We start from the raw sequence: 288358 nt of genomic DNA on the forward strand, positions 1-288358 counted from the left end.
GGATTTTCTCTGAGTAAAGAGTAAGAGCAGGCCAGTACAAGAAGGTCTATAGGTATTTTAACAGCATCCCATCAATAGCCAAAGGGACGTGCATAGCACCTCTGACTTCATCCATTAGTACAGGAAAAATCATCTGCCAACTAAGCCATGTCCATCCTCACATTCACTGGGAACACTGATATGCACATATATGAAATATGTACATGTGAGAAGGGTATGTGGAGATGAAACCTGTAATTGTCACCTCTCCATGACCCTGTCAACAAGCTTAATCACAACAGAAACCAAAACTGGGCAGCCCACCCACGCCAGCTGATGGTTGCATTAACAGAAACCATATTGCTACTGTTTTAAGCAAAGCTGCTGGTCTAGGCTCATGAAGTAACTCTTCCATCTGCAGAGGACCTCATACCTCCTACTAGGATTTAATAGCTGTGAAATTCATGTGTTCAGCCTCCAAGTCATGTCCCAAATGTTGTCATCCTCACTACTGCACAGCCAAGGAAAAAAAAAAAAAGAAGCAGAAACAATATAGCATTTCTGCAGGGAAGATATTGCAATACCTCGACACAGACCATCTTGTTTTGAAAGCAGGCTGATCATTCTCACAAGGATCCCATGTCAGTCATGGAGTTGAGCCAAGGTAGGATTGCCCTCCTAAATATCTGTAGCCTAAAGCAACTTGGATATTTTTAAATCCTGTGGGCAAAAATCTCTTATTTGTTTGTAATATATGCACTGGTATTAGAGTTTTCAATGCATTTTTGTTGCAGTCAGGTTGCTTTTGCTTCAGAATCTTCCAGTGTGGACTCTCTGTTTTCTGGGCCTCTTGAACTGCCCTAGGTGACCCCAGTCAATGTTATCTCCAAGTACTGAGTCATGGAGGGGGATATCTCAGAGTCAACTTGAAGTCTAAATCCATCATTAGAGTGCCCATGGGAGGAAAAATATCTTCCTCAGGGTTTAAACTCTAGTTTCTCTGTCTTCTAGAACAGTCCATCAAAACAGGATGTCCAGTGCTGACATGAGAGTCACGACCAAATTTCTGATTGCCAGCCTAAAGGGAAAAATACATCAGTGTCCAAATCTTAGGTCAGACAAGTTGAAGAACCCTCAGAATCCAAACAACAGCTAACACACCATCAGCTGCTGAAAAGCCCTGCATTGAAGCAAAGCAGTGAAACAGTTCTGCAGCTCATACTCCCTTTCTCCTTCACAGAGACTGAGTCCCTAACCACCTGTCAAGTCATGCCTTACCTCCTGTACTCCTGGCATCTTTCTTCTTTCTTCCTACATATCACTCCTATGCCAACAGAGTTGGCCATCCAACAGCTTCTGCTGTGAGTCATCACTCTGAAAAATGCCACAAAAGATCCCCACTTCTAACAGCTATTTCAAAGAGCTCCACAATGGTTTTTACAGTTGCTGGTATTTTTTTAACAGGCTTGATTTTTCTTTTTTTTTTTTTTTTTTTTTTTTTTGTCAGTTGCTAATCTGCAGAGAAGGCTTCAAATGTGAATATATAAACTGCTGAAGGTTCTATTACTGGTGTAAGCTTTAAGTTATCACAAAGACCTGTGAGAGAGGAAAATGTCCCAAATTCTAATTGCAAAAGCGAAGATACTCAAAAGGGGAGCAATAGAGAAGATCAAGGAATTTGGCAGTGTATGTATTTTGGAAACAAAAAGGATTTTCATATACTTTCAAGGTTGATTAAAAAAGAAATTTTAAAGAAGACAAAAAAAAACCAACCCAACATCTTTTTACAACAACTGTAGAGGTTATACCTAACCTCGATGTTTCAGTAATCAAATGCTTTATCAAACAGAAAGAGATTTTAATCTGCTACTTGAAAAGCTGCCCAGCTGGAATTAGTCAAATCTTTAAAGGAAGATGCTGGATACATAGAATAAGAGCAGTAAAAGATCCAGCCCAACAATCTTCCTCTTATCTTCACTGGTAAGAGGAAGTGAATGAGTCAGCAGATCGGAGAGGGAGAAATGAACATGAGCCCAGGAAAATGTCTGAGTTATGTTTTAGTGCGCCTAAAACAAACATTTAACGCTAGTAAAGAATTTCATTGGAAGTCAATGGAAGGACTTCGAGTTTGAAAGCATAATAGGCTAGAGGCTTTTTGTATGGATCATTATTTTGGATCTTGATTTAGTAACAATGTCTAGTTCTAACATAAAGAACGTCATTTGATCAGAAACTGCTTTACTAAGGAGTTCACTATTTTTATTGCTTTTAAACAGAAGAGAAAATAAGCTGCAAGAAGGGAATCTTGTTTGACAAGATGTTTCAACACTGCCATGTGATCTAGATTGAAAGAAAAAAACCCACAAGTTTCTATATTTGCATTTGATGGATTAGATTGCACAGTTCTTGCAATGAGAAGCTTGTTAACTAAGATTGCAATGAGTTTCTTAAGTGGCAGCAAACTCTCAGATATTATGAGTGTCACAGGCATAGATTGATCTAGTTAACTCCATTAACAGCTACCCAGAACTGGAGCATTAACACTTCAACTCCCAATGCTTTACATGATGTTATGATGGGGAATACTGAAAATGAAAAATCACAAAACCATGACAGTGAGATTCATTTGGTATTGAAAAAATTGTTAAAAGTAAAGGAGTTCAATGCAGAGAATTAACCAAGCTCTATTTAAAGTAGAATTCCAAATGATCCAGAGGTTTTTAGATAAATATTCTATACATCAGAGGGTTAATTCAATTTATCTTAACCTTAACTCTGATTATATAGCTGCAAATCTCAGTCTCACAACTCCTTACAAGTTTTCAAATACTCATTATTCTCACTCAAGCTGGAATGTTCTCAAAATAAAAGTCATTTTCAAAGCATTTGGCATTTTCACTTGTAGTCATAGATGTATACGTTAAATTAAAAAATGTCTGTTCCCCAGTTCCATTAAAGATATTGACTAAACCATCTCAAGTCTGCTAGGAGAGTTCAGTTTTTAAAACTCCTTCTATATATTTAACTTTGTTTGGGTAGAACCTACGTAATATATTTCTGATTACCTAAATCAAAAATCATTATAAAATGAACCCAAATAAGGGCTCTTACCACTTTCCCACAGTAAGTGATGAGAGAATCTCTGTAACTGGCCAACTACAAGCACCTAAGCATCACAGGAGGATATAAATTTAAGAGCTGGCTTCACAAGGCCTGCAAAATCATTAGCTTTCCTTTGTAGCCTGTGAGGAGCTGAAATGAGACGCCTGTACTTTTCATATTGCTTTGGATTGGTGAGAGAAGTGCAGCCCTAGTATTTAGACCATGTGAATTCTGTTTTTAAGGAGCTCCAATAATCTTCACGTGTGAGAGGACCAGCCCTGTTATACAGCCAGGGCTCAGAGGTGTAGGGTGAAATGTTTCTACCTGCAGAGCAGATCCATGCCAGGGAAAAGCCACCAGTTTTTCCAGGGCTGTTTTTTCAAATGCAAAAATAATAGCATTTATGCCTCAGCTTGTTTAAAACTTTCATCCAAGGTCTAACAGTGATCACAGTAGTAAGCATTGTGATGGCATTGACATTGTGCGATCTGAGCATGGATTCCTGTCTAGCTTCACTGGCATCACACTGAGCTGTTACATTTCCTCTCAATAACGAAAATATATAGGTGTACTGCCTCCACAGTGCTCACCAGGCACTGTCAGGGAGAGAGGATGCTGCTCCCCATCCTCTGCTCCTTTATATGATGCTTTTGTTTGACTTTCACTGATAAAGTTAAACCTGAAAAGTGTTGATCTGATCAGAGATTATTCCGAAATTCTAGACTGACAGTCATCAATAAGCATGTCTGGAGAAACATTTTTAAAAAGCAGCTCCTGGACATGCAATTACCAGTAGCTAATTCTCACACCAATGAAACAACATGAATGAGACTCTGGCTGCTTTGTTAGGAGTCGAATCACTCAGGCATGGCGCTCAGCTTTGGTCCAAAATGAGCTTTCTCTCACTGAATGGCTTGTTTTAAGCAGGGTAAACACTGACCACCTGCTATTCTTTGAGCTGCAACCAAAGCACAAGGAGCACTTTTTTATTTTAACTAGCTTCCAACCTGAATTGCATATCCCAGTGCATATTAATCAGCGTATTTAGAGCTGCAGTGCTATCAAAAAATGTAATATTTAAAATTTATTTTCATAAAATACAGGGTCAAAGTGAATGTTAATCTTTAAAGGAATGAAAACATGCCATTTCCTTGTGGGAATTAAAAGGTAGACATAATCCATAACTGACTTATAAAGCAGACAATAAGGCAGTCAACTTTATTCAGGAATAAAATATTTGACATTTTGGAGTATTTTCTATGAATTATTAGCAGCACAGATAGAACTATGCCTTGCTTGTGAAATTATTTCCTGGCACTTGTCAAAGCTCTTTTCCACTAATTAACTAAATATCTTCAATCAGTGATTTCTGTGTTTATTTATTAAGTAGGCCACAATACACCGTAAACCATGTTGCTAAGTTGTTTCTTATTTTAACAAGACAATATTTAGAAACCAAGTCTAGAACTAGGCTACATGTCTGGTACATTTTCAGGTACCATTCAAGTTTAGTAGATATTATTTATCTCAATATTTTTATCTTAACTCTTCTGCAAACATGTGGAGGAGGCATTTCCACTCTGGAATTCAGTCTTTTCTCTCTTAGACCATCTCTCCAATTGCTTACAAAACATGACACTTACGTGCCTCAGACAGTTATTTGATTGGTCAGTGATTTTCTGTCATTTGGTTTTTTGGCCTACATCAAGACCAAAAAGTTTAAGAGGACCAGTACTGACATGCACTAAGGAGGCTCTTTTTAATTTTAACAGTTATGCAAGCATAAAATTGAAGTTGTAGCCCCAGTTTCTAGTTCTTATTTTGGTTATGATTTAGATGGAATGATTGACTCAGGATTCACTAATGAGATTACATGTTTATGAGTTGTTATGTATTAATCTAATACTTTAAAAGTTCAAAATGCTGTGCCAAAATATACACCTGTATACCAAAAACACTGCATATTTTTTGAAAAATAGCCATTTTGGGGTTATATACAAAGTTACTATTTAGCAAGGTAAACTGGGGCTATGCAGCAGAGTAAGAAATTTGGGGAACCTAGTTCTTACATAAATGAATACCTTTTTTGGTGCTCCTTTTGCACTGACAGAAATATGCTTATTTGCCCTCTTCAAATAAGATTCGAATCCAGAATTTAGCATGTGCCTTGGGACTATCAGTGTGACTTAGATTGGAGAATGTGATTTTTCCCAGGGTAGTCATGGTGACTGCATTTTCTGTCTCTGGTGTATATGGTATAAACAGTGCATGTTGGTGTCAGGGAGCCCAGTGAGGAGCTGGGTCCAAGGGTTCCCTGAGGGGTCAGGGTAAAGTCTGGCAGACAGGGCCCATCCCTCTACCCCAGCTGGGAGCAGAGCAGCCAGGGGGCACCAGGGCATCTCCAGCCATGGGCACCAGGCAGTGCTGTGGAGATAGATAGGACATGGGTCCTGGGGTCCTGCAGGGCACAGCTCTGGTGCTGGATATATCAGTCCAGGACAGGAGGCACTGGGCTGGGCTGAGGACAAGGACAGGTCCTCAGGGTGCCATCAGAGCCCTGGTCCTAAGGTGGTGAAAGCCCTGAACACTCAAGTGTAAGGGCCAGTGCTTTGCTCCATTCCACCATAAGACAACAAGAAGCATCCCATTCCAGAGGTGGGAATCACAGACTAGATGCAGTCTCACCTTCTGACTCTTCAACTAGAATTTGGAGAAATGCTTTGGGAAAATGATAAAGAACCCTTGTACATTTTATAAAGTACACATTTTCAAGCAGAGGTTGGGTGAGCCTTCCTGTCAAGAAGGCCTTAATCTCAGTACAATTACATTTTTATCATTATGTGGTATTATTAACTAATGATCAGCTTCTCTATAAGTATCCTTGATTTCTTTAAATAAGCAGGATAGCTTTCCAACTTTTGAGTACGTGACCTGCGATGTTCTTTATCGCTCTCTTCCTGTTTTGAAAATTATGTAAATTGGTCAACTAAAAGCAATTTTTTTTTTCCCACAAATCTCGTTTTCCTCAATCTTCTATTAAACTTTTTCTTTGTTGTTGAATATTATCCTGCTGCTTTCTGAGAACTGTGAGATTGGTAGTATCTGGTAAAAATACGTTTCTAACCCATGACTACCTACATGGAGCAACACTTTCTTTTTTGTGCGCTTACCATCTTTCACTGGCACTGAATTTTCTAATAAGATGCTAAGTTATTCTGTAGTTATCCATGACTTCGGGATCTTTTTGTATCTTTTCAGTCAACTTCAAAACAGACTATGCCAAAAAGCTTTATAGCATCCTTAATGGTGACAGACAATATATTCATCCCCATTTTCAGATCCAGATTGCTGAATTTACTTATGTCCCAGTACTGATCTTAAGAAGATTTTGCTAATTTATTAGGTACCTAATTCTTCTCCATTTCTCCATTGTATAAATATATCATTTGGTTCTAACCTTCTTTGATCAGTCATTAATCCATAAGAAAATCTCTGTTACCACATGAGTGCTTAGTTTCTTTGAAAGAAATTTTGTCAAATGCTTTTTGAAAATTTCCACACATCATATTCTTTGGATCAGCCACATCCACAGATTCATTTACTCTGTAGGGAACTACAATAAAACTATGGTTTCCATCAAAAGTCTATTGCCAAATATGTCATATTCCTTACAGTATTATTAAATTTATTCCTTATCAAGTTTTTTTCCATAGCTCAGTTTTATGTAATTTAGAAGTACTATTTCTCAAGATCACAACTGGAGCTTTCCTTCAAAGTATGATGCCATGTTTTCATCTACTTTCTTCTGACTATAAGACAGATTAAGTAGTAATCACAAGTGTCAATTAACAGTTCAAAAAATTATATTTTACCTCTTCTAAAATTCTTTAGAGAGTTCTACCAGGTTCTATCAATTTATTGTTCTTAAGCATATCAATATATCTTAAAACCCTTTCATTGCCACACAAATCTGAAAGATTTTCTCAGACTCATTCCTTGTAAAGAGTGGCTGTGATAGCTGTGATATAGGAACAAATCAGTCAGGCTTTTTGTGACAGATTACTACATGAATATTCCTGTTATTCCTTAGCCATACCTTGGAACTAGACTAGCTTTCTTGTTCTGACTGCTTTGAAAAAGAAACAGCTTCTGTATCACTAAGGATTAGTTTTCCCAAATCTTTTTGGCATGTTTTTTGTGATTTTGGTTTTAACATGTCAAGGATTATGGTCCTCTCTAGTCTTCTTTACTATCATTTCAGCTTTTTGATTTTGAGCCTCTTACCAGAATTTACCCTTGTAGTTCCTGTTTACTTTTCTCTATCTTTCTCCTTTTCTAAAACTTAATTCCCTTTTTAAAAATTTCCTTTAAATGCCTGTTAAGACTCCCACATTACTTAGAAACCATCTCTCTCTCCCTGTGGTATTTGAATACACACCATACAAATTCACCCTTTTATACTTACATATATTTGTTGTCTTCAAACATATACACACAGGCAGAAGAGAATAAATATTCTCCATGTTTACCAGAGTCCTTAAAAGAAAAAAGAACACAAAAAAAAAAAGAGAGAGAGATACTTAAATTGCAAATTTTGTTTAGGTGATTTAAAACATATTTTCTATCTATAAAGAAGTTTAAGCAATGAAATAGATTGTCAAGGAAGGCTGCGGGAAAAAAAGCAGGTCACCAAACATGTGTGATCATTCACTGTGATTCATCTGAGCATAATAGAAGGGAACAGATGCCAGATGACTTCCAGTGCTGGTTCATACCCCAGTTTAATTTCTATAGCTGTACTATCCCCAATCCAATTTAATATTTAGTTTTCCACATAGTTATTGAAGATCCTTTGTACACTGTATGGTTTTGACATACATCGGAAAGGCGTAAAGCAGTAGCCAAGCTGAATCCATCTCAGGGAAGTTATAGGACTTGCATGTGCAAAGTGAGCAGATCCAAGAGAAAGGAAATCACTTAGGGCTATTATCTGAGCAGAGAGCACACCACCAACAGGTATATTCTTTATGACTTTAGGTGAGGATGGAGACGTCTAAACAAGGTTTCAATGCATTTGTTGAATTGAACTAACAGGAGATGGTCTTAAAATCTCAATAACAAAACTCAAATCTCTGAGCTGGAATTTGAGATCCAAGTCACTTTGAACATTACATGATCATTAGTTTCAAGAGAGTGGGACCTTGCTCTAATTTTTTCCATTCACCAAAGCCTACTTAAATAATCAAGTTTTTATTTCGCTCTGTATAATTTATAGCTTGATAGTTCACATGTGATAAAACTCTAGAATTAATATAACTAACAGGTAAAATGAATTCTCTGATTAATAGATCCTTGTATCTCTGGCAATATTTAGCAGGCAGCAAATAATATACTGCTCTTTAATTAGCACCTACAGAAAGAGATTTTTTTTTTCCATTTCAGATTATTACAGTTATTATTCATATCATTTTTAGGGTTGAACAAAACCTTTAGCAACCTTGTTTTGCAGGAGCTGTAAAATTTCCTGAAAATGTCCCAGATTTTTTCTGGTCCCTCTACTGACTCTTCTCTCATATATCTCTCTTTCAAGGGAGATTGTCCTCATTCCACAAAGATTCTGTACTCTGCCTTTGAGCACTAATCTGTGCCCTTTTTTCATATCTTTGGCTTTGCCTGTGACCTGGCAACCAGCTGTGTCTATTAGTGTAATTCTAAATTCTGTAAGTATTTTGAATCATGTGGCCTCTTCTGGTCTCTTCCTATCCTCTTTTATATGTTCCCTTTTACCCTTAACCTCACATTCCTTCAAACAAATCCCATTGAGCTTCCTGCTTTTTTCCTATCAAACTATCTGTACAACAGTAACAGGTGATGCAAGGTCTGCATAATACTTTTAACCTGAGCAATTTTTGCCCTAGAACATTTAGTGCATATGACATTGGACATCAGCAACCAGCTTAGAGATGATTCCCTTTTTTTGTTAAAGTCCTTCTACAGAGATGTGGAATATCAAGAGGAGTATCTGGGGCAGAGGGTAAGACAACGGTGGGAGATAGTGTCAGAGAATGACTCTCACCAGGCCAGTTATAGATGCCAGAGGTTATAATTTTTATTTTGACTTACACGTATGATTCTATTTTCAAACTAATTTGTCCCTCCCTAATTAATACTAAGAAGTAGTCATAAGCAACATTAGCATGCCACCACTTAAGATAATGTTAGTATCCCTTTAATACACGTCTATAAAGATTCACTGTAGGCCAGAGGTGCTTAGCCTTTAGTGTGAAAAATATAACATTTGCAACTCTGACAGACTGAGGGTTGAGCTAAATTTGCATAAACATTTAAATAAATTTGCATAGCATCATTCTGTAAATAAGTAGTAAAATCCAATACTTGCTATTAATGCTTAGTGAAAAATCACAGATGATGTTTGTATTTAGTGACAACAGGAAGAATTAAAAACAGAGATAAGGTATCTATAAATTTTATGTACTGGATTTTTTGCTGAATACTTGATTTAAAATGAATTCTGGCAAATCTGAGGGTGATTTCATGAGGAACATACATAATTCCATGCCAGATAAAATCATTTGTGGCTTAAAATGGACTAAAATTTGTTTATGTTGGTATAGGTTGAAAAATTTTCAATGCTATTCACCAGTTCTATGAAAAGCTCTTCCTTAAGTGACATTATCTCTCAGAAAACTGTAGAAAACAAAAAAAAACAACAGTAATAACAAGCAACCCACTGTCCAAAGGCATGAAAATAATGAAATAAGTTGTCTTTTAGTTTATTACTCCTTTTCCTTTTTTGCTCTCTTACTTTCTTCCCCTTTTTTCATTCTCAGTCCTATATTTTCGGCAACACTAAGACAATTGTTGCAACTTCAGAATGAGAACATACTGACATTCCTGGTAACCCCTTGAATAGCGAGAAATCAGATTCTTAGAAAAGCAAAGTTCATTCTAATAATCTTTAGTGAGAGCAGTCAGGACCATGGCCTAAGAGAGGAACAAAACATTTCTCATCCTACAGGGATGAAGCCCATGTTTCAGAAGGATGACCAAGAAACATATTTGGTCAAGATGCAGGCTCATTATGCTCAGTAATCAGAAAGTGGTGCTTTCTATAGCACAGATAGCCCATCCAGGTAAGTCTGTCTCCACAACATTTAGGGGTAGATCACTCATACTGTTCCTCAAAAGTAGCGATGAAACTACTTTCCCAGTGGAAGAGAAAAGCACTGTGTCTTCAAGCTTCATGATCTTAAAATTCCTTTCCTTTGCTTTGTATTGTAAGATACAGATGTATATTTACTCCCGTGTAGGTAAATATATCTGTAGTTTCACTACAGTATATCTATCTGCACAGTGCTGCCAAGATTCTCATAATAGCAGCACTGTTTTATCTGTCTCAGACAGCCTATGAATATAGTCATGGCCTTTATTGTCTTTAGCTGATAAATGGCCTCTTCTATAAATACTGTTTTCATTACGTCAAGAGTCCAAGTTTTAATCCATAACATTGACACTGTCATACAGAGGAGAGCTATCTCATTCTTAGGAAGAAACAAAATTAGTTATTGTTGGTGGGACTAATTAAATTTTTGTTATATTTCTGTTGCAACCAAGACATCTTGATTGGAATATAATTACTAGAGCCAGTTAGTTTTGTCTAATATTCTTGGAGGACAGCTGAGGGCATTCAGAGCTTGAGAATTTCATTTATTTTGTTTCGTGTAGATAAAAATCTAAGGTATATAAAAATTTAAGCTCTTTTCTCAATGTAAATCTAGAATAATTCCACTGAAGACAACAAAGTGAGTTGAATTTGTACAAGCACAGTAAAGGCAAATTCAGACCTCATAATGTTTTTCTTTCCATTCTCACTGTCATACTGTGAACTTGAAAAAGATAGATGGGTCTCTGTTTTCTTGAGTAATAGTTGACAGCATCTTCAGTAAACTCATGCATGCCACAAGCATTTCTGCACTTCAGGTAAGAAGATGATTATATCAGCACTGGAACTTGAAATCTTTACAGTGTGATAACTTATCTTCCTAAAATATTTCACCATTTCGATAGTCTCTGGAATTGTTAGGGAATAAGTTATAACTCGTCAAAAATTTTGTTAGCATTTTTTGAGATTTTTAATCTGCATTTTGGCAGATACAGGGACTGGTCAAACCCACATATATCTTGTCTTTCCAGGTAGAAATTTTGTATATGTAGAAATATGTATACATTAATGAATGGGCCATCCAGGTACCACTGAACCCCTTGCAAATGCACAGACTGGGTGTGGGAGCTCATGAGCATATATCACAAAAATTAGCTGTTGCCAGGCCCTGCTGGGTTCCAGTTCTTGCCTGTAGTCCCCTTGCCAAGCAGACAAAGCTTTGGATTCTCATCTCAGGAACCGATCCCCTCTTTCAAATACAAAGTACAGGCAAATCCCACTGGAGATACAACTTTATGTGTCCGAATTCACAGAGCCCAGAGCATAGGATGTGGAAGACTGTTCAGAGCCTTTCTTAGCCTGAGATGATTCAGACCCCTATTTCTCACCTCCCAGAAAGGTTTTCTAACAGAAAAACAGCAATGAGGAACCTCTGAGCTTCCTGATGCAGAGCCATGCTGTAGCTTTATTGAAGTAAGCCCACATCTGTTTCCATGAAAGCAACCACTATGATGAGACTGTTCAGCACAACTTGACAAGGTGCCTGGATTTTAAGATTTAGATTTACAAATACCTTCTCCAGATTTTGCTGCTTCTCAGGGATCTGGGGACTCATGTAGTCTCCCAGGTCAGTGAGGTCCCTGGATATCAACAGGCATCCAGTTCCCCGCTCCAGAATCTGTGGCTGCTTGCGTGCATGTGTCAATCTCTTGTATCTGCATAACTTGCTCTGTTCTGGAGAGCAAGATGGGGTCTGGTATTGAATATGCATCAGGGACACATGGATCTGAGCCCATGGCAACCTTCACAGGACTCCTGTGGTGCAGACAGAGAGGCTGTCAGACTGACACAGCCGAGTGCCTTCCTATTATCATCTGTCTCTTCTAGCCTCCAGCTGCCTCTGTTACCAATGGTGTTGCCCACTGGGGCTCAGATTTGTGACCGACTTCCCCTGCTCCACCCTACCTTAGTCTTCAGAGTTGTATTTACACAGACAGTTTAGTAAAACTGCATTAAAAAGAACCATTGCACCTCACACTTTCACCATTCCTTTATGTCTGCAATAGTTTAACCAGGGTCATAACATTTTTTAAATTACTTGCAGCAAATGCGGTAAGTGCTTAAACAATAGACTTCATCTGTTCCAGAGAAGCTGTTTTATTCTACTAAGTCAATTATCAGTGGTTTTAAAAGTCCCTAAATAAGTAGTTGTCTGACAGATCATCATAATGGCTCCTTCTGTTGCTCTATGCCAACTCATATACTGATGCAAAATAATTTGTCTTATTCTTTTGTTTAGGATTTGAAAAACAATCCTGTTGACAGAAAACAGAAGAAAAATTATGTTTATAGGAATAATGGAGTAACAAAACAAAAGCAATTCTGGGAAAAATAAACTCTACTCTAAATATTGCTGGGATCTTCTAGCAGTGCATTTTGCTGTATAAGCAATGGATTTTCCAGAGTTCTCCATTCCCTGGCAATCACATTAGTGTGCCTCAGTTGCATTGGCTGAAATAATCCACCCCTTACCTCCACTAGACTGATATTCACTGCCAACCCCTCTCATAACTGATGCTGAGCCCTGGGGAAACCACCTGGTTGCCTGTGCTGCAAAGGAAAAAACTCACCTCTTGGACCTGTTTTGTGACAAAAGCATCAAGGCAAAATGTAGCAATATCAAAAAATAAAATAAAATAATTAAAATTAAAATTAAAATTAAAATTAAAACGTAGGTTTATTAACGGGCTCCCTTCAGGTGTGCTGTATGCTTTTCCTTCCCATAATTTCTTCAGAGACTGAGTTTCACTGAGTGTTCACAAAGACCAGATTTCAGGTCAGAGGTATCAGTGGCTGCAGTGGCTGCTAGTCTGAGGTTAGCCCTGAACAGTTGTTGTCCATTCCAGGAGAGAAAGCAATACTACTTGATAAGTTGTGGCTATTCAAACCAGACAGCATAGAAAACTCTGTATGGTCACTTGCCAGACATTCCTTAGGCAACACATGCAAAGCCACGGGGCCCTCACTGATGTGCTGGGCACTGGACAGGCAGACATTGAGATAGCAGTGAGTAGAGCTGTCAGCAGCATCAGGGATCATGTCGGCTGGGAGGGGAACCAAGCAGAGCTGACTCTGGAGAAATGTACTCTTCTAGTACATGACAGCAATAAGCTGAGCAACTTGAAGTCTGAAGTATTTTCACATGCTGTCCCAGATACAGCAAATTTCACCATTAACAGTTGGAGAAGCAGATTACACAGATAGCCAGGGCCAAATCTTAAGCTGGGAAGAAAGTGCTAGTTCCTATCTATAGCAAGAAGAAATAGGAGGGTGGTTTCTTCCATTGACTATCAAAAGCATCTAAGAGAAAATCAATCATTTAATGAACCAAGGAACGTACTCTGTTTGGGCAACATGTCAGTTTGAGCCAACGTACCTATTAGCAATGCTTACAGTGTGAAAACCTTCTGGTAGGACTGAGCAAAAAGACGTGTTCCTTTGGGCAATCAATAGAGTGCTTCCACACACTGTTTGTACAGACTACTGCTATGTTCCTTTTCCTCTTCAAGTACCTGATAATTCTGTAAACTTACAAAGGATATGGCAGCTATTAGAAAGGAAATTATAAAATGAACTCAGATGGACATGTAAACACACCCTTCTAATTCACACATTAGACTTCTTAGCAGAACAATAAAAGATCACTGCAAAGTGTACTAAAGGATCTTCAAAAAATGATTTAATCTGTCTCCACCTATGTTTTTTGCCTAAGTAATGAAAAGCAGTCAGATTTTTTCCTAGTTTCTGTACTGTGTATGTTGTTTGCCATTTGCCTTCATATCATAAAACATTTTCAGAAAAGCCATCACTGTGCATGATTTATATCCCCACTATCCCATGCCTGGTTAATTTCCAAACATGTCTAATAGCTTTTGGGTCATTTTGTGGAGAAGTTCTTGAAAAACCACACGCTTAGACATTTGCTTTCTTTATCCTCAGAAATTTACCCTTTCTGTGTGTTGTGAGAAGGGAAAAAAAAGAAGGAAATAATCTGTCTCCTTCACTAGAATTTAAAAACAAAGTTTCTTTGACGCTTTGCTCATTATTTTTATAAATAGCCTCAAAATAGTGCATTCCTTACCCACAATTTAGCAGATCAGTGTGTTTCTTTTTCTTGTACTTTTTTTTCTCCTGCAAACTGTAGATAAGGAGTCACTCATGTGGCATAAAGCTCTTTTTAAAAAAAAATTAGTCATGGTGAGTAATACTTGGAATCTTTCAAACTTCTGGCTATTCAGCTACTAGATGGTTGAGATGCAGAATCCAAAATTCATCAGAAATATCAAAAACCTTTTGTCAGACTGAGAAAACCAAAAGAGCATGAAGTTGTATGATCTCAGGCATAGCAAGATGAGAAATAGAGGCATCCCCCAAGTGAGAAGTTACAAAAGGCTTAGCCAACAGTACTCAATGAGAATTACCTTTTCTTAAGGCGAAATTATCTACAATAGTTTGGAACATTGCCTATGGTTACCTTTCAGGGCATAAAAAGGGGACATTATACATTATTACTGTTGTCATTTTAAATACATTTGACCACGGGCTATTGAAAGAGATTATAGGGCTCTATTTTAGCACGAACAGGTTTCCCATGCATAACAGCTAATGACAAAAAATGCAGGGAAAAAAAAGAAAAAAAGGAATAGTCCAGTAATAAGCTGTTTGTGGGTTTTCTTACTGTAATGGAAATGGACTTCCATTACCTCTCTAAATTTGTATTAAGGAGTAGTATTTTTATCCACTTGGTTGTGGCAGTGCAAGCAGCCTTTAAGTGAAAGGCTGTGCCAATTACCTCCATAGACCTCAAAAACTGCCCTCTGGAAAGATATGTCAAATTTATCTGCCCACACAGACGATCAGTCTGAGATACCCCTCTCTTCTTGTTTTTTGTTGTTTTACTTTTTTTTTTTTCTTTCTGAGAGGACTTGCAAGCCACAATGAGTTATACATACTCTATGAGAGCCAGCATGCATTGATAACAAAACAGGGTAGCACCTCAGTTTCCCTATTCTCTCTGAAAACTTTGAGAAGACACATAACACAGTTTCTATTCTAGGATGAAAAATGCTTCCTGGGAGATAACTTGAACAACTACCAGGAGACCAGAAAACTTTCTAAGTTTCCTTTTTCTTTCAGTCATTGGGATGTCTTTCTTGAGAAGGTGTTGAAGTCCTCAGAGGGTTATGTCTCATGAAACTAATCTTATGTCAGAGAAGATAAGTACAAAAACATCAGAAGAAAACTGCAGCTTTATGTCTTCTGTGCCTCACAGGAAGCCCCCCAAGATACAATCCTGGTGGTGCTTCCTGGATTTCCTTCTCTGGAACCCCTTTGTACCTTGCTTGGCAGTTTCTCTCTGCGTTCTCACAGAACTTCCAAGTACACCTCCTCTTTAATCTTCTGCTCATTGCTTCTCCTATTGCTTCCATAATTATCTCACTATTTCTGAATCTGCTTTTAGGATTTCACCTTTCACCCTCACCTTTTATGCCCTCCACTTCTTCCTTTTTCTTAAGGCATTTTTATGACTCTCATCTCTTCCAGCACTCTCACCTATCCGAAGCTCTCCTTTTATTTGCATGGCTCTTTGTTCTTTGGTCTACAACCATCTCCCAGCTCCTCATTAGGTCCAGTATTTTAGGAGCATGAATCCTCTTCTGTCTGTACTGTTCACCTCTTTTTCTTGTCTCTGCCTCTCTATGCTGCTCTGCATACATCACTGGGCAGCTACAGAAAGGTTAAATGGCCATTCACTTGCTTGCCTGGGGGCAGAATTTATTAGATGTTGAACTTCAGAAGATCTTCTCTCGAGATAGTTCAGGCCACATTCTCAAGAAATGGATTTTATGGGCCTGACTACACACAAGCAGTGTTCAGGCAGGCAGTGTAGGAGGAACACGGACTGTCCCTCACCCTTGCAGCTGGGTGCATGCAGTGCAAAGCAAAGGGATTACCCTCTCTCACTTCCCATTTCTGCTAATGTTGGAGCAGGGAGTGTACAAGTTTCTATCCTGTCCAAACTGTTCATAAAGCTGTGGTCTCCACATTCACAGAGTAACCTAGGCCACATCTTTTCTGTCCCACAACTTTCTTCATTCTGCTGGCAGGCAGTGCTGTAAGCACCTAACTAACCCCATCAAATCTTGATATATTTGTATGAAAACCAATGTTACGAGTTCCTGTGGCTAAAGCTCTGCTATCTGAAATCTATTATCTACACGCATCCTACCAGGCAGGATGGAGAAAAATATGACCCTAAACTAATGTTCAAATTTAGATTAATATTTCCCCAAGCACTATTTCCATTAGTGCTAATAAAGGAATGCATAGATCATAAATTGTCCTTTTAGGCTGCGACAATTCTAAATATAGTGCCAGTGTTAATTAAGCAAGAGAAAATTAGGCAGTGCAAAAGGTTTGGGGAGAAGACAGTGGAAGGGGAGAGCTGGATCATCAGTCTGAGGACTTTGGGTGATAGTAACTTAGTGCACAGTCAGAAGAATAGATGTGAGTATTCCTGTGCTTTTCATAATATATAACATTTGAGGACAGCGTATTATTTTTTAATTATTTAGTTTCTGTATGAGTAATGAATAATCTCTATTTACCCTTCTCCTGGTCTTTTCCATGCTGACAGAAGGAGTCCATTTGTTGCTCTGACATATATGATAATTGCTATACTGATATGTACATACTGCACATCTTACTGACTACTGTATGAGAGAGATTTTGGCAAGGTTAATGAATGTCAAAAATATTACATAAACATTTTTTTCTCTTTTCCTTCATATAATAGAGAAGTCTGTTTAATAATCCCCAAATCAGTATAAGGTCACAATGTGTTTGGCTTTAAAACAGAAGTTAGGGTAAGTAATTACAAAGGGTCCACTGTGTTCCTTATTTAGTTGCATATAACACAGAACTGAAGAGGATGATTAATACTCATGTTCTACACTGAAAGAATGTAATTTATAATAGTTTATGTAAATACAACAGTGGTATTAGTTGTTCATTTACCATCACCATGTTAGCACGTGTGAGAATTCTAGCATTTTTAGAAAGCAACAAAGCCAAGATCCTCACAGGAGTTTGTGCTTAAACACCTTTGAGGCTATGGGCACAAGGTACTAAAATAGCTTAGCAATATTGAATGTTTAGTTAAAATTAGACAGAATACTGGCATGTGTAGCAATGTTTATTAAGTCTGGGTTATACTGATCTGTGTTGGCAGTGAAGGAAGATGGAAGAGGATTAAATGCTTTTACAAGATCACCGAACTAAAAAAAGAGCAAAATAAATAAAAATTAATCATCAGCATGACATAAATTACACTTTGATATTGAAAATAACTCAAAATCCTGTACAGAATGTACTTGAAATTAATTAATTTATTTCAAAATTGCAATTTAAATTATGACTATAGGGTTTATTAATCTGTATGATCTATGAGAAGCCTTGGAAAAAAATGAGCTCCCTCCAGGTTTGTCTGTAGCCCATGGTGCACTCTCCTGGCACCATGGAATTGGTTCCTATCTGCAGCTTTAGATCAGCAGTGTTGCTCTCTCATGTTTCTAATAATAAGCTAGATCACATATTTAGGGCACACTAGATGCATTCCTCTCACCTTATGCTCGGATGCTCTTATCACACACAGGACCACTGCAGCTAGAAAGATTTGAGCTCTGAAGTATCTTAGTGAGCCCAGCAGTTAGTGAGCACTACATACAAGCTAACATTTCCATTTTCAGGGAGGAGTAAACTTCCCTCATCTTGTACATCCTCACAAAGACAGTTTTCTGTGGTTTCTATCCAGTAACATAAATCAAGATTGTTTGTGTTTGTTTGTTTGTTTTTATGAGTATGATCAGGTCCTGGGTTGTAATATGCTTTAAATTAGTTATACATCTAACTATTATTCATAGAGGTTCATGTTCAGGAAAAATAATAGATTTAAATCTAGTGTTTGAGATTATAATAAGCTTTTAAACATCATACATAAATGGTAGAATAAAGAGGGCTGCTTTCTTGAATAAAAGCCCTTGGAAGCTAATTGACCAGGTAATTAAAGGAAAGTGCTCATATTCCATACTGCAGAGGCTGGATCACGCATCGCCAGTGGGAGTTCTGCCATTGACTTCAGTGGGAGTGCAAAACGAGGTTGTTTTGTTCCTCATTGAGTTTGGTTAATAAGATTTGTGCTGCAGGCTCTTTTCACCAAAATTCTGGCAGGCTTCTTATAGCATTACTGGAAACTAGACTCTACACAAATTACTAAGGTCTTTTGTATTTTAATGTCTTTTTTGTAATGATATTCAGTCCTTTGGGGCAGCTGCCTAAGAGAGACATTTGTCAACTTCAGTTTGTTTTTGGACAGATGAGCCAGAGCCAAAACCATAGACCTGAATAATTTGAGACTTCGGAAGAGCTTGGATCCAAATTTGAGCTCTACAACCTGAGGCCTTTGCTAATTAGCAAGCCCATATTTCAGCTTCTAGTGGTGTCCTATGCATTAGCCACGTAGTAGGCTTCTGCTTACAAAGGCTCAACACTTGCTGCCAGCACACTTGGTGCAGTAATCTGGCAGTATGTTTACAGAACCAACTTTAGGCTGGAAAAAAAAGGCTCCATAGCACAGTGTCCTGTCTCCAACACTGTCATGTAGCCATTACTGACAAGAGAGTACGTGGCAAGTACACAGTAATATTTCCCCAGCACAGCTTCCCTATCTTCCCGGGGTGAAGTATGTGTGTTGGCAGAGGAAACTGACTTTACTAGCAATAGCTACTTCTTTCTTGAATTATCTATCACTGTTCCTGCTCCTCTCGATCCTGAGGCAAAGAGCTAGAAGGGTGTGTTTGTGAAATCCCTACTATGTCTGCATGAGAACGGGGAAGGGTAGCTCTGAAATGTGGGTCATGAAGAAGATTATGCAAAGGCAGAGGAATGGCTGCAGAAAGTGATTGGAAGGACTTGAAGGTGTTTGGAAGAACTGGGCTCTGGGACACCAGTCCTAGACTTTTGCAAAAATGTAACTATATTTAGCTAGGAAATGGCTGAAGTTAAATTAGTATAGCATTCTTCCATAGATAAAGCTATGATCTCTGAATGTAATTCTGTATTTTTAGGAAAAATTACAGTGCATACAGATCAAAAAGTAGTGATAGCAAGGGCAAAGAATTTGAAATGTTTTATGTGAAATGTCTGTGCAAGACTAATTAACTTGTGGATGGCATTTGTCCATCTACCCAGATGTGTTTCATTGAGAATCACTCTGGTATTGTAAAATGCAAATACTTAGAAAAGAAATTACCCAAGGGATTGAATGTCTTTCCTTTACACTGTTTTTAAAAGGAAGAGTTTCTTGTGCAGTGTTTATTTGCTGCTAAGATACTGTTACACTAGCATCACCATAGCCTGTTTCTCATATTCTGTATCCCATAAATTAGATTGTTGCAGGGAGTATTAAGAATGTGCAAGCACTGCCTGACTAGAGCAATTTTATCTGAATAATGCTTCAAGACCTTTCTTGCAACAAGGTCCTGACTAGAAAAGCATAGATTTACCAGGCATCCTGGCTGTAGTGAAAGATTGTAATTACTGTTCTATTTTATCAGTATTAGTAGAGAGAGTTCCTGCCCTGACATCTCCTCTGCAAGCACAAATGAAAAGTTGGGAAGCTGTAGGCTGAAATAATGAAGTACATTAAACTCCAGTACCTGTTTCAAATCCAACAATCATGGAAATGATGGAAGAGCCATAACCATTGGATGCCTTTCCAGCAGGCTCATTGAGATGGTTGTGTGGCCTCAGTCCAATTCTTAATGGACAAGAGTCCACATTACAAAAAGCAACACACCACTGGCAGTAATTGATACTCTTTTGGCACTCAACAGAGAAACAAAGTATTGAATGAGCATGAAGAAAGGACTAACCTTTCACCTCCTCCCTATGCCAGGTCAGGGATGAGACATCTGATAGAGCTGCATAGGAAGCTCAGGCTGCTGCTCTCTGTACCAGCCTGTTCTTTAGGCGAACAAAAGACTTCTTTCTTAACAAACATCAGGCTGACACTTTTCATGAACTCTGAATTTGTGTGAAAAATTTGGAGGCCTTGGAAGTTAGTGTTTAACCTCAGGATTCTGCCTGAAGACTACAAGCTACTGCTTCCCAAAAAGCTGTGTCTTTCTGATTGCCAGCTGCATTAAAACCTATTACATTAATTCCCTGTAATACATATGAATATATAATGTGTATGTGCATGCATAGCTGGAGTAAATGTATTAGCTATTTATATGTGGGTATGCACAATAGGAGAAGTAATGCCATTAGCTAAGATTGTCTAATGCTCATTTATAAGAACTTACTCTCAATTACTCATACAGTTTGCCAAAATTTAACAGTTACAGCTTAAATTTTCCATGGTGGTTATCTAACTGAATTGTTTTTGAAAGTTTTCACTAAAACAGCTCAAATAACGTCAAGAACATAGTTAGTAAAAGTACATCCTTTTAGTCATATTAAACACTCCTGCTACCATTACACTGGGAGGCTCTACGTCTCTGAGCTTTGGAGCTGAAGTTTGAAACTACACAGTGAAATTGCCTTGATGTCAAGACTTATCTTCTGTCACTTCTGTGGAAATCTGAACCATCTGTAATCTCCTAAAAAACCTAAATTCTGACATGCTCAGGTTCTGTTAAAATGTAAATTCTCCATGTACTCTTTTTGCAATAAGAACAGTCTTCTCATATGACTGTGATATCTCAAACATACCTTTCTCTCTGGGAAATGCTTCCACAAATACATATGTATGTTTATATAAATGTACAGCTTCTCCAAGGTCCCTCATGTGAACCTTCATACATATTCCATAGATCAGACTTCATAGGTGAATACACTCATCTGTATTAAACTTCAGCTCATCTGAGGGTTAATGTTGGCTATTTTAATTACAGTAAGGAAGACAGAAAGCACTTGCAACAAGGATTAGGAAGCATTTATAACCGTGAATCAGTGTGCCTAAGTCTATTTTCAAGACTTCTTAATCTCACAGTGAACCTGTAAGATCCCAAATGCCTAGTATCTTAAACAAGACATTGCCAAAGTCATCTGGAGGCTACCCTGGATGGTCTGTATGGTTATAGCAACAAACTGCTTGGAATTTAACTTTTTTTAAAAACTCTGGATAGGTCAGATGTTGCTCTCAGAGTGCTATACAAGCAAGTTTAAGGCCCTACTTAATAAAAATGATGAGCAGTAAACATATAGAAGGGTCATTAATTTCTGAAGGAATACAAAATGAAAAAGTGCTTAAGCTAATGTTGTCCTTCCAAAAATCTCTGTGTTAGCGAGTAAGGTAGAAATACACACTTTTATAAGCACCAAGAATTAGAACTAGAATACAAAGTATCTCAATGGATTCTCACTCTCTGATTATGATAAACACACAGAAATAAATGTAATGATTTTGTGGGTGATAGATGTTCAAGTACTGTGTATTAAAAAAGGCTTATGGACAAAACAGATAGTAGAATAAGCCTAAAAACAAAAAGATATAATTCCTATTCTGTGAGCTCTCTGAATCCAGTGTACTAAATAATATGAGAGTCAAATGGAATAAATTAATGAACACATAATCAAAGCTCTATTTAGATGCTTTGACACTGTAAGGATGAACAAATGTTATACAAGCTATGCAAAATCTACTAGTTCTTCACTATTAAATCCTCTTATCTGTAACGATGGTTGGAGAACCTCTCCTATGATGAAACACTGAGGGAGTTGGGCTTCTTTAGCTTGGAGAAGAGATGGCTCCAGGGAGACCTCATTGAGATGTGCCAAACTTGAAAGGAGCTTGCAAGCAGGAAGAGGAATGACACTTTACACAAATGGATAGTAATAGGACGAGGGAGAACGGATTTAAACTAATAGAGGGGAGATTTAGGTTAGATGTTAAGAAGAAATTTTTCACTCAAAGGGCGGTAAGGCCCTGGCACAGAATGACCAGAGAAACTGTGGGTACCCCATCCCTGGAGACATTCAAGGCCAGATTGGATTGGGCCCTGGGCAGCCTGAGCTGCTGAGCGGCAGCCCTGCATACAGCAGAGGGCTGGAACTAGGTGACCTTTGATCTCTCTTCCAACTGAAGCCAGTCTATGATTCTATGATTCTATGATAAGATCTCCAACGGTCCCTTCCAAACTCAATTTTTCTGTAACTATAGCATTCCATTAACATAGTTTTTGGTTTGATCCAGATATGCGTCTATTCCCTTTACTATCCACATCCTTCTCCCCCACTCCCACCCCCCCCCCCCCCCGCCAAAAAAAAAACAAAACAGCAATAATTATAACAAAAACTATATAAAGAAACTAATGTTTTTCTTCCATTTCTGTGCCTTATTTTTAATTTCTCGTCATGCAAGCTAGCACTCAGGATTAAAGCACTTACACACTCTGGCAGCCAAATAATATGACGAAAGGACACCTGTAGGCATTTACTGCTGCACATCAATTGTTTATTTAGTTTTCTTCTTTAGATTTTGTTTATCAAGGGGAAAAAAAAAAAAGTAGAAACAGAAAAATAGTCTGCTATATACTTTCACTAAGGAAAAATATAGAAAAGAACAGTGTTTTTTCACCTTGGCATATAGGGTAAGAATGTTATCTCTGCATTCTGTGAAAAATAAGTCCTTCTGGAATTAAGCTAATACATTCTTGTTATGATAGCTATTATTTAGATTGCATTACAAAAGTAAAAGCAGACTTTCAAACAGACTTGGCTGTGTTCTGGAGAGAAGATGCCACTCTGCCAAACAGAAAACGAGGGCTAAGAAGTGGGGGCAAAGGAAGAAATAAATCCTGCCAAAGTGAACTCATGCAAAAGTGAAGCCAAAATGCCCAGAGATACAGATTAAATGTCCCCAATGTGTGCAAGCAAACTGCCCAAAAAAGGCTGTGTACTGAAAGTTCAGACTTGTGCTGGAAACACTAAGAAGCACACAAAGAGAAAGATTAGATATTGTTTGAAGAAAAGAATTCTGGTCTGCTTTTGTTGAATGAGCATTTGAAAGTCACACATCTTCTGAAGAGAGCACATTTTAATGCAATAGGAACGTATTCAGGCTTTTTCAGTAACTGAAAATCAACCATTTATTAAGTCCATGAGATGAGTGTTAGAGTACCTCAGAATGTGCTTCCTTTTAGTTGTTCACCGTTTGGTATTTTTTTTGGCTTGATGTCTGAAATGGCCATTCTAAAAAATGGAATCATTCAGATAATTCTTTATTGGCTCCTGACTTTAATGAAAAAATTGCACAAGAAGAAAGTTCTTATCTTAAACATAGCTGCTGACTTCCGATATCTCATTTTTCTCTCACAATAATCCCAGTGTTCAAAGTAGGTATTGTATTTATCATCTCTGTATGGAGCTGGGTTTCACTTCACTTTTCTTTATGGTCTTATCACATCATTTACAAACACTTTATCTCTGTAACTGAAAATAAATGAAATCCTAGGCTTTCGATGAAATACCATGATGAAATGGGTAGTCCAAAAATCTATATTTAGATGACTGACTCCTGTTTATAGAAGACATGATAAATGTTTCATGCATATAAACTGAAGGATGATGGATTTAATGATCTTACCCTAACGGGGAAATGTTATTTTGGAATAATTAAGTGTTTAGTCATTTGCAAGTCTAAGTAGTCCGTTGTTAGATTGTGATTTTGTCTGTCAACAAACCATTTCATTCTGTGGGAGTTATCTATCATTAAAACAATTGATGCAATGGAAACAAACCAGTATGTGTTGTTAACAATACGTTCTGTGAGACCTTATTTTGGATCCATATTTCAGAGATAGTTAATTGATGAATGTTTCTGTCTTACATAAGAAATAATATGACAAGAACTATTGAAGGACTGGAGATAAAGATTGGAGATAACTTTCTTGCTTGAAGCGTGACATGCAAACTGTGTTCATTGTCCCTCCTCAAGATATTTTCAAAATTGAAATATCTCAATTTTAAGGCTCACATGTTAACATGGGAAAATAGTGCCCATTTTCCAGCTGTTGCTCCAAAAGGGTACAAAATTGCAAAATCTGCAAATACTGATGTTCCTCTGGCAGCTGTAGCTACCTTGGACACCCCAGATGGTACCTTAAATGCACACCAAAATTTAGAGAAATTAATCTTGACATGAGGAATACTTCATGTAATAGCAGCATCAATAACTGCAATCAAGACAACTACGGTAGGCTTATTTCCTCTGTTGTGCACACCATTTTATAGGCTGTTTGTACAGAAATGAATTCCTGATGTTTTTTTTCAACATGTAATAGCAAAACAAATAACAAGGAATATAAATGGCTGGAAAGTAATATGAAAAGGAGAATCATTTTAACAAAAAAAAAAACTGTGGCTATGCATATAGTTGAGTGAAAATAGTGTATGATATTTAATATTTGAATGATCAACATACCATGAGAATATTTAACCAAAGATGAATTTTCATCGCAAAATCTATTTCCCAGATTGTGCAGTATTTATACGTGATAGATCACTTCATATATCTTCTTGTCTCCTGATTCTAATAGCCAGCTACCTTTTGTGGAAAATATGAGACACATATGTCTAGTCATCAATGATTTGTCCTGTACTGTGGGAAAAAGAGAAGTACTGAAATTATTCCCGTTGCTTTGGAGTTGGAATCAATGGTTCACATCTTGAGAAAACTGGCTGATACGTTGTGGCATATACACTTAAGTCTCAAAACTCTTTAGAGATTCTTCTAACACTTTTCCCCATGAGAGAGTCTTCTGTGTCAATGCTTTCCAGGTCATTTTCTTAATCCTGAATGTAGACAGTAAAGAATGTCTTCAGCAGACCCTTGAGAAAAGGAAGGGGAGGCCAGAAGAAGCTAGTCCACTCCAAGAGAACAGAGAACACACTGAAGGGTAGTTTATTGGAGAGCTTTTTCTTTATTTGAGACTGATGATTCTTGCTGCAGTAAACCTTTGTGGCTTTTTATTTTTTATGTGTGCTTGTATTTAAGGACTTTCTCCTTGTCCTGAAATATTCTAAAGCCAGATATTGCTCAAAAGCCTTGATTTAATAAACATTTTTGCTTTTATGTTTGGTTTTTAAAGAGCATTTTTTCATTAAATTGTTGTAATTCTTCCACAAATGTATGAATGTATGTAATGTTAGCAATTGGTTGCATTGTACTGAGGACAAACACACTGAAGTGTCAACACTGCTTTCAGTACATAATTTCATTATAATATAATTCCCCATTTATCTCTTCTGCCATAATTTCCATTCCTCATTAATAGCAATGCTTTATTTATGGGAATAATTCATTCAGTTCTATGCTCCAAAGCAAAATTACCTAACAACATTAAACTTTGTTCCTCTTGGAGCAGATTTTCCTGGGAGCCTGAATTTCAACTCCATAAAGCCAGCACAGTTCTATAGAAATGAAACATGCTTTGGAGGGACACTATCCTGAACTCAGGGCCATTATCCTGCAAGTAAAGCCAATAAGGGCAGTTGTTCTATTTGGCAGCAAGCACTATTCCCTAATGGCAATAGTGTAGGACAGAAAAACACAGAGACAACTTTTGATACGCCCCTTCAGCCTACCCAGACTGTGCTGAAGAGATTCTCTGGACATATACAGGGATCTGTGAGGGATCTAATTGGCACCCCGAATCATCCCAGTACAAGGGAATTTGTGCCAACCTTCTAGTCAGCAGAATAAATTGCTGCTTGCAAGAGGGAAGATATTTCCATTCTCTGAAGGTAAAAGTAGGGAAGTATGCTATTTCACTTGTTGTTAGTGGCCCAGGACCAGTCACAACTTAGGTAGACTAGATGAGGCCTAGGGCAACCCTGATGACATTGGTCTGTACAGATATGAGCAAACAAATAACCTTGCATTCCATTAGTCACAGAAATAAAGGGGCTGAAATGCTCATGTTCTTGCAGATTTAGAGGTTCTCTTGGTAGTTTCTCTACAACATTGCACAATGAAATAGATCTGGAGGAATTATTTCAGTATTAATTCTAATTTTTCATTACTACTAGAGTGAACAGCTTACCAATAAACCCATTAAAATTATTTTCATGGCACACAGTGAATACTTTGAATATATTATGTCAAGGTTTTACTTAAATACGTTCACATGGCTTCCAGCTTAGCAATTTATTAGAGAATCTTTACCTAATTTGATGTAATTGATGTTAAAGACTTTTTTCTTTGCCTAAATATGCTGTTTATGTATTCCTTTCAAATAAGGATAAGGAAAAAATGGTTTTGTAGATGTTTTTAATTGATTCCAAAGGGAATACCTACCAAGAAATCTGCTGATGAGTTCTGTGGGACTCTAGATCCAGACATTCAGCACCAACACATTAATGATAAGATGCTGCAATTCTTAAAAAAATTAATTTAAATTATAAGCACTGATATTTAATAACAGTTCTCTCCTAATACTATATCAATAACAACCAAATCTTCAGTGGTGGCCAAAGTCTCTGTGTTGTTTCAGATGCCCTAATTGCACAAAAAGCCAATGGGAGTAGAGCTACCAAATATCAAGTTCTTTGAAATTCTCAGTCACACACTGCATGTTAAATTCTTAATTTTCAGTTACAAAGTGGAGATTTTGTCACAACATACATAACATGCTGTATCATTTGTCACTCTCAGTTATTTAGGCATTTCTTGTTCATCACTTTTCACATGTATCGAAATTAAATCAGGCTAATCCTTTGGCCTGCTTCGTGGTAGTTATCCTCTTTGTGTGAAGAATCCCACTAACTCAAGAAGAACTGGTTGAATGATTGAAAGTTACTCAGAATTAATAACGATCAGGCTTGGTGTTTGTAGTGTGATTTAAGGCTAGCTTCGGGCAATAGGAAGCAAGACTCTTGGGATGCTGCTATATTGATTCACTGTGTAACAATTGTGTGAGGTGTTTAACAGTATAGCAAAAACAAATACAGCAATGACATTACATAGCTGTGTCATGATTTAATGAACACCCCATATTGCATTCTGTAAATTCATCTGTAAAAACTATATGTTCTTTAGGATATGGATGTTAGCAGGGATGTAACATGTAGGATGCATAAAGTAATCCATCACTTCTCTTCAGCAATGACAGGAATTTAGAAGAAGTATTTCATCTAGTTTTGGCTTCTGCACTTCAAAGAGAGCTGTTGACTAATTGCAGAAAGCCCTGAGGAGAGCAAAAAGAACAATCGGAGGTGCAGAAAACATGATCTATCAGCCAAGACTGACAGAAGGGGATATGTAGAGCCTAAAGCAGAGAAGGCTGAGGCTCAACACAATAACAAATTTCAGGTGAAACTCAAAAGCAGTCTAATGTTGTGTGTAAGGAACCGATGTTTGCTATTTCTAATGAAATACAAAAAAAAAAAAAAAAAAGGAAATATAAAAGTTTTCTTGGGAATAATATGTTGTATTGCCGCATTTCTTTCAGGAGAAGATACTCTTGCTGGGAACAGTGGATGTTGTCAATGTTGTCTTTGGGCAGGGACAGAAGGGATGAGACTTCTCAAGCCTTTCTAGTGCTACAATTCTACAGGTTTGTGATTGAAAGATGTTGCATAAATGTAAACTACTTTTGTCTTCTTAGAATCATAGAAACACCAACGTTGGAAAAGATCTCTACAGATCTTTTGCAGTCCAATCGTCCATCTACCACCAATATTTCCCACTAACCATGTCCCTCAGTACAACATCTAAACATTTCTTGAGCACCTCCTGGGATGGTTACTCTGCCACCTCCTTGGACAGCCTGTTCCAGTGCCTGACCACTCTCTTGGAGAAGAATTGTTTCCTAACATTCAACCTGAATCTCTCCTGGTGCAACTTGAGACCATTCCCTCTAGTCCTGTCGCTAATTACACGGGAAAGTGTTACAAGGGGAAGTGTTCACCATCAGGTAGATAAAACTACTGGAGTTACAGACATCATCAGTATATGGAATCTGGAAAAATAGTCTCTATATACTGCTCAGTTGCTATGCCCAGATCCCACCTACCATGGCAAAAACATACATTGGCTAGAGAGTTCCCCTCAAAACATAGTGGTTCTAAATCTGTAGCTAAGTAAATAGGGCAAAATATTCTGCTACTTCCTCCTCAGCAAGGACAGATGGAAATGTACTCTATCCGTGCAAGCATGAGTTGAATAGAAGTGACCTGAAGCAGAAGGTCTGTTCAAACTGCCTGGCTTTGAGGTCCCAGTGAAATAAAAGTTCACTTCCTATTTAACTCCTTATCTCTAAAATGGCTCCAAGGCCTCAACTATTAGTCAGGTAGAGATCAGACAGGGTATGCCTTGAAAAGATGAGCAGATGGCACATCTGTTTATTTGACAGCAAAATTTATGTTGCTTGACCTGGCAAAATTTCTTGGTGCAGTGAAAGAATTGCACAAAACATCTCAGATAGAAACTGAAAAGCTACTCTCAGAAGCAGCTGAAAAATTGAGATATGGTGGTGTAAATTCCATGGCAAAATGAGCCCAGTTAAAGGAACATTGCTCAGTTTGATAACCCTGAAATTAGCTGTGCTACCTGTGCTGAATGATTCTGTCTTGCTCTGTAACTCATGATGACAGTCCCTCTTTTATTTTTCTTTTCAGTGGAACTAGTTGTATGAGAATACACCAGAAGATAAGTTAAGCAGAACCAACATTTTCAGAATGGTTTTCCATCCCTTGTGTAACAGTTGCAGAGAGATCTTCTGTTAGCCTCAACAGTCGTAGTATCATAGCCTAGCATCACACATTGGCACAAAAGAGGAAGTTATCTAGCCTATATCCATAAGGTGAGGCAATCTTTATTCCTTTCATAAACAGATCTAGTACTGGTCAATCTGGTATAACTCAGCTCTGATTTCTGTTGGAAATATTAGCTCTAGTCCTAAAAGCCGTATAATTACATTAGCATTGTTTCATGCCTGAGGTAATAAGGTCTGTCTTGCTGTTGTGTGATCAGCTGAAGTTCAGCACCATTCTGACTGCCTTATTTAGAGTGGTCCCTGGCACTCACTGGGCATCCTCTGTACTGAATATAATACCACCACACTAGGGCCACCTAGCTCCTAGAAACCTCTCTCCATAGTGGGTATGGAAAGATGGGACTTGACATTACCAGTATGTGTGTGCATTGCTGAGGTAATGGTCAAGCAGGATTCTTAAATCAAGGGTAATCCTAGCTTCCTGAATTTACCCTTGGGAATAGCAAATGCAGGCAAATACAGAGGAACTGGAGACCTTGACATGTTCCCACATGTCAACACCTGAACACACCAAGAACATCTGAGCTTTCTTGTTTGGTTATTGGTCTTTGGCCTGTTGATTTTTATTGATTCAAATAATAACAATAATAATAATAATTTGTATTTGAGTAAGCAATAGCTTGCATTTTAATGAAATTTGATACGTAAGACAATTGTATACAAATATTATAATCACTGCAATGGTTGAATTGCAGAAATCTTGGATCCTCTAGGGAGCAAAGAAACATGTATTATAAAGTATATTCCATTTCAAAAACCAGTTATAGCCCTCATAAAATTCTCATCCAGAGAAGTTCTTACAGTTTTCTTTTGGTTTCACATTGTAATCCACAAAAAGAATACACTAGATTTCAGAAGTCTAGTGTACTCAACTCTCCATGTAAAATTAGTAAGAACTTCAACATCACTAAAAATCGGATAGAGTGCCTATCTCATGAGGGCATCTGGAATGTTAGTCATGTAATTCATGGTTACTCACAGCACTGTCTCCAGATATTATTTTAAAAATCTACATTCTCAGCAATAAAATGTGTTGTTATGGGGCATCTGTTTCTATTTTTATGTGAACTGATAATTGCATCAGAGTTTCTTCTGTTTGTAAAAATCGTAGATTTTTTTTTTGTAAGCCTATACACAATTATCAGTTAAATGAAAGGATATTCATGATTTTATATCGGAAAAAAATGTGAAATAAATCAGTACAAGCAGTTATCCAGGCAATTGCATGTATGAATTATGTGCAAGTGACATCCAAAACCTCAAGCACTACAGAAATGCAATATTTACTATGAATAAAAGAGCAAAAGGAACATAGAATAACACAGATTGTGGACACATTTTACTCACAGAATAGTAACTCTACAGGACAATCCATAGGAACAGGAAGTCTCTTACTGTCATCCAGACAGTCCAACTTCCTATGCTATCTTTGATCTTTTTGCCCAAAAGACATCCTCGCACTAACATAGCCACTGGTAGAGATGCTGTACATTAACTGTCCCCTTGGTTACTTTCTTTTGGTAAATCCTTCTTCATACGGAATTTGTCTGCCTTCATTAGCACCTGCTCAAAGACACTTACATAGACGCTCTCTTAAAATGCTATCAATGTACTCACAGTTTTAGGAACAGTTTGCGATCCTGTGGCAGAAGAGTCCCTCTGAACTGAATGAGGATAGCACCTTTTCTTCAGAGTTGACTTCCACATTTCATTTTCATCTCACCCTCCTTCCTGCCTTAGGAGTCATGGATTTACAAACTACTTATTCTGGTTGTCCGAGTCAGTTTGTGTCCAGCTCATTTTTCCTCTAAAAACGATAAGGTTCATATTTTCTTACAGCTTCCTAACTTTGTTCTGTTCTGTGTCCAATGTAATTGCTGACAGATTAATGCCCATCTGTCACAGTTCCACACTGTTCATTTTTAGTGAAAATATTCTGTACTTATTCTTCTGGGTGTTACAACCTGAAAAGAACCAAATCCAAATCCACAATAATAACATTACCAGAATTAGATAGATATTGATAACAAGATGTCAAGGAAGTGTTACATATGTCTATGCATATGTGCGTTGAAACACCACAGTTGGGCGAGTGGCTGTGGGATAAGGGTATGTACAGCAGAAAGCATAAGATTAGGGTACAGAGATCTTGGAAGTACAAGAAGAGGAAGAGGCCAGAGACCCATCAGCCAGACACATGGCCAGCCACTGACAGCCATGCAGTGGCCTTGTGAAGTTGCCTGCCCGTAACAGCACAAATGAAGCATCTTTCATTTTATTTGTAAGACAGCCACAAAAGTGATTGGTTGACTTTATCCAGTACTTCAGAACTGGATGCGTGGAATATACTGCTTGGATTCATCCTGAACTCCTGAGAGTCATGCTAGTGGCATAGTACTAATTTATATTATGGTCTTACTACCATTAATGTAACAATGTTTTGGTATGACATTGTGTTGTACTGATCTGGTGACCAGCTTTTGAGGAATGGTTACTAATTCTGCATGTAGCTATTGATGGAGGACATAGGCAATCTAGGATATTGAGTATCTGCCATAGGATGGGAAGCTCTCTCTGTCTTCCTTTCATGATCTAGTTGCAATTCAGCTTCAACAGCCTAAGTACCTAACTTAAATATCTGTTGTTTCACCTTCACCATTTGGTGACAACAGTTTATGTATCCAAACTGCTTAGGTAATCAGTATTCAGTTATCTAAGGGATAGTAACCATATGTGCAGAAGGAGAAAGAAAAGAAAAAAAAGAGTAAATGGATTGAAATGATCATAACTTTAATCTCATCATCTCTAGGATAGTGGAAAATGAAAATTCAGTTATAATCCTTCATATCTCAGTGGAGTCCAAATCCATGTACATAAGATATTTTACATGAAAATTGGAAAAATCGTAATTAATTCTTGATGTCTAAATTTTAATAGAAAATGGGAAAATTGGCTGCAATAAGTCAATAAGTTCAAAATATGAGTTCTAGGGGTATTTTAGTGTATGGAAGAAGCCAAAGGTAGGAAAGAAGAGAATAATCCAAAGAAACCAAATAAACATAAAGAGTCTAAAAAAAATAGATTAAAGGAAGCTAAAGATTAAAGAAAAAAAAAAGTATAAGTTAGAATCAAGTCAAGAAGATAAATTATAATAACCAAAATAGAGATAGAAGAAATTGAATCCAATTAATGTGACACAAAAGGAGTAGCAGTGCTAAAATTTCCAGGAAAATATAGATAAAAAGACTAACCAGTTCCCCATAAGAGGAAGAGCTGAAGCAAAAAATTTGGTGAAGTCCAGGCAACTCTTCAAATTTTACTGGAAGATAGAAAGAGGAATCAGATGAGAAATTTGATTGTATGCTCTCTTAGCAGAAAATATGTCAGTTTTAATTTTTTTTTTTTTTAATACCAGCTTAAAAATAATAAGCAGCAAAAGAAGGTATTATTACATCTGTACAAAAAGAGAATAACTTGACTGGAGATGTCTTGTACGGCCCAAATTTTTTAAGACTTAGTGAGTTCCACAATATAATACATTCTCTTCATTAACAAGAGCATGAAAATCAATAGCATTACATCAAATGCAAGTAACAATAAAATTGGCAATCACCAAATGAATTTCCAAAGCAGAAGGAGTAAAGGATAAAGAGTGAACAAATCACTGTTGAAACAAAATTGAATACCAACCACATCAGAACTACACAAAAAAAAAAGGACTTAGGATACTTAATATAAAATGTACACATTGGCTAGTAGAGCTGGAGAAATATCCAAGGCTAAACAGTGAAGATCAAACTTGCACTGATCAAGCAACTGCAACAAAGTTCATCTGGGTTTTACTTAGTTCAAAAGCACAGGCATTCAAGAAGTAAAAGTGCTTTAGGGAGGTGAAATTTACAGATCTTATAGTTTCCTCAAAAAGCTGGTAGATTATTTGTAAGGTTTTTCACATCTCTGGATAAAAAAAAGGAGAAAAAAAAGAAAAAAGCAAAAAAAAGAAAAAAAAAGAGCAAATTAGAATGAGCAAGGGATATAGACAACAAAATAAACTCTGGGGGAATGCAGCAAGGTTAGTGCCTGAGAACAGTACAGTGTATTTATAAATAAGGGGGAAAAAAAAACAAAAAACTATTCAACTGGTAAGCTTCTCTAAATAGTGACCAGAAGTTTGCTTGTTTGTTTGTTTGTTTGTTTGTTTGTTTGTTTGTTTGTTTGTTTGTTGAAGTGTAAATAGGGTCATGGGCAAGGTTGTATGAGAAACAACTATGTACCCAGCAACAGAGTGAAAAAGTTGGCCTGGTCCTAAAAGGTGCTGGAGACAAAAACACAGAGTAGCAAGAGAAGCAGGAAGGAATAGAGTGAGGAATTAAATTGATTGTTATTCTTGAAGGAATGTTGGATCCATGGAAAGAACTCCACATATCTGAAGCTACCAGAGGAAGCTGAAAGGTTTTTCAAATTTAGAGTGAGGAGATAAATGCTGTACAAACCTTAAACATTCATTGGAACACAAATTTTTGAACTGTCAGCTGGAATATATCCTAGGCTATACTTATACAAACAGTGCAATAAGGAATATATGACTAGAACATGGGAAAAATAGACACCTAACTACGTACTTTATTGAGAAGTGTTGGTGTAGGGAGTTGGATATTAAATACACAGTATTAATTTCAGATCCATATCTTACATATTTGCATTTGTCTTGGGTTGTCAAGCATTCTTACAGGGACACAGAAGTTTACACATTTTAGAACATAGCCAAGCAGATCCATGTTCTAATATCTACATCTCCATTAGCTTCAAATGCTATGAAAGCAGTGGAAAAATCTGTCTGGATTATTACTGGGCCTGCAGAACATGACGATATACAGTGTTTGCTACTACAATTTTCCGAAATTTAAAACAAGTAAAAATAGAGATATGTCTGCTTTGGGAAATATTTCAGAAAGTTGCATGTGCAAACAAATATCCTTATAGCATTATTATTGGGAAAGGTGATGGTTTATGCATTACTATTCCAGGAATCACAGAATCACAGAATGGCCAGGGTTGGAAAGGACCTCAAGGATCATGAATCTCCAACCCCCCTGCCACATGCAGGGCCACACACAACCTCCACATTTAATACTAGATCAGGCTGCCCACAGCCCCATCCAATATGGCCTTGAACACCTCCAGGGATGGGGCATCCACAACCTCTCTGGGCAGCCTGTTCCAGCACCTCATCACTCTCATAGTAAAGAATTTCCCCCTGACATCCAAGCTAAATCTCCTCTCCCTCAACTTAAAACCATTTCCCCTTGTCCTACAGTTATCTACCCTTTCAAAGAGTTGATTCCCCTCCTGTTTGTAGGCTCCCTTTAGGTATTGAAAGGCTGAAAGAGGTCACCCCACAGCCTTCTTTTCTCCAGGCTGAAAAAGCCCAGCTCCCTCAGCCTGTCTTCATAGGGGAGGTGCTCCAGTCTCCTGATAATCTTCGTGGCCCTCCTCTGGACCCTCTCCAACAGCTCCCTGTCTTTCTTGTACTGGGGGCTCCAGACCTGGACACAGTACTCCAGATGGGGCCTCACAAGAGCAGAGTAGAGGGGGACAATCACCTTCTCTGTCCCTGCTGGCCACTCCTCTTCTGATAGAGCCCAGGATACCATTTGCCTTCCTAGCTGCAAGAGAATACTGCTGGCTCTTGTTAAGTTTTTCATCTATCAAGACCCCCAGGTCCTTCTCCACAGGGCTGTTCTCAAGGACCGTTCCTTTCAGTCTGTATGGATGCCTGGGATTCCTTCCGCCCAAGTGCAAAACTTTGCACTTTGCCATGTTGAACCTAATCAGATTCACCCAGGCCCACCTTTCTAGCCTGCTGAGGTCTCTCTGAATGGCATCCCTTCCATGCCATTCATGAATGTTTTAAAATATTTTAAAATGAATACGTATAGCTTAATAGACTCCAGACTGTTTTATGAAAATACTAGAAAATTACTGAGATCATAAATTTCTTAACTGTAGAGGTATACTTATAATCAAAACACTACAAATCTGTGTGATATCTAAGCATCCAATTCAGTGGAAGGATTATTTTGTTTTCAAGGAGCTAATCAAGTATTTTTAGATATGTCCAACAATTGTTCTCCTAATGCAGAAAAGCAACAGCAAATATTCATCATCATGAAGAATCACTCAATGCAAAAGTTATCTTTTTCAGTCTGGAAAAAGCACAAATTTTATGTACTTTGTCATGTGTTATCTTGGCAGTTAGACTACACTTTTTAATTGAAAACGAATCTTTATCCAATCAGATGGGTTTGAGTGCATAATCAAACATACAGTTCTGTCATTACAGTAATTGAAAATAATACATAGGATTTACATTGATTAAAACTTTAACAGAGCCTATGAATGGAAGAAATTATGGAAAAAATCTCATGCCACTGAGTCTCCAATGAGTTAGCAAATAACAGAATTCCATCAAAATTAAAAAAACACTGAACAATCCAGAAAAATGACACAACATGGGCATCACCTGGGATACTGCTGTGTATCATTATAATATTTCAATGTTTATCAAAAATATTAGTGTGTCAGTATGGTATGAAACATATCATAGCATTTAAAACACACTGCACTATGAACAGACATGTAAAAATAACCAGCCAATGCAGGCAGTGGGGTATATATTTTTACCTACTGGACCATAGAAGTACAAATACCAGAATATGTTGCCTCAAATGTGAGACAGTATAGTCTGAATAGAACCAAATTCTAATCCCTTAGCATTTCAATTATGAGACAAATGCCTGTTAATAAGGTAAAATAATACTTTGCATACATGTATGCTTTGAAACATCATGGTTGGACAGAGTAAATTACTGGTGGGATAGGATAAGGACATAAGTATTAGAGCAATCACAGGGCAGCAGTAAAGACCCCCCAAGGAAAACCATGGAGCAGAAACCTTGGAAATATAGGAAGAGAAGGAAGCTAGAGACCCAGCAGTTAGACACAATGCCAGTCATTTACACAGACAAGCGGACAGATATCTATTCCAGGCAGCTTTTGAGGGATGGCTGTTAAAATGTGTGGGAATAATTGACAGATGAAACAGATCAAAAGTCTTTGCTTTTCTCTCCTTTGTGTACAAAGTTTGCAGTTTTTCAGACTGTGTCGGTCAAGAAATTCAAAGTTGTGTGTGAATGTTAACCTTAAAAAGCTGGTCACCTCAAGACAAGGAGAGATTTGAAGGGTTCAGAGGGTGATACAAATGAAAACACATTGTTTTAGCTGTGTCTGAGGCCATTGGCTTTGGCACTACTCATTGGTGAGCAATATGTCATCTGTGTTAGGAACACTCTGCTGCTGCAGCATTTAATGTGATTGCAGGAATGCTTTAAAACAACTCCCCATATAAAATGGAATCAAAGAAGCTAGTGGAGCTCTTCAGCATGCCTCTTGAGTTGCATGGAAGTGTGTTTTAAAGGAACATGCTATTGTCTGAGCTGACCAAATGTTCACTGCTAGCCAACTGTATTTTGTGGTGGATTGATCTTTTCTTCTTTTTTCCTTCTTCTCAGCATTCATAAATTGTTCTGGAAAACATCATAGTTATTTGAAAAGGTCTATGGCAGTATAAATTTCTCTATGCAAAATGTCTGTTTAACAAGATTGCCTCCTTGAACTTTTCACATGATTGTAACAGCCACTTTCATTTACTAATGGAGACTTTATAGCACATTTTCCCACTACTCTCATATCTCTGTTTACTGTTATTTTATGGAGGATACTTTACAAACTGGGTCTCTGATACAAAGAAAGAGACATTTGATGACATTACCAGACTTCTATGTGATGTGTTCAGAGGGCTGCCCAAGAGATATGGAAGAGTACGCAAGAGAAACCCACCTTACATGAACTGCCTCACCTAGTGGGTGTACCTACACAGGAGTTAGTCAACAGTTGTAATGGCTTCTGCCAAGAAACAACTTGTGTGTTAGCACAGCTTAGTTTCAAATTAGGAAGAACTGTATATTCATTAGGAATTGTTCCTGATTTTTCAAGGTGCAGATACCAAAAAGGCTGGGGGTGGGGGTAGAGTTCACAGCAATAGTGATCATTTAAATGAAAAAGAGAGAGAGAGAATTGAGGAGCAAATGATTAGGAAGGCAACTGAGACTATGTGTATCCAATATCCACCATCTTGTAGCTGGCTGAGTTTTGGAACTGATCGGGAACTGACTGCTCTACAAGCTCACCACATGTAGAAAGCATTCACTTGGTGTTTTAGGAAATGTCTCATGTATTCCATCTGGAGAATCCCCGCATAATTTTATGTTAAATGGTTGAATTCCCTCAGGGCAAGAAGTAAAGACAGTTTCAATTGCTTGATTAGGAAAAAGAGTAGAAAAGAGGAAAGAATGACTGGAGAAAAGGAAAAACAAGTAGGCATATAGCTGTAAGCATCTCTCAGCAAGTATCCAAAGCTTCCTGAAGAGTAACATTCAGAGTAGCAGAAAAATAACATGAGTAACAGCAATGAAAGAAAGATTTATTTATGTTTTATTTTTCCTTGTTATTTGTCTTCGTGAAGTCTGTGTTGCAAAAGACAAATCTTGAGTTTGCTTGATGTGCTATTTTTCATTTTGTGTTGGTTCATATATTTTTTCAGAGAAGGACATTGCTATTTCTCCTAGCAACTAAAAATTGTTTACTCCAAAAAAAAATGTAAGTGTGAATTAAAATAAAAGTTTGAAAAGCTCTAACTAAGCAATTTGGTAAAAAGTCTCATTGCTACAGGCAAACATCCTCTTTCTGATCACTAAAAAAAAATTATTTAGAAATATCTTTTTATTTTTACCAGAATAAGTAACTTTTTTTCTCAATGAAGCTCCAAATCTCCACAGAAGCTGCAATTTTTTATCGATCCAAAAGAATATTTTGCACATTCCTAAATGTGCATGAACACTTCTCAACTTTTAAGGTTGGGTCATCCTTCTGAATGAGGATCATTCAAGGTCAATGCACTATGCTCAACAGTAATAATATGAAGCTTACGATGAATCATTTCTACACATGAGATAAAGGCAGTAGGCTGCATTTTTTTCCAGATATATCCATTAAATTACATGAAAAATAGTAGGAAAGATGTCTTGAGTCACACAATGTGATAGCTCTAATTGAGAAGGCTTGTGCATCCTCCAAGATTGAATTTGTTATAGTGATTGTACATTGCTGACTGAAAACTGGTTTGATTCAGTTTATGTGGTTTCATAGCAGCAACCTTCACTTTAATTCATACTGGCATCATGGTAATTAAATTTAGTTCATAAAAAAAAGCTAATTCTAGTTAGTTTTCAATTTTTTTTTTGTTTTTATATAAACGCTAACATTGAAAATTTTAAGCATATAGTAATCACAGCAGGAGCCAAGGAACTAAATATGCAGTCTTACCTCAGATCCCTTAAATTACCTACTGTTGAGGCACATCATCTATATCAAAAGGACAGAATTCTGGCAGAATATGTCCTCATCCATTACCATGGCAAGCGAGGAGATGCGCGATCAGATTACAATTACACTATGTAAATGCAAAGATCAGAATAGGACCTCAAAGATATATATTCTGGGTTTTTCAAGTAGAAGAGATCCTAAATGTTATGCAAAATAATACGTGGCATTTAATCTTCTAAGAGATATAAAGAAAATGTCTTCTATTTTATACATTTAAAGGGGAAAGTCTTTTGTTCATCACACTGGACAGAACTTTTATCCTTAAACTGTCAAGATGATAAAGGCATCAGCATACATTTAAATTCCTTACCTCAAAAGATGGTAAATGATGTATGCAAAAGAAAATCAGAGTGCACAAGAAATTTCTTTACACAGAGTTTGTACCATAGAAGAAAATGAATGTAAAAATATAGATGTGTTTTTTAAAGCTGATGTTAATACATGACGAGGTCAAGTGGCAAGCAAATCCAGCCAGCTAGAGGCTTTCTTTCTAATAAGAAAAAGATATTTTTTGAGAGAGAAGATTTTTTTTTTGCTTTTGCTTATATTGATGCGCTGTGAAGGTCAGGAAGAGATTGATCCACAGAGGCCAGTAAAAGTTAGAAGTAATTTAATTAGCATTGTCCAAATCCGAAATATCTTCAAATCCGATTACATATTTATTTCTTGGGGGAGGCTGAGTGGATCTCTGTATTTCCTGTAGAAATATACTTTTCTGTAATCAAAATGATTCAGTTATCAACTCCTGAGTTGACACAATGACTGAAAACAATAAAAAAAGTCCTGGAATATTGGAGTACTTTTTCATAGTTTAAAAAAGTATATATTTTTGTATTAGTTTATACTTAAAATTGACTGCATGTATGTGTCTATGGATTTGTAGAGATATATTATACCTACACTGGATAAAATAGTCTTGTTGAAACTTGGTCAAATGTGTCACATGAGGTTTCATTTTAGTGCTTGCTACCTGCTTTATGTGGCTGGAATGATCCATCACAGTAAAGCACATATCCTAGGATATATAAAGAGATGTAATTTTGTCTAACTGCTCTAACATTTAATAGATTAAAATGTTTATGAGGAAGAGGAAGACTATCATCCATAAAAGATTATTCCTACTGGGTTTGCCATAAGTTTTTAAGGAGTAGAAAATGTACATTAAATATAAGTGCAAAAACTGATGCTATTCTTAATAACTGTGAACCAAATGAGGCATCGTGTGAAGGTGAGCATGCTGCAAATGAGAGCTGAGAGGCTGGGAAACAAACTGCAGTACCTACTAAATGACAGCATGGCCTGCCTAACAGAGCCTGATCTGCAGAGGAAGCTCTTCAACCCACTGCCCCTGAAAAAATAAGGCCACAGACAAGTTTTTAGGAATGTATCCCACGTGTTAAGCAGCCTTTTTTAGCATAGTACAACAGGATTTGCCTGAAAACTGCTCAGTTTTCTCAAATAAAAATCATAAGGTAAAGAAATTTTGGGCATGCAAAAAGCACAAGAGTGCAGGTTGCCTCCTTCATCTCCCTGTGTCCATTTGTAGCACCGAAATAGAAAGAAATGAGGTTTTGTAAGACTTTGGTTAGGTTTTTTAAAATGTCCCCCCCTTCAGTTTCCAGAATCCAGCAGAGATGAAATTCTATGAGAAAGACCACTCTCACACTTCTGGGAAATACCATTGTTATCTCTAGAAAGTCTGTTACTGTGAGATTTGGAGCTCTTTTGCTAACTGAGGAGATGTGGATATTCTTCAGATAAGGAATTGAAAGTTTGTCTTACTACCAGATGCAAATCTCAACTCTGTGTTTCACCCATTAATAAGTTAGACACTGAAGTATAACTACAGTACAAATCTGGTAGGATCTCCTCAAGATTAATGTTTGCAGTGCTGCTTCAAAAGATTTACAAACATGGATGGACCAGTGGTGTTAGTCAACATAATTAAGATGTTCCCTAAATCAATCCCTAATACCCACAAATGGCACAGAAATGATTTTGAGAAATAAAACATCAGAGATAAGAAGTTCCTTGTGCTATGTGCTGTGCCTCGTGAGCTTTTATTTTTTACCACTAGATGAACATGTTATACAAAAAACAATTGCTTTAGGCAAGAACTTAAGTTCCATGTGCTCAAGCTCTTTGCCAAACAGGCATGAGGTTATTTGTGTGCTTAAATATGTCTTGCTATTACATAGATAATTCAAAATTTGAAATTTACATCCATGTATATCCTATCCTCATGTAACCATTTTGGAAATGAAGAAACATGCTGTGTTTTTTGGATCTCTCTGTATCCTGGCCAACAGAGAACATATTCCTCGTTCTCACTGGATATTTCACTGGACAGTTAATTTCTTGAAGAGTATAATGCACACATTCCTAATGATTCATAAGCAAATGTGATGACAACTAGTTTTACCTTGAATGCTTCCCTGGACAATGGTGCTTTTTCTAAGGTGCAAATAATATGTCTCAATCTCCTAGTGCAATAAGAAATACTCTCCTAAGCACTGTGCTTGTCCATAGTGAATGAGGGCTACAAGAACAACCTTAGTGAGAAGTCACATGAAAGCTTTTTTTTTTTTTCTTTTTTTTTTTTTTTTTTTTTAAGAAAGGGAAGAAAAACTGGCCTAAAAGAGTTTACACAGCTGTGAGTGATAAAATACAGCAGCCATGGCAACCCTCTCTCCAGTATTCTGATAATGCATCAGAAATGAGGCTATTAGAATTATTAATTCACATTAGTGGCTATTAAAATTACTACCTGCAGATTCGCAGCCTGAAAATCCTTTTCTATTTCTAAGAGAAGGTTCAATTGCAAAAGGAACCTTTTTGCTAAATAGGTGCACTGCATTGTATGCTAGACATTATGGGAAGTCCAATAGATAATAAAGCTCACATTGAGCTTTATGTGACTTCTTTGTAATGCAAGGGTAGCAGATGTAATACTTTATTCTTTTAATGATGGCAAAGAACCAATACAGCCCCAATAGCGGTAACAATAACTGGACTCTTACTGGTTCTCTGGAAGCTAATACTAGAAATCCAACTTGCTCTAGTCTATTTCATTAAATAGCAAGTGACATACAAAATATTCTACTTTGATAGGTAATAAACAAAGCTGACAGAAACCAGCAGAAAAGCTGAGCCAGACCCATAGAAAGGTTTTGTAGAGATTCTGCAGTGAAACTCAGGGAGTCCTGTAGAGATTTGGCTACATCCTTTCCATCCCCCATTAACTTAACTCAAAATGCAATTGCATGCTGTTTTAAGTAAAAGAAGAAACACTATTACACCAAGGCCACAGCAGGAAATAATCAAGGGGAACAGCAACATGGCATAGAAAGAACATTTTATTTATGGAAATGAGCAGAAAAAGTAACACAAGCTAGAAGCAGCCAAATAGGTACCAGTAAAAACAACAAACAAGTAAAGAACATGAGCTTGGATCACAACCAGTTTTTAGGAATTCACATCAGTGTCTGTCTCCCTTAAGAGCCCATGTACCAAAAATGGATATGACATCCAGTGTTCCTTTTAAAAATTATCGTTCTCAGAAAGAGCAGAGAAAAACAAGGGTGACTGCAAGAAGAAATTTAGCACGTCCACACACTAGACACAGCAAATTATATAGGCATATATAATGGAGTTTGAGCAGCCTTTTCACCAATTGCTCTTCTGATTCTCTCCCTTTGGTTGCAACCTAACTCAAGAACATCCTGAATTCCTTAAGGACTTTATTTTTCAATAAAGTTTATCCAGTGCCTACATTTCCTTATACATATCCCCTTCTGATATCCTCTACAACTATATCAAGTAACGCCAATAGGCAACTACATGTAGAATTTTCTCCATCTCTCAAGTATTGCTGACAGAATCAGATTTTCAACAAATAGAGCAATTGCGCTTCTTTTCAGACAAGGTAGCACCAAATATATAGGTGACAGTATTTATAGCCATAAATTAGAAGTCCCAGGATTGATTTCTTCCTGGGGATGTTCAGATTCACAAACATTGAATATTTGGGTGGCAGTCTAGCCTGAGCTTAGAGACGCTTATATAGTTTAGCTCTGCCACCAAAAAACAATTTCTGTGAATGCCTTTATAATGTTAAGAAAGTGAACAGAGCAATTTGTTTTTGTATAGTATGACCAGCTATGACCATAGATATTTTAGCTCATTGATCATGCAAAAAAATGTTACTGACAGTCCTTACAAGAGATGACCAAATAACAAAACAATTTGTCTGTGACCTTATTTATACAGTTTACAAGGATTACAACTCTGCAGTCTCAGTGCCATGCCTTTTTCCCATTTCTCCTCAGGCATTCAGAGAAACAATGGTGTATATGGTATTATTCATACAGATAACAGTATCCCTGTAGGACTGAGGAGTTTCATGCATGAACAAAAGTGTTGTTTCTTCCTCAGTGCTCGTTCATCAGCTCAAGTTCATGTCAACAGGATGACTCATGTGCTTCTGTTTAGCATGTGCTTAATGCTCAGCTGAGAGAAGCAAGGCCTGCTGTGGGCTACAGGATCCAGCTTGACACCAGAGGGGGAAGAGAAGAGCAGCCTCTGTGTGAGCAATTGCTATGAAGTTCAACATGGCACAGCTCCACAACATGTGAAGAATTTTTTCCTAATATCCAACCTGTGGCCTACCTGCCTGCCAAGTCTGCTGGCATCTCCTGCTACCAGGGCTGCCCAGATTCTCCACAGCCACAGTGGAGCATGGGGAGCTCCAGCATGATCCCACAGGAGCAGGACCCATCACTGAGCATCTTTTTCTTTTCTCTTTCTGAAAAATCTGAATTTTGTCCTTTTTTTTTTTTTGCTTTTTCCAAATCACATTTGGAAGTATATATATAAATATATATAAGGCAAAATAATCTTTCTCTGTATGGTTTATGCACAGTGGAGCAATAAGCAGTCATTTTTTCCCTGCCTCCTACAAAGACAGGCTGAAGGAGCTGGGCTTGTTCACTCTGGAAAAGAGAAGGCTCCAGAGAGACCTGAAAGCAACCTTCTAGTAATTAAAGGGAGCTTATAAGCAGGAGGGAAATCAACTTTTTACACAGGTAGATAGTGATAAGGCAAAGGGGAATGATTCTAAAGTAAAAGAGGAGAGATTTAGACTAGATATCAAAGGGAAATTTTTCACTTAGGGGTTGGTGAGGTGCTGGGATAGGCTGCCCAGGGAGGTTGGGGATGCCTTATCCCTGGAGGTGTTCAGTCCAGGTCAGGCACTGGACAAACTGGTCTAGTGCCTGATTTAGTGGTTTGGAACCCTGCTCATGGCAGGGGATTGGAACTAGGCAATCTTTGAGATCCATTCCAACCCGAGCCATTCTATGATTGCATGATTTTGTGATTCACAGAGACTTGCTGGGAAGATCATAAGAATAAGAACTGACAGTGAGAAAATGAGAGTCAAAATTAAACAAGAAACACAGGTAGTGATGCTCCCACCAAAAAAAAAAACACTGAACAGGGCAGGAGAAGTATTGGAGGTGAAGCACTTCTCTTGATCTTCTCACAAATCATGAGTGCATATGCAGAGATCATTAGTGTGCAAAAGTATTTGGACACGACAATTTCCCTAAAAATGCACCACAGTTCAAAAAGCAGGCTCATACTAGAAGAGGAACAGGCAAAGTATCTAAATGCATTATTACTGCATAAGGGGTCTGTGTTTTAAAGAAAGAGTTCCATTTTATAGTAAAATTTAGATGGACAGATGCATTTAGAAATTCTTCAGCAGGTGAAGGGAGCCCAGCACAACAAACACAGGTTGTTCTGGCCACAGTTCCTAGGAGATGCCCCATAAACCTCTGCTCCCAAGCAGCTCCATGGGAATTTCCTCGGGAAACTGTTTCTGCCAACAATATTACTGGAGGAAAAATAGTTTCACGTCATTCACTTCTTCCTATTTTAACATTCTCTTAACGTTATCCTTCAGATCATGCTCTTCTAAGTCACCACAAAGGCACAGTTTCTATACATTGCCCACTGACAAAATGACTGCTGTTACTTTTACTCATTTTGATTTTAGCTCAATCTCATATTAAAATCTAAATGAGAGATGATTTCAATTTCTTCTTGGAGGCTGGAAGGAATGGCAATGTGGGACTGTACCAGCTGCAGTTTTAGAGCTTTATTTGGAAGGCTACAAGGACACACTATATTTCCTTACGGATCTCAAAGGCCTGGACTAATTAGTACTTATTAGAAAACAAATTAGAAATGCATTTTAGTTCTCCATATGGTGAACGCAGGAGCTACAGTAAAGGAATAGGATCCCAGAAAAACTGAGATGGTGATTTCCAATGCATATTTTTTTTTACTGATTTTGCCTTTTCTGTGCATGCATTGTCTACCAGCAGGTAACAGCTTCCCAGAATCTATCTATTGTTCAAAACAATTCAACAAATAATTTTTGCCACACTGCTCATCTGTGAACCCTTTTTTTATTTGATAATGTGGATACTACTATAATAAGGGTTTTTTAATGTGAGTGTGCTTGATTTGATTTTTAAATTTGCCATCAGCATAAATTCTCCAAAATTTATCTTAAAACTACCTCACTGCCAATAACTTTGCTGTAGAAAAGAAAAAGGGTGCTATGAGGATTAAGCAGAATTCAGAGGGCCTATGGTCTTATCCTGACTGTTTTGTGAATGTTTTCCCATGATAAACTTTGTATTTGTAGAAAGTGAGTCTACAAGGTGAATAAAAACAATTAAAGCAATTTCATTTTTATAATTTAGTAGATTTGAGTATTTTGAGTCTGGAATAAAGAACTAATTTTTCATTATGCCTTGTGTGCATTAGAAACTGGAACAGTAATCACTTTAATGATCTTTTTCTTTACCTCTTGTTCTTGCGAACATAGCAACCACCACTCTGAAGCCATGCTTCTCAGCCCAAATTTTGACCTTGGGACTGGTTAAAGTACTGGGAGGTACTCTTTTCCACATGCACAATGTTCAGGTCTTTAATTTCTGGGTGGGGCATTATACAGTAGATATTCTTATGAACCTCTTCTAGGAACTCACCATCAACATCTATTGCAGAAGTCATGTTGAGTGGGTCCATATTGCCAGTGTGCTGGGTGTGCTTTCAGCAAGCCCGCACACAGAACAGGCAGCCTCAGGGGGGCAAGAGCATAATGCCAGATCTATCCATCCCAAACAGTTTCTCCCATTTATCTGCTCTGGTCAATTTAAGACAGCAAAAATGATGCAAGTAGAAGTGGTGAACAGAAGTAATTATATCTATATGTATGTGAACCATGCAACCACATGAACAATTGATTCCAGATATTCCTTATATAGACCCTACACCTGGCTAACTCTAAGCTGTAGTCTTTAGACTCCTGTCCATAGGGGACGCATGCATCCTAGTCCCATGAGCAAGATGGCTAGGATCTTTTGGAAAAAAAAAAAACAGATACCATTCACATTATCAAAAAACGCTCTATACTCACATACATTTTGGTAGAAAGAAGCATACAAAGAATTTACATAAGCATGACAATTTGAGGGAATTGATTTCATCTCCAGATTAAACGTTTTTGTTCTCTATTTTAAGATTCCAGTCAGACTTAATCTATTTTACTCCACTGAGTAAAATGCTTGGAGATCTGTTATCTTCCTTAAAATGTTTTTTGGCTAGAAAACGCTTCTAATTTGTATGATGCATTATTCCATCAATGTTAGAAAACTATAATTTATGCAAACTATAAGTATGCATGGACTATACATAGGTTTTCAAATTCTGAAAGACCTCTTGACTTGCTTTTCTCTGTTGATTTCCCTTACTGATCTCACCTTTCAGCCACCTCTTTTAACAGAACATTGTTCAACTGTAGATAGCATATAAACTCTTCTGTCTCTTTGAAAATCTTTTCTCCAATATGTCCCACACTCAGCGCTGTATTTCAAAGTGCCACTTTAATCCTTTTTATCTTTCTGATAACTTAGAATATTGGTCATTATTTGGTTATTCCAGTCACATTTCACTGTTCTTCACCGAAATCTCTATAGAGAAACAATGCTTTAGGCAAAATGAACTGTGAACTTTTGTGTCATCAAAATCTTAATATAAGTATATTGAATACAGCTTGCACAGCTTAGCCTAAAATCATAGGAAACACATTCACATTATAAAGCTTGCACCAGCACACAAATGTAAGCTTTTGTGAAGAAGAAATTTCATTTCTCAGTGTTATTTCTTATGACCCTGGGTACTTACCTAATCTAATAAGAAAAAAACATTTGAAAATATTTATATCAAATCCAGGAAAGACAATGTAGTGAAGATAACAATAAAAACTTTCTGCTTCCTCCTATAAAAACCAGAATGATTTTTACTGACCATAAACTTGATTTGAAATTCTACAATTAGAAAGCTATGACACTGTCTTCATGCACCACATCTGAATACATACAGGTCATGATGACACCATAAAAGTTAATGTGCATACTCTTTTTTAAATGCCATTACTACTCCAAGGAAGTAGTGCCTATCATAAAATTGTGTTTAATTTGAAAAGAGATATTAATGGGAATTAAAGTGTCCTTTTCTCTTTCATTCCTTCGATACTTCATCCCTCGGGAATCATCAGAAAACTACTTGTTTTTTTGAAACAGCCATTTCTGACATAGGTGTCTCTGCTCGTACTTTTCACATATATTCCCCACATCATTATTACATTAAAACACAGTTTTTGCCCAGGATTTTCTTTTCTCTGCTTCACCTTCTGCGTTCGTTATCAAACCTGCTGCTCCCTGCTGGTGCAGACCAATTTCTCACAGCTTAATACACAAATTATTATCTTAAGATTCCTAAAATACAGCTCCACCATGGCTTAGCCACTTTTGCCACTTTTAAAATCACTACTTATTAATGTTAATCATGTTAGGATACCGGGTTTTCTTAACTAGTATGAGAGCTTACGTTTTTAATCTGAGTCATTTTTTTCCTCACAAATTTCCAGAAAATTGCTAGGATTAAAATACCATAAAGATTTCCTTTCAACTTATGTGAGCCTGTAGCCCAGATTTCTTAGGAGAAAATATTTTATCCCATTTGAAGGACATATGTGCAGGCTGATGGAAAGCACAATCATGTACATATGTGTTCACTTCAACAGGACATTCACACACTTGTGTTCTGTGGTTAACAAAAAATTAAAAACTGATGGAACTGCACTATTTCTTCCCTTAGCCTTCACCCTGTATTTATGTCTTCACCCATATTTTATACAACTTTTGAATGTGCCCCCAGGTGAAATATACATGGCTTTTAAGCTGTGCAGAACGCAATGTGTAGTGAACGCTGGATCTCTATTCAGAGGAACAAAGGTGATCCCAAAGGGGAAGCCATACCAATCTCCTCCATTGCAATTTATACCTAGAGAAAAGAGATGGACATGTGAATGCATCATCTCTAAGACAAGCAGTGTGTCTACCTGCAGTCACACGGCTAAGTCAGGAAGAGATAAATGTGACCTCTTCTCTGGTAATATCTCAGCCATTTGAAGTAACAGTAATTTTGAAGTTTGTCCAAGGATCTCATTTTGCAGCCTGCATTTTAGAACCAAATTGAGCACAAACGCATTAAAACAGATTTTTCTGATTACTTGTGGAAACTAAAGGTAGTATCTTCCCAAAACTATAGTCACTGGCCTTCATAAAAAAATATTAACAATTGTATGTCTCAGTACTTGCTATTTGTTGTTAGCATGCTGCTCCACAATCTCCTTTCTAAGTGTTATTAAGAAGGAAGGAAAAAGTTCTTCATCCATTTTTAATTTGATTTAGGAGAACAGCACAGACTATTCTCACTTCTGACTTGTTTTCTGCCTAGAAATGGACAAAACTCATGGATGTCTGTTTTAATTTCTTAGGTCAGTTGGCAGCCTTTGATACCCATGGTCCTTAATTGCGATAAACAGCATAGCTTTTATGACATCACATACTTGAGTGATTTTGTTCTTTCTTCTCCAAATGCCAGCTATAGTTCCCATTGAATTCAACTGCAAAACTGCTCTAAGCTTCATCTAAAACAGGTTTGGGCCCCAGGAGATGAAAGAAAGTGATTTTGATCAATTGCTCATCTGCCCAAAGAACACTTTCACACAGGTTCTGCCAGGCTATATTTTAGCGCCCCTCCTCTATGTGATGCTGAGAGAGATAATAACACAATTTGGGCTGTTGTACTATCAAGATGCAGATGACACACAGCTCTATGCCTCATTTTCATCAAACCCAGATGGTGCAGCATCTTTGCTTTGCCTGTGCCTGGCAGAGATTAATACTTAGATAAGGACAAGCCGACAGAAGCTTAATTTGGACAAGATGGAGAAGGTGTTATTGTGCTAAGGGAAAATAGGGGCAATCTTACTTCTTTTCCATTTCCCATTTGGTGGTTCAACCTGGAGTGAGTTTGGATTCCCGTTGCTATTTGAAATTGCAGGTGGCTTAGAGGGCTCAAGACAGCATTTCATATCTGCTTCGATTAAACATCTATCACATTTCTTCTTGGCTTCGGACAGTGCCACCTCCAAGCTATGTCTTTGTAAATTCTAGACTTAATTATTGTGATGTGCTCTATATGGGGCTACAGACGAGGACCAACTGGAAACAATAGTGCGTGTTGAAACCAGCTGCTTCCCTGCTTGGCAATGCAAGCCATGGAGCACATCCTAGATAACTCGTGCGGCAAAAACATCCTGTCTCTCCCCACCAAGGAGATGGTTCCCTCCCTGTTTGAATCAAGCCTCTATACTGATTTGGTGTTAAATGACCTGGGTCCCATCTTCTTGAAAAAACATTTTCTGCCAAGTGAACTCTCAAAGCAATTTCTGACAATATTATGTTAGAGATCTAGAATTAAACAAATAGGAGGCAGTAGAAATGCTTTTAAAACAAACAGCTCTCAGCTTCAAAATTGGCATTCCCAACTACTCCAGCAGAGCCCAAATGTGTTAAGCTTGGCACAGTAAATGACCCTTCACTTTTCCCTAGTTTTGGATTATCACCAGGCTTATCACAAAGGACTGGTTTGGGAATCTCACAGTAATTGCATCTGTATTCATGAGCTTTTTAACATTATCATTAATATTGCAGTAGAGTTATGAGATCTCCATAAAATTACATTGAACGTACACCAAGAACTTAATCTAAACAACCTTGAAGTTTCAATTTTTATTTTAAAGATCCCACTCATGGTACATTGCTCCCCAAAATGTATGGTTCAAATAAGCACTCCCCGGGATTCAATATTTCTCTCACTTGCCTCTTGGATCAGCAGAAGTGGTTTGGAAAGTTCTAGTCAGTAGTCTTGTTTATGACATTTCAGGACTTCCTTTTCTAGGTCCAGCTAAAACCAGGAAGGAACTCTTAGGACAATAAAAAATTCCTTTCAAATTCCAGAAGGACTTTAGGTGTAGTCCTAAAATTTCATTTCTCACTGCAGACAAATTGTATATTTCAGAGGCAAATTTAAATAAAATACTGCAATCTGTATTTATACTATTATATATGAGATGCAAAGCATCAAAATTCTTTTCTTTTAGACAAATTTTGTTTTCTACATTCATGTCAGATAACACTATTCTCTATCAGCAGTGAAACTCTCAAAATGGTGTAAGATACAGAGGACTAAGTTATCGCTTTTTGAGAGTAACAGTGACATTTTTTACGATAATAGAATCAAATTCCTTTATCAGTTGCTCCAGCTGACCAGTTCAGACCTTGTTATCTGAATATGACACTTGTATCTGAAATATTCTAAGTAAATGGAGTTCAGATGTGATTCATACATCTTGAAAAGGAAAAAAAAAATCCTATATAGACTACATATACCAATAATTAAATTCCTACAGATATGCACGTGCTTGGATGGAACAGAAGACATTTCAATTCCTTGGTCTCTGCTTAATTGGATTTTACTGAGCATTTTAAATCGGCTGAGACTTTTGATCAATGGCACATCCATCGCCACTTCCAAGAGCTTTCACAACAGTACAGACCTGAATATTTATCTGACAGACATATTTTTGAATCTACTAACAGTTCCTTACTAAGATATTTTCATCAAAAATGTAAAATCTTATTAAAAATTCAAATGTTTTGGTTCAGTTGAGGCCCTCAGCTAGAATAATGACATCTCATGTCTATGCTGCATGGTGTTGTATTTAGTTGGGGGCTTTTAATGCTACAGTGATAGTGATTTCAAGGTTTCTAGCTCCTTTTTACAAGATAACTACACCATATTTGATTTTGATCTGTCACCACCTTGCCACAGTATGATATTCCAGGTTTCTTGTTTTGAGTAAATGTATTTTTTAATCATTGCAGCTTGATAAAACAGAAGCCCATTTTGAACAATAAAGCATAAGTAATGTATTTCTATTTTTATGTTTTCTTGGATATGATTGCAATTTATGAGAAAAAACACTATAATTACGAATGCAAATGATTTCACAGTTACTGCAACAGATTTTGTTTATATATGTTAAACTATGCTGAGAAAGAGCCGGCTTTGATCTGCGAAACTCATTAACGTCTTTGCAAAACAGCAATCAGAACACGGTGAGTAGCAGTGATAGTGACCATGGTTCATCAGGATGTGACTCAAACTACACTACCTTTGCAATTCACATTCTTGTGTCAGAAAACAGAGATAGATGATGGAGAAGCAAGTATTTTCAAGTTAAATTTTTTAATATTTTCTTTCCAGTCTGATACTAATAATAAGGTAGTTCATTAAACGAATAGAACCTTGGTTTCTGCCAAAGAAGATAGAAGCTGTGCTGAAGACATATACATATCCTTTTAAAAAAAAAGTGAGGGTGCAAGCCTGAACATTCAGCTATTGACATCCACACTGCATTCTCCTTTGCAGTGATTTGAACTATTCCCTGTACACCTCTTCAAGATGAAACCTAGGTTCATCCTGAGGTTAGCTCCCACCAATGAGCAGTATGGATGAAGCCATACCGTGTTTAGCTATCTCCATCTGTCACCAGCCTCCAGTGTTATCCCAGAAGACCTCATATCATCACATGCCAGCTGAAATACTCACACAACACTCCAGGGCATGTGTATACTCTCCACATCACCCTTATTAAAATCTCAGTCTTGAGCCTGCAAAGCCATTTCGTTCTCAGCAGCCCGGCTTATGGAACCTGCCCTGACGACAAGTGTTATTAACACCACATCAACAGACATCCGTTAGACACTGTGGACATGGTCTGGGCCTTACAAAGAGAGCAGCCATGCTTTCAGTGTTCCAAAAAGAAAAATGTCTAGGAGGGGAGAGCCATCCAAATGCCCCAAAAGAAACATCAGAATATTGCAACTTGCATTGGCCATGATGGTAGCACCACACAAGTTTAAAAAAAAGGGACAAGTTACAAAAAATTAAATGGCTCACCTATAGATTCAACACAGAAATAGCAGATCCAGTGATATCTGATGCACGTGTCAGATCCATGCTAAGTGCACAAATTATTTAGACACTTGGTCATCACCATGGCCTTCAGTACCCATGGCCTGAGGCTGTGGTGCAGCAGATCTATTAACATTCTCCTTTCTTGCTTCTCACTACTGTAGAGCAGGATCCAGGAGAGGATCCAGATGAAGGGGTGTTGCCTAGCATACCCCTGGCATCGCTACATGTTCAGAAGTGTCTCCTGCTCCTCTGTCAGAGATCAGTGACAATGGAAGAAAGCCCAGGTACAAGAATTGCACTCTGGGATCATACAGTTTGTGATACCATGCAGCCTGCATAGGTAAAAAGGAGGCATCAGCAGAAGAACTAGTCACTCCTCCAAGTGACAGTCTTCCTTTGCAGTCTCAGGGAGAAACTTGCAGCTGTGAATGACAGCTGGTTAGAGCACAGATACACTGCCCACAAGACCTCTGGCAAACAAAAACTTCATGTAATGTAATAAGCTGTACAAGTCTCCCAGCCAAGGGTGACTGGCAACTGCCAATGGTTGCACCTCTGCATACAACTCTCCTGACACCCCCCTCCCTCACAAATCACAAAACAGAGTAGCAATTCAGAAATGGCCTCACATACCTCAACTGCAAAATAGCCTTGTTCCTTCTTCCTTATCACAAATACAGGGAGTTCAACTGTCGAATTGGATTTGAAAATACATTTCACCATCAAAATAAAATAGCTGCTGCCACAAGACACTCCCATACACTCTCTGGGCACTGGGCACAGTCCAAATCCACACCCTTGGAAGTACTGATGAAATATCCTGACAATTTCCCAAAGGCAATGTCTACAAGAAATTCATTGCCTTGATCTTGATCACTTTCCTGATATTTATCCACACATGAGAGTTTATCCCATTCACAGGTAGCCCAAGATGAGACTGGAAAGATCTAGCTATGCCTTCCTAACAGCACAGGGAAGATCTGTGAGTGATCCAACATATGGGGACAAAATGAGCATCACATTGAACAGGCTCAATACTCAGAAGAGGAAGGCAGGAGCTATGGCACAAGGCAGGAAATACGACATGAGAAGGGTCATCTGCCACCGCTTTCAGTTTTTCCTCAGTACTCCCCAGTTCTGGAGCACTGCGCTTACCATCATGCAGATAAGGCTTCCACCATGCAGTGTGTCAACGTTTTATGGGCTGGATCGGCCCAATTCCATGACTATAGGGCGGAGGGATTTCACAAAATCCACGCCTCCAGAAAAGGGAAACTGGGGACCCCAAAATAATTAAAAACAGCGGCAACGATCTGAGGAGAAACAAACTAATTTACTAAATATGGTATCGGAATGCAAGATAACACACTATAATACAATATAATTAGAATTGAAGCTAATAAATCAAATATAATGAGAGAGAGTATCCAAAAGGTGGATAGACCTCACCATAATGCTGAGGTGAAATGTGCAGTCCGGTTGAGCAGCAGAGTGGAGAGTCTAACGAAGAAGAACACATAAGGTGAGCTTCCCAAGGGTTATAGCTTCTCTCTGGCCATAAAGCCCCATGGTATGTAGTTCTTCTTCTCTTCCAGACAGGTGCCCAGACCCGGAGTATTAGCAGTTTAACTCCCAGTGCACTACATGATGTTATGATGTGGAATACTGATAACCAAAAATTATAAAACCGTAACACAGTGGAAACATATGCATGCCCTTCTCTAATAGAGAAAAGTGCAAGTGCATTCCTGGAAGTAGTAGGGGAGCAGATTGGCATAGTAGAAATGAGTAGTGACCCTCTGTCCCTCTTCTCAAAAATATTCACTTCCCTCTAGTATGGCATGTGAAACCATAACAGCACTTGACCCACCACTCATTGGCAAAAAGCAGCTCACTAGTGGATGCTGTAGTTCTTCATAGACCTTCTGCTAGTCAGAGCAGTTGGGAACCCTGTACACCCCGGCCTGGCAGGACAGAGAAGTCTGAACTACTACACAGCACCTGAAAAACAGGTATTTTGATGGAAGAAAGATAAAAACTTTTGCTTGTCCTCATCATCAAGACTCTCTGAGAAGCCCTGCCTGGAGCCTCTGCAATATCTAGCCCTTGGTGTCAACTCAGGGACCACAGTCCACACTGGAAACCTGAGCAACAGGTTGTAGTACATAGGATCACCCTTCACTTTGATTGCTTCCACTCAAAACCAAAAACATGTTCCCCAAACAAGAAGCCTTTCATTCTCATTAACTTTTGATAGGTTTCCATTAGCTGGACAGCACCAGTTTTTGCATAGATGCAGTTGTGTGAGCAGCTACTAAACCCATATCTATATTAGCTGAAGAGTTGGGTGGTGGATTTCTGCTCTGGCCCGAGGCCAACCAACCCACACTCATTACTTGTGCAGTATGGCTTTGCTCAAATTTCCAGTCAGAAATGGTCCCTGGCACCCTCCAACCCTCACCCAGCCATTGTTTGCAAGCACTATTTTACCCTGATCAAAACCACACCAAAATCATACTGGCAATTAATAGCATCTCTCAAGTCCACCCCACATTCTGGTTAGTTTATCAGCATAACCAGGTCCTGTTTAATTCACTGAAATACAAAGTTATTTTAAGCTGATATAAGTAGGGATTGGAATAAGAGTAAGTTGCAGAGCGACACTCTTTCTTGCTCTCATCCTTTAGAAAAATAAACTTGTCTTAAGACTCAAAAATAAGTTGACAGCTGACTGAAATTATCCTAATCTTGTTTAAGATATAATAAGCCGAATTTCAGGAAAATGAAGTTTTCCATAGAGTATAAGCAAGCAGAGTCCCCCTGGAAAACTCACTTATTTTAATGAGTATTTATCCAGTAAACCTTCTGATTAGGTGCTAAGGAATTGTCTCTTTCAAACATTTGCAATAACTTTTTCTTCAGTGGGAGCTGATTATGGCTGGCAGCGTTCCCCTTCTGGGGCAGTGGGTCAATAGGTTAATGTCTTGGCTAAAGGACCTGAGCATGCCTCACTTGGCAATGCCGCAGTGTGCTGCCAGCATGCAGCAATGGGTGATAAAAGTCAGCTTAACCTCCTCAGTAACTATACTCTTCACCAAGGGAAGCATTATATATGAATATCTCCAGTCTCATTTACATACCTGTTAGCAGCCCTCTGCTGGGGTTTAGCATCTGTGTGCAGTCTTGCTACCATGGCTATAAATGCTAAACTTTTAAGCTAAAGTTTTATTTTTGAAAGTTATCATTGCATAAAAATGCTCACATTTCAACTGCAAAAGCGTAGTCCTTTGGGATGATGAGCACCAGCTCATTCCTGGTCTTCTTTAGTCATTAGAAATATAGCACTTAAAAGCACTAATAGTTTGTCAACACAGTCTCATCAAGAACTTCATTTTTTTCTACGAGTACCACATTTACATAATTAAGAACTATTTATACACTTTGATTTTTAATTTCAGTTTACCTTCAACTCCCAAAAACAGAGCATCTATACTTTACTTGAATGGAGACTGAGACTCTGAATGTACTGGTGAATACAGAGTGCATTATATTTATATTGATTGCACTGGAATCATATATGCATGGTACAAAATTATCTTGTAAGACAAAATTCAAGGCAATAAATATGAAAGAGGCATTTCCAATAAATCCAACAAGTTCCCATCATTCTCAAAAATGATATTTTAATTATATTCAGCAAGTGATACTGCGCATGTCAAAAAATCAATTTCATTAATTTTCTAATGTTTCATCCAGATACTGTATCACAAAGGTCTGGAAGCCCTTTTTCTAATTATGGGTAATTGGGTGAAAGAACATTTGAATTTTTATTAGCACGTGAACTTTCTGCATGAAGGATACAGGGCTTCACAGCAAGATGCTCATCATTTTACAAAGGAGCTGAAAAAACATCAGCTCCTATTCCATGTGGTGTGGCAGCTGAGGTAACTTTGTGTTTTATAATATTTCTTGGTATCTTGCAGGATTAATTTGAAGTAGAGCTCTTGGCCACTGGTCACAACGTAGTATTTTATGCTCAAGTGAAATCATCTTCATTCCGGTCAGTAAAAACCAAGCACCCTTTGGACTCAAGTGCACATCCAGTACCTTTTTTTCTTTTTTTTTTTTTTTTCTTTTTTTTCTGTTTATTAGTCATTAAGGTCTCTGTGATAGAAAAATTTGGCCCAAAGGAGGAGAAAATAACTGAAGGTTTCATGGTGTGCTATGGCATGATGAACAAGCCATGAAGGAAATCTTAAAAACAATGTAACCTATAAATGTCAGGGAGTTTCCATGCAAACACAAATCTCACAAGAATAAATCAATGACAGTTGCTAATCAGAGTCCAAACTAATCTTAAAGAGCAAAGGTGTACCTAGAATTATAAGTAAAAAGATGAAAAAGGAGAAAATATATCTGCAAATTCGGAAAGTGTGACAAAGAAGCTTCAACACAGTAAAGCCAACAGAGCAGTTGAGAACAAAAAAGCAATGTCTCTGGATAGATTTAGAAAAACATTGAATTTAATTTTTTTTTCACAGCAAACAAGATGTTCTCTGGCAAAAGATACGAATCCTTTGTCGAGGCTGTCCAGATGGCCTTTGTGAATAAAATACTGCACGCAGCAGTGACATACTTGTTGGACAGATAACTTACAGATTTGGAAACAGCCTGTTGGAGAGCTTCTTCATTAAACTAATAATGTTTCTGGTTATTTGGTTACAAGAAGCCAAGGGCCTGGTGACAATTTCATGAAAAGGAAAGTTTAGGCTGCTATGACAACCTGGACAACTCTGATTCTTCTCATGACAACCCAGACGAATTATATAAAATCATGAACTCCCAGTCAAACCAGATCCCAGAAAATTCCCTAAAAAATATAAAAACATATCCGGAAGATTACAAGAAATTTAATTCTATTCTCTTTTTCATTAATAAGATTGAGAACAATGTGTGAAGTCTTAAAAACTGCTTTGGTTACTGTGAAAGCTTCTTCAGAAAAGACTTTTTCATCATGTAAGCAAGAAATACATTGCTTACATACAAAGTTGAAGTCAACTTTCCTCCATTTGGGTGTTCTTCAGTTGTCCTCACTGGCAACTTAATGGTCCCAGTATCAGTAAAACTGCAATAGAATTGTCAGGAGGGAGAACACAGACAAACACATCAAATTTCTGAGATAGGTGAAGCCTACAGGTGAGATCTTTTAAAACATAATTTCTTATTCAGTCAATCCTTCTACAGTTTCTCTTTCATTTTCTTTTTCTGGCTGGGAGAGCCTGACAGTCCAATTTCTGTCACCCCACTGGGTTTCTCTGACAACCCTCTACTGCACCCCACAGATTTAATTTTAAAATATTGCCCACCCACCCTTATTTTATGGCCAAAACATCATCCTGCTCTAACTGGATTTTCTTGATAAAGTAACAAAACAAAATATTACTTTCTTTGTCTTTTTCAAAGCAATTTTATGAGAAGTAACATTCCAGAGCGATTTTTCTATAAACATAGAAAATAACAAGAAAATACTGAATGAAATCAACGTTCTGAAAATGTATCAATTTTATCAGACCAGTAATGATTCTCGCTTCCTACTTTCAAGCCTTGGTATGAAATACATGCAGATCCTTAGAGCTCCTTCTTGATGTCAGTCCGTACACTTAAGTTGCAAGATCAACAACGGTAGACTTAGCAACATACTGCATTTAATTTATCTGAATAATAGTCTTACCATTATATGTAATCTCCTGAACAAAAATTCATGTTGCTGGTTGCTTCCACTTCCTCCAACTCAGTTAACCAAGTGGAGGCAATCCATTGCCTGAGGGTTAATCCCTTTGAATACGATTCCCCAAATTTCTAGTTAATCCACTGTAGTCTACAAATGGTTCCTCTATTCCATGTATAACATCAAAGTATGCCAATGTAAATGTTCTCTAGTTAATAAATAATCCAAACGAGCATTTAGCTGAAAAGCCATTTAACATCATCTGTAATAAGTGACAAAGAAAATTACGATAGAGAACATCTCTTGAGAAAGATGAGAGATGACTGAGAAAGGGAATCTGATCTGTAATGAATGCAGTATAACTGCTTGTTTACAGTGATTGCTGCATTGTAGCTAAAGGGGGTGCATGACAACCATGCAGCGCCGCTGTGACAGCTTCCATTTCCCTAATAACATCACAGCCTTCCTGGTATTACTCTATCAGATGTTACATACAAAATAGTGCATATAATTTTCAATAATATGATGCAATTATATGGACCAGTACAGATAAGTAGATTACATGAGCAAGACACCAATTTTCCAGCCAAAAACAAAGAAAGACAAGATATACAAAGATAAATCTAATACAATTTACACCTTCTTCTTAATGATTATAGACTTTCAGTCTAACAAAGCCTTATTTTGAAAGGAACTGTTATTTTGGCTTTTTGCAGCCGATCTTAGTGTAAACACAGACACTGATAAACTCATTGTGCAATCAAATGGAAAAAAATGAAGTTGATGAAACAAGTTTATTATCTGAGGGTCCGTGATCATCATTCAGGGCCTCTTTTCGTCTTTGAAGTCAGTGGAATTTTGTCATCACCATTAGAGGAAATATAATCAGATTCTCAGTCCATGTCGGAAGATTTGCTATGTATTATTACTTTCATCACAGAAAGAGCTATTTCAGAACCCCTAGAGTTGATCAGGCATTGTTAGTAAGCACACCACCCCAAATCCACTTTCATGCTGTGCATGTCCCCCAATTTCTATTTTAGAGAGAAAGCAGATGGCACCGAGAAAACCGAGTGGGACAATCTGGTGGAATATGGCATTGACCATGCCTAGATCTGGCAGCACTAGCAGCTCAAGCGGAAGAGGAATTAAGCCTTGGAAAGACCTGACAAGCTTGTCAAAATGAAAACAGGAGTAGAATGATATGTGTGATGATTTGCCTTTGACACAGATGAAAACATTTGACTTTTGATAATCAGATAATCAGCTAATAAAGCTTCGGGCTGTGCTAATTTGTTGGAGTGGAATGTGTTTAGACAGGATGATGAACATGTTTTGATAAGGCATTTGTGAGACAACACAGTAGTGATTCCAAGGAATTTTGTAAGATACTTGTAAAGCCACTCTAACCCTAATAATGTAGTCAACATGAAGGTGATGTAAATGCAAATGAAACTGGTCTCTAAATAACCAGAGTAGAGGTTCAAAGTGTATCTTCCAATATACGGCCATGTGTAAAAGTAAATAATGTACCGATCAGGTGGCTTTATGTATAAAAACCATGTATTTGCACTGGTTCTTTGGAGGAGGCAAAGATGAGTGATGAAAGAGGACGGATCATTTAGATGCATGTGGCTGTGTGTGGAAAAGAGGTGTAATGTGAGAGGACAGGGTAAGAAAGCATTGGGTGTGAGAGACTGAGTAGGCGGATAAAAGATGTAAGAGATAAAAGGGGGAGATGCAGACAAGAGAAAATGTATGTCTGATTTTAAAGATAAGGGTAAATACCTTCAATTCAGTACAGCAAGCAATAGGAAGCCGAGCAGTGATTCATACAGCCAGAACAACAGGAGAGGAGATGACACAGAAGCCTAATTTTGGAGAGATTCTTGGAGAAGATAAGCTAAAGAAAAAGAAAACATTAGAAAAGCAATTACAAATGAGTACCCAGCTATATATGAAGATACTAATAGGTACTAGTCATAAAGCAAATGTATTTCCAGTTCTCCCCTAAATATTTGCAGGAAGTCTCGATTTTATGGCATTTAATATTATGGATGGGTTTAATTTGTTGTGTTTCTTTCTGAAAATAATTCCAAATAAAGTTGTCTACAGCCATGTATTAATCATTTGCCAAACTTAGTTTTTAATTAAATGCATTAACGTGCTATATGAATGCATAAAGGAGAAAACATCAAAGTTGCTCTGTTCAGCTATTGTTAAAATGGGAAAACTGTTTTTTCCTTTGGAATTTTAAGTTTTGCATTACATGATTTAGCCCGAGGCAAATATATTTTATGGCTGAATTATAAACTTCCTGAGAAACAGGTTTATAACAGAAGTACAGACAATCTTCAAAAAGGTGCTCTAAGCACCAAGTCAAATTACGAAGCAGAGATGGGCCTCGACCCAAACCCCAGAGCTAGCCACTCCATTAACTTCTACATACACGGGATTCAGACTCAGTCTTTGTAACATTAACTCATCCTTGCCATAAAATCCCATTACTAACATGAAAATGGAGAGCTGAACAAATGTGTAAGCAGTTGCAGGATCAGAATCTAAAATACTAAAATGTGAGAAGTGGATTATAAAAAGAGACTTCTGAATGTTTCTTTTGATGACAGTTCATATTCAAGATGATTAAAGCTTAAACATTTTGAGATAAGTATATGTAAACCAAGGAAAGAATGTCTTCACTCATCATTTCAGGTCAGTGCATACATGGAAGATGTATGTGCCTGTGTTTGTGAAAAAGAGGGAAAAAGACAGGTAGAAAAAAACAGACTGATGCCATCCACATTGTGATAGGAAAGGACATTAATGTACCAGAGCTGTATTGCCACAGGCTGCCCAGGGAGGTGGTGGAGTCACCACCCCTAGAGGTGTTCAAAAAAAGGGTAGATGTCATACTGAGTGGCTACAGGCACAGGCTGATGGCTCAACTAGATGATCTCAGTGGTCTTTCCAACCTTCACAATTCCACAACTGTATGATATTCTGCTGCATTTCCTAAGATTCTCAGAATTCAAGAGAAAAAAAGGTGTGAAATCCAGAAAGCCTACAGAGTGCTGAGGAAAGGCTGAAATACTCGTCCATGGCCACAAAGGAGGCAGCCCTGCCCAGCTGTCCCTGCAGCAGATCTCTGAGCAGGAGGAGGAAGCACTGATATTGGAGACCCGAGTGTGCTGCAGTCAGGCCTGGTATGTGGATTGGTGGTTACAAGGCACTAGCCTTGCAATTCATCACACTGCACCATCTCACTAATGTACATGCTCTACCTGCATTTTAGGTATTTAATTTCTCTTTGAGATAATGGAATTCCTTTAAAATACACCATCTAGGAGTGCACTGTGCCTGAACCTATAGAAAGTGACTTTTTAATCTGATACAGAATGAAACTGAAAGAACCCTGCTGTTGCTTGGTTTGTTTGGAGCATCTTCAAACTGTACAACTGGGAATGGGCATCGGCTCCCTTCAGATTCATGGCCACCGCTTGACAGAAGAACAGTGATGGAGCCAAGAGAGCCACTGGTGTCAGAAAATAATTGCAATTGTTAATATACAGAACCTCCGGTTATCTTCTTCTGCATTTCACTTACAAAATTAATCTTGGCTTCTGAGGCTGAGCTTTTTAAACCAACGTGTATGTATACACTTGTGTATACACCAATTAGCTGCCATCAGCAGGGAACTTCAGAATTTGGAAATAGATGTACTTTATTTCAAAACATACGTTGTCTCTCAGTCAGTTGCAGACGACAGTGTGCTTCAGGACAGAACCAATTTATCTCAAGGACTGTCCAGCAGCATGAGAGCTTTAATCATCAGAGAGCACTGCTAGCTCTCCACTTCCCCCTTTTGCTGGGAACTTCACTAAAAGAAAAAAATAAGGGGGTTAATGTGCTACCCATAAAATACACATCCCAATCAATCACAGAAATGCCCAAGGACTGTATGTGATCATCCAGAGAGTGCCTAAAGACAGAGAAATGAGTCTGAACCCAGTAACTCGGTCTGACTGGTTTTGGCCTGCAGACATTGGCATGGGCATGGACACAGGCAGGGGAACGGGCATGGGCATGGGTAGGGATGGAGGGCTGAGGGAGAAGAGGATGAAGTATGCAGAGAACATAACAGGATCAAACAGTGCTTCGGTGTGTGATATTACAGAACTGCAGTCACAGAAGAAAGCTGAGTGTCTGGCAAAAACTCAGAAAGTAGCAATGAAAGTGCGCGGTATGAACCCAGCAGACAGATTTCCTACGGACTTAATCTCCAGACTTCAGCTGACCTTAAAGTCGGGGCTTCAAAAGGGCAGCAAGGGAGAGGGAGAGGAAGAGAGAGAGGGGAAGGCTGAGACGCGGGGCTGGAGACAAAGAGATGGAGGAGGCTGAATCTCCGTACGATGTCTGAACACAGATGTAACACATTTGTAGTTAATCTGTGTGGCTGCAGACTTACAGCTATGTTTGAAGATTATTTCAAACATAGTTACATCTTTCGAGCGGATGGGGATTTACAGCTGCGGCCACACGGGGGCTGACCCCCAGCAAAAGCCCACTCTTTTCCCCGGCAGCCTTCAGAGGGGCTCCTTGGGAGAAGGATCTCCACGGGCCCTTTTTGATGGAGCGTGAACAGGGTTCACTGGCTGTGCACCACTAACAAATCGTTTCCAAACTTGGCTGCGGGAGATGCGAGTGCCTGATATCCACAGCAGCCCCGGGTCATTTCCTAGCACAGACCCATCTTTGGGGACCACTTAACGCCATGGTTTAGCTTTCAGCCTTGGAGCTCTTGGTGTAACCCCTACCGCAGCGCTCGACCGCCTCAGCACAGAGGGAGCTCAAAGCACTCCATGTGAAGGGAGCATTAGGGTTCAGCAGCACTGACTGTCGAGGCACAGTTAAGCCTCTGGGGCCGGGCAGTGGGGCAGGGCAATGGGGCAGGTCTCATTGCTGGCCAGCACCGCACCACACACCCAAAGCTGCAGGACTGGGATTAAGCTGTGCCCTCCTGGATGGAGATTTGGGGCTGCACATCCTCCCTGGGGAGCAGAGCAGGCCTGGGGAATATCGGCTGCTTCTCTGCTCCGCGGGGACTTTGTGGAGGACGGACAGTCGAGGGGGAACGAGGGGAAAGGGTCGGTGGTCGGGAGTGGGAGGGTGCGGGAAGGTGCCCACAGGGTGCAAAGGGGACAGGAGCAGGGGGTCCGGCTGAGCCTCCAGCAGGGGCTCCCCACGCGGGAGGGCAGAGAGGGCAGCGGCCAGGAGGTGGGCACGGGGCCGGGGCGGCACCGCACGGCGGCGCAGGGCCACGCAGGAGCCCGCGGGGCGCAGGTGGGTGCCCCCGCCCGGCTCGGCGCTACCTGCCCGGGTGGGGGAGGCCTCTCCCCGTCCCCCCGTCCCTCCCTTCCCCTCTGCGTCTCACGGAGCCGGCCCCCGCCCGGCCGGCTGTCAAGGCCGTGTTTGTTTGTTGGCTCTTCCGCGCCGCCGATGTCTTGGGGGGCTGAGGAGGAGGAGAAGGAGGAGGAGGGCGGGGAGGGGGAGGGGACTGGGGCTTGGGAGACGGCGGCTCCTCGGCCTCTCTTATTGCCGCTGAGTTGCGCTCCTCTTCCTCAGGCTGCGAGCAGAAGCCGCCCGGGCGCTTCCCTTTCCCGGCCAGCACTCCCCGCGGCAGCGCCGCGCTCCCTCGCTCGCTCCCCGCCGGGGCAGGTGAGTGCGGGACGCCGCCGCCGCTGCCCGAGCCCCAGCCCAGCCGGGCACCGCCGCCCCGGGGCCGCCGACCCCGCGGGATCCGCGCCGCGGAGCAGAGCGGAGCGGGGAGGGCTCGGGGAACCACTTTGCCAAACTCCGGCGCCCGTCCCCGCTCACCGCCGCTCTCCTCCCTTCTCTCCCCTCCGCAGAGCCGCCCCGCAGCCCGCCCCGGCAGAGCGCTCCCGAGGTGCCAGCAGCAGCCGCCAGGATTTTTGTCTGTCTTGTTTGTCTGTTTGTTTTTTTTTTTCTTTTTTTTCCTCGTTTTCATTTGGCTTTCTAGTCTCGCTGGGAATGGCCGGGGCAGCGGCGCCCGAAACGGGAACAAGTGTGGGGAAAGGCAGAGGGAGCCGGAGCTAAACGCCAGGATGCGGGCGAGCTGAGGCTCAGAGCGAGCGGCCAACCTCCCTCTGCCCCCGGGACTGCCTGTGCGGACCGTGCCTTCTGCTCCTGACTCCGGCCGGAGGATTTAAGACCTAGGAAGAGTTGTGCGTGGAGGGCATTTTTTTTTTTTTTCTCCACATTTTTGTCTTTTCCCCGCTCTCAGAAGGGAAAATGGATTGGGTACTTCTCCTGCACTGCGCAGCCCTCACCTTCACTCTCGCCAGGGCTCTGCGAAGCGGTGAGTGTCGCGGGGACGGCGGTTGTCAGCCTGGGGGGCGGCTCCGGGGCTGCGGGAGCGGAGGGCGCGCAGCGGGGCCGCTCCGAGCCGCTTCCCCCCCGGGAACTTTCCGCCGAGGGACGGGAGCGGTGCGGTCCTTCCCCGGTACCTCCGGGCCGGGCATTGGCTTCTGTGCTCTTTGGGGTTCTCGTACCGAGCAGGCTGCTCGTTCTCACAAGATCAGGACAGCCAATTATCTTAATAGCGTTTCCTTCCATCGGCAATTAAATAAGTCTCGCCTTCGGTATCTCAAAGATAATGAACGCTGAAGGCGGAAGGCTCTTCCTCGTCCTTTCTTTCCCCAAAGCGAAAGGTGTCGGTGTGCCGTGCCCGTTTCGGGCTGTCCGCGTACCTGCGGGTGTCACAGCTCTCAGCCCACCCCTTCTCGAAGTGCGCAGTTTGTGTACAACTCACGCAGTGCCCGGGGGGGAGGGGAGAAGGGTGGGCTGAGCCGCCCCACGAAGGCTCAAAGACTCTTCTAGGAGAGAAGTCCCGTAACAGATGACCGATGCAGTTGGTTTACTGTCAGGCATCCCCTGCAAACACAACAAATTGAAAGCACCGCGCTCCTCTTTCCCCGAACAATGCCCGGGCACCGCGGATGTGTCTGTCACTGCCTGATGCATTTTTCAAGACGCTCCGGCTGTGGGAGCGCTGACGTTCCGCTCCCACACAGCGAGCAGCTCCTGCGAGTTTGCCTTTCCCGACAAATCCCGAGCAATTATTATTAACTAATTATCAAATATTTACTTTAGCCTGGCTGGGTTTTCAATCAAAGTAATTAAAAGAAGAGAGCACACTCCGCTTTGCGCTGGTATATTGTTTTAATAAGGGACCGCGAGCGGAAGAGAGAGCATTAAAGCCTCGTGGTTTATGACGGGAGTTCATCTCCCTCGCAGCGTTTGGAGGAGGCTGAGTTTAATCGGGGGGAGCCGCCTCCCGGCACAGCGGCACAGGAGCGGAGGTGTCAGGGGGTGCTCTGGGGGTGCCCCCGGCCCAGATGAGGGGTACTGCTCCCACATCACCCAGGGGTGCCCCAGCTCCGCGGCTCCAGGGCTGTGCTCTCCTTGGCCTCTGGAAGAAGGGAGGAGGGCAGGGTGCAGGGCAGATCCTTCGTCTGCTGTGAGCGGTGGGCGCGTGGCCCTGCCCCAGGCACAGAGCCGATAACCTCCCTCTCACCCACCGATGCCAACTTCACCTACATCCAGCGCTGGTGTCTGCTAAATTAATTCATTAACCTTATTTAGAACTAATGGTCCAAAGTCATTAGAAACTACTCTTCTTAATCAAGTGTGAGAGAGATTGCGCAGAGCCGCGGAGCCGAGCAGGGCGCATTATCTTATTACACTGTCACTTTCCCAGAAGTCGCAGATTAAGCAGCGCTGGTGGTAGTGAGTCCACCTCAGCGTCCTCCGAACTGACTCTGTCGAGCGAATGGGAGCAGCGCTGCTTTATTTCAGGCGTTAAGCAGATGCCAGACCCTGCCATGTTGTTTGCAGGGCTAGAGTGGGCTTAATGAGACGGGATCACTTTCCAAGGGTGCTTACAGAGGGAGGAAAAGGCAGGGTTCCCCGGAGCCCAGGCGGCGGATTAGCGAGATCACCAGTGACAGCTTTGAGCTCTGAGCCGCAGCGCCTTTTGTTCTGGTCAGGGGGAAACAGGCTGTTCTGCAACGGCAAGGCGGAAATAAATAACAAGATAGCCATTCCCAGCAGCGTGCTTAGCAATATCTGGTTCTTGACCACACAGCTGCAGATGTATCATCCCCTCCTCTCTTAATTTATAGCAAATATTCTCCACAAAGTGTGCAGCTTAATGCATTTTTGATGTGCTCTTCCTCATTCATTTCCATTTGACCTGGTTTTTCTACAGTAAAATCCTGTACATTCATAAATTCATGCTGAGAGTAAGGAATGCCATTTTGCTTTTGCAGAATGTGTATAAGATACAGCAGTGCAGTCTGTGTGTACCATTATTGGGATGTAGTGACATACAGGCTCCTTTCTCAGTGCAGATGCAGACAGTCTTCCTGTCTGTAGTTTACTGTCACATTTTATTGCTCAAAATTAAACAGTCACTGTTTAGGGAAAGTTTTCCTTCTCTGAACATCCAGGCGTAGAAAACCATAGTAGAAAAATAAGTGAAAACAGAAATCTGCATTGGACAGTGAAGTGAGTGACGATGTAGATTGAACCTCTTGTCTCTATATTGGTCTCTCTATATTTTTGCCATAAGCCCTAAAGCACAACCTTGGCAGTGCTGCCCAGAGGACCAAGATGTGACGTGATACTTCTCACAGTCACGCTCAGTGACTCCAGGAACTTTTGCAACTATTTTGCTATTAGAAATAAACCTTTGTTGTTGTTGGGGGGAGGGAGGGAGGAACAGAAGGAAGGGGGAAGGATGTTGTTCTGCTCCATTACTTTGATGCAGCCTCCAAGCATGAACAAACTTCCTTGAAGGAATAAATAGTGGATGATTTCTGCTTCACTAAAACCACTTTGTTCTCTGCCAGCCTGGGTTTGAGGAGCAGAGATAATTTTGGTCTGCCTAGATTTATGGCCTGATAAGCAAGGGGAGTGTCTGCTGCAAGGAGCAGGGATCCCCAGGACCATCCCAGTGACACTGACCAGACTCATTTGGACAGAGGTCAGGCGGCCTCCTTTTAGTTGCCCTCCCACAGCTTTCCTTAAAACTTCGTCGTTAAGGAGATTATACTTTGGGGGATAATTGGGTCTGTGACACCTCCTGAGCCAGTGTTAACAGTGTTGGGAGGAGAGATTTGAACACCGTATGGGCACTGTTTGCTTGGGAAGATTTTAAAGCTCAGGAAGGGGGGATCTTGTGCCTGATGTTGGATTTATGGATGGATGCGGAGAGTCAGGTCTCTTCCGTTCAGAAAACTTATCAGAGATGCCTTTGTGCAAGCACAAAGTTTGCTTGAGGGAGGCTGTCATCCCCTTGAAGTACCAAAAACAAGCCAACCTGTTTTCCTTCCACTGCAGATAAATGCGGCGACACGATCAAAATTCTAAGCCCCGGGTACCTCACCTCCCCCGGCTACCCCCAGTCCTACCACCCCAGCCAGAAGTGCGAGTGGCTGATCCAGGCCCCGGAGCCCTACCAGCGGATCATGATCAACTTCAATCCGCACTTCGACCTGGAGGACCGCGACTGCAAGTAAGTGCGGCCGCCGCGCTGAGGAGCGCTATGGCGCCACCTGCCGGCGCAGCGCCGCGCAGCTCCCATCCTCCGCGACGCTCCGCAGCGCTCCGCGCCCCCCCCACCGCAGTGCCCGGGGCCGGTCCTCACCGCGGCCACGGGGCTGCGGGCTCCGTTCCGCTGAGTCCGGCCGGCGGAGCGTCATTCGTGGGTCGGGGGGAGGTGGAAAAGTGTCTTTGCAACTTTTCTGTAGGTGATCTGACATAGGTTTGAATTCCCTCTGCCTCGTGAGAGAGGCAGGTGGGTGATGGTGTGTGTTACAGGAGTGCAATTAAGATGAGGCGTTCTGTGCTCGTTTGCCTGTTTGCTTTTTTGAATAAGTTTCTAAAACGCTAGAAGATACTTCCTCTTCTTTTAATATTCTCACTGCTGCTAATAGCCTGTGGCAGAAATGGGCAACCTATAAATTGTAAACTCCTTTTATTAATGCAGAATGTCTGGTATTTACTCTCACTCTCACATTAAGGGGCAGTGAGCTGCAGATATGATAGCTGCATGTCCCCTTTTCTCCCTTTGCTGCTGATTTATAGCCAGGAGTTGCTCTTATTCCTCCTACTGCTCTGCTGTAATGCTCTGAGAGGAGGAAGGGGAAAACTGAGGCATTCTGTGCATACATTTTCATTGACCATCTATAATGGAAGTGGGACTCTCCCAGAAAATTGTTCTCCACTTTTCCCCAAATCTTTGCGTGGGAACCATTTAACTTGAATAAGGCAAGACACAGTCAGGTCATTCCCCTCTTCAACATACCCTCTAAGTTCAGCCTACTTGTTTCACAAAGAAAATATTTTAATAACTATTAAATAAAATTCTTGGGTATCGTGGAGTTTTCATCCCCTTCTGACAAGTGCAAGAGTCATTGTTCATTAATGCTATCAGTCAAGATTTTCTCTGCATGTCAGGAAGAGATTAAACTCAGTTGCCATTAGTGTTTGACATTTCATGAGAGTGCTCAATATTCCACAGGCTCTGGTACTGTAAAATGATGCTCAGCATCATCAGGAGTGGTTGTCATGGGCTGTGAAGTGCGACTGCTGGATTTAGGGAGCGACTGTATTCAAGCACTTAATTTTTACCATGCGTGTCTCTGTTCCTATCGCTTAATAAATAGATTACTTAGAACATCATTATTGATTTCCCTTAAAATGAAGTTCTTTAATGATACATTGTCGCACTTAGTTGCTTTGTTGTTGTTTCTGTAATCTCTTGTGTATCAGCATTTCAGTTCAAGCGATAATGCAGGAAAACCCTGTGCTATAAAACTAAACGGACTCTTTGTTGAAATGAATTTTTATTGTGATGTTGGAGCTGCAGCTCATATTCACACCATATGTTCACACGCTCATTTCCCATTCTTTAATTTTTAATTTGCTGTACTCAGGCCATGATTCACTTCCTTGTGTCTTCTTTGTATGGGTTTTACTTTCTTTCTGTGGAACAGTACTAATGCTTAAAAATGATTGTGTGTGTATCTCTTTGTCTTTTAGACAGAGATTGAGAAATTAAATCAGGCATATTCCAGTGTCAACCCCTTTTTTGTTCCTTGCTAGAATACATGTTTTTCCAGTGCTATAAAACCAACGTGGTCTTTGACAGCAGTAAAGCGGTGCACAGCATACAATTATTTAAGGAACAAGTAATCTTTGTGGCGAAGTGTTGTGCTAAATAGTGCCAGACTGAGCTGAACGGGGTCCAGGGAAGAGATTGACTCCCTCCCTTCATCGCTCCCTTCTCAATATTCATTGTCCACTTTCGCCCTTGCATTATTCCTTCCTCTGAAAGGGGCCCAACACAGTAATGAGATGGCAGTGGGTGGGAGGGAGTCTCTGAACAGGGCTGTTTGCATTGTCTTTGCAGCGTGTGATGGTGATGACTTTACTGTCATTTGGTCTATGCTGAAATGCTAATCTTCTAGGCTATGATAAATTACTCAGCTGCTACTTCACTTATATTTAAAATTGCTCTTTTTAAGTTGAGAAGGATTGTGTTTGTGCCAAGAACCTTAGGTCCAGAATAATACAAAATGATTTCAGCAACAGAAATTTGTCAACAAGCTCTGTGGTTTCACATTTCACTGTCTGCTTAGAAAATCCACATTCCTTTTACCGAATTCCGAGTGCAAGCGATGATTAATGCAGTGAAACATATCATGAGATTTTTTTTTGGTTTTGCAACTAAGTACATTTTGATTTCCTAATATTCTTAGTTTATTAGCAACTCAGTGTGCCATCTCAAAATGTGCAATTTAGGTTACGCACTGGCTTATTGAAAGGTTTAGCACTGGAAATTAATAAGCACTTAAATATGAAAAGCAGATAGAAAATGAGAGATAGGGGAATTCATGTCTGGGAACAAAAATGCCCCGTACAATTAAAGTGGACTGGAGGAGAAGATTAACTTTCTGGCCTAGCTCCCAAAATCCTCTTTATAATTCTGTTCCTTGCATCTTATACCTCAGTTAGAGTTGGAGATAACTTCAATAACAAAAGCCCCTGCGCCTGGGAAAGGGAACAGTGTGACTTTGGAAGGGTTACTCTTGTGGTCTGTAGCGTCAGTGGGAAAACCAAGAGGCCTTACCTTACTTGTGAATATCACTACGTGTAGAAGACTAGGCGTATTGAAATGTAAAACTGGTGAAAGGTCAATTCTCCGAGGAGAATCAAAAGCAGCAAGTCTCAGTATCAGCTATACCAAAGCTGTTCGCAGTGAGTCTCTTTGAACATGAGGGTTTGGGATTCATTTTGAAAATATACTCTTGATTTACCTATGGTTATGCTGTGCTTTAATGGATAAGTGTTTCTCAAATGACTGCTAGTAAAATTTATGTGTGTGATTTTCTGATGATCGTTTGAGTTGTTTTAAGCAAACACGGTGAAAAATCCTGTTTTTCTGGAGGCAGTCCAGAAAACTTCTGAACTTTCACAGTTCTGAAGAATAAAGATACGCAAATAATTAGAAATATGTTCACACAAGCTAGGTTCATCTGACAAAAAACTTTCTAGCCAGAATTACTGAACCAGCATAATGGAAACACTGGGTCTCAACGGGAAGCATACAGTCATGTCAACCACAGATTGTTATCAAGAGTATTAGCACATAATGAAAAAATACACAGTCTCTTTTTAACTTTTTACTTTAATGAGTGTTATGCCTCCTCTTCGGGAGGCAAAGAAACAGCAATTACTGTTTACTTTAAGACAGCGCTAGCTTGTTTGCTGTTTTGCCTTTTCTCAAGCAAGCGTGGATAACATCCATGCATTTTTTTGAGTCAGGAAGATGGTTAAAATGAATAGAAGAGACAAAACATATGTCTGAGTATTAAAATGCTCCAATGTTTGTTGCATGTGTAAATGCTTTTCAGCACTTGGAGCAAGCTGTATATGTCTCGTGTCACTGAAGGAGCCTACTGTGTAAATGTAGCCATCTTGAATCCAGTAAAACTTTATACCTCGATAATAAACAAGAATGTCACTGATACAGTATTTTGAATTTATGGAACTTTTCCGGTTTCCCAGCAATGCACACTATCAGCATGATAATTTATAATGGTTTGTGACAAATGTTGCTGAGCAAAGAGGTGTGTGGTTACATTCAGATCAGATGTCATTATCTGGGGAGCAATAAAAATTTCACAGACACTAGGTTAAAAACATTAAGAAAATGAATGTGAAGCTTCAGAAGAAAAGGGCTTAAGAAAGGTGGAGAACAGGGTAGAGAAAGCCCAAAAGTGGTTTTCTTACTGACAAATTATTGACTTTGTTGCCAGACTTGACTATATTGCTTTACAAGGTCTTCATAGATATTCCATGCAGTACAGTTGTTTTATTGGCCATCATTTATAGATGTATAGAGAAATATCATCCTTGCTTGACAATTATAAAAGGTGTACACAGTGCTGTCAAATTGGTCTGAACAGAAGAATTGCCCATTTTGGAAACATTTGTGTCTTAGATGGAAAGATGTCACAGATAATTTTTCTTTATACTGCTTTTATCTGGGATTAGGTACACTGATGAAATAAGGGCTGAGTAGAAATTGCAGTTAGTTATAGAATACAGAGAAAAAAATACCCACCTGTGTTTGTTTATGTAGAAGAAAGCAGCTCCTGCAGACCCTTGAGTTTGCAAGCAGAAAGGCTGGCCAGACTGAGTGCAACTGTAGCCCTACAAACCTCTATAGCCCTTAATGATGTTGGAAAATCATCCATCCATTGTATTTCTAAATAATGTCAATGGATTTATGCTGTAAATCTGTAGGCATAACAAACTGAGGCTGGTAAAATAAACAGGAGCAAGGCAAGCCATGGCTCAGCCTTGCTTTAGTTTCTGCAAAGTTTAAGCTTTCATTTACTTTTGTTTAAATCCTGGTTCCTATTTCTCCATACAGTGACAGGCTGCCTTCGGCAGACTTTGTGGTTTATGTTTCTCTTGTGCAAAGGCAGTTTGAGCCCCAGGTGGCACTGAGCTGCTTTGGTTATGCAGTGATGTCCTGGGAGACCCAGTTAAACCGCATATGTTGGAACGGTCCTTTGAACTGCTAAGGCTGCACACATTACAGCTGCATTCTGACTGCCCAGAGGTGTGGCTGAGACCTGGCTCCAGGTTTACCAACCGTGAATTGCTCCCAAATCTGTGCAAGGGACATCTCAGCAGTAATGCAAGATCTGGACTCCATACTATCTTGTTATCATTGAAAGCAAGGGGAATTTTGCCCTCCGCTTTCACAAAGCTGTATCTTCTTTTTTTTATAGCTGTGAGGAATGGTGGAGCACAGGCCCTGTATGACTGTTTTATAACTGTATCAGTCATTTTGATGGCAAACGTCAATCAGAGCTTCCTAATTTCATGTCCTTCAGTTGCTTTTGAACTCAGTAGGCAGTAAGGTGACTGCAGCTGATTATGGCAGCTAAGCAGCAGAGATAGTAAAAGAGCAGATTAATTCGGGTTGTGAAAGACAGGAAACATATTTCTTAGAATCATAGAATCACAGAGTGGTTTGAGTTAAAAGGGACCTTAAAGAATGTCAGTTCCAACTCTGTCCATGGGTAGGGATGCCCCCCAGCAGCTCAGGTGCCCAAGGCCCCATCCAACCCAGCCTTGAACACCTCCAGGGATGGGGCACCTAATTCTCTGGGCAGCAGTGCCTGGGCCTCAACATCCATTTCACCATGGCTGAACTCAGTAGAGGAGCCTGAATGAGTCGATGCTTCTGAGCTTTCAATCAGAAACGTGGTTTTAGCAGCCTGCTCTGCCTGTCTAGGCACCAGTGCCATTTCTTCTAGCCATTTGCCTCAGGACCAGGTACCTAAGGCAGACATGAATGTCCACTTGCCACCTGCTGGAGGTGGCTGAAGTGATACCCACATCTTGTGTGTCTTTGAGTGAACCAAAGCACCCAGCCCTTACATCATGAGCACCCCACAGGAGGAAGCTGGCATATACCTGATGGCCTCACTGCTGAAACCAGGTTCGATGTGATTTCAAGAAGAATGTGACTATCAGCACTGTCCTGCAGGAGAAGCTGTACCAGGGCCAAAGAGTCAGCTTCTCCACCCTGGTCTCTCTCAGAAACCTCTCCTTCAACAGGAGCATCAAGCTGTTTGGGATTATTGAGACATTATTTGAAATTATAAAAGGAATGGAAGTGATCATCGTTCTGGCCACCAAAACAAGAAAAAGGCCTTTTGAGGTAGTTTAGGATGAGAGTTGTTGCAGTGGACTTTCAACGTCTGTTTCTGGGTGCACTCTTAGAGCATTTCTCTACTTTAAATAAAAGCACATTAAAGGCTTTCTCAGGCAGCGTGCTGTTGATGACTATTATTTGATACTATCTGGAAGGCCAACAGTGCCAAGTAAGGGGGTCAGCCCAGGGTCTGCTCAGATTCAGGAAAGCAAATAACTCTTGTTTCAGTACAGATGGGTATGTTGCATACAGATAATATTTTTCCTTTACGTAAAATTTCTGAATCATAGTCCTTTCTCCTTGCTACAGGATTGGGCATGTATTTCCAGACATTTATCAGATGCAAGCATCCAAAGATAGCTCTATTATTTTATTGTGTTTTAGAGATTAAATAAGAGTTTAAAGAAGTTGGAAATTAAATTGTTTTTGTGATTACACAGTGCCATAAACAGATTCTTTTGTTGTTTTTCCAAGCAATTAACTCATGTGAAAGTCTCAACTGCTAAGCTGGTTAACAATTCTTTCTTTCAGAGTAGTGGCAGGAAAAGACATTAGGAAAATCGTGACCAAATTACCTGGTCATACCTGGACATCTGGGCATGTGTGCATTCGGAACAGAGGTACTGGATACAGAGCCTGGTTTTGCACTCTGTGGATGCGGGTACATCCCTGGCGCAGTAGAGCCTTGATTTGGGTCTCCCTACATAGCATTTTACAATTATAATAACAATCATATGCAGATGTTTATATTAATGTAGACAGTTAAGTGAACTGTGGGGAAAATTATGTCTTGACGTGCTACAACCAGATGCCCTTCAGATGGGAAAAAACCTTAAGGGTCAAATGTAGATTCCCGTGAGCCTCATCCTTCAGCTTTTCAGTGGACAGAGAGGCAAATTTAGAACAGAGAGCTGAGTCCTTTCTAAAATGAAACCCAGAGGTGCAGACATTGGCCTTATAAGCCATTCAAGATGCTTTCAGTCAACCCCATCTTGCTTTCCTCTTCACCCTCCTCCCCATATTAATCTAATTAAAACAAAAATCTACATGTTGCTGAAAATTAGTTTCTTAATTATAGCTTATTGCAAGCTATAACATTGGATCATAATTTGATAATTATGATATAGACAGATGATATAAAAGCAAATTGAATTATTTTCGTTTGTAGTATTTCTGAAGGATGAAGTTATGTCTGAAAACAGGATACATATACTCACTTGCGTATGTCTAGACATAAATCATACAGAACAACTTGATTACAAACATACATGTTACATGCACATCTGTAAGACCGTGCATATGTACATGCATATCATATAGATTGCTAGCTTGTATAGGATTTCCTAAAGTAAATCTGCTAATTAAAGCGCTAATACCCATCTTAAGGCTGATAATTAGGTATAAAGAGAAAAAGAGACAGGATTAGTGTTCAGATCATGTTCCAAATGCCTCTTAATTGGGTGTTTGTAATCAATCCTGATTGCAAGAGGCAGTGGTTTGGCAGTACAAAGAATGAAAAACACTTAGCCCTACTATTTTCCTGTTAGTTGACTTGGCCATAGTATTTAGGTCAGGATCCAGCGTCAAACAAGGTAATTTTGTCAGTATTAGCGATCCTCATAACACATACAAAATATTTTCTAATGATAATTTCTTTCAAACTAAAAACTCTCTCAAAGTAGAGAGTTATTTTTATCCAAAACCTTAAAAGTGTTTTCAAGCAAGCCACAGAAACGACTTTGTTTCCCTGGCCCCCATCCACCACTGACTTCTGAAATCAGGTCTGAGTTCACTGTGGGTCTTTCATTGCACTGACCTTGGCACTTTTCTCACCAAGCCACAGTTTTCCATCACAAAACCACACAGCTTGGTATAATGATTATTTCTTTTTTCCTAGTAACCAAACAATTTTTTAAATAGGGTGACAGATTTCCCTGTTGCACTGCGGGAAGCGAGCACCTGGTCATTTCCAAATAGAGTTTTAATGAACTTCCTGAAGGAGATTTGAGAAACGTTTAATAAGTCACCTGCTAACTTTCTGGGAGCATAGGTCATTTTCTTCTTTTTCTGTAAGAATTCACAAAAATGTGAGAATAACCCCCCTTCCCAAGTCCTATACTTTCATGGAGGAAATTGATTTTTGTTGGCAATATCAAAGGTTTATAAAATAGCAACTTCAAAAAATCAAATTTCTGATTGTGTCTCACACATGAGGTAAAGTGAAACCCTGTGAGCCACTAAGCTGTGAACTGTGTGAGGTTGATCGTAATTCATTTAAAGTGAAAAAGATTGTCCTTATTTATACCTGTTTTGCATGTTAATAACATTACAAATATTTTATGTAATGCTGTAAAATGAAGAATTTAGATGGCTCATAATATGAAAGTATATGTGTATAAGGAAGGACACCCATTCGACATGTTGATTTCTTCTGGAAGAAACTACATGCATCCCAGAAGCACACTAACCAGCTGTTGTGCAGGAGAAACTGGGGCACTAGTCTGCTGCTTTTCATGCTGATGTGGAGCTGCAGTAGCCCCGTGCCTTCTCAAAATACAGATGCCTCACACTGAGTGGGAGCCTGGAGTTATCCTTTCTTTGTGCTCCAGCAGCTCTCTCTGTTGCACATTTGCACTGTGGTCTGCTCATGCTCCAATGTGCAGATACAGCCCATCAGGGCTGTGGGGTGGGACAGGGATAGGAGCGCCCCAGGGTACCAACACACTGCCCACACAGCTCAGACCTGCACTGGAGCTGTGCCCACCATGTTTCATGCTGGAAAAGAAGATAACAATTTTTTTCCTTTCTTCTTTTTTTTTTTTTTTTTTTTAATTTTTAATATGCTTCTTTGGCAGTTGGTAGCTGGGAACCTAGGGAAAATTGAGAGGTCTGTTCACAGCCGTGTGATTATTCAGCCTCAAGCTCTGAGAAACGCTCCCTTACAGCCAAATTTTTCCTCATCTTATTCACATAAACAGTCCCACTGAAGTCAATTAAAAGAACAGACTCACTTGTGCAGGGCTAACAGTGCTTGAAAGCTAGGACATACGTTTATAGCAGTATACAAATTAGTAGTTACTTCTTGCAACAGTGGATTTCAAATGCTTGAAGAGTAATTTACTGTATAGTAAAAAATTCAAATTCAGTCCCCATTGTCACCTCAATTTGTATCACCACACCATATAAACTTATCATTTGTTCTGTGAAATCTTAGCTCATAATAGCAGAGTTTTAGGACAAATTGCTAAGTGCATGGGTAAGAAAGTTTGTCTCGTTGCAGAATCTTGTGCCAATCTGTCATTAAGCGAGGCAACTTCTGCCGACTTTCCTCTGATGTATTCATCTGTAACAAGGGAAGCAGATCAGCAATTTGGAAAAGCTTTAGCTTGATCACCATGCAGAACTGTAGACTACGCTGCCTATTTCCATAGTGATCACTCCACTTTGCAGATGCAAAATGGAAGACTTGCATCCCTTGTGCTAGAATACTTCTTAAATGAATTCCTAGGCTGCCGCTCCATTTTAGTAGCTTTAGGTAAGTCTGGAAAACAATGCAAAGGTAGCTCTTAAGTAAAAGCTATTTTTTTTCTCCTTTTTCACAGCCATTTCCATGACCTGTTTTGGAGACAAAGGCATCCGATATCTTAGCGTGGAAGGCATATGTTCTGGTTGTGAAGTGTTTTTTCGACATTCCCACAAAACCCCTGAAACTTCATGTCACAATTCTATAAACTTTATCTATTTGTATATTCATATCTGGGCTCAAATCCAAGACTTCCCTACATGCATTTGTATCAGACAGTTCAGGTTCATCCCCTTGTGTTTCAGATGGCAGGCACTTAAAACAGGTACGCATTTTAACCACTCTACATAGTCTAGCACTATTCTAATATATTTCTGAAGTTTTCTGTTTCAAATAGCACATGCACACTGTAGTATAGGCATATAAAACAGATAGAGGATCGTAGTGAGTTGAGCAGCAAGTGAAGACAGCTCCACTGATGCCAATAGCCTTGCACCTGCTAACAGCACAAATACAAAATACCATAAGCATATTGTATTATGTTCCTAACTGGTTTCCACTTTCATTCACCCTCTACAGCTATACTGGATGATGGCCTTCAGACAGTATAATAGTCTTCTTTATCTTATCTCTCTGACATCATTTTCAAGTTCCTTATTACTCTTGAACAGTGTCGCTAATAGTGCCCAAATTGCTTCTCATTTTTCCCATCATAGCATGCCATTATTCAAGAAACCAGTGCTCTCTAGCCTTTCCCACATAAATAGCTCTTCCCCAAACTAAACTTACATTTACTACCATGAGCCAGTCTCACATTTCCCAGGCAATCAGGCTATCCCATTGCCTATTACATTTTTATTTTCTATGTTTTTACACTTTTTTTTTTAATTAACCATACTTGTGTATTACTTAAGACTTGAATCTTTGTCTTCTAAAGCCCAGTCTTCATGCTGTGGTTTTTGTACTTCTATTATTTCGATTAAGGAGCTGTTTGTATATAGTTAAACAATCCAGCACACATGAGGGGATAGGTTTTCTCCAGTATCAAGAAGCCTTATGTCATTTCTTTTGCAGAAATAAACCTTGCTTTTTTCAGCAGTGTGTAGCATGAACTGTACCTCTTTATCTATAATGGTTTCTAATGTGATGTAGCTAAAGCGGCTGTAAAAACAGCATATAGATTCTGGTAAATAAGTGGTTGCAAGTAGTGGTAGAGATTTTTTTGGATACAGTAGTAGCTAATTTTGCGAGCAGAAATTGGTAAGATTCCCCTGCTGCTTCCAAGCTTCAGACTGCCATATGCATATAAATATATGTGTACATAGTGGGTGACTTAGTGGCAAATCCATTTCCTCCCGGCTTTGATTCTTTGAACACTGGCTCAGGCAAAGTGTCTGCACTAAGCAGTTCCTCCGCTTACTGTAACTTATTCCTTCCAGGAAGGCTATTTTTTTTTAACTTGCCTCACTAGGCAGCTAGATAAATTACTACGTGGTGACCTTCAGGCACCTCGCTCACTCCGTGGAAATTGTCCATATGTACACTCTCACTCTATGGTATTCCATATGAAGTGCAATGTAGTTTATCCCCTTTTTTAGTTATTCCTATCCTTCACCCCCAGCAGTGCAAACTAAATGTTCATAGGTGTAGCCACAGCTCAGTTGACAATCACCGGGTAATTTTCACTTGTCCCCATATGCTCAGCATAGAAAGAAAAAGATATTCTTCCTTGCCACATTTCAGCTTCATCTCTTTGTCATCTGAAATAAATGTCAGATTATTTCAATGTAAATACCTGAAAAAAGGGAGCTGTTTGTCATTGATCCAAAGTATGTTACTGGAGCTTGTGTTGTATGCCAGCTGAGCGAGGAGCTGACTCTGCAGTTCAGCATTACCCTAGGAATTTTCGGAAGACCAACACTGCAGCTCCAACTGCAGTAACTCAAAGTGAAGGCAGTTAAAGTTCTGCTTCAGTGCTTGTGCAGAATGGGTAGGAGGTTCTCAAAATTAGGTATAATAAAGACCTAGGTCCTCTCATCATGTATTCAAATCTCTTTCCACTTCCAGCCCCAAAGAAGTACACAGAACTGGGTGCTAGGGCATTGTGGATGTGCTAAATCCTCTCATCCTTATTGACCTTGGGCAAGTCAGCCATCATCTCTGTGCCTCAGTTTCCTTACAGGGGATAATATCTTCATGTTTTGAAGTATGTTGAGGATGCATTGTGAAGTCCATAGAGGTTTCTGGGTGGAAATGTAATGCAGTTTAGTAATTATTTGCTATTGTTTTGTGTTTCTTAATCTTCTAGCTGTTAATTTTTTTAAACAATATACTGCTGTGTATAAATGCAATCTATTGACTTTCAGAGAGAAGTGTTATCCAAACAAAAATGAAGAATAGTACTCATGCTCACAGGAGACATATTATCTGTGATGAGAAGAATCTATAACAGACACGGCACTAACTCAAAACTGAGCACGATAGCATCCAAATGTGAGCAATTTCCAACGTGTGCATATTGCAGCACAAAACCAGGCCATTCTGCTAGCACAGCGGCCCCTGAGGAGCTGTGAACCACGCAGCAGCAGCACTAATGGTTGTCTCCTCATGTGCAGCGAGGGAAGGCAACACTTTAGAGCCGCCTTGGGCAGCTTTTAAGTTATTCATTCTTAACTTACTTCTATAAAGCTGTTATTGGGTGGAAGCAGATGACACAAAGATTTGGGGCCTGCTCTGTCTGCAGCAGGGATGACTTCCCCATCTTTGCATGTAGGGTCAAATTATGGCTTCTTTTAAGTCAGTGGCAAAATTTCTCCCTACTTGCATGGGATCAGGATCTCACTTGATTTTAGGCTCCAAAATATCTTTTTTTAAAGAACATTTTTCCGGTGCCAGTGTATGTCATAGGTCTTTTCTCAGTTTGGACATTATTTTCCTTCCAATGCAGACAGTGCGTGTAGGGGAGAGAAGGGCCCATGAGTTTCCAAATGCATTCATAATACAAGAAAAATGATTAAGCAGGAAAAATACCCAATTTTCTCTTGTTAGAGTACATTTAATCATAGAATGGTTTGGGTTGGAAGGGACCTCAAAGATCATCTAGTTCCAAGCCTTATCCCACAGGCAAGGTTCCTACCCAGCAGCTCAGGCTGCCCAGGGCCACATCCAACCCAGCCTTGTGGCCCTCCAGGGATGGGGCACCCACAGCTTCTCTGGGCAGCAGTGCCAGGGCCTCACCACCCTCTGAGTAAAAAATTTCTTCCTAATGTCTAACGTAAATCTCCCCTCTTTTTGTTTAAAGCCATTCCCTGTCCCAGTGCATGGAGTATTGTGCTAAGTCACCTACTTGGTTTCATAATTTACTTTCAGAACACTTCAGACTGTTCTGTGATTTACTTGTTCTATCTGATGTATGTTCCTTCCCTGTATTCTCTCTGTGGGTGATTTATTCTACCAACTAAAACAGTCGTTTTCTTTCTTAAGAGCATCCACTCCAAGTTTTGGATATCGTTAGTCCTCAAAAAAATGTGAAACTTTATAAAAGTATCACAAAATGTACTGAAGATTTCTTTTTCCTTTTATTACATTGTTGGGGATTTTATCTGTGATAATAATAGCCATAAAATTCCTTCATCTTAAATGAGAAATTTGGCGTTCCCTGATATCAGCAGCTGATGCTTTAAAACCTGCCATCAAGTTTCATGAGACCAGTGATAAAAATCATGAGAACTGGCAGCGCTGGATTCTCCTTACAGTCCCAGCTTCCTGCTGCTGCATCTTTCCTCAGCCACAGCCCTGGAACTTCCACTCAAGTGATAGATTTGTTGAAAAAAATACAATCAAAAGGAAATTAAAGCATTAATCTCTATTACTTTCACTGCTTGGTTATGTTTCTTTACCACTCAGTGCATGATCAAAACTTAAAAAAAGCAAAATTCACCCGAGGTAAAGAAAAATCCCCATAGTTCACCAACCTCATCTCTGTATATACATACAACAGCATAGAACCATAGAATCATGGAGTGGCCTGGGTTGAAAAGGACCACAATGGTCATCTATTTCCAGTCCCCCCGCTATGTGCAGGGTCGCCAACCACCAGACCAGGCTGCCCAGAGCCACATCCAGCCTGGCCTTGAATGCCTCCAGGGATGGGGCATCCACAACCTCCTTGGGCAACTGTGCCAGTGCTTCACCATCCTCTGTGTGAAAAACTTCCTCCTAATATCTAACCTAAATCTCCCCTGTGTTAGTTTAAAACCATTCCCCCTTGTTCTATCACTATCCACCCATATAAACAGTTGTTCTCTCTCCTGTTTATATGCTCCCTTCAAGTACTGGAAGGAAGCATTGGGCATCCTGTCATTAAGGAAGCTAAATTTTTGCTTGGTTCCAAAACCAACTTACATCCATGAGAAGAAAAAAAACCAAAACAATGATTAGAGGTCAGTAAACACAAGGGTGTGACTTTGATTTAGGAAGACCCTGATCTGCAAGCTGCTGGCATATTTTTGCAAAGCTCACACTGGCTGCTGCAGGGTGCTCGTGCTCTCCTGCTGCTCTTCCCTGGCAAGTTGTACTGAATAGCTGGCACTGACATTAAGGGTCCTGTTTTTATGTCTGTATATCTATAGTGAAGACAATAAAGCCATGACTGACAGTTGTGCATATCCCACAGAGGCCGGATCCTTCCCTGCCATAGTTGCAGTACAGCAGTGGGGCTGCTCTGGCGTGCAGCCGCTGAGAAGCAGCCGTGTAGCTCTGAACTCAGGCTGTTCTGAGGACAAAACTAGTTTTCAAAACATTTTTATGAAGTCAGGGAATCTTAATGTCTTTATTCTGTTATTACTTTAAAATAATAATCCTGAGCTGACCTGGGAGCTATTACTCAGTGAGCACCAGCCCCTCAGAAGGTTTCAGCTTGTCAAGTTTAGCCATTTTTTGAATGCTCAGAGGAAGTCATTAAGGCACATCAGGCTGCTGATTGCTATTAAACTCTGCGGAGAGTTCTGTGTAAAAATCAATGCCATAAGAGGGCTACAAGAATCTAGGAGGCAGGAAAAGCGTTTCTTTACCCTCTGGATCTCGAAAGTGGATTAATAGGTTTTGTGAAACCTCAAAAAAATATCACCTTTAGCTAGGGGCCACATGTAAGCCTCTGTGACAAAATAATACAGCTCAGAAAGCTCCGAGCATGTGAAAATGGGATTATAATGGAACCCTCACCGCTATAACCTCAACTGCACATTTCTGTGCTGGAGAAATCTCACACATCTGCACGTGTACCCATGCACATGCTCTTTTATTGTATCCCAATGAAGACATTTTGTGCTCTATCGCCACTAAGAAATCTGGAGGGAGAATTGCTTTTTAGTAAGCGATGATTGTCTGTAGCTCGTACTAAAACAGCAGTGAAGAACTTCCCAGATGAGTTCAGTCTCAGCAATAGTAAAACTGTTTCTTAGATGGCCAGTGGGTCCAGCTTGTGTGAGAACTGCACTGAAAAATGCAGCACAGTTTACTATTAGTTGAAGGCTTTTTACCAACATATTTTTTTTCATGGGAAAGAGTAGTTTAAATCATATTAGGAAGTTTTTCTGTAAACAAATCATATACAAACATACAAAGCCCATTGGCTGAGAGGCCAATTGCTGTGGAACGGCTTAAATTCAAACCTTCCAGTTCTCAGAAACCAGAGTGGCAGCATTAGATTCCATATGGGGCATGAATTTCATTAAATTTCTAATGAGAATATGTTGAAACTTTTTTTTAATTTGATTATTTTCTTTGATTCTTATAGGAAAATACAATTTAAATGGGTTGTAATTAATTTGTTTTATTCCATTATAGGATCATTTGGGTTGGAAGGATCTCAGGAAACCATCAACTCAAAGAGTTGTATTTTATTTGCAAAAAGATAAAATGAAGTAATCCATGTAAAACCAAATGTTTCCATTTAAAAAAAAAAAAAAAGACATTTTCATTCTCAGTTAGGATGATTAAGAATCTTTATTTCATGTTATATCCCAGCCTTTCTGCTCATAACAGTATTGGTTTCTTGCAAGCTCCCCTTGTTCATTTTAAAACCTTGGATTTCACATTTTTAATTAAAAAAAAATCCCTACTGTTGTACCGTTTTAAATACATGGTATTATCAGGTAGGGTTGACCACCATAGGTGGAAAGCTGAGAGGCAAGGCCACAAGCCTGGTCCATCATCACAGCTAAGCCCAGAAAATAGCTTTTTAAAAAAGAGCTCAGGGAGGAGCTGTCTCAGCACCAAACCTTGGGACAGACTGAACTCAGGACTGTAACATACACCTTTGGTCCAGAGGGAGAAAAATTTTTCCCAGGCTGCAAATGCCCAACAATTTTCCCTTTGTCTGGGGGAGCTGCTCCCATGCATCTCCCCATGTCTGTGGCAAGAGCAACTGATATTGGCAACCCCTTCAGAGAGTCCAGATCCAAAGCTGAGGTCTGGAAAGAAGGATCAGAACTAGGCTTTCTGCTAAGGACTGGCTCAAGCACTCACAATGAAAAAGCTCTTAACAAGTGAGCTGTTAAGCCCATTTTAGTGCATATGGTCTGGAGTGGCTGCAATGAGGGGGCAGCTCGCAGCATGGCGTCGAGGACAGAGGCTCCTACACTTTCATTATAGAGGGGAAAAATCCACTTTTCTTGCATGGATAATTTGGATGTTATGAATCAGCCTGTTGTTTTTATTTCTGTGGAGTACAGACAAGAGTTGTGTAAAATGAGGCTGCTGCCTGTCTGTCAGGCAGCTGTAGTTTTTACCCTGCAGCCTCTTTTAATGCGCATTCTTGGCAAATTCTGAAGAGAAGCAGTCACAACTGTGCACTCAGACATTCGAGCAGGCCTCATACCATTGTCACTGAGCTGAAGACTTCACTCGTGCATTTTCCCGTGTTTGATGCAGCCATTAGGCATCCTGACCCAGTAACCGGAAAACTGGTTCACTATCTGAACGAAGAGGCAGTGTAAAAATATTTTATTGAATCATCTGTTTTTGAAAAGACATTAATATTTTCTTGCGGTATATCTATTTTTTCCAGGTGTTAAATTGATCGTTCACTATCTGCTGGTTCTTGGGGCTTTTTAAAGCAGGTCTTAAAGGCTATTCCAGCCCAACTCTACAGGGTTTTAAGGCACAAGAGACAGTTATCTGAAGAAAAAAAAATGCCCTTCACTCAAATAATTAACGTTATCTGTCAAAAAAAGAAATCCTCTGAACTGACTACAGTAAGAAAAACTCTTCATCTTTGGTCTCTCTTTCACTCTCCGTGCCTTTCTCCCTGTTTTACTCTTGCATTTTCTGAGCAGGCTTTGCCAAAGGAAATACTGATGAAAGTAGCTGTCAGTGGCTGGGCAGTTCCCTGAGTCACCTCCTCCCTGTCCGCCCCCTAGATTGCAACAGACTTCTGCCTTTGTACACACCATGTCAAAGTCCAGAAGAGACATTATATGTTCATTGTTCCTCCAAAATAAATACAAGCAGCACAGCCAACGCAAACTGGCTGTAGACATCCCATTGCTAATAATGGAGCTATGCTGGTAATTGCTAATAATGATGCCGTGTTTCAGCATGGGAATGCAGTTCTAGTTGTAATGTGGATCTGGCCTGAATAAAGTGACACAGATGGTAACGTTATTGCATATTTCTTTGTAGGGGAGGTTGACATTTTACTGTGGGAAAAAAATCCATTCCTACATTTCCTTCCAGTTATTTCTTTAATATCAGTGGTGCTGGCATACTTGATCCATGAACTGGAATTTGCAAAGGAGCCTGCAAAGTGAGGAGAAACAATTGTTTCCACTTAAGCAAGGAAAAGCTTAGATGATGTTTTATACAACTGCGTTTGCCTTCCTTGGCAGGGATGACCCATTTTGATCACACGCAACAGCCCAACAACAGCCGATTTGCAGCAGCTCAGACTTTAAACGTCTCTGTAGCTGCTATCTGAAAGAACTCCAGCTCTGGAGTCCCCTCTCATTGATGCATCTGCATATCCTTGTTCTTTGCCAGCCTGCAGGCTGCAGACAGCAGGGACAGCACCTGCCTTCAGCTGCCTTTTGATGCACGTTCCCCAGTGGGAGCACCCAGTACCTTTTGTGTGGGCATGCACAAGCCCTCCTGCACCCCTGTGAGCCAAAACCAGGGAAAGGGCATACTGCTGCTTCAGCTTGACTGCAGCACGCTTCCTTTGAAAGATGTTTGTAAAGCTGTGGCAGCTTATCAGAGATAAGGGAGGCAGGAATCAGGTGTGTTTGCCAAGCGTCTGCCTGCATTGGCTCTGTCCACAGAGCCGCTATCCTCACTTTTGAACTCTCTGATCTCTATGCGTGCTCACCCACAAAAATCACTAAGCTAACCCAGAGCCAGAGTTGTCCTTCCTGCAAGATTAGGTCACTGCATTAGATCAAAGCCCTCATATGCCATTTTATACCACGTGAATGCAACAATCAGCCAAGTTTCAAGTCCTCGGCGCAGGTGCCTTCAAGCTGCACTATGTACACATGAAAGTTCAGGCCAGGAGCCAAAGTTATGAACTAAATTCTATCTTGTTCCCCAGCATTACACCTTTCTCATCCACCCTTACAACTTCATTTCCAATTTAAATTGCAGCAGATTTGCAGGTCACTGCTGGTGTCTAAAGCCTTCCTGCTTTTCTTTCCCAGTTTTGTAGTCCTTTGCAATTTTCTCCCTCTCTCTGGCAATTCAAAAGTTAATAATAATAAACAGCTTAATAACGCTGTTTAGAAAGAAACAGTAGAGAAAGAATGATCCACTAACAAAGCTTCTTCCTGTTAAAAGAAGTGCTGCACAGTATTAATTAGCATGTGGAGGGACATGCAGCAAAAAAAAATGGTGTTAGTATGCATGTAGGAAAAAGGCACTGTATTTGCTACAGTCGCCATGCACCTGGAAGTGCAATGCTTGAGCCAGAGTGATAAGCGAGTGCCACTTAGTAATGGTTAGGAGAAAAATAGTGAAAAAATGCAGAAAGATTAGCCCTCATCTCCTAAAAGCTTGATGTCTCCTTTAAACTGGATCCCTGGCCTTCTCTTGTGGCTTTTGGGAAGGGAGATACTAACAGCAAAAATACATCCCATCTTACAGCTGACCAGCAGAGTGAATCATTCTTTTCAGGTGCCTCTATCTCTCTGCACAGACTCCCAAGAGATAACTAGCTCAGAGCTCCTCCCTGACCTTTAGATAACTGCTGAAGGTGAAAAAAAATTCCACCTGAAGCCCTCAGAAGTAGCTGCCCAAGCAGATGGGAAGGTGGGCAGACTCTGATAGCTGCAGCAGCTCACTTGTGTCATGGTGGATGGAGGGCTGACTGCCAGGGCTGATGCATGCCATTGCCCGTATCAGTGAGGCTAAAAACATTTCAGAATTGTTTGCCACATGATGGGCTTGATGCACAAGCGCTGTAGTCAAGCTACAGTAAAATGAAAACAGAAAATGAACATAAGAACTGTATGTTCTGTTTATGTGGAAGTAAACATTTTCTTCCAGAACTGAAACTGCTGTTATAAAATATGTCACACGTTGATGTGCCTACAGTGTAAAATTACATCTGCTCAGGCACTGCTACCTGCAGCTCAGAGATGAGTGCTACCAATGTGCTCAGTGCAGAGCCCTTCTGAGCCTCACCAGGGCCGGCTGGCAATCTGTGCTCCCTGCTCTGTGGGTCAGTCACTGCAGAGCACACACACTGCAGGGGCTCCAGTCAGCAGCCAGAGATCTCCTGTGGCAAAGCAACTTGATAGGACATAAGAACGTGAAGTGGAAGGGAGTGGAAAAGAAAATGCCAGAGTATAAGTGCATACAGCATTGTCTAACACAGCAAACACAGTTCGCTGTCTTGATCTTCCTCCTTCTTCTCTCAGCACATCCCAAGCCCTGTTTAATATATGCTTAAACTTCACTTAATTTAATGTGGCCAACAGGTGCTTACAATTAGGCATGTGCCTTGCAACATGACTGAATCAAGGCTCAAAGCATCAGCATGTGAACACGACTGTTGTTTGTAAGGAGTATCAGCCACAAGGCCCTGTAATCACTGCAGACCACTCTGTGTAGAAGATGAGGCACTCTGAAATGCTTCTGTTCAAAGCCTGTTCACACAGATTCATTCAGGTCCGAGCCCAAAACTTTTTCTTAATCAAAGTAACAACCCTGTCTTATGGAGCACAAATTCTGCAGTTGCTATTGCTGTGGAATTCTCACAGACTGCACATCAGTTCATAGATTGTGGGTAGACCATCAGGGCAGCTTCCTCGGGAGGGAAAAATGAAGGATGCTGAATGGTCATTTACAAACTTTCTCTACATTACATATTTAACATAGGGATTTAAGCATCAGTAGGTTAAGTGGAAATGACACCAACATTTTCTTTTGCTGAGGCATTAACAAAGCCAAGGATACAATGCTAATCTAGAGTTGTTTCTCTTTTTCCTTAAATAATATTTTTATTGAGCAAGAAGTGATGTCAGAATGGCCTTTTGATCTAAAAACAGCAGTGTCTCTAGGGGAATCTTTCCTGTTTTTCGTATGTTGCTGCCTAAGAAAAGTGCCAGCCTACAGTAGAAATGAACTTCTTAATATACAAGAAGCAAAGCAAAACAGGATGAGGCCAAAATGGGAACGGTATATCACAGGAACTCAGAAAGGCAGGAAGTAACAAAAGAAGTAGACATTCTTGATTAGAAATATAATTGTACCAGCTTGTGCAAGAGGATAATGACTTTAAAATGTCAGCCTTTGTGCCTGTTCATAATGATAAAGCTATTAAACCGTATGTACTGTTCTTAATTCCATTTCTCATGGCAAGTCATTTAGGATCTGCATCTATTCTGTCCACTAAAATGTAAAGTATTTCTTCAGTAGTATATTCAAACAGTAGATTAAAAGCAGTGCTAACTGCAGTGCCAGCCAGGGCTCCTGCACAGTGGTTTAGAACATTTGAGAGATTCCGTAATAAGCCCTTATTTTCAAGGATTTAAATATCAGCTATAAAAATTCACTCCCAAGATGAAAGTCAGCCAAAGAGTGAATATTTAAACTGTGAGAAGAAAAAGACATCATTTTTGTGTTTTAGGAGATCTATGTGTAAAAATGAAGGAGGTCTTAAAATACTTTCTGCAGATCTGTAACTGAAAAGTATAACTTTCAAAAATTAATCAGAAATTAACTCTTACTGTACTCAGTGGCATCTTTATTTCTGGCAATAAGTTATAACAGAGTTAGTCAGTAACTGTGTTCTGCTTTATAATTGCTGCACAGTTGAGCTTGGTCCAGCTCTGTGTTGCTACTGGAAAAAAACAATTTACTTCAGCAGTAATTAGATCAAACACTAACTTCCTCATCAGGAAGTTCAATTCTGGAAGGAAAACTAAGAGCTCAACTTTGCAATCACAATGCCTAAGCAAAATACTCACTTTTAATATCAGTAAAGTTGCCTTCAAAGATAGGAAGGCAAACAATGTGATGGTGTCCCTAGGGGTGCTTTTGCCTTCCCAGCATTTTGGTCAGTGCCACTGCTTCCCATCCCTGCCGTGGGCTGTGGTGCTTCCAGGCTGAAGCTGGTAATAGCATGTTTTGTAATTGCAGGCGCATGCCAACAGAAAATCTATAGAGTAAAGTGTAATTGCCAGATGGCTCAATGTTTCGGGAGTTGGGGAAAGATGTTAGCAAAGAATTCTGCAGCAGCTTCCTCAAGTCCTACCCAGCAGGTGATATTTATGGCCTGTTTACAAGATTTTCACATATGGCATGATAAAGAAGTTTGCAGCTTTTATACTCTGCCATCCAATTTATTTATTTTTCAAAAATCCCATTCCAAAGGTCAGCTATGTTTTGTCTGTCTCAGCAATTCCAGGTCAAAGGGAAAGTTCTGGACGTAATCTCAGCATGCTGTAATTAAACAAATGTGCTTTAAAACATGGTAGAGATGTTTTTGCGTCTTGTTGAGCTTAGACCTCGTGTGTGTCTTGGCTCCAGGTATCATTTAAATGAGAGCACTGTTTAGTGCCTCTTTCACATTCAAATGATATATTTGTGTTCTTTTGTGCAGAAATGTCTGTATATTTTCAACACTTTTCAATTCATGTGAAAGCAGACAAGAACAAACCAAGGAGACAAAGATTATGTCAAAAAGAGTGAATAATACTTAAGTGTACCTGATGCATCTATTCTTTTCTAAATCTTCAGCAGAAAGCCACTTTTCCTTTTTCAGCCTACTGATAGCACTGAGAAGCTCACTGCCGACCCTTCCAGCCTGATGCAGTGCTCTTAGTGCTGTGTTTCCATCCCTAAGCCTCCTCTGGTACATCTGATTCAGGCATGGAGGTGAAACCCAGACTAGGTGGCCTCCCTCCTCACCTGACAGCAAGATAGGATGGCTTCTCTTTTTTTGACCATCTTCTACCCTCGCACCTGAAGAGATCCTCACTAAGTGATGACCTATAGGTGAAATTCAAATCATGAAAAGGTCATTGCTCTGGCCTACCTAGTTCATCTTGAGGGTGCAAAATGTGCTTGCACACAGGGAAACACAGATCAGCTTTTCAACTCATATCCCAAACGTATTTGTAGCTGTTAGTACCTCGAAGTTATATTTGCTATAAGACCAGTGAAAAATTTCAAGAACTGATGGAACAGCTGAGTCTCCTGATTCACAAAAGCAATGTGATTACAGTGCAACTATTATATATACAAAGTCTGACTTGTGATATATGTGTATAATCAATTGCAAATTATGTGCCTTTCAAACATCTGCTATGGTTTATTGTGAGTCTATTAGAGGATATCTAATATGCAATAGAAATGATGTGTAAGAAATCCATCACTTCTGCCCTGGCAGGAGGGCCATGCAATTCAGATGGAAACTGTCTGTCTGTTATATAGAACCTCTGCAGTGGTGGATCTGAAGCTTTCTACTGAACCATCATGAAAAAATACTTTTCATGTCTGCTATAAAACAGCTCCTTGCTCACCAAGAAGACAAAGCAGCCATACAGTATGCAAAGATGGGCACAGCTTTAACAGGCATTACTTCAAAGACATGAGGCAATGCTGTAAGACTTGAAAATGCTGTTTTCAAGTCAAAATCACATAATCATTTTTTTCATTAGCTGCTAATATCCCAAGGACTGTTCCTTTTAGGAATACTGCCTGGGAATGTAAATTCCCTTTGCGTTTAGGAGCCTGATGTGCAAACCTTGGAAGCAGTGTGTGTGGTTGCACATACAGTACATAGGGGGCTTTGCAATTTCTGGTTTTAGGCAAGTTTTGTCAACCACAATTTACAAATTCCGCATTCTTCACTGAAGAGAGAACACTTGAAACTGTGTCTCAGCTGCAAGACATATAGGCAGCCATTAAATAAGCCTCTGCTATGTGTTTAGAGGTGCACTAAGGAGGATGTGTCCCGAGCAAGGAATCAGCAGGTTAAATTGGGTCCACTTAAATCAAGAGAACTGAGTCAGTTTTCAACTCTGGCAGAGCTGGAGCAGCCAGACAGGACACCGTGCACACTCCTCCATTACCAGCATCTGTGGAGTTTCATAAAATGGACTAGAGAGAGCCAAGTGCAGATTTTGTGGCTCCCTGTTTGGCAATGCCTGGCCTGGTGCTGCATGGAGGGCTCCCCTTTTGCTCTCAGCCATGTGTCAGGCTGACCTAGGTGTGTTTTTCCCTCTCTTTTCTCAGCCTGGAAGAAGTTTCATTGTCTCTGTGAGAATTTAACAGAGTCTGTGGGACTGGGGCCATGGCTTCCCGTTCCACCTAATTAGCCCTGGGAATTCATCTCCACCACACAGAACTAAGGCCAAGAATATAGGTAGCTTTAAGAAAGAAAATGAAGGATTTGCAAGGAAGATGTAGAATATCCACAATTACATTTCACATGATACAAAATAATTATGGGATATAAGCCATAATGGTTCATGGCACAATCCAAGTTCTAACAGATGGGGATACAAGAAATTTCCCCATGGGAAAGTGATTTTATAATTGCAGAGGTGGGTGTATTCCTTTTACTTCTGTATTTATTTTAGCTGTGTATTTATATTTGTATAAACATTAAGGAAAAACATCAATTTGTAACCTCTGGGTATTTTCACCATTTCTTTAAAATCAGAAGTAATTGCTGCATACTTCTTAGAGAATAAAAGGGAAAAAAATTAAAACCTTCATTTTTCCCCACCCACACATTTCTCTTCGCTCAGAGATCCCAGCCCTCAGATTGCCCCTCCCTCTGCAAAAGCCTGGGAAAAGATTCACAAGCACATGTGAAAAATGATAGTTTCACATGGCTGCAGTAGGTTCACATCCTTATTATGTAAATGAGTGGTTTTGGTGTGAGCGCCTCTTTTGTGGTTTTTGTGCAGATGGTTAAATACTTAAACACAGTGGGCCAAAGTGTTCCTACTGGAATTTCACTGGCTCTGGATAAACTACATGAGGATTTAAAACAGGCCTCGGACCCAAACTCTAGTTTTGCTCATAATGAAATGACCAAATGGGTAATGGGATTGCAGCACAGTAGCAGGAAAAAATTTCCCTCTGTGTGTTCAGTAATTAATGAAGTACCTGGTGAATGGGATAGATGTGAGGAACTTCTCCTTGCTGCTGTGATCTGCACTTCCTCCAGACAGGTAAGTGCCAAGCTGTGTGTGCTGGAGACTGAGTAATTAGCTCAAGCAAGTCGTAAAATCTTTAGGAAGCAAGTGGTGTCTGTTTTCTTTTGCACAGGATGCCAAGAGATGTATTTAAAGTGTGAGAGTCAAAGGTCAGCTTGACATCATATACTCTAAGAACTCTCTTGGATTCCTGTTTCATGTTAGGAATATCTTCTGAGAGCTGGGAAGCTATTGCTCTTGATAAGGAGCAAGATTTATCCACAGCAAGCAAATTTTAGGTTCAATATTATGAAAAATGTTGTAACTGTGGGATCACTTAAGCAAAGTAGCTGGCTGTCAAGGGAGAGAGTCAAGGCTGGAAGTGACACTTTTACATCAGAGGGGGCTTGCAGAGTAATGAATAAGCATTGCTTGTGTAATGGGGAGGGCTGTGGGCTCTGCTAGTGGTCCCTGCCCGATCAAAGGAGTCCGGCAGTAGGCAGGAGGCTGAGTGCTCCTGCACAGGGAAAGTGCAGCCCTGAAAGGAGTGTTCCAGCCTCTTCTCAGTGTCTGTTACATATCGGAAATGTAAATTGAATGCAAATACTTTGAGCTGCTCACTACAAAACAATTTACGTTCTCCCGCACCAAATCAGACTCAGTGGAAATTTAAGGGGCAATAGTAATGCTTTGTATAATTCTTTCAGAATTAATTGAGATATAACAGTGGAAAAGTCTGCTCCAATCTCTATGATTTCTTACATCTGTTTCATATTTATGTTCCCAAATTTCTTGCTTCGGTTACAATATTTCAAAATTTTTCACCAGTCTCTTCCAGTATCAAAGCTAATGAATGTGTTAACATTGCATTCAGTGACAAAACACATAAGCCAGATGTGAGGCTGAAGTTCTAAATATTCTGCTAGGGTTTTTATCTTTAGACTGTTCAGGCTTATCCACTTGTACTGAACTAGTGATAATAGTGTATCTTTCTTTCTGTCTTTGCTCTGGAAAGATAAAATTTGTCATTTCCTAGCATTATATCCAAGTGCAGCAAATTGCAAAACAAATGCAATACCTCTGTATTATTTTGAGGGGACGGTGTGTGTTAAATTCAATGTCAAAATCAAATTGCAGGAGGTTAAAGCTCAGTTCCTAATTTGTGCCAAAAAAGTTGGCAAATCATCTTAAAAAGGGCCAAAGAATTATTGCCTTGGTAAAAACAGCAAATTTGAGCTTGTCAGTTTAATAGATGGGCCTGTGTCAGAAATGCTGATGGCTTTCAGAAGGTTTAGGAGGGGCTGTTCTCCACCATTGCCAATGGAGCGATGCTTCATAAAAGCAAGCATTCATTGTGCCTGCTAACAGTGGTTTAAGCTAAGTGAAGGGTGTCACAGGCAATACAAAATATAATCCATAGCTTTCCATACACTGCGCCCTATAGAGCCACAACCAGGGAACCAGAGGAAAGAGATCAAAAGGCTCTAAAAATGTCAGGCAACAGGATCTTATTTAAATTATTAGGTGAGTTGCCCTGTTGCTTTTAACAATAGCAAAAACATATCACGTTGCCTGTTTTCCTCTCTCTCTTTTATGCTGCTTTTGACAGACTGGTGTAAATTGCGTATAGAAATTGTGTTTCTGTTTTCCAGCATCACTTTGGACAATGTTTGAAAACACATTTTCATAGAACAGTATAATATTCAAAGGTATTTGAATCACGTACAAGCTGGAGGATTTGGAACAGGTTCTTAACCAGTATTGACTGAAATAAAACTAATTTGGAAAATTAAAAAACAGGAAAGAAAGCCAGAACAACAAAACCCAGAAACCTGCCTTCGGTGACACTTAGTGAATATAGGCACTTAGGGAATGAAAGAAGGCTTATCTATAACTCTGTTAAGTGATTCAACTTTAGGAATAGCTTGTTTCTAATTCACATGCATATGTTATAAGGCTTTTTGAGTTTGCAACAATTGAAATCATTAAAACCACATATGAAGACATATTTTCATTGTTGTTGTTTACGTTGGCTTAAATGTAAAAAGTTAGATACAGTCGTAGCTTAACGTTGGACTGCAGAGTACTAAAGCTTTTCTCCTGAGCTCTGTGTTCAAGCTCTGTGCTGCCAAATCCTTGTTCACTGAAGTGAATGTCAGGAAAGCCAAGGTGCTGTGCTATCCATAGTGTTTCATGAGTATGTCAATTCTTGATACTATTGCTTCTATTTTGGATTTCATGAAGTAAAGCATATGGCCTACGCAAGAGATTGGCTAAATATTCAACTTCTCTGATTTACTGAGTACTTTATGTTCCTAAATCACATGAGTAGCGAATAGTACTGATTTAATAAAGGACCAGTCATCTGAGACTGATGTGCTTAAAATGAAAGAAATAGAAATAAAAAGTCATCACTCTACACATAATTAATGATCGTTCTTAAAGAGTTTCCTCTCTACCCCCTAGTTCTGGGTTTGCATGTCTCTGTGTCTATGCATATGAGAAGCGGGCTGAAATGAGGGCAAAGAAGACCTCTGCACCATTCTTTGTTATTTATATTAGTGCCCTTGGGATTCTTACGCAGAATAACAGATTTAGGAAATCAGTACAGGCTATTTTTAGGATTCAGTTCATATGAAATCATTTTCATTTACCTTGTAGCAGTTCTCTGGGTTTCTTCTCACAAGCTGTGTTGGCTTAAGGTACAGGCAGGGGACTGTGAAACTGAAGCGAGTTGGACTCACATCCTGGGGGATTAATAGCACCAGGAGACAAAACGTGTGCTAGAGACAAGCAAGCTTAAGCTCTGGGTGTAAAGGGCAGCAGTCAGACTGGATGACAGACATCTCAGCATGACATGTGGTAGAGAAGCGCGCTGCTAATGGTGCCTGCTTTCTCTCGTGTTGCCCCAGGTAGCTAAGAGAGTTCCTGTATGGCAAACAGAGGGAGAGCCATTTGTAACGCGACAGACTCACACTAGGGCTGGCAGGGAGTGCTGTTAACCTCAGAAGCCTTGATGTGACTGAAGAGCCTCGGGATCTGTATGGGAGGCAAGTCTGAAAATTAACAGCCTCATTAATCAAATCACAATGTTTTGACAACTTCGTGGTGTGTATGTAATCTATCCTGTATACAATTTGGCGAAGGCTTTCAAGCAACAAGATGGTTTTTGCAATAATTTTATGTGGTAAAGCTCCACCCACAGTACAATTACTGATTATCAAAGGGTGAAAAGGCTTAATCAGCTGAGCTCTGAAAAGAAAGTACTGCCAGGATAGTGAAGGAATCACACATCTCTTTGTTTCCCATTTGTTTTTCTGAGTGAAGCACAGTTACCTTCATCTCTTGGTTAGAAAGTCTGTGGAAAGGCATCCTACCTGAACGCAGGCACAGGACTTACCCTTCTTCAGAGATGAAATCCTTTAAATCCATTCTCTGATTTGTTTAGTCAAGAGAGAAATGTGCAGGAAACCAGAGCTTATCCTCAGAGATCCAGTTCTGCATAGCAGCAGGACGCTCAGCACAGCATGATTTTGGGGTGATTCTGGTTGCCTTACACATCAGACAGTCATTTTCTGCTTAAAAAGCAGATTCTCCCCCAAATCCTTTGTTCTCCAGGCATCTTGTAAGTATCCTTTCTAAGGAGCTTAGAGACAAATGGCTGCCTCCTTCCACACCTAGGGATTTATGCAGAACACTCGTACATGCTTTTGGGTATTAATTGTGTAAATGTCTGCACATCTAGACAAGACTATATCCACGAGTATTTCTGGGCTATAATGAAATGTTATTGCTTCTTATAATGTTTTTATAAGAATGAGGCATGATGAACTGGCAAGAGTCACACGGCGCCATATTTCATCACCAACACTATGAAACAGAGGCTCACAAAAACTACATAGTATTACAAGTCCCTTTGTCCTTCCTGTTTGTCTGTTTGCAAAAGTAATCTTTTAAATCGTAGCTGAAAAGGATTAGGAGCAAGAATGCTGTGCTGTCAACTGCATTTGGCTGTTTACGAAAGACACATTAAATCACAGAGTTAATGACAGAGTCACAGTTGTAGCCATCTAATTTCATCTCATACTTTCAAATGCTTTCAGGGAAATATCATTGTCTGATTTTCCAGACTGGGAAACTGAGGCAAGGTAAAGTTACCTGAATGTGCTAATAGTGGTGCCACAAGAGCAGAGCCTGTGCCTTTGTCCTTTCCCATCCATTGATCTGCCTGCTCCATCCCTTCTCCCCAACCCCCATATATATGAAGGCCAGATTGGCAGCTGCTTTTGGCACCAAAGTGTAAGGGTTAGTGGTATGGTGGTGATGGGTTGACAGTTGGGCGAGCTGATCTTAATGGTCTTTTCCAATCTTAATGATTCTATGATTCTGTGACTCCCAGTTTCCAACCTGCCTTATGTTGGACATTTGTATCCACACTGCAATTGAAGACGTGATTGCAGCATCCATAATGGTGCCAAAACTCAATCCTGTTAGTGGCAATGCTGCAGTGCCATAGGTTTTATGGTTCCTGATGGGAACATGCAGCACTGAACAGAATCTATAGCACTATTAGTACCTCAGCCAGTTAAATAAAAATAGCTCAGACATGTGTCCCTGTGCTGTAATCACATCTCCAAGTGCTAGAAAAGCAAATTTTGGTAGAGGTTATCACTGCTCTGAGCAGCAGCATTAATGAGAAATACTGTGATTTTCCCAGAGCATAATTCTGTATAGAAGCCTTACTCAGATTTTTTCCAGCTGATATATCCTTTTGTTACTGGCATGACGCTCATCCCTGATCCTTATTCCTGTGGGATAAAGGAGACAATCCTTCATCAGTTCCTCTCTTATCCCTTTCCTAGCTCTGATTTTGGTGAACTGCCACGTGGAGTGTTCATGGGGGTAAGGGCCACAGATGTGAAATACTTCTCAAAGTTGCCTGGCTGGTATGGCTCCTAAACCAGACATAATGGCAATTGTGCAAGAGGGAGGGTGCTTCGTGGTATCGCTTTTAGGAGAAATGGGTCGTAAATGAGAAAAAGCTGAAATATGGGATGTTATATGCCAAATACATGAAAATTCCACTCGTTGGGGCTATTTCAGGAATCTGTTCATATTAACATGTGTTGTTACTATGAGTCAGGCAGAATTTTGCCTCAGTAGTGTTCTCTTGACATCCCTTTGTTCTGGGAGAGCAAGAAGGACTGGCTTTACCATGAACATAAGACCCAGCTCAGCTTAAAGCTAACGAAGAATGCGAACGTTTAATTTGTTAAAAGGTTTTTCTGCCTGTTTCAGAGAAGAGGGGGGATTATTACCATTCCCCCCTAATGAAAAGCAGGATCCTGTATCTTGGAAATGTTTACAATGTAACAAAATGCAGTTATTTTGGGTTGTAAAATTTTAAAGGGGAGTGTAGATGGACAGCTTGGCTCGGAGCGGGTGGAGGCTTTGCTGATGCTGAGCTCCTCCAGGTCCAGCCAGGCGTCCCCTCCAGCCAGCATGGGGGGCTCAGGGAGAGGAAAGGGATGTGGCATTATCTCATTTCCTTCCCAGACTTCCTACTACTGTTTTGGGCAATTTATACCTTAAAGAATGCATAAGGCAAACAAATCTTTTTCTCCCCAGTGTGTGAAAACATGTATTTTGCATTATTAAGCTGCAGAGGAAGGCATGGCTTATCTGGCTCAGATTCTCTGCACGTACAGGAGAATCTGGCCAAAATACATTTCACGGCTTGTCTGTCTGGGTTAGTGTGCTGCTTGCTGTGAGTGAAGGAAAGGAAAGAATCAATGCTTAATACCACAGAGCCTTTCAGAGATTGCTCTTGTATGCTTATCACTGCTAAATAGACAAACAAAGCTAAATGTGTTAATAGATACCTGACTGGAAGTGTAAATTAAACAAAAGCTATCAAATCAGGATTTTATCCATTTAATTGTGGAGTAGGTGTTTTCATCAGCCGTGTAATAGTTTATTGCCTTTCAAGGCTTATTTATTGTAATTGATTAATGAAGACTTAGAGCACCATTCTCTTATGACTAACAAAAGGTATGAAGCTGCAACACCTTCTACGTTTCTAATTCACTGGGTAACTGCAAGCCTCTCTTGATATTTGAGATAATGCATTATTACAGCTCCATGTCACACTGCCTGTTTCCCTGAGTAGAAAGCAAGGACAGAAGTCTGACCTATGAGATGAAGAAGGCAAATCTACATCCTTATCTCATGCTTGCTTAGACCCACTAACAGCCATCTCCAAAAGACTGTGTTCTTTTCTGGATCACAGCTATAGAAACAGCCAGAACAAAAAATGAGAGAGAGTGGTTCTATGGAAACATTACTGTAGATCTCAAAAGAAGCAATTCCTATGCGATTATATTAGTCCTGACTTAGTTTTTGAGTATAGAGTGTATGTGTGTATAAAGACTGTGTATAGGCTCAAATGCTCAGCAAGCTTGAAAGAACGTATCTCAAAAAATTGCTCTGATGAGAGAAGAAAAGGAAGTGGAAAGGCAAACTCCATCCCATCTAATGAAAAGTGCCCTGACATATGCGTGGCTCCCACAAGGAACTGAGCAGATGCGTTTATGCATTGTGGTCCCAATTATTGAAACCCACGAGCTGTGTATGTGCTTGGGTTATATGTGTGTTCATTACCCTGCTTGCTTTCTCAGATAAGTATGTAGTGCCAGAAAAAAGCTATGCAAGTTTTCTTTCAAAAACTACTGTCAGGCCTAGTTTTAAAACAGCTTATGATGATGCATCCCTAAAGCAACTCCTCTAGACTCTAAATTTGCACCGGGAATGATGCTGATCTGCTGTGCACATCTTCCTTTCTGAAAGTCATTATCACATACCTCTCTGAGAAAGACATTTTTATGAGAGGTGGATCGCTGGGGTGGGTTTCTTTTGCACGGCCAATGTGCTCCACGTGCCAGCCATAACAATGCGGTTTCACTGGACGCTGGGTCATATGGCTGACCTCAGCTAACAAGATGTTCTTGTTTGTAGGCTACTGGGAATGTTTATTGGCCACTGTTTTCCTCCTTTCTGAACACGTAGTTATTTCCCAACACCCAAATAAATCATAAGGTCACAGAACTCATAGAAACTCTGACATTCTCTGTGATACAGGACACAAAGGAACTAACTTCAAGCTTAGCAGCTTTAAACATCTAATATATATTTTATCATAATATAAATGTATTCACTGAAGTTATTTATACTTTTTAGTTTGATTATATACACAATAAAATGGTAAAAAAATCGCTCAGTGGGACAAAAAATTATATAGTGATCTTTCAAATTGGTGCAGTTTAACTATGGGCTCTATTACAAAAAAAATGTACTATAACTGTTCTAAACTGAGCTTAAGAGTAATGTTAATTATCTATGTACTTTCTAAGAAAATGGTAGTAAGGTTGCTGTTGAATTTCTTAATGCAGACTTCAATGTAGAAATTTAAGAGGAGACCCATGCTAACATGCTACAAAACCCAGCTATACCAACAGGGAAATACACTCATTTATCAATAGCAGTTTTATTTGTAATGTGAGTTGAAGCTGGACAACAAAGTAGTGGAAAATAATTGGTAGACATTACTATAGTCATTTTGCAGAAGTTTCCACTTGCTTCCCTGTCCTCATTTGGTTCAGTTGTTTTAAAATGTGTATCTTCTAGGCTGAAAGGTTCCCAGGCTGCTCCTCTGCTTGAGAATGAATTTGAAAAGAGAGATCTAGGATATGATTCAGGTCTTTTTTAGTACAAGGAATATAAAAACACAGAAGATAGGCACACACATGCAAGCATTCCCACTGAAAAACAGAAAAAGAGCAAAAACTGTGTTCCTTTTTTCAGACAGATCTTCAGCCACGCTTACAAAGATCAGAAAGCTGAGATTTGAAAGCAGCCTCCATGAGTAAATGTTCTTTGCACTGCTCTTGTGAAATGTTGAAATGTCATTTAGACTTCCCAAAGCCACGGCTGCTTTAAAGTTGCCATCTACACTAATTACTTATGCTGCTTAAGGGTTGTTTATTAAAGTGGCAGTGTACACAACCAGATGATTTTGTGCTGAGATAACAGCCAGCCAGGAAGCATGCAAACACTGTAAGTGGGCTGATCTCTGAACTGGAAAGCCTTCTTATTCAGCTTCACGTGCCTCCTGTGATAGCATATCTAGATGCTACGGCCAAACACTTTGTCTTTCCAAGTTTATGTTACAGGAAAGACATAAGGAGAGGTGTTTTTTTTCTGTATTACAAGAGGCTGTTAAAGGTCTTCTCAGCATTATAGCAGTATTTAACTAGTAAATATCTACATTCACACACCCTAGGACTTCATTTTCAATTCAGAAAATCTTTGAAAGTTGTGAGCTACTTTCACAGAATCATCATAGAATCGTAGAATGGGCTGGGTGGAAAAGGACCATAATGATCATGTAGTTTCAACCCCCCTGCTATGTTCAAGGTTGACACCCACCAGACCAGGCTGCCCAGAGGCACATCCAGCCTGGCCTTGAATGCCTCCAGCGATGGGGCAACCACAACCTCCTTGGGCAACCTGTTCCAGTGCGTCACCACCCTCAGTGTGAAAAACTTACTCCTAATATCTAATCTAAATCTCTTGTGTGTCAGTTTAAAACCATTCCCCCTTGTCCTATCACTATCCACCCTCATAAACAGCCGTTTTACTTTACTGAATTGTAATGTTTTGGTTTTTTTACAGTAGCTTAACAGAGTCCATGTTCACCTCCAAACCACCACCGCCCATACCTCACCCACTACAAAAAAAGGGGGGAAATTTTAATACATGTACACGATCAAACACTGGCAGGTCAAAACTCCAGCAGTTAAGTTGTATGTCCTCTAATAATTCCTCTTTTCCATAAATATGCCTTACTCTGTAGTTGTGGGACTATATATAGGTTTTAGTTGTAGCTCCTCCAAAAATCAATGCATTCATTTACATGTGTCACGCTTCCAGGCAAGAAAGACACAGAGAAATCATTTATATCAATACCAGCTATGTGTAGACACTAGCCCAGCAGTGGATTTTTCACTTGGCCAATCGTTGGCCCAAAGGGAATGTGGCATAGAAAATATAACAAAGGGAAAAATGCTGAGAAATGCTGAGTTCCAAGTGCCTAACGCTGCATCCTTAATGCTCTTAATATAGTTCCTAACTGAAAATAAATGAATAAATATCTATCATTTTGCTGCGTTTACAGAGCTTCAGGACATGGTTGCCATGGAGGAAAATTGCCTAACTTGTGTCCTAATGCTGATACATATGTCTGCAATTTCCTTTCTCTTTTAGCCTCTTTTAGTTTCATTAATTACGGCTGTTGCTCAGAGAGGTTTCAGACTGCCCACAAGGGACAAATATTTGAGAATTTCAAAAGCCTGAAACTTATTTTATGTTCTGAACTTTCACAGTTTCTGTGAGAAGCTAACATGTACCTAATACTTTTAGAAGTCAAGTTCCATAGGTTATGATTAATATACCACATAGATCCCGAAGGGATTATTACAAATTAATCAGTGGTTCAGAACTCCCAAATGAAATACTATAAGGTTGCCATCCCTTTAAAGTGTTCTTTTCCTACTTTCATGGAAAGAAAAAGAAATCACAGAAGAGTCTGATCTTGGTTTGAGTCAGACCTTTTCTGTTCTTCAGGTAATCAAGGAACCAAACCTGAGGCTTCCATTACGTAGCAGTTAAGTAGGCTTTTTGGTGAACTCAGCAGTACGTGCTAACAACACTCATCCAACCACAAGCCACTAAACCAGTTAGGCACATGAAAACAATGCTTAATGGATATAGAAATGTACAGATAGTGCTTGGCTCCCTGCATGTGTGTGTGTATGTATATACATGAGTCGCTGTATGTACATAATTTAGTCTACAAAAAACATACAAATGCGTTTAATTTTTAACCACATGAGACTATGCAGCCCCTTCTTCCAGTTCTGTTGCTTAAGAAAACTTCCAAGTTTTGAGTCTCTTTTAGGAAGCCTTATTCAAAAAACCACAGAAGCCGTTAGAAATCTTTCCATTATTTCAGGAGGAGCTAGACTGAGTTCTTACATTTGAAACACAGTATCTGACTATTTAGGCTTTGTTCCTTGCTGTTTGCAAAATTTCTGGAAAGTTGTTGGCACTCTGTCTCTCTCTTCTGTCTCCACATATGTAAAATGAGAATGACAACTTTACCTCAGAGGAATGCTGCAAAGCTTTACGTATAAACAGATTGGCATACTTGGGTGAAGTTCCTCAACTAACAAGAAGTGTTCTGATGGATGGGTGTCCCTTGGGAGGTCATAAAAACAAAAACAAAACTGTGTAATTGAGTTTGGGAAATCATTTTTTTTGGCTTTCATGAGCCTACTTTTATGCAAGATGACTGATTGGGCCTCCTTTTTTCTCTCCTTATCATCTATAATATCTTTACAAATCTAATTATGTGGCTTTATACAAAACTAAGCCAAGACATATCTGAAATGTCCATATGAAAGAGTATAAAACTTGAGCACAGCCAGCGATAAGAAAATTCCTTTAAAAAAAAAAAAAAGATTTTTTTTTTTCCAGTTTCTTAAACCCTTAAATAGATAAAGTAGCTATGAAAGAACCAGTAAAGCTTAGGCTGCATTTTATTTTGTGAAGAAGACTGGAAAGTTGGCAAGAGGTAAGATTTTGCAGTGAAATAAGGAGGTGAACAAGTTGTAAATGATTCTAATATCTTCCAGATGGCATATTTTACTTGGGAACTGAATTTGGAGTAATTAGACGCATGTGAATTTCCTATAAATACTAACCTTCACCAGTTTGACATTAGAAAGCTCCATCGTCTCTGATGCCTTTCAACTGCTAAGTGTTTCTTTTTCCGCTACTTAAGTGAAAGTCGTGGGTTTGTAAATTTGTCTCATTTGACAGACAGAAATCTTTTTCCATGAAAAGATAGCATTTTTCTATGCCAGAAAGTTATGGACTGAAGAGGTTTAAAATTGAATGTTTCTTCCCAGAAGAGGTCTTCATTTTTATATACTGAGATTATTATATTATAATTTATTACAGTGTGTGGCAAGCAATGAAATTGGTGGAGTAAGCTTTAACTTCAAGATCAACTATTTTCATTGGTAAAATGCTTTTTGCAGATAGATATGCTGAAGACCTTAGCAGATGAATTCTGTTCTTACTTCCCCTAGGACTCTGCAACACTAAAGTGATCAGAGCTGGTCTGCAGCCTCCCATTCTGCATGATGTTGTTACATTCACTCCTGCAGTGAATACTGATGTTCACACTTATGTTGAAGAATTTTCCAAATTTATTTGATGTAAATAGAATAGAAGTAAATAAATAAAAGGAAAAATATTCTGTCACCACTTGTGCTCTCAGCCATGTATCAGTGTAAACTGGCCTAAATCTACTGACATAAAGGGGCTAATCTCATTTGCAGCAGCTGAAGATCTATCTGCTGTTCTCAGTGGAGCAGTATAGATAAAGTGCAGATGTAATCTTGCTTATTTAGTTCGTATCTTCAATTCCTCCAGTCCTGGTTATTCAAAATGCACGAGCCAAACAGCCAGAAGCATGTGATAAGATGAAGGATAATCAGATTTTAAAATAGTAATGATTATTTTTATTACTTCTGGGTTTTCAATTTTTATTGGTTAGGGTATGTTGTATATCAGATTGCTCTGCTCTGCAGAGAATTAAAAGCCTGATTTTAACATGGAAGGTGAAATTTTAAAGTACTCGATGATGCCAGAAAACAGCATAATAACAAAACTGTTGCTAACAGTCTCAATCAAACTGTTGTAGTGGGCAACTGTAGATCTTCATCCATGTCTTTGTCACATCTATTTTCTTTTTCACTACAGCACTGTCATGCACTAAAATAGACCCTCACTGGTTCATTCTTAATGGAGACCCACTGTCACTTAATGGCATTAGTAAATTATTGAACAGTGGCCAAATCCCAATGGCCTTATTCCCAGAAACCTCTTAGGTTGACAGGATCTTTGTATGAGTAACTTCAGTGAATTTTGGCCCTGGGTGAAGGACATAAAAACACTAACTCACAAAAGACCAACTAGAACAAAAGCCTCCTAAACTGATGGGCATTTCAGTAACTTACAAATCTCCAACCGATTGCAAATTGCTTATTTAAATACCCAGGCCTTTCAGAGAGCAGTAGGATTCGGACAGTATACCACCTCCCTCACTGTGCTTCATCCACACCGTGCATCCTGCACAACCAAAACCAGCTTAAAAGGCTCCTGACAGACGTGCTCACTGCCATCTCAACCTCACTACCACAGGGCTATGCAGAAGTTCTGATGCAGAGCAGCCTGACAGACACTGTGGTTCTGGGCAGAAATACAGTCTCTTCGGGGCTGTGCCTAATTTTTTATTTGTAACAACGTGTGCTTCTTTTTTGTGTCGCTAATAAAGCAGGATTAAGTTTGGTATCCCTGGAGTGCCTGCTGTTCTTGAGCTCTTAGCTCTGGGATACAGATTGCCTTGTGTTGCAAACACCACAGTAAATCCCACACTGCTAACCTTCAGTCACTAATGGGACACCAATCCACAGTGCAGAATAACTCAAAGTAGTGGTTTAGTTTTCCTTTTGCAATGCCTTTTGCTTGGCTAGAGTAGAGACTTGCGAGGAAGAAAAAAAATTGTTATAAAGACAAAAGAGAGTAAAAATTCTCGTAAGCAAAGGTAGTCTAGCTAGGGTGAATAATTCCTATCAGGGAGAGATTTAGCAGCTTGGGGAAATGGGGACCAGAGAAAGAAAAGAAATAGAGAGCTGGAAGATCTTTTCGTTCTAACAGGTGAATAACCAAAATACTCATAACCAGCCTATAGATGCATATCATAGTTCACTGCAGGAAAAATAGGGTGTATTCTGATGTAAATTAGAGTTGTATATGCTTCACTGATTGTAGTAACATGACAGATATTTAGATTTCAGCTGAGTTCTGCGTGTGTCTTCAGAAGGAATTATTTCTAGGCAAAATGCATGAAGTTTTGCTGCTCTAATAATGTGCAGGATCTTAGCACAGTGTGTCAGGGTGGCTGGCTACAACACTGCAAGGCTTCGCAGCACCCCACCTTCCCTTCTGCAGCATAGAAAGTGGTTGTGCATCTCAGGTCACCAGCATGTTCACAGCTGAAAACAGATGAGAGATCTGTTATCACCAACCAGAAAATAGAAATGAAAAATCCACCAAAATCTGTATTCTGCAGCTGTTTATGTTTTTTCACTGCCCAGTGCTCATTTTTACAGTCATGGCTTGGCCTTTTCCTCAAACCTATAACTTCCACTTGCTGGGGAAAAAAAAAAAAAGAAAAAAAAGAAAAGCACTTAAAGCAATTCCTTCAAGAACTTGCAGAGGAATTCTAGATTTCTTCATCATCCCAGATATCCTGTTATGGTACCATAAAGCTGGAACCATTCAACCATTCAGTGTGCACATGCCCAGGCACTGGTTGGAAGGAGCAGGGCAGCACTAGAGTCCTGCAATCCAGCAGGCTCCCATCAGGAGAACACCTCACGCACCACCAGCTTTGTTACAGGGCAGAGTGAACACAAATGGGATATCCGGAGGGAACCAGCAAGAAGGGAATGCTTTTTACCTCTTGGCATAGCAGCTCCATGAGCATACCTGCTGAACCCACCAGCACAAGCGTACCTTTCTTGGTTTCATGCATGAACTCATACAATGGTCTTTCACCTGAAACTTGGAGCAACTGTTAGCTCTGTGTTTTTATTTACGTCTCCATGCCATAAACCCTAGAGGACTATAACATTGCGAGGAATATTTGCCACACCATTGGCAGCAGTAACTGAGCGAAGAATTGCCAAGTGGGAAATCCAAATTTGCAAACTCAGTTCTCTGGGCTTCATGCCAAGGCTGTCTGGGCACTGCAGAGGTGACACATTCAGTCTCCTCGCAGGGATGCCAGCGTGCCAACTGCATCCCTGGCACAGCATCTTCTCCTGACAAACTTATGGAACTGCTACCAAGTCCAGAGGAAGATGCAAGCTGCTTCCTGAACTTCCTTTCAAGTTGTGACTGTACTTTCTCCCATTTACGAGAACAGCAATATGCTGCGGTCTCCAGTAGGATTTTGAAAAGTGCAGAAGTGACAGCAGGACTTTGGTTTCCAAGTATAAACTAGTAAAACCCAGAGTAAGTTAATTTCCCTATGAAAAAAATCCATAAATACTCAGTTACTGCAGCCCAGCTTTCAGATGTTGCTGCCAGTGTGGGAGAATCCAAACCCGTCTGTTTATTGCCAAATGAAGGGCAGGATCCCCAGAACATGAAGACTGTGAGGCTGTTTTCAAATCTTAATTCATACCTATTGTCTCACAGCTCAACTTCTTTCCTTTCCGTCATTTTTCAGAGGAACAGAAAAAATCTGAGAAATCTTCCAGTCTTCAGCAGGGCAGTAAGACCTACAACTTGCAAAATCCATTAAAAGACAGCCTTTTAGTAGATGAACTGTGTAACTTAGCACAGTAGCCAGACAGAGCACTGTAAATTACAGCCCTATTGCTATAAGGGACAATAGGAAGGTGCAGGCTGTTTGTACAGAGGAGGAGATATGAGAGAGTGAGAGAATGAAATCTTAATGTTTTTTGCAGACTATTACTTCCTATAATAGCAAAAGTGGTACTTATTTGTCAGTGATTTTTTTAGTTGTATGTGACTTGTTAAGACTGTAGAAGACTTTTAATCTTTATGTGTAGAAAAAAATAAATGCCAAATTCAAACTTTTTTTCATTATAATATCAGTAAAAAAGCATGTAAAATATGATTAACATTTTTAGTTAAACTTGTTCATAACGTTTAATAATTCAGAGCAGCGCTCTTCTGAATTTGAAGAATCATCTACTTTTGAGACTTGAGTAAAGAGTGGTATCAGGGAAACTGGTGAAGTAATGCTGTCAGAGAGAGAAAAGCAAAGACTTGCTTGGAATTGGGAAGAGTTTAACATACCTGAACCCTACAAGTGTCAGATGATGCAAAGTACAAATAGCTTTAAGCATCTGCTCTCCAAACAAAAGAAAATACTGTGCATCAGTGTTGGAAGTGCTGTGGCTTTGGGAGACTACACTTTCTCTTTAATGAGCAGTTGAGGATATGGAGAAAGGTTGTCCCATTAAAAATTCCCTACAGTTGTTATTCCATAAATCTGAAAACGAGCAGCCCTGAGTAATTCCAAGGGATGGAGGCGTTCCAAGGGACTTCGTGTTTATATTCCTAAGCATATTTGTAACATAACCAAAAATGAAAAAAAGAAAATGGGGGGGAGATAAATCTTTCTGAAGCCCTTTAATAGCTCCTCTCCCAACTTTCAGATCCTCAAATGTATACATTATAATGAAATTACAGCAAGTCCAATTTAGGAAAAAAAAAAAAAAAGGCAGCTTACTTAAAGTATCCATAACATTATTTCAGAAGTGAACATTTCCCGTTTGTATTTCCACCAATTTGAGCTGGGGCAGTGAAACTAGCTAGCTGAGCAATAGCTACTAGAAAAATCAAATCCACAGAATGAAATGCAGTTAACACAATATTTCACATATGTTAATGCTTACGGTTCCATCAGTGTCAGCTTTATTTTCTACTTGATATACACCAAAGCTGGCACACGGTTTTAACTGATGAGGTAATGTCATTTTTAATTTAAGGAGCCTTAAGCCGTCCACTTTAACTAGTGATATCATCTCTGCAGTTGTCTTATGGGACTTCATGTAAACATAAGTAATGTGCCCTGGATGCTTTGGAACAGGGTTGTTAAAAATGACATTGGTCATCATGAAGACATTTTTTTTCCTTTGATCTCTTTAAAAATGTCAGACACACTTTACTGTCCTGTCAGTTTTAGCTCTTCCTTGTATATTAATATGCTCAGAACATTTCAGTGAACCCAGCAGCGGAATAAAGGTCTAAACAAATTAATGGCTACATTTCAATGTCAGTTGTAGTAGGATAATGAAAAGTAAATGGGATTGTCTGGCTAACAGCAACCTGTGAAGTGAAACGGCAGCATGGCTGAGACACAAAGAGGCACAGGCAGGGCAAAGGCTTTTGCTGCAACCCAACAGAGAGCAGAGCAGAACCTGGTCTCCAAATGCCACCGCATTTTAGAGAAAATTAAACCAGTTCTTCAGATTGTGTTTGCACGTCCTTCCTGCCCAGGGCTGAGTGAAATCATCTGCTAATAAAACTTAAAACCCGACCTGTCTCTGCACCTGCAGCTCGTGCCTCTCTGACTAGGATGCTCATTTGTATGCTGTGGGCTGGCTCAGTGCACCAAGCGCTGGCCCTGCACAGCCCCCTGCAATCAAAGTGTGAGACCCAGCCCTGCAGGCTGGCATTGCTGGTGACACAGCTCAGGGTCCCTGCTATGACTGCTGCTCCCAGGCACACGTTTGCTTTTGTATTGCATATTTGTACTTTCTTTTATGAAGTCCTTGGGAATCTATCAAGTAAGCAGGGGAGGGTTTAGCCCAGCCTGTTTGGCAATCACTGTACAGGCAAGAATACTGTAGCGTGCACTCCTTGGCTCGAACACCTATGCAAAGCTGTTTTGTAATGAGGGATGGTTCATTTGAGAAAACTCGTTGTGATAGATGTGTAGATTTTGAGATTTGCTGAAAATTGTTTGTCCAGCTATCGGGGAAAAGAGCAGATTTTTCTATCTGCGGCGTGATGGAGTTTTGAAGAAAATCTAATGCTTTGGGATTTATTTATTATTCTGTGGACATATGTTTGGAGGACAGCATATGGAAATGAAAGTATTGTTCATGAAGAGCTCCAGCTAAAAAGACGTTTCTGAATTCATAACAGAAATTCACAGTTTGAAAAGAATGCTATGCATTATGTATTGATAACAACACCACATAGACAAAGGAACACAATTTAATAATGCAGAATTGTGCTCATGAGATTTCCTTTTTTTTTTTTATGTTAATTGGTTACTTTAGCTGACATTGTCTGCAAGCATAATGGACACCATTCTTCCTAATAGTTCCATGTTGCCAGATGATGTCTACAGACATAATGTAGTCCATTTTAATTATTTCATTTTGCTTACATCTTTCAGCATAATGCATTTTCCAAGCAAGCTAGCATTTTTCTTGATTATCTATGTTGTGTTATGGTTTCTAAATTAATTAGGTCTCCTTCTTTCCTGGAAGTTAAAAGTTTCTTCCTTCCATTTGTCTACCAGGTATGATTATGTTGAAGTGATTGATGGAGATAATGCTGAAGGACGCTTATGGGGAAAGTACTGTGGAAAAATTGCTCCCCCTCCTTTAGTGTCTTCGGGACCATATCTTTTTATTAAATTTGTTTCCGACTATGAAACGCATGGAGCAGGATTCTCTATCCGTTATGAAGTTTTCAAAAGAGGTGAGAAGCAATTCATTGTTATACAGCTCCTAACCTGTGACTTCTACTTTCATCAAAAAGTTCACCGTATTTTTTAGGGGTGGGGAGAATACAGGAAAATGTTTAAAAGAGAAGATTGTGTTACCTTTGGCATTACAATGTGGGACATGTATGCAATGGGTGGAAAGTGTTATGGAAGCAATGGGTCTGCTGTATGTGAGAAGTGGCTCCTCTGGGTGTAATCTGATAGTCTTCATCAGCTGTTTGTTTGGACCTTCTTAAAACCATTAGCTTTCTTCTTTTGTGTGATAATAATTACTGTATGATTTACAGTGTTTCAGCCCTAACAGCACTGTAACCTTCTGACTCCCTGACTTACTCTGGTTAGTGCTCACTCTGCATTCCCAAGAGACAGCTGTAGGCTCAGAAAGGACTGAACTGCACATGGGCAGCAGATGATGTTGCTGTTCCTTTCACAAATCATGTTTGGGAGCTTAAGGAGTGGGGAAGGTCACACAGTTCAGAAATGTGTCCTACTGGATGATTGTGAAGGGAGCACAGATAGCTGTACAGGATGCAAAGAAAGCTTAGAGAACCAGTCTAGGGTTAACCAAACCAGTAAAGAGTCTCTTTTTGATAACTCTCTGAGCCAACAGCTAGAAGGACAGTGAGATCATGTTTGGCATACACCTTCCCTATAGCTGGATGGAGATAAATAATTCAATTACTCCATTTTTGGAGAATACAAGACCAAAACTAGATAGTGTACAAAAAGACAAAAAGCTTAGAACAAAGTGATAACAAATATTGGCTTTGGTATCAGTTTTTAGAGTCATATTTACAAAAGCAGCTTGAAGGTCCAGACTTCCAGCACAGACCCCTCCCACTTACTGCTACATTTTCAGAACCAATTTAAGTCCCTTTTATGTACCTAACACAGAGCCAGATTTTCAGTTGCATTCAGTGCACACACTTGGTGGCAGCCGTACTGCTAATGAGGAGAATCACAGTTGTGAGGTCTCTGTAGCACGCTAGTGCTGCTCTGCACAGTGCTAATTGGGGCCACAGACCTCTTGGTCACCATCTTCTCTGCCTGTAAGTCCACTCCTTGCTCTCAGAAATTCTTCTGGTGACCTTCAGGGTCAAATATTTTGAAAGAACTCATCATCCAAGTGACACCAAGCTTTCCTGAAAAAATATCTCTGTTTATTCTGGTGTCTTTAGGAACCTAAGTTCTTGAAATCACATCCTAAAGTTTCTCGATGCTTATATATACACTACCATCTTTCATGAAGATGAAGGCTGAAACACAGAGAACAAGTGAAAGAGTAGTCAGTGAAACAATCTATTTTAGCAAATGGATGTTTCCAAGAAGAAAAGCTTTTATTTATTCTCTAGCAGTGAAGTTGTGAATCAGAACTCTGACAGGAATGTTGTGCTTATTTTCTTGTGTGGTCATTTGCATCTCTCAGTGATGCATATTAACTATGATAAGATGGCATTATGAATGTGATTGTACACACACACAAGTCAAGAAACTCAAAATTATGGCCCCCAGAGCAACTTTAACTCTAGTTCATTCCATATAAATGATATTTTAAGGCAGCAAAGTTATCACCAGGTACAGCATTAGAAAATGGTGTTTGTACACAAAGGGCACATGTTACAATTGCAGTGGGAATGCAGCTCTTTTTAACTTTTGAGTTAATGCACAGATGCTATTCCAAATTTGCATTTTAATTTCTGTACCAAATGAAGCTGACCAGTTTACCCTGTTCTGCAGATGAAGCTTAGATGCACGCATCATGCTACTATGCTCTTCTTTAGCATACCTTTATAACCTTGCTTAACCATTTCCCAGATAGGAGAGGCATTAAAACGATTCCAATCTCAACATCTTGTGGTGCTGAGCCAAAAGCTTAGCTGTACTCCAGCATTTCTGCATTACAGAATGTGAAAGTAAAGAAAGAAAGTAAAGAAAGAAAAGAAAAGCTTCCTTACTTTATCAGTGTCCTAAGCTGAATCCTCAGCCTAGCACTCAAAGGGCCACATGCCATGGAAACTGTGAGGAGATTGACTATAGCAAATTCAGAATGGGTTTGAGAGTAGGATCACATGTAATCTCTGTGCCTGTTTGGTGTCTGTTCCGTTGGGTGTCCACAGAGCCTCTTCTTCCAGCTTTCCACAACGAGCTCTCCATGGAGTTCCTTGTATCCTCAGTGTTAATTTAATTCCTGAAGTTTCTTCACAGTGTCAATAAAGGGTCAAAATCTGTGGAGTGCATTTTAGTAAGGCAGCTCTTCTGAAAACAGTTTTTGTTTCTTGCACCAGATTGGCTTGAACATGTTTAAAATAATACAAGCTGGTACTGAGATGCCATGTGTGAGCGTAAGGAGCCTGACGATCCTGCACTCACAGAGCCAGGATTTGGCTGTATTTAATAAAGCAATAATGATCCTGGCTTACATTTTATATTGCATCTTTTATTGGATTCCTAGAAGTAAAGAGCACTTTATGCCATGAATGGCGTACTCCAAAGCTATTTTATCCTGGAACAGCAGCTACTGGTGGGAGTGAGGAGCAACAACCAGAATATAACCCTCCCATATGTGACAGGGAGACAAGAGAATGACGAGGAAAGGAGAGAAATATCCGGCTAATGTGTATGGGTGCGATTTAATTGTGGGCAAAATGTAATTTCCCAAATTGGAATGGGTCAGGTTAAGTGAGCATTAATTTCTACATCTTCCAAAATATGCCATGAAATGTTCTGAACACTTATGTGATAGCTCAAGCATTTTCCATCAGTGTCTGCTGAAGGACAAAAATACCTGAACTGATTACATTCATTCAGCCCTCTCTCTTGCTTGCTGAATTTACTTGGGACGTAGCCAAATCTGTGGGGGGTAATATGTTTGGCACATTCACAAGGAAAACATTTTCTGTGGTGAAATAAGAGTATGCATATATGCAACAAACCAGACTGTTTTCCCTCAATGATCTGTGTTAAGCGTTAGAAATCCTCTAAGGCTACTGACTACGGTCGCTAAGGAAGCTGAGCATCCTCATCAGAACCAAAAGCTCTCACACGCTCAGTTGCAACAGGCCCGTTGCAACTCAACTCTGTTGCCTGCATCTTTCCTTTACTCCATGTCAGAAGAGCTTCATCTGAGCCGTCCTCCCCAAACTCCCCAGGTCAGCTGCCACTCACAGATGCCCCGAACCCCATCAATCACTTTCCATTAAACCGGGAGTGACAAAAGGCAGAGAGAGGGGTACCTGAGTTGACCCTGTGGGAAGATGTGTGGGCAGAGCCTGAGGCTTACCCACAGCACACCTGCAGGTGTGGGATCACAGAGAGGATTCCCGAGGACATAAACAAGGGAGAAACCCGATCTGTCGACAAGAGGCTCTGGTTTTAGTCCCATGTGTTCACAAAGGCAATTCCAATGACCTGGCCTTTCATACCTTTGCTCCTCCATTGCTACCTGCCTCCTCCACCAAAAGCAGTGTTAGGGGCAGCACATTATGCCATGGTGGGGACACTGGGGAAAGCCAGCATGTCAACATTGACATTAGGTTACTTCTAGCAACACCGCCTGTAATCACACAGTTTGTCATGCCTGCACTAACAGCAACATTTTACTGGTGCACCTGTGTCAACACCACTCAGAATGAGTCACTCACCCTTGGTACATGTACGAATTACCTTTCACATTTAGTTTGTCAAGAAGGCATAGGTCACATCTGGCAGAGTTACTGAGTCAGTGCTCCAGGAATCTGAAACCACTACTCCCTCTACTGAATTCACTCACCGTCTTTTCTAAAAAATTCTATTTCACCAATAAAAGCCTGTCAGCCATAAGATTTAAAGATTTGAGCTTGAAGGGGCTATAATTATTTCTCTAGGGCTCTGTCGAGATTTCTGCAGCTTACACTTTCATTGCTCCCACATGACTTTGTATTTGTCATAATTTTTTCTAGAGCTTGTACAAGTTTTCATATTGTTCTATACAAATTGAAAATTGGAGATCAGACAGTGTATGTGAGTTGCGCTTTAAAAACCTGACTATCAGTAATATGAACAAGCTGGCTGAATGATTAATACAGCAATTAAAATGAGGTGTTTCATTGAAAAGCCACCTTTGCTGCTGTGGAGACAATACAGCCTAATTTGTTTTCCAGCTAACTGCTTTGTTAGTAATGTAGTGTTAACTCAGGTGATTTTTTCTTTCTCTTGCAGGACCAGAATGCTCCAGAAACTTTACTTCATCAAGTGGAATGATAAAGTCCCCCGGATTCCCTGAAAAATATCCCAATAGCCTTGAATGCACTTATATTATCTTTGCACCAAAGATGTCAGAGATTATACTGGAATTTGAAAGCTTTGAACTAGAACCTGATTCAAATACTCCAGGGGGAGCATTCTGTCGCTATGACCGATTGGAAATCTGGGACGGATTCCCTGATGGTAAGAGAAAAATGGACTGTGATACACATAACCATTACTCCATAGTGGGCTGCAGAAGGCACATTCTCATTTTTTTAAATGCCACAGTATAGAGGTCCTTGTTTGATTTATGTGAAATGACTTAAATTGAAGAGAAATGGAGAAAATGCTGTGTAAATTCATTCAGTAAAGCATATCACAGTGTGAATGATTTTTTTTATGAAATATGTTTAATTTTGAACAGTTGGCTGAGGGAAAAACTCTATTTTTGGATAGAATATGTGATGGACCTTGTACACTGAAATAAATCAATTATGAAGCCTTATGATGGATCCCCAGACTTTCACAGATAACACATCGGGGTTATCCAGTAATTTCCAAAAACTTGCACATATTGGAGTTAACCCTTAACCTTAACCTTAACAGGAGAAGGAATGAGGTTTCAGATCAGCTACCAAAGCAGAGGACTTTTGTGCCAGAGCAAATGTAGCAAACCTGCAGTCCAAGTCACACTTGGTGAACCATTACCCAGGTCAGCGGGCAATCCCCAGTTGGCCATTCAGGTAGCATCGGTGATCAGACACCACAGGGGTCTTCGCTCACAGTGTTCTCTCTTCCAGCAGCACAAACAAATCCAAAGGCTTTCTCTTAATTTGTTAACTTATAATCTCTGATTAACCAGGCGCACGTGCCAGGCTGGGTATGGTGATGCCATACTGGAACTTACTTCTCTGCCATCTCAGTAATTTTCCACTTATCTGTTGACCACACTTAACCTTGTGTAAACTGGAGAAGAGCATAGCTAGATCTTGGCTGAGGCTGGGGAGCCAGTCAGCCCCTATTTTACCTCGAGCCCAACCTCATACCCTTTTTTAATACTGAGACAGTTGAACAAAATAGTGATGTGATTTCTTTATTTTTTCTTCTCCTTTTTTTTCTTTTTTCCACTAAAAGGGGCTGCTCAGACTGAGTGCCTAACTTTAGGTGTCCAAACACCCATACAGATTGTGCAAACAGCTATGTCAAGCTGTTTGTGATGTCTTTTTCACTGTTTCTATGTATGGTGCAGGCTGATAAAAAGAAGTATCATGTAGCTGTCTTTTTTATTCTTTCTTTTCTAACTAGTAGTAAAATTCATTGACTGAGGATTATTGTTTGTGCTGGGTGCTAATTACAGATATTTTAGTTTTCCACTGATGTGATAATCCATCCTAAATAATAGATATTTTCTGTCAGTTTCTACAAACTGCTAATGCTACATTAATATTTCATTGAAATGAAAACATATAACTTTAGGGACAGACATATTTTAATAACACATTTGAACTTGTCTGCTTTCTTAAAAAATCCTCAATATCATTTTAATTAAAGTTTTTATTGATGCTGCAGTAAATAAGTATGTGCTTTTTAATGTATATCTGTTCTTCCTTTTTGTCTTATACTTAATGGGTTTATCATGGCTCTTTTCAATCCTCTCCAATAAACAGGGAAGAAAGAGCCATGACAGCAACTGCAAGTAGTATTTAATGCTTCAGTTAGGAAAACAGCATTGTAGCAATACAATAATGATGTCTGGAACATTTAATAATAGTTTTATTTGTACATAGGCCAAATCCTTTCAAGCTGAATTCCTGTAGAGCTTGGATTTCAACTGATATGTGAAAAGATGATCCGGTCAATCAATTTGTGTAATATAACCCCCCCCAAAAAGGCATTATTGTTAGTGTCAGAGGGTTTCAAAGCGGTAATTTCCTGGTTCAAGAAAGTGACTGAGCCATATTGAAGAGCAATTAAGAACAGGCATTATCTGCCTTCCAATTCCCTCACAAACTGTCTAAATCCAAACTACTCCTGACGTCCAGTAAGGGTGTTTAGGTGTTTGTAAATATTCAGCTGAATTTGTAGACTAGAAAAAAGCATTTCCTTAGATACATACTGTTGGAGCTTGTGGCATTGTAAGGAAACATTTGCTACATCATTGCACTGTAGGATGCTCCTCAGCCAGAGGTCAGGCTCCCTTGTTTAACTTAACAAAGACGAAGAGGATGTATTTGTTCATGTGATACACACGTCACAGGATGAGTACTCGGGAGGGAGAAGAACTATTTCAGGCAAAGAGCAAAGCAGACACAGGAAACTGCTGGAATGACCTGGCCATAAACTGTAGATAAAGATTAAAAGGTCCTAGGTATCAAAAAGAGATCTCCAGGTAATAAGGAAGTCAACATAAATCTAATTTACATCCATGTGGAAATAGTACATTTCTGAAAAAGGTTAGATAATACTCCCTTACATGGTTTTTCGCCCACTTCAGCCAACGCTTTCCCCAGCAGTTCCCAAGCATGGTTTGAAAAGCAGCAGGTCTGGATGGCACATTGAATGCACCTATCCTGCTTCAGAGGGAGGAGTCATCTGGGAGCAAGCTGTGTCGCTCTGGATAGTCCTGCTCCTGGGAGCAATCTCTGGCCACTGAACACAGGTCCAGAGGGTGCTCCCTGAGCACCTTAACTTCCTGATATGGACACGCAGAAGAAAGCTATTTTTCTTTGCTGTACCGTGTTACTGCTCACACTCCCAGTTGTGGTAGAGGTTAAAGCCCTCATTGCACTGCACTTATATAAACAAAGTAGAAGGATGTCTATTTCTAATAATAGGGCAGACAGCTGGACTTAGAGGAAACAAACGCACAAAAAAGAAGCTTCAATTTCTTTTTTTTTCATTTTAATATAAACTTTTATTCTAAAAACTTTTTTTTCAGAAAAAGTATATCTTTCAGTTCAAGTCCCCAGATGCAAGCAAAACATCTCTGTTTTGCAGATTATGATTATGTTGGGTTTTTTTAGTACAACACAAAGAGCAGTTTGATGGAAACTGTCGTGGCTATATCCAGATGAGAATGAGGTGGGCATCCCCTGTACATGCTGCTCCACTATAAAAGCAGGTGTTCCCCGGAAAGCAAGTGTCAGTGTGTGAGCTAGACACTGCCAGTCCCACTGTTCGAAGCAGAGAACAGTACCCCACTCTGGTCCTGGTCTCAGACATCTACTGTAGGGTCCAGATAATGGTCCTCTGGAGTTGCTTATCTCATTGGCTGTTCTGGGAGCTGTGAATCACTAACTCAATTATAAACGTTAGGTACCTAAGTCAGGTAAAAATCCTTGTAGGTTGAGTGCTTTCACTCTGGAGTTTGGTTACAAGCACTAGGAATCAACAGAAGATGAATTTGCTGTTTTCAAGAAATTCCATTATTTCTCTTAACTAAAATTTATCGAAGTAAATATGCTTTCATGTATATTTTGCTTCTCCTTCGTTAAAATTTTTGTGATGGAAAACAATTATTCTTCAGAAAATTTTGGAGCAGCCAAAAGAATCATTCACAAAGAAGTTAATTCTGAAATGCTCTGTCATGATTGTAGTCCTCAGCCTCCCTGGTTATCCTTCTACTTGATGGAATCTGGCAGAACTGAATACCTCCGACTTGATTCTGCAAAACAAGTGCTTATTTTCAGAGCACATGAGCGGTTAGACTGACTTCAAAAGGAATTTGTTGAGGACACTTACAGGTCTGAAGTTAAGCATTAGTTTAAGTGTTCTGTTGTTTCAGGAGGGGAATGGTAGGCATTCAGGAATACCTCGAGCATGGCATTTTCTTTCCACATAACTATGCCAAGGGCACCCTTTGGTATCTTTGTTAAATGAGAGCTTGAAGTGAAACAAATCCTGTCAGAGAATATTTGGGAACTACAGGTGCATTTTGCAAATACAGTGCAGAAAAAGAACTGTGGTTGGGAGACAGAAATGAGTAAAGTTGGAGCAGAAGAGCGTAGATGACAGAATGGAAACGGATGGTTTCACATTGATAAACTAGACACCAAAGATGTCTTTGCCCAAGGCACAAATATACCTCAGTCAGCCTTGGCCAAGAATACCCCACTGATGGTTTTGAAGAAAAATAGCCACTCAAAATGAGGGCTAGCTGAAGTGATGAATTTATTCATCATGCAGCGTTCTTTGAAGCTCTATGGACTATCTACTAGGTGCTCAAAAATAATTTAAAGAAGTTTACATATGGTTTGAGAACCACAGGCTAAGCATTGCTGCTTCAGTCAATACCACTGAGTTACAGAGCAAAACAGAAGGCTTCACTGCAGTTGTTTACATCAGTGCAAATGAAGGTTGCTATTAATCTGGGTTTTTCTCCTCAGCTGTCGTTACATTCTACATTCTTATGAGAAACCATTAAGATTTCAGTGTATACAAGCTCAGTGTGACTAGTGGACTGTGAGAACAAAACTCATTTTTCAGTTGTTTTCTCTTTAGCATCCTAAATTATGTGCAAATGTTTTGTCAATAACAATCACACTGCTGTGAAAATACTGTTTGCAGCACACTAGCACACTTTTATAAGCAAACTTTAAAATCCAATAAAAACACTGGTTAATATAACATTTTGTCTGATATTTTAGTAGTTTAATTCAGTTTTTTTTATTTGCTTTTTTTTAATTTAATTTAATTTTTTTTTATGTAGCCCTAAAGCTTGTGGAACTGCTTTCTTATTATCCCTCAGTCTTTTAATCTGGAGGTAACTTGGGTCTCCATTCTATCTTATCATGCTGAAGCTCCAGAAATAGTTAGAACATGGGCAGCCAGTGAAATAGCTGGCTCACAAAAATGCCTCTGTTCCGCAGGTAATGCAGAAGTGACCTTGTGTGAGAACATTTCCAAGTGGCTCACATTTGGAGTACACCATCCTGCGGGATGCCAGCAAAGTCACCTGATTGTCTACAGGCACAGGCTGCAAAGAGCTTTCTCGGCCTAATGACTTCTCAGCTCCTGCTAGCCTGAAATTCCCATCTGTAGCTGTATCTGGTCCATTATGAAAGCCCATCTCAGCTTGTAGAGAATGGTCAGGAAGACAGCACAAAAAACAGTGGCATAGTCTTAAGCAGGCAGCAATGCCTTTCCCTGAATGAGTGCTCGGTGTTCCCCACACTGCATTTGTTTCATGTGGTGACACCTGAAACATGTTAATTTACTGTCATTCAAAAGTCATCAAGACTTGAATAGGAACAAGGACGATTTTAATTGCATTAGCTATTTATGTAAGAAGAGTAGGAATCTCTATTTGATCAATTTCTGCTAGATCAATACCATATTAGCTCCAAACACTGAGGTTTACATGCTGTGCAAAAAATTCAATACCTCTTTGTCATGTTCTGCAAGTTTTTGCCTCTTCATCTACACAGCTAGCAAAGGGAATAGTACTGTGATAACAGTGCCAATTTGAGGAAGACTGAAATGCAGAATTAGTGAATGTGTCTTAAAAATTATAAACCAGTGAGTCATGGGGACTCTTAAAGCCTGTCTGCTTTAAACAAAGTTCTCTTCTGTTTGTCATTTCAGAGAGGCTTCCCTGCAGGAAATGGGAGGAGGGAGGCTCAGAGTGCCTAACATGGTGGCCTTATCCTCCCTATTTTGATTCAGTTCAGAGCAAGATCAGCAGCTGTAATGTCAAAAGGCCATCACAGGAAAGAGCAGTGCCAGAACTGTGTGCACATGCAAAATTTTTAAATATATATATAATGCCAGTGACACAATTGGAGCCTGAAGTGGGATATAATTTTGTCTTTTTTAAAAAGACTGTAACTGTAACACTCCAGAACAACTTCCTCACTCCAAACAATAAAACTGTTAAGCTTTATTATTTCTAGAAGGAGAGGGAATCCAACTCATGTGCTCTACAGGGTGTTTCAGACTATCAGTATGATAGTGAACAATGCTGGTGAAAAAAGGGTGGACTGGCAGGTACTCAAAATGCCCTGGGATTGCCAAAGCAAGTGAAGACTATGGCCAGAATATGGGTTGAGATATATATGCTGGCAGCAAAAGCTGTATCATATGAGCTCCCTCTTTCTGGCAACTCAAGAGCCTTACAGAAGTGTGTAGCTTACAAAATAAAGTTATTCCAAGCTGGAACTGTTTTACTTGTTGAAAAATGCCAACAAATGACTACAAAATGATGTTAGCTGAGGATTTTCTTTGAACTGCGAATAATTAGTATATGTAAACATTTTATAATTTAAACTGAATGTTAAATGAAGTTCCTAAAGAAATGACAAGGTGTTAATTTAAGTCTAGAAAGCAGTGGTGTAAGCATTAGAATAATTTCTTACCGTTATTTTTATTGCTGACTCCGTGCATGGGTTTAACATTATCTTTTCTTATTGTTTGTAAGCAGAGATGTGTCAGTACTCAACTGCCTAGGGACCTATCTGTAGTGAATGCTCAAGAGTTAGAAGACCGCATATGTTGGTTGTGATTTGAGTAGCGTAATTAAGGGAAAAGATTATCTCTCTGCATAGGAAAGCCAAAAAAAAAAAAAAAAAATAGCAGGAACCAGTTCATATGTTATGAACACTAAAAGAAATCATGTATGTGTACTTGTTCTGTGACAAGGAGTTCCACTTAAGAAATCTGTTCACTATTGAATGGATTAAGATTTTCCACCTGAATTCTTTTACGGTATTATTTAGTATTGAGCATAAAGGTGAAAGATCCATGAGGATGTGCTGAAAGTCTAAATAGGAAGGGGAAAAGAGAATTTGGTCAATAGGAGTGCAAAAATGTTTTTCTAAATTTGCTTTAAAATTAACAGATTGCCTGCAGTATTGGGCAGAAATCCTGAAAGATGCTGTTTGCACTTTTACCAGAGCTAAGAGTATTCAGCATCTTGTAGGCTGTGTGGGCAAATCAGGCCATTCCAATGTCCTTGTCATAAATAGGTGCTTCAGTCACTCTTTGGAAACTACTTCTGCTGTTTTGTACATGTAATTTTGTGCATCGTTACCTTTTCCATGCACTTTAAAGGACACATTTTGAAATCCTAATTCTTTATGTTTTCTGAGGTTTTATGGAGTGCTATCTGGAACATTTTAGAAGCAAGACTACTGGGGCAGGATAAGCAATTTATTGTTCATTGCTAAGTTATTGATGAGGCTGTGATTTTAAGCTATTGTGGAGTTTCACTTACTCCTGCTGAGGGAATCTCTGTAGGAGGCTATTGTAGCATCATCTATTGTTGTAGTAGAAGTGCTCGTTTACCATTGTACTCTGTCTCTTTGCAGTTGGCCCGCACATAGGACGTTATTGTGGGCAGAACAACCCAGGCCGCGTCCGTTCTTCAACAGGGATTCTTTCAATGGTATTTTACACTGACAGTGCAATAGCAAAAGAGGGATTTTCAGCAAACTACAGCGTGTCACAGAGCAGTGTGTTGGAAGGTCAGTATTTATGCATCCTGCAGAGCTTCTTGGAAAATATTCTCTGTTATGTCTTCTTGCACACCAGGTGTTGCATGAAACTTTAAAGAAACCTTAAATAAATAAGATGGTAGGGGAGGGTTGGTTCTGTTTTGCTGTCCTGCTTTTTTTTTTTTTCTTTTTTTTTCCTTTTTCCTATCTTCTTTTTTTTTTTTTTAAGACCAGCTACACTTTGAAAAAAATGTGCAAGAAGCAGAGTTCCTCTGACAGCCTTATTCCTCAATATTTCCAGGAAGTTGAAACAGTTATTAAAGCCTCTACTGACCAAGGAAACACAGGAATGCTGAGCAATTGAACAGTTGCATTAAAACAGTGAAGCATGTACAATGAATGCACTATCCAAAGCCTTCTTTTATTACGTGGAATAAGCTTTGATGATCGATTTCATGAATAAAAAGAACCCATTTAAAATATATACACTTGTTAAACCATTTCATAAGCTACCGAAGCTTTGTTCTCTGTCTATTATTTTTCTCCCAGTTGCCTCATTTTCGTGCTTGCTGCTTGGACAGAGAATGAAACCAAGTGAGGGAGATGCAGGAAAATAATGGGCTATGTTATGTTATGTCCTTGCAGATTTCCTTGCTTTGTTATATGATAAAATACACACTTTAAATCAAACTCTCTCCATTCTGTGACTGAGTTTTGAGCAGATTCAGAGTTGATGTAGTTGTTTAATCAAAGATGGAACAAAGGAAAAATCGATAAAGAGAAATTATTCCAGTTTCTCTCCACCTTTTCTCTGCTTTTGCATCTTCAATTTCTTCCTTGTACATTCATAGCCAGCAGGAGGTAACAGGACATACCAACTGGCATAGATGGGAAAGCATCCATCAAACTGGACATCTGCTTTTCAGATATTTTAATATGACTCTGACCTATCATGCCTTGGGTCCTTTGTAGTGGCCTTCTCATTCTGAGCAGAAGGGGATTAACACTGATGTAAGAAGACTTACACTAACATGCTTCAGTTTCAGTACCTCACTGAAGGCCTGTCATGTTCTTTAGCAGCACAAAAAGGGGGAAATGTTTGGTACACCACGGAGAATGTGATTTCACCAGCAAAGCTGATAATTCAGTTATCCTCCTTTTTGGGTCAAATGCCCAAAAGCAGTGATCTGTACATCTCAAAACTCAAGTTTGCATTTGTTCAACATATGAGATGAATCAGAAGCAGAAGCAGATCAGGCTTCCCATACTATCATGAAAATGCATCTCAGTCCTGAATTCAGTACTGAATCCAGCCAACAGTACCTAGTAGTTCTGAAACCTTTGGCTAAGCACCCGCCTCTCTGTAAGGAATGAAGTTCCTTCTTTCAGATTCACGTGCTAGCCTTTTGTCTTAACCTACCAGTGATTAATTCCCAAACTGTAGTTCAGGCACATGTTCTTTTCTTTTGCCCTTGCAATAAAACTCTGACAAAGGTCCATATGCAGCTGGGTGTGAGGCTTTGTCTAAAGCCAATAGTCTCTGTTGCTTCAACAGTAGTATTTCTGAAGAGTGAGAAAATTTAGACTCCATGCACTATCAGCCTTTGAACTCCAAATATTGACAACATTGTCAACTGATTCTAAGTTATCTAGGTAATTTTTATGTGTATAGAAGGAGACTGGATGAAAATGGTCAACACATTAAAAATGCAGCACACTGCATTTAAAGTTGGTCAATTTGTGTCAATACTCTTCTGAACTAGGTTCAAATTTTGTTGGTCTATTTCCTTCCAGTGTCCAGGATCAAAAGAGAACAGCTGCAATTTTAATAACAGTTTAAAACATTTTATACTTTTTGTACTGGAGTATATATGTAGTTCTGAAGTTGACTTATTTTGTACAGTCATCTAGTTTGTCTTTCCTGGCTTTGTGTATAATTATGGACTGAACATACATTGTTTTATATTGTGAATCTACAGAAGTGCCTGTGCTGCCCTAGAAAAGAAAATTCTATTGTCCTATCCTGAAATGACTACAAACTGGTCTAAAAATATTTGTATGGCATTATTAGTGTAGGAATTGCCATGGCAACTTGAATGACAATATTAAGAATGGCACCACAAGTTCCATACTGCTTTGCTTAAAGTTGCTAAAGAATTGAAAGTCACATAAAAATAAATTCAAAAACCTGACCATAGTAATGATGGTAATTTATTTTTCTTCAGATTTCCAGTGTATGGAACCACTAGGTATGGAGTCAGGAGAAATTCACTCTGATCAAATCACTGTCTCCTCCCAGTACAGTGCTATCTGGTCTTCAGAAAGGTCCCGGCTAAATTATCCTGAAAATGGATGGACCCCAGGGGAAGATTCTGCCAGAGAATGGATACAGGTAAAAAGATAATGCTTTAAAAATATTATTGGTAGCCTATGGAGTTTATTGAATGTGAAGTATGCAAAAGAAAAAGGAAAATAACACAGTAAAGTACTCCTACATAATCTAAGAATCACTGCAAGTGAATAGTTAGCATTCCCTATTAAACACACAGAAAAACTGACTCCCAGAGCTATAAAAAAAAAGGTCAGGAAGATTAATTCTTCTGCTTCCCCCTTCTATTGTTTTTCAGTCTTCTGGGCACAAATAGCAGATTTTGGTTTAGTGGAAAAGTCAATATTAGTTTAACATGCACTTAAAGTGGAATGTCGCAGTAAACTGAGCATGTGCTATGTCTCAAGCTGATTACAGTTAAGCATTAATATGGGATGGTGTTTTCATGCACTCAGATTTCACTTCAGAAGACCTAGGTCCTTTCTAGAAAATCTTAAGCAGGTGAGTTTACTGGTCTCTGTCTAGTGGCAGTTCTTCCACATCCTTAAACAAAGCACTGTTTAGCACGATTGTCTGCCTCAGCTTTGCTCTGATGGGACAGGAGCAATAGCAATCCTGCAAACACTTGTCCCCATGAAGAGATTCCTTGAGTTCAGTGGGTCCACTGAAGGTTGTTGCTAATTGCTACCAGATCCTTAGATTCATGGTGCACGATCCCTGAACAGGTTAAAGTTCTTCGTATGAGTTACTGTATGCAAATAATAACCTATAATACACCAGTATTTATTTCATTAGGTGAAGAATACTGATTTATCTTGATCACATAGGTTGACTCCTTAGTTGTGATCTAGTTTCCATTTCTTCTGTTAAAAAAAAATAAAAAAAAAAGCACAAGAAAGGTTCATGCATATTAAATTAATATTACAAATATTGAAAATTTGTTCATGTATTTGAAACATTTCTCCTGCCCCTGTTGTTTTCTATAGGAAACTGCTAACTGACATATAAAAAAGGTCTCATTAGCTGTCAATAAGAATGTTCACATCAGTGTTTCCTGTGAGGTTTGCTGTCTGCAAGAGAGCTTAAAAACATGTTGAGCAGTAGTTAGTAAAGGAGAGAAAGAAGGGGAAATCTTTCATTTCTGATCCTTGGCACACAATGGGACTCTCAGGTGTCCTGCTTGGGGGCCCCTACACATCCTGAGCTCTTGTTGATGGACCTAATCAGGCTTCAGAGTGGCAAAAAAAAAAAATCTCTTGATCCTTCTTCTTTACTTAGGAATAAATATTAAAATCTCCCTACTCTTATCTAAGTGCTAGGCTTGTTATTAATCATTGCTGCTTGAAAGCCATGGAATGCTTGTAGAAAAAGGATGGAATGCATCAGAATCAAAGTCCATGTGTTTCATCTGGTCAGAGGGCTACTACTTTTTTTTTTATTATTTCCTTCTTTTCTACTGTCACTTACACATTTATGGCTGGATAATCAAAACAAGAAAGCTTGTCAAATCTCATTCATGTGTTCTATGTGCTTATTAACTTTAGTTAGTTATGATGACCACATACATATATATGTAGCTTAATCCTTTCACTTAGAACTAGGCCTTTCTGAGAAAAAATTTCAAAGGACTTTTTTAACTATTAACTTCTTTAATAACAAATGCTTAACAGAATCCAAGCCACTCGGGGATGTATGCTTAAAACAGTAAGGGTACCTCAAGCCTCCTAACCAGAAATTTCTCACCCTCCCTTGTGTTTTGCCATAAACCAGAGTGCCCAGGGGCAGAAACAATCATCAAACAAAATTTTGAGCATCTTAATGCTGCTTTCAGCTACCCCATCAGTCAAGAAGTTGGTGGTTATTTGTATGCTGTCCTGCTCAAGCCACAGTTCTCACCTACTTCACCCAGCCCCTGATTTGAAAAAGGCAGCACAAACCATTTCCCTGAGTGTTCTAGCACTAAAACAGTGCCCAGAAACCATTATGAGAGTACAAGCAGCCCTGAGGCAGACTTTGTGCCAAAACTGTAGCAGCCTTTGCAGTGGAGATAGGTTGTGTTTGCAGGATCAAGCCTACAAAACCCTTCTTGGAGATTGTGTTGACTATGTGTGCTTTACACATGCTGCAGAACTGTTAATCATTCCTCTCATCCTGTGTAGTGTCTCATTATCCTACCATTCATTGTCTGCATAGTAGAAGCAACCATAGTTTGGGGACTTGCCATCCTCTGGCCTTTTTGAATGGACTATGGCTTAACACATCTTTGGTTCCATTTGTGTGAGGAGGATATGAATTATTATTATAATTATTTGTTAGCATTTAATTCAACACTCATTGATAATTCAAGCCTCCAAGCAATCTTTCCTGTTAAAGTTAATTGACCATCTTCAAATGGAAGTTAAGTACTTCAGACCAACAAGTACCTTGGTAGCAGTGCCCTTGCGCGTGGGAAAAGCTGTCTACAAAGGCTTGATGCCATTGGCAGTGAGCACTTGTTGTGAGTTTGTATCTGGGTATGGTAATGAAAGCCCATGTTTCCTCTCCACAAATATCTGCAGGAACAGATGTTCATATCCATAAGAGCTTACAAACAACCAAGGACATGCAACTAATAAAACACTCTGAAATTACCCATTGAAAAAAAATCATAATATTTTCTAAAAGGAAGGAGGCACTTGTGTATGAAGGACTGAGATCACTTTGTTCTATGTGGTTCTATATGCTGTTGTAAATTAGTCATTTACATGAAGTTTTTGCTTTTGTGCAGTACAACGTAAACAGATTTTTGTGGGACGGTGCAAGACCTCTGGAAAATATTCAGTGGGAAAAAACAAGCTGAAGTATACAGCAGTGCTGAACTTGAAACTTTTAAAATGAAAATTTCTGCCTTTATGCCATTGTCTGAGAGTTAGGGATTTTATGTATATTACTATTCATTAATCAGTTCACGTTTGCAGGTTTGCATACCTGCACACACTGCAGCTGGTTAAGTAGCAATGTCTGCCTTTAAACTGCCAATACGCATATACAACTAGGGCATATATTTGAGATATGTAGAATTATACGTGGGCAAAACAGCTTGAAAATTCAGCTCCAAATAGTAATTTCCTTAGTGTATCATTTTTTGTATAAGGGAAATATTATAGTTCTCCTTTCCCTTCCTTTTACCCCTCCCTTCAAGGTTAATGTTTTTGCTAAGACAAAAGAAACAGAAAACCTCAGTTAAGTATCAGCAAAGGGAGATTGGTATCTACAGAGGACGTCTAGAGGGCATGCGATATGATTGTCTCCTTTGAGGTGTTGACGTCTTTTGGACCATTTCACTGAAAATAATTAGGAAAATAGCTTTGGCTTGCTCTTAGCAATGGATTTGCATGAATTCCATCTGTGGACGTGAAATCCATTCTTTGGTAGAAAAACTGGGTGGCTCCTTTGTGGCTGACAAAACATGAGCTCCTGGGTGCATCTGAGTGCTGCCTGCCTGCCAGGCTCTGCGAAATGAAAGCTGTATGTCCGCTCCTTTCTTGTTTTGAAATAAATGTCAAAGCTTAGATTCAAAATATCAATAGCACAGTCATACCATCAGTCTGCACGGTACCTTCTCCATTTTTTCTTTTTACCCTCAAACATACTTTTTAAAATTACTCAACGGACTCAAGATTTGGAGTGACTCCATAATCAGAAACAGAGTCACTCCAGATTGAATTTCTTTAAAATCACATTAATAAAGTCTGTGGATTTTCTAATATGAACAGAGTAAAGATATGCATGAGACAAAGGTTGTCAAAAATAAGCATAAAGTTAGTTTATTGTCATATGGAATGTTATTAGCTCTTCAAACTTAAGCTAAACATTCCTGTTTATTATACGTAGGTTTTATACACTCAGCTGCCTGACAGTGTGAAATAGCATAATTTAAAATTAAAAAAAAAAAAAACAACCCTTTAATTTAATCAAGAGCAGAGTACTGACATTGCATTGTAAGTCATTGTCCCTCATTAACGTATCCTTTCACAGGAAAAATAGTATAGTGTTTCCATTTCTGTAATCTGAACAACAAACATGTTAATAGGTATCAATTACCAGCCAGTTTCAGTACTTAGAACCAGTAAGAAGGCCAGCACAAGGGTTTCACATCTGGTTTTAGTGAAACTGTTCCTGTCTGTGGTATTTAAAATTTAAAGAACTGCTGTTATTGTGCAATTGGGAATCCTAGGGGAGTACAATGTTAATGAAATCCATAACGTGCAGGGATTTTATGATTGCATTTTCAAGGCATTCCTTCAAAAGGGACAACTGATTTCTGCCATAGCAGCAGTAATTGTGCTTTTACAGAGTAGATTTAATGTTTGCATTTAGGAATGGCAGTTATGTTTACACACATCTGAACAGGCAACACGTGAAATCTTTGCAATTAGGGAACTTTCTGCATCTTACCTTTGAAGCCCTGGAGCAGGAGCCATAGGTGCTGTGCATGGAAATCCTTCGCATTTCCAGGCCATATGGGTGGTGGCAGTGGCCCACATGGACAGGGCTATAGGCAGATACTTGAGCCCCATGTGTGTGTGGTTTTGACGGGAAACTGATTGCCTATTAACAGGGTCACTGGAACCTGTGCTATCATCAATTCTCATAATGATGTGGGTTTTCAAACCCACAAGGAGCAACACCTTCTGAGTACTTTTACTGCAGCATCTGTGTGCTTTCTGACAAAGTCTTTCTCCTAATGCTTATGGCACAAATCTTTATGCTCCCACCGAGCTGAGTGATAGTTTCTGGGTGGCATCATTTGTCACTCATTGACCCCCAGCTTGCCCAGATAGCAAAGATGTGTTTGCACAACATCTTCAGTTCGTATTATGACTGGAGTTTAACAAAACCATAAATCGAGCTTTAAGAATCTAGTACCAGATCAAAACTTAGCAGCCACAAGACAAAAGGCACTAATCTGGTATAAACACACTCTGCCAGTTCAGATTTGTTCCAAAAGATTAACAGAGGGTTAACATAAATAGACATTATACTCTGGATTGGGTATTATCTGTCATTCTGCAGCTGACACAGGGCCATACACTATGATAAATTCCATATTGTGTGTTCTGGCTGACATGACAGAAATGGCTAATCCGGTCCAAATCTGTGTGTTAGGTTTTCCAGCGGAGCAATGGAATGGCCAGGTTGGAGGCCTGCAGAGAGAAGGCCTGGCCCAGAAGGCTCCCAGATCCCAGCCTGCTTGCCCAGACCCCTGCCTGCTGCTCAGACCTCCTCCCAGCATGATGCCTTGGGCACTCAGGCTTGCACAGGGCCATCCTCCCTCCCAGCCAGCCCTAAAAACAGCAGCCGACCCAGTGTAAAACTATCCCTCTACATCCTGCAGCAGTGAGGTCTCTGGAGTAAGAACGGTTCTCCTCACAAAGCAACCTGGGGGATCCCCTCGCCTCCACTGATTGAAATATCAGTTGTTTATTTAACACGAACTCTCCCATGCAAGGAAAATATACTTCCATTGATTTAAAACACTTCCATGTATACACTGCTTCACCAGAATGGGAGGGACCTCTGAGGTGGAATTTTTCTTCCACATTTGTCTTCATTCCTTTAAGTTTGCAGTAACCTACCTTCTTTATTACTTGCTCCTTTGTAAGTGAAATACAGAAACATGCATCATTGATGTAAACTGGTATATAGATTAATATAGATTTATTCCTGCAGCACTTCTGAAAATAATCACAGTTTATCATTTGGTGTCTCAACCTTTCATCAGTGTCATAGCCTTTTTCCTTATCAGGTATTCACTTAAAAATGCAGTCAGTATTTATATATTGCTTCTGCACAGCACATTTGTTTCAGTAACAGGTTTATTCTTACATCAGGCAGCTGCTCAGGTTGACTTTCCTGAGTGAGCTTATCTAAATATTTCACGTGAAAGCTCAAGGAAGTGCAAATCAACAATGCCTGTTGTTTTTACTGCTGTTATTTCTGCTTCTTTTGGAGTTTGATATTGCAGTGAAGTATGTCATATTTCTGCATAGAATAATGGGAAACCTGGGAAACCCACTTCTAGCCTTTGAAGGACTGCCTGAGAGCTAAGGCTCAGAGGCGTCATGGCAGGGATTGCCCATCATTAGGGAGCACACTGACATGAAAGCACAAAACCTGCCAGTCCTTTGTATTCCCTACCACTTCAGAATGCAAGTCATGTATTTGGTACATGTCATTTTACAGTTCATAACTGTACTTCAGCAATTACAAAAAGCAGAGTTAGCTTTATGTGGAAGAGTGTTACAGTTATCTTATAGTCTTAACATGTGTTTGCACATGGGCAAAGAATGACAAAAGAATATTCCTTTCTGCAAATCACAGCCAGTACAGACTGTGACACAGTGCAGAACTGGGGTTAATTGACCCAGCAGGATGCATTCATACCTTTATTTACTGTGACATGGGAATAAATGGTACAGTTTCTCAAAGGCGAGTACTGAAATTAGGCAAGAGGGAGAGGGAGAACTAAAAGGGCCCTGCAAAGTATGAAGTTTATTGTTGTTGTTGTTGTTTTTTATTGTTGTTCAAAGCATTTTAAGAGCTATTTTAGTACCACAAAGTTCCCAGCCATAGATTTATCACTCTGGGGAGGCTGAAGGGATGCTCAGAGTGCTGTGTGCAACCACTGGCAGCCTTTTTGCTCCAGAAGTGCAGATGCAAAATGCTGTTTAGAGGAAAAGCCTTGCTACATCCTACTAACATGTTTCTGCATCAGGCCAGGTACAGAGGGGAGTCCTGCATGGCTTCAAGCAATCCTGCATGCAGCATATGGAGGAGCAGTAGAAGCAGAGCCCCTCCGACTCTCCACCACCAGCCTAATCATTATAATAGTTGCACTTCTTTCAGGGGATCCATTATGCAGAGATCTGAGCAGTTTGTATATAACTCTGTAATTACCTATGCATCCACTTCCCAGTCCAGCCCTACATCCCCTCAATGGCTGCAAGACAGATGGCCCTTTAGAGCTGAGGTAGCAAATTAAAAATGAATCCAGCAAAAGCACTGAATCAGCAGCTACTGAAATAATATTGTAAATTTATCTCACACTCACAAAACAGTTCATTTCAGGAGGCAAAGAAATTAAAACCTTTAAATATGTTTGTAAACTAAATGCTTTTCTTTTTTTTTAAATGAAAGCATCTTTTCCTTCTACTTTCTTTCACAGAAATTAAAGCCACTTGAAAACATTTGGAACAGAATGATTCTTCTCTCTTTTTTCTTCCCATTCATGCTCATGTGTGTAGCTTGACTCAAACCATTTGTTATTGCTCGATGATATTATTAACTGCCATGAGGGCAAAAAATTAGTTGTTTGTGCCACTCTGCTTGGCAGGGGAGCTCTCCTGGAGGGTGTGCAGAGCTTGTGTGGGCTGAGGCAGCCTTGCCTATCCCACACCACAACGTGTCTGTTCCTCTGAGCCCGTGCTCTACACAGAGGCGAGGGAAAGTATCTCAAAAGGAGATTTTTTCCGAGTCCAGCAGAAATAAATTAATCTACAAGACCAGGCAGGTGTCGGGCTGCAGGGAAAGCAGAGCTCAAGGCTAGAAGTTAAATGACTAAATGTAGTGGCTAAAAACACAGTCTTGGGTAGGAACACGCAGCTGAGGCATGTTATAATAAGCAGAGTTGTTACTGAGCTAAAGGTCTCTGCTCTCACAGGGCTGACCTCGGGCTGGAGATGATAGGTGCACTGCTGAGTGCTTTTCAGAGACGATTGTGTGGTTTTATTCACTCTTTCCACACCTGCATTGCAGTATGAGGCTGAAGAGTTCATGAGTTCTGTGGGTCCTTCCCCATCCCAGCATCCACACTCTGGATTTTCTGCCATTTGCCTCTCCTGCCCTTGTGTTATCCTGCTTCCCTGTCCCAGTTTGACTCTGTTCTGCCCATTAGGTGACATTTTCACAGCAGCAGAAAAATAGGTAAAGTGGAAGGATAAATTAGATTTCTTCCAAGTGGTAAATAGACTCCCTTCAGAAAGCAATTTATCTTCTTCTCACAAAAAAAAATATATATATATATTTCGTTAGAGAAATACTTCCATTTTTGCTTCACCTCTAACATTTTTGTTCAAGGCTTTAAAAAATTCTTTAAAAAAAACATCACTGAAACTTCATAGCTGTCTGATAACCAAAGCCTATAAGCAGAGAAAGCACAGCTGACAGTCAAGAAATTGTTAAGCCAAAGTTGGGTTCCTTTGCTTTCAGGAGTGCCTGGCTCTTCCTCAGCCATGTTTGCACGCAGCTCCCAGCAGCTGGTGGTACCTGTGCAGTCTGGTCTTTCTCTCCTCTGCAGCCTCCTGAATGAATTTCTGGTGTTGATCCTTTGAAGCTGCTGATAAGATTAATTTGTCATATTGCTTATAAAACCTAGGCATATTTTAACTAGTCATATTTAGGTTAGAGATGATTGAAATGGAGACTAAGGTGGCTTTCAGCCTTAACAAAGGAAGCAGCAGGTCTTCCATTGCAAATCCTATTAAATTCAGACTATGGGTTGAAAGGCTGACAGAGCATAGAATAATTTTAAAATGCTGTTATCAGGCTGTAAAAATTAATAGTCCATAGTGGTTTTTCCCCTTTCAGTGATATGCTTAACTAAGAAAATACATCCTGTGTTTATTTTACAAAGTCACAGCACTTAAAAATCAATGGCTTTGCCCTTTGCATGGCTAAAGATAGAGCAACTTTTAGAGAGACGGGGTGGGAGTACACAAACCAGGCACATTCCTTGGCCCAAGAAACCCTGGAAATGAAATCCCAAAAGTCTGAGCAGCCTTTGCTGAGAAAAGGGCAGAAATGTAAAGGAAGCAATCTTCTGGTGCTTTGCTTTAGCACCAGAGGGGAAGCACTAGAGGGAGTCTATAAGAAAGAAAGGGAGACATTTTTTAGCAGGATCTGTTGTGACAGAACAAGAGGAAATTGTTTCAAACTAAAAGAGGGGAGATTCAGATTAGATATAAGAAATTTTTTACAATAAGGGTGGTGAGGCACTGGCATAGGTTGCCCAGAGAGGTGGTGGATGCCCCATCCCTGGAGACACTCAAGGTCAGGCTGGACAGGGCTCTGAGCACCTGATCTAGTGTAAGTGCTCCTGTCCACTGTGGGAGAGTTCCTTCCAGCTCAGATGATTCTGTGATTTTGTCTGAATGATCACCAACCTCTGCATCCCTTCTGCTATCCCTGTACTCCTCCAAATGCAAAAGCACTGCACTCACCAACAGGTCTTCCAGATCCCCGCCTCAGAAGGACTTCATCAACAGCTGAAGCTATGAAAAACGTACCAAACAAGATGATCTTGGCATGTCACTCCCTTTTCTCTGCACATTTACAGTCCCTTCCACACATCATCTGAGTGCAGTTACCTGACATTTTCTCTAGAAAGTAGCAGAAACTCATATTTTTAAAAAAAGCAGTGACTTGTTTGGTGACCCAGTAGTAAATTAAAATCATCATATACAATGTGTATGAAATAGAAAATCGAATTTTGGTGCAACAAAACTGACAGTTCCATTTAACAGAGAATAAATGAATGCAGACTCCCGTGGATGACTGACTGATTTAAAGAGACTGCGCCGATTTTCCCAGATGAGAAAGCTGATCACAAGAAAATACATATATTTCTCTGTGACACAGGTTATACACCTTTTCCAATTCCCAATGAAATTAAGCTTAAAAGATATCAAATCGTAGACACAGGCATTTTTTCCACATTCTGTTGCTGTATACGTAGAAAACTCAAAGCTTGAACTTTGTAGCAAATTCCAGTGATTTCAGAGGCACTTTCTCTGTATCTGTGATTGCACAGTCATATCTTTCTGGTCTGAGACAGCAGAGGTTTAATTCTGTATGGCACATCACACTCTCACTTATGAGCTTCCTCCACAATTAGCATAGGTATGCTGTGAAACAGGAAGAAGCAGAGGCAGTTCCTATGTGTTTATGCGTGTATAATATTGTACTTACATTCAGAGTGCCAAAATACATTTCAGATCAAGCCTTGCTGCCTCTGCCTCTGATTTCAACAGGATAGTAGCTGGCAAACAAATGCTAGAAGAAAAAGTTGTAGATAAAATTCAGTGTTTTCCACCCAGAGTCCGGTTATTCACATGTGAGGCAGTCTGATAGAAAAGCTTTGCACTACTCGTTTCCCATTTGTGCATTAGTTGCTTGGTACAGTTGGGAGAGAAAGAAGCCCTACAATTATGTCCCTCCCTCAGAAAAGAGCGGTTCTGCAAGTATTGCTATTGAGTTTCCTTTTTCTATAGTTTCTAACACAAACTGGGGAAGGTTACATTCAGACTGCACTAAATAGTTGTCTTCATTCCAGATCAGAGGATTAAACTCAGGTTTAAAATTAAATGTAAATTACAAATAAGTATTCAGAAAACGTTAATTAAAAGTATTACGTTCCTGACTCATTTATGGCTCAGCAAGGGTTCCTAAGTATCTTAGCTGGAGAAAGGGGCCATTCACATTCTTCTTTTTTTGACCAAGTCATTGTACATGTCTTAGGTTATCCATTTGCAAGTTAATGTAGTGCTGAAGCAAAGGTTTTCATTTTAAAGAAGTAATATTTCACAGCAAGATATGCTCCTGTAAGACGTAAAACAATCCTTTTCTAAAGGACTGGGAGTTAATCAGCCTTTCTCTGCATTGCTACAGAGAGGTTTTGAATGGCACAAGATACCGATTACTTGTATCCCAGAGTCTATAGAAATCCCAATACTATTACATTCTCCTCTCTTTGTTATCGCATCTTGGTGTTCAGGTTTTAAGTAGTTTTGAAGTAGGAAATAAATTAAAAAGAAGGTATTTTCTGAGTCTTCTGAATAATGATCATGTTACATCAGAGCCCTACAAGACCACATCAGGTGCAGCTTGGAATCAATGAAGAGTGCAGGAGCACTCTCCGTCTGGTCCGTTGGCACCATCCGCCAACACAGTCAGCCCCTTCCAGGGGACCAGCATATTGCCCCTGCTCTTAAAACGACCCCTTCCAAGCCCCACACTGAAAATATCACATCGAGCTAATGTGTACCAGTGGCAGCACTTCTCCCAGCCTACTCACAGTATTTCTCTTTCGCATTTGATCTTTATAGTTTCCATACTGGAGCGATTTAGTTTGCTGAATTCTGGAAATGTCTCAAGTTGAAATGCTAGTGTATTAACCTGCTGTACTGAGTCTCTTTTGTTTCTCTTTACCAGAGTGCTGCTTGCCAATTTTTACAACTACAGCAGATTTTACTATTCAAACAGAACCAGATGGAACACCAGTTCAAAGAACATGTCAGAATTAAATATTTCTTTTTTAATTAGTTGCTTCTGATTTATGCAAAAAAAAAAATTAACATAAGAGTGGGAGAATGTGCCATGAATCCAGATGCAACACAGCCCACACAAGCATTATCTTTTCTCTGTCAGAGACACAGAGGCCTTTTCTTTAATTTTTTCTAGTCTTTTTTTTTTCCCTTTCTTTCTGGATTTCATTTTTCTTATACTTTTTGCATCTTTTCTTTCTCCAGGAAGCCCCATAGTGACAACTGAGGTTCTTTTTTTTTTTTTATGTCTATTACTCATACTTTTTCAGGACCATTTTGACTTTTCTCTTGTAGAAACTAGCTGATCTAGCTCTGAAAAAAAAAGTCTCTGTACTCAGTAGTGCAGTCCCAGCACCAGTATCTCAGTGTGATAGGCTCCTCTGAATCAATTCTTTGTCTTCAGGCATACAGTCTTTACACTCACGTTTTTCCTGCTCAGAAAATCATTTGGGCATAGGGCAAAGATTACAAGGAATATTTCAATTGCTAAAGAAAGTTCATTTGCTTATTGCTGCCAAGCATTCTTACTTCTTTGGCATGAATATTTGCTCATCTTCTTGTTCCTACCTTCCCACTTTTGCCAAGTCACATAGGCATCAGTTCAGTAAAGCATGCTGACTGAGAGCAGTTGTTTAGCACAGGCTAGAAGTTGAGCACATGATTAGCTGCTTTCTCTTGTCATGCTTTCAGGATGTTGCTGTCAAAGTCAATGAGAAAGACTTCAGTGACTCAGGAGAGATCCTACCAACTGCAATATTTTTATCTTGCTTTGTTTGTGGAGCTGACACAAGTATCACTGAGAATATTGCACAAAAGTCTGAGGTGCTTTACAGCCTTCACTACTTTCACTTAAACCCAGGATGAATATTTACACCCTGTCATTAATCAAGGGGTTGTGCTCTTTTGATGACAATTCAATTCAGGGATGAAGGCTTTTGGAAGTAACATTCAAACCACATTAGTGAAACTCCTTTCAGAATTTCTACTAGAACTTGTGCCATTTTTACTTAGCATTGTAATTTTTTTTATTAAAGCTCAATAAATAAAGCAACTAATTGATAGCTGTATGTGCATCATGGGAGTATGTGATTGGTCAAAACAACAGCAACATCTAATAAAAAATATGGGCTTAACAAATGAAAAAGATTAGCTCTTGATTAATTAAAATATTTGACAGAACAGTGAAGCATCACAACAGTTAGTGTAAATCAGAGCACTGTATGCTATCTAGGGAAATGACACAGTTCTCTAAAAATATTTACTTTGGTGTGTTGTGTCAAGTGATGGATTATACAGCTTTTCAAGCCACAAGAGATGCCCACAACAAAAAGCTTCCTGTTGTTAATCAAACTCCAGCGCTTTGTCCTTTATTTTCTCAGGCTGTTGAACAGACCTACAGTAGGAGTGTTTAAAGCTCGTGAAACTGCTCCCTTGCTACAGCTCACTCAGTGACTGTATTTTATTTAGGGAGGCAGATTTTCATTCTGAAAATAAAGTCTTCCATACAATGACATGGTTATGTATAATGACAGGGAGAAGCAATATTCATTTCGTGCCTTGCGTGTTGTGTGTTGTTCATTAACCAGCAGTTTTGCTAAGATTTGCTGCGTGATATATTGTGCAGAGCAAAATGTTACTCTTTTTCTCTCTTCTTAAATGGTCTCAAATCAAATGTGCATGCCACCCGTTGCATATCCATGTCTTACAAGTGTGTCACCCACCCACATATTTTGAAGACAGTAAGACAGCAATAAAAATATTTTTCCTGGAAGCTAAAAGATATTACAGTATAAATAGTGAGGAAGTAATTCTTATGCAGAAATAGCATCTTGCAATATGATTTCACAGGAAATAAATTGATTTTAGAAATAGGAAAAACTGGGACTTTTCTACACAAACATTTTTCTTCTGGAGAAGAAACACACACTTGAGATATTCCTCATTTCTTATGGCCCATTCCTGTAGGTAGGTCTGCTCCCAGACTTGTACTTACCAATAGAGGCGGTCACATTGCAACACAGGCAATTATCAAAGCAGTTTGTTGGATAGGGCCCTAAGGCACCATTTTCCAGAAGAGAGAAGCTTTTTAATCTGAATGAAGGAGAGCAAAATTTTGAAAACGGACTGTCAGTTTACTGCAGTTAGTTAAAGCAAAAATTCTGTTTGTGGAAATGAAATGTCATGATTTCGGGCTTGGACACAACTGTCTATCTCAGACAATGGCATGCAATAACTTAGAAAATTGTTTGCATCCTGTAAAATAAATTCCAGATGTTTGTTTATCACATGTGCGGAAAGCTAAATGTCAAATAATTGCAGGGAAATGCATTTGATGTTCATCTTCAAAAGTACTGTGATTCATCACCATCTCTCTCTGCAGTTCATTATAACGTGAAACACAAGTTCTAAACACATACCAAAAAAAAGGACAAGAAGTCCAAAACAAAAAGCTAGCTGTTAAAGATTCATATTAATATCTTGACTAGAGAAGAATGGAAATGAGAAAAATGGGTTACCTCTGGTCATGTTAACACTCGGAGACCTCTGTTGAGAAGGCACACTGAGCTGATTGGAAATTTAATTACTTGAGAAGCAAACACCTCCAAAAAGCATAGGAACTCCTCTGTTCCTCTGGGTAACACTGCACGAAAGAGCTCTATTTTACAGCCTCCACATTCTGGTACATTCAGGTTCCAGTTGTTAATAGCAATTAAAATGGTTGAGCTTCAACCCTAAAAAAATAGAGAACAAAATACATCAAAAAATGTCTAGTGAAGATTAATTTGACAACTCTTTTAAGATGTTTCATGCAATTTCAGGGGTTGTCATAATTTATTTCAGTCACCTTACTTAGAGAAGATTGGTAAAGGTAGAGTTTGATTTACAAACATAGAGGTACCACAGAGAGGTGCTTAGCATTACGATTCTATTTTCAGGCACCTGGAGAGAAGCAATTCCTCTATAGAACTGTATTCCATGTCACAGTTACTGGCACAAGGAACACAATTATGTTGCCTCTTCCATACCTGTAGGCAGATAATTTCTACCTACCTGTAGAGTTCTGTCAGGTTTTAGGTCTGACAGTAGATGTCAAAACTTACTGTGTTCAGGATTTTGCTCCGGGCAGTGGATGGATTTCAGGGTTTTCAGTGCCTCAGGAGTTAAAGGAGTGTTTTGAATATCAGCATTTGGGCCTTAGCAAAATGTGGGCACCTGAAGTTCTGTGATGGGACAAGCCTGAGGTGCCTGAGTGATCACAGAGCACTAGCTGTAATTGTTCACTCAGACATCAACTAATCAAATCTTCCCCTCAATCCGCAGTGTTAAATTTTAACTTAGCTTCAAATATCTAGAACTCTTGTAATAGGCCATTGCTTGACTTTATTCACAATGAAGTACTTACTGTATATTAAAAAGCCCCTACTAGAATCATTTCAAATCAATTGGAACGGTACAGGCTTGGGACCCTAATCATTTCAAAACTGAAGAGCTGTTTCAAATTGTAAGAGAAGCAGATCATTTAAATAACTTAGCTCTGCACTCCCTCAGACTTCCAGATTTTCAAGTGCACTTCAGTCTGGAAGTGAATGTGGTATTGGACATAACTCAGCGCAGCGCACTTTACAATCAGCAGAGTACAGTTTGGAGAGCATTTGAAGTTAAGCTGAGATTGCTCAGCGCAATGATGCCCAGATTCCCCCATTAACTTTCAGATTGCAACAATCTAACATCTGAGACTCTCCAGTTACTTTAAATCACTTGATTGTTTTTGCAAGGCAATGCTCTGATTTTTTTTTTTTTAAGATTGATTTTTTTTTTTTAATCATGAGATAACAAAATGTTGCACTATTTCACCTCTACAGACCAACGCTAAAATGTTACATATAGGCTTCAACAGCCTTAAAAACCATGGCAGGGACAGCAGCTTTGTGCTGAAAGCTGGTTCTATCTGTCACACACAAGGCTTCTATTCTTGTGTTGGAAGACTTCAGAATGACTTGCATATGACATGGGCATTGAGAGAGCAGCCAGTCTGTCCTCAATAGCACTTCCTTCAGCCTTTTGAGCGAGAATGCAGAGCATGTTGATTTAACTGCTCCAGCGCCTTTGGATATATGACATACATCCAGGAAAAAGGACACAAGGGACGTATGTGCCCCATCCTGCATACTTTGGAAATAATGAGAAGGCCTGAGACATTTTCTGGACATTCACGTGAGAAGGATTAATCAACCTATTATTATGCTCCTAAAGCATAGTCAACAAGTTTAAGTGAATTAATTGCTCTAATTAATATTTTGTGAACAGTGTAATTTGTACTGAATTTAAATAGTTTGCTTTAGGAAACAAAGAGAAGATTCTAGCTGTGGAGAAAGCAGAGTGGTGAATTTGATTTTTTATCGTTTTTATGGCAGAAGAAAGGCAGTAAGAAAATGGAGTGTTTCAAAGCTGTGGTCATCAGCCAGACTGCGTGAAAGTTTCATGCCTAGTTTCAGCTATTTGGCATCTGGACCTGTGCTCTGAGACAAAGGTTTCTCTTGCCAGCAGAGCTGACTTGGGTAGTCTTGCTCCTGCACCCCACATCATCCTCCCGGCTACACTCATACAGCTTCAGTGAATACGTATGATGACTTAGATCTGGATTAGAAATAGTTTTTTGAGAGGGGAGTTAATCTAAATCACTTCTCCATTTGGTTGCAATGTAACATCATGAGGGAAAGACAGAGAAGATTGAGGAAAAGAGACGACCTCTAGCAAGCATTTGTGTGCACATAATAGCATTCATTTCTATAGCAAGTTCAAATTGCCATTATTTTCTAAAGCTTGAAGTTCATTTCATTTGTCAGTTGGAGCAGAATTATTGAACTTGTGTTAATGTCTCCTTTTTTCTGCACATGCCTCATAGTGTACAAGCTAGCAACTCATTTGCCTTTTTCCCAACAAAATTGCACAGTGATTCATAATTATCATGTGACTAAATAATATACCATGGGATTCTTTTTTCCTCATCTGTTTGCAAGTGATGAGCTTGTAGGCTTCAGCAGAATTCTTTTTATCATTCCCTAAGTGTATGACTTCAATAGTGTACTATTAAATTTTATCCCATTTCTAATACTCCAGTCCTCAGGGTCATTCAGCTTTCACTGCATGGCTCTCCTCTGTATTGACAATGCCTGGTAGCTTTGTGTCCTCAGCAAATTTCATTTGCATCTATGCAAGATAGTTAATGAAAGTATTAAGTAAGATTGTTCACCAGACTGGTCCTTAAGGAGCTTTGCAAATAACTTATGTACAGTCTGGTGCCCAGTTGCAATGATGGGGTTTCTTGTTCCTCCTCCATAGAGGAAAGATAATCCTCTGCCATGTGTGTAGTTCTCTTAACTGATCAAGCAAATGTTTCTTTCTCCTGTGATGGCCCTGTTAGCAATAAAGATGACTAGTATTGTCATTAGCAACTATATACTGCAGTTTCCTTTATATAAATCCTTATTATCTCTGTGAAAGGGATGGGAAGGGTCACTTATGCATTGATTGTCCTCACATCCCCATTTGTTCACTCCCACAGGTAGATCTGGGCCTTCTCCGCTTTGTTTCTGGAATTGGGACCCAAGGAGCCATCTCAAAAGAGACAAAGAAAGAATATTACCTGAAAACATACCGTGTAGATGTCAGCTCCAATGGAGAGGACTGGATTACACTGAAGGAAGGAAACAAGCCTGTTGTAAGTCCTTTCTCTTTTACCTTTTTTTTTTTTTTTTTTGCCAAAAAAAAATAGGCTATTGAATTCCTTAGTTACTTTTAGTTGTTAAATAAGGGGGGAAAAAAAGAAAAGAAAAAAAAAGAGGAATAAGGTATCACAGGTTTAATCAGCATGATCAGTGTTAGCAATATCCCAAATCCAAAAGGCAGCAATTTTCTCGGTAGCAAGCGGCCCCAGAAATCGTTTGTGTGCAGCAGCTGGAAAGGGTGTAAGGTTCTGCTTGGCTTATTGTAGCCACCAGAATTGGAGTGGTTTGGATCTTTTCCCCAGAGTGTGCTGCTGTTTCCCTAATGACAGAAATTTCCTTTTTGACCTTGAGAAAAACATTTTGGGGAACCTTTTAGAAAATATATCAGTCCTTTATAAATGGTGAAGCTCTGGGTACGTGCTGCTTTGGTGCCTCAGCATAGTCCTGCTGTCTTGCAGGAGTGCCAGCAAGCCATTAGTAATTTGTTAGACTTTCAAGCATCTCAGTGATGGGGTCATGCAGGCAGATAATTAGGCTTATCTTTCCATCCTTATAGATTTTTATCACCTTTCCATTTATCATCAGATTTGCTCCCTGTAACCTCCCAATGAAACAGCTTTAGACAGTTGTGAGAAAAATCTTCATTATCCACTACCATGAACATAAAGCTCATTACTGAGAAGTCAGTTCTGTCTCAGCTCCCAGTGAGGCTGTAACTTCCAATACACCTCACCTGGGACATGTCTGAGAGCAGCATCCCCAGTGGCTGCCGGGGCTGATGCAATGTAGAAGACTTTCTGCTGTCTCTCCTCAAAACAGCTTTTTTGTGACCCTTCTGCAAGGACTCAGAATGGCTGTGTAATATTCTGCTCTACCAGAGTAACCATATCTAGCTCTAAATATTTGGTTACTGGTTTGTCCCTTATTCATCTGTAAGCGTTACGCCAAGTCTGCTACTTTTATCTAATCAAAATGGTAGTACTGTTTAACACATTTATCTTTCTTCATTGAAATACTTTGTAAAGAAACAAAGAACAAGAACCCTGAAAGCCTCCTGAACAGGTATTATCCTGGTTTTACAGATGAGAAGGAACCTTTGCAGGTCAGATGCCTCAATGCAGGCACTGTGTAATGATGTACAAAGGTACAATAACTGACTTGCCCAAAGTCACAGGAGGAGCTAACACTACAGTGGTTACAGGTTTCTTGAACAGTCACATATCTAAAATGACCTTATTTTGCTGTTGATCAGGACAAGGAAAAAAAACTGTACATTGGTCTCCCTCTAAAAGCTTCATCCAAATCAGTGAAGGAGACTCAGCTGCTAAAGGAATAACAAAAGCAGGCAGCCACCAGCATTCTAAGGAGGCCTCATGGCAGTGTTGCACAGCACGCTCAGGAGTTGGGTGCCTTGAGAGACCCATTTCCTTCATCAGATGCAAACCTCGAGAGAACTACAATAGGTCCTCCCAGAGAAAAAGAAAATAGTTGCTGAAAATAAATGTAGATCTATTTAAAATCTCTTTCTGTGTATGAAAACCCCTTTATTAAATTATTTAAGAAATAACTGAGCCTGATGAAGTGGCAGCTGTGTGCTGCTAGCCTCCGCTCCAAATTAGTGCAGTTACTGCAAGTAATAAACAGGAAAGTAGACACTGTATGTAAGAAATGGGAAAACCTCCTATAAAAAGAGAGGGGACTGTATCTATGGAAAATAACAGGAAGCTGGTCCTCTCTATGTGAGAAAGAGGCAGGAAACTGAATCACTTTCTTTGGACTGGAACATTGCGAGATCTCAGCTCTGCTAGGAAGGAGCATGTTTGCAGGATTCTCAACATGAAAGAACAGCACAATCCTCTCTCTTCTTGTGGAAGTCTTATTGTTCATCTGATTTGACTGTTAGCCTCAGGGGACACACAGAGGCTAAATCTTAGAACCCGCCATATAGACTTTAAATAGACTTCCATCTCAGAATGCAAGGAGAAAGAAAGACTGAGCATTTGTTAAAAGGGAGTTAAGCCCAGAAGGTCATCAGATCAAGGCTTGCATGACACACTCTGAAAAACTCTGAAACCCAAGGACAGCAAAACAAAGTGTTTTCAGCTTAATTCCATATAGGGATTTTTATATGGTCTAATTGAAATCCAAACCTTTAATTTGGGCATGAAGTTTTGTAGCTTTTGGCATCATTCTACAAACATTTGAGTAATCAAATTGCCTTAATTGGGCAGCGAGGCTTTTGGCCAGGACATGGCAATCCTTGGGTGGCAGGAACCAGTGTATGCCAGATCCACAAAAAGGCCTGAGCATTGGGAAGGTGTTAACAAAGGCAGGGAGTGGGCAGGGCCTTGCTGTGCTCAGGTGAGTTCCTGCTCTCCTGATGGCCTTGAGCTCTCCTGCTATGTTCTGCAGCGTGCTATGGGACATGGCTATTTTTTAGTATCACCAAACATCTTTTTCCTCCCAAAGGAAAGCTTATGTGTCTGCAAAAATTGTGCTAGGAGTTTAATGAAATACTTCCCCATGCAAGACTTTTGTCTCATTTCCCACAGAAATAACCCTGGCTAAATCTTATGTCTCTAATATCTGTGAAATACAGAAATCTAAACACTATTTAAAAGAAAACCTAACAAATATATACCTTTTCTTTCCGCACAAAGGTTTTTCAAGGGAATAGCAATCCCACTGATGTTGTTTACAGACCTTTTGCCAAACCAGTTTTAACACGTTTTGTACGAATTAGACCTATGTCTTGGGAAAATGGAGTATCCCTGAGATTTGAAGTGTATGGCTGCAAGATAACAGGTAAGTCTTGGAAAGGATGTTAAAACCAAGGGAATTTCTTGTGCCTATGCTGTGTTTTTTATTTTTATTAGTGAAATACATCTTCACTATTTGTGCTGTGGTCTGACTATAGAAATGTGAACAAAATGAGAAAGAAAATAAAACCCAACAACCCAAACATACAGTGTTATCAGAATATTGTTCCAGCGTTCTCTTTTGAATGTTCCGCTTTAAGAAGTTAAATAAATAAAGTGTAATTACTTTTCATGCAATTACTCTACAGCTTCATGCAAAATGCCTCAGATACACACCACTCTTTTTTTCCCTTTCCTACCCTTCAGTCCCTCTCTCTTGCCTACTGTTTGCAGTTTGTTGTCAGCAGGTTGCCCAAGGAGACATACATACCTACATTTAAAAACACTACAAGGTAAAAACCCCGAGATCTAAAGCCTGTTTCAGTATCTAGACATATAACCTCATGTTCCCAGTGATAATCAGTATTACTTTTTGGAATGTAACTCCTTTGTATCACACAGATACCTACCTACAGAACAACATTATAAATAATTTGAAAATGTTTTTCGGTTGATTTAGGGAACTTTCCCTAGGGAAAATTCAAATTCAGATGTGACCCTGCACTCTTTGACTGAGCAAAAAGAATAGAAAACAATAATAGAATAGGATTTTCTGATCTTTTTGGTTCCCATAAGGACAGAAATACTTGAGGTATTTTGGTACTTCCATTTCCTGCCAAAACTAGGAAGTGCATGTTTGAACAAATGAAAATTATATACAAATGCAAAAAGATTATTTTGCAGGTAAAAAAGAAAGAAATAGCTTATCAGAATTGAAATGATCGATACGGCCTGTTTCTGCTTTGGTGCTTGTTCAGATTAACAGTTTAGTTCGTTTTTTTTCTCTGTAGATTATCCTTGCTCTGGGATGTTGGGCATGGTGTCTGGGCTCATACCTGACTCTCAGATTACTGCATCTACTCAAGTTGATAGAAACTGGATCCCAGAAAATGCTCGCCTTATAACAAGCCGTTCAGGCTGGGCACTGCCTCCAACTACTCATCCATATACAAACGAATGGCTTCAAATAGACCTTGGTGAAGAAAAAAAAGTGAGGGGCATTATTGTCCAAGGAGGCAAGCACCGAGAAAACAAAGTGTTCATGAAAAAATTCAAAATTGGCTACAGCAACAATGGATCAGATTGGAAAATGATCATGGATTCCAGCAAGAAAAAGATAAAGGTAAGGAGGAATGCTCTGTATAGGGAGGAGCTTGCATTAAATTTTTATACATTCATCTCTGATCTGAGGAAAGGCGCATGGTTGGGTTGAAGCTAAAGTAGGACTCCTAGGACAGAAACACCAAATTGGTTGCTGTGGAAATGGTACAAAGCCCATGTACCATGTAGTAGAGCTGATCCCATGACATCAAACACCACGGCAAAGGTTTTGTTTGTTCAGCATGTAGTTCAGAAGACTTCTGATAGGAGTAGTGTGCCTGTGTGGCCTCTAGGTTACTCCAGAATCACATGTAATAGTAATATCCAGCACAGCCAAAAGAGTAGTTACCTCTGCAGTTTTTTTCCATTGACAGTGAGTGAGCTCATTTGAGATACAGAATTACTTTTCCTCTGCTTTTTTTAGCTATAGAATGAGGATTTAACTCACTAGGATACCTGCTGAATTTCTGAGCTGCCTGTAGGCTGCTTTGAGAGCTACACAGGCTCTTCACAATGGTCTGATCGAAGCTGAAATGAAAGAAAGTGATGTGGTTCTTGACATTATCACATCCTAGGTGGAATGGTGGAATGTACCAGTGAAGATTACTGGTGAAATACCTTGGTGCATGCTTGGAAATAACAGGCAGCTGGTTCATAGTTTGAAGCAAAAACCACAAGGTGGTATTTCCAGGCATGGGTCATATGAATTTCTGAGTTAAATGCCAAGAAAATGAGTGTGCTTCAGAAATGTTTCTGGGAATGTACTTGTCTTTTTTTTTTTTTTTTGTCTTTGAATGTACGTACTTCAGAACATCATATGCACTGTTTAACATGTTTACCCAAAATCCTCTTTATTGTTTTCCATCCAGATTTGCTATTGTTGCTCACTAAATCCATTTTTGCCTTGAGAAGCGCAATTTTTTTCAGTCTTCCCTTCCTTTTCATTCAGGAAAGGAGCAGGCACCTTTACAGGAGCTGGTGCTACAGTATTGGAAAGATCAGGAAATAAGATAAACCAAAAATGTTCCCTCAAAAGGCAAATCATTATGGTGCTTGGCAAACAGAAACCTTGAGATTTGCTCCATATCTTAGCAGTGTTAGTCTGAAAATTAGATGTAAAAGCTGTTTTGATATAGACTCATCAGTTGGGCAAACCTGTGTTTCTTTAACGGAAAAGCTGATTGTGCCCATGGATGTAGCTTTTCCAGGCACATTTGGTAAATATTGGATTTCCTTCTCTCCTGTTTTAATCTCACTGAATATCACTTTTCATCATTTGTTACGAGAATTAAAACTAAATGAATTCAGCCTTTGCAATCAGCTCCTTTCTCTTGTTACCATGAGTTTTGACTTCATCATAAAGTGTGAAGAGAGTGAAAATCAACAATGGGATCTAACCATTTTCTTTCTAAAATAGATGTTGTTTTGACATGTACTTCTACACTGGGGCTCAATGAAGGAAAAAATAATGCCATATGCTTTCAAAGCAGTGCGCCGTCTGCTGTGTGGCTTTCTGTTTTCTAATACAAGCACTTGCCATCATTGTCAGAAGTTAGCAGTTTGACAAGAAAACTAGAGTGCTAACTAACACACTGTGCCCATCCTCAGCTTTCATCACTACCAGAAATTAACTTTCAAAGGTTAATGGAATGAGGAGGGCTGGAATTCAAATCTCTTGTGGCCTAATTATAATCCTTCCCAAAAATTCAAGACATTTAATAAACTTTCCTCCAAAGTACAAGTTTTCTTAAAAGAGAATTAAATAAATCCTATGATTTGAGAGTCTGAGGGATTTAAAATGTTAATACTGGAATGTAGCATTTTTAAATGTAAGTAGAGCTGGATAGGACAGAATGCTATAACGAGTCACAGCAGGAACGTGGATTAGAAACAGCCCCGTTTTATGAAATGAAACACATCATTTCACTTGGTTAAAGTCTTGACTTTCAATAAACAAACAACTGCACGCAAGGAAAGGGAAGAGAAACGACAAGCTAAATGTAAAAACAGAATATGTCCAAAGGATGAAACATCACCTCAACATGATCGTCATCCATGCCTGCAGCTTCTTCCCTAGGACTACTGTAACTTTTTTTTCTTTGGCTGACCCAATTTCTGCTATTTTTGACTGCGCAGAATGTTTCCCCCTTCAGCGTATCTCAAGCACTTAAAGGAGTGAATATCACTCAAATCCTCAAACGACCACGCAGAACCCTACATTCATTTCAAAATCCAACTTGTGTTTGTTCTCCACAGGCTTGCTGTAATTTACTCCATAAATTCATCTTTGTCTTCCATTCTTCCTTCCTCCTTCCTCTTGCCAACTGATGACCTTTTTTTGGTTTTCACACTACTTCTGGTCATGTACTGCACAAGAAAATTCTAAATGTCCTGCCAACTGGAGCAACCTTTCAAAATTTCTCTGCCATACTTATTTTGACTTATAAATCTATTAGGAAAATTTTTTCCCTCTTGCTAGTTTATATTCCCTTTTGTTTTGTGATCATTTATTATACTTTTCTTTGTAACGAAGTAAATCGATTTGTGACACAGCATATATAAAAGATGCTCACAAAGTGAAGTTTTACTGTGTACTCCTCTCTCCTCCCCAACAAAGACTATCAGTATGTATTTTAAATGAACAGTCAAAATTGAATCACAGGCAGCTCTTCACTACAAAGGACAATGATTCAATATAATTATGATTCAATATAATTCTAGATGCCTATTGAATTCTAATGTCTATGTGTCAGTATTCCAGTATTGATGTCTTTTATAAAACAGTTGTCGTTATTATATGTTGCTATTAAGACTACTATTAAAAAGGAAGCAAGGATTCCTCAGATACGTCTGTCTATTTTCTGCACATAAAATGGCATTCATTCTTTCACATGTGGTAGGTAGCTTTTTTGATCATTTGCCCTATATTGGAATTCAAATCTAGTAATATGTAATTGCAAGTTAATTAGTTCTTGACAGGCCATCTACATGTGAATTCTTGACAACTTTCTTCCAGGCACTGTCTGAACACGAGGTCAGGCTGTGCCCCTTGAACCATCTCAGAGTTACAGTCTTCACTAAGAAATAATAGCAAAAGCATTTATGTAGAAATCACTTCACCTATCAACACTGGCTTATGTTACTGCAGCATTGTTGCATCTTATGTTGCTCTAACCAGTGGTCAGAAGGGATTCTGGACCATTCGGTAGAAACAGGTGTAAAGCAAACACAACAAGGCTTTTAGGATTGCACTAGAAACACAAGCAGCTATCAGTTTTAGCTGTGCTCTTGGGCAATACAGCCAGTTTTTCGTCTGGCTTCAGTTTTCTCTGTCCCAGGTCAATAGGATAGCCGGGTTCTGTTGTCATCCAAAACGAAGGAAAGACAGGTGCTAACTTCTTGAAGAAAGCTTCAGACTTCACAGCTATGAGTTGGAAGTAGTAGCACTTCTAACCTGTTCAAAGAAGATTATTTTTATTGATTTGTAATTTAACTATTAACAGAAAGAAAAGCTGAAATCATTTTACTTTTACTTCTTTTATATACATTTAATATTTTGTTATTTATTCTCTATAGGGAATTTAAAAATTAGGCCAAAAATAACTCTACTTAACCATCCAGGCTTGTAAACACGTCATGGAAAAGACTATTCCTCTGTACAAATTCATTCTAAGGACCTATTATCTCCATGTATATAATATAAAGGTGTTCGTTTAAGTACGAATTATAACTTGTCCCATATACAAAATGTCAATGAGAGGAGACACTGAAGGTATCAGACAGATGCCACTGAGAGCTATATTATGGCTAAAGAACCCAGAGTGCAACTCAGACAAGAGATTTTTGTTTGAAAGGTACCTTCACTGACCTGCCTTACCTGTTAAATTATTATATTATATTGCAGTTTTGTCAGGAAGCAGCTTTCTTCTTTCTTTCATTCTTTCTTTTTTTCTTTTTTTCTTTCTTTCTTTCTATTCTTATTCAATAGCAGTCTCCCTGGAAGAACTCTTGCAGCTACTGTTACTGGAGTTTAATTTATGCCTTTTGAAATAACTACAACTTGTGAAACTCTGTCACTGGGGGAAATCAGATTGAAATTTTCTCTCGAATAGTTGGATTATTATTGCAACCACTTAAAAGGTGACAGGATCTTCACCTCAGTCATTTTTTTTCCCCAAGAAGTGTTGAAAATGTCACCCAGTTAAACCCCAGATCAGAGCGTCATTTAAAAACATGTCTCATTAAACACTCAGCTCTTGTTATGACCCTGATGGATTGGTTGCTACTGAGTTTATGAAAAATGAAATGCATTAATTTTCCAAGAAGCTTTAACTGTGTATTTTCCATTCTCGTTTAGGATGGGGAAGTCTGACACTTATTAAATGGTTAGAATCTGGCCTATTTCTCACCTAATTCAAAGACTAGAGAATGAAGAAAACGTTGAAATATCTTTTCTTTTTTAACAAGCAGCATCTATCATGCCTTGCAGACTTTTGAAGGCAACACCAACTACGATACACCTGAACTGCGGACTTTTGAACCTGTATCAACGAGATTCATCCGTGTCTACCCTGAGAGAGCCACACACGCAGGATTGGGACTTCGAATGGAGCTGCTGGGATGTGAACTTGAAGGTAATTGCTCTGCTAGAGATGAATGCACTTTATTATCTTCAGACATACATTCTGTAGTTGGGCTACTGCTGAACACTGCTGTTCTTGTACAGGCAGCACATCATACTCTTGCTTCCATGACTGCCATTAGTGCTGTTTCTTGGACTAATCAGTTCCTTCTGGGCAGACATTCGAATATGCTGAAGGCACAAATGTTATTCTCTCTCCCATCCTTTGTTGAATCACAGTGATACTCTCCACATGGTTTCTGTTCCCTCAAGCAAACTTATGATTATGCTTTCGAGAAGCATAGAGCTATTAGGAGAAAATAAAGACAGAAACTTATATTTTCTGTTACCATGATACAACCCAGGGAGAGACATTTTCTGAGAATGCAAAGGGGGAAATTATACCTTTTGCTCCTTCAAAGGATGTGCGAGTCACACCAGACAACACGGTAGGCAGTGATTACTTGTCTGGACAGGGTCTGTGTTCTTCCTTTTTAAGGGTGAGGAAGGTCCTTTTTGTTCCCCACCATGCTTTAATTTTGCAACAGTAAGTAAAGAGATGAAAGACCAGGAAAAGCAAAGTTTAGACATTTACCCTTGGACTATGACATGAGGTATTATTATGCTTTGATTTTTGTTATATAAACAAGAATTATTTAACATCATAGATAACTACAGATAGCACTACGTGAATTTCACAGTGTTATCTGGTGGATGAAGGTTCAGTGGCTTGGCTTATAAATCACAGAGCTTACCAATACACAGCTAATTACAAACCATATAATCAGGGGTTTCATATGATACCTCAGAAAGAAGTCGCTGAACAGGCTCCCAAGATGAATGACTGCTCCACCTCCATTTCTTTCTCACTGTCTCATTCCCACAGTGGAGGAGTAGGAAGCATTACTGTGAGAACTGCTGAGCTCTCTGTTGTTTTTTAGTGTACTTTATTTGGCCCAGATTGAATAAGTGTGCTTTTTACTTGGCCCAGAAAGTTGGGAGTTTGGAAATTCTTCTTAGTTCCTGCAGGAAGTCCCCATTTCCTGTGAGAATTCTTGGTTCCTGCAGACTATTGTACTACTTGCTCAGAAAAGAGAAAAGAAAACTCAGCACCTGTCCTGTGTAAACTTATAACCTATGGGTAATGTCCTTCTGCTATGGGGGTTCTGTAGCCACCTACACATCAAGAAGTGAGCTTATGGATCACCTTACAAGAACATGTGGCTCAGTGAGGCGGGGGAGCCAGAGAAAACTAAATAGACAAACTGCAGCAGCAAGTATTTTGTTTCCCTGGGACACATCTACTTGCATTCATCTTCCCACTCTAGAGCACTTCTATGAAAGTTGTTCACCTGCAGGTCATTCATGGACAAGCAGGGTCAATTTCCATTCACCCACAGGAGAAACATAATAAGAAAAATTTGTTGTATAACTGTATCTTAAGGAGGGAGTTGAATGAAGAGAAGTCACTTGAGATTTACTGGGGAGGATAGGTGTTGAGATGAGAAAAGAAGCATGGAGATAGGCGCAGACAGGAGTAAAAATCAGCTCTCCAGCAGTAATGAGCAAGGGGAAGCTTTGTGTCTTCGAAGCATCCCAGGGGGCTTATGTGAATTGATGGCAGAGACATAGGCAAGCTTGAGGCTATACAGGGGCATGAAGATCAAGATAAGAAACTTAACTTGATGTAGAAAGCTAGAGGGAGCTCCCAGAGGGGTTTTCAAGGAGATATGGGGAATAGATGCTCTGAATAATTTATAACAGGTACAGAAATGTTTCTTTAGTGCTAGATTATACCTATAAAGCACAGGTCGAGGTCCAAAAAAGCCTCCTTTCATCCCAGAATAGAACTTCCGCAGAAACTGCCATCCCTACTGACATTTTCAGGCCATGAATTCTTATGTGGCCAGTGGGCTCTGGAGGCAGTAGAAGGGCAAAGAAGAATCCAAGGAAGTGAAGCATTATTATAGAGCTATAATCACAGTAAAACATTGTTAATGAAAATAGCAGTAGTTGAAACAGGCAAAAGCCTGGACCACATTCCCAGACTGGTTATCTTAAGAAAAGGAAATATACTTCCAGCTTAAAACATAACCTGTATCCTGATTTTCCAGATGTTATATGTTTTGCAGACACTGGGATTTAGATATGTTTTCTGGTACCTTGCACAAATCTCAAGGTCTTAATTGCAATAACAAAGGTCAGACTTTTACTGGTTGTGCAGCAGCTACCGGAAAGTCATCACCAGTGAGAAGCAAGCAGGTGGCCAGGAGGGATGACTGACATCATTGATGTCTTACTTATTTATAACTAAAACAAGAACAAAAGAAACTCCTTCCAGACCTTCTCAGTGAGCACAAAGTGATTCTACATCACACTGCTTTCCTGCCACTGTTAATGTCAGCTCAGACATTTCCTCCCTTACACGTGCTATGCAGAGATTTCTTTGGCAGTGTGGTAGGTGCTGGAGAACTACCACCCTGACCACGCACCCCTCTTGCTGCTCTGTACAGGTCTACTCATGAGCACCTTGGCCACACAATAAGATTATGGGGTTTCTACCCAACCTTGAGACTTCCATCCCTTCACTCTTGGTTTATAGAAACAATAAGGTGTCATCAGCCAATGAACAGATAGTCCAAGGCTTTACTGCCCAATTCCATCCAACCCTTGAGCTCAGATACAGCAGAGCACCTTAGTGCAAGAGGAAGAACAAGTATTGCCCATTGCAAAGAAATATTAACTAACCTTAGAGTTGCTCCTTCTCTCAAAAACAGCACAAGAAAACACCGTATGGTGCTCATCAAGATGTTACTGCCAATTGCATGCTGATTCTCCAGCACACTTTTTAACTAACAACTGGATTTTCTTTCAGCTCCAACGGCTGTTCCTACTGTTTCCGAAGGCAAGCCCGTAGATGAGTGTGACGATGACCAGGCGAACTGTCACAGTGGCACAGGTGATGACTACCAACTGACAGGTGCAGAAACCATCCTCATTTCATTGCAGCTTCATTGTAGCTCATATTCATCACCAGTAACCAGCTAAACATTTGTACTGATTTAATCACTCAGCATAAACGGACATTGGTATGCAGTTCATATTGTCGGTGCTGTCAAAACAGAGGCATCTGCCTTTTACATGTGACAATACTTTTGATTGTTTTCTCAGCTATGTAATTTTGGAAGCAAATAATAGTGACTAGCTGGAGCAGAGGGCTTTTTTTTTTTAAATCAGGAATTCTGCCTAATCATAATGCCATAATTAAACTTTCTCTTACTAAGAACAAAGCTGGATAAACCTTTTGAGGTTTATTGTCTGAGTTTGAAGAACTCAAAATGAAATATTGTTTAGGCTCTTCCATGTTGTTATACTCTTCCATGCATAAAATTTAGCACAGAATTCAAATCTCAGCCCTAAATCTTACTCAGACAGAAACAAAGCAGATTTGCTTCATCAAAGTATACTCACACGTATACCACCAAAAAGATTTTCATGAGCTTCCCCATCAGCACTGCAATACAGCCACAGAGGGGCTGACCTTCTCCAAGCTGCCATCACTAAGAGGAAAACAGGACATAAGCTACTCTGCATCTGGAAGGGAGAAAGCTTCTTAAATTTCATATTTTCTCACTTCTGTACAGAACCACTGTCCTTCTGAGATAGCTGATTTTCCATGACTACGTTCTCAATCACTTCATGAAGGTCACTTACTGCAGAAAGCTCTGGGCCTGCTCTTGTATAGATCCATACTTCTGTAACAGCTGAGCTTATTTTTGGACATAGCAACACAGGTTATTTCATCACCTCTGCCTGGTGCATTTATCTAATAAAAGTTTACTGCTTCTTATGTCTATGGCATAAAATAGCACCACAGTCTGACAATAGCTGTGCATGAGGACATTGAGAAACCTTAGGTAAGAGAGAGATTGACTTTTTGGAAGCAGTCAAGTAGAACATCTGACAGCAGATATGAGTGAAAGTGCAGTTTCAGCATCAGACCCTCTCTGCGCTTTGCTAATGTCTCCCGTAAATGTATGTTGCAAATCAAAAACTGAAAAACAATTTGTGAGCAGAAAAGACACCGCACGGTCACTGTCACTGCTTTTCAAATCAGTATTCCGGATGAATCTTATTCTCTGTGAAAAGAGCCACGTAGAAAGTCTAATAAAATAGTCCATATTGTGTTAAGGTAGCTCAGAAAGCTTTCAGTATTACTAAACATTGTAATTTTGTAATTTTTCTGAAAGCAGAGCCAGATCAGAAAACCCTGGGGCTTCTTGCAAAGCTCTGCAATGAAGGCTGGCTTGCAAGACCCTATAGGTAGAGACATATTTCACATAGTAAGAGGCTGTGTGAGGGCAAGGAGACAGATCTGTGCAAGCACCTTCCTGTTCACTCACTAATAGTCTCTGCACTTCAAGCAGCTCAGGACTGCATCCCACATGTCCCTCAGGGAAAGGTTACTGAGCAGAAGAAACTCCCTCTGGCAATTTTTGCAGGCTGTGCTTAGGAAGCAGTTTATAATCTCTAAGACAAGGGAGCAACCATCACCCTTCCTGAGCACTTGATTTTCTGGGAACTGAACCTATTTCGCTGCTCACATTGAAAATTACTACACTGGCCTTCTACAGAGTGCTGGCACTTCCATATAATTTATGACCTCACCTAGAAACCCTGGCTCAATTGTTCCGGGCACAGCAGTAATGTTACGTTTTATGTTTGATATCACATATAACACAAAAAATGCACAAAAGTGATTTTACCAATAATTTTAGTGCAAATATTCCTCCAAAATGCATAGACTGAAAGTATGTAAGTCTCACAGCCCATTAAGGATGGCAGAGCAAGGCAGTGCCATCCCCTCTTTCCTTCACTCCCCATGAGTGCAGTGCCAGCATTCTCATGGGTACGGCTGCTTGAGTCACTTCCCTGATGGTTCTCGCACATATGTGAGTATCACAATGAAGCCTCCCTTGCAATTAACTATAATTGTTCTGTAGGCCAGATTCCTTCCTGCTCTATTTGGACCCCATACAGAGCTACTCTATTTGCGTGTCTTATAGCATTTCCCATCAGATCATTCTCACAAACATAAAGCTGATATAGCTTGGGCATTCATTCTCACTGGAAGTCATCATAGTCATCCTTTCTATAATGCTTTAAGCACTTGCGTGCCAGAGAAGAGATAAGCCATTGACTGGTAATCAGCACCCCACTGTGCATTTATAATTGCACTAGTTTACTTTTTGTTTCCTTTATCAATATGAGGCTTACCTTTAAAAAGTCAAGTATTTTTAAAATATCAATTAGTGAGCATAGTGAGAGGGCCATGACCCCTCTCATCTCTTGTTCGTGTACTTGAAGAATAAGACAAAGTTCTTAATTTCCCCTGCTCTTTGAGACAGAAGTGAAACCTGTCTAAAGAGCAGCCAAAAGCTGGGCAATTCCTATGCAGCTCATCTGCAAGCTGGCCTCACAAAGTGGTTGTGAAGCAGTGCAGGGGCTGGAGAACCTCAAGTGTCTTATATGGCAAGCATGTGCTTGCTGAATGCACAGATTCGTGAGTGTCAGGGGGGCTAGGGAGATCAGTCACTGACATCCCATGTGATTTTGACAAATCACTGTCTGTAAAGTGAGGACAACCGTAAGGGCACAATGGAGATTGATTAGTTGGTGTTTGCAAGGACTCAAAACATAGAAAGCTTTATTTGAGTTCTAGGTGGGGTGGTTTTTGGCTTGTTTGTTGAGTTTTATTGCTTTGGTGGTGTTTTTTTTGTTGTTGTTGTTGTTTTGTTTTGTTTTGCTTTTGTAAAGAAAACCAGAAATGTAATGTAATATTTTCATGCTTAAGGTGCTCAGTTGCCTTCATGTCTAATAAAGGTGGTCATATTTCAGATTTATATATAGGATATTCCTAATGATCGCTGTGTCCTTTGTTGTGTCACATGTATCATGATATACATAATTTCTTTTCCAGGTGGAACTACAGTGCTGAACACAGAAAAGCCGACAGTAATAGACAATACATTACAACCAGGTATTAAAAAAAAGTTTTTTCTTATTTAAAAAAAATATAAAAAATTCCATGCTTAAATTTCATGCCAGGAACAAAATAATGAATTGCAGCTTCCTGACTCCCCAGCCCCTAAAAGTCTCTGAAGTAAAGAAGCATCTGGTCTCTCAGCTCTATACAGTAAATATTTTATTCCTTTCATCCACATGTAGACAAAGTAGAGAACAAGATTTCCTTTTGCATCAGCAAATGGTAAATGTGACAAAATCTAACTAGCTTAATCAAACAGTGGATTTTGTTAAAATGGCATCTTAGTGATACAGTTTGTTTGCAAACTTGAGGAAAACAAAAACAAGCCACACAGGCACATTCACTCTTTATATCGGTGGTTTCACAAAACAGACAAGTGAAGTTTGCCAGTTTTCTCCACCAGGGAGCTGGCAGTTTTGCAACATTGTTTTCTAGCAAGCTTTCTTACATAACTCCAGTTATGTTAATTACTACCATGAACTTGAAAAGAGAGGAACAACTTGTCACTGGCAGCAGGTCCTTTCTACTTAATCAATATAGTAACTAGCAGCTTTTAAAATCCTTACTTTTCTGCTTCCAGATCCTTCATGGCATCTTTTTAATATCCTGTTCAGTTTACTGGGAATATGGGACAGAATAGATTTGGTCGGAATATCTGAACTGTAAAACTGGTAACACCAGCTTAAAATGCTGTGCGTTAGTGAAGGTGGAGTGGTAAAGAGGTCAGTTTTCAATGACTCCCGTTTCCTCCATTAAAATATGGTCAGACACAGCCTTGCAAGTGATTTGTAGCAGGGTGGGCAAGTGTTTATCATTGTTTCCTCATCTGTATGACACAAGCCATTTTTTGCTTCAAGTAAAAAAAACAGATACTAATAATGGAAAAGTCTCCTACAGAGCGCCAGTGGTGTCAATCTGATAAAGAGATAGAGCTGGCTTCTCTCTGACGTTGTTCCTACTCTCAGCCTCTGCATTCCACTATTGCAAAGGCAAATGTCTTTAGTCTCCCTAAAATTTGTTCCCAGAGCCATACCGTTTGCTTTGTCAGCATATACTGTTCCTATCTCTGACTTCTGTATGAGTGGGGCAGATTGAGGGGTACCAGAGCCTTCACAGAACACTTCTTCATGCTGCTCTCTCACAGCCAGCATTGCTGCAGGGCTGAGGAACAACTAGTGATTCCACAGTTTGGGGATGGTGAAGGCAGAAGGCATATTGCAGTGGGCTTAGAGTAAAACTTTGGGATTTTTCTGTCTAAAATGAGCTTTAAGTCTTCTACTTGGCTGAAATGAAGGATTTTTTTAGTTCTTTTAACTGTCTTCTTGCATTCAAACAAATGCTAATTGCAAACTCATACAGTTCTCCTCGCCCCTCCCCAGTGCCAGTTGCAGTTGCAGGTTGTTTAATCCCTTTGGCTTGGGTGGGACTGTCTGTGCCAGAGATGAAGATGTCCTCATTTTCCCTCCTTACTTCCCTCCTGCACTACCTTCATTTACTTCACCATGAGCCAAGTTTTTTCTCTACTGAAGAAGTTTACGAGGTTCCCTTCATAGCATGCCAATGCTACTTCCCTGCATTGTGCTGGTAGGAGCTGTTTCCTTCCGAGCAATAAGGGACAAGCTCACATCCCAAACACCAGGCTCCCACATGACACTACAGTACAAAGACCATAGATAGAGATCACTCAGATGCTAATAAATAAGAAATGGATTTCCAGAATCGGCAGTTTAAGACATAAAGGTTTCCAGCTGCTTTGTAATCCCTCACTGAAAACCAGCCAGAAAACTCCCAAAAAGGGGCAACCAGAAATTCCCCTCAGCATGGGGAAAGCCCTCCTGGCAGAGAGGTGATGCAGGCCACTGCCAGCCACGGCATTTCGTGCCATGGTGATTTGAAACACCTTTGCCAGCCCTTCCAACACCAGTACCTTCCATGGCATTGGTACTTCTGCAAGATGAGCTAAGGCCCTGTACTCCTGAGTTGTCTTTCTGCCTGTGTTCAAGCCTTCAAGCACCCCTAATCATGTTATCCCAGACTAACGTGCTTGTGTATGTCAAAGTCTTGAGATTATCCTATTCCTGCCAGCTTTCATACACTATGGAAACAGTTAAGCGCAAATAGCTGGAAAACCTCCACATATAAACAAGCTTTCCATCAAAGAGACTTTTACAGTTCATTCCAAGGAGACTGAATTGGAAGAAAATAAAAAAGAATCATTATTTCCAACTGTTCAAAAAGTTTAAAGCTTTGGATTTTTTTTTATTTTATTTTTTTTAATAGGATCTACTTTTCTTCTCAGACTTGAAATTGTGCTTTTAACAAACCTGTCTATCAAGGTAAATACCTTTCAGACCTCAGTCCTCAGACTTACCAGAAACTCTTGACTCTTAGCTATTTACATACAGAGCAAGCTGTTCATTTACATAATGTGCTCTTGGAGCGTAAGCTCAGTTCTTTGTAAGGCAGACTGTTCAAGAAGTAAGGTATCTTGTTTTTCACACATATAGTAGCTATTTTGGAAAAATGTAAAAAATCCTTAGGTTAAAATCTATACGAAAAAAATCATTTAAAGGTAGAAAATATCTGAACCTCTTTTATGGCAGGATGACTTTTCATCGATAAAGGATGTAAAGGGATATTAAAGCACTTAAATTATAATTTATTATCATTTGAGGTAATTCCAAGCTGCCAATATAAATAGTATAAAAAGGTGAAATGCAAATAAGAATCAGACCCAATACACTACTTTGAAGTGTTTGCAATTTCCTTTTTTAGTGTTGATCTACCTTTTGGCAAGAGCATCCTATAGGTAATTTTCATAGCATTTTTAATGCCATCATGCTCCTTCTTGCCTTTTGTTGGAGGAGTTATAAAAATATGTCAAAGTCTTTGGGCCACAGAAGATTAATGGACTTGCAAGAAACTCACTCCACTAGATTTTCAAATGACTTTCTTGTTCACGTGCAGCAATGGTTCCAGCTGTGAGCAAGATGTGGTCAAGAAGTACAGCTGTTGGTTATTCTTTAAGAGGATAAATCTGTTTTGATTCAGTATCACGTACCCTACATTTTCAAAAAGACATATGGGATTTCGTCACACCTCTGTCTCAGATTCTCATCTGAACTTCTGCTATGCAGTTACATAATAGCTGGTTTTCTCAATGCACACAAACCCCAAGATCAATCACCTGGTGGCAAGGGAATTATCTTAGCAGGGAAATAGGACAGCGCTGCAAAGGGAGCCCACCAAATTCTGTTCATCCTTACCTCCCCTCTTCTTTCCTTCTTTCCCCAAGAGCTGCCAAGCTATAGTTCAAGGACAAAGAAATGGACAGGTTGTCTATAGCGTACTGTGAGCTACTGTATCAGCCTCCTGGGACGTTTATTAGAATCACTGAACTATTCTGTCTTTTGCTGGGTAGGACCCATTGTCCATACAGCTAATGAACCTATCCTGATGTTACAGGATAGGTATTATTAATTGGTTAGCAGGTCCGTTTTTTTTCTTTTTATGGGTCCCTAGGAGAAGCACTGGAAGAGACATAAGAATAGACAGTAAGAGATGGCATGTTTAAGGAGCCCATAAAATGAAAGCACTCTGAAATAAATGCCTTGCTTTTGATTTCCAGTCCCATTGCTGTGAATGTCTAAGGAACATATTAACACAATCACTTTTGAGAAAACAGTAGGGACCTAGCAAGTCGTAGCTGACAAAGAACGCATTACAGGCCAAATCCTGCTCGATTTCAAGGGGTTCTCATTAACTTCTACATAGAAAATAAGTTCATTTTAGTGCTTCAAAGCAGCAAAGCCAAGGAACAGGCATGGCCAAAGCATATCAAATTTAGGCATTTTGCCAGTTTCCTGGACTATATATTTAAAATGAAAGTGTAAGAAATACTTTATTAGACGATGCTGTGAAATTTAGCCCTGCTTTGAAGCTCTCATTCTAGTCACAGTGTTCAGAGCTTGCTTCAGACCATGAAGAAGGCAGCTTTTGTCACTCCCTGCATGTTAACAACTAAATTCTGGATATTTTCCTCATCCATTTCAGTGCCCATTTCTCTTTGAAGCATTCGAAGCACCCTTAGCAGTATTCAAGGGAAGAAAGCGTTGTTCACACCACATGAGGTTTTTCCTTTGATTAGTATCAAACTACACTGTGTATCTCATAGTTCTCAGACTGTGAAACTGAGAAAACAGAATATTGTAATTCTCCTTCTCTAGATTCTTTGCCCGTACTTCTTCTGTGTCCTCTGCTATTTACTTTTATTCAGAGTTGAACAATCCCAGTCCTTTCAACCTGTTTGCATCGTGTGCTCATTTATGCTGTCTTACATCTTCAGATGGATGTGATCTATCCACCATTGTTCCGCTTTCTTGTGGTCTGAATACCATACAGGCTGTCACAAGCTTCACATGATATAATCCTTTGGGATTAATAAGATTAATTTTGTTTTAGGTTCTCTAAGGCTTTTTTTATAGTTCTTTTTCATGACTCTGATGACAAAACCATGCAGTATAGTTCTCCCTAGGCTTCCTTGACAATGAAAGGAAATTTTTCAAAAAATTAAAACCCTTTAATTCATTTCAATGTCACTCTATTTTTTTTAAAACTCCCATTGATTTTCAGATGTCCCCTTTCAGGGAAGATCTCTTTGATCATGGCACCATTGTCTAGAAAAAAAAAAACATATACTGAAGCAAGAAACATAATGGATTGCATTTTGTACCATGTGTGCACAGGCTGAGTTCTGCTTCTTCAACATTTTGAGCCCAAAGAGACATTATTCACCACAATCTGCCTCTTTCCTAGAAAACGCTGAGGTCCGCCAGGAAACATGTTTTCTCCACATTAAATTCCTGTGACAGACAGTATCTGTTTAATGCATTTGTTCCCAGTTAAGATGCCGCATCCGTGACAATGTTGGGTAGACCCCTCCAGAGGCCAGCAGGAGGCCGGGGAGTTGGGTTGGGATGAGGCAGATGAAGGACGGGGGAGAGGAACAAGGCACAGGGATTGCAAAGATGCTGCAGCACAGCCAAGATGGAGGAGAGGGACAGGAGCTGCAATACACTCAGACCTCTCTGCTGATAGAACATTGTGGGGGGGCCAGAGAAAAGAGGGCACAGTGGCTGAAATGCAGGAAGCCTCTGGATTTGGCTTGAGTGAAAAACATGTCTCAGAGCAAGGATTCACTGAACAAGGACACAGCGGGCAAAGAGGAAAGTGACAGATGAACTGCTTCATCTGTTCTGTCTTGACCTACTCACTTTAGGTTTTCTCTCTCTTCACAAAATAGTTCTATAATACTAATTCTAGTTTACTTCCTATTAAAATCTAAGATGTGAGTTCAAAAGACTTTCCAGTCTTCCCTGGGCTGCTTTTTTATGTGGAGCTCTTTGCCACATCAGATTGGAAGAGATTCACCTCAAAAGTCTGCCCAGTTGCAGGTCCCAGCACACTTCCCATATTTCTCTATATTTTCCCACAATAAACCAGAGACATCCATCCTAGGAGTTACATTATCTTTCTCTGTGTATTTTGTTTGGTTTTTTGTTTGGTTGTGTTTTTTTCTTCTTTGTTGTTGTTGTTTTAGTAATGGGAAAGTCAGCAGAAGAACAGAATTCTTCCCCCAGACCTGATAATGGTGGGAGAAAAGAGTCCTTTGTTCTTAGTTCATACTTGCACAAAGCATCTCATTAAAGTAAACTAAGTTTTTTCCTTTAATAAAGCATGAGTCACGCCTGAGAAAAGACTGGGATTTGGTCACATTGCTGTGGGAGGGGTATTACTCTACTAGGAGCTGGCATTGCTCTGAGTGAGGTAAAAGTTCATACCAATGTGGTAGAAACCAAAAGCCAAAAAGATTTCAAACTGGTTATCAAAACAAGAAATGTAAAGAATATGCTATGTTTGTATAATCTTTCCATACAAATTCCAAGTTGTATTGAGTAAAATAAGCTACAATCTATTAAACCTTCGGGCAGAATTGAAGAGAAGCTGAAAACAAGATATGATCTCATCTTGACCATAATACCAGATTTCCCTTGTTTTACGTGGAGCTTGTTTTGAAGCTTATTTTCAGTTCATTTGGCAATCAGCCACATTTGTCCCTTTTCTGCCTCAATTTGTCCATTTCAATGCTGCCATCTTGTGGGCCAGCTTGTCTGGAAGATGCTGCAGTGCTATTCCTGACTGATGCCATGAGCTTTGCATTTCACCAGAAATCCTTTCCTGCCGAGGACATTTCACTAGTGTTCCTGAGTTTTCTTATTTTTATCCAAATCTTATTGTGGTTTGTTGTACAATGTTATGGTACAGTTACAGTACAAATGCACGTTAACAACCAGCGAATGTATCTGATAAGTAAGCCAGAGTTTTCTTTTGGAGTCATGGATGTTTCAACAGAGTTATCAGGTAATGTGGGGAAATTAATCTAACCAAAAAAAAATCACAAAATGAGTTTCATAAAGAGACAAAAAACAGGCACATCGTTTACTAGAAATAGTCCTCCTTTTTCCTAGCAGGACTAGTCTTGCTTATGTCTTCTCAGACTTTCAAGTGGGAATGGCCCTCTTAGTGGTTAAATAAATGCATTTGGTTTTGAAATGCAAAATATGAATAATGCGATTTATAATCATTTCTACCCTCTTTTTTATCTTTTCCTGCAGAACTGCCATTATACAACTTCAACTGTGGCTTTGGCTGGGGATCCCACAAGACTTTGTGTCAATGGGAACATGATAACCAGGTGGATTTGAAGTGGGCAATTCTGACCAGCAAAACTGGGCCAATTCAAGACCACACAGGTAATCTTGAGTTCATGATTTAGCCATTTTACATGAGAAGAAGTTGTTCTGTTTAATACCAACATGCCTTCCAAAACCAGAAAAGTCTCAGTTATATCTAAAATATGTATTGTGGGAAAGATAAATCTAGGCAACCTGATCCATTATGTGTAGACACAAATGTCCATAATTATCTCTTTTCTGGGGGAATGAAGATCATTCATTGTCAGGAGCTGAAGATATACGCTTCTCCTGACTATCCTTTCAATTACTGCCATCTAGGGTAAAAAAAATCTAAATAATCGAACATTCTGCAAATATCACTTACCAAATGATGTGATCGTGAGCAAACCCCACACTGTTCCTACTGTGGTTACAGAAACTGCTCACCATGGAAAGGTGTTGTGAGTGAAACTTCTCACAAGGGCTTGTTTCTATACCCTCCTGTTCTCCAAATGGAGTTGGAGACTGCAGCCAAACCTTCGCTCACACAGTTTTTCCAGAATTATTACCCTGGGAAATTGATTAGTTTGGTTTGTAGTATCTAACTCATGGCTCTGCATAATTAGGCAATAAATATGCCGCTGGCTAACAGAGAAGGGAGTGCATTGTGTGACCTGCATGGCCTCTCACTTCAGTGTTCTCCTTTGCATACGTGCAGATTAATCAAATGTGTTAAGGATGAATACCCCTTCCCACTTCTGCAACCCCTTTGCTTAATGAGAATGACAAGGAAATTAGACAAAATTGGACTTTTTAAATTCTGAGACACTTTCAATTGAATCTTAAGACAAGTACAGTAGTTTCTGGAAAAAAAAAAACTTATAATACTTTGACTATAAATGGCATTATACAAATAAATGGCATCAAATTAACTAAATGCAGTTAGCTGAAGTGAAGTCTGTAATGGTGGAAAAATTGATGTAAAGTAAAATGGCTCAGTAGGATCTGACATTGAAAGGAGGTTAAAAGCTATGTTAGCCAGAGACTGACAAAATCTAAAAGGCATGCATAAGTAAAGCTCTAATTAAGACAATGAAGACAGAGTTCCTGACCCAGCACTACAGTAATATTCTGGAAATGAGAGCTATCTGCACTTTGCCACCAAGGATTATAGAGAGACTGAACCTGTCTTCAATCAAGAAATGAAGAAATGATATTCTTCAAATGAGATTTTGTTGTTTCCTCCCGGTTTTGCTATTGCAGAAGACTTATTCATTCCATTAGCTGTAGCTTCAGTAAGTCTTCCAAGCAGCTAATTTTGCTCCTTGCCACACTCATTTTCAATATTTTCCAAATTTTTTCTTGAACTCCAAGAGTACCTTCATCTGCCACATTTGCCATAGGGGTGGAGTGGGTGTGAACAGTCCACAAGTGGTCTGAATGTCACTGCCATCACAAAAGTGCAATTCAGTGTGCCTGTTACCCAGTATACAAGTATACTCGGTACTGGGAAAACTGCAGTGAGTGATTCCCAGCTGTACTTGTGTAAAACTGAAGAAACTCCATAGAATTGATCTTCAACAGCAATTGCTTTAAGACAGCAGGATACTCTGTACGCCACTTCAAATTATTCATGTTATGATTAAATCTGGCCAGAGTTAGGTCTTCCAACTGAGATGCCGTCCTACTGCTCTGATTATTTTCCTTTTTCTCCTCCCTTTGGTGTTCTCTATCACCATTCTTTGATGAGAGAGATTTGCATTTGCATTGTGCTGTCCTCTGCATAGGAGCAAAGTTGGAAAAAGCCTGTCAGCACAAACACTTCTGCTGAAAAAGCTGGACAAGGTGCTACTGCACTAAAATAGGGGGAAAAAAAAATCTAAATTTTTGGCAACTTAACATCAACTTCCCCTACAAAATTCTTTCAAAGATCAGATACTTCCATGTGTATTGGCCAGGGTAATTCTGACTGCTCACAGAAAAATCCAAGTAAAATACTCACATTTCATGTTAGAATAAATATTTCTCTTTTTCTCCTAGTAGGTCCACACTTTCCAACGACTAGGTTTAACCCACTTGTTTTGTTTCTGGTTAATCTTTTACTATCCTGTACTTCTTCACTGGTGCAAGACTACACCATCACAAGCCAGCAAATCTCAATTATGTGTTATTTCAGATGAAACTCAAGAATATCATACATAATCAAAGGCCATTGTTGAAAAAGCCTCGCCCTTCTAAAACATCTTTTGCCTCTTTTTTAACTTTTCTTTAGCTAAAGCACTGGTAGAAGCATATGCTTATTTCAGTAGATCACCAGCACTTTGCTTCAGTCAGTATCTCACCTAGTATTTTGTTGTTAGTAAACTAATCATGTTCCCACATGCTTCCCTACCCAAATAAGCAAGTGATTTTCAAAACCAAAGGTATCTAGTGTTCAGATTTCTTATATAAAATCCACATATAAACCCATTCTGCCATGATTATCTTATGGGAAGTGGCTCATAAGAATACAGAACCCAATATGCTATTGCCAAAATCAAAGGGATTAACTCTGGCACCATTTATGGCAATACTCTGGCTCAATTTAGAGACCCCATTTAGATTTCAGTTCCTTGTCTCTGACCATGGCTACTCAAAGATATTTTATTCTCCACTAGTCTTCCCATCCTAGCCCTGCCTTCTCAAGCACAGCCTAAACAGACATAAAAGCAGCTCTTTACACGATTAGTGTGGAGGAGGCCCAGGGCACTTCAGCCAGGCCTTCTGCATGAGGACCAGCCCTCAGAAGCTGCATACTGACTGACGAAGCACTCATTGTCACTCCAAACATGCCTTTGCCTCCATTCCTGAGCAAAAGGAAGCAAATTCTGAGCGCTTCGTGGCACACATGTGGCACGGGGCATCTTGTTGAGCAGCAGGAATACACTCCCCCTGGGGCATACTCAAAACTTCACCCTCAGCTGTGAGACTTGGGGCAGAATGCAAAGTGACTGGGACTGGCAGAGCTGAGATTTCTTAGTTGAACAAAGAAAATGACATCTGAGTACTATCCCTAATGCAGTCCTTTTGTCATAGTAGGAGATGGCAACTTCATCTACTCTCAAGCTGACGAAAGCCAGAAAGGCAAAGTTGCCCGGCTATTGAGCCCCATCATTTACTCGCAGAACTCTGCACACTGCATGACTTTCTGGTACCACATGTCTGGCCCACATGTTGGCACCCTGAAGATCAAGCTGCGATACCAGAAGCCGGATGAATATGACCAGGAGCTGCTGACCCTGAGCGGGCACCAGGCAAACTGCTGGAAAGAGGGCCGCGTTCTTCTGCACAAGTCTGTGAAACACTATCAGGTGAGCCTTGCTGGTCATGCTTTATACGCCTTAGCAGAAAATGTCACTGGAGGATTTATGTAAACAGTATTATACCTACAGATGAGGTGCTGTTGCTGTGAGAGTAATAATAGTGACATATTTCATGCTATCACAGATGACAGTGATACAAGCAATTTGTTATAGAAGGCCAAATAAATGCATTAGAAATCATTTGTCAGCTGTCAAAAAACTGCATCCTTGCCATAGTTTTGCTGCTGATGTAAAATATTTCTGTGGAGTTTTGACATTATATGAATTCACATTTGTGCATAAAAGTTCATAAAGGCACATAGTGCTGATTGACAGGTCACAATCAAAGTGTATGTAATGTGGTATCGTGACAACTGGAGACGTGTTAACAGCTAATTAAGATTTCCTGAATGCTTTAGTTGTGTGTTAACATGAAAACAATGTGAAAATTATATTCTTTTTCCAGGTGGTTATAGAAGGAGAAATTGGAAAAGGAAATGGAGGAATTGCTGTGGATGATATTAATATTGACAATCACATATCTCAAGAGGATTGCCAAAGTAAGTATGCATAGCATGGATGTATAGAGATCTCATCCAGTACATTTATTTACTTAGATTTATTTAGATAGCTGATTTTGTGGGTTTTTGGTTTTGGTTGTTTCTTTTCTCTTTGTGAAAAGGATACATAATTATTGGCTATATTGGAAGCTTAGCACTGAAAACACCCTGATCTGGTCCATAGTCTGATTGGTAGGCTGGCCTCAGTACTGCAGTGATGCAGTCTTTCGGATCAGAACTGGCATCCCCCCTGACGGGTCACAGCACAGTTACATCCTCACATCTCTCCTTTTATTTTTTATTGCTGTACTCTCTATATTTTTCTGCTTTTCCTAATGCTCTTGCCTACCTTAAGTAATGCTCAAAATTCTTCACTCTTTTTAGATCACTTATCCTAAGTTTTTTTAAACACTTTATCAAACCTACATTTGATACACAAATATAGTTCAATGGCCTCTGCTCTGTCCTTTGCTGCCCTGCAGCACAGAGTTTGCTATTACTCATTTACCGCAGTCATCAGCTCCCAGAAGCATGTCACTGAGTAGTACTGGATCATGGTCTGTTTTGCCTCTGAGCCAGGCTGTTCTTGAGCCACTATTTCAGTCATTTTATTTCTGGCCGGTCTGGAGTTATTCCAGTCACAGCCAATCATATGTGCATTGCATACTGCACGTAATTTGGCAGCAGCACCTCCAGATAAACACAGGCAACTAAATCCTGTCCTTCATGATGGAGATTGAGCTATGACTTCTATATAAGAGAGAAAATAGAACAGAGAACCTTCAGCATCAGAAATGTAAACTTACACCACTTGAGTTGGCAGCACAACGGAGAACAATGATAGAGGCTGTTCTCACCCTGTGTGGCTAACAGCCATTTGAGGATAATATGACAGGTTTCAACTACATGGTAATTTCATAGCTGAATAAGACTGCATAGTCTCTTCATTGCGCAGTCCATGTCCTCGATTCATCCTGCAGAACAAGTAAATGTTACTAGGAAAGAGAGTCAGGGCACACTGCATAGTCTTCCTGCAGTGACTTCAGTGCCAAGCAAGATGCTGGGACCACCGTAATGGCACTGATTTGACTGAAATGAAAGAGGCAAGTAACTTATTTCCTACCTCCTCATTTCAGATATACAAACTGAAATCTCAAGCAAGAAAAAAAGACAAATGGAGTTTCTATTTATACCATCCCAACCAAAATAATAATAATAATAATAATAATCAGGTAAACTGTCCACCAGGAAAGGAGGAAAAAAAAATTCAACCTCAAACAATAAAACTCCAATTGGCATTTGTATATTTCTTTCTTTCAGATACATAAACCGAATGGTGAGCGGAAATTTTGGCCTGTGTGAGCTAAAGCTCATTTGGCAGCCCAAACACAAATGGTCGCGCTGCAGTTCTTGTGATTAAATGTGCCTTCACTGATGAAGTGTTGTGGAATTGGGCTCCAAAATTGTAAATACAATGAATGAGATGCTAATTTATCATACTGATTTCTCTTTTGTAGGCATGGAAAACCCCTGCTGATAACTCTAAAACTGTGCCAAGATTGGGTGGAGAGAAGTTTTTAAATCTTTTTTTTTCTCCATTAATTTTCAGAGCCCGTCATAATGAACAGTTCTGTCAAGCTGACATAATGATGCTCTGACACAGAAAAATCTGCTATACCATTATTGCCAGCATGATAGTCAATCAGTGTTTGTAACCCTAATAATCAATGTCAATTCTCTTTGCTTCATTAGAATCAACTGATGAGGAGAATGAAATAGGTGAAGAAGATCCAGAAAGTAATCAAACAGGTAAAAAATATGCTCTTGTTACAAGGAAATGAATTACAATGTGTATTTTCACTTGAAATTTGTGTATTCTCTATTTCCTTATTTATGGATTGGTTCTCTTAATTGCATATGGCACTAAGTTTTTGTTGTTGTTGTTTATCTAGAGCAGATAATTAGAAGGCTTACATTTATACTAAGGATTTCATAGTTTTATTCTTCTATGCCTTATAATCTTGTGGATTTTCTGTCATATATAAATATTTTAGAAATTCAAATTTTGTTTACATATATTTGTTACATCGTATACATACATATGCACACACACACTATAAATCCCTAATATTTTTTTATCCAGAAGGCATACCCACAGATGAAGAAAAAGCTATCACTGTATTTTATGTCTCATGCAGTGTCTAGGTAATTAGGCTCAAAACTCTTCAGGCTAATCATTTCTCAGACCTTGCAGAAAATGTCATTTTATAACCAGTCTACCAAAGCATTATCATTTTCAATGATGATAGCTGTAAATGGATCATTAAATGAATCGTAATTGTCATATTGTCCTAGTAATAAAATACATTCGCATTTTTCAAGCAAAGAGCTTCTTTTTTTTTTTTTTTTTGTTGCAGTCAACAAGATTATCATTGGGTTTAGTGAAAGCGGAGTTCTCCAGAAATACTCCTTTGCTTTTCTTGCAACAATTAGCAAGTTTTATAAGCTTAGCATATCTCCTTAATAAATTGAGCTTAGGGAAAACATTGTGATATTCAGTGAATATTTGACATAAGGAGGCAGAGTGTTCTCCTGTGTCAGTTCTGTCACTATCCCCATTTCAAGGTCCATTCCTGAAGCCAGTGAAGCAGAGACAGACTCAACCTGGCTGATGATTCCTGATTGATGTCTAAGACTATAAACATTCACACTGAGCTGTGTAATATTTAATTAACATTTTGGAGCTAAATACTGCAGGCAAGCAAAATATAACCAAAAGGTCTGGTTATTCATTCCTGAGACTCCCACATAAGTCAAGGCAGAATCAGACTCCTGCTACCATGCAACAGATTTAATTAGTGGAGAGCAGTATGAAGAAATTAGCAACTATTTAAGCCCCATTATAGTTTTCAGTTATTTGTGACTACTTCTAAGAAGGTAGGTTTTCAAACTATGTAGCAATTTATCAAAAAGCTTGATATCCTTTCTCCAAATTTCCAGCTCATCAAACAAAGATCTAACTGGAATCAATTCTGAACATTTTGCAACTCTTACTCTATTTCAGGGTTTACTCCTTCATACCATACAGATGAGGACTACGATGACATCTCCAGGAAACCAGGCAATGTCCTGAAGACACTAGACCCAATCCTTATTACCATCATAGCCATGAGTGCACTTGGGGTGCTTTTAGGAGCCATTTGTGGAGTTGTCCTGTACTGTGCCTGTTGGCACAATGGGATGTCAGAGAGGAACTTGTCTGCACTGGAGAATTACAATTTTGAGCTGGTCGATGGTGTAAAACTGAAGAAAGATAAACTAAACACACAGAATTCTTACTCGGAAGCATGAAGGTATAAAGCAACTTGAGAAGTTTCAGAGAATCGGGATGGAAGGACATAGCTCGGTCGTGCTGGGGAACTGTTGATCATCTTTTACTGTACAGGCTGTAAAGTGCATTGATGACACTGAGCCAAGCTTTTCTCAGGAGCTTCAGCGAGTGTGTAACCGATAAACATGGACAACAATCTGTGTTAACAATCTGAATCATGTACAGTCTGCTTTTTCTGTTGGTTTTATTTGAAATAATCAAATGCTGGTGTTGAGACCAAGTATGATTGACTTCTAGTTCATTCTGTCTTTCTTTCTCTCCCTCTCTTTTGTTTTCTGTTAATGGATAATTTTCTTTTTACTGTGCAAAATCCAAGATGCTGTCACAAAATGTATTCAGTGGGGTCCTTTGGATGGACATGCTGTCTGTAGCTCAGTGCCCAGAAATTATTGGAGTAACAGCAATTTAGTGGACTCCTGCACCTGTATTTGTGTATAATTGCTCGTGTTGTGCATAGGCAAAGAAGGGTTAGGATGTTTTTGAAAGTACTGCTGCATCAGTACCAATATAGTGTGTCAGCTCTGTTTACAAAGCAATACAGTCAAATTTTATTGATGTTTTTCAGTGTTGTACTAAATTTTGTGCTTGTGACTCCATAAAAGAGTATGTGCCATCATCAGACACAACTGGTAACCGAGTATACTGCCTAAAATCTAAACAGAAAAGTCCTTGGCACTGGCTAGTGTATGTCCTCTCAAGTGCCTTTTTGTTTGTACTGCTTCTCATTGTGTTAACATTGACTACAGCTCTGCTTCTTTCCAATTATGCCCTTGTCTTTAATCATATTCTGATGGCTCACTGAATAAAAGAAAAGTATATTTTAGTGTAAGAGAGTAGCCTCGGCAAGGCAAGGGCTAATCAGATTTGACCACCTGGCTCGATTGTTCTGCTTTCTGTATTTCAACTTCATGTCTCTTGACCCTTTTGTATAAAGCTGCAATATCCCCTTTTATTGTTCTTTCATATAGAATGTATTTTCAAATGTAAAATCTCTCTACCTTTCTCTTCTTGTTCTCTCTCTTTCTCTCTCTGAGTAGATTGCATAAACATTTGCCATTGCCAAGGAAAGAAAACTGCAGCTTTAACTTGCTGGTAATGGCAAAAGATTTTATTAGAGTTTCTGTTAAAAAATAAGGGAAAATTCTTAACTTTACCCTCCAAAGTCGAACTTTGGATTTCTTCTTAACGGCATAAAGTGACAGTATCTTTTTTCCTGAAGTCATGAAACGTATTTTATCCTAAACGACTTGCCTGTTAATTAACTAGGGAAATGAATTTCCAGCTGAAAATATTGCCTTTAAAGTGAGAAACTTTCCTCCTCCTGTCCCTACCTGAATCAGAGTTCTCTTCTCTCAGTAAACCTTCATTTTCATGCTAATCACTGCTAATTGGGTCTGCACATGGGTTCTGAGGGCAGAATAAAATGCCACAGTGTATGTGGGAGATGTCCTTGCTGTTCTGTTATATCCCATTGGCATTTCCTACCACGACGTTTCTGTTTGACCAGAAGTGCAGATAGCAATAGATTTGGTGAGCAAAGCTAATTTTAGCTGTCAGGACAACATACGCTACAATTACGTGGCAATTTTTAATATTTCAGGACAAGTATTATTGAAAAAATAATATCCAGCAGTTGATACACCTGGTCTGACAAGGTAGAAAGAAATAAAATGATGCTGTGCTCAGAGGAGCTGTCTGCAATGATCAGGATGCAGCAGAGCTGTGGGCTTCAACCCATGCAGACCTGGGGAAAGGACCGTTCTGGAAAGAGCTGAACTCCTGTTCTTCCTCACTTTCCTTCTGTGGAGCCAGGGAAGAGACTGTGATTTTTGGAGTTAGTCTTTTCTGAAATTGGTTTTGTAGGTAAGCAGTGAAATATCCTGCCCAGGATTAGGACTATGAAAGGAATAATTCAGCCCTGAATTGCAGCAAAATCCACCCTTGTTTATCAGTTAAATGTTTTAAAGCATGTCATGTAACCAATACTAATCACAAAACAGAAACTAATCACAAAACACAAAATCTACCAACTTAGAAATTGAGAAAGAGGGAGGGAGGCTGAAGGTAAAAAATACGAGTTATGTAGCTGAAAATATTTTAGAGGAAGACTCAGTAAAAAAAGCAGTAGATGGTTGCTACTTCAAAGGACTCCTGAAAGCAGAGACTATAGCGAACACTGAAACACACACTCCACGTTTGCCTAAAGTGGAGAGTTACCTCCCCTGGCTCTAGGCCTCAGCCCCTCCAGAAGGTGAGGCAGAGCACCTGTGACTTCAAAGTTAAGCCCAAAATTTAGACCATGAAGTGGCCCAAGTGACAAGCTCACTTGAACAGAGGCAGAATTTTCATTTATAACCAACAATGTAAGCTGACCATCATTGTATTGCAGCAGCTAGTTAATTAACCCAAAGAAAAGAAAGGATTTTTCAAAATTATTTTCAGGACACCGCTATGTTATTCAGTTCTGTTGTGTTAGAATCTGCTCTCCTTATCTCAAAACACATCCGCTAGCATGACTGAGAGTTATGTTTATATATTGCCTTGAAGAGAAAATCCCACAGGGGAGCCCAGGCCCAAAACTTTTTGAAATATTCCCATGGATTTCAGTAGATTCTGGACCAGCTCTTGGTCTTAGTCCATTTGAACAGTAAAGCTGATGGTTGTTTGTGTGTGTTTTTTCCTTTATTCTTTTAATGTACTGAGGATGGTAAACCTAAAAAAGAATGTTATCTCCTTTGTAGTCTTCAGATTTTACTATGATAATGAGGATCTAGCACTGAAGATTTGATTTCTCTGAAGGTAATAGAATGAAAGTTGCCCTTCAAAAAAGGAAAAATGATACTGCAACTTTACATTGAAAAGTATCTTGCACTGATAAATATATTTAAAAAAATATATGTTTATAAAGTTATTAATTTGTAAAGGCAGTGTTACAAAATGTTCAGTTTATATTGTTTTAGATTGTTTCATAATTTTTAAAGTGTAAAATAACATATTTTTTTCTTTATTGAAAAACTATAAAAATCTTCTGTAGTAAAATGATTTCATTTTACTGGTATATTATTGCTTCATGTTTTGTACCATCATAAAACTTTGTGCAAATTTTTTTTACAGAAATTTTTATTTTCTATGACAATATGACACTTGTAAATTGTTGTTTCAAAATTAACAGCAAAGCCTTAACTTTAAATGACATTTGTATTCTCAGACACTGAGTAGCATAAAAAGAATCACATAGAACTGAACTGTAACTTAAATTTCCAAACTATGACTACTACATTCCAAAGAAACAGTTGAATTAAACATTTTCATAAAATATCCCCTACCTGATGTATTTTATTATACCAAGTGCATTTGTTTTATTAAATGTCTGTTTTTCTTTAGAATCTTGCAACAATTACATTTTAATCATAGATAAATTTGTTTCAAGGCAATTAGTTAGAATAAAAGTTAGAGTATATCTTGCTGGCTTTAGGAGCTTCCTAAACTTAACCTTCTAGTCTGATCCAGTTGTCTCAATTATCCATATACTCAGTGGATCAGACAGACACCTTGCTAGGAGAGCTCATTGTTTAGAATGGTTTTAACAACGTGGTTTTAATGCTGACCACTCTGCAAATTAAAGTTGTCAAATCCTTCCTTTATTTGCACACAGAAACAATGCATATACTGTCACTGTGTCGCTAGGTTGAGTGCTCATAGACATATGGTTTACTTTATCTTCTTCACTATTCCAGGGAAAAATACTGCACTTATTACTGTGTTTTTGATGATTGTGGCATTTAAAAAGAAAGCATGAAATCTTCCTTGGGAGAGCAGCATTTAGGGTGCCTGTTTAAAATAGATGGAGCTACAGCAAAGTTTCTGAGCAAAGCTATGCTTTGTGGTCACAGTGGAGGTTGCTGAAAGGATAGCTAGGAGAGTTATTGTCCATATAATCACTAAATCCAAATTCCATAGGAATGTACATCATCACTTCCTGTTTGTCTCTCTGATACTCAGCCACAGGGCATCTTGAGGGAATATAAATGGCACTTAAATTAATTAGTGAAAAAATGAATCTATAAAGTGAATCCATCAAGAGGCTGAGAAGAGATAAGTATTTCAAGTTAAAAATTTGCTTTCTTTCTCTTAGGGGAGATGGATTAGTCTAGAAGCTAATACTTACCTAGCACTAAACCTTCTGTTTTCCACACTGAACAGGCTTTATGAAGGAAAAACAAATAGCACAGCGATTTCTGGTATTCAAATCCACCTGTGCAGAACTGAAGCTTATATTTCAGAACATAACTTGTAAACTTGAAAGAAAATGATGAGCAGACTGGAAAAAAACAGATGAGTCAGCTGAAGAAAAACAAAGCCAGGAGCACATAATTGAGGCTCAAGTAGACCCCAAAGTCACTGACTGCAAAGAGAATTTTAGGTGGGTAGAAACAAGTAAACACTTATAATTTTACTAATTAAACATACCAGTCCTAAACCAACAGCCATGTAGCCAAGTGCTGAACCCACTCTCTTTATCTTCCCTTTCAACAGGACAGAAAGTAGAGTTACATAGCAGATGCACAGGAGAGGCAGGGGCCCTGGCTGGCACATGGCTGAGTAGGGCCTGCTGGCATCCAGGACGATGAGCAGGGCCTCTCCATATAGACCTACCTGTGGGTCCAGAGCTCCCAGTCCTGCAGAAGTAATTCCTGACCCTCAGTCCTCCAAAACTACTATTATAGTTCTAAACTTGATTACCATATGTTTTGTCTTACGTGCAATAAGTATATTTCTAATTCACATCTCCTTATTTGCTTTTGCAAAGTCAAATGGCAAAATTGCTCTTGATTTTCAGATCACTGGTAAATTTGCTTGTACGGCGGATGTTTGATCCCAGAAGTAATTCCCTTCCCATTTCTTAATTATCCTATTCTTTGCAATGCATTATGTCTAACAGCAAATTGGTTCAAGCAACATTAATTTATTAGAGCTTCAATTTCTTTTTTTCTACCATTTTATGCATCAAGTCACCCATAACCACAATTTTATCTACAAGTGTTTGTTAAATTATAACAGAGGGTATCTTAATTTTTTTGCCATGGGATACTTTGTACTGTTGTTTTATTTGCCCATTAGTCACTCTGTAGACCCTAATTGCTTTTCTACAGTAGGTCAGTTCCCTATATACACTTCTATTCTCATAGTAACACATAATCAAACTCTAATCTTATCACCCAAGGACTGATGATGCCCCAATGTTTATGGCTGAAAATCTCATTAAAAAATCTTCTGGCATTTTTCACAGATGAATTGATTGTTATCATGTGTCCAAACCTAATTTCACCTTCAATAATCATATTCTCCTATTTAAATTTACATTGTTTTTATTCATCTCAAACATTTAATTCATGTCTCTGTCATTGTACAGCATCGCTGTGCAGCATCACTGTGCTTGGCTATAGACAGCTGCACTTCCATCATGGGCGAGGTGAATCCTAGTGAACTTAATTAAGGCCCAGTATGTTTTTAGCATTAAGAAAGAAGAAACAGTGGCATGCAGCCTGAAATAGGAATTACTCCTTACTGAAGTCAGAGAGACAGGTCAGGTAGTGCTCTCAAGGGGAGAAAGCAAGGAGGAGGTTTGCAAGTGTTGTCATAATGTAGACTGAAGGATTTAATGACAAGAGGCTGGAGGATGAAGGTCTTGCCTGAGGGAGCAAATACTTCAGGTGATAGGAGTTGCAAAGGGAATTTTCAAAAAGCTCCTGTGTTTGGTCCATGACTCCTCTGCTTTTCCCTTGAAAAATAAACAAACAAAATGAAAACAACAACATAATTCTCAAAAAAATGTCTGCTTCACAGAAATCTCTCAAGCAGTCACCATGCACCATACACCATGCACCAGTCACCTCATGCACAGAGGAAGGGAATGGAACCAACATATGTCTTAGCTGAACTTAAATGGTGAGCTTACGCACTCAAAGAGGCAAAATGGGTACTGATGTGTCTTTGGAGACCCTGTTAGCATCTCAGGACAGTATGATACACATTCTTCATGCATCATTTTCATCTGAGCACCTTTACTCTCTTTTCTCAAGTTGCTTGATAACATTTGCTCCATAAATAAACTGCTCTGGTAGTATATTTTATGATTTCTTAATATGTATTTTTAAGTGCATTTTTTGCTTTTCTCCCTGCCCAAACATGTGTTTCTAAGGCATGCATAGCATGAAATAGCTCTGCTCAATGCTAAGCACACTCTGTGTCAGAAGAAAGGAGAAGACTCCGCCTGGTCTCATCCCTCCTTTCCACAGCTCTACAAGGGCTGTGCTCTCCATGTCAGAGGCCCAGACAAGATGTCTTTAATAAGTAATCTACCTTGCAAGAAGCTTCACTGTTTTCTAGATCAGGACTGATATATTTGTACTAATCCATTAATTAAATATTGATGTCAATCTTTCTGCTTAATATTTACTTACCAGCTTCATAACTGTTAGCATAATAGAGTGGGTCACTCTCCCTCTGCCTTTTGAGATTGCTAACCAAACCCCAGTGTTTTATCTTTCTCTCCTTTTAACCTTCTAATCTGACTGTGTTTCCCATAGCTCTACTAGCGAAAAATAAAAAACTGAGAAAAACTAAAATGAAGACATAGCTGAGCCCCTTCTATCTATGAGACTGGAAGATCCTATTGAATAAGTAGAGAAGTTAAATTTATTCTGAAATGTGTTTTTGTGGAATGAAAAGCAAAGGCATCAGGCTGGTTGGAGGTGATGTTTGAGAGGGCAGGGAAGCAGTAAGGAGGCAGCTTCCAGAGCTGAAAACTATCCTGTAACACTTGAAAAGGTTTAATAATACTGCTGAGTCAGGGGAGCAAAGGACTACCAAAATAGGCAGGATATGAAGATATTGATTTACTGCAAGTGTGATTGGCGAAATGGTAGAAAAACAGAAAAATACTTAGTGCTAAGAGAAGGTCAGAGATGACCTTCTTGTTATAAGATCTACTAGTGTCTCACAGTCAGTTTTCAACCATTCAGTCCTGCCTACAGCTCATGCTGACTAATTCATGTCCTGCAGTTATCAAGCAGCCCTGAGACTGAGACAAGGAGAAGCTGCTCACCACCACCCTTTGCGTGAAAAGTTTCTGACCCTTAACACCAATTCCCTTGCATATTCTTCAAGTGATTGCATGCAAGAAACAATACCACTTTGCACGCATTGCCCACATCCTCAAATTTATTAAAAATTTTTGTTGTGTCATAACGTCTTCCTTTTCCATTTCTTTAGCCTTTCTTTTTAAGACAGTACTTGTCAAATAAGTCATGTTCCTCCAGGCTCTCTGCCTTGCATCATGCAGTACAGCCCAGGTACTGTTTTTCAGCATAGGAAGCCCCATGTGGGACCAGAGTTCCCATTTGCTCATTTAATGCTGTTCTACCGCCTGAGCCCTTCATGGGCTACTGATTGCTTTGCATCACTATCCTGTTTGCAACAGGAGGTCATTGAAAGTTCACTTGAAATCTAGACTATTCCAGTGCCATTATAGGTAGACAACCAAGGATCATCATTGCTACTCTTAACAAGACTTTCACAATCTATTCCCTTTTCTTCATGCATACCGAAGTCTTAAAATGGTCTTAAATCCATATAATTTGATAAAGTGGCTGAATTATTGCCACTGAATTGTAGGCCATTATCTACAATTAGTTTATAGCTCTTAATAGCTATTATTGCAAATGATGGACTTTTCAATATCAAATCTTACCAAAGATCCTGTTAGTACTCTTGCTCTATGGAAATTTAAGTTGTAGCTGCCTTCTGGAAAAGATCAGCTTACTCTCTAGGCTGAAAAAAACGGGTACCAGATAACCACCATGGGTATTATACAGGTTATTTACTCTATGAGGATTATTTGGTTCTTCTTTGTTATATGCTGTATGTAATAATGTAAGTTTGCACAGCACTAGATAGCCTGACTGAAGAAATGCTGTCAAGGTGTCACCACCTACTTTAAGAGGATGTCTACCTGTCAAGGAAGACATGCAGTAACTTGTTTCAGAGTAACAGCTTTTCTTTTTCTGTTTATAGAGGTATGATGATAGAACACTTAGATTCTAAGTGTGTGTCATTTCAATGAAAAAAACTGTGGATTTATGAATCTCCTTGAGGAAGTACCTTCTGATGAAGGACATGAAGGAGCAGAGAGTAGAGGCAGAGTAGATGAGGTCATGAACTTCATTTTACTTCTCATCATGAGTAATAGTGCTAAACTGATAGTCAGTCAGATATCTCATTTTCTTTAATTTAATGCTATTCTTCTTGCTCCTTGCATTACTGACCCCACATTATAACTGAACCATGTGTTTTATTACAATGATAAGCACTGCTTTAAATGCACATGAGAAGATTTCAGTACTTTTTATACTGCACAGTTATGTACAATGAGTTTTGTTCTTTCCATATAAAGAACCATCTCAGAGCTAACAACTTGTATTATTTTAATCAAGTCTCATTTCACATAGGTTGTGAACTTTAATACAGACTGCCATTTCTTCTGAGTTTCAGATATAAGGCACAGCTCAGCATAAGTCTGACCTTTGTGGTTTCATCTCAGTACATACTGGCTGAAGTTATTTCATTATATACCAAGGGTGATAAAGCTTTCAGTTTTTCTACTAGCTTTCTTTGGAGCTGTTGGTGATTACTAATATATACCTTTTAACCAGTAACATTTTCTCTGTGTATTCCGTACAGAAAGCACAGTACCACCTCTCTTGAGATGCAGCAGAAGGTGAAGAAGCTCCAGAAGTACTGGAACATAGAATTTGCCTAAAAGTAAAGATACGCATAATTATTAAACACATGAAGGTTTTAGTCAGGTTTGGGGCTTCCTTGTGAAAGTGCAATGGATTTAGAAATGCAAAGAGCATCTCTACAGGCAGAATTATTTTCAGACTGCTTTTATGTTGCTCTCTTCCGTAGCTCACTCCCTTGCTCAGATTTTGCAGGCTAAAAAGAGAATCTTTAATATTCAGCAACTATTTTTCTCTACTGCTTTATGGATCCAACACTTTTTTAACCAAAGCACTTTGTATTTAATGCTTATGCGATGAAAGTGTCTGTGGTATAATAAAATTGGGGTCCAATAGTGCAAAACAACATAAGAAGATACAGAAATGTACATTCCTGCTCCTCAGACAGAAACTGCAATGTGGTTGTTATGAGGAAAGATGATTCTGAAGCCAATGTCTTTGTCAAGCACCTTTGTTGCCAAGTTTCTCTTTTGTATTTTCCAGAGCTGTTGCTGTTTTTTATGGTCAGTGCACCAGAAGAATGGAATGTCACATGTAGTTGAACACTTAAAAGCTAACTGACAAGTTTTGAAGGCTTCAGTTATTTACCACTGGTAGTGGGACATCATACCCAGAGCCTATGCTATAGCCACTGCTACAGACATCTACCTCAGAGGGGGCGAATTTTCCAGTCATAGTATCAATCTCTCCTATCTACACAATAGTCCCGACTATAGTTCAAATAATATAAGGACTATGTTTTAGATGCTTAAAATGAAATGGATAAAATTTCCCAACAGTTTATTGTGATGAACAAACCAGTGCTGGTTTTATTTGCTTTTCCTGGGGACAAAGATTCAAATTGCTTTGGTTTATTTCTTTCATAGTTGTTTTTTTTGTTTGTTTTTTTTTTTTTTTTTTTGACATCTTAAAGCATTGGTACACTTTCTGCCGTGCTAGCTGAAGGGAAACTTACGTGTTTAGTTTACAGTTGGATTCTCAAATCCCACTGGTTTAACTTCAGTAGAGGAGTCAAATAAGTTGTATGAAGGTAAGTAGAGCATCCACTCCTTTATAACTATGTCATTCACTACTACCTACAGAATTAAAATATGCCTTGAAGTCTTATCCTGCCCTCATACTTAAGTAGACTTAGGTTTGATTGTGCCATTATTCAAGATCTAGAACTGAGAATTAAACTTGAATTTTTATAGGTTTCTTTGAATATGCATCTTAGATTGGTTTTGTTCCAGCTGCTATGAGCTAATTATACTACATTCCTACAGTGCTGCAGGTTAGACTGTTGCCTCCCGCGCAGTCATCTATTCATTTTCTCACTTCCTTTTCTTGTGTTTTGGTTTTGTTCTGATCTGTATGTATAACTTTACACAAAGCTGTTATTTTTTTCTTCTTAGAGATTTGATCTACTTACAGTTTTATTATCTTATACTCCTTCTGAATGCTTGAATGAAAAGCATGCATTTCTAAAGTGCAGCTCTCTGCTCTCTCTAGGAAATCTCAAACTTCTGCAACATATAGCTATATTTCTAAACTTGCCATGCATTTCAAACCATTATATTAGATGGTTTCCTGAGTATTTTTCTCAGCAAGAAACACTCTTATGTCAATGACAGTCTGCATGAGGGATGACCCAAAATCTGTCTGCCTTTCATACCAGAGTCCTAGTGAACTTATTAATGAAACCTGACAGAACCTTGAAATGACCTGGAAGAAACTATCAGAAGTGTTATTAGGGAGTATTTTAGATAATGTTATTGACACCAATATGCTTGCAGCAAATTTCAAGGTCTTTTCTGATTATCTCTGTTAGGAAAATCCATAGTTCTTATCCGAATACGCATTATCTGAATACACATTTTAACAATAAGGTCATGTCTTCCTTCTTTTTGTATTTACATAGGCAAACAGAACAGCTGCAGTGGTGTGTTAATCACCATCTTCAGGAAGTTTGCTGTGATTTTTTAGTGTTTGCTACACCAAAAAGACAGAGGCATCCAAATTATTTCCATGCCGCTCTTCAATAAATTTAGGAGTCTACAAGTTTCAGAGAGTTATGACTTTCAGCCCTTCCAAGCCCATTTTCTCCATACTCACTATGGAGCATGAGGATAAGGATTTGCTGTGTCTCTCTTCAACAATTCTAAAAAATACCTTTTATAATTATTAACTCAGGTCAATGCAAGTTCCAAAGTGAATATAAATGCATGAGCAAGGCAGCCTTGATCTCTAGAGTGCATATGCTATCAAATGGCTGAAATACATTGTACAAAACACATAAATTATACATAAGTGGGAACTGGCTCACCATTTCCAAGTCCTTTAAATAGGAGTGATCTGACATCTCAAAATCCATTAACTCATGCTGAAGCTGAGGAAAGCACTGAGCAATCAAACTACCTTTGGTCTTCCTTCCAGTGGTGCTGATGGACCCTGTTCTGTGGGCCTCAGTCAAGAATAACAGCCCAGAAAATCAGATTGAGCTTTATAAGAAGGAGAAAGATTTAGATTCACTGCCCACTGTTGCCAGCTGAAAAAATTATACCAATGTTTCAGAGGACTGTTTGCAGATAAGTAATTCATGCTACAATAAAAAAATTTTAGGAAAACTAGAAGAATGGCCAATTGCAGAAGTTGAGAGTACTGGCCATTAGTAACTCACAGAGACTTTCTAACATGAAATAAACATCATCATCGTTTGCACAGAACACAATTTTAGCTTTTAGCATTATAGCTTATATATAGCTCCCAGTACTGAAACTATTTTTGATACTGAAGCCAGCATGATAGTTGATGTCACTGTACGAAAACCAGGACCTGTAAGTTCCTGTAAGTTCAGAATGTACATTCAGAATGTAAGAAAAACCCAGATGGCAAGTTTCAAATAACTACTGTTGCTAACAAATATATAAAGCCAGTTTTTATGTCATTTCCTAAACTTAGTAGCTCCTCATTCTCCAAGGAGTTGAAATAACCTTTATTCCTTGTTACACTGCGTGATGCATAATAGCATACAGACACTAGTTCACCTCAGGCACCTAACTCATTGAAATAATTAAATGTCCAATTCAGCTGGTCTGAATAACTGTCTGCAAGAGCTGTCTCAATACAAATGAAATGGTCAAAGAAAAGTCTCATCTCCTTTCCTCCAGAACAGATCCAATGTTCTACTCCTGCTGTAAATTACTGTTCAGTGTAAGCCAAAGTCAAAAGAACTTACTGGCTTGTTTGCTATTGGCAAACAGGTCATGATCATAGAGCAGTTTTTCAGATTTTTTAAACTCTTCTGCTCTTAATTTCAGTGTAAGGAATGAGAACAGCAGCAATTGAATAACATACATATAGAATCCATCCAAGATTTTTGACCCAAGAACCTGGCCGCCATCATGTGCAGGAGAATAAATAATACTTTAAAATGCATTTGTAAGACTTGGCATCGTCTCAATATTCCACACACAACAAAACTGTATTACTCTGAAATGCATTTGATGGCCATTGATAGTGACAAACTTGTCTTTTTAAATTCCATCTCATCTCTGGAATAATTGAACTCCAGTGCAGCTGCTAGAAGCTCAAGTTCAACTTTCCAATACACCATTATATTTGACTGTAATGCCTTTACTCTTTTTCCAAGCACTAAAGAGAAACGCAGGACCAATTCTAAGAATAAATATTCCAAAGACAATGAATATTTTTAGACCTCTAAGACAAGCCACTCCTGTGGACTGAATAAAAACATATATTTTCAACCATTCAAGATGAAATGATCCCCTGAAGTAGATTGACATTGTGAGAACATTTTTAAAGCTTTTTTTGGAACCTGCTTGAACACAAATTCAAATGTACTGAAAGTTACCAAAGCACTTTAAATACTGTATATTTAATATGTGACCCTAGTTTCTACGTGACAGTGATTAAATACAAGTAAAGAGAACTAGTTCATTAAGACTGCGACTGCAGTTTCCTGCAATATGTCTTCATCTCCATCTGGACAATAGTTTCTATTGTTTTCTCTGGCTTGTGAAATACAACCAGCTGTCACAAATTCCATTGTCTTTTCTGTGAAACAGAGCACTTAGCTGTGGCAAATAGTTCAGTTTTTTCTTCCTTTTCAATGTAGGAAGAATCAGGTTCAGTTCTTTCTTTTCTGAAGACTTTACACTAAGCTTTAACAAGAAGATACACAACATAGTCTTATTACAGCCTTCAGTTCTTAATTAAGAGGATGCTACTAGAAAAGTGGATTTAATTCCAGTGTTTTAATTACATTGTAGCTTGGCACAGATCCACCTGTCTGGATTCAATTGGATATAGTTCTCTCTCCTTCTTGAACCAGGCATTCCTGTTCCCCGTTCCCACTGAACTACTACTGTGATTCTCCCATTGCATTACAGTACAATCAAAGGCAGTGTTCAGAAAGCCATTTGCATGAAAGCTACACCAAATCTACCACTTAAGATTAAAGTGTTGTACCATTTACATGTTCAAATTTTGTGTGCCAGGCAGTTGCTCAGATCCCATACTGAGTGCAGTGGTACAGCCATGCAAGCACAAAGCTCAGTGCAGACTACTAAAATCCACTATCCTGCAAACACGGCCAAGTTATCATTTCAGATAGCTACTGGACTTGTTTAGATAAGCAGCAATGATTTCATTCTGTATTACAGAGAGAACTGATATTTCCCCCTCAGTGGGAAATCCGCAGTGCAGAGGAGCTGAATATGGCCCAAGGCCTAGTCTGGTCGACCTTCTAGTGATATATATGAGTATACATAGTCAGCAGGCTTTTTTTTCTTTCACCAAAAAAAGAAAGAAAAGCAACGCAAAGTGAAGTTCTCGTTTTTTCCACTGCATACAAGGAATTTTAATACTGATTCGAAACAAAAACATTGGTCATTTTCTGCCTCTTCCTATAGAGTTGCTTAGGCTTATGAAGGGAAGAGGAGAGGACAAGGATGGACGAAGAAAGGAAAGAGTTTTGGAAGAAGAAGACTTGAAAGGAGTGAGTTTGCATCCTTCTGCAAAACAGCAGAAGAAGACATCATCTTCATCCTTTTCAGTCATCCAAAAGCGGGGTCAAAGCAAGACATTCAGTCTTCTACTGTGACTAGAGACGGGCACCTCCAGATGGAAATTCTGCCCACCACTCTTTGATGTTTATCCTAGGAAAAGACGAATCCCTGATCTGCTCCAGCAGCCACGTATCTATGTGCCACCACTGACTCAATGCTTCTTAGTTAATTGGAGTTGAAATGTCAACATATGTATGCATCGCTCACCACCCCCGCAGCCTTAATCCTCTCTCACATCTAACTGTTAACAGCTCATCTTTTTACTCCCTTCTTCAGGCACAGTTTAAAGATGCTTGAACTTCTGATAAGCAGAAAGCAGAGAGCTTTAGTGATTTACTATTTTCTAAAACTACTGAAAAACAGGCTAGTTTCAGCCTGGATACCGGTGTGTACCAGTATGATGGCTCTGCTTCTCCTTAGGTGACATGTGTGAAATATTGAGACTACACCCCCTACCCACATGAAAGCAAGTACTGAGAAGCGCACATGTTTACCAGTCTGCAGCTCGTGCCACATAATACTGCTATGACCTGGCAGGCACTTGTCAGTTTCACTCTCAGAAAAGCATTCTGCCACTCACAGTTTATCTGCCCATTCTGCAGTTAAAAAAAAAGACGACTTTCTGCCAGACAAAGGAGGCTAGAGCCCATGAAGGCTCTATTAAGGGGGAAAAAATGAAAAGACATTTCTTGCTGAAAAAAACTGCATAATTAATGAGTAAACCATACCACATTGTTAGGCTTATTGAACTTACATGACTCCAGCACATTAAGAAACTAAATGCATTCTGTTACCTGGAAGGAGGCAAATGTCTGAGGCAAGGTTGCACACACCCAGATTCATCTTTACAGAAAATTATAAAATAGCTGGAGGTATGTTTTTTTGTGCTGTTATATTTAAGGTTCACAAAAGCTGGTTGATACACAGGGTTACTTACTGATCAAATTCTGGAGATTAGAAAGCATCTTCTAAACTCATCTAAATTTTAAATGTCCAATAACCCCATGCTGCTAGGAAGCACCCGATCTCAGCATTCAGCCATGTGGCCCAGAAGTACTTGGCTCACTGTGCCCTTCTGCACAGCACCACTGAAAGTGTCTCCTGAAGGTGAAGCAGTGACCCATGTCTCTGTTTTTGCCGTTCTTCTCCCTTTCACGACTTCTAATCAGAAATATCAGTGCCACTGGCAGGCAATTTTCTTTTCCTCATTGAGGCAGTTCCCTCCTCTACATCATGTTGCAGGCATCTCGCTACGTTGTGAGTGGCTTTGCTGCTGTGATTCTGCAGCCTCTCGGAAGGCTGGAATAGAGACTGTCTGCCCTTAGAAAGAAATGATCTGGAAGTGTTTTCATGCTCTGGGCTCCTCTACCATTAGTTGGACTATTATTTGGGCAATTCTTTTATTTTACTCTAGTGCAAGAAAGCATCACAAAAGAGAAACTGATACTCTTAATCAAATGAGGACCTAGGAAGTCTCTGTGATCTTTTACCCATGGAGCCTGAGAAATATGTTATAGACACTAAACAGGAGTCCTGTCAGAATTTCATAGATCACTCTTCCCTTGCTCCTGGAATAGCTGTGACACTTTCTCATGCTCCCCTACCTACCACCCCACCGTGTCTGCAGAAGACTCAGGATTGGCCCCACACTTTCTATGGCAGTCCCAGGTTGTTTGGAGAGGTGGGAGTTCGACAGTGAGGGGTTTGGTTTGGTGGGAGGATGTGGGAAGAGGAAGTGGGACTGCTGCGAGGTCGGGGAGGGAGCCTGAGGTAGGGTAGTGGGGCCTGCAGGGTGGCTGAGGGGCACTGGGGATGGACAGGCTCCCAGGCAGATCGAAGTGTTGGATCGTGGCTGGTGGGACCTGGAACCGCGGGCAGTCCTGTCATAAGCATTTAGAGGCACTTCGGGCTCTGTCTCTCCCAAATGAGTACTTGTAAGCTGCCTTGATGTTAATGAGAACTACATGCACACATCAGGGAAAGAATAGTCCCTCTACAATGGGCATGTGACAGCTAAAGTGCATCAGTCAGCGGGGAAACAAAAGAGGTCATAATTTATGTAAAAGGTTCATTCTTAATGTAAATCCTGCCCTCAAATGCTCTGCTTACCAGCCTGAATCTGCAGTATTCGGCAGTGGAAAATGAAAGGGGTGAAAAACTCACTGCTGGCAGGTAAATGCATAATGTGATAGATGGATTTAAAATCCTTGTCATCTTCCTTTTTCACCTGCATACATAACGATCCTCTGTTAGTCATTAGGGCTCCTTGTACCTTCAGCACTCTAAAAAAAATACTGGCTTTGAAATGATACCTCATTGTTAAGGAATTTTTGTCAGCCAGCTCCATTTATCGATGTATCAAAGCCATTTTACAGGAGATAGGCTCCGCTTTGGCACCAGTAGCGCATACATTACACGCCTCACGAGGACTCGCATCTCATTCCAGCACGGAGTGGAAGTGCCAGGAGCCACGGAGGTACAGAATGAGACATGTCACCCGCAGCGGGGACAGCGAAGAGACGTGAGTGAGTCGGCCAGAGCTGAGGTGCAGGGACACGAGGGATGACGGCCGGCACACTCTCAGGGCGCATCCTCGCGTCAGTAGAGGACTCTGCTGTGGAGCCCCAGGGTGAGGGGAACAGATGCACTAAGCCGAGTCTTTCTGTTGATCTATTTACACCTCCTCCCCAGACAGCAAAGAGCCAAGGCAGCGATCGCTCTTTCCTCCAACCATATGTGCGTCTGCAACAAGAGCTTTTTTCAGCATCCCGATGATAACTGGAGTGTCACACTGTTTTGTGAGCAACATTTTGTAGCGTAAGCCAAACCACAGAAAGAGTAACTACCTCCAAAACTCTTTAGGCTGTCTTGTAAATTAAATCACGTTTCTTTGTCCTTTTGTTTAGATCTTCACCTTGTGTTGCCAAGCAACTGCATGGGGAAAGCTAATGGCAAAGCTCCCCTTTCAGACCAGGCAGTGTTTGAACTGAGGCAGTCTGGTGTGGAAAAGACAAGGATTGAGAGAGGAGAAAGAGTCCGTGGTCGTTTGGATATTTTTGACTTTCCCATGTATCCTAGGAATAGGGGATGCTGTGGCAGACAGAGCCAAAGACAGCGCTTTCCTGAGCATGGTTTATTACCACATCAATTATAGGAACCTGAACCCAAGTGTAGGCTATGCACTGAGAGATGTCAAGAAGAAAATAGTGTAGCACCAGTGATTTCTACTACCAATTATCCTACGTGTCTCAAAAGGAAAAGGACCCAATTTGCTACTACCACTCATAGCATCAGCCTCTATAGCCCAAGAATCTGTCTGCACTAAATCATAGCGACACTATAAAGGATACCATACCTCCCTGCCGGCAACACCTACTGCACTTCTCTGAAGACAAACTCAGAGCTCATAGGCTCCCTGTGATTTGGGACGTGTATTTTTCAGATTGAAGGTTCATAACTTAGATACGGAAGAAGAGCTCAAGGAAACTTCTACTTTACACTGGCCTCCTCACTCAATTTTAGCAACTCAAGGTTCCTGAGAATGCAGACCTGGAAGCAACTTTGTCCTCTCTCTAACTGACACACCTCTTCTGAAATGAACATTAGTCTATGTTCATTATTCTTCATATTTGAAAGAAAATGTCTATTGCAGACAAAAAAACCGTAACATGATAAACAGAAACCACAACAAACCTATTTTTTGTCACAGAGTCATTGGTGCAGTTCTGAAAGTTCTGCTGAGACTTGGCTACAAATCTATTCCTACTGTGTTTTGCAAAGTTTTTAAGCTGCTCTGACAGTACAGTTCTTGTGTTTTTCTCTGGTCCAGTATCCTATTTTGAAGAAATTCTAGCAGCAGCAGCTTCAGAGGACAAGGGAAGAATCCTGTAACAGCCAAATGGTACGCTTTACTCCATAAAAATTTTATCCAGAGCCTGAAGAGCAAAAGATTGATTCTGAAGCAGACTAGTTCAGCTCTATAATAAATGCCTCATATGCCATAATAGCAAACCATTTACATTACAAATGAAAAAGTCTTTGTTTTATTACTAACATCATGGAATTTCAGCAACCATAAAACCATACACAGAGACAACCATCTTATCCACAAGCTGTCAATTCTATCTCACTGTCTTTCTCTGAACACAGTAAAGGTTAAGCCATAAGAAATAGGAGCAGCTCCTGCAGGTTTAAAATCAAGTAGATTCAAAATTAAGGTCTCAGCTAAAATTATAGGAAACCATCGATGCACCAGCTGTACTGCAATTGTACATACTCCAATACACATTAGCAAAAAGGTCTGCCATTTCCTACAAATTTCTTTTGATACTATCCAGCATTTTATTCTGGTTTGATAATGTTTTATTTTTTCCTAATAAAAATATTGGTCAGCATAGCTAATACAACCCCTTAATTCTTTTACTTCTAAACAGGAAATTACATTGCAGATGTTTCTTCCAAGATGTCTGGTAAAGTTGACAAATGTATAAATATGCCTATATATACATATGTATGTGTGTGCATATAGCTGTTATTAAAACTTGTGGTTTTTACACTTGTATTTCCTTGTGACTAGATGTATTCATACCTTACAAGCTCCTTTAGCAGAACAGACAATAATAAATTTCTTTGTAAACATCTGCTTCTTCTGAGCTACCTAACCACCATTTCAGCCTTGCTGGTTCTTTGCTAGCTTGCCTTAACTAATATTAATTATATATCACTAAGAACATTCTGTGGCAGACACAACACTGTGATTCTAATCAGACTGTAGACAGACCACCATGGCTCTTCAGTTGAAGTAGTACTTCCAATGTTTTAAAACTTGAGAAATATGAATTTTATGTAATGCTACTGAAGCTAAGAGGGCTGGAAGTGCATTGTGCAGGTCTCTGTCCTTCAAAGGGCCATGAGATAACCCACTAACAGGAAACCAGGGAAGTACACTAACAACTTTGAAAGAAGGTGCTGCATGAGTTTCACAGGACTCTTTCTCCCTCCTCCCACACAGTAGCTCTTAGCAGACAAACAGATCAATGCAGATTCAGGTAACATTCAGTTATTCATTCAGTAAATGTAACATTTACAGTAACATTCAGATTCAGTACATCTCAGGTAATGGTAGGTTGCTTGCCTACAAGGCAGTGTAGGCCTCACTACTGAGCTAGCCATGTTGAAGATCTCAAAAGACACCAGACTTGACCAGAGAGAGGTGACTGCACCAGGGCCAGCTGCCATGAGAGCATGGAGAAGACAACAGGCCACTTCCAAGGAAACTTGTGGAATGAAATGGAGAGAAGTCCGTGTAGAGGTGCCACGCCCCTGTTTTGCTCCCAGGCTGGCAGGCAGGAGTAGCAGCCTGGAATAGTTCCTGGAAGTCTGAGCTGCAAAGTCTGCTGGTGCTCAGAGATAAGGACAGGAACAGAGCCTGTGGAATAAGCAAGATGCAGACTTTCCTGTTATAAAGGAAGCAGCCAGTTTCAAGTATCAATGACTATGCTGTACTGTCTATGATCAAACATACTGGCAGACTCTACTGGTAACTCATGGTCCCCTCTGCTGGTAAGCTGCCTTCTTCAGGTATCCAGAGATAAGACTTCAGGGTGTGAGGAGCTACTGGGGGCAGGGATGAGTTATGGAAGAATGCCCGGAACCAGCTGGGGCATCGTTGTATATCTACAAATAAGGATTTGATCTAGCTCTCAGAAGTGCTGTACAAACAGCTCCGTGCTCTGATTTTGATGTTTGATCCTCACAGTAATCTTTGTGTCATTCTTCCCAAGAAAGGCAGTTGATTAATATTAAACAATGAGGCCAGGGAACCAAGGGCTTTTCCATCTGCTCCCAGTTCCAGCACTGCTTCTCCCCATGCCCTCTGCACCACTACAGGCCTCTCACTGTCCCTGTGCACACAGAACTCTTGTATGGTTTGGAGAAGCTGGCTGGTTACACATGATACAAAAACAGCCCCATGCAAATACCAAGAGTTTTAAGTGCAAGGAACTCTCTGTATGCCATATGGCATTGATATTGATATATCAATAAACTCCTTGCTAAATGCAGCAGATGCTCAAGTCACACAATACAACATACTGTTGTGTTCTTTTCTGTGAGCAAGAGAAAGCCAGATGCTTTTCCAAAACATATTGGCAGAAATAGACTACTATACAGCCAGAGAAAGTAAAGTTTATCTCCATTACAGATGAGCCCCTAAAGAACTGCATTTTAAATCTTCCTTTCATAAAGCTGATTAATTTTGACAGAAGATTTACCCACTGATAGCTATCCAGATGATCAAATACTTCTGCAACTGAGACTGATGTATCATCAAGGAATACGAAACTCCCCTAATGTCACAATTATATTTTTCTTATTTCTTTTTACAATACCATTAGACAAAGGAAACAAATTAGTGGTGTTCATTTTTCCTCCATTAACTGGTTTGTTGTTTTTTTTTTGTTTCTGTATCTTCTCTATTGACTCTCATTTATTTTCCTTCTCATTTCCTCAGAGAGCAAACAGTGCTAACCTGCTTTCCTGCTTCCCTCATTAAATATAATTTTAATCATTTTTTCTTCACCCCTCTCCGTTAGTTCTATACGTTCTCTTCAGCTGCATATATTAACACTTCACTACTGCAATCATTCTCAGTTGCAAATATCACCACCTAATTTTGGCACTTGAATCTTTGCTCTTTGATCCTCTAATTGGCATCCACTGCCAAATTCCTGTAGGGATTTACTCTTTCACTACTAAGCTCCCAGTTGTTCACATCACCAACTTCTAAGGCTCCATACCCATCTGTATTTCACAGTGTGCTTTCACAATAAGTCACCTGCAGACCATGCAGTCTCAAAGAAGGGGTGACACCGCCATTGCAGTATCCCTGGGTGCACATTCCCACCCCACAGCTTGCAGTGGCTTTACCACTCATACAACCGCATGGCCAGCCAGACCACAAGTGTGCTTTCAGTTCTTCATGGTTTTTTTGGTAATTTTTAGGCAGATATGAAAAAGCACGCCCAGAGTGATACAGCAGGGCTGCAAGTGAAGTAAGGCTGCTAGTAAAGAGGGGGATGGATCTAGAATATCTCTGAGGTCCCTTCCAACACTAGACTGCATCTCTTGGCTTCGGGGCATACCAATGGCTTACAGCATGCTCAGAGCTGCTGCTTGCAAAGTCCACACAGCAACAGGGAGCGATGCACATTTGAACTCTCTCCAGCTACTACTTTTCTCCTTAAATCACAATCTTACACAGGCAACGAACTGCCCTCTGCAGCAAGAGGTTTGCTGTTTGCTTTGTTGAGAAATTGAGCCAAAACCAAAGCTCACTGCGAGGAGCAGACAGGTCTCAGTCCTTAGTCATCAGTCTCAATGGGATCCTGGCTGGAGCAGAGGAGGAAAAAATGTTAACGAATAGATCTAAAAATAAATGTGAGAGTTTCCTGACATTGTTTTTTGGCCTTTTGTTTTCTCCTAATGAGAGAAAAAGAACAGTGAGATTCAAACTGCATTTTAGTCTGTTGTTAACACTCAGGTCCCGAGAACTTACATATACTGTAGGAATACTCCAGAAAAAAGAGAGAGTTGTGACTGATGCCATGATGACCTTCACTTCCATTGTTCTGCAAGAGAGAAGTCATTCACCATCACCAATACCTCTTCAATTACTTAGGAGAGGTTTAGGCAACCAAATTTAACACCTTACAGGTTATTTTTCTTTCAAAAACTCAACGTATTTCTATTATAAAAGAAACCAGTGTGTTACATTTATAGGTAGCATCTTCAACTCTTACATGTCAGAAAATATAATTAGAGCTTTAATTGTTTCTTTCAGTATCTTCAGGGAACCTGTCAGAAATTCTCCCCCATCTGCAGCAGCCAAACAAGCAACTTCTCTAGCAATGTATCTGTCTATGTCACAGGATAGGCTTGAAAAAGAAGCGGCAATATTGATCTTCCAGAAATCTATACAAAAACTATTTAGGTTCATCTATCTCGAATACCATAATTACAGAGCACAGCTCTGGTCATTAGATTCCTTGATACACATTGAAAGCTCAAAGTCTGAGCATTTACTTTCTCCTTCTGACTCAAGTATTTCATTGCAACCTGCCCTAAAGATATTCAGAGAAATCCACAAGTTTTTCTAATGGGATATAATATTATATTATTTTCTAAGAAAAAGTATTATATGTTCTACAAAATTTGAAATAGGAAAATATTGTATAAAACCAAAAATTATGTAAGAATATGCAGTTAGGGGCAAGGCATTTGCTATAAATCTATGAACATAATTTAAAGCTGGAATGGACCACTGTGATCATCTAATTTGATTTCCTAGAGGGCACTGACTAATGGAATTCCCTGAATTCTTGATTTAGAAACACAATTTGACAGAATTTATTACAAGCTTCTGACCAATTATCATTCTTACCAATAAATTACACTTTATCAGCTAAAAATGCAATAAAATGTTGCAGTCCCTTCTAGAATGTAAAACGGTAAAACACTGGTTCTTTTTTCCATAAAACACTCATTTACATGTTAAAATTCATATCTATTTTTAAATATGTAAATAGAGATTTTCATTGCTATGACAGCCTTTAAAAATAGTCAAATCCCTGCAGTGTTGGCATTATTGAAAACCTCTGTAGAAACTGTTTGCATCCAAAGTCAGTTAATCTCTTTCCAAAACACATTGTAAATAACAATTGATTTGGTAACATTTTAAAATTGTATTATCAACAAAGCCAGGCCTAAACGTACCATTTTAACTTGATTTGCCATTTCTCATTATCATTTTACTATTTATTTTGTCCCATGTTTCAATTGAATGACTTAAGTATTGCCCTTGAGATGCTCCTATTTATAGCATATCTTAGAATTTATTAGGTTCACAGAAATTCAGTCGATGATGTTGACCTTTAGAAGAAAGAATCACTCAGACTCCTTAATTCCATTTCACTGCATTGCAGTGGTAGCTATCTTTCTCCATTTTCTCAAAATTTTACTTATTAATTTCACTATCCTATGGCTGTCTCAAACCTGAGGACATTTTCAAGCTTCTTTTTTTTTCCCACAGCTTCTTTATTAAATGCAAATATTCTTCTTTTGTAGTTTTCTTCTCTTAATGAGGCTTAGGATGTCAGACAAACCATCTAAGAAAAAGGAGTGCTAGTTAGTGAACTCCAATTGTAGGACCTATTTGCAAAGGCAGAGAAGCCCCACTTTCCAGTAAAGCACAACCAAGTTCCATTAGAGAATCAAACTCAAAGAACGATCACCTGGGTCAGCTTACCCTAACGTGTGTTATCTCCTTCAAAACGAATAGAAAGAACAGGAGCACTAGAAATACCAGCATACAAGAAAAATCATCATGCAAAACTGAATTAGCTGAGTAGATTGTGAAGAGGTTGAATAAAATGTCAGCAGAGGGAGGAACATGCATCACTGAAAAACTTCAGCATACAGAGAGGATAGTGTGACACTGATTCACAGAGAGGAAGGTGATGGCAGGTTAATTAACCACATTTCATGCGTCTGTGGAAAGATCACAAAAGGAACAGAGGCTAAAAAACAGTAGTAAAATCTGCTATATTTTAACTTTCAGAGAAGGAATCTGCATGGAGTTTGTTTGTAATTGCTGTTACTAGCTGCTGACTGCTTCATTCTGGCATTAAGGAGAACTTGCCCAGCAAGTGATGCCTGAACACAGAGATTCATTTAAAAAAATCCAGGGAAGCTTGGAGGATGGCAAACCCGGTCAGAAGCAGTGTATTTATTCAATAAGAGCCAAACTCAAAAGCAAAACCTCCAGTTTAATGACAAAGTGAACTTACCATTGCACACAGTGGTAAATTTACCACTGTCATAGAGAAATTTTGCCATGCAAAAGGACCAGCTGAGAGCACAGTCCCAGCATTCCTTCCCACCTTTTTTACTGATTACAAAGGAGACTGCAAAAGAGAATCCTCTCTGAAAACACAATATCCTTTCTATCTTGCAGGGTATGTCTGCTACCCAGAGACTCCCCATACACCTGGCTGGGAGGAAAGCCACTGTGACATCTTGGGAATGGGTAGCAGGGGGCAGGTGAGCATCCCAACCTTGCTAAGCCATCACAATGCAAATGAAGTGATACACACATCCAGATCCTGGAAAGCTCTCCTCCCTTCCAGCTTAGGCAAGCAAACTTATTGGCTTGCAGCACGTGTTTGCAGACAAATGGACATTCCCTTACTGACGCTGGCACCCTGATCCATCTGCAGCACATGGTACTCTGGGAGGTATCCAGCAACTGTAGTGATCAGAATTATGGTGCCTAATGTCTTCCATTGACTGTAAATCAGTTCATTACTGTAAAAAATAGGGATAACTGATAAGGAACATTTCATTTTGTCATACGCTGATTAAAACATGTTTGCAGTAATAAGACTGCAAAAGAAAAATAAGAGACAGGTGTATATCCTGCAAGATCACATTTATCAGTCAAGATTCCCCCAGATGCATCTACATAGGAGCTGGCTTGTGGTGTTGGGCTGTTCACTTCCTCACCCTGAGAGTGGATCTTTTCCAGAAAGGACAACACTTTCTCAGCATGGTCAGACATGGCTGTCCCTGATGACATTTTTGACACATTTGGAAAATCTCCTTTTCTATAAAGGTTTGCCACTTCATCTTCTGTGACAAGTCACATGGCAGTGTGAAAAACTAGGTTATTTTCCTTTCCATTCATCACTGAGGTTTCCATGAGTCGCCTATCCATTGAATCCCTCAGCTACCTCTCCTGTGAGGCGTATTTCTAGGGGGTGAAATATGTTATCTTACAGACAGAAGTCTCTGGAGTGCATTATTTATGGGGCACATCTACCTTCTCACTAACCTTGCCTCCTTTGCCAATTTATATATATATCCATTAGAATTTATTAACTAAGAATTCCTTAGGCTCCAGGTGCATTACAAGGTGTCTAGAAAACATATTATAATAAAATATCCAAACAGCATGTCCAGGTAATGCCTGCAATGTCCCCATATGTCTCACTGCACAGATCACACAACTCAGAGTGTCCTGGTAATGCAATCTGCAATAGGTGTCATCAGCTATGCTCATTAGCAGTTAAGATAGGACAGAAAGGCAAGGTACTAGTAAGTGCTTTCAGTTTTCTAACAGTTCTATTTGCCATTTAAGTGCATAATATTTTAATTAAGATTTTTTTTCCCCATTATGGAAATAATTTTGAAGCAACATTCCTCTTGGTTGCTTAAGCAAGTTCATTACAATGCAGTGCAATTTACCCAGCTGGACAGGTCTGCAGGTGGCCAGAAACCCATTAGAGAGGTATCTACCTACTACAGAGGAAACTAATATTCAGGAGACAGGAAATCTCACTGGGACTTCGATCTTGCCAGGCATTAACACAGCTGACTGGGTAGCAGGTGGCTGGAAGCATAAATTTCCCTGTAACTTATTTATTAGGGGTCCCTTGCTTCCTTCCTCCTAGAATTATAACAATCTCTTGGCATTGATAAACCCCAGCAAGGGCATGCTGTAAAGACACAAGTAGCAAGACAAGACTTGATAAATATTTTTTATCTGTTTGACCTAAAATCTTTGAGCCAAACTGGGGCCCGGTATAGATGATTTTTTTCTTCCCAAGAGATGAGAAAATGAAGTATTCTTATGATGCAAACGTCCTCATTTAGAAATAATATATAACAGCTTGTCTTCCTCTACAGAAGATGAGTTATAGAGGAATTATGGTTTTCTGTAACAGCTCCAAGCCTCTTTTCAGCCAACTCTCTGCTTGGAAAGCTCTCCATCACCTTTTTTTCCATACACCATAACCTGCTTTTCCTCTGTGGCCCTTTTCTTTCTCTCTCTCTGTTTCCACGGTGTTTTCTTGCCCACTAAATCCCTTTGCTCCTTTCCATGAAAATTATTTGAGCCACGTATGCCTGTGAGCTGTTCATATGTTTCAGATATCTAGTGCCACAAAGGGACTCATCTGTAGCCTGATGAGAAGAAGATGGGAAGAAAAGATCAGCAGCACACACACCAGCTCCGAAGATGTTTATTTCTGTGCACAGTGCAAACATAGAAAAGAATATTCACTATTCGTTCATCTTCTTCCCTCATTTTCTTTATTGTTTAAAAGACAACTGGGGGAAAAGCATAGAAAACTCCCTCATGAGCTCTTTGGGGCTAGCTCAAACTCCCTGAAATATTCTGAAAAATTCTGAAAAATTCAGCATTAGTTCACAAATACCAAAGCCTGTATGATTGTACTACATCACAGGTGTGGTAGCTTGTGCACTAGCACTCACAACACCCAAGTTTCCACAGCACATTCACCTCCTCTGCCAGAGCAATGGTGAAATGTTACATTCATAAAAAAATTTTTCACAGTCAACTCAGGACAACCCCCCTTTCCCTCTCCAGTCTCTCCAATTGCTAGGCATGGGTGGCTTTGGGTTTGCATAGGATGTGACGACACAATCATCATAGAATCATTAAGGTTGGAAAGACCATTAAGATAATCTAGTCCAACCATCAACTCATCATCCCCATGCACTAAACTATATCCCTCAGTGCTATACCCTTTTCTTGAACATCTGCAGGAATGGTGACTCCTGGGGCAGCCTGTGCCAACACATCACCACTATTCCTGAGAAGAAAATTTTCCTCATATGCAACCTGAACCTCCCCTGGCCAAATGAGAGCACAGCACTGCACTGCCTTAGGGCTGCCTTAGTCCTGCATCCTGCTCACACCGTCTGACACACTGCTACCACTGCTCCGGTAAGAGGTCCTGGAGAGGCCTGAGAGAGCTGCAGCATTCATCCTTCAAGCATAAGACTCTGAAAATGCATAACCTTATGCAAATCAAAGTAATATTTCCCCCTGCCCACTCTGCTAACACCCACACATCTTTTCCTGGATTTCATGTTCTCCAAGTAAGCAACAGGTGAGGAAAGTTGATATAATTACTTGTAAGTAATTTGGAAAATGGAAGCAGGTCTTATGTCTGCTTTTAAGGAATTTCATTAATAATTAAACATATCCATAAATATTATAAATAAAACAGAGTCAAGCAAGATCTGCATCTCAGCCACTTTGAAGCGGGAAAAACATGAAGGGTTTTCTTTTCAAACACTTCCTGTAATTTATGCGGGTGAGCTGCAGAAGCCTTCTTTGACACAGTTCAGCTGTATGTTGTGTTCTCTTATTGACATATTCACATGCCATTAAGTATGCATAGGCAGAGCAGAACAGAGATGTAGGAGGCGCCTGCCACAGGGACAACCTCCTTTTCCCTCATAACACAAATTATACAAGTCTCTAAAGCAGCTCATGTAAATTCAATCTGTTGAAAGCTGGGTTTAGCCTACTGCCTTTTCCTTTGTCCTTTCTCCAAAATGATTCCAATTTTTCTCCATTGAGGTCTGCAAACAGAAAGCAAATCATTTCACTTTTTTTTTCCTCTCATTTTCTCAGCCCTTTGGTACCACACACTGTTACTAGGCAAATCCTACAGGCTCTATTCACTCACATCTCATCTTAATGTGAGTATAAGGTCTTTTAGACTGATCCTTTAAATAATAAACACAACCACAGATACACAATATTGCAAGAAACTCATATCAGACATTTAGACACTGTGGCAATAAGAGCTTAGATGACTAGAAAGACACCTTTAAAGCCACTTAAAGCACAATTACAAAGGAAGTGCCTTCAGGTGTATTTTCTGCTTAAAAATATCATAAAAGCAAACAAATACCCACTCTTTCTTCAGAACCTTTAGTTCTTTGCCTTCGTTCTGCATGGCAAATGAAAGGGCCATTTTGCAGCCTCTTTGTCCAAGGAAAATGTCTCCATCAATATCAGCGCCCCCAGAATATTTTCCTCATAGCTTTGCTGTACCAACAAGCACCATTCCCCTTTTGGTGCACACGACACAAACAAACATCTCCCAGTGCCCACATGTAGCAGGGCTGAGGTGTGAGGTCACCTCACATGGCTGCAGTTTTGCCCAGCCTCAAGATCTGCAAGGCTAGGACAAATGGTCCCACTGTCCTGGGCACAGGCAGACTCCACTGCATTTCCACCTGCCCAAAGCACACCTGAGAGAAAGCAACATACTTGGATCCTGTTGTGCTCAGAGCCAGAGACCACGTGTTCCCCACTGAGTCACTGGGCACAACACACATCACGACTGGGCGAAGGTCCCAAAGCCTTTTCCTGTTCTCCTACAAGTCTTGCATTTCCTGGTATGTCTTGGCTCTGCACTGATAGAAGGGTAGGAGAGCTGCCTTCCTCATGCTATCCTGGAGGCCAGTGGTGAAGGCCATAGCCCAGGAAGGGGCAGGTGTTTCTCGAGGAAATGCCCTGCTTCCGAACAGTGCTCTAAGCAGCTCCATGGTAAGAAAAAGGCTTCATATCCTCAGCAACTGGGCACCTACCTGGGAAAAATAATGATGTACCTAATTCCACATCATGAAAACATCAGCTGTAAATGCAGCCGTGTGTTGGGTACCTCCTCACCATCTTGGGACTACAGGTGTGATGTTGTCTGATCTCAGAGCACTCTGTTCCATCTACAGGGGCCGTACATCAATCTACGTAAACTACTAAGCCCCTAGTTTAAACAGAGGGAAAAAAACATTCCAGCCACATGAGCTACATATGGCCTCAGGTGTACCCTGTCCCTGCAGTGGCTGCCTACACGCCTGAATTCAGTAACCTGAATTCCCCTTGCTGAGATTGAACACACTCACAAGCTTTTTCTCTGCATAAATAGTTATGGCAGGTGATCAGAATCTGGCCAAATACCACATTAAAAAAAATGTATAGTTGAGTCAACCCCAAAAATGTATTCAGTTTAATTATCTGGTAGGAAAAACAATTTTGCTCATGATTTTGGTCCTTTATGGAGTAAAGTTAATGCAAGCTGTAGCGTGTGCTGCAAGTTATGCATTTTACCTGCTTTCATAAGTCTTGTCTTAATCTTTTTTTTAAGTCTCTCTATTACTTTTTTACCTTTTGCATTTAGGCAAAAATATTGTTTACTATCTCATTAAGCTCAGCAGAGAACAATTGTAAGCTTCATTAGACCACTCTGACAATATATGGCTTTAATTATCTTCTTTACTCCTAGAAACTCTCACACCAGAGTGAAGTAACAGAGTACTTGTAATATCTTCCTACAGTGTTTAAAGTGGGAATGTGTATGGGGGGGATGGGACTGGGCGAGGGCTAATGGAGGGGCCAAAGAATTCAGAACATTTCTTTTGGGTTTTTTTTGGATAAAAATCTTGATGAAATACTTGGTATGCCATAAATGCTAAAAGCACGTCCATAGTTTATGACATCTGGCCAGAGTTATACGTTCAAGCACACGCTAACATCTCAATCAGGTCATTAGTTACTTCTAGAGATGATAATCATAATTTTATTAAAAATGTTAAGGTGTTCTGAGCTGATAAATTTCCGTCACACCTAATTTGCAAGCCATACTCTGCAATTTCTCTTTGCTGTTCAGCCTATCTCACAGCAAAGTAGAAGTCCTGTCATCTGGCAGAACAATCACAGCTCTCCAAATCTTTCTTAGCTTTTTTCTTTGGCAAAGCTTTTGTCCCAAAACATGAATTATCCTTAAAAGTTAGAAAATATTTCCTAAGATTTTTAGAGCCAAAAAACTTTAGTGCTGCCTCTTCTTACCAACTCTTACTGCTTCTAAAGGCAGTGTGAAAAAGGGGCCTCTTGGCTTTCACTTCATCAAAGCTTTCTGTTGGATCATTCAGTGTTGTTGATATGAGAATTCTTGCACTGGCAAAATGGTTTTCCTCTTTCAAGAGATCATAAAACAATGCTTTGCATTGAGATGATCTCTATTCATAGTAGGCCGTATTCCACTGGCAAGTTTGCTGAGTTTTAAATCCTGGTTTCCTTTCTAAAGCCCCAAGTTTTTTGCTATTACTTCACCTCCAAAGAAATGTATTTTTTTTTCATTCTCCCCTCCCTCTTTCTGCTCAAAAAAAATGCTAAACTTCCTACCCAGAAGTCATTTTAATAGTATACATGCAGTCTGTCTATGCCCTGCAGAGAGGTCAGCAGAGTCTACATGAAGTCTCCATGTAGGGCAAGGACAACTGCACTGGATTTTCCCACAGGCAAGAGACCATTCCCCAGGGTAATGTAGGTATTGTAGGACAGTCTTGCAGAGATACACTAAAGCTGTTTACTCCATTAGTTTCCTCACAGTTTCCAGATATTTTTCAAATTGGCCAATCAGGTCCTGTGAATTGACATAACACTGCTGACCTTCTGTCAATTTAGCAGAGATTTCAGCCCATTGTCTCTATTCCAGATTCCACTTCCTTAAAACAAATAGTCAATGAGTGTAAGCAGTGATGTATAAATGTGCACAGGCCTCCAGAAATTTCCAAAATTGAAATTCAGTTGTTCTACTGGGATCTCTGATTCTTAGGAGCCTTTAGCCCTTCTCAGTGAAATCCTGATGGTTAGGAACAGATAATTACCTTGAAATTAAGGTTTCAGCCTCCGTGTTACCTAGCAATGTGTGCATGGAAAGCATTGTGTTTTAAAAGCTCTTTAAAGGATGGGAAGGTTGCCAGCTATTCAAATATTGTCAAAGCTCTGAATGTTTTCCAGCTCCCCTGATATGCACTCAGAAATCAGACCAAGGAAAAAAGAATGCTGAGATCAAGACATCTCCATTTATACACCCCGAAACTTTCAAACCAAGATCTGTAACTGGATCTGGTTTAGACATGTGGGTTCCCTCACTTTACACAAGGAGATAAGCATGTCTGGAGGATGTAGTTTCCTACTGAATCTGATAGACTGAAGCCTTATAAATTCTTCATATGTAACAAGGAGATTTGTCAGAGTTTCTCTGACATGGCTTCAAGTTTGCTGTAGTGATTATACAGTTGGCTGTGGATTTCTACCATGGAACCTCACTGTAAAGGTTCAATCTCAGAGAAGATGAAAGGCCATGAAACAGTGGCTAGACCTTAAAAGATTCATCTGCAAGTCCTAATTCTCCCACCATGTCTTCACGCCACAGATCTACCTGTTTATCTACCACCAGCCCTGTTATCTCTCTCCAGGCTAAATCCTTTCTTTCAAACATCTCTTTGCTGCCAACTTCACCATCCTTGCAAGGAGACTGCTGATGGCATAGGGCATCAGTCTTCATCTCAGCTGATGGGGTCCACTCATACATTGTTTGTGTAGCAGTTTGCAGTGTCCCACCACTTTCACTGTCCAGTTCTGAAGTCTTTGGGAGAGAGCATGTCATTTTGTGCTGTGGCTGCTATGACGGGGTCCTGCTCTAAGGCAAGGAGTTCTAGGGTCTAAGATAATAAAAATAAATAAGACTCTGGACAACCTTTCTCCTGCTTCACATTACAGAGGCCAGAAGATCTTTGTCATATGGTTTCTAGTGTATTTTGCCCTAGAGAGAAACTTACATCTCACACAAACATGGCCAGAACAACTCAAGTATGGAGGTTTTGTGCTCTTTTCCTCATAAATGTTCTTCATTTTATTATCCTGGATTTTCTTCTGTGGAAGCATCTTCAGTGCTAGACAGAATTAAATAGAAACAATGGATCACTGAGGCCAAACAATGTGGAATGTCAGAGGAAAGGGTAAATATCCTTGTAGATCTTTCCCTCTTGTCCCAGAATGGAGCAACTTCTGTCTTCAAAGAGTTGACAAAACTCCACTGTATAACGCTCATCATTCTCTCTTCCATCTCTGGTAATGCCTCAGATGCTGCCATAGAGAACTTGCTCATTTGAGTTAAAACTCAGAAATACACTGAAATACAGAAGTAGCTCATTAAACTTTTCTTAGATAAATTGTTTAGACTAAGTAATTCTCTCCTTTCCTCCCCTTGTGTTGCCAGCCTATTGTTTATAGCCTACATTCCAAGCTGTGTGTGATGAAAATGCTGATGTGTTTCCTGAGTTACAGACCCGAGCTTTATCTCATCTTTCATTTAGGAAACTGGCTGCTTTATCATTTTATGCTGCTGTGTGCGATGTTTATTTTTTCCCCATTATTAACATTGTATAGAAGGATGTGCCCAGCCCAATCAGCTGTGAGTTGTATTATGTATAGTGTACACATGCACACACATACACAGAAAATGAATATATAGTTTAATTGCTCAGGGCAATCTACACACAGATCACAAATTCCATGTGACATTGGAAAAGTCTCTGAATGCCAGTATCAATGCAGAGCTACATTCTGCACATACAGTATTCAGTGCAGAGCTTGCTGCTATCTTTTACTTCCATATTTAAGTTACTTTGAGTCCTCTTAGAAAGACATATTTTATCCCTTGGTTTTCCTTTGTTTGGAGTCCAGGAGAGAAATTACTAAACAGTGACTCATCTGATGGATTATGAAGGCAGCAAAGGGGTCTGAGGGCTATAGATGAAACTTTCGCTAGCTATTCTGGTCAACAAACAGCTAACTGGAAAAGTAACATACATTGTCTTTGATTTAGATAATTTTAAAAGAAAAAGAATCCTGAATCCCTGATAGGATTTTGATTTTAATAGAAAGAATGCACTAAGTGATTAGAAGAGGAAGACAGGTACTTACTCTTTGGTCTACAAAACATGTCTTGGGCTTCAGTCAATTGATTTTTGTAATTGTTTTACAAAGCCTGTATAACTTTTTGCTTCAGTTATTGAGAGGTATGTATTGAGGTATGTACTGCTATACTAGAAAGAGGATCTGCAGAGTCTGTGGGGGCCAAAAGCAACTGAATTTAAAAATACCACTGCTGAGAAGGTGCAAATTTACCTGTCTTTCACTGAGTGCTCCCTGTGAGGATTAATATGAAACAGTCTCACCTGTCACAATTATTATCAGTTCCTGTTTTTATCAGGTATGATGGATTCAATGGATGCAAACAGTGGGTTTCCCTGGACTTCTGAGGGATCCCAAAAATAAGGTTGTCATACTCACAGCTCAATTATTTCTTAGTGACTCTGTCCATTTTGTTCCCAAATAAGTTCTCACAGTGCTTTCTAATAATTAGCACTTTTCATGGTGATTTTTGCCTGCAACCATAGAACACACACAGAATGAGTTACCAGTTTAAGCTTTCTCTCTACTTTGTTTATCTGTTTGCTTAAGCTGACCTTCCTTTGGAAAGAATACCTCTCCAAAATAATTTACATTTACCTAAACTGAAACAAAGGAGTCTGACAAAAATGTGTTATTTCAAAATCTAGCTTGAACTTTGGCTTGTTGTTCAGGTCAGCTTCCTTCCCTTCCCACACCCAGTAGTACTTGCTCACATATTTTCAATTCCATGTCATGCTCCCTTTTTCAACATCTCACTTCCTCCTTAATGCATAGAACAACATATGGTTTCAAATGTTTGTCCTGTGGTCATCCGCAGAACTCACACAAGCAACACCAGAGCTAAATGGCTGTCTTCAAAGCTCACTTCTTTGAGATTTGAGCCATGTGGATTCAATTTACTGAATTTTCACCAATTTTTCATTATAATCTTGATGAAGCTCAAACCACCTCAGTGTTACTGCATTACCTGCAAGTTTCAGCTCTCCAGTCCTATTTTGGTTATACCGTTTGTAATTAGCCTGTTACTAACTGCAACACTCACTTCAGTTATTTTTGGATCAACAGAAACTGACTTGCTGGAAATGAGACAAAATAAATCAGACTAGAGTAGAAAGTTTAGAAAGACAAAGTACATGGACCACTTCTTGTTGTGAGGGCGGTGTCCCCTGCAGGGCCCCTGAACAAGAGGCCTACACAGCACAGAAATAGTGTTTGAACCACCCCGAGCCTATATTCACACCTTCAGCTATAGCACAGGAACGTTCCGTTCATTTGCTATAAGCCAAATTTCTGGCCTTCATGTTTGGGGGTGGTCACAGCCCCCGTGTGATCCTTGCTATATTTTAGGGCAACCCATGGGGGACGTTTTAATTGCGATATCTGTCTGCAACCCAAAAGACCTGTTGTAGTGCTCTCCTCTCCCGCTGTTCCCTTTCCGCCTTCCCTTCACCCAGCCTTGTGCCATCAGCCAGCACGCGGCTCACAAGCCTTTTGCATAGGTTTGTCTCATCAAACACAGACTTATCAAACAGACAGGACAGTCCGTCCTGTAGGGGACAGGAGGCCTCCGGCGATCTTCCTCTGAAATTCGACTTCATACGAGGAACACTAGGTGGCACACAACAACCACTGAATTATTTCTTTCTTGGTTCAGAAACCAAACATTGGTTTCCAAGCATCAGCCTGGAATATAATTAAAGGACTGAGTGCAAAACACAACCCTAAAAACCCACTGGGAAGATAACCTTTCCAATAAAACTTCACCTCTCTTCTTCCATCAGAATTACTATTTTGCTATGTTTAACTGCCTAATTTGTCAGATTCCAAAAGTAAGCACACATTATATGGTGTGCCACATTATATAGTGGCTTGTTGAGGGGCAAGGGAATACTATCATTTCAGGGCAATATAAATAATAGTGTAACAAGCAAAGTAAAGCACACTTGGCTCAGCAGCATCTGCAGGTCAAAAATGAGAATCTCATCCACCTGGATGAGAGTCAAGCTATATCATAATCTATCCTAAGGTTTCCATTAAAGGATCAGTGATTCAGTTTGTAAGTAAAATCAAATACTCACTTTTACTCTTTATATACTGTTAAGTATTTTTTTCCTCACCCTCAGAGAGGATAAAAAGCCAGGAATATATTTTGCTGCTCCAAATTCCTGTGCCTTATTGTATCAGTTAGCATGGATTCATTTTAATTCTGGGGGGGAAAAAAATAACATTCTTTTGGTCAAAAGATACCTTTATATTCCACCGTTGATAAAAATCCAGCACATAAAAAGGAAAAGCATTTACGGGACTCTTTACAGCTCATTTCCAAAGGACTCAGCCTGCCAGTTCCTGGTGCCACTTCACAGAGCCGTCTCAGTAGCACAAACTGGAGCGACTTCTGTGTGTGGGTGAGTTTATAATTTAACAGAAAAAAATTTCAGCTTCCGGTGAGCTGTTAGTAATTGCCATAGCTTCTCTGAAATTGTGCCCATGATTACTTGAAAAAGATCCAGTCCTAAATCATCTAAGCAGGGAATTATAAACACCAGTTTGCCAGAAGAAGGGGTGAAATCCTTCTTCACTTGGATTAATAAATACTAGATGATAGAGTGGCAAAGGGAAATTTGACTTTGAATGATTCCCTTTAATTTTCTCAAAAGTGGGCTCCAAAGAGACCTAGTGCTCCCCACGAGGGGACTCTTCTCTGACTCTGTTCCCCAGAGCATAGGGCCAAGATCAGTACAAAGCACCCACAGGCTGAGAGGTGACTCAGAACAGGAAAAAGAAGCCTTCAATGCTAACCAGAGTGCCCAGCAGAGATGAGTGTTGGGGTATTTTTTTTTACTTTCGTTTCCATTTATGTATTTTTGCATGCTTTGCATTTCTTGTTACCTGTTTTCAACTGTGTAAATAAGTAGTTCAATGAGACTGGTCTGTGTCAAGAAAACCTGACTGAACAGTACTGCATTCCTCCAGGATGGCAGTTCTAAGAAAAGTAGGGGCCTGGGCATCTCTTCTCTGTGCTTCACATACTAAGGACTGTTTCTACACAGTTGTGGGCCCAGTCTGAGATGGAAAAGTAGAGATCTTGGGGGAAGAATTTGTGCCTGCAAGTATCATTAACCTAGAAAGTTATCTGGCAGTCAGTAAAGAGGGAGGAAAAGAGCACAGATAAATCCATGGGATTTTTAAGGGATATGTAATTGTAATTACTGATAACTTATTTTCCAGTTTTAAGTTAAACACTTTTCCTACCAAGCATTGCAGACAGTTCAAATCTGGAATGCTTGGTAGGAAAATAAAGTAATGTTTGTTTCAAGGATGCCGCAGTAGAAAAACTGATAAAAAATTGCAATACTATATAAATCCATATTTTGACTTACATGAAGCATGCACCCAGGAGTACCACTGTGATCTTGTGTGCGTTGACAAATCACATGTAAGAGCTGTATGTAAGTAGGGGATAGAAAATAAAGAAGTAAATGTAAACAGCACTCCTATCTTCTGTAAAGAGTCATAAATTTTCATGCTGCCTGGAACTACAGTTGCTAATTCTAAGTCTGTTGCGTGAAATTAATGGGACTTTTTAAATTGATATTTGTTAATAATCCAGTAGTTTTCACAAAACTTATTTGCTAGAGTTAAGCCATCTACATATCCACTTCTTCTGTATTTCTACCCCTATATCAGGACACAAATTCATCTCAGAAAATTCTCAGTTTTTCACAGATTTTTACAGATATCTCATGGAAACTTAATATCAGCTAATTAATCAAGTTGGATGAGGGCTGCCTAATAGCAGGGGAACAACTGAACGTACCACTTCCAAGAACAAGGACAGAATGAGAAGCAACCTAAAGGGGACCATTTGTGTGCTGATACAGCTGCGCCACTTTCAGAGCTGCTCTCAGAACTTGTTGCATACAGTTTTACCAAACTGACAGGAAATGAGTGAAAGCACAAAGAGCCATTCCTCAGCAAAGGGGATGAGCACTGCAGTCAGATGCCTACTAGCCTGCCCAGAAATGCCCTTGCTGCATAACTACATACACTGAAATACTTTTCACCAATGTTTTAGAGTAACTCTTGCAATTTGATTGTCTGACCCCAGCAAAGTTTAATAAAATTACATATAATTCAGATGTTAATATTTTCAATAGTATCCTACCATTCTACTCTTTATTCTGGTCTGTCTATTCAACAAGAAAAAGTCAAAGAGGCGACTTGGTCACAGGCCAAAGAAAACAGGAGCAAGTTGGGAACAGGTGTGGTGCAATCAAGGCCACAAATGGGTACAAGACCTGAGGGCTGTGGTGGCTTCCCCACCAATTGTGGCTTTCAAAAGAAGAGTGAAAACTCTCTGAAAGATGTACTTTGTTCAAACAGGAATTTATACAGGGCTTGTGTTCTGCAGGAGATCAACTAGATGATCTCAAGGATCCTTATGGCTTTATACGCCATGAATAAAGGGCCTCTTTCACTCTTACAGACTCAGTGTTTCAGCTCCTTGGGATCCAATGTGGTGTTAGCAGGACAGCTACAATGCATGAATTGTGTAAGATGCTTCTAGTGCTGCAAAGGCCCCTTCAAAACACAATGGGTAACAAGAGTGTGAAAGAATTGCTTTCAATGTCGCATCAGGTCACTTGCTTGAACACAATGCACAGTTCAGCAAAGAATTACAGTATCTTTGAGCTATTCTCACACTATGAATCCCTTTCATTAACACAGGTCAACCCATTAAATGCGACATCATGGCTGCAGAAACAGTCTTCCAAGATTGGAAAGAGGTATATAGGTCAGTTCTGCCATTTCAAGTAATCATTCGTTACAAGGGACTGAAATTCAGAACAGAGGGGAACTTGGCTTACATGATAATCTTTCAGTCTTCTAAGTTGAGCAGAAAAGTGATTTATTTTGAAAAGGGTAAAAGAGAAATACTGACAGGTTGTCCTCTCTGAATTCCAAATTAGTCCAAAATTGCTTTGCTAATATAAGCAGGCAGATGTTAGTGTCTAGAAAACTGAAGAACTGTGCTATAAAAAGTAAATCATATCTGACAAACCAAGACATATTGTTTCTTAATATAAAAGTGAAAACTATTTTATACATGTAGTCTGCAGCAATTTGATTTTAGGAAGTGCTGGTGACATTGGCAATGGTATTTTAAATGGTAAGTGGAGATTGGCTGGTTTCTTCCCTGCAGAAGGAATGTCATGACTGCAGCTTGAGCAGTAATTTAGGCTAATATGCACAGAAGCACAGAATAGCTGCTCCCCATCTACTTCAGATATGACAAGGGGCATAACCATGATACCACAGAGCTCAACTCTAGTTAACCACAGAGCCTTCCAGGCAGGTACTGCAAACAATCTTAAGTTTCATTTGGCCGTTTCTACAGAGCTATCAGTAACCAAGCTAATTTCGGTTTGACTCCAGCTCATTAATGCGAGCTACAGCACCAACAGAAACACAGGCATAAGCTGAGGGGCTCTGGATGAAATGCCAGTGATCAAAATGATTCTGTCTCAGAGTAGAGAGGAGCATGTGTCCAGCAGGAAAAGCTGTTTCAAGTCTTACTTAAATTTTTATTAAAGATTGAGGAAGGGATAAACAGTACATTGGGAAATTAAAATTGTACTTATTTAGAATTTAGTATTTCGTAGTACAGCACACATAAATCACCAGTTATTTCTGGAATGTAAAAAACATCTCACCCAGAAATACTTGCTCTCACAATCCATTCTCAGAAAACAAATTCAGCTTCTCTTGTTCAATGGAATAAACTCTGGTTCAAAGGTTACTCTTGGTGTCTTTCAAAACCAAGTATGTCAGTGATGTGCTTCTTCGTGTAGTTTACTATATTATGGGTGTTTCTGTTTCTCCTTCTGTTATCTTTATGGATAAAGGCTCCAAAGCCCCAGCTCAGTGAGGCAAAGCTACGAAGAAGGACAAGAGGAATGGTCTCAGTTCCAGCTGGATTTTTAGCATATAAGTCTCTCTCTTTGACAGTTTTTCCCCCTTTTGCTGACAGAGCTGCACCATTTCCTCTTTGTTTCTGCACCCTCATTTCCTACTGCTTCCACCCTATGAGCCTCCTTGGAGATTTTAAATGTGTTTTTCCACTCAGGGTGGGAGAATGCATTGAACTGAATAAATAGTGGGGGAGAAGATGTGGAAGATTAAAGAGAAAAGGATGTAAGAGAGAAAGAGAAGAAAAGGTATGAAAGCAGAGCAGGCAACTATAAATGAAATTAAGAAAATGGAGATGCATAAATGAAAGAATGAGTATAGTAGTGAACAGCAAAGTAGAGAAAGAAGGAGGTTCTGTCATCCCCCATCATTTCTGAAAACAGGTCAGTGGGGTTAAAAATAAATGTTAGAAACTACCGTATTCGGTATTAGTAAGAAAATTTCTCCAGTATGTTCTTGGGCTGGTGATAGTGTCATCTAATGAAGACTCCTCCAAGTTCCAATGTTACATTTCCAGCTAAATTGAAGAAAAGTTGTCTCTCTGCGTGAATAGGTTCTAAAGTAGGTCTAATGAGTAACTAAGGAGTATAATTGAAAGCACGTGTTTTAAGAAAGCCTCATATTGTACAATTTCACGATTTGAAAATATATGACAATGATGTGGATGTATCTTAAATACTGTGTGCAGTTTTGATCCCCAAATTTAAAATCAAATTAAATTAAATAATAAAATAAGGAGTAGAAAAGATATGGAGAAAACAATAAGAGCATCCCCCAGTATGAAATGGTTCTCTGTAGCACAGTTTGTGTCAGACTGTCTTAGTAAGCAGGACAGAGATGGCTACTGATCTCACTTTTCCATATTAACAGTGCCTCATACAGCTTCAAAGGTGTTCCTTGAGTAAGCCATGGTCTTGAGTTATTCCATTTATTTTTTTAGCAGAAAGAAAACATCCAAAACTAAAACAGTGGCCCCCCAAGCAGTTTCTTTAGAGCTTCTGTGCATAACTCCCATGATAGAACCTCAAATATGAGCACAGGGTTGTTTTGTGCTGTCCAGTAATCATCCAGTGGGATGTGGTTTATTATTTTCCTAGAAAGGGGCTATGAGTCCAAGGCACAAACATTTCCAAAAGTCAGCCCATTTCAGGGAGTTTACTCAAAAAAAAAAAAAAAAAAAAAAAAGGAAAGGGCCACTCCTCCCCTGCAGCAACAGCAGGCTCCAGGATCAGATCAGATGAAGTCAGGCTGGCAAGCTCACTCTAGCAGCAGGTAGGGATATCTGAACATGCACTGGCAACCTGCATGCCAAGTCTGGGCTGATGCAGTGGATGCAAGCTGATGATGTCTCTTTCCACACAGCTCAACCTGCAGCCAGGCCCGCAGCTCTGCTCAGCCTGCCACGTCTTGGCTCCCAACACTGCCCATCACCAGCTGCCCCCCCAAACGTACAGACAAAAGATCCACACCAGGCTGATCCTCCCAGGGCATGGGTGGTGCCTTCCTTTTAGTCTTATTTTCCAGCTGTGGGCTGCCTTCACTCTTGTAAGCTGTTTAAGTAATGCTAATAAATGTTTTCCTTTCTAGAGAACTTCAGCATAACTCACATCAACTTTTCCATCCTTCTACAGCTGAAATCTAGAGTGCTCAGGACTGAATGATGACACATAAGGCTTTTATCTCCGGTGTTTCTTCTACAAAGCAGTAAAGCTGGGGCACCTTCCACTTGCCCAAAAATAAGTTTTTGCTCTGTTTGAGACAGTTATTCCCGATTCTAGCATAAGCTTCTAAATAGTCATAGAAAACTCCCCTCCATCCTTGATGTCAGTGCCTTTTGAATATCTATAAGGTGTTAATCCTCCTCCCTTCATTCCCTAGCCAATCTCCGCATATTCAGATGATTAGCACTGATTCTTCCAATTGCAATGAAAACTCAGGAGACAAACATAAATCTCTTATGAAAAATAAGTGCCTACAAATGTTTTGAAACAAGTAGAGGAAAGAAACGTGTTAAACCTCCTCACAAAGGCAAAGGTTGCAAGATCAGCTGAGCTCCTGACAGGCAGCAGAAAACGTATTTGGAAGCAAACTTGCAGGAAGAGAGAACATATTATGATTATATATTATTATATTATATAAAGCAGAATAAACTTCACCAAGGGCTTGACCTTGCACACAAATATGTAGGAATGATTCTACCGCAGTCACTTAATTCATTCCTGTGTCTCCAGCAATGATCAATACCTTCAGGAAGGACGTGAGCCCTGGGCAGGCAGGCACTGCCATTTCCCCAGCAGCCAGCTCCAGAGATGCGCCAATGGCTCAGGGTAACAAAGCAAAACTCTGCTTACAAACTCTACCAAAATCTTTATTTAAGCTAAAATTAACCCAAGGTCACACTGAAAAACAGCAACTTCTATCTCTGCATTTGGGTGCCCATAACAGGACTAAATGAATTGATCTCAAAGCTAATTAGAAGATTGCTTCTGCAGCTCCATTTTGTCAAAAAATCTCACACTGCTAACTACAAATAGGGATAGCTTTGATATGGCAGGCTGTTCCCAAAAACAAGGCTTTAGGGAAGCTTGGGGCTGGACAACACCAGTGCAGCACAGCCCTGGAGCACAGCGTCAGGTACGGCCCCAAGCTGGCAGACAGGCAGGTCCAGCAGCCTCTGGCTGACTAGGATGTTTCCAGGCTAAACTGGAAAAAAAAAGGCCAAATTTTTAAAATAAATGTGTTGCAAATGGAAACTTTTCTAACTATTGCAATAAGCTCTATCTCAGCATCAACATACATCCCTTCACTGCTGCACTCAGTTTAGTGCGGTGATGAAGAACTCTACGGTTCCACATCTGCTGACACTGTCTGAGTTTTCAGGAAACTATGGGAGAATATTTTTCCCTTCTTCCTTCCCAAGAAAACGAGACAGGAGGAGAACCAACTGCCACATGTACCTTTACTCTCCAGTAGAGGGTTGGTGTCTCTGTACACTAAACCTGGATATTCTTAATTTTCTTGAACAAACTGCTATCTCTTTTCTTCCTAACTACTTGTGTGCAAAGAACTCTGCCTTGTTTTAATGAAATCTGATTTTAAAACTATTTTGGCAACATGTAATGGGAAAAAGAAATCATAGCATATCCACTCACTTAACAGCATTAAAATGAGACAATCCCACTTGAAGCAATGCTGACCTGCCTTGCAGAATTATTACCCAGAGGAAAGGCACACCACACCTATTGTACAGTTTCTATCTTCAGAAGCCTCTGCCAGGACCTTTATGCTGCTGTTTTATTTCACTGCCTACACAAATGAGTAACGTACCAAAAAAAAAAAAAAACTTAAGTAGCTCTGCATTATTGAAATGAAAATGAAAACAAAATATAACACCAAATAGTTATTTAAGCTATTAGAAAAAAGAATCAGCTTTGTCACATTAAATAAAATTGTTCTACGGTCTGTGCATTTTCTTTTCTTGCTCTTTATATCACCATTACATTAAAATATGTACTCTGGCTAAGACACCAAATCTTGCAAGGAACTCTTGATTTAGGAACTAAAAAAAACCCCGAGCCCAGCATTTGCAAAAACAACTGCTTGAGATATTTTACCAAACCAAATTCATGCTTGATTTCAACTAATTTCCCTTTTTTGGTATTACAATTTAACTTGGTCCACGAGGCCAAAGACTCTGCATGAAATGGGTTTACCCAATTACTGTCACCAAACTGGCAATTCCTGATAGCCATTCCTTCAAAGTTCATGGACTTGTAAAGTGTCTGAAGAGAGCCCTCTGCACAGCAAAGGGAAAGATTTGGAAGTCTGTCAGGGAGGAAACTGCTGGATTTACACTTTGAAAGATCCAGTGGCTACAACAGAGCCATGGACGAGGTCAGCAGCTGGAAACAGAGCTGACACCCCAGTTTCCATGGAGTTTCCATCAAGCCCTATTATTTAGTCAGAAGTTATTTTCCAGGAAAACAGCCAGCCAGTCTGCCAATACTGTTTTCAAGAATGTAATTTCCAGTGCAGTGGGAAACAACAGAATAAGCAGTCCACCAGGCTGCTAGGTTTTCCTTTTGGGTCCTCCAATTTGCATGCTTGAACAATAACTTACATCTGGCAGCAAAAATGATTCTATATGTAATATTTCTACCTTGTATGGCCAAATTCTATTTCTACAATATTTGCTCAAGTCTTATCCCAGTTCAATAGAGAAACATGGAATATTTTTCATCCTCTGGCTAGAAACAGGTGTAAGTTGTGTGTCCCATAAAATTTGGACCCTGTAGTGGACTTTCACTCAACATGAGACACAAACATTTTTGGTTGCCTGAAAAATATTTTTGAAGAATGTATCCTGAACCATTGAATTATATTTATTTCCTTTTCACAGTATGCCATTCATGCTGCTCTGCCCTCAGATCTACTCGGGTCGACCTTTAGCTGTTGCTGCTTCTGCCTGGTGTTCTGAAGGCAGGGGCTGACCAGGGGCAGCCCAAGAGGAGCCATCCAGGAGACACAAGATTTGGCCAGCAGCACCAGCAGCCAAAAACATGGCTGTAGCTGAGCAGCTGGGAAAGGCCATAGCAGCCACATGGTGTTTAGGGCAGCCAAAAAGGAATGGAGACTGGCAGCCTGCGATGTGAAACACGCTTTGGCAGACATGGGACATTTATTCACTGTGATAACTCAAATCCAGGAGATAAAACAAGGAAAAGAGCAGGACTGCCGCACAATGCCAGCAGCACATGCATGCTGTCAGAAATAGGGTGCTACAACCAGAAATACACCAGTTTGTATGCTCCTGCCCAAATTCCCCACAGGAGGTGAGAAGAGCAATTTCCTTGCATAATACATGCTGATCTCAAGTGGAAGTGTTAACATCTAAAAAGCAAGAAAACCAAAAGGCTACAAATGCTCAGCAGAACATGCTTCACCAGTTTCTCATGGGTTCACAAGCTTCATGTTTTCAGTGTAGCATCTGAGGGGCATATGGCAGCAAATGTTAGAGGAATTCAGATCTAATACTCTATCCAAAATTCAGTGTAACTCACTTATTTCTAGAAGTAAGAAGGTCAGGAACATGAAGGTCAGGAACATGAAGGTCAGGAACATGAAGCATGGGAACTGAAAGGTTGATAAGGGACATTCTGCTCTCCTTGGAGAATGTCATAACAACACCGCTGAAGAAACAAGAGGAGAGCCATTTATGTCTTGAATTTAGTCCTTAATGTTTAGCTCATGAAGTTTTAAAAATTCAGTAAATGGCTGCTTCATTTATGTGTGTTATTTAAATGTTACGAATGAACAGTAAAATTAAAGAGTACAGACAGATACAACTGTGATACAGTTAAACTAAGGAGTTTTTTTAACACAAAAAAGAAATTTGTCACTTCCTAGAAGAGTATGAAAGCAGAAGATTTGAAAATCTTTGGAAATCACATACATACTTGTATATGTATTTATAGCATACATACGTACGCATAGGTATGTACGTGTATAGACACAGGTCAAAGTTAGATTCCATTCACATAATAATTCCACTTCATTTCCCTCACTTCAAGAAATCTAAAACCAGAAAATCTGTCTTCTATTTACTAATAATGGAATGAAAAGGTGACAGGGAGAGACATCTAAAACGCAACAAGCTGATGTTGGAGTCCACAATCCTTTAGCCAGGATCCAGCTCTGAGCCACTGGGGAACACTCCTGATTACTGGATATAAGCTTGAGAAATTAAACTTTAAATACTGTGAGCTGTGCAAAGCCAGTCAATGGACTGCTGCAAGAAATTAACTGCATATTGTGTAGTCTGGTGGATGAAACCTCCTCTGTCATATAACAGATCATTTAATGCAACTGTACTGGGATTTCCTTTTAGATATAAATTATGCCTGAGTAGGCATTTAAGTCCTGTTTTGCTTCCTGCATCCAGGTTACTTCTTCCACCACTGATCAAAAGGCTAAATCAGATTTCAGAGTGAAACTGCAACCAATAATTATTTTTGAGTGTCAAACAAAAACAGGCAATTTTCTCATCACCAAGCATTTGCTTTAACAATAACATCTGCAAAAAAATATTATCAAAATGACTTAGTGAGAAAAAAAAATCTGTTAAGTTATCATTAAGTTAAGTTATACATTTTCCTGTATTCCAAGATAAAACTTATTTCCAGGCATATCATAGTTCTTAAAGTAGTAAGTGGTAAAAAAAAAAAAAAAAAAAAAAGAGTAAGGTGGTATATATGTACATGGATTTATCAGTTCTATGTCATTTGGTGTTGCTCCAGCGACTGAATCAGAACAAAGGGCAAAACTTCCTCTGCATGTTTAATGTCACAAGCAATCCTGGACCTTTTCCAACAGGTGAATCAATTTCCTGTTAGCAATTGGAAGCCTTGGAAGTCAAGGCTGCTCCTGAGAGTACAACTGAGATGAAAGTGTCCAGATAATGACAACCTTCATTTTCACTTCAGTCCCTTCCTTCCCCAAGCAAAAACTGAAAAAGCATGCATGCAAACAATACAGTTCAGTTAACTTACACTGAAAAAGGACAAAGTAGAATAGATGAAATAGTTACAGAAACACTCAAGGTGCCTGCCACAAAATGCAGTTTTTATAATGAAGAATACAGAAGTCACTTGAAAACCTTCAGCGTTTTGTATAAATAACCTCTGATGCTATCCAAAATCAGCTGAGCTGTAAGCATCATCTGCCCCAGCCATGAGTCAGCTCAAGTCTGTTCAGTGTACTTTTATGGTACCATCACAGAGAGAAAAATATAACTCTAGCCAGCTCAAAGGAGCCTCTGAGATATGGAAGGAGTATATGGCAGGAAGGCATTTTCTACTATTAGCTGGCAGTGAAATCAGTGGAATAAATAAAACGACAGCATACCTAACATTTCTGTCTCTTTATTTTTAGCCCATACAGTGTACTGATATCAAGGCATAAAATTAAAGGCAAACCACATGCTCTTAAGGCAAAACAATTTGAAAATCTTTGGGAACTGCTCTTTCTGCCCAGCAGCTCTCAGCCCATTCAAAGAAGCAAAGAGCAATTCAGACTGGGTAAACAGCACTCACAGCTGCTCGCGTCCCTCCCGCTTGCAGCATGTATAACATCCTGGCTGTAGGAGTTATATTTGTGTTTAAACTTGATAAGGCTGACTTATATTAGAGAAATGTTTCTGATCAATCATTCTTGGTGAGTAGCCAATGACTAAGTGGAAATGCTTCAGAAAGAGCAATGCCCCGTCAGAAATGAGCAAGATGTTTATAAAACTTCAGAACTTGGCCAGCAGTCCATAATCTACTTATATGATAGCATGCAACTTCCTGTAACAGCTTAAATTAGGCTTACAAATTTTTCCTCCAGCATTCTGAAGAGTCCCAATATTCATAATCATAGAACAAAGAAAGCAGTATGCATCACTGTCCACCGACTTGTGCTATCAGTGTAGAAACTAATTAGCTGCTTCCGTGTGAGGCAGAGCCTCCACAAAGTTCTTTGCTGTCCACAAGCAGGCTGATGGTCTTCGTCAGACTGTCAACAGTGGAGCCACGAAATACAGTGCCTTGGTCTTCACCAACTTAATCATCCAGCAGCCCTTGTGCAGCCATTCTGCTGCTGAAGATTCATCGCAGAATAATTCAATAATGCACAAATAAATATTTACACCAATAAAACAATTTGAAAAGCAATAAAAATAAAGGACTGAATTTTAAAAGCAGTTTTAGACTTTAGGATGCTTTTATAAAGAAAAGTTTAAAATAAAGGCTTGGGACAAGAAAGTCCCATTTTTTTTAAGACCCGTGTTGCCTGTAATATCAGAAGATATTAAAATAGGAAAAAGTTCTTCATCAGAGAGTGGTGGGCATGGAACAGGCTGCCCAGGGCAGTGCTCATGGCCCTGAGCTTCTGGAGTTCGAGAAGCATTTGGACCATGCTCTCAAATATTGGATTTGATTTTTTTGGTGCTCTGGTGTGGAGCCAGGAGTTGGAATCAATGACCCTTATGGATCCCTCCCAACTTGGAATATTCTATCTACAACTCTATGACTTTTTGATTCTGTTACTGCTTCCAGTCAAGGTCAGAAAACTGTAACTCTTTTTTTTTTCCTATTATACAGCTTTTCTATATTTATACATCTAAGAAAACCACTTTCCTGAAGGTTTAAGCTTTTCTTTTGAAAGCAAAAGAAGGACAAATATTTTCTAATAGTGTAAATTTAAGATTAAAAAAAAAAAAAAAAAAAGATAATTCTTGCAACCTCTCATCCTCAAGGCAAAATTCTTATCTTCAGCAGTCATCTGGTCTTTCATACTTTGCCTTTCGTATGACAGTTAGTAAATCAAGCTGCTTTATGTGACTGGACTAGCTCAGTTCACTTATATTTGGTGGAAACTTATTAGTATTTGACATTTTCCAAAGCTTTCTCTATTGTAAGCACACGCTGATCCAGAAATGCTGCAGCTGAGAAGTGTCTTCTTGAAATGTGCAAGTATATCTTCAGAGGATGTTTGTGCCAAGTTCCCTCAAATGTCGTCTTTCTTGAAGGAGAATCAGAAACAAAGCAGTGTAGCTAAAACATTCAAAACTCGAAGGTGTGATTGCCACTTGATAAGACGGAAGCACACCAAAGACCAGGACAAGGGGAGTATTCAAAGTAGATGCAATCTGGAGACACAGAGAAGAGAACAGGGTGGAGAAAAGGCAAGTCTGGAAGGTGGTTTATGCAGGGAACAAGTCTTTCTTTGATGTTGGCACTAGCCAAGCAAAGAGACTTAAAGTTTACATTTACTGGTTTGAAAACAGTTTAATTTTAGCTAAACCTCAGCAACGGCAGAAAGGCAATGCCACATATTCAAGTATGTGGTTACAGAAAATACCACAGATTCCGAGTAAGCTGTGAGACAAAAGGCTGAAAGCCAAATGCCTTCCCACCACCTGAGCAATGTGACATCCAGCACAGCCTACGACTGCTTTATCCTCATAGTAATTTTTAATTACATTTTTATCAGGAACTAGGAGGTGTAGTTCATCTCCTTGTGATGTTCCACCTCTATCTTTTGGAGCTTTTTTCAGAATTATTTGTGAATTTTTCCATCCTGTATTTGTTCACAGACAACTGTGCTTTTTTGTTTTCTTTTCTTTCAGTCCTTGCTGGTTCTCATATCCAGCAGAAACTAGGATGAAGATTTGAGTTTGTAGCAGTTCTAATGCCAGCTGTGACCAGAATATCTCACTGCTAAGGATACTGGTGAACAACAGCTCTTCTTATTGTAGTTTCACACCGAGGATTTAATTAATGAGATATTTAAGAGCCTGTGAATACAGACTGTGACATGGAATGCTCCTCATGATGAGTCTGTGAGGTAGACAATTTACTTTTGCAAAATACCACAACTCCTGGCAGTTAATGAATGGAAGAAAAACCCGGTGAACAGCTCAAAATAAAGTCAGAACTGCTTTGTATTACCCTCTGTATAGATGACAAGATAGCAGGATAACTAGGTACTTGAACAGAACTGCTATTAACATGCAGACATAACCTCTTAGGAACAAGAAAATTTAAAACACTTGTGCTAGAAAGAGAACAATATATGGAGATCTTTGAGGAGCACAAGTGAGAAATTCTAGCTGTGAATCATTGGTATGTTAGTCCAAACATCATTACCGCCAAAGTGTCTCAGATATGAGTCTAGGAAATAAAAAAAAAAATAGTGGAAGAAATGATTTGAAGAAACATGGCCAGGAGAGTCAGTCTGAGTGTGTAGGAATGGGGAGGATAGACACGGGATTTCAGAAGAATTTCAGAACAGGACTCAGTCTTCTACTTGACAAAAACAGTATTAGAAAAAGAATATTATGGTCTGCCTTTTTTGCCATTGTTTTCTTCTAGAACAGCTGATTTTATACAATAGTGATTCTACTTGCCCACATCTCTTTTCCCAGAGGCAGCATTTTCATTTTTTTCCTACAGACTGTTTCTTGCATTCTAGTCTTTTTTAAAATCCTGTTTTCCATATAACTCTTCTTTCCCTTGTATAGCAATGAATACAAAATTTGTCCTTACTCCTTCTCTCATGCCACAAATTCTCACTGCTAGAAGATTGTTATCCTCTCCTCCCTTTTCAGCAGCAGATATCAAAATTCTCCTCTCTTATTCCTATCCCCTCTCCCCCACAAAAGTCTAAATTTCAGCTGTATTAAATTTAAAATTTAAAATGTTGGAGTATGTCCCCCATGGCAAAATTGAGAAAGGAAAATTCTACAAAGGAAAATTCTCACAACCTTCCTTGCATGCGGTGGAATTCAGTTTTTCCCCTAATGAACATAAGCTGCTTCTCCAAGCAGTGGGAATCCCCTGAGAAAGGGGAAACAGGATCTGCATGTGGCCTCGGAGCCCCATCCTCCCGCAGCACAGAACAAGAGCAACACATGGTAAGAATTAACCAACTGCTGAAACTCAGAAGGTTATTGTGCATTCAGAATTATCATCCCTTGGGGATATTTCTAATCTCCCATAGGCATCTTTTCTTGGGAAATTAAGCACTACAATATCTCCAAGCCTGAAGTTTTTAAATCAAATTCTCTACCAAACACGCTATACTGAGGTGATGCAGAAACTCTCAGCCTGGTGTTATCATGATTGTAAGTGTTTCCTTGGATCACAAATCTAGACATCTTTACTCTCTTTGCTTAAGTCCTACTCACTTCCTTATTTTGGATCAAAAGAGCAAACTGTGCTTCACATCTAAGCATGAAAAAAGATTCATACCTTATTTACGAGATACAAAATATTTTATAGAATTTCAACATATAATCAATGATCTTGGCAATGACAAAGGAGTTGCAGAAAACAGCTTTGGAAATAATATATCCATGTGGCAAACAAGGGATGTGTATGCTAATTACAGCAATAAATACTGCAGCAGAAGTAGCTCAGCTTATTCAAAAGTCATATAATCATAGAAACATGGAATAATTTGAGTTGGAAGGAACCTTTAAAGATCAATTAGTCCAACTCCCTTGCAATGATCAGGGACACCTACAGCTTGACCAGGTTTCTCAGAGCTCTGTCCAGCCTGATCTTGAGTGTCTCCAGGGATGGGGCATCCACCACTTCTCTGGGCATTTTGTGCCAGTGCTTCACTACCCTTACTGTAAAAAACTTTTTCATTATATCCAGTCTAAATGTCCCCTCTTTTAGTTTGGAACCATTTCCCACCATGTGAATGGCTTGAAACCATAGTCCTACCACAACAGATCCTGCTAAAAAAGTCTGCACCTTCTGTCTTACTGTCTCCCTTTGGATACAGAAAAATACGCACAAAAAGATGAGAGAGAGCTTTCTTGGTGAAGTAAGGGCAGAAGAAAGCAGAGTAAAGGCAGAGAAATATGAACCAGGCATGGCATAGCCACAGCCAAAGCTACCCTTCAGCCCTGCTGCCCTCCTGGGGGCCTGCAGTCAGGCCATGAGATGTTCTTACACACCACGGAGCTGAAGGAAAGGCTTGGTGGACTCTGTCCTTTTACCCTTACATTAACTGCAAGTGGCTGATTAAATAGAACAGAGAGCTAAGCACTGATCATAAACCAGATGTTTATTTATCAAGCTTACTGCTGCTAGGAGCTGAGTGAGAATAGGAGCAGGTCCAGCAGGGCATTGGTACACTTCAGGGGAAAAAACCTTTGCTGCTAGACTACAACCTGCTGCAATATCATGCTTCATGTATACGTGACTCACATCACTACCGCCCTTGTATGGGACAGAACGACCTGGGTCCAATGTAAATGTACTGCTCTGTATAATGGGCACATTGTGCGTGGCTGCCAGGGCAGCACTCCGCCTGCATCCCCAGCAGTTGTTCATGAGGAGGCAGAGGCCGTTATCAGAGCAATTACCACAACCGCTTAGCACCACCGCTTCCTGCACTAAGTGAGTCTATCTCCTAATGACACGTGCACTATTAATCCTGTGGCCACATCTAAACTCCCCTCCATTCCCGATTGTGGGAGGCCCAGCCCTTTGCTGAGCAGTCACAGCAGGGGCCCTCGCTCACTGTGCAACTCACAGCCACGCAGGCAGCGCTGCAAGGCCTGAGTAACAGCCAGGGCTGCAGGTGCAGGGCCGCAGTGTCCACCATGGTTGCAGCTATGGGATCACAGTGATGGCTATGGCGATGGCTACGGGGCAGAGAAGCCTGGGGCTCTCAGGATAGGTGCAGCCTAGGTGCAGTGCCTGGTGGAGGTCAAGAGCGCTGCCTGCTATTTCTAGCTCCTTTACTAACTCTGGAAAAATTGACTTGGTGTTCTGTTTTCACTCCAAACTTCTATCTGCCTTTTGCATTTAGATTCATATTTTTCACCTTGAGCTTATGCTGTGGTTGCTGGTTTGTTTTTTTTTTTTAGTTTGGAAAGAAAACAGTTGTTCTAGGTAGGGTTGGAGCATTTTGAAGAGGCAGAGGAAGAAAAAAAAGAGGTACAGAAGGAGAAAGAAAGTACTCTTACCAGTAAAGTGTGTTGGGAAGAGAAGCAGTACTGATCAATGAACACTCAATGAAGCTGAGATTTCTAGTGTAGTGTGAACAAGGAATCGGGAAAGGATTTGTGTTAGGAAGAGATGAGATAATGAATAGGATGGAGTTGGGAAGCAGTGATGCTCCAACCTGCTGGACAGAGGGTGGGCATCTGGGGGCCAGTGTGCAGAACATCCCCAAGCTTAGGGGCATGCAGCTGGCAGGGGATGCTCACCCACAGCCCCAGCAGCAGCTCCACACCCCCCATTCATGCAACCAACCTCATTACACATGCAGAGCTGGAAGAAATCTAGCTTGGGATTCCTAGCTATTTCTGTAAAAGTTGTAACAAAACACATTATCTGCAAGGCAAGCTGTGGATACAGATGGATTAATCCACAAGACAACCTGATCATGTTGATAATATAGTAATGAAAACATTTTTGCACATGTATAAAATGAGGCACTGACAATCGGCCAGATAATCTCCAACTGCCACCTGCACAACAGCGGTGCTCCACCGACCACTACAGCTCTTCTGTGACGGGAAGCTCTCTTTTGCCAATGGCTCTGATTAAAAGACAGCTAGACAGAATTAAAACATATTCCTTAACGGACTTTTATAGCCAAACTCCAGTAGGTATAAAAGATAACTCTATGTAATTAAATCAGCTGTACTGACCAAGTAATATAATTTTCTTAATACATTGTAATAATTTGAAAGCAATAACTAAAATGCTAAAATATTTGTCTCATTATTTAGGTATGTTTTTTTCAAGAAAATGATATGTGAATATTCATACAAGCAAACAGTATTTAACAGTTGTTTCTGTTGCAATCTCTGGAGACATCAGTTGGCCAGCTCTCCCGGGACTGTCTGTTCTACAGCACAGACATTTACTTTTTGCATTGCTCACAGAGAATGAACATACATTACCCATAAAATGAAAGGCATCATTACCAAATGACAGTGCTTATTGTCTCCTAAGGACAACCCAACTATTAAATACACATGAAGAAATGAGGAAAAAATGAATATTATTTTAATATAATTAAGTCAATTATATCAAATTAATTTAAGCTAAATGAAGTAATATAATTCTGATATTTTCCAATTACTGTATTGGTTTGACGCGTGCAAGTACATGGAGAAGAGTCAACAACTTACATCCAAATCTTGTAACAAAGAACCAGAATGTCTCAGACTTACAGACAAAAAATTAGCTAACACAACAACAAATCCAGTAATATCAAACTGTTTCTTTGCTTCATCCCTTTCACGCAGATATGTTCACTCGCTCACACAGATGTTGCATATACCACAATATGGAGATGCCACATTAAATATTTTGACATCATCTGTGGTCGTGTCTGTTGGCTCAGATACCTCCAGAACTTTTTCTGACATCCTCAGTACTTCAGAAGTGTTGGAAAATAGCAAATGGTGTTTGTGCACACCTGCACTCTCTAAACAGAGTCCAGAAAGCAGCCAAATAATTCTTTTCAGCCATTTGGGAGGTTTCTCCTGACAGTTTCCTATTGCACAGTGCAGCCAGCCACTGGCAACCTGTTGCACAGATGTCTGAGCCGAGAGCTGTGGCAGGCTGGAAGCAGCTCACTGCACAGCTCTATTTACTCCTCACAGACTTGGCAAGCCATAGCAGTGAGAATGGAGGATGTTTGCCACTGTTTGCCTGCAATATGTCGCAGCACACATCTACTTGCTATTTGTATACTCTGGCAAAATGGCCTTTATTTCCCTTCAAGAAGGACGTATGTCTTACCTAAAAGTCATTTCTCCCCCCGGTATTTAAATTTCTTATATTTTTGGCAGATCACTATCCACCCTGAATTTACTTTTATTTCATGAGACATACCATTTTAAAGGTTTGATTTTATGGCAGCTTCTTTCTCTGCTCCTGGCAGTATTATTAATGTAACATAACTGCTGCGACATATGGCTTCTGGGCTCTTTATCACTGACTGTGCATGTTATTTATTTTCCACTTCATTTGCCCAGTGTTTGCTTTTGATGATGCTGCTTTGAAAGCAGCCTACCATTTTCTAACACCATTTAACCAGTTTTAAAATTACAGCTGTACCAGCATTAAGACCTGGCAGTTACGGTAAGAGACTGCATCCTGGACAGCTGCACTGCCTATAAGAACAACCTTAAAGCACAGGCTGTGCCTACATATGGCAGAAATACTGTGTTTCTTTTTTAAGTGCTGCTAGTACAGGAAAAGAGGGAAAAAAAATTATTATCAATTTGTAGCACCTTTAGTTAGAGACATCATGGCAGCCTACAGCTTTCACAGGGAGTGTAGAGGCAGCGCTGAGCTCTGCTCTGTGTGACAGCGACAGCGCCCGAGGGAACGGCATGGAGCTGTGTCAGGGGAGAGGCAGCTGGGGTCAGGGAATGGTTCTGCACCAGAGGGTGGTGGGCATGGAACAGGGTGCCCAGGGCAGTGGGCACGGCCCTGAGTGCTGGAGTTGAAGTAGCATTTGGACACTGCTCTCAGACAATGCTCTGAGACTAGGGTTTGGATTTGGGGTGGTTGTGTCTTAAGCCAGGAGCTGGACTCCATCTTTGTGGTCCCTTCCAACTTGGGATATTCTATGATTCCCAAAATAAGCAGCAGCAGTAGCAGGTTAGTTATAGAGGCACAGCAATTGACTTTGAGCTGTGATCACGTGGCTTACACCTCTCTGACATTTTGCCCCCAAAAACAGGAGTCCTTCAAGAACCTAAGTAGCACGTGGGCACGTGCTGAATACCAGCAAGCTGGAGCCACTGGACGCGGGCAGTTCCACTTTACCCGTGGCACACGAAGTGATTCCGACCCCCCGCCGGTGCCTCCCATCCACTTAGGACGCAGTACACGGGCGAAGCACGGGGACAAGCGGACCTCCAGCCCGGGGGCTGCGGGGCTGGGAGAGCCGCCGCCCCGACGGCAGAAGCTCCAGCGGCCCGGGAGCAGGAGCGCTAGTCGGACCCCACCAAATAAGGCGATGGCGGCTGCCACGAGGGGAAGTGGGGGGCAACGGGGACACGGGCGCTCCTGGTAGCGCGCTGCGCCGGGCGGAGCCTTTCCCGTCCCGCGGACGCGCACGGCGCGGTGCGGCGCTACGGGGACAACGCGCCAGGCGGGGCGGCCGCCGCCAGCACAGGCGGCCGGGCTGGGTCCCCGCTGCCCACGGAGCGCCCTTCCCTCGCTCCCTACCCCCAGCCGCAGCCCGGAGCGCTCCTCCCCACTCAGGGCTTGACGGCAGCGGGGAGGAATGTATTTCCGGGGCGGGCAAAAAAGCGGCTGAACGCGGACCTTCCCTTCCCCTCCTTTCTCCACCACCTCGCGCGCCGGGCTCCCCACCCCCCTCCCCCACCCCCGAGCAGCGTGGAGGCGGCGGGCGGCCCGCAGACGGGCGGAAGGACGCGGAGTGAGGCCACGCCGCGCCCAGCGCAGCTCCCGGGGCAGAGCCGGAGCCGGGCGGGCCGGAGCGTGCCCCCTGGCAGGAGCGGCGCCGCGGCCATGGCCGAGGTAGCGGGAGTACGGGGCGGGGGTTGGAGCGGGGAGCGGGCTGAGCGCTGCCCGCCTCGGCGCCGGGGCGGGAGGAGAGCGCGGCTCCTCGCGGTGCCGCCAGCCTCGCCCCGCTGCGGGTCCCGTCCCGGGCGGAGGGGCGCTCGGCCTGTCCTGGGCTCGGGGGCCGGCGCTGCGGTCGGGCGGGAAGGTGGCGCGCCCGGCCCGCGGCTTCCTGTGGCGGCGGGACGGCGGGTCGGGCCTCTGGGGTCGGAACGGCCCTTTGTCCGCCCGGAGCCCGGCGGAAAGTTTAACGCCACTTCGGGTGCCAGGCTGCCAGGAGGACAGCGGGGCCCTGCGACGGCGTCGGGGCAAGGAGTTACGGGAATAGGGTCAGGAAGAGTGAGTCGGTGTAGGAATGTGGATGTCTATCTTTAGGTTTTTGACCTGCACGGGGCTATCGAAACTGGCAGATGTTAGAAGGGCTGTGTGATCGTAATGCAGCGTTTCCACTTCCAGATATGCTCAACTTTGTGCGTATTTAGCTCTTAGTTGGCTGTGAGCATGGGCAGCCCTTTAGGAGCTTACCTCGGGATAAAGTGGGAACGTGAGGCCTCTGTGCACCATCTGGTTCACATGGTGATTTCTGAACTGGCCTAAAACAACGGGAGCACTGCGTTCTGTCTGGTGCTGCTGCCTTCACATGCAGATGATCGGATGAGAAGTTATTCCCTCACTCACTGATTAGGTTGTGTTCAGACCCAATGTCTGAATATGTAGTGGAACATTGTCTGACCGCCTGTTGGACTCATCAGCTCATCTTGTGACTGCTTTTCTTTATGAAAAAATTGAACATTTCTTCACTTCTGGGTTTGTCCTTGATATTATACGACCCGTTCATGCCAACACACGTTCACATACCTAAAGGGTGAAAATGTGGATCTTCTGTTTGATTCGCTCCTGGTGCCACAGTCCTGTTGTTGGCAACACACACAAACCTTGAGAGGAGGAATCGCTTCTGTCCAGATCAGTGGAACCACACTGGCTTAACCTCACATGCTTAAGTGCAGAAGTGGAGTTAGGCTTTACATAGGTGAAAACAGTTTCGGGTCATCCGTGCTCCTGGCACTTTAACCACCTGGTAGGCAATGGTGGGGGGGGAGGTTGGTTGTTGGTTTCCTACTGTGAAATGAGATGACTTGGTGGTAATTTATTTAAAAGAGCTGTTGTGCTTCTAGAAGGACTTTGATGAAGTCAAACAACACTCACCATTGTGAAGACCTTCATTGTCCGATCCATCACAGTGATGAAACTGATGATTCATTGTTCTGTCGCTAAAAAATATTCTTTGCCTCTGGCAGATGATTAAGTAGCATTTTGCAAGCCTGCCTAGAGCTATATTTTTAAGGGTTGCAAAAGCAATGAGCTGTTGGCAATACGCAGGCAAGACAAGGCACGTTCAACAGGAGAACACCACCTTCAGCCATTGTCCTTTCCAAAGGTGTTTCATGCGGTGGAAGCCGCACACCCAGCAGGCTGGTAGGGTGAGAGCGTGCCTTAGTCAAAGCTGCTCTGGGAGTGCTGTGCCAGCCAGGGGATAAACTCATTTTAGCAGTGAAATTCAGAGTTACAAACCTGGTGTTCCTTCTGGGTGTGGCCAGGGAGACCTGCACATGTATTTGTCTGATCCTGCATAGTGTTCCCAGTCATGTGAAGGATGAATTTGGAGGGACTAAAGTTTTTCGGTAGAATATTCATGATGTTTTGATGTGAGTGCAGAATTCCAGTGTTGGTCCTGCTGAGCTTTAAGTGACTCAAGTGGTTAATGTTCTGCCACTTCCTTTGGGAAGTGATTCCCACAGCTGAACACAAACTGTCCGGAAACTTTTCCTGCTGTTCTTTCTTTCTTGATCCATGTTTTCATCCCGCTCTTCTCAGCCATCCTCCTGGTACTTCATGTAGGGTAACTGCTTTCATGCTGTTCTAAAAAGAGCACATCTGCTGGAACTGAGGAAGTGGATAGCTTGGGTAGCAGAAAGGCAAGCTCAGAGGGAACAGTGCAGTCCGGGGCTGGCACATGCTGTGTGCTGTTACCCTGAATACCGTTTCCTCACTGCCTCTGGTATGAATGCTCTTCAGTTGTTTGTAAATAGTTGTCATGCCTCCCTTTTCCCGTCTGGATTTGGCTGAGTGGTGTGCATGGACCCGCCTGTTGCAGGCTCCATGCTGTCCAGGTCTTGGCACTGTGGCCTTCAAAGGTTGTTCTGGCTGTGTTAAGGATGGCAGGAGTACCTGTGCTGCAGTGGGGCCTTTTTTGGCTGCCCCTTCCCTCCCTGTGCTGGGAGGTGGGCTTCTTCAGTAGAAGCACTGCACACCCGCACGCTGTGCCTGGAGCAGCCACTGCTTATTTCACCATCACAAATAGGAGGCTGATTCACAGATTGTTGGAGCATCCCAAGTTGGGAGAGACTCACAGGAATCATGGAGCCCAGCTCCTGGCTCCACACGGGACCACCCAACATTCAAACCACGTGTCTGGATGCTGAACTGCACTGCCTTCAGCTCCCTACAAGCTCAGGGAAAGTGCTGCACCCAACATGTGGTTTGGGGAATGGACCACTGCCAGTAATTGATACACCCTACCTCCTCATCCTCACCATCCCTTTCCAGATGTGGTTTGTACTTTTCCCATATGAGAGCTGCTGTTACAGACACTCAGACATTGCAGAATTACTGTTAAAATGACATTTTATTTATTTATTTATTTTTAATCAGTGTTAGTTAAGTGTGGCAAGCTAGCTGGCATTAAGATCTATCATGCCTTTTCACATGGCACTTGCAAGAGACAATGGTTAGAGCCAGAAAAGAGGGAATCCAGGCTTGGCAGTAGTGGAGCCTATTCTGCTGTCATTCTCTCTTCTGGAATTTTGGGTGATGTATGTGTGTATTTGCTTATTTACTTATTCATTTATTAGGTTGGCCATTCCTTTTGTCAAACTCTTTATATTTAGGAGCTGTAATCATTCCTGGAACATGGGGGATAAAAGTTCTCTGATAGAGATCATAAAGCAATTACATAGATTTTTAAGAATTATTTGAGTAAGGCAATGTATAGATAGATATTTTTAATTGTCTTTTGAGAAGTACTTGCCAGTATATGTACTATTGTCTTAGGTGTTTTCATGCCATCCACCACTCTCTGTGCCCCCATTGAAATTGCCATCTCTCCCTGTCAGAAAGCTCAGAATTGAGTCTGTATTTTTCTGTCTCTCACGTCCCTGTGCTGACTGTGTGCTTGTCTCTGCTCTGCCTTGATTTAAGACATTTCCTAGTGGTAGTGTTCTCATTAGTAGTTCTAACATTGCTGATCTGGTGTTTCAGAATCAGGTACTTCAGAACCATTCCCCAAACCACGTGTTGGGAAATAGCCGTAATGATAGCCATGTTATTACATGAGCACGTGTATCTTAAGACTGTACTTTAAAAAGAGGCAGTAGCACAGGGGACACTGAGCTGTTATTTCTGCAGAGGGTATTTGTTATTTTTCAAAAGAGTGTGAGAGAATCCTGAAATTTCGGGAGGACAGTAGATAAACACTTTCTGCACTGTGGTCTTGTGTTGGCAGTATCTTGCCCAGATGTAGCACTCCTTTTGTGACAAAAAGTTGAAGTTGGCCAGTTTGTTCTAATAATAATTCATGATGTCTCTTATTGGCCAGTATAACGTCACTTTTTTCTGTGTAGTTGTTCTTCTGCCTTGCTCGGTTTTGTTCTGTACTCTGTTGCAAACTGTCTGAGAGGAGGTGACCGCAGCTGACCACAACGCTGACCAGTGCTGTGAGTTGTCATGGTTATGGACGTATTGGGGGTGGCCCTACAGAGTCATTTTCTTCTTTTCTCAGAAATGGGAAGACAGCTCCTACTTCTTGTTGGTTGTAGTTTGTGGGGTTCTTTTCCTTCTCCAATTTCTCCTCCATGGGCATAGCCTGGCAACCTAAACTGCTGAAATCTTAAGTCGAGATGAATTTCCAGTGAGACCTCTCTCTAAATGTGCTTCTTTCCTCCAGTGATTAGTAGTAGATGTATCAGAAAAAAGTATGTCCAGCTTCTCTGTGAGAAAACAGCATGTGTTTTAGCTGTGTGAGTTTCTAGCCTGATGTAAAACGTGTATCAGCTTGCTTAATAGCTTATTTTGGAAATGTCATGCAGAGAAAATGAAAATTCTGACTTCTGTGAATGGAAAAAGAGGCAGCAGGCATCTCGTTATGTATCACTAAATGATACCGCTGTGTTTTTCAGTATTGAGTGTTCTCTGTAGAACATTGTTACTAAACATACTGTATTTTTTTTTTAATAACCACCTTCTCTTACTTTTCTGCTCTTAAAATAATTAGAATGATTCTGTGGGCTTCCTGGGGCTTTTTTATTCTCCCGTTAACAAACTGAAGTTCTTTTAGATTGGGCGAGATGGGGGAGTCACTACTTGAGTACCAACTTTGCATAAAAGCCTGCAAGTGGCTTTGGGAGACTGTAATACCGATGCTTACTTTTGGGAAGGTAATAGGTTTCCTACGTGACCTGTAATCCTCTTTGAGAGAGAAAGACCTTTTTGTGTATTAGAGCGATCATTTTGTCTCTTTCTCAGTTACTCTTTACTAACAACTTCAGAAAGGGTTATGAAATATGTTTTCTGTCTTAAAAGTGGTTTCATTTTTTATTTTTTTTTTTTTAATCCAACAACAGCAGTGAAACATCATGAGTATTCTTGTGGTTTTTGTTAGTGGGAGAAGTTTCGAGTAGTAAAACAGGCAGGAATCTCAATTTTGTTATTGCTAGGAAAAGCTAAGAAGAGAGTAGTGTTTTCTCACAATCATTTTCATTCTTTTCTTTCTCCCTTAGAAAACATTATGCTTATATTTGATAAATTAAAGCAGTTCTCATGTTCTGCCAACAAATAATTCCTTTACTGTCTGTAGTCACTTTCCCCTTACTTCTGATCTGTGAGACCCTGCTTAACTGCCAATTCTCCTCAAATGCACAAAATGCATATAAGCTGTAGCACGCTCAATATAGATTGCCTCCCTAAAAAAAATTAACGTAGTATTTGTAATGTGTTTATTTCATTCTGGGTTGGTACAAGATCGCTTATGCTTAACTTTGTCCTAGGTTTGTCTTGGCTTATTTTTAACTTCTGCTCACAATAGTGTCTGATGTATAAACAGGAAGGCGAGCCATCATTTGTATGGGCTCCTACTGCGTTCAACTGCAAGATTGTGTGTGGTATATGTGCTGTGTTCAAGTACTCACACGTAGGTAATTTTCTACTATGCCTATTAACAAATGATTTTTTTTTTTACCTGTAGAGCTGTGCCAATTATGGCACTTTTGATGTGGAAGTCAAACTGAAAAAGTGAAAGTATTTTCTTTTCTCATCCTTTGTGGTAAAATCAGAAACAATAATTATATATTGGGCTGAACTGAAACACTGAAATCATCCTCGTGCAAAAATGACTGATTTGTGGTTATTTAAAAACGATGAAAAATAATTAGATGAGATCAATTTAGGAAGAGTTAGTATTTCATTTAGGAAATGGCGATACTGTGAGTCAAAGGTAGCATCTTGGACAGTTCGTGCATCTTGCCCACAAGATCGTGGTTACATTAAACAAAGCAACAACAGCAATAGGATGGTTCAGTTCTAACAGCCATGACTTTAAGGATGTGGAGTATCATTTGTGCAAAGGAGAGATGCTGCCTGATGCCATCCTGCCAAGCTGTGCAGCAGTGCAGGTGTTGGGAGCCCTGCAGGAGCCATCGAAGGTGTAGGAAGGATCTGGTGTGGCGGCAGCTTGGCCGGCATCCCCTCTAGAGTCAATTGCTCAAGTATTACATTGGGCAACATCCAGTCTCTGCCTAGACCCCCAGCTGTCCGCTTCTAGTGCTCTTTGGTACAGGCTTTGGTGTGAAGATAGTACGGGTGAAAGGAAACCTATTTCTGAAGTGGAGGTAAATACAGAAGATTATAATCTTTATGATGTTAAATAAAAAGCGCTTTCCGGGGAATGAAAGCTGACACATCTCAGTAGTTGGTTGTGATTAAGTTTGCATCGCATTCTGCAGCGGGATGAGTTATTATCACAGCATCTTCAGTGCTGGAGTGACTGAGGACTTTGCACGTGTCTAGTCAGCAAGTGAAATACCCCTTCTGATGATGGTAGAAAAGAGAACCAAGGAAGTTTTTTATTAGCACAATACAGAAGATGTCGAGTGTAAGCAAGGTCAGTTATTTGCTGCCTTTGAAACAGTGCGTTCTGGCTGCTTTATTTCTTTTTTTGACTGAAGTTATGTTTTCCATTGTATTGAGAAATTAGTTTTGATGGGCCTGGGAGAAAGTCAGGAATTTCCTTCTCTGAGGTTTCTCTGGTGTTTTTCATGGAATCATGGGATGGCTTGGGTTGGAAGGGAGCTCAAAGGTTTTGCAAGGCTGTATTTAGTGTATGTGCTCACTTTTCAGTGTGAGTCGAAGGCTGTCCAGTTACTGAGAGGAGTTCTGTAGCTCATCTCCATAAAACACAAAGCCTGAGCATTTTTTGAAATGTCAGTTTGCTGGTTTTGTGTCAGAACAGATTTTAAAAATCTATCCTTAATAGTGCATGAATGTAACCTCCATGCAAAATATCTGTAACTGTCACACTTAGGGAGTTGCATCTTCTTTTACCGTGCAGGTCAAAAATGGGGCATATTTTGCCTGCGTTGTTTTTGTCAAATAAAAAACTGTGTGAGAAACAAGTTTTCAAGAATTTCATTTTCTTGGGTGTGGACTCAAGTGTTTAAAAAAACCAAGGAAACAGCAAATTTCCTTTTTCGGAAGAATGTGCTATCCTTACCAGCTATAGGTTGTTTAAGCGGCATCTTAAAATTGATAAACAAAGATGAACATTGTTTTTTTTCTCTCTGTATGTACCTCCCTCTACTGCAGATGTGGCTTACTTACATTTTCAAAGGCTGAAATGAAATGTTACATAGCCGTGTTGCTGACCTCAGCAGCTTCAGTGGAGGACTTTGCTTTAGCATTAAGGAGTAACTATAGCACGTAGAATTGCTGCCAGCGCTTTACTTTTATCACGGCCAGCTGCCCCTTTGGGAGAGTGTCTAGATGGCAATAAAAGAGCTTGCTCAGATAGTGGCTCTTTTTGGTGCATAATTCAAAATGCTGTTTCACTTTCTAAATGAACAGTGTCAGTATTTAATATGATTAACATTTTCTTGTAGCTGGAAGGAATTGTAATGCTACGTCTCTGCAGAGTTTAAAGAGATAAAAAGTGCACGTTCATTAGAGAGAGCTCAAAACTGTGCAGTAGGCAAATGGCTTCAAATTGAGCTGAATATGGTACTTCATAAAGTGTCCCAGTACCCACTGAACCACAAATTCAACTGATCATACATTTTATTTTCCTAAGAACATGGCCCTGCAGCACTTCATAGCAATGCAGGTCCTAATTCTTGTGATTACACTCTCCCTCCTGTCTGTAGCTTGTGTCTTCATTGTACTTACATCAGCAGTGAAAGTCATTGTTCAACCAGCCCAGCTGCTCCCATGTCTTGATTAAAAAATTAATATTTGGTTAGATCAGCTGCTTCGGGTGGGTGATCACATTCATCACTAGTAACGTTCTTTGGGTGAGGGGGAGGAATTGGAGAATGTGGCTAATGAGAGGAGTGTGAGACTGCAATGATCAACGGTTAAGTTGGCATAAACTGTTGTGGAGCCTTCAACATCTGCTGGATGGGATTGACATCAAGTTGGGGATGAATGGTGTAAAGTCTGGAACCGTCTTCATTCAGCAATGCTGGAGTGGGGGATCTGTTCAGATGTCTGAGAAACCTCCTCTGTTACTGCTCTTTGCTGTCCCCTCAGAAGAGGCCTGTGGGCTCCAAACTTTACATCCTGCTCTGGGAAGCAGCAACAGTGTATTCTTAGACAAGTTATTCAGGCACGGAATGCTTTTTATGAAGTATTTTATGATGGATCTCTTGTAAAAAATAAATAAAAATAGCCATTTTAGGATTGACGTTGCTTTTTTTTCCCTCAGATAGGTGAGCTTCTTGCCAGTGCTCAGGCTTTCAGATTGAAATCTAGAAGTCCACTGTTGCAATGTGTGCTTATATCTATCCAGATGTTGTTGTCTGTGTACTAATCATCGTCGTTTTTGTAATCAGTAGGTAGATATATCAAATAGATACAGATCTACAAAACTGTATCTTGGTAGGTTGACCTTTTTGTTATTGTAAATTCTTCATGTTCACTTCTATGACTATCTACCCAGTATTCAAAGTGTGTTGGGGATGAGAGTTGTTTCAATACCAGCCTCATTGTAAATTGCGTTAGAAAAGTGACTTTTTTTTTTTTAAATTCACAATTTAAATATTTAGATACTACATATAAACGTTATGCTAGACACTTGTCATTAGAATCTTGAAGTGAAAAATAAACAGCACCCAAAAAGCTTGATGGGATTTCACTCTGACAACAGCTGTGACTTCACAGATGTTTTCTTCACTAGTCATCTGTCCACTTGGTCTGCTTTGGTCCACTGAAGCTTCCAGAAAGTCGGTCTCGCTGTGGAGAAGGAGTGGGCTGTCTCAAGGCACCCACCCCCAGCCTATGGAGCTGAGGTGCTGGTGGGCACTGGGACCCGGAGCACAGGGCTCAGTTTTGGAGGTGGGAATGCAGCACTGTAGTTTCTTTTAGCAGCAGTTGGCTTTCATCTTGGTTTTAGTTGCCGAAACTGCATTAGAGTGTTAATGATGGTTACTGGCGGGTAACACTGCCATGTAAAAGTAGAGTTTCCGTTGAGTTTGCACTCTGTGGTGTGCCAGCCCATGGCTTCCTGTAGTACCTGCAGTGCAGCGAGCAGTACCCTGTATTAACTGACAGTTTCTTTCACTTCAGAATGTACTTGCCCCTCTTCTGCTTTCTGCTAAAAACAAAAGCTTGGATTAAAGTGTATTTAGCCAGGCATTAAAATGGCTGTGGAATATTACTAAGGCAGTGCAGCCTAGGAAGCGTTAATTACAATCAGCTGTGTTAAGTGTGATATTTCTGTGTTTAACTAAACTTGGGTGTGGGTGAATGTGAGGTTTGAGTTGCACAAAATTAAATAGGCTCCTTATGGGAGTAGTAAGTGGTGCAGAGTGTGTGGGAATCTAATACTTCCAGAAGGAACAAGCACCTGTGTTTTCTGCTAGAATAGCTTAAATCATTCGATAGCGTTCCTGATTGTAACCTGAGCTAGAAATGCTAAACTTAGCTGAGAAATGATGTATGCTAGCAAAACTGATGCAAACAAGCTCAATGCTGAATGCATCTGTCCCCATGCAAAAGTGTCACATTAAGCAAGAGGGGAAATTAAATTATTGTGGCAGAAATTGCTGGTGGGTCGCAAAGCATATGAAATGTGACACAACAACAGATGTTCTGGTTTATTTTAATACAGTTGTGTTAAGAGGTGCTTGTAGTAATGAAAAACCTGTGTATTTCGTATGGAAGACTGGCTGCTGATAACAGTACATGCACAGTAAGGAGTCCCACGAATTAATGGAGGTAGTGTGCTTGGAGTTTGGGCTATTGGAAACTTCTCCTGGCAACAGGTTGGGGAATATTTTTGTCGGTGAAGACTCGTGGGAAAAAAAAAAAAAAAGTTTTGTTTCTTAAAACTTAAATGTTGCCATATAAAAGAGGAAGCTTTCAAGGTACACATCTATAGGAGCTGCTGTTAGAGAAAATATTAGTTTCAACCACAGTATCTTCACACGTGGTCTTGCTCTTGGCCTTCTGCAAGGCTGAGCATCTCGGTGATGTGCTTGCATGCTACCACAGTCAGCATTATGAACAGGTTTTACTGTTTTGTTTTGTGCTTGCTTAAAATTCAAGGATATTCATGATGTACTTGTAGGAATTGCAGCTTGATGCAGAGAGAATGCACTGATGTGGCATTTATTAGAGAAAGAAAAATGGGGGGATGTTACTTTTTTTTTAATTCAGTATTTTTGTAAGCATCATAGTTTGAGAGGTGTAGAAAAACAAGAATTTACAAGCTGGCCTTTCAGAACAAGGTGCACGTGTTTCAGTTGAAGCTGGGAATACTGAAAATGTGGATAATAAACAGTAAAAGCATATTGCTGTTTTGTTTTTTTTTTCCAATTAGACATAGCTGCAGGCTCTGCCTGCTCTGTTTGAGAACATGAGAAGCAGTGTTTCTCTTCTAATTTAATGTTGAACATTAAGCATAGTGTGCCTGTTAGAGTCATTTTCCAAAATACAGCTTATTTTATAAACACCTGTGGATAAGTCACTTGTAAAAATGTGTAAATAAACATGTGAAAAAAAAAAATATATATATTCTCATGAGAAAGAGCACCTCACTTGGCTCTTTGTCTTTTTCTTATATGTGGTGATCCTGGGCAGGCTGCTTGCTTATATGAGTCTAAGTACTACTTAGAAGCATCAAGGTGCTTTCCAAAGGAACTCTTAGCTGTGGAACCTTGGCTTAAAACTATGTTGTTTTAAGTCTAAGTTGAAGAAAATGTTACTCAAATACACTCTTTGTCCACGCCATAATACACACATACTGTTTGAAAAAATATCCCTACTTCAAAAAACGATGCTTATGAACCAACATCTGTCCTGTCTGTACCACAGTACTCTCCAAAAGGCATCTCAACAAGGGCAAGAGATCCAGGTTGCTCTTGGTGTTTGCTGCCTCGACAGATGAAAGTTCTTTGTCATTGGCAAGGTCTTCACATTGTCCCTGAACTCTCTTTTCTCCCCTCGTTCTGTTACTTTGTCACTGTCATCAGCATGGAATCTGGACTTGTGTCTGTTTACTTTTTCTTTTTGGAATATATTTTTACCTTCAATAGGCAGAAATAATCTTTACAAATTACTGGAGTACTATACAACTTATTCTTGTCTGTATTCAGTACAGTTTAGGTTTGCAGCTGATTTCAAGGGTGTTTTTGTCGTTCTTGGTTTTGCCTTAGTGCTATAAAATATCTGGGAACCACTAGCACCTCTCTGTTGTACTCTGCTACCAGTAGATATACCACGTCCTCTTGGTTTTATCTTCCTTGGGTTGGAGAGATGTCATATAGAACTGCTGCAGGTGGTAAATATTCTTCTGAAACTTGTTCTGACAATAGGGGAAATCTATGTGTTCTATTTAAAAAAAAAAAAAAAAAAAAAGTCTCCACCCCCCCATCTCCATGCAGCCTGGCACCTAACTTGAGCAGATGTGTTTCCATTCAGAGATTCAAATCAAGACCAAAATGTATTCTTCAGAAATTTACTTAATCATTGTTCATTCCACTACTTAAAACTGCTATTATGTTGAAGGTTCCCATGAAATCCAGGAACAAATACTAGCAAGTTCCACATATAAAGGAATGCTATGATCCAACCGTGTGTGTGCTTGTTAAGTTAGCCATTCTGTTTTAAAGCAGTGTCCTTTGTAAATTAACAATCAGAAACCTCATCCTTTAAGCACACAGCAGATGTTATGTCCAAAGGTCCTTATCTTTTCCCAGAAGCTGTGGTTGCAATGATAAGTTGATGATGATAAGTGCTCAAATTCAGGTATTCAGCTTAAGAAGCAAAGTGACACAGGCACATACTGGGTTTTTAGTAGTGGTTAAAAACCCACAGGTATATTTTAGAACCTGATGCCTGCAAGTTTCCCATTGAGTCCCATCCCTTTTTGGTGAATCTTGGGCCACGTAATCTCCCATGAACTTTTCTACTGCTCTAAGTACAAATTAACTATGGGCGGTTACCTGCTGTAAGATCTTAATGAGACTGAGCAAACCAGTTGTGTTATCAGGTGTGTTTGCCTGCCTTACTACGCACAGAGGTGGATTCTGGCTCCCTTGCAGAAGCTGCAGAATTGTGATACATCTCCCCATGATTCTCACACTCAGAAATGTGTATTTTCGTCTTTTTTTACTCCCAAATCTACAGGGGGATTTTCTGAACAAAACAGTGGCATGCACTGTGTCAGATTAACCTCAGATAAACATGCTAGAGTGTTTGTTCTCCCTACCTGAGAAGAAGGTTGGTTTCCGGTAGGTTTTTAACTCTTTGTAATTAAAATTTAAGCCCTAACTGGTGTGTTATATACAGTATTATATACGCAGATCCTATTATTATACATATATATTATTTTAACAGGATGCATCGCTACAACTACGTGGCTATGGAAGTACTTATCATGGATATTTGTTGAATATGCTTGTTTTATTCCAGTAACCTATAGATGATGACTGACAAAGAGAAGTGCAGCCCAGCATGAGGCACTGCTGGGTTTTTATCCTCTAGTTTCACAGCAGCTGAAGCCGTTGTGCCTTAAAGCTCTTTCAGGACACAGTTTGAGTAAGCAGTCTCGATGTGATGATTTTTTGCGTAAAAACTGTTTCAGTACTGAAGAATTTGTTATTTAGCCTGTTGATCTGGGTTAATGTCCCATTCTTTCCATGTTACTGAGGTTAATCTCTGTGAAGCTGCCGGGGAGTGAGAACATTCTGGGCTAGGTGATCCATCCATCCATCTGTGCAGCACATCACTGCAAGCAGGCTCACGTCTGATGTTTCCACACAAGCTGTGGTGCTACCAGCTCCCGCTCCTAAGCCTGCACTTCTGAGTCCTCCGGGGCTGTCTGCATCCAGCTCCCTGCCCTGCCCCAACTGCCCCTGCCTGCAGGCAGCCCAGCCTGCTGATCCCTCAGCTCAGGGCAGTGGCCGCCTGTGGGAGCACGCCCTCACCACGCTGTGCAGCAGGCTGGGAAACAAACAGCACTGTGGGGCGAGTGAAGGTTTTACTTCTTTGATTGAGGTAGCCTGCTTTTCAGCTGTCAGTTCTGACCCCAAATCTCCACTTCATGTGGAGATTCGCGTGTCATGTTATTTCTTCTTGTGGTAGACCTAGGAATCACTCTGGATGTACTCTGCAAGCAGTGTGTTCCAGCTGGAATCAGTATCACAGTGACATTTGTCTTAAGTAAGGTAGCTGCTAAGGTCTCGGATGAAGACACCTATTGAAGACTTGAAGTTGGAGAACCCACAGCACACCTTTGATTAAAAAACCCATGGTGCAAAACACTTATATTTTTTTGTACCTGTGTGTTTTGAAGCAATGTATCTCTCTAAAAATAGAACAAGAAGGCACCAATTTGCCACCATTTTTTTATAGTGATTTGAGGTTTGGCAGTGAAGCACTATACAAGCAGAAGGTATTGTGCTTGCAGTCATTGCATACTCAGCAAACTTGGGTTTGCAGTGAATGACAGTGGCTGCAGGAGGTCTGGCTGGTTACCAGGAGTGCTGGTAGCAGTGCAGGTCGGTGTTAGAAGTCTGTAGTACATGTTCTGTGTCACCAGGTTTGGTTGGTTTCTTCAGTTAAGAAAAATGCTGTGTCGTTTCCTTCCAAGTCTTTCAGAATTGTGAATGGGATTTGTCCTGCCAGTCTCTAAAACTCACACTGAAGTGTTGGGCTTTTCACTAAGGCCAGTAAGCCTTCTGGAGAGAGTGAAGAGAGAACTCTTTCAGCATCATATCCATTGAGCCTGAATCAGGCGTCTCCAGAGAGTATTCAGTTCTGCTTATTTTAGGAACGTGCCTCTTCCTGCTTCTTTTATAAACAGGCTGGGAGTGGGGGCTGACCTGCAGGCACTGGTCCTGCACACAGCCCGGGGTTTTCCTGCAGAAAGCTGTCTTCTGGCTTGTGCCAAGGCTCTGTTCCTCCATCTCCCTCTGATTATTCTCACTGCTTCTGCCATGGCAGGGTGAGCATTTGTGCACCCAGAGGCTTAAAGCAGTTCCTTGCTTTGCTGGACTAGTGGCTGTGTAAACATCAACTCACTTCCAAAAGAGATCAATTTTGTACAGCACTTAAGAATCAAATTTAAACCCATGAAAACACCCCATGCCACAGAGATATCAGTCTTCACAAAGTGCAAACACTAGTCCAAAAGTGCAAGTTGCTTATTAATTTCTAGATTAGTAGGTTTAGAGTGGTCTGTGGGGATGTGGCTGTCAGTGGGGCAGGGTGTGTGGTTACTGCCTCAAAAAGGTGGCTTTTGCACAGCAACTTTGCTCTTGCCGGATATCTGACCTCGAGATACTTCCCTGGTGTTCTGAAGCATGGCTGCATGTTTTGGTGTAAAGCTGCACGGCAAGGCGTGACTCAGAGTGCCACAGAGGCTGATGATGCCTCAAAGTTTTTAGCTTTCCTCGGTGGTGCATGTTAGCTCCACATCCCACCTGGGCTCTGCTTGCAGCATGAATCCGTGCTGCAGTGGCTGAGCATCTCAGCCATCACTACTTGATTTCACAGGAATTAATGCTCCATAGCTTTCATCTGTTTTGTTTTTTTTCTTGATCCCATTTGCCCAGTTAATGCTCAAGATGCAGTTCTAAAGCTGCAAAAGGCTTTCATCCTGTGGAGGAGATTTAATTTTAAATATATGATGATTAGCAGAATACAAAGGTGCTGATACTTGATTTGCAAATTCGGAATTAGTCTCACTACGGAGAAGTAATCCTCCTTTTCTCTCATTGCAATTGATGAGTCTCTTATTTGAAATTAGAAGCTGCAGGGATTTCCATAAAAGTGTTGGGTTTTTTTTTGTTGTTCTTTTTTGTTTTTTTCAATGAAAAAGGTCTATTCAAGTGTAAGTGTTTGCTGAGGCAGTTAGTGAAAAATTTAAAGATTTCAAGGTTATGTCCATGTTTGCCTTCCTAAAATGCTTAACGAAAATAGATTACCATTAGGAAACATACAGAAGTAATTTTAAGATCACTTTCTCAGCAGCACACTATTTGCAGCCTATTAAACAGGCTCCAGCTGGTCATTTAGCTGTTAAATAGGGGGATGTTCGTTCCTGGCAAGCTTACCTTTTGAATGCTTCAAGCTGCTTTTTTTCCAGGGGAAACCATCATTTTTTCAGGGATTCTGTGATATTTTTCTAGGGTTTAATTTAAAAAAGGAATGAGTGTAATAGGAAAATATATAGATCTTGTGCAAAATGTTTTTTTCTCTTAACAATGAGTTATATTCTGTTGCCACGTTCTGTGGTTAAATACTGATACGTGGTTTAGTTCCCACTCCACCAAAGGTTCCTTTTAACCGTCTTGTGTATCCAGGCACCCTTTATTTTGTTGTATGTCCATAACATAAAGCCTGCAGCTCAGCAGTGCCAGGTGCTGAGCAGCGACATGCGGGGTGAACTTGCCGTGGACGTGCCCAGCTTGCTGGAGGAGGCCGGCTTGTGGCTCTGCTCACATTAATCCCAGCTGCCCCCAAATCAGCAGCCCCAAACCGAGGTTGTTCAGTCCCTGGGCAGATGGAAAAGCTGTTAAGTGGGAGATGAAGGAAGTGAACCCGTATGGGAGGGCGGGCTGCTCAGTCACAGCCTTATATGGGAAAGGACGTTTTCCTTGTTAGCTTTATGGGGAGCCAGTGCCCAGAACTGCATTCATCACGCAGATGCATTTCCACAGGAACATTTCTTTTCCAAATTGTCTTAGTCATAGTTTTAGCACTGTGTCACATCTTTGCTGGCTTATTTATATAGTCTGCGTGGGCTTGCTATACCACTGCTGGTCTGCCCTAAAAAGGTGAACTGTTTATAATTTTGGCCAACAAGGCAATACTGAGCCAATGCCGGCAGCTTCGGTCTTTGTTCTTACTGAAAAGACCTCCCCGTTATGGTCTGTACTTGAAGCTAAACTGCAGGAGTGGTTCGTCCCTTCACTGGGGGAAGTGAGGTTTGTTAAGTGCAACATGCAGTCGGTGAAACCAGTCAAGGAGGAACCTAAATCCCAGCACATCTGTAAGGCTTTCCCCTCAGGGCTGCTGGTCTGATGAGAGCGCTCATGTTCTTTGTGGCTGCTTCCTCTGCTGACCTCCATTCAGGCTCATTCCCCATCTTCTGCCTGCACTTCCTGGAGCACAATAACCCTCCCATCCAGGTTTGTAGTTGCACACATTTGATTTAGAAAGAGATTGCCTATAGAGTCCATTTCATAAAGAGTATTCCTGACTTACTAGTTTGCAAATGAAGGAATGCTCTAAAGTTATGTCAGATGTAATTCACAGGTCGTTTTTTCTGTTCCATTTTGTTATTTGGCTTTTTTTTCTTTTAACCAAAAAAATTTTATGCGCATCTGCACAATATCCAGCAGTTACTCCACACCGTATTTCTCTCAATTCTCCAGTGTCCAAACTTCCCTGGCTCTCTGGCTGCAGGATCTGCTGAAGACACAACTGGGCCAAAGTGATATGTCAGAGAAAATATGAAATGTAATCTTATTGTTGGATAAACTTTGTTAACAGAGGGTTGGCTTCTGTTTGAAACCTTCTCCAGCAGGTTTTAGAGCAGCTGTCCTGTCTAAGTTATGGGTCTGTGTGTGCAGAGTAACAATTATGAATGGCCCTAAATCAGCATGCAAAAACCAAAACTCAACTGCTGTGCTAATTTAAGCATCGTTCTCTTTGCTGCTAATTCATACGAATAATGGTATGTCTTCCAGAAAATGGCAGGTTCATTTTAAAGGACTGCCAAGTTTCCTTTTCCTTGGCTAAATTACAAAATAGCTTTTAGAACAAAAACTTGTTGTGAATTTTGATATTTTTAGGATGCCTGAAAGGGCCACAGTCAGCAGCAACATTTTAGGATTGCAAAGGAAACTGGCAGCCAGGACCCAGATTCACATTACTATAATGAGCAGAAGAGAAATTAAATTTAAAATAACTTCAACATTTCAAATATACATAAAAACTGTGAAGACTGACCCTACCTACTGTTGGAGTAGAAGAAAATCCAGAGGAAAAAAATGGTGTATGAATTTTTAGACCATAGTCCTGACTCTGGAATCCCGAGATGACTCTGGTATATGAAGTCTCTGGATTAATTCCTGAACACTGCTGCTCAGTGACTGTAGGTTATAGTTCATAAGCATTCAAATCTTGTTTCACAAAGCATATAGATTATATAGCTTGTATGTACTTATTGCTCTGGCAGGTTTTCATAAAGGTTTGTAGCTTTGGGAAAAGGGAAAAGTGTCTTTTCCTTAATAAGAAAGTTACCCATTAATTTTCTCTTGTCTAAAGGAAAAAAAAAATAGCTGAATGGTTATCAGTGATGCTTTAAGTAACATCTTTTGACAGGAATTTGCTAGTTCGTAGTACAAGGTGCCAGGCTGGGCTGGAAAATGTCCTTTGAAGGTTCCTTGGAAAAGATTTTGAAAAGAGCCTGGAAGATTTTCTTGCCTTAAAGCAGAGACTCGAATAAGGAAGCTGTTTCTCTCTCATATTTCTCCGGTATCTTTATTTTGAAGATTCTCTCTGATGACATACAGAGCATCAGTACTAAATAGGATGTTAACATGTTGTCAGGTTTTGATTTTCACCCTGAGTTTGCCCAAATTCCTCATACCTCGAAGGTTTACCTAACAAGAGTATTTCAAAAGAATGTAAGAAGCATCTTCCTCGCTTGATGTCTCATAAATACAGGGTTTGTCCATAAATGTGATTGTATCAGATGAAAACACATCCATCTGTCCAATTGGTGTGGACAAGGACATGTGATCTAAGTATTCTCTGTACCTAATGCCCCAGGGAAGGAACATAGTTACACGTGTTCTTTGGTGCAGCTTTTTTTTGCTCACTAGTTCACAGTAAATCACGCAATCTGGTTTTGTATTTCAGACTAATTTAACATTGCTCACATGGGCTGGCATCCTCTGTTGCTTGATATGGAGTGGATCTGCTCAGCAAGGTAAATCACTTGACTTTACTGCTTAATGTTGCTTAAAAACTATTTAAATTTAGCAATTACTTAGGATGATTAAATATGCTAGATGAGTTCCAATAGCAATATGTCACTTGTGTCTCTTATTAATAACCTGTCTGTAGTTAGAACTTAGTTTATGGGGCCACTATGAAGCAAACTAAAATTATATTACTGTCAGCACTTCTTTATAAATAAAGTGACCTATCTGTGTTCTTTCATAGGTGGAAGTGACTGCATAAAGGCCAATGCAAAGTCATGTGGAGAATGTATACAGGCAGGACCAAACTGTGGTTGGTGTAAAAAAACAGTAAGTATTGCACAATTCTTTTCATGGTTTGTTTTTCCCTTGGTTTCAAATTTAAATAAATACTTCAAATGTATAAAAACGTCTATTTTTGTCGGTTGTAGTTTCCTGTGGCTCTTAATCGAATCCCTATTTGTACTTAGAAATTCAATACCCTGATTTTCCCACTGTCCTGGGTTGAGTAGATCTTTTCACATGTTTACTTTTCTGTTTCTGAATATTAAGTGTTTGAAGATTTTACAGGCCATCTCATAACTATTTAAAATCGTTCCAGCATGCAGTCCATCTGGACATGTTTAACTGTATTCTTTCAGCGACATTAGAATAAGAGGTAAATTAGGACAGTCATAGATGGAGTAGAGGAAGAAAGTTGAGGTTTGTTTTTTGAAAGGAAGATGTTCACGTTTTTGTGTAGAGTTGGGGGTGGGTGACTGGTTTGTGAGGATGGGTTTATTACGGTTGTTAAAGAGAACTGGAAAATTTTCCTGTTTCATCTCTAAGAAGGTGTTGTGTATGTTGTGTATTTACTCACATGCAGTGTGTGCTGACTGTCCCTCCACTTAGTTTGTAAGCTTTAGGCATTTCTAGTAAACTGACCTGACTTTAGAATTTGGCCTTAAGCAGTCAGATTTATTGCAGGCTTTCATCAGCTTCTCATCAGGAACGGACAAGCTGTAAGATATATGTATTTACATGTATACTTTGAGGAGAGGGAAAAATGAGATTGACTGTCCTCAGTTAGAAACCATATTTATTCGTACTTCAGATCAGAGCTTTTTTGTATGTTTGAGGGAATGGTAATTTGTGCTCAGAGCAAGGCTGGGTGTGGTTTGGTTTAGAGGTTTTTCTTGTTGTTGCTTTTTTTTTTTCTTTTTCTTGCTAACGGATCTTATTTTTGGATTGAGTTTCCTCCAATAAATAAAGAATTGTTGCCTGTCTTTCCCCTGCTCTGTCAGTGTATCTCCTTTGTTATGTTGTGGACTACTGGGATGCTCTTATATAATCACTAATTAGAGCCTTTCAAAAAAAAAAAAAAAGTTAAAAGGGAGAGTAATTGGAATGTAGGCTGTATGAGTAAGCTCACATAATTGTCAGCTACGTGAAGATGTGAGCTTTTCCCATCAGCTGTAACTTCCAGAGTAGCTGATTTACAAAGATGCTCTGCTTCTGCCATTGGAAATATATCTATTTTCTTTCATCTTGCTGATATCTTTTACACAGTTTAGTATACATAGATGCAAACTCCTGGATTAAGCTACAGTCACTGATGCATCGAGTAAAATATGAACTATTGTGTTTTATTATCGTATTTTTTTAAAGGATGGAATAATGGTTAGGGAAAAAAAAAAGTATTGTGTGTAGAATATAACCGTTTGCAGAGCTGTAAATGTAATGTTTACTCATCCATATTTTCTAGGACTTTCTGCAAGAAGGAGAACCAACATCTGCCCGATGCGATGACTTGGCAGCACTGAAGAGTAAAGGCTGTCCTGAGCAAGATATAGAAAATCCCAGGGGTAGCAAAAGGGTGCTTGAAGATAGAGAAGTAACAAATCGTAAGATAGGTGCTGCAGAGAAGCTGAAACCAGAGGCCATTACACAGATCCAGCCACAGAAATTAGTACTGCAACTAAGAGTCGGTAAGGACGGTTTCATTCCAGGTTTTTTTTATGATTTTTCTGCCACCACCACCACAACTGCATTTTGTGTATTGAGTGTATAGTCATTTTGTTTCAGAAATGATCATTGTTCAGGTTATATGAGTAATAGCAGAACTATTCAGGTTAACCCCAGAAGTTGAAGTACTTTGAATACTGACAGATTTTTATAAAAGATAAGGTAGTTTTTTATCTCTTGTTCCCAATATATCTTCTGAGAAAACCGATACAGATCGTAAATATGTCCGCTTAGTTCAGTAGATGTATCGAAAAGATTAGATTCTTTTGTTTTCAGTAATATGCAGTTGATTTTCTGCAGTGCCACTTCTTGGAATGGATGTGGAGGAGTGTGCAAAAGCCTAGAGAGACTATGAGAGCTCCTATTCCTTGAGTTATTCCACTTGTCCAAAGTCTGCGTGTCTGAGCTGAATGGTTTTGCAGTATGCAGCAAGATTTGCTGTATAAAATAGGTTCCAGAAGCTAAAGAAGTGGACACAGAACTGAATTAAGGAAAACAGAGCAGTTATGTACCATTTCAAACCCATAAAGATTTTATTCAAATGGATAACAGGAAACAAGTCCTGTAGTTCACACAGTGTTTGAACATAATGGAGACTGTTCTTAAGGAGAGTTCCTAGGTGCTGTAAAGATGTCCAAAGAATACCTTGCAATTACCTATACATGGAACTAGCTGCTTGTAGGGGGCTGCTGTAATAAATGCAAGGTGATCTGAGGAAGCTTAGCATAATGAGAAGGAAAGAAAAGGAAGGAGCAGAAGTCCTTTTGCAGTTTTGGTGTTTAGTTCTAGTTACCCTTTCAGCTTCAAGAGGCTAAATAATCATCACCCTGTTGACACAATGTTCAGCAGACACATGAGGGACCTGGGCAACCGAAACCTAATGACCCAAAAGCTCAGTGCTCAGTTTACAGGCACTTGTCTTGGTCACAAGTTCTCTGATCAGAGACTGTGCGTACACAAGGGATGTTTGTTTTCTGTGCGGGTGCTTTTAAGCAGTAGCTAAGGAAACTCTAAATTTTTTGTTTTGTTCTGTTTGGTTGTTTGTTTGTTTGTTTTTAACAAAACATGCTGCGTAGCTGCCAGATCCATGTGTTCATCTCCTTTACCCATCCTATTTTCCTAATATTAAGCAACTATTTGCTAACTATTGAGCAGACTTAATCAGCAGCAGAATCCCTATTTAGTGACTAATGGATGGGGTGGAAAAAAAGATTTCTAATTCCATTCCTTATTTCCTATACAATAGGCAAGAGAATTCTTTTCCATTTAACTTGAGGGCACTTCTGTGCTGTCTTCCAACATCAGAATGGAACATGTGCTTCTGCTGGCAAAGCTCAGGGCCTGGGCTTCCAATTGCAACAGACAGTAACAAATTGTCTCACTGCTATTTCTACATTCTCAGTCTATACTTGATGCGGAGTACCTTTAAATATTCTACCCAGAACTGTTGTTTTATAAACCTATTTTAACACTGTTATTCCTAAACTAAACCCTTAGAATTCCTGCAGTCATCTTGGATGCAAATAGATATGGAAAATTTGTGTTATTAGATCTTACAGGAACCTTGTTAAAATTATTGCAAGCATCAAGATTTAAAATAGCAGTAAGTAAGAAAGGCTCAATTTTTGTCAGGCTAGTATCTTCTGTGGGGAGATAAAATGCCTTAGATGTGTGGTGTTGGGCATCTGAAAGAAAGGCTCTGTGAATTTTTTTCATTGTAATTTTATGTTAATCATATCAATTAACAGAAGAAAAAAAAGATCACCATTAATTAGTTCAAAACTTCCATCAATATCTGTAAGACTTGACTTTAAAAGGCAATTTTCCTGCCAGTGTGCTTATTGTGGAATTTGTAATGGCTTCTGTTTGTTGTTTAATCTGTGAAACAGGGGAACCGCAAACATTTTCATTAAAGTTTAAGAGAGCTGAAGATTACCCCATTGACCTTTATTATCTTATGGACCTCTCCTATTCTATGAAAGATGATTTAGAGAATGTGAAAAGCCTTGGAACAGCTCTAATGCATGAGATGGAAAAAATAACCTCAGATTTTCGAATTGGTAAGAAAGATTTTTTATTAAAATGTTTCCTTCCTGATGTTCTTCACACGATTACATGTGGAGAGGGACTTTTTTAAAACAAGCAGTATTGTGACTGAATAGAATCTATTGAGCAATATGGAAATACTTGGTGGAGAAAGTAGAATGTAAACAAGTATGAGAAGCATTTCTGATGTCAGATCATCTATAATGAGTTTGCATTCTGTAAATAAGAGAGCTACATTCTTCAGCTCACAGAGTTTTTCTCATTTTTTTTTCTTAGGATTTGGCTCTTTTGTGGAGAAAACTGTGATGCCGTATATAAGTACAACACCAGCCAAACTCAGAAATCCTTGTACAGGTGACCAGAACTGTACGAGTCCATTTAGCTATAAAAATGTGCTCAGTCTTACTAGTGAAGGAAATAAGTTCAATGAGCTTGTAGGTAAACAGCACATTTCTGGGAATCTGGATTCTCCTGAAGGTGGATTTGATGCAATAATGCAAGTTGCTGTTTGTGGGGTAAGCATGTATTGGTTTTCTTAAAGTGAAATGTTCTAATTGTTGCTCAGTTAGATGAAATATAACAATAATACAACTGAGTGTTCATGGTGGCTGACCTGATGTTTCAGTTTGTCCCACTTTTGCTAGCAATATGAGGTACGCTAGGCAGACTGCATGAATACATTGACTTGTTTTGTGTAGACATGTAGTGAATGGATGAAACCAGCACGTATGAAGCACGTGGTCCCAGGTTGTGTTCACAGAAGATGAATGCATTCCAAAATTGATGTTTTTAAAGGTCTCTGTAAAAGAAAAGTCAGATTCTGCTCACAAGTGTATGGAGTTGTGAATTGGCAATTATGCTCCAATTATTTCAGTGTTATATGCTGCTTCTAGCTCAGGTTTCAGAGTAGCTTGATGAATGGTAATTCCTACCAGCTTCTTAGACAGAAGTAGATCAGAACAAGACTGTTGTATGTTTTTGGAGTTCTTATCCAGATCACTGCTGCCTTTCATGTTTCTGATCTGACAGACAGTTCTATGTTCCTATGCAGTATGAATTCCCCAAAAATGATATCTGAGGTTACTGTTTGTTACTGTATTGTTACGCTGCCGATCAGTGTAAGGTGTCAGCGCTTCCTGAAGCAGTCCAGAGTCTTGTTTTAAAAGAGCAGATAGAATGTTCATTACCTTTGGTGAAAATCCTACAGCAAATGTTTTAGAGCACACAAATATGAGCACTTATAACGTTTGAGTGAATTATATAATTTTCAGGATAATCCCTTCATTGTGTGGCTTCTCCTAAGTTTATCATGCACTCTCTATTTTTATTATGCACTTAACTCTTCAATGTTGGTCCATATTGCTAAAAAAAAAAAAAAAAAAAAAAGGTGGTACAAAATACCTGAACTGGTTCTTGTTTTTTTTCCTAAGGACCAGATTGGATGGAGAAACGTTACAAGGCTGTTGGTGTTCTCCACGGATGCTGGATTTCACTTTGCAGGGGATGGTAAACTTGGTGGAATTGTTTTACCAAATGATGGGAAATGTCACCTGGAAAATAATATGTACACAATGAGCCACTATTACGTAAGTCTTTACTTTGTCTTTAGGGAAATTAATATTTTTTGTGCTGAACTCAAAAAAAAAAAAAAAGTCAAGTGGCATATTTTCTGAACAGTACATCTTTTGGAATTTACCCTTTTGCCTCTCTATTAAATCACATGACTTCTGCATGAGAAATGCAGAACTGCAAGAGTTATAGTTGGAAAACTTCACGAAATGTCAACTTTCACTTGTGGTGCCTAATAACTCTGCTCATCCACTGGCAAACTGTGGTGCTGGCTCTATCCTGCTATTTCATCCTTTCACTATTATTAGTGCTCGGAAGTATTTCTCCTACTGCGCAGTTATAGATAGCATCATGCCTAGCTTCATTTACTTTGGGGCCCAAATGATAGATTCACCTGTCTCTGTTCATGAGAGTTGGCTTTTTATTTTATTTCATTTCATTTTTAAGTCTGTTAGGCATTTTGATCATTTGAGCATGAGCTCTCGCTGATTGAGTATGCTGCTCATAATTTTGCATTCATTGCTAATTGAAATTCTGTAGAATCCTAAGACTACTTGACATCTTACAATACCAAATTTATGGTAAGTATGTTAGCAGCATGGCCACTTTAGTTTATTGAGAGGTGAAGTAGAAGAAAGGTGAAAAGAAAAACATTTACTGAATAGGGTAAACACCAGTAAGCTTTACCAAGTTTGCACGTTCATATGTTCCTAAATTTAAGGGAGTGTTTCTCCAATGACAACTTAAAATTTATTCTGGAGCACTACCAGAAGTGGTTTTAATGGTATTAAGTCAGATACCTTTTCACAAATGTGTGGGAAAAATATTGAAGGTAACTGTGAGAATATTGAAATTAGGAATTGGAGGATTTCAGTGTCAGGGAGTATGACAGCATTTCTGTTCTCCCTTCCAAATTCGGCTCTCTTCCTGGGGCATACATGGAATCTTTTCGATGGATAATGGTTTGCAGGGGTGGCTTTAATTTGGATCCATAAGATAAGCTGGCTAGTTGGAAGTCTTACGAATGCTTCTAAAATTCTTTTGTATTTATAACATCAAAATATTAACAATTATTTTCTACTGAGTATCATAACTTTGATTTGCTTTATTTATTTAATTAATTTAAACAGGATTATCCCTCTATTGCTCATCTGGTACAGAAGCTTAGTGAGAACAATATTCAGACAATTTTTGCTGTTACTGAAGAGTTTCAGGCAGTTTATAAGGTAAGGATATATAATGCATTTTCTGGTCTCTGAATTTCTTTCCCCTGAAGAGACTGACAGCTAGGAGGCTGACTTAGATCTGGACTGAATTTATTCAAGTTGCTTGATATGAAGTTAGAAGAAGTACAGCTGGAAGCGATCACAAATCCAACATTTGGCTATTCATGCTTTTATTATTAAGCTTTCCCCCATCTCCCCACTTATTCAAAGTGATGCTGTGTGTGTACGTAATTTCCAAGGAGAAAATGGATCTTGTACTTCTTAAGAAAAGAATTCTCCTTGGCTTTCTTAATAAGTAAAATGGCGTGGAGAACATATTTGTAATGCTACTTTTTATGAATGTTTTTACAGCAGAATAGCTTAGGAAAGTGTAGCCACTAATGAAGGAACACATTTTGTTCTTTGTGATCTGTTTATATTCCTCATGGTTAAAATTAACTGAACTGCTGCATATGATTATGAAATAGGAAATGACTGTGTGAAGGAGATGCATTTTTTTCCTCCTTTCAAGTTTTAAGGGTTTTTTTTCTCCTGGAAATCATAAATTGTATGCCTACCTCGACAACTGTTGTGCTTCTTTTTTAAAATCATGAAGATCTGTGGCTAATTTTTGCAAGAGAATATTTTATTCTGTTACAGTAACACGAATGCTTTTATTGCCAAAGTGCAGAAGAGAAAGGTGAACATTTGTTTATTCCAGCGGTTCTTGGTATGATCTCAAAAATCTGACAACACTTCAGCCTTATTTTTTGAAGTGATGCATTATCACCACACATGCATCTACAATGCAATTTATACTTGGATTGTTAGCAAGGCTGTAATTTTCCTTTTACTTTCATAAATATTTACAGGAACTGAAAAACCTCATACCAAAATCAGCAGTAGGAACGTTGTCTTCCAATTCCAGCAATGTCATTCAGTTGATCATTGATGCATACAATGTAAGTTCAAATTTTGTTTGCATGGTGTTTGTTTTCCTTGCTTCTAAGTTGTTATGAATTTTTCCAAGGTGGATTTTAAATTTTTCTATAAAATAGGAGGTTAGTATTGTGAAGGATAAATATAAAACCACATCAGGCAATCAGACACTGACAATGGAGATTAGAAGGCTACAGAGATTCACTGTTAAAGTTACTTAAAACAAAAATACAAAGAAAAGAAGTTGTCATCATTTTTTTCCCTTTAAAAAAAAAAAAAAGACACAAACCTGTTTCTTTAGAGCCTTCAGATTTTTACCTACCTTTCTTCCATGTGGAAAAGCAGAGGGCCGCTTTGCACTCTCTTGGCTTTAAGAAAAATGTTTTCATCAACATCAGTGTCTCCTACATTTGGACCCAGAATATTTTCCTCATAGCTGTGCTGTACCAAGAAGCACCATTTCCCCCTTTGGAGCACACAGCACAAACAAATATCTCCCGGTGCCCACGTGTAGCAGGGCTGAGGTGTGATAAGGGGTTACCTGGCATGGCTGTGAGCAGCCCTGAGCTGGGCTTTCTGGGCACCCCAGCACTGCCCAGCCCCAAGAGTGTCCCTCTCTGCTGAGCACAGGCAGACTCCATAGCATTTCCTTCTGCCCACGGCACGCTTGAGGGAAAGCATCGTGCTTGGATTCTGTTGTGTTCAGAGCCAGAGACAGCTCATGTTTCCCCAGGAGAGCCACTGGGCACAACACATTGAGATCGAGTCCCAAAGCCTCTTCTGCTGATTTTCCCACACGTCCTGCACTTCCCAGTGTATGGATGGCTCTGCATCAGTAAGAGGGTCAGAGAGCTACTTTGCTCAGTCTGTCCTGGATTTTTTCCATCAAAATGGTTTTGCAACTCCATTCTAAGTTAGCTAATAACTACTGGTTTAGTCCCTTTCTTCAGAGGTGATCCTGGAAAACAGTAAGCTACCAAAAGGAGTGACAATCAGTTACAAATCATACTGCAAGAATGGAGTCAACGACACGCAGGAAGACGGAAGAAAATGTTCCAACATTTCAATAGGAGATGAGGTAACCAACAATGCATGTGCTACTCTCAAATTTTACTTAAAATCTCTAACGCTTAGTGTTTTCTTTATTTCGTGCAAAGTTCCTTTTAATAACGTGAGACTTCATTTGTTTTTGTTTGCAGGTTAGGTTTGAGATTAATGTAACAGCAAATGAATGTCCAAAGAAAGGACAAAATGAAACCATTAAAATTAAACCACTGGGGTTCACTGAAGAAGTGGAAATCAATCTCCAGTTCATCTGTGATTGTCTGTGTCAAAGCGAAGGAGAACCAAACAGCCCCGCCTGCCACGACGGAAATGGGACATTTGAATGTGGAGCATGCAGGTAGATAAACGGACATCTTATTTATCTTTGCAGAAAGGAAATACGAGCTGTAGCTTTGTTTGCTTAATTGAAGTTGGTTTGAGTTTAATAGTTTCTGAGTGAAAGAACAAGAATTATTGTTACAGTCCTATTTTGACATACCTCATATCTGCAAATAATCTGTGCTAGAAGTCATAGTATTAGATTGATATTGTTGTACAAGTCAGAATTAGAATTTGGCCTTGATTTAATACTTTAAAGGATATAGGCCTTAATGCTTTATTTCCCACATTTAATTTTAAAGTCTGTGTTTATGGCAGAGAAAATTAATGATTACTTTGTGATATTTTTGCAAGTGTTCATACTGATTTAATTTCATCTTTCTAATGTAAAGTGCTGATTTCAAGAAGTTCGGAGGCTTTCTAGTTTGTGATAGGAGCTCCTACCCAGATTGGCATCAGTTGCTTCAAAGAAGGGAAAAGTAAAAAGAGCAGCCTTTTATTTTGGATGACTTATCCCCTCCTTGCTCTCTTTTCCTTGCTTTGTTTGTAACTTCTGGGGGCCTTATTACAATATTTCTTCCAATTGCATTGTAAATCTTTAGGCATAGATTTAATCATTTGTATAATTATGCTTTTGGAACTTCCGTTATTTCCCATTATATTGGATATTCTGGAGTTAAATGCCAGCAGGAGAATTGTTGAATATCAGCTTAGTAAGTCAAGGTTTAAACCATTTTTTCCCAAGAAACCAACAGCAAAAATGAAAAGCATTTCTTGTTGGAAAGTCTTTAGACATGAATGGTAAGAGCTGAATGCAATTAAGTACTTCCTTAGGAAAATAGGATCCAGGACTTCAGGGATCTGTTCTGGATGGTTCTTGCTCAGTAAACTGCATCTATAAATAAATAAAAATATAAAAATGTTATAAATCTTGTTCTTAAAACTTTGTGACTATTTATTAAAAATAATGAAAATGTTATTGACTTCTAGCTTATGGGACTTTGAGTATAGGACAGTCTTCCTGGTGAGGCTGATGACAGAAGCTGAGTGCTTGAAAGACTGAGTTATGACTAACACCTTAATATTAAGTAAGCTGAGGAATAAGCTACTTCAGACCATATACAGTAGATAAACTGCTTAATTTTGCAGTTATTTTTTATGTTCTCTTTAAATAATGGAAGCAGCTTCTCCCATCCTTGTCTGTAGAAAGAGTTATTAAACTTAGTATCACTGTTACTACTGTTCCTGGGGTTTGTTGCAAGGGTAAAACCTCCAGGTAAGAACAGCATTTTTCTTTTGCAACAGCAGCAATTTTGTGATGGAAGCATTACCTCTGATTGTCTTTTTGATAGCAGATTGTCAGTAGCTGAACAAGGATAACTTCCATTTGTTCATCAGTGTTTTAGCCTTGACACTGAGAATGCTGAATCCCAAAGGTCCCAGTTGAATTTGCTGATGCTCAGCAGCTCTGAAGATCAGCTGCTCCCCTGCCTACTTGCTGTTCTTGGGAGATTACTTTCACTAAAATTTGACAGCAGCTACATTGAGCAGTTATTGTCACTTAAAAGTAGTTGTTGTTCTGTCGCACCAGAGAGGGATTAATAGTGGTTATGTGGCAATCTATTAGGGTGGTGACACTTCTCACCTGGAAAAAGTTATCAATATAAGATCATTTTCATCCAGTTAAATCCAGCAGCTTCAAGAGCTGTTTTATTTGCCCAGAGAGATGGATTTGCACACTTTCAGTCATGTTCTTACCTTGCAGATGTAATGAAGGACGTATCGGAAGACTTTGTGAATGTAGTACAGATGAAGTAAATAGTGAGGATATGGATGCTTACTGCAGAAGGGAGAACAGTACAGAAATATGCAGCAACAATGGAGAGTGCATTTGTGGACAGTGCGTATGCAAGAAAAGAGAAAACACCAACGAAGTGTATTCTGGCAAATATTGTGAATGTGATAACTTCAACTGCGATCGATCAAACGGTTTGATTTGTGGAGGTGAGAAATTACTTCGGACTGCTCTGTAAGAAAAATGGCCAATGGTTTACAAATCTGTCAACTGTAGCCTGTAAAGTAGTTGTACTTACCTTAAAAATACATAGCTATGTGATAACAGTGGTAACATGCATAGTTTCAGTGGTTGAAAACACCTGTCTATTAATAAAACAACTCTTTGCAGTCGTGAGCATAGTGTGTGTTTATACACATTTCATCTTCCTTGAAGCACAGCTCCAAGAAGGATGTAAAATGAATTTGGCTTCTGCTGTTCATTACAGAATTATGCTCAGATATTATAGTAAAGAATGCTGAGACAACTGTCCTGACATTATAAAGTTATACTGGCTCAGTGTAACCATAGCGTCAATAAAAAGAGATAATGACCTCACTTACAGCCTAGTGTTTGAATTGGTGCTTGACAAGATACCAGTGAGATGCTATCTTGAGACTATTCTAGAGGTGAGTGAAGCTTAGAATGTGCAAGACCCAGGTAGACACCTTAAGTGCTTGAAACAAGATTGTAAATGGCAGTTAATTCTGGGATCAGAAGCAATTTAGAAGATCGTTTAGCACCTATGGTCTAATTTAATACATATATTTTGCCCTTTAACTTCCTTAGGCTCCTTTATATGTGGAAGTGTTCACTGGGTATATAACTACTCCTTCAGTTTTGACTCTGATCCAGAAATAAAACAAAGAAGCCCCTAAGCTTTAACTGAATTAAGAGAATACCTAGTCTGCCTGGTTTATTCAGAATACGCTTGTTGCTCATCAGCTCTCCAAAGGATAGCAGTGATGGTGGTGTTGTCCTAAGATACATGGTGACAGATGAGCATTGACCTAAACGCTCTACTTAACATGGAGATGGAGAGATGTAGCCATAGATCTTTCCATCCAAACTGCCCCGTTGGGGACGCAAGTAGCAGTAGCTGAATGAGGTTTTAGGGAGCCAAAAGTCTTTCATTTTTCTGTGATATGAAGTCCAAGATCTTTTTAGATCTTACTTTATAAATTTATGTAAAGATAGATTCAGAGACAGTAGTGATCAGTGCAGCTACGAAATTCTCAGCTGAAGCAATACTGTGATGCTCTCTGCCCATGAGGTATTGCCATAATCAGCTGTCCCAAATCTTGTTATTTCATTTATGAAAGGAAATCCAAATGTAGGAAATTGGGGAAAGGAGAGAAACCTCTGTAAGTAGAGTTTTCTTCTAAGGAATTAAAACTTAAATCTGTAGCTCTTTTGCTTCATTACTGTTTTCCTTTTTTGCCCACTGGGGTTCTCTTTTCCCTGTGTCTATCCTAAAATGGCAAACACTTGTTTATTACTGTCATAAATGTGTTTAATGTTAGACTTGATTACACTGAAATATCTTTTCAATCCACAGGAAATGGCATCTGCAAATGCAGAGTGTGTGAGTGTTTCCCCAACTTCACTGGCAGTGCTTGTGATTGTTCTTTGGATACCACTCCATGCCTGGCAGCAAACGGACAGATTTGCAATGGAAGGGGAACTTGTGAATGTGGTACTTGTAATTGTACAGATCCCAAATTCCAAGGCCCCACATGTGAGATGTGTCAGACTTGCCTTGGTGTCTGTGCAGAGCACAAGTAAGTAAATAGAAAGCCAAATCCCAGCTTATGTTTGTTTGGTTCTGTGATATGTTCTTACGCTGAATTTTGAAAATGAGGGTCTTGATACTGTGCTCTGTCCTATCCTGAAATGTAGGAATATCATGTAATCCCTTTAGATAATGGAAGTTGTTGGATGAGGATCAAGAAATACAAAACAAACAGTATTTTGATTGCTCCCAAATAGACTGTCTATCTCTTAAATTTTCCCTGCTGTTTTTTTGTTACTCACTGAAATGTTTGTGTTGTTAAATCAGTTTTGTATATTCAGATTGATTTGATTGACTTGGACAGGTTACAGCTTTATGTATGATTACCAAGAGCCAACATTCTGCAGAGCTGAGGAAAGCGTAGGCCTAATGCAGCAGGCTGTGAAGTCCCATCGTCTTGGCCTTTTGAAATTCACATAGCAAAAAATAAGCACAAGTATACTGCTGTTTCCAGAGGAGCTTTTTAAGAAGAAAATCCAGGTTTTTGAAAGTGAAGGATTTTCTGTGTACAAACTTTTGAAATAATAACTTTATGATTGGTGGCTGTGCTGATTCCTGCCACTAAGGATTCTCTCAGCTGCTATAAAACTCCTGATCAGTCTGCTTTTTTTCAGTGATGTATTCAGAGTGATGACTTACCATAAAACTCCTCACCCAGTTTGTCCTTCTCAGCCCAGTATCTCATACAGTGTTTTATTGTAAACCTTCTGTTCCTACCCTAGCTTGTCTGAGGGTATTCATTTTCCTGGTACAGACGTTGAAAAAGTTGTAGATATCATTCCTTTTAGACATTTAGTTCTCTTGGGTTGGTTGGTTGGTTTTTTCCCCTCCCTGTCCTTGAAGCTTGTGACTCATTTAGTTAAACAGGAATTTGGTAAAGCAGGTCTTTGTTAATCTAAAGGTACATCAGTGTTCTGACTGGTAAAAAGTTAAGTGGTTTTTTGGGTTGGTTTTTTTTTTTTTTTTTTGGCTCTTATGTCCATGTTGTTTGGTTTTTTTCTCTTTCTCCTTTACATTTCTTTACATTAAATGCTAAAAAGCTTTTGTGAACACATGAGAAAGCATTATTTCTGATCATGTATTTCCACAGGGACTGTGTTCAGTGCAGAGCTTTCGATAAGGGAGAAAAAAAGGAAACATGTTCTCAGGAATGCATGCATTTTAACATGACACGGGTAGAAAGTCGAGACAAATTGCCGCAGCCCGGCCAGCCCGATCCACTGTCTCATTGCAAAGAAAAGGACGTTGATGACTGCTGGTTCTACTTCACATACTCAGTCAATTCAAATGGTGAAGCCAATGTCCATGTGGTAGAGACACCAGGTACGCTAACTAATGTTGCCTTCTCTTCCTTCACCTTAATTCTCACAGATGTTGTATACTATAAAGTAGCTGTGTTGTTCTGCCTGAGTTGCATTCAGAAACAGTATCTGCTACTTGCGTGAGAGTTGCAGATATCCAGAACTGAAGTGGCATTTTAAAAATCTAAGTCTCTCTAGACCTGTTTTTTCTAAGCTTTCGGCTGACAGAAACAAGTTTGGTTTTTTGTTTGTCTGTTTTTTAAGTCAGTCAGAGATCTAAGTTTGTTTTTCATGTATTTCGTGTTTCTGTTTGGTGCCTTTGGGCTTGTATTACCTGTCCTGCAGCAACTGGTAGGTATCTGAATTTTGCTTTCTGTTTTTTGACTGAGCTGGTACTGCAGAATAGAAGTAGTAGTGCACGTGGATTTTTGTTGTCATTTTTAATTTTTAACAAATGGAAACCAGTCTTGAACCCAAAGGGGGGGAAAAAAAACACTCAGATTTTTATAAGCCTTACACAAAATATAAGCCTTGTTTGTGTGTTGATACGCTTAGAACTCCTCAAGGAATTTTTGGATCTGATCACTTGAATGATCATCTCTTAATACCCACCAGTGGTTAAATTCTTCCTGAGTTAAATAGCACTTTCAATTAAGAATGTTTTAAATTCTTTAGAAATGTTTTCTAAAGTGTAGAGAGAAAGATCTTGAGCCCCATATTCTCTTAGGACAAGTGAACACCCACCCAGTATGTATGGAACCTGGCCTTTTCTTCCCATATAAATTTATGTTGCCTTAGATAAGAGTGGAACCAAGCCTTCTGAAGAATTTGTATTCTGCAAGAGGATTTTGTATGATATGGGCACTAGAGGAGCAAGCTCTGTCTGGCAGAGCTGGGTTTGGTGGAGCAGATGTTCACTCCTTACTTATTCCCAAAGAATCCCTGCCCTTTCTCTTCCCACTTCTTCCCCCCTACTGCAGCATCTACAAAGATTAGAAGACCACAGTTTGTGTGGAATCTCTGTTCATATGGACGTAGGAGTAACAGCAGTTATCTTTGCTTGTGATACTTTCAGTCAGTGCCTTGAACTCTACAAAAGCCCTTCATCAGATTGTGAATATTGAGAATTTTTCTTTAACTGGGTTAATCTCGAGGTTATTTTTGCCCATTAGTTAATGCATTTTTCAGCTTTGTTATTATTTTCAAACATTCATTTATTTTGAAGGTGCCTGATATTTTTATCCAAGGATGTGGGTTTTTCCACCCTCGGCAGAGACCAATTCCCAAGATGAGAAAATATCCTAAAAACATTGTCCCATAGAAGTGAAGTGTCATTTGCTAAATATATAGAAATAAATAATAGAACTAATCTGAGATAAAGACGAGGAACACTGTTCCCTTACAATACTATCTGTAGAGGCATTGACTGACAAACTAGACATTTGTCCCTCTAGCACCATCTTTGATTTAGAGCTCCTGCACGTTTAAAATACAATTACTAGTTATTTTATCCAAGTTCTCTAAATGAATAGCTTAAGAGGTTAGCAGTGTGCTGATTTCATCATCAGAATAATGATTATTCTATTGCTAAGATTAAGCAAAAAAATAGAAGGACAAATATCTGGAACATTCCAAAGATGTGCTGCTCCAAACTTCTGTAATTTGACATGAAAGTAGTATTAGCATTTCTCAGATATTTAAAATAATGGCTTCAGTACAAAATGAACATTTTTAAAAGCATCTGAACATCATTATCATTTGTAAAGTCATGTTTCTCTTGTTTTTGTACCCTAGAATGCCCTAGTGGCCCTGACATCATACCCATTGTAGCTGGCGTGGTTGCTGGAATTGTTCTTATTGGACTTGCATTGTTACTGATTTGGAAACTACTAATGATCATTCATGACAGAAGAGAATTCGCTAAATTTGAAAAGGAGAAGATGAATGCCAAGTGGGATACGGTAAGCTGGGAGGCTTCTATCTATAAAACAGCTATGGTAATTGTTGAGGAATAGATTTCTTTTGTTCACATGCCCTTCATGTTTCAAATTTGTTTCTCCATAGGACAGGAATTTCTCCCAGTTCCTCCTTTTTGTTTCAGATTGTTTTTCCATAGGGCAGGAATACAGAAGTATCCTTATTTTAAGCTGACCTGAAACAAGTGTAATTTGTTATTAATAAAAATAAATAAATAACTAAAACAGACCTTCAAGAAGTACATCTTGACTTAAAAAAGTGAGTAGTAACTTCAGTTGGAATAAAATTCCATTGAGAAAATGTGATGGTGACAGAATAGTTCAGCAAGAGATTTTGTTAACAGAAGGATGGTTGCTACTGGTTTGTTGAAACCTCCTCAACCTCTTGACAACAACAAAAAAAAATGTAAGAAACGTAAGCCTTTGGTCCGTAGGCTTAGGCATGCTTTTGGGTTTCTGCTCTAGGAAAATGTAGGCATCTGCTAATTCCCATGTGCACTGGATGAGAAGAATTTTTTTTAAATCTCTTAGGAAATCTTTTTATTTAAGAAAATGAATTAGTTCTACACTGGTAAAAATGTTACTAACACTTTTCTTTACATATATGTAGCATGATTTTTTGGGTGATACTTGAGAATGTTACTTTTTTCCCTGTTGAATTATTTGAAATTGACCGTTTCTTTTACTTCAGCAAGAAAACCCAATATACAAGAGTCCTATTAACAATTTCAAGAACCCAAACTATGGACGTAAAGCTGGTCTCTAAGTCTCAGTTTGTATCTTCTTTCATTTTCTTCCTTTTGTATCCTTTGCATGTCACTTCAAACTCACTGTGTGTCACAGTCAGTTAATCACAGTTTGAGTCTTGCACAGTTTATCTACTGCTGCTTTGGTTCTGGGGTTTTAAAGAATGCAATTTGAAAATCTAACTTGTTTTGACAGAAGGATTGCTTACTTACTAATACCACCAGTACTGGCTTACAAAACTATTCTACAAGTGATTTATTTTCATGAACTGTTTGTGGATAAATATGTGGGTATATAACAGCACAGTAGATAGGATTTATGAAGCTCTCTGGATTGTGAAGAAAAACAGAAGTTCAGGGAAGGATTTATCTTCTACTCCCTCAAATCAGCAGTAAGTTTGCTTGAAGCTGGTATGTTTTCAAACCTAGTTTAGATGTTCCTAAGATATCCCAGCTTGTCAGTATCACCATTTTTTGTTGGTTTTTTTTTGTTTGTTTGTTTGTTTTTTATTAGAATAAGTCTGGAACATTCAGAGTAGCCTCACAGGGTGGATTTGTAACTGCTTTGGCTTATCAACATAGAACTATCCCATATTTGGAGTGTGAAATGCATATTCTTTGCTGCTTTGGTAATTAAATATGCACTTAATTCTTTCAATTCCCATTTCTGTTATAACTGGTAGTATCAGCCCTTGTAGTTCAGTCAGCTTAGGGCCCTCCTTTGAAAAGAACATTCACACAAGAGCAGAAAATGTTCTTGTCCGCTCTGGATGTATTCTGCCTCAGTGTCTGAGTCCTATTAAACTTTGTAAGAACCCCTAATTTCTGTTTGGAACTGCTAACTTCAGTTCTCTTCATACCCAACAATTAACAGCAGCACCCCAAACACCAAGATGGTAAACCAGAAGTGACAGATAACCTATGAAGACTTTGCTCTTGCACTTTCCTGAGTGCTTTAGGGTATCTCCTCTTTCCCTGGGACACCCAGTTGCTGGTGAAGGAGATGGGGATGATAGTGAGGCAGTGGGTGTCAAATGAATGTTGAGGGATAAGAAATATGGAATAAAGGGAGGAAGTAGAATCTGAGAAAGTAGGGAAGGCATTTGCATCCCTTTAAATATCAAAGGGTTCAGGAGCCAGTGGAAAAGGAGCTATCTCTATGATTTCGTTCTTTCTGCTATCTCCCTTTCTCAGCGTCGCACTTAAAAGAATTTGTAAAGAGAAAATGAGGGGAGAAAATAGGAATAGAAAGTATTTAAGTTCTTACCTGTGCTCCCCATGACATTTCCAAATACTTTGCCTAGCATTCTGAGTTCTAGCCTGATAAATGTACTTTCCTTTTCTCTTTACAATCATTTCACTTTTGAGTGTATCCCAAATTGGTGGTAAAAAAAAATGTTTGTTATGCTTGCCACACCAACCACGTTCACCTTCTTTCCACTTTTCCTTCTCTGCGCTTTTTTGGAGAGGAAATTGAGTTGTTGCTCCTTTCTAACATTTCATGCAATCCATCTGTTTGAGTCTCCATTACCGTCTTTTGTGCTGTTCACTGAGTTGTGTATTTTCTGTTGCGTGCAGAACAAGCGTGTAACAAACCATGTGGTATGTAACTTCCATTCTTTGGTCTCATTCTCTGCTCTGTGACTCTCCCAGGATATGATGTCCACAGTGTTGCCATTTCAAAATTTACTTATTGCTAAAAGCTTTCCCCTCCCTCCTTTTTCCTTGGAAAGATTGAATTCTGCCTTTTTGTTTCACTCCCTGTGAAGATTAAAAGGAACATGGCAGAGTGTGGGTCTTCAAGTAGATTTTATCTTTGCTCGTATTCATAGAAATAGCTGAACTTTGGAGATACAGAGGGAGGCATTTTCGTTTTATCAAGCACCAGGAAAGCATTGGTGCAGTAGGTTGGCCTTAGGAAGAAAAAGGAGAAAATCCTCCTTTTCCCAATAACAGAGATTTTCTGAGGATCTAAAATTGCCATTAAGAATATTTTTTAATAGTATGCTAATGGTTTTCTTCCGCCAATCACAGGGTGATGCCCTCTGCCATCTGCATTGCCCCTCAAGCGTGGCCCTTGCTTTACCCTCTGATTCAATTGCTGTATTTACAGATTGACAGATGCCTGTCTTATGTTACTGTAAAATAACAAACAGCAGTCATATTGTAGAACATCATTATGAATCATAGTAAAATGGGGATTAAAACAAGTAAAAACATTTATGAGAGCTCTTGAGCAATGTATTTGGGTGAGTTTAAGTATTCTGGGCAGTGACTTAAGAGTGACTTAGGACTTTAACCCATTAGTAAGGTAGGTTCTCCAGGTGACTGTTGAAACAGCAAATCCGTGGAGAAGAATCCTGTGTTGTAAACTCATCTTCATTCAACACCAGGCTGAACTGTTTACCTCTGAACAGCCCAGTCTAGTTAAAAATGAGTACTGTTACAAGAACATGGCACTTATTCTCTGATAAAGCTACTTTTATAAATATCTCTATTCCAACATACTTCACCCTATTTTGTATATAGTTATTGTTTGTTGGTTTTTACTGTTCCATCTTGTTGTTGCATAAGTGTGCATGATGTTTTCATTTATAAGGGCTTATGGCAGAAGTGTTTTTCCTAATGTTGCATGCTTAAATCAGTGCATTTTCTGCATTGGCATAAAGGAAATGGGTTTACTTAAAAAGCAGTAGCATTTGTCTAAGCAAGTTTGGTGTACCATATTGTAGTTACCAGTTAGAAGTGCAGAATGCTGCTAACCTCTGAAAGTTTGTTCTATGTCCCAGCTGCAAGAGGGCCCGAGTGCAGTGAGGGTTGTGTTAGACTAGTGGCTGTTCATTTGCTACTTCCATCTCAGTTCCACTGAAAAGCTCTAGCTCGATCTCTCTAAGCCAGGGCTGAGATGCAGTGCCTGAGTACAGCTGGCAAGGCCAGTGCTGTCAGTGCCTGCTTCATGGAAGTATTTGGGTACCTCTGTTCTGGTAAAAGGCAGTAGAGCCACATAAGCTGCTCAGCTGATGAAGTGTGAAGTTGAGCTGAACAATTTTGGCTGTGCTGACTGAATCTCCATTATTTGTAATGGGACCTGATACACTTCAGCTGATATGGGGAGACACCTTGTTAAGTGCCTTATCCTGTGACCTAAATTTCACTGTGCATTTCTGAGAGTTCTTGCAAACATAAATGCAAGTACGCAGGAAGGCAGTATAGCGTTTCACTTTCTTTGTAAAATCAGCCTTGTGCTAAAGAAAGAGCACTGATACTTCATATCATTACTTCTTTTGAAAAAGCATTAGACTTACAGTCACATCTTGAAAACTGCATTTTGAACCGATTCCAAATTCAAATTAAATTATACCAGCTGCACCCTGCAAATTTCCAAGTTTTACTGCTAAACTTTGGATTGACAACTAACTGAAGTTATCTCTCTTTTGTAAGTAAAAAATGCAAACTTGCACCTCACTGTGAGTGTTGAAGGTTGAAAGCGTGGTGTAACAAATGTTATACCATGCCTTGCTATTGAAAAGCTCTGTATGTATTTTCTAGTCTGCATATGATACAGCCTATTAAGCTTACAGATTTTCTCTGCATTATACATTTTACTGTTTTTGGGGGGGAGAAGTCTGTGTTAAAACTTATCTAGAGAACAGTCAACACAACGTTGCCAAGCATTTAAACATGGTGATGAAAGCTCTCGTCCCTCACAGTTGGATTATTTTCTGCCTTCCAGTTTCATCTGTATGTTACTATGGGAAGTCTTAGAATAACAATATTCTGCAGGGGATGCGCAAGACATTTTGCCTTGGTAATTTATGTGGCTGAGAGTTAGCAATGCAATGCTATTTCCATGATGAATACTTTCCCTCCACACCCCTCATCTCTTTCTGAACTAGTAGATGATAGGTTTTTAACCAACACAGCATTGCCTATGATCTGTTGGAAGATTTTTTTGCCGTTACTGAGTGTAGCCTACACTGGACACCTAGTTGCAGCTTCACCTCAAACCAAATGATGCTGATTCCCCTCTTGAGGAGTTAGCAGAGAATACTGATTTAAGGAAAAAGATACTATGTAGCAGTCCAGTTTTTGGAGCTGAGAGATTAGGCTTGGGAACTCAGCCCTGGCAATACTGACTGTGCCTTTCTGTTCCTTGCATGGAGAAAAGGCTACTTTAAGGAGAAATACTCTTTTTTGTTGGAGAAGAACTGTGACAAAGGCAGAACCCCATCTAAATGGCCTTGCCCTAGCAGCAGCCACTGTTGTTTGGGTGCATCAGTCAGCTTGTCCTGTACTAGGTCTTGCACACAGAAAGTAACAGAATTTCCCAGTTACAGAAGTTTCAGCCCATGTAGTTTTTCCTCACCTCGTCACCTTGTGATACATCCTGTAGTATTTGTAGTTGATGTTTCGGCTTTATAATAAAAAAAAAAAAAAAAAAAAAAACCAGACATGCCTAATCTCTATAAATCACGTACATTTATAAGTGCTTCGAGTTCCTTACAAATGAAAAGATTGTTCAGAGCAGCATCTCATGGCATGATGCGACCCATTTTATGTATAAATATTAATAGCTTGATTTTGACACTTTACAGAACACCTCCTCTATGCCATCTGATCTCAAGTGCTGTGTGTAGAACAATAAAAATCTACTTGAAAATCTGCTTTATTAAAGCAGTAAGTCTCCACCAGACACAATTTGTTCCACACCAAAAGCCAGACTATCAAAGATGAAAGAAAAAAAATGATGTCCAGAAGTGGGAGGCAGGGGGTGAGAGCAGGATTTCCTTTGATTGACTGTAGGAAAAAAAAAAAAAAAAAAAAAACCTGAAATATTTTAAATGCTATGTAATTAAATAGAGTGGAATTGAATTATGGTGTAATAAGACATCTTAGTTGAGAGGAATTTCAAAGGGCGAGATACTCCCCTGTTGCTGATGAAGACCAGATATGGTTCTGGCCAGAACTGTACATCTGACATCTGCTCTGTACTGAACTTCCTCAGGAATTATTTGTACATGCACAGAAGAGTTTGATGTTGGTAAACAACATTTATTTAGCTTGAAGTTCAGCTGTGATAAGAGCACAGAACAGGAGATCTAGGCTGTGCTGGCAGAATTCTCGCAATAGCCTCTAATGAGATTCATCTCTTCATTTAGAGTTTAAGCTGTTCATCCTAGGTGTGCAAGGATGTGCCATAAATGGAGTAAGACTTACTAAGATAAATCGCGTTTGCATCACTACAGCAATCTTTCAGATTTAACTGTGCATTTTGTACATACCAGGAGGGAGGAGGGAACCTACAGGAACAGAAGGAGAATTACAAGTGCTGATGTTCAACACTGAGTATTGATATGTATTGTTAAGATGGTACAGGCCTTTCCTCTGTGTTTCAAGAATTCAATTATAATATGAAATAAGCTATTTAATGTTAATTATAGCAGAATGTGGTCATTGAACAGTCATAGTTTCAAATGATATTGTTTGCAATTCTGTTCTTTAAAAACCATATTGGGCTCCAGACTTGAGCTGACTGCTCAGCCTGAGATAGGAGCGTATGTGGTTCAGCAGCTTTAAAAGAAATCTGTGACATAAACTGAGTAGGATCTGCCTAACGCTTTGCTTTGTTAGCTGAGCATGCCTTTAAGTTGCTAGAGGGAAAACTAGCTTTACTTAAGCTGTTTGTGTACAAACAAAACATTAATGAGAAATTTCTTAAACTAATGTTCATTCTTGTTTAAAAAAACCTGCTTTTTTCACATCTCTGAATGTTAATGCAAATATTTTTCTTTTTCTAGGGTGAAAATCCTATTTACAAGAGTGCAGTGACAACTGTGGTCAATCCTAAATATGAGGGAAAATGAACACTGCTTGTATAACTTCACAACACTGTATGCAGCGTAGCAATTTTTGTAGTCACAGTAAGATAGATTTAGGGCAAACTGCAGTGATTTTACTAATTCATTACATATAGGTTTGTTTTCCTGTTCAGGTTTTGAGAATGTACCATATGTAATTTTTTATGTTTATTTTTAATTTCTTTTGCAAATAAAAATCAGTGCCAGGGGTCTGACAAAAAAAAAAAAAAAAAAAAACTTGAGACTGTGTAGCCTAGTCAGCTAAGGTCACATGGTGCCTTTTTGACCTTTTCCACTCCCATGCTGTGAATCTAGATCTTCTAGGGTGTGCTAGTGCTTTGACAAGACTGGGAGGGAACTGGTTAAAGCAATCAGCATGAGGGCTCTGCCTAGCCATTTAGCATTACAATTTGTAGCTTTACAGGGAAATCAGGGCTTGAGTTTGCAGATATATTGAAACTCATGTAGCATGGAGCTGGTGAATTGCTGGGCTTCTGCTTGCTAGACATATGATTAAGTAGATGGTAAGTTGAATGAGTTGGAAATGAGCAGTGTAAAAGGTGGAAAAAGTGTGAGCATGCTTATTTTTAATTTTTATAATTGCTTATTGTCAGGGTGTAGTTAAGATGAAAGGGTTTGGAAAGAATTCTAAGAAGGAAAAAAAAAATAGCTTTAAAACATGTGCCATTACTGCGAAAGTTGCTGACTGGTAACTTGCTTCATTTTTCTTTGTAAATTCAAGCCCTGGTTGGGCAGTATCATGAAGTGCTTTACCAAGACATCCTCAAAACACATAAGGGCCTTACATCATACTGTGTCTTTCTTGTGTAATGTTTCTTTAGTCTGGTGCTTTGTCACACTCCTAATCTTTTTAACGTGTTTGGTTGCGATTCTTTGTAATATTTTTGTATCAACACAAGCGTTTTTTTTTTCTTTTTGGGCAGTCTTAGCTGTAAATTTGCCTTTGCCCTGTAGCTAAGATTGCATAGTTCGTCATGTGACAAGTCACACATTTTTGCCATGTGCCATGTATATTTGCCTTTGACCATTCAAACTGCATTATAGTCATATCCTTGTTTTAAGTGCCTTTTTATTTTAACAGATGTTCACTTTTTACAGTGCTATTACTGAAGTTATTTATTAAATAAAAGTACCTTAAAATACTTGCGTGCTGTTTCTTTGTCTTGTAGAAGTAGATCTCATTTAGAACAAAGAAGAAAAAGAAAAAAGAGAACTGTCTGATCGGGCAAGAGATAATAAAAATTGTAGTAGTATAAAGCATGTTTTTTAGATCAAATCTGAGAAGTTAGGTAAAGTGATCTTGGGTAAAAGAAGTTAGATGTACCAAGTGCGCAAAGGCCAGGGTGCAGCACAGTGCTTATCGCATGGGATGACAACTGATGTGAAGCCACAGCATGTATGCTAAACAATTTCTGTAATTTAGGACTGTTCTACCAAATGAACTGTTTGGTTAGTATTGTTTCACGACACACAGCAAATGAGAAGAATAATGTATTGTTTTTAAGAAAAGAAAAGCTAATGAGCGGGGCTCTGTTTTAAAAGTTGTTTTCACTATTTTCAGTGAAACAAAAGTTTCAGACTGTTTTCAGTCTGAGGGCAGAAGCAGCCCAGTTTCCCTGAAATATGTGTGACTGAAGTGCCTCTCCCCTAGAGAGGCAGCTGGAGGTAAGAGCCAATTACTGGGCAGACCTGGTTGTTTAAGGCCACTGATCGGCAGGATTGTGTTTATGTTGGTGTCTTCAAGCGGTTCAGTCCTTACTCACAGCCGGAGCGGCATGTGCTCATGTGGCAGTGATGGAGGAGAGTGGAGATGCAAGGGCCAGCGGCTGGATAGAGCACGCGTCTGAGCTCAGTTGCTGCAGGGATGAACACTGTGTTCCTGTCCATATTTCCCACTTCATTCTGCTTAGCCAGGAAGGGGAAGTAGGATGAGGGCATTGGTTCTGTTTGTATTTCTGAGTGCTGTTTTTGGTGATGCTTTGTGTGTGTTTATGCATGCAGTACGTGTGTGTTCTCTGCATATACACGCTTGCAGGGAATGTGCACTTAGGCTCGCTATTCGTTGGACCCAGGGACATGGAGCTGCAGCAACCTCGCTTCCCTTGGGCTGCTGGAGTTGGCAACAGGTATGTTTTTGCTGCTTGGTGCAAACGAGAGCCAAGTCACAGATCGGAAGAAGCAGTAGTTTAGCCTGCTATCATTCATAACAAAATCCACAATACTGCTCTGAATTGCTTCTTTGTGAATGCTCCCTCTTGTATTGCAGTTCCAAATAGTACCTAAGCAGTCTGAGAGTGGCGTTTAGTCTGACCAAAAATAAGGAAAAAGTGAGTGCTGCACTGTACGCACAATTTGCGTTATTTGATCTTCTTTATATCCACTTTACAGACCTGCAATTCAACTCTAGTCTCAAGGGATGAGATTTTATTTTGGATATCAGAATACTTGTCTTCCTTCATACTGCTTTGGTCATTTCCCCAACAAAAATGAATTTTCTATAGCACCTTAACACCAAAATTAAAAGTGTATAAATCATGAAAAAAATGTACTTTTATTATCTCCTTTTCCAACGGTGCCCTTCCAAATATGTTATATGTTTAATCCCTGCAAAACAGAGATTATCTTTTCATTTGTATCACAATGCAGCTGATTCTTATTCCAGTCTCTGGATCACATTATCCTATTTTCCCATCTGAAATGTTGCAAATAGCAAAAAGGAATTGTGGTCAGATGTAGGACTGGAAATGACCCCAATGAGAGCACTCACAAAATTCTCTTCAACTGGAGTCCACTGTAAGTCATTAAATATTATGAACCATTTAGCTCTGTTACGATGCAGTTGAGTAACACGGGGAGAAGGCTGCATCAAGAAGAGCTGTGTGAGAATAAGTTCTAGGCCTCTTTTGAGAAGTTCTCTTCCTTGTTTCAGGAGTTGTGAAAGCTTTCAGGCCCTTGCCTGAGCTGTGTTTTAGGCATCCCTTCACCTGCCACCAGTGTCACTGATCCTGACCTGCTGACTTGGTTTCAGGCCTTGACTTTGGACTTGTTTGCCATTACAGATTTGTCTGACAACCATCAGACTGCTGGCTGAAGCTGATTGCTCTCACCAGCCCTGATTCTGACCAGGAGCTTGAGTCCACCTCAGATCATTTCTCATCGTTTTAGACTTGTCTTGTGACCTGTTCAGTGATCCTGATAGCCATTACAAGACAGACTGTTCGCCTTGCTCACCTACTGTTGGGTTATGTTCCTCTGTGAAGGCACTGCCCTCGATGGTCTTACTGCCATCGTTATCTCCTGGATGGCCTTACCTTGTGGATTAGTCTATCCTTGCTGTGCCCTGGCACATATTTCCACTGTTCTTCTCCTGTGTTTTCTTCTTGCCTTCTTCCTATTTTTGATGCCATTGACCTTTCTTGCCTTCCTGGCACTTTATACCCACTAGGCTTGAAGATGGCTTTTCTTGTTCCAGCTCATTTCAAGACTGTTCTTTTAGTTTTCATGAGTCTTTTTACTGTTTTCCCACTCCCATTATTCCTCATAGCAGAGTCCATAGCCTTTTGCTCATCTTACATAATGTACTTTCTCTATGCAATTTCATCAGCTGACACATCTTCAGTTATTGTCTCTATTCTAACGACTAATAAATCAAGCATAATTAATTGTTCTTGTAATATTCCCTCTCTGTCCTTCTCTCGAATTATGTCATTTCAAGGTGTTATCAGCTTTAAGAAAACTTGTGAAAAAGAGCAATCTTTCTTTCAAAAAATGTCTGCATCTCTTCACTTTCCAAAAAAGTCTTTCTGGATACTCAAGTGCTTAATCTCAGTGTAGTTCTACAGTTTTCCTTCACATTATTCTTAAAGAAAAAGAAAAAAGGAAAAAAGAAGAACAAAAATCTACTGTTTTGGAATCTTGCTGTTTCCTCTTTTCAACATCTCTAGATTTCTTCTTTTTTCATTTATCTCCAATGCCTCATCTCAACTCAATATCACAGAATCACAGAATGGTTTGGATTGGAAGGGACCTTGATGATCATTTAGTTCCATGTCCAGCTTTCCGTCCATTGGGACTCCCAAGTCCTTCGTGGTGGGGCTTCTCTCAAGGAGTCCATCTCCCAGTCTGTATTCATGTCTAGAATTGCCCCAACCTTAGCGCAGCACCATGCAGTTCGTCTTATTAAACCTCATTAGGTTCTCATGGGCCCACTTTTCAAGTCTGTTCAGGTCCCTCTGGATGGCATCCCTTCCTTCTGTACTGACTGCACCACTCAGCTTAGTGTCATCAGCAAACTTTCTCAGGGCACAGTCAATCCCAGTTTAAGGTGAAGATGTTGAAGAGCACTGGTCCCAAGGCAGACCTCTTGGGGGTGCCGCTCATGACCAGCTTCCACCTGGATGTAGACCTATTAACAACAACCCAGCCAGTTCTTTAACACTGAACAGTGCACCCTTCAAATCCATCTGGCAGTGCCAGTGTGACTGGCAGTGAAAACTGAGCAAAGAACTCATGAAGTATCTCAGCCTTCTCCACATCCAAGGAGGCCAGTTTTCCCTTTTCATGTATCAGAGGGGGTATGCCCTCCTTTGCTTGTCTCTTGTCACCAGTGTACCTAAAGAAACCCTTTTTGTTTCCCTGTTTAGACAAACATGAGGCCTTCCTGCTGTCTTTATGAAAGGCTATAGAAAGAAACTCTTTGAAAACTCTTGATTTGTGAGTGTGCCTTTGCCATGACGCTGTCCTATCCACATTCTTCCACTAGTTCTCAGTTCTCCTTAAAATCATTCATGTTTTTCAGAGCTCATGTGACATGAATCTACTTCTTATGTAATATATATGTAGAAATATAGTCAAAGCTTGCACTAGGTAGACTACCTACTTACCAAATCGAAGAAATACCTGAGCTGATCATAAATTAGCCATGTATCACAAGAAGTCAACAAGCACTTGTCAAGTACCACCATCAATAGACTCATTCTAGAATCTGTGTTGAAGGCAAAAAGCCATTTAGCAAGCACAAGATAAAGCTCACCAGTGTGAGTGTACAAAGAAGTTGTCTCCCATTATTGTTTCTGTTACATTTAGGAAGACAGAAGTATGTTTCTGGGGGAAAAAAATAAAGAAGATTAGAAGGATTAAAACTTAGTAGTATTACTGGTGAGAAAACAAAGATCTAATGGAAGCTAATAACACAATGAGGACAATAATTTTCTTAGTATTTGTAGTGTATATAAGCAGCTTCTGTTAGAGTACAGAAGCCAAAAGTGCCATGGTAAAGCAGGCTGATAGAGGCAATAACATTTTTGTTTTGTGCTATTAAGATTTGTGTAGAGCAGATGTTTAAGAACAAAATAAACCAATGCACACCAAACAAACACACCACAGTAGCTAATGATTATTAGGTAAAAAAGGAAGGAGAACCAAGGAAGGAAAGACACGGTTACAATCCCATTTCCTGCAGCAGCAGCAGCTGTTTCCTGCCATCGTCAAGGTGTACCATGGATGTGTAAGGGTAAGTGCTGCGACTGACTTAAATGTTTACTGCAGCCTCACAGGCAAATGCAGCAAAACTATTTCTAATCCATGCCATCAGACTGAATCGCTTTCTTTGTCCGTCGGGTCATGGACAAACCTCTTTGCTTTGATTTTGTTTTCATACCACCATGGAAAGATTTGAATATTTTTTCAGACAGGCTGAGAGCTATGGAAAACTAAAATGTTCATCTCCCCAGGCACAATTAAGGCTGGGGCAAGAGCTAATGATGGAAATTCTCTCTCATTCTCGAGAAGTGTCAATGTGATATTGCCCATTTCTGGTAAGGAAAAGCAATAACAACAGCATTAGTCTTGAAGAACAGACCCAGTTAATATCAGTACATCAGACCAATATAAAAATAGTCCTTAGATGAGTTTTGTGCTAATGGATATATTGCTTACAAATGAATAAACTCATTCTTTCAAGCTCATTTTTCTTAATAACTCTCAGCACATTTTCCTCTTGCTTTAGGCCTCCCTAAACAATGCAGAACCAGCCAGTATATCCCTTTCCCTTCTGGGTCGCTTCTGGTATGAGGAAGACAGGCACAATAACTTCCTGTGTTTTCTTAAAGCTCAGACAGAAAGCCTTCACTGTGCAGTTTCTCACTTGAATAAAGCAAGTCATGGAAAGCTATAGGTTATTCCTATTAATACTGCTTCTTATATACAATTTGTGTGTTAAAAAAAATGGGGGAAAAAAAAGTATACGTCAATGAAAATGAGATAGGAATTAGATCAGAACTGGAACTGAAGAGATTAGGCCAACCTATGCAGAAGAGTGAGTTCTAACTAATAGAGCTCGGGGAATTCAGCAGAATGCCACTGTAAGTGCCATATGGGATGTAATCACATGCTGTAGTGTGATCACAGGAAGGCATCCTATGCTGAGTCTTCAGTAATAGCTGGCAGCATGCAACTGAGGGAGAGTACGGAGCTGGTACATATGGAACTCATTCCAACACATATCTCCATCTCCTTGCAAGCCCCAACCAAAAATTGTACCGAAGCCACTGCTGAGAAGTTAAATCCAGCTGTGTTACACTATTAAAGAGATCAAATCATTATGAGCAATGTGGTACTGTGATATGGATTTTAAACAACACAAAATTATGAAGAAAATAAGTAGGCAGGAAATGGTAGTGTTTACTTTTAAGAGTAGGCATTTTTGCTTTTGTAGTGACCATGCATCTGCATAAGTTGTACATATAAGATTTTATATATATATATAAACAAAGCAGAAAATACAGAATATTGTGTACTTAGGTTCAGAATAATTTTAAATCAAAATCTTCCTAAATAAAAAGTAATGCAATGACACTATTAAAAAGCACTTAGTACATTTCAGGTTACAAACCTCCATAACCAAATCAAAACCCAGGAGCCCATACACAGCTCCAGAATAATCGGCAACACAGTGTTGCAAGAGAATCCCATTTCCTGAAGTGGTGAAACTGTAAAAGCTCTTGGGCTTTTCTGATTGGATTGGACAAGTCCAACTTCAAGCTGCCTCTGGGCACCATGGAAAATACAGGAAAAATATTCTAAGGCTTTCCTTTTGGGTTACTGCTTCTCAGCAAATTGCAAGTCTTCCCTATCTTAAAAATAAATAAATAAATAAATCTGGGTAATTAATACTTAAAAGTTTTAAATAAATCAAAATAATGGTCAAAGTAAGTAAATGATTATCTAACTTCTCAGAGCCTGCCTAAGCTATCTTTTTTTTAATCTAATCTAAATGTATTTATTATTGTGGTGACCACAGTACTGTGAAAATAATCTCCCTTCAGCTATTCTGACAGATATTTGTTTTGTTTGTCACCGTGTGTTGCTCAATTGTTTTTAGTAGCACTTCAGCCACTTGTCAGTACAGGCAGTCCTGAAACTTCCATCAGGGCCTCTGTTATTTCTGACTGTGGGCACTTCCAGCAGTTGTTCTCCTAGCTGCCACAGAGCAAGTTCCATGCAGCACACCAAATGTACTCAGTCGTGTTCCTGGGGGAGCGAAAAATGTGCCTGTCCAACTACACCAGCCTTCAAGGTGTTCAAGTGCTTCAAGGACCGCTTCAGGTCTGAGGGAGGTCCCTACGTTGTACTGTCATGCAAAATCTGGGAAGAAAACTCTGACCCCAGTGTGGTGTTAAAAAGTGGCATTCCTTTATTCCTCACAATATGTACTTGGTGACTTGACAAGCAAGCACACTCTTAGACAGTTCAGGTTCTACATTTAAACAGTTAAAACATACATATGCAGTACATAGGCATACATATTCACTCTTCTTCAAGGACTCATTAATATATGCTAATGTCCCTTTGGGCAAGCTCAATGGTATCTAGAGTGGTCGAGTGCCCACACACTTCTTCCCCATTTTCCATCATCAGCTTCATCACTGTGAGCCCTGCCCAACTTCCAGCTGCTTCTCCCCAATTTGGAAAGCTTCCATTGCTCATAAGGCCATAGTGAGCAAATTTTAAAACAATATTTGTGGAATGAGGAAGACATCCTTGCACTTATTGAGGCAAAAGATAGAAGCATGCTATTATGATTCTAGTGCTTCTTGTGAGGCAAAATCTTTGAGACAAGAGATGAAAGTATTCTATTATGTCCTCAGTGCAAAATTATTGAGGAAAACAGGACTATACACCCATTAAAGCTGAAATTGAAAATTTTAGAACCATCACTCACGGATTCCTTTTGCTAAACTAATATACTGATTCTTGAATGTACAAATCTCGACTGTTAAACCAGCTACCCTATATCAGTACCACACTGGCATGCTGAGTGTTTCGGTGGCCCCTCGGGTCAATCCGTCACAGCGCAGGGAAGCCGGGAGGGGCGGCCCGGCGCTTTGCGTGACACCTGGCAGGGCGCAGGGGCTGAGCGCTGCCACGGGAGCAGCTCTCAGCTTCTCCGTGAAGTGATTTCCTCCGCAGCTCCCCGGCTCAGACAGCTTTACAACATCTATCTCTGTGCCGGGAGCGCGCACCACCCCGCCGCGCGGCGCGCAGCCCGCCGGCTCCCGCCGCTGACTGAGGCGGCCGCGGGCGCTGAAGCGGTGCTCCAACGGCTCGGGTGGGCGCGAGCGCAACGGCCGCCGCCTGGCGGGCCCTGAGGGGAAACAACGAGTCGAGTTCCACTGCACCTGACCCGGAGGGAATCCTCTTTTAAAGTGCAGAGGACGGGGGGAGCGCTAAGCATAACTTCTGTAACGGGATATTCTCCCGTTACGAGCTGCTTAGATCAAGTACAAACTCAAGATTCAAGGAGAAGCTTGAGATACAACAGTAGAGTGCATTTTAGCTGAAGCAAAATTTAACGAGCGCTCCCTGGGGTACACCCAACGTTCTCATTAGGAGTGTTCCGCTACAATGAGGAGAAATCATCCCTGAGAAGACAAACAGAAAGCCCATCCCTGCCATAAGGTCCGTAACAAACTGGAGTAGCACTTGCACAGCAGACTGGGGAAAGTGAGAGCAAATGCTAGGGGTTAATGTTCTAAAAATACAGATATACAAACACCTGCAGCTGCGTATGTTCATTATATCATATATTTTCTAAGGCATAACCCATGAAACCAGATGAACTCGATCACTTTTTAGAAAGGTACTGACACTGAACCACTTGTGAAAACACATTGATGGTGTGTTTGTACTTCACAGTGAGGAGATAATCGTTAGCAGACTGCTAGACTGGACTAATGTGTAAGCAATGAGCTTGCATAAAAACTGTATGTAAGTATGTATTGTTGTATGATCAAGACTTTGTGGGTTAGGAAATACCATAAATAAATGTGCTTGCTAAATGTTAATTCTTGCTAATTATCTGTGCTTTACACATCTTAAAGTCTCATAGAAAAACTAATATCAGGTACCTGAAAACTAACAAAACAGGAAAGCCTCAACCAGCAGCTGCGAGTAGTTTCATTCTGTGTTGATACACATCCATATAACGTTATATGTATATTACATAACTTTGGAAATGGATTATTAATTCCTTATGACTTTTTCCTCTTTACAGTGCAAGTCACCACCATGAGTACTTGTGAAATGACGTTTTCAAAGATGCTTCGGATGATGGGTGAGGTCATGGTGTTATTTTATACATGAGCATAAAGAGACAAAAGTCAGAAGTGCTGACCTGTTTTGAGGTTTAACATGAGCTAGCAAAGCTTTAATTTTTCTGATGTTAGCATTTGGTGTAATTCAAACAGGATTCCCACTGTCTTCAGATGCACATAAGAATGTTAACTCACACTACAAATCATGACATTTCCAAATTGTACCTTACACCAGTTTTCCAAGTTTTGTTGGGATAACAGGGCTAGGATTGTACAGGAGGTGAGAAATTGAGTCCTACTTGCAGATTATTCGACTGCCTTAATATTTTCATTTTCTGAGGCATTTTTCTACTTCATTCACTGCACATTCTGTTTGCATATTCTGAAAACAAATGAGCTGGAAGTATTAGAGACAATTTCATTCCCTGAGGATGATGCTTCATGCATTGAAGGAAGCAAGGAACTTGTAAGAAAAGTACTAAGTGACTCCCTGTTAGAGGCCCACAGTACATTACTTTTACCGAAGTTCTCCAAACGAAGGTTTTACAGACGGGTCTATCTGTAAGAAGAATCCTCAACACACGATTTAGCATTCCTCTAAAATTGGGCCTTCTGTGTTGTTTTTCTTTTGCTTTGATATGAACAGACCTCTACAAATATTTTGTAAAAAGGCTGGAGATACAGATGTACACTCTGTTCTCTGCCTCCTCTCTCTAGACATTTAATCAATGCAAATGTTTTACCCTATGCAGATTCTGAACAACACTAGCGTGTTCAAACTGGCCACACAGATGGCTGTCCATGAACTTGTTCCTATCCACAGGAACCAGAAGAGAGGTCACATATCTTTTCAATGTTTTCATATCTATTTGCTGATAGCAAATGTATATAGTGACTCCAACAATTACAGGTTAATTCCAGGCTCTCAGAGAAATTTCTCCTTCCTTCTTAGTTACTGTACTTTGTTTTTCTCCTCCTAATCAAGTTCTCTTTGTCTTCTCTAACACACAGCTGCCTAGCAGATATGCATTCCAGTCAGACTGCACCTGCATGCCCTCCGCACATTGGTTCTTGAACAATGAGAGTCTCAAACATTATCCATAATCTTAGTTTTAGCAGTACAGTAGCTTTTAATACCATTAACAGAAATGTTAGAAGTTCTGCTGAGCTCTAAGCCCTCTGAATAAACTATCATTTTGTTAGCCAACAGAGCTATAAAACAGCTGTTCTAAGGATCTGATGGCTGCAGTACCTACAAGAGGCAGTAGAATAAGTGTCTAATTAATATGTGTTATGTAGGAGCTGTGTGGAAATGAAGAACTCTACATATAGATACAATTTTCCTAAAATTAATAAGCCATAGAAGAATAGAGTGTGGAGGTGAAGGCAATCAAATTGGGCAGTGTATAGGTAGAAGTAAGAGACACCTAGAGGTTTTTATTGAGCAGATGGGAATTGTTTTTTTTCAGGAGCTTATTTTGCCAAAATTTGATGGCTGTCATAAAAACAGCAAATTCACTTCATTACATCAGTGAGGTTCTGCTGCCAAATTCCAAGTCCCTCCTTCAAAATGTGGTGATATTAGAGCTTAGACTTCTAAAATCCCAGTACCAGGGAAATTAATGAGAAAAATGTGGAATACAGTGGGATCTATAAGCCACTAAGACTGACCTTTGTACTGGGAATAGTGGTAGAAAGTATTATAGTATCAAATGACAGGTGTATGTGGGGAAAAGTCATCATCACTTCTCTAGTTGGAAAATTATGCTATTGGAAAATAAATGCAATTACAGATATATATGAAGTCACTGTTAATGCTTCCCTCCTCTCCTGAAACAAGGAAGACATGGGCATCATTGTCCAAGGAGAACCAACTCTTAGCACTAGGTAAGTAATGTAAAAAACTGTTGGAAAATGGAAATAAAAATAATCAGAAAAAAAGAACAGGCAAAGAAAACTAAAATTCAGCAGAAAATGCCTTGCTGTATGCATGGGTGGCATGGCCACATCTTGACTGCTACATTTACTTTTGGTACTCCTATCTCTTATTAAAAAAATAGAAGTGCAAAAAAGGTGACGAAGATAAAAACAGGCATTACAAACTTGCTTCTAGTAGATCAGAATCCTTCTTATCCAACAGATACAATAGTGGTATAGAATTATGAATGACTGGAGAAGTTAAAAATTGTTATTTGTCATTTATGAAATTGAAGAAATGGGGCAAAATGTTTGATCAATCAACCATTTACAATAAAGGCTAACTGGAAATTATTAGATATTACAGAAATGAAAAATATTAATGGCTTTTAAACATACAGCACAAGTTCATCACATTTATTTCTAGTGACTAATAAGCATTGCAAACCCTATGCAAACACAAGCTCTGGAAATCTGTTTCTTGCCACCTGTCAGAGCTGAGCACACATACCACCACAAGGATCACCCTATACATGACCCGTTTCCTGTACTCTTCCCTGCTGTCATTAGCAGCACCAGCAGCCTGACATGTCATTTCACTTTCTTGCTGTTCATATGTTCTAGTGATACTAAGCAATATTTGCATAGCAAGACTACGCCAAATAAACAAGAAAAGCATTCACCAATCTGCATGTGGCCTAGATTCCTGTGCTTTCTTCAGTTCGCACTAATTGTATGTTTGCTAGGCTTTCACATCAAAGAAGATATTTCACTGATACAGTGAAAGCTCTCCTGCTCCCTTCCACACAGAACCACCTATTTATGGAAGCACCGTGCTCTCCAAGCTTCAAATTCTAGTTTCTTCTTCTATGTTACTTATAATTAGTGGAAATAGTAAGCTTGTTTGCCACAAAACACATTTTACTTCTTCAAGTAGATGGAACCAGGCCTCTGAACTTTCCAATTCTACACATACGAGAAAGCATTCCTTTTATGCGAACCCATGAATAGCTCACGGTATGATCCAACCAGACAAATGAACTGGCAATAAGGCCAGAAAAAATCTGATACTAAAACTGATGGCATTTTGATAGGAAGTAATTTCAGTAATAAAAATTCTTAGAAATTTGAAAGCAACAAAAGGATAGTAGCCTGTTCTTCACTACTGACCTATTCTTTGCACAATCATTTCTCTTCAGCAAGGTTATTAAAACGATGTCTCTGTCTTAATGAAATTAGTAAGAGTTGAATACAATTGAACACATACATATCACTGTAGGAGCTCACAAAACTCTGACTGAAGTTCAACATTAATTATGCATACCACAGCAGACTAACAAATAGGTTTGAAACTGGCTGGCAGGTTCAAAAATGAATGCACAAAACTAATTTCCCTGTGAAACCTGCTACAGAGTCCTCTGAGAACTTTGAGGGGAGACCTGTACAGAGCTCTGGACCCTACTGTAATGGAAATGAGGGTAGGGAATGAGACAGTGTTAGCCATGTGAAGAGAGAAGCCTCAGAAATACTAAAGGGAACGACTTAGTCTGCAGGAGATCTCAAGGTGGCATTACTCTGAATGGGAAAGACATCTTGCTGAAATAACACATTTCTGAAATTCAGAAGCACCAAATACTGTGCTCATTTAGCAAGAAACATGTATGGTGATGTTCGAAATAGATGTCAGACGCTGTCCAAGTAGCAGTCTCCCTCAAGACAGAAGGCCTCTGGATGCACAGACATATAAGAAACCTCAAAAATAAAGTCTGTCATTTACTTTTAGCCACTTAGTAAAGATACTTGAACTCATTTGTATACTGAATTAGAACTCTCAAGTTTAATATTCTTTATCAATTTTATGCGAAAAATAATGAGGTCCTTCATTTCTGTACTGGTCAGAATAACTGTAAAGAGGCTGACAAAGTGCTCTTTATTTTTGAGTTTTGTTAAATAATTTTTCTTTTACATTATATTTTCCCTCTGTTCTCAGCTATGGTAAGTCTGCACCTTGAGTTCTGTATTCAGTCCAAAGAAGGGCAACAGAGTCAAGGGGGTCTGGAAGACAAGTCTTATGAGGAGCAGCTGAATTGGGATTGTTGTGTTTGGAGAGGTGGAGGCTCAGGGGACACCTGGTTGCCATCTACAACTGCTTGAAAGTTGTAGAAAGGTGGGTGTTGGTCTCTTCTCCTAGGTAACAACAGTAGGGTGAGAGAGAATGGCCTCAAGCTGTGCCAAGGGAGATTCAGGCTGGATATTAGGAAAAATTTCTTCTCAGAAAGAGCAGTGGGGCATTGGCACAAGCTGCCTTTGGAGGTGGTAGAATCACCATCCCTGGAACCGTTCAAGGAAAGGAGAGATGGATGTGGCACTGAGATGAGTGACATGGTCTAGAGCGGTCACAGGCATGGGTTGATGGTTGGCCTAGGTGATCTTAGTGGTCTTTGCAACCTTAATGATTTTATGATTCTACTGTATCATTAGAGAAAAAAATATATATTTTCTTGGCAATTAACAGTATAGTAAGTAACAGTAATAAATTACATCAATGAGAAAATAGGCATAAATTATATATTTGAATGTGGGATCATGCCAGTTTGATCTACAGTTCCTTGATTTTCCTCATTACTTACTGAACTTGTTGCTGCAAAGATCCTGTGATGAAAAATGGTGTTGACTTAAAGTACTGAAATTACAAATTAGAATGTTATACACAATTCATGGAATACTTTCAGCTTAAATATTGTTAATATTTCATGAATTATATAAATGTAAAATGTATGCATTACAACAATCTAATGCTATACTTACACTAAGGATTCAACCTAAATTCTTCCAAGGCAATTGTACAGAATAAAAGTGCTAATGAACTCCTGAGCATTATTACTCTGAAGAATGAGGAAGAAGAAACAAATTAGTTTACAAGCAAGTTCACAAGACTAGAGAGCTCCAATAGTAGAACTGCACCAAAAATAATAATGTTTTTTATCATATTAAATCTTATCTAATACCTTCCAAGTGCTAACAGTTTTATGATGGGTTTTAAGGCTGATTAGATAAAATATTCTTATTTTTAAAGCTGATAAAACAGAACATTCTTAAGATTTCCTGTCCTTCAGCAAGTAGTATACTTCACTTGGGAAAACAAACCCTTTACTCACAGACTTTCTAAAATATCTCTTTTTTTTCCATTTTTCAATTAGACCCAGGAGAATTCTTGCTACAAAACTTCATTGCTTTTTGCTTTCTTTAAAGATATTAAGCTGTTAGTACTGCAGCAATAAAGTTCATCTGGTTTTATGTAGGTTCAGTGGTGTCCCAAGTCTATTTGCCGTGTTATTTGGTAAGTGAGGAAATTCACTGTAGTGTTAATAGATTAACTAGCAATTGATCAAATGATATCCAGTAAGTAATGAGAAAGATGTATCTAGAGTGAGAAGAATGACTTTTGGCTCAGATAACTAAATTGAAGTAAAATGAAATAAACCCAGGTAAGATGCTTTTTTGCACTGGGACAAACATTTTAAACTATGCTCTGACAAGTGTCTTAAGTCTACCTAAAATAAAGGTCTACGCTAAAGCTTGATAAAAAGCTTGGTAGAAGAGCTGGCTTGTGTAAAAACAACTGAGCTCAATTCCACTGTGAGTTCATCGCTCTTGTGAAGCTCTTTTCTTGCATGAAAGTATTACCAATCTTATAAAGTATTTCTAAGCAAAATCAATTATCTTCGATCATAGTCTATTTTAATACTTCACAATAATTATGAGGACATATAAATGGTGGTGAAGCTACCTAATATTTGTGCAAAGCTTCATCAGCAGTTTCTTCATGTCGAAACAGAAAATGCTGCATGTCAACTTGCATGAATTCATTTAACTTAGTTAGCTTACAGCTGACCCTAAAGACTCCCTGCTTGTTCACCCCGTGCCTCTCATATAAATTATCTCTCTGTACTGAAGTGTTTTGGTTATTCCTAGATATCCCACACAACAAATGTTCAGTAGATACTTCACTGTTTTTTTAACATTCTGTTTTCATATCAAATAACTGTAGTGCACACCTGGGTATCACCATCCGTTTCCACACAGCTGCAAAGCTCTCATATGGAAGTTTTTTTTTATCATTCATATCTGAAATAACACTGCTGTGTGCTGCTAAATACAGGAGAAAGGACATCAGGATCCACATTAGAATCAGAATGAGGGATGAGAAAGCTCCAGTCCAGTTAGAACTCAACAGTCAATACTTAGGTGCAAGAATTAGGGAAAAAACTGTAGAACAGGCCTGGAGAATGGAATTTTCAAAGCTGCTACTGTGTGGTTCACACTATTGCACCAGGCAATAGTAGCACAGGAGATGAGCTGCAGAGCACATGAAAGGGGTACAGAATTTTACTCGGAAGAGAGTAGCTCACTAATTAAGACTGGAATTGAAAAGTCTGAGATATAACTTCATTACAGTTTGGGTCAGAAGTCAGTTTTTTGGGACAAGAAGGCATGCCAGTTCCCTACGAAGTAAGACCATGTTCTAAGCACTCCAGCCACCTAGCAACGCTAGGACATTCGCTAGCTATCCTCAAAACCAAACTGCAAACTGTCTTTCATCAGCTGTAGTTATTATCAGTGTCAAAGCAAACTACTGAACCAACATAAAATCAATGGTGCATGGATGGACAAGAACCTAAACAGAGAAAAAAAGAGAAATGTGACAAAAGGTGGGACAAAGCCCAAGTGATAATTCTTGAGGCATGTGGTCGTTTTGTATGGCTAGCTGACAAAAAAAGACTGGAGGTTTAGGATGTTTTTATTAACAATCAAGGATACATGAAACAGTAATTTCAGCAAGCATGCATTAGGACAAAAAAACACTATATTATAGGTTAAAAGACATTTAACAGTCACAATTTCATTGTATTTTAGATTAACAAGACATTATATAATTATAGTAAAGTAGATGTTCTTTTCATTACTTCTTTTTTACAGGAATGATACTAAAAAGAATCTAAATATCTGAAGTCAGTACTAGCTAGTGCTTGACACTCTACAGCCATACATAGAGCAGGATAATTAAAGCTGCCAGGTATTAAATAGCTCCAAGCACATGCAATGCCTTACTTATGGCTCACAAAGAATCATCGTGGGCCTTTGGGTTAAATCCAAAGCTTGATGAGATACACACACTGATAACAATTCTCCAGGTCGATTCTTTACACACTTTTGCATATCTACAGACACGGGGGAGAATTCTCGGCCAGCTTTTCCTCCAACCCAGTAGGATGAAAACAATTTTCTTTCCTGTAAATAAGGAAGTCACAAAGACAAATGTTGCTCCTTAGATTAACTCACTTACCTTCAAGGCTTGGTGCAGCTGTGAAAAACAAGCAAGCACCCGGAGGATCTCTTTGAATGAGCGAGCCCCGAGAAAAGTTAGAACACATAACGCACAAAACTTCCAAACTAAAGACATTAAAATTTGGTTCTTTCTGAGCAGCTCTCAGAGTAAGACTGAAGGTGGAAGGAGGGCAGAGCTCTGTAGCCATGGCTTGAGGGTTGCAGTGACACTGCTGTGCCTCCTAAGGATGGCGGCTGTGCAGCACCCGGGGCGCGCTGCAGCCAGTGCTGGCTTCTGTCTCCTTCAGCCGCCTTTATTTTGAGGGTGACTCTAATCAGCAGTCACATTTACCTTCCCTCCTCCTGCTCTCACATAGCATAAGGAAGGAGAATGGACCAAGTCTGGCTCAAAAATGTAGTTAGGAGACATCAGTAGCTGTTTGGGAGCTGTGATCTCTGCACACAGGAGCAAATGAGAATTTTTAGTCAGACTAAAGAAGCACAGTGCTACTCCCCCATCCTCCTGTAACTGTAAGCCCTGAGCATAACATTATTCTACACTTCAATTATGCTGATCTGCCAAATAATTTAAAATTCTAAAAGCCTGTAAGCCTTATCTTCTAGGCAGAAGAAGAAGAAATAACAGTGCCAAAGGCATAAAATTTAGAAACATAGTGTTGCAAATGGAAAAAAGGAAAAACTCATATGGGAAAAGAACAGTAGACAGTGACTGTGAAACAGGGAGAAAGAGAGGAGTGAAGGTCACAACAGGAGAAATAAAATAGAAAGTCATGCAAGAGATGAAAAAATGTGGCTGAGCCTTATACAGGAGCATGCAGGGCATGCAGCAGCCCTGAGAAGGACTGACAGCACTCAGGGTATCTGGCTGGAGACAGAAGGATTTTGGGCACTGTAGGGAAGTAAGGGGCACCCACATCATCTGGTGGATAACAGGTGGAGAAACAGGTGCCAAAGAGCCTGGGTACCACTGGCCAGGTCAGGAAGATTCTTCACAAATATGGATCTGATCTGAGTGAGTATTGAAAAGGTGCAGTCAGTGCTCTGCACATGCCCTGAACACACTGACCAGCTGACACCAGCTTAACCGTAAGTGGAGATGGGATCAAAAAAACAGTGGATGAATCAGTCCAAAGAGCAAGATATGAGTGTATTCTGTGACAAGACCAGAAGTCAGAAAGGAAAGCATTCACTGGCACAAAGTACAGCAGAGAGGAAGAGCTACAGAGCTCTGCCCTCCTTCCACCTTCAGTCTTACTCTGAGAGCTGCTCAGAAAGAACCAAATTTTAATGTCTTTAGTTTGGAAGTTCTGTTCGTCTGTCTGTCGGGACAGACAGAAGCACCAGGAATGAAACTTTGGGAGCACCTGATAGCACAGGAGTACACTGTGCAGTGAAGGACAGTTGTTATCCTAACACTAATACAACCTAGCACTAGGCTGGGGAAAATCAGTGGCCAGGGCTTAGGCCCTCACTCACAGTATCACAGAATCATAGAATCAAGGTTGGAAAGACCACTAAGATCACCTAGTCCAGCCATCAACCCATGCCTGTGATCACTCAAGACCATGTCACTCAGTGCCACATCCATCTACTCTTTTCTTGAACACCTCCAGGGACTCCAGTTGACTCCACCACCTCTCCAGGCAGCTTGTGCCCATACCTCCCCTTCTGGGAATAATTTTTTTCTTAATATCCAACCTGAATCTCCACTGGCACAACTTGAGGCCACTACCTATTGCTGTTACCTAGGAGAAGAGACCAACACCCACCTCCCTACATCTTTCTTTTAGGCAGTTGTAGCGAGCAGTGAGGCCTCCCACAAGTTTCCTCTTCTCCAGACTGAACCATCCCAGTTTCCTCAGCTGTCTCTAATAAGACTTCTGCTCCAGACTCCTCACAGCTTCATTCTCCTTACTGAAGAGACAGGATGCAGCTGGACTTAGTGCAGGTTTTGCCCAGCCAAAAGAAAATTAGCCAGCCTCATCGTCATGATCTGTATTTCAATGCATGCTCAGATCTCTTCTATAAAAGATTCAGCTGAACTGGGAATCTATTTAAATTTTATATTAAGTTTAATAGTTGAATGACAAAAAAGGAAATGTTTTTAATACAAAGAATTTCTTTTCCTAAGGAACACATACTGGAATAGATACCTTTGCTGGACAATCAATATCTTGTTATTTGCTGCCTTTAAAAACAAACTAACTAACTAACAAAAAAAAACTAGTCATAAGATAGCAAATATGGCTGCAAATAACTTGCATTATAAATGATTGAAATGATTTGGTTTGCTAAAAATAATAAATTTGAAGCTAAATAATTCAAGGGAAAACTACATCAGAAGAAAAGTTGGTGGATATTCATAAGGTAAATGTTGCAGTTCTATGATGACAAAAGAAATTCTGTGCTAGTTCTGAAAACAAAGAGATACTTACCATGAGAAATACACAGCTAAGTAGATAAAGCATATATTTATAAGCTATTAAGTTGTCCTTTCTTCTATTTTAAGACTGATAACATACCTCTTTTAATTTGACCTTTGAGTGTAAGACAGGCCTAAAGGATTTTCCTGCTTTATACCAGAGAATGAATCAGATTTCTGTACTGACAGTGTTACGAGTGTAGTTCATCACTTGCAAGTGTGCCATCTACAAACCACAGAGAAGCATCAACATTGAGATCTCTGTGTAACAGCTTTGGATGCTGTGCACATTCTCTGTCTTTGTTAGGATCAAAAGGGCTCTGGCAACATTTCTTGGAAATTTACTTTGTAAATGGGAGCTATGACCCAGCTGGCAATACATGTGCAAGATCTACTCTGTATAATCTTTCTTTCTGGTCCGATATTTTTTTATTTGTGGAAACGATGGAGCAGTTTTTTGACAGAACACAAAGATTTCTTGCCCCTTGCTAAGAGGTGCTGCTACCATTAAGGCCAATATGAGTGGAAGAAGCAGAGCAAGAATCACAGAATCACAGAATTGTAGGGGTTGGAAGGGACCTCTAGAGATCATCGAGACCAACCCCCCTGCCAAAGCAGGTCCCTACACCAGGTCGCACAGGTAGGCGTCCAGGCGAGACTTGAATATCTCCAGAGAAGGAGACTCCACAACCTCCCTGGGCAGCCTGTTCCAGTGCTCTGTCACCCTCACCGTGAAGAAGTTCTTATGCACATTCATGCGAAACTTCCTATGCTGCAGCTTATGTCCGTTTCCCCTCGTCCTGTCTCCACGTACCACTGAAAAGAGACTGGCCTCACCGCTATGGCCGCCACACCTCAGATATTTATAAACCTGGATCAGGTCCCCTCTCAGTCGTCTTTTCTCAAGGCTAAACAGACCCAGTTCACTTAGCCTTTCTTCATAGGGGAGATGCTCCAGGCCTTTCACCATCTTTGTGGCCCTCCGCTGGACTCTCTCCATGAGATCCCTGTCTTTTTTGTACTGGGGAGCCCAGAACTGGACACAGTACTCCAGATGAGGCCTTACCAGGGCAGAGTAGAGGGGGAGGATCACCTCCCTCGACCTGCTGGACACGCTCTTTTTAATGCACCCCAGAATGCCATTGGCCTTTTTGGCCACGAGGGCACACTGCTGGCTCATGGCCAACCTGTCGTCCACCAGGACGCCCAGGTCCCTCTCTGCAGAGCTCCTCTCCAGCAGCTGATCCCCCAGCCTGTATTGGTGCATGCAATTATTCCTCCCCAGGTGTAAGACCCTACACTTGCTTTTGTAGAACCTCATCCGGTTTCTTACTGCCCAGCTCTCCAGCCTGTCCAGGTCTCGCTGAATGGCAGCACAGCCTTCAGGCGTGTCAGCCAATCCTCCCAACTTCGTATCATCAGCAAACTTGCTGAGGGTGGCCAATATCCCCTCATCAAGGTCATTGATGAAGATGCTGAACAAGACCGGACCCAGCACAGACCCCTGGGGGACACCACTGGTTACAGGTCTCCAGCCAGACTCTGCACCACCAATGACGACCCTCTGCGCTCTGCCAATCAGCCAGTTCTCAACCCACCTCACTGTCCAATCACATTTCTGATGAGCAGAGCAGGAATGAAAGTCTCTGTCATCACTGTAGCAAATGTAGGAGGGTGGGCAGAATGGGGAAGGCAAAACTGGGACCGTTGTGTCACAAGACACACAGGACATTAAATGAAAAGGCAGCATCACTCATTACAGTATGTCTGCTAAAACATGCCTTCTCTTGTTGATTGATGGCATTTGTACTCAACAAGCTAGTTACATTTGATGACCTTAGTCCTTAAAGCCTTTTCTAACATTAATAAAAACTATTAGTAAACACACTATTTAAATAGAGAAATAGGGAAACTTCCAATGAATATGTATTGTAAGTTTGAATCTCTGGGACATCAGCAAGGATATGAAAAAGCAAAAAGTGTTTGTTCAAAAAAATTAGGAATACAAGAAAGGATTTAAGAAAATCTGTGTGAAAAAATTAATAAAGAAGAAGTGAAAAGCAAAAGCTTGTAGGTATTATGTTGCTCCTGAGTTGCTGGAAATGTTACAGCTAATAGTAATAAAGCAAAAGAGCAGGTATGTCAAATAGGCCATTTCATATTTGAGAATATGATGATGTGATAATGCCAGAGGATGTACATGAGATATTTTATCTTCTAGAAGCATAAATAACACTATGAAAAAATCAGCCACTGGATTCTGATGCCTTAAAATAATTAAACCTTTCTTCTTTGCACCCTGGAATTCCAGATGATTTGACCAACAAATGCCTTGAGCTTGCTGACCAGAGTTTATGCTGTGTGATTCTAGTTACTCAGTGAAAAGTACCCAAACTGAAACAGTGTTATATATAAAAAGGCACAGCAAGGAAAAGAAGCTAAAGTTTTTATGACCACAGTTCATAGTTTTGGTGAATCTGGAGTTGTAAAGGACGTCATTTCAGCCACCTCAGACAGAACTATCCTAGCTGTAGTTTTTCTTTTATTTGCCTCAATACACTCTTCCTATGCTAATGAAGCTTTTGCTGACTAAGTCACCGTCCATTCAGTGTGTCACTGTCATCAGGACATTTCAAAAAAGAAAACTGAATTGTGACAGTGTTGTCTTTGTCGCGCAGATGATGCATTCGTTTCCAGCAGCAGTGAAAGTGAACGCTGTGAGTAACTCCAAACATTTCTGAGATGTTTTCCACAGTGGCCCTTTATTCTAAATGACAAACGTGAACTCAGGAAAGAACAGATAAAATCTGCTGAGCACATGGAGCAGTCAACAGGGAAGTCAGCTGAACACAGAGGGACTGAAACTGCCTTTCACCTCCTCTGAATCCATGGTGCTTCTGCTGAAATTTCCTAGGTATAAAAAATTACACTGGGGAAATTGTCTTCAACAGTGTAATGAAAATGACTTAATAAAATCTGTAAGGGATCCCCTTAATTATCAGAAGACACACAGAATGCATTTAATAAAGCAGATGCATCACTTGCACATTTTCTCATTTTGGCACAACACACTGTAAGTACTTTGACAACAGAAGCAACTGCTGTGCTCACATGAGAACCACTGTAGACATAAAAGAAATGCGTGCAAGTCAATAAAGGATGTTTTAACTATCACTTCTGCTTATAACAATCTCAGTGAATTTTTCTTGAGCTTCAGTTTCAACACAAGGATGAGGAATGGGTTATTTGCGCCTTACTGGATTCAAAAGCACTGAATAACCTTCAGCCTGGAATAACAACACAAAGGCTGATGTAACTCTTCCAAATATCAGCACATAACAAGGAAAGTATGCAGAACAATCCCAGGCAAGCAGTTGCCAAAGTTTTTACAGAAAAGGAGATAAAACAGAAAAGAAAGATTTTACAGTGGGATTCATTTTTTTTTTTTCTGACTTGATTCTGAACTCACACCCAAGGTTTTCCCCATCAAATTAAATGCAGACAAATAAAGGACAGGAACTTTTTGAAATACATCTGAGCTAACATGGTGCAGCAGCAGTAATCTTTTCACAAGCATGCTATCACACAGGACCTTCCATATGAACATAGATTTAATTCTCAAAGGATGGAACAATGTGATTCCTCCAGCAATACTTTCCAAGCATGATGAAAATTGTTAATGCATCAACAGACATAGACTATGAGCTAGCCACTATGTACAGTGGATCTGAGAAGATAATTTCAGACCACCATACAAAGACGTAACACAAAATCACAGAATCACAGAGAATCACAGAGTTGTAGGGGTTGGAAGGAGCCTCCAGCAATCATCAAGTCCAACCCCCTGCAAAGCAGGCTCCCTGCAGCAGGCTGCACAGGTAGGAGTCCAGGCATCTTGAATATCTCCATAGAAGGAGAATCCACAACATCCCTGGGCAGCCTGTTCCAGTGCTCCACCACACTTACTGTGAAGAAGTTCCTTCACATATTGGTGCTCCAGTTTATGGCTGTTTCCCCTTGTCCTGTCCCCATAGATAGCTGAAAAGAGATTGGCCATGTCTCTTTGGCTCCCATACTTAAGATATTTATTAACATTAGTAAGACTGAGTGCTCTGTGTGAAACAGCCTCGCAACCACCAGCAACAGATGTTTTGGAGGTTTATTTCTGTGGGGTTTTTTGTTCTGTTTTGTTTTGTTTCCAGAAGACTCCCATGCATTTTTGTAACTAATTGCTCTTCCGGGAACTCTGATGTGAAAAAGGTGAACGACACGTACACCTGTCATGCTGTTATTTAGATCTATTTAGTCTAATGAAAAAGTATTTGAAAATAAGGCCCCAGCACAAAGAGGTGTTCCCCTCCTTCAGTAGGTGGCAAACAGTGTGCCTGCTGTTAGCGTCATACACCTGCTCCTCGTGTGCATGACTCATGAAGCATGATGGCTGCTGACAAACTGGGGACAACTCCGAGCAATACTACGACCGTGTAACTTCCAGTGCAAGGAGAAACATGCTGCTGTGTGAGAATTTGGACAAGGAGAGATGGAAAGGAGTAGTTTCATAGGTTACAAGGCCTGTACCTTAAATGTTGAGTGAGTTAAGCAATCACTGTAAGAATTTCGCAAATACTGTGGAGTTTATTTATCACTATATATTTTCAGTCAAGAGAGGATGGTTTTTAAAAATATCTGGCCTGGCTCAAAGAAGAATCAAGCAGGGAAGTCTGATGTCCTCTTTTATGCAGTCAGGCATCAGTGATCCATTCTTATGTTATAATTTATGAATTTTCCAAATTACAGCAAATCAGTTCCTTAAACTCCTCAAGAGCAATTATGCAGCTATGTGAACCTTATCTACTGAATTACAAGGCAAAATATTTATGCATTTGGTGATCTTTCAAGTGACAAACATTCAATGCCATTTTTATGAAAAGAAATTGTAATTTGCATAGCAGTGGTAAAAGCACTCAGAAATCCTCCAACTACTGCTGCCTACCTAATGACTTACTTACCAAGCAGAATTGATCATTTACTTTGTAAAGACATCAAGAGAAAGATTGTCAGAAGATTAGAGTAATTTGTTTATTACAAGTGTAGAGACAGAGGCCTACTTAGAAATATGGCAGCAGAGTTAAATCTTTATGGGTAAGATAAAGATTAATGAAAATGAAAGATAAAGAGCAATAAAGGCAATTATACAACAAGCAGACTGTAAACAGTAGTTCTACTAATTTGAGTAAGAAAGTGTTATTTGAATGCTATTCGTTTTAGCCACTTTTTTGTGTTAGAGTACAGCTAATTTGTTTATTGCTCCTATACAAATGTCCCATTTGTCCCTTTTGAGTAAGATCTCAAGGGGAACCCTCACACCTAACATCAGACAACACAAAGTGTGGAATGGATACAGAGAGATGCTTCCCTTTGGAGTTACTTCAGTAGCAGGAAATCTGGGAAA

General features: G+C 39.8%; 2 protein-coding genes across 8 annotated transcripts; both read left to right on the forward strand.

The window, feature by feature from the left end:
* The first annotated feature begins 63433 nt into the window (after nt 1-63433).
* On the forward strand, nt 63434-171918 carry NRP1 (neuropilin 1). Of its 4 annotated transcripts, none has more exons than XM_085227088.1 (18): nt 63434-63577; nt 63769-64238; nt 67283-67457; nt 108607-108788; nt 113011-113238; nt 120342-120497; nt 122693-122859; nt 139726-139881; nt 142549-142693; nt 143598-143929; nt 148397-148541; nt 151404-151508; nt 154509-154568; nt 161249-161386; nt 164384-164658; nt 165116-165209; nt 166962-167018; nt 168274-171918. In XM_085227088.1, the coding sequence occupies exons 2-18, from the start codon at nt 64172-64174 to the stop codon at nt 168558-168560; spliced, it is 2769 nt and encodes a 922-aa protein (XP_085083214.1). In that variant the 5' UTR covers nt 63434-63577; nt 63769-64171; the 3' UTR covers nt 168561-171918. The 4 variants fall into 4 exon arrangements, with proteins under 4 accessions (XP_085083214.1, XP_085083216.1, XP_085083215.1 ...); XM_085227090.1 differs by having other exon boundaries at nt 151404-151487; XM_085227089.1 differs by having other exon boundaries at nt 63435-63577; nt 164387-164658.
* Nucleotides 171919-222740: 50822 nt separating this feature from the next.
* ITGB1 (integrin subunit beta 1) lies at nt 222741-264767 on the forward strand. Of its 4 annotated transcripts, none has more exons than XM_085227093.1 (17): nt 222741-223150; nt 240890-240959; nt 241196-241281; nt 242696-242918; nt 244845-245015; nt 245278-245516; nt 246432-246587; nt 247701-247796; nt 248648-248737; nt 249652-249792; nt 249914-250116; nt 251863-252101; nt 253490-253712; nt 254814-255046; nt 256819-256985; nt 257692-257772; nt 263545-264767. In XM_085227093.1, exons 1-16 carry the CDS (start codon nt 223142-223144, stop codon nt 257764-257766), a joined length of 2421 nt encoding a protein of 806 aa, XP_085083219.1. In that variant the 5' UTR covers nt 222741-223141; the 3' UTR covers nt 257767-257772; nt 263545-264767. The 4 variants fall into 4 exon arrangements, with proteins under 4 accessions (XP_085083219.1, XP_085083218.1, XP_010710783.1 ...); XM_085227092.1 differs by lacking the exon at nt 222741-223150 and adding an exon at nt 229357-229406; XM_010712481.3 differs by lacking the exon at nt 222741-223150 and adding an exon at nt 239041-239151.
* The last annotated feature ends 23591 nt before the right edge of the window (nt 264768-288358 follow it).

This window comes from Meleagris gallopavo, chromosome 6 (genome assembly GCF_905368555.1).
Source record: "Meleagris gallopavo chromosome 6, MGAL_WU_HG_1.1, whole genome shotgun sequence".
NCBI classification, from domain to species: domain Eukaryota; kingdom Metazoa; phylum Chordata; class Aves; order Galliformes; family Phasianidae; genus Meleagris; species Meleagris gallopavo.

Bases quoted from the DNA above. Each gene is read 5' to 3' on its own strand.
- NRP1 (XM_085227088.1), top strand. From the start codon at position 64,172: ATGGATTGGGTACTTCTCCTGCACTGCGCAGCCCTCACCTTCACTCTC. The intron at 64,239-67,282 runs GTGAGTGTCGCG...CTTCCACTGCAG, and splicing joins CGCCAGGGCTCTGCGAAGCG to ATAAATGCGGCGACACGATC. The intron at 108,789-113,010 runs GTGAGAAGCAAT...TTTCTCTTGCAG, and splicing joins TTATGAAGTTTTCAAAAGAG to GACCAGAATGCTCCAGAAAC.
- ITGB1 (XM_010712481.3), top strand. From the start codon at position 239,044: ATGAGAGCGCTCATGTTCTTTGTGGCTGCTTCCTCTGCTGACCTCCAT. The intron at 245,016-245,277 runs GTAAGAAAGATT...TTTTTTTCTTAG, and splicing joins AACCTCAGATTTTCGAATTG to GATTTGGCTCTTTTGTGGAG. The intron at 249,793-249,913 runs GTAACCAACAAT...TTTTGTTTGCAG, and splicing joins ACATTTCAATAGGAGATGAG to GTTAGGTTTGAGATTAATGT.